The 288,358-nt window shown below is 45.5% G+C and overlaps 3 protein-coding genes across 7 annotated transcripts in view; 2 read left to right on the top strand and 1 right to left on the bottom strand.

Moving 5' to 3' along the window:
* The window catches only part of ASAP1 (ArfGAP with SH3 domain, ankyrin repeat and PH domain 1), a 349,290-nt gene extending 308,429 nt beyond the window's left edge, over window positions 1-40,861 (top strand). The window contains exons 19-31 of the mRNA XM_082858607.1: window positions 2,623-2,809; window positions 3,054-3,139; window positions 4,210-4,325; window positions 4,479-4,546; window positions 5,865-5,972; window positions 8,882-9,110; window positions 19,590-19,760; window positions 28,096-28,165; window positions 30,778-30,836; window positions 35,509-35,963; window positions 37,747-37,869; window positions 39,888-40,383; window positions 40,694-40,861. Of these exons, the coding sequence (XP_082714733.1) occupies window positions 2,623-2,809; window positions 3,054-3,139; window positions 4,210-4,325; window positions 4,479-4,546; window positions 5,865-5,972; window positions 8,882-9,110; window positions 19,590-19,760; window positions 28,096-28,165; window positions 30,778-30,836; window positions 35,509-35,963; window positions 37,747-37,869; window positions 39,888-39,962 (1,747 nt within the window). The 3' untranslated portion in view covers window positions 39,963-40,383; window positions 40,694-40,861. The remainder of the gene's footprint in view (window positions 1-2,622; window positions 2,810-3,053; window positions 3,140-4,209; window positions 4,326-4,478; window positions 4,547-5,864; window positions 5,973-8,881; window positions 9,111-19,589; window positions 19,761-28,095; window positions 28,166-30,777; window positions 30,837-35,508; window positions 35,964-37,746; window positions 37,870-39,887; window positions 40,384-40,693) is intronic.
* Window positions 40,862-65,096: 24,235 nt separating this feature from the next.
* Window positions 65,097-218,983, top strand: CYRIB (CYFIP related Rac1 interactor B). Of its 5 annotated transcripts, none has more exons than XM_082858609.1 (13): window positions 65,097-65,234; window positions 103,932-103,984; window positions 165,572-165,610; window positions 188,280-188,362; window positions 195,049-195,170; window positions 199,237-199,342; window positions 205,395-205,531; window positions 206,947-207,024; window positions 209,050-209,166; window positions 210,075-210,154; window positions 211,761-211,887; window positions 213,332-213,402; window positions 218,248-218,983. In XM_082858609.1, exons 4-13 carry the CDS (start codon window positions 188,290-188,292, stop codon window positions 218,309-218,311), a joined length of 975 nt encoding a protein of 324 aa, XP_082714735.1. In that variant the 5' UTR covers window positions 65,097-65,234; window positions 103,932-103,984; window positions 165,572-165,610; window positions 188,280-188,289; the 3' UTR covers window positions 218,312-218,983. The 5 variants fall into 5 exon arrangements, with proteins under 5 accessions (XP_082714735.1, XP_082714738.1, XP_082714736.1 ...); XM_082858612.1 differs by lacking the exon at window positions 188,280-188,362 and adding an exon at window positions 187,275-187,357; XM_082858610.1 differs by lacking the exons at window positions 65,097-65,234; window positions 103,932-103,984 and adding an exon at window positions 131,040-131,172.
* A 16,734-nt stretch (window positions 218,984-235,717) lies between these two features.
* Window positions 235,718-240,518, bottom strand: GSDMC (gasdermin C; the record flags this gene model as incomplete). The annotated part of the gene is given in 6 exon segments (XM_082858459.1): window positions 235,718-235,792; window positions 235,796-235,957; window positions 236,634-236,708; window positions 237,612-237,751; window positions 240,303-240,344; window positions 240,347-240,518. Coding segments are annotated over 6 exon segments (666 nt in total).
* Window positions 240,519-288,358: the final 47,840 nt, after the last annotated feature.

Here is a 288,358-nt window from a genome sequence, read left to right as displayed (position 1 = left end):
TGGATCCTTGTGGTTCAGTGATGCTCAACTGGGGCAGCTTTGCCCCCAGAGGACACTTGGCAGTGTGTGGACACATTACATCGTGACTTGGGCAGGTACTGCTGGCATCCAGAGGATAGAAGCCCGGGATGCTGCCGAACATCCTACAGAGCATGGGGTTGCCGTCCATAACAAAGGATTATCCAGGCAAAACGTCAGTAGGACAGAGGTTGAGAAACCCAGCTGTGGCTGATGAGTGAAGGACAGACTATAGGGGGTGGTGGGGACAGACTGAAGAGAAATTTATACCAGATCCACTGAGAAATAAAGATAAATTGGACTAAGGTGGTAGCGGCGGAGGTGGTGGAAAGTAGTTCAGTTCAGTTCTCAATGTATTTTGAAGGGAGAACCACCGGGATTTGCTCATCAGTTTAAATATGGGGTGTTTAAGGGAATTGTCCAGATGACGCCCACGGTTTTTGGCCTGAGCATCTAGGTGAATGGCCAGTACCGTTATCTGAGCCAGGGTAGGTAGGAAGGACCGGGTTTGGTGGGGGACAGAAGGAGAAAGTTGTCTTTCATCTAGAACTCTTATCCAGGCTTTCAGACAAGTCTGTTTCCCACCCTCCGTAGTGCCCATGCCAGAAAGCCTTCCATTGCCGGGGGACTAAATGTGACTAGATAGAGATAACTCTGAGTGCCCAGAAAGGGTTAAACACATCCTGCCGAGTGAGAGCTCAGACACTTGCTGTAGCCACAGAATTGCAGAGCCAGGGCTGGAGGTGGTCTTCTAGGTGACCTGGGGCCAATACCTCAGTGCCCTCTGCATCTTCTCTGCTGGATTATCAGGTAGCATCTGCGTGATGCTTCCAGCCACAAGAGCCCGCCTGCAGAGCTCGCTGCAGTTTAGGTCTCCCTCCCTGCCATGGATCCTAGCCCTACCCGCCTTGGATAAGAGTAGAAAAGAAGCTTAGAAGTGAACCCATAGCCGTGCATCATTCTTTGTTCCATACCTGGCAGGTAGTAAGTAAGGCAGGTATGATTGCTGATACTTCACAGGTGAGGAAACTGAGGCAGAGCGAGACCTTGATTTACCCAGGGTCACGGAGGTAGCAAGTGGTATCAGACTTGCATTAAGCCATCTAGTTCTTAAGTCTGGTGTTCCATCCACCACACAGTAGCTGCCTTTCAAACTTGATGTAAGTCACACACAGCAAGCCAGGCTTAGGCCGTCCTTTCAGGTATCTGGAAGTCTTCCAATTCATCAGGTTACGGCCATTCTAGGAGGACTCTGACCTAAGCATAAAGGACACTCTTGAGTGTACCATCTTGGTTCCCGGAGCAGAATCTGCAACCCACCAAAGGCTCTATGCCACCGTCAACCAGCCCAACTCTCTGCTGCCAACCCAGAATGAAAGAAAAAAGCATCAGCGCTATTTTAAACAGTGTTTCCAGGCTGTGGGATGTGGGAAACAGTAACAGCTACCACACATGGAGTGACTATTTCTGAGCAAGAAATTTTGTGTCCCATGAATTAGAGCCCTCCTGGAAAGAGGAAAGCGCCTATTAGCGGCTGTATGTTCTTTAATTCAAAATATACCAATGAGTTATGGTCCCCAATTTCAAATGAAAAACAAAAATACTGAAGGTCATAAAGATTAAGTAGTTTACCTAACGTTGCACAGCTGGTTTGCTGTAGGACTAGGATTTGAACCCAAAATCCATTCATTGTCTTTTTATTAATTGGCTCATGTAACTCGTGAGTTCAGGTACAGCTGGACCCAGGATGTCAGACAGTATCATCTGGACCTTAGCTCACTCTCCTGACTCTTGTCTCTCCTTTCCTCTGAGCCAGCGTCCATTTCAGCCTTTCCGCAAAGTTGACCATCAGGCCACTGAGGTCATAGGCTCACCCCTGCAGCTGGGAGGTGGGGTCAGAACCACTTGAACTGAAGTGGCGAGGGGGTAGGTCCTGAAGAGAAGGAGAAATGCACCAGGCCCACTTGGGCTTTGGGCATGTCATCCATGGCAGGAAAGACCACCGTCTGTGTCCTTCTGGAGCTTCAACGACAGCTGTGCTGAGCCTCAGTTTCCTGTCAGTGTCTTCATTCTGTCTTTGCTAGAATAAACTTGGTCTAAACCTGTTTGCTGGAACGTTGAAGGGAAGTGTATCTTAATTAAAATAACTCTTCTCAGGACTTCCCTGGTGGCGCAGTGGTTAATAATCTGCCTGCCAGTTCAGGGGACACGGGTTCGAGTCCTGGTCCGGGAAGATCCCACGTGCCGCGGAGCAACTTAAGCCCGTGCACCACAACTACTGAGCCTGTGCTCTAGCGCCCACAAGCCACAACTGCTGAGCCCGCGTGCCACAACTAGTGAAGCCCGCACGCCTAGAGCCCGTGCTCCGCAGCAAGAGAAGCCACTGCAATGAGAAGCCCGTGCACCGCAACGAAGAGTAGCCCCTGCTCGCCACAACTAGAGAAAGCCCGCACACAGCAACAAAGACCCAACGCAGCCAAAAATAAATAAATAAATAACATAAAATGACTCTTCTCAGAGAGAACTGTTTGTCAGAAAATGTAAATCTTTCTTAGCTCTTGGGAAATAAAAAGTCTTAGTTCATTTTGCTTTGCTCTATTTTAGGACTGTACGGAAGGAATATATCACTGCAAAGTATGTAGATCATAGATTTTCACGGAAGACCTGTTCATCTTCGTCAGCGAAACTGAACGAATTGCTTGAGGCCATCAAATCCAGGGATTTACTTGCACTAATTCAAGTCTATGCAGAGGGGGTAGAGCTAATGGAACCGCTGCTGGAACCCGGACAGGTACAGCTTCACTGAAATCAGGATGAAGAGGGACGCGGGAAATCGGTTTAAAAGATGACACGTTTTATTGTAACACCACAGAATGAGACTGTTATACATTAAGTGATCGTGTCTGAACCCAGACAATTTGAGAGTGAAAGGGGCTGCTATTAATAATTACTTTGGGGCAGCTGACTTAAATGAAGCCTGTCTAGGCAAACTAGGACCTCTGACCACCCTATTTATACTTCTCCTTTCCTTTCAGGAGCTCGGGGAGACAGCCCTTCATCTTGCAGTCCGAACTGCAGACCAGACATCTCTCCACTTGGTTGACTTCCTTGTACAAAACTGGTACGGTTTTTGTTTTCTCTGGATATGCCTTGTGAGTTAACGCGAACCAGCCCTATTGGCGGCCTACCTCAGGACTCAGCAAAGAGCCAGACCCTGTTGCAGGCTTTGCGGGCCATGAGGTGTCTGTCACAGCCATTCAGCATTGTCATCATAGTGTGAAAACTGCCACAATCAGTATGTAAACAAGTGAGCATGGCCATGTTCCAGTAAAGCTGTATTTACAGAAACAAGCAGGGGGCCAGATATGGCCTGTGGGCTGCGGTTTGCCAACCCTTGGCCTAGATAAATGTAAAATCCCATCTCTGGGTCCAAAACCTGCTGCACTAAGGGAGGTTGAGAGAGAGGACACTTAACAGCACAAGGTGACAGGTCTGTGAGTCTATAAGTTCATGGCAAGAGCTCAGTATGTGTGGCCGACCCAATTGCTAATTCAAGTTTAGGATATACTAATAGGAGAGTAATACTGAACACAGCAGGTTTAGACTTGCTGGATTCTTTGTTGGGTAGTTCTGTAAGCTACAGATTAGGAGGAGGAACTAGAGCTCATCCAAAGGAGAGCGATTAAAATAGTGAGGGGATTTGAACTCACATACGATACGGTGCCTGGACACAAGCCAGATTGTACAAACGCCCAGCCTCTTCCATAGAGGTGGTTCTGCGTAGCGGTTAAGACCATTGGCTCCAGAGACACACTGCCTGTGTTCAAATCCCTGCTCCATCATCTGTGTCTCGATAATCTCGCAAACAAGCACTTCATCCTCTCTGTTTTCATCTAAAAAATAAGGGTTATAGTATACCTACCCCATCAGGTGGTTGTGAAGACTAAATGAGCTAATACACGTAGGAGACGTGTGTCTGTCCCGTACACAGTAGGCACTCAATAAATGCTGGCTGTTATTGTCATTATGTTGCTTATAAATGGAAGTGTCATGTTAGAAACATCATCATCTTCCCTGCTTATAAGAAGTAGGTCGCAAATTTGACTCAGTTGTTAGCATGGGAAAAAGTGGTTCATCTGTAGTTTTAAGTTGTAGAGCAAGTCATTTTTTTCTGATACTTTCATTTTTCAGTGGGAACCTGGATAAGCAGACGGCCCTGGGGAACACGGCTCTGCACTACTGTAGCATGTATGGTAAACCTGAGTGTTTGAAGCTGCTTCTCAGGAGCAAGCCCACCGTGGATGTTGGTAAGTGTGGCCAAGCGTCTCTTAATAACTGCGGTGAGAGCGTTCAGTTGGCTGAAACCTAGACATGCCTGTTCCATTGTCATCTGAGTATTGTTCTTTGCCTTTTCAAGATGTATCTTAGATAATCATGCAACTGTATTCTACCTGTTTTAGCTAACCAGGCTGGAGAGACTGCCCTGGACATAGCAAAGAGACTGAAGGCCACCCAGTGTGAAGATCTGGTAAGCGGAGTGGGACAGGGGTGAGCCCAACTGCCCTGAAAGGGTGTTCTCTGAAACCACGACTGGAGTGAGAGAAGCAGATTCTTTCTCTCTCTCTTTTTTTTTTTTTTGAACATTGGCTAAAGAAATCTAGATAAGCACTCAGGCTACATTTGAAAAAATGGTAAAATGATAAATTTGTCATCCATGTGTTTTGAGTACAGTTCTGGTGTAGCAGCTAAAAGGCATTTGAGAGGTCTTATTACCAGACAAACCGCTTTTTTTTTTTTTTTTTTGGCCGTGCCACACGGCAGGCGGGGGCAGGATCTTACTTCCCTGACCAGGGATCGAACCTGAGCCCCCGGCACTGGAAGCACAGAGTCTTAGCCACTCGACCACCAGGGAAGTCCCAAGGTGCTGCTTTTTTTGTTTGCCGGACATTAGTCTTTCTCTGTAGCTTAACAGTAAAGAATTACTTGGGGAATTCTCTGGCGGTCCAGTGGGTAAAACTCTGCAGTTCCTGGGTTCAATCCCTGGAACTAAGGTCAGGGAACTAAGATCCTGCAAGCCGTGTGGTGCAGCCAAAAAACAAAAATAAGTTTTTTGGGGAAAGAATTACTTGGGAAGCCAGTTCCAAAAACTGGGCAAGCGAAGTTCAGAGTGTAATGGTTTTCAGAATGTCCAGTGCCCTCCCTCCCCTCCCCCGCATCCTGTGTACACACTCACCTCCAGTCCCACTAGTTCTTGCTTATACCTCTGGGCCTTTGCGTAGAGCATGATTCTCTTAACCACAGGGAAGGATAAGATAGAAAAGATAAGTTACATTCCCTTGAGTTCCTGCTAAGTGCCAAGTACCCACCCAGGCCCAGCAGTTGTACGTCTTTATTTTTACAAGAATGCTTTGGGGACGTTGGAGATACCCTTGCCCCATTTTATGATTAAGAAAGTGGGCCATGGGTGGGACCAGGACTGTCTGAGTTTAAAGGCCTACCAGCCTACCTGTCGCACCTCAGTGACTCTGATTTTGCCTTCCAGCGGGAATTTGCAGTTTTGAGGCTCATTTTAATAATATTGAGAAAGCTTTTAATTTTGGAGAGAAGTCACGTTACCAGAATTAAAAAGGCTCCACCCGTAATTCTTGCAAAGAATTGTAATTCTTTGCAATTCCTCTTCAGTCTGTCCTGTGGCAGTCCCGTTTGTATAATCAGAGTTTTGCCTGCAGTGCAGCTACTGGTGATGAATCCGAAACCAGGAATGAGGTGGGATTTGCTCAGTGTTTATATAATGTCCGGGTGCCTGGCAATGAAATTACAGCGGTTACACCTGCTGTTACTTTCAGCTTTCCCAGGCTAAATCTGGAAAGTTCAATCCACATGTCCACGTAGAATATGAGTGGAATCTTCGACAGGAGGAGATGGATGAAAGCGATGATGATCTGGATGACAAAGTGAGTGTACGTAGTGCCTCTGATTCCTTAGCCCTTCTCCCAGGTTTTCTCCACTATACAGATAAGACCCATTCTTTGTGAGATTGATTTTGGTCTTATGACCTGATTCACCAGGGCCATTTTCTTTGTTTAGTCTCTGATCCTTGTTGAGTGCCACTTAATAGCTGTATTGGTCAGGGTTCTCCAGAGAAACAACCAGTAGGGGTGGGTGGGTGGGTGGTGTGTGTGGGGTTGCGTGGGGTGTGTGTGTGGTGTAGAGATGGAGAGAAATTCATTTTAAGGAGTTGGCTCACATGCCTGGGGCGGGCCCGGCCAGAATCCCCAGGGCAGGCCAGTAGGCTGGGGACTCCACAGGAGCTGAGGGTGCAGTCCTGAGTTTTCAGACAGAAAGCCTTCTTCCTTCGGGGGTCCTTAGTCTTTCCTCTTAAGCCCTTTGACTGCCTGCATGAGGCCCACCCCTGTTACTCAAAATCTAACCTAAATGTGAACCACACATAAAAAATACCTTCACAGCAACATCTAGACTGGTGTTTGACCAGTCACCTGTGCACCATAGCCTTAGCCAAGTCAACACATAAAATTAGTCATCAAAACAGCTAATTAATAAATAACAAGTTGTCACTGATTGAGTGTTTAAATATGAACTAGGTGGCAGCGAGCACGTGTCACCTCAGGTCATCTCTATCAAAAGCCCATTGGGCTGTTGTCATTGTCCCACTTTACAGAGGAGAAGACTGACAGGGAGATCACGTGGTGTATCTAAAGTCTCACAGCGAGCAAAGACAGTCTCAGGGATTAAACCCAGTTCTGTGTGACTTTATCATAGATAGCTCTGAATTACCTCTGAAGGTTCATGTGTACCCTTTTTTTAGATTCCACATATAAGTGATATCATATGATATTTGTCTTTCTGTGTCTGACTCACTTAGTGTGATAATCTCTAGGTCCATCCATGTTGCTGCAAATGGCATTATTTTGTTCTTTTTTATGGCGGAGTAATATTCCATCGTATATATGTCCCACATCTTATTTATCCATTCCTCTGTCAGTGAACGTTTAGGTTGCTTCCATGACCTGGCTGTTGTAAATAGTGCTGCGGTAGACATTGAGGTGTGCATGTATCATTTTGAATTACGGTTTTCTCTGGGTATATGCCCGGTAATGGGATTGCTGGGTCATATGGTAGTTCTATTTTAAGTTTTCTAAGGAAACTCCGTACTGTTCTCCATAGTGGCCGTACCAATTTACATTAGTGTAAGAGGGTTCCCTTTTCTCCACACCCTCTCCAGCATTTAGTGTTTGTGGATTTTTTGATGATGGCCATTCTGACCGGTATGAGGTGATACCTCGTAGTTTTGATTTGCATTTCTCTAATGATTAGTGATGTTGAGCATCTTTTCATGTGTTTATTGGCAACCTGTATGTCTTCTTTAGAGAAATGTCTATTTAGATCTCCTGCCCATTTTTTAATTGGGTTGTTTCATTTTTTGATACTGAGCTGCCTGAGCGGTTTGTGTATTTTTGGAGATTAATCCCTTGTCGGTTGCTACCTCTGAAGGTTCCTGCGTGCATTTTTCATCAGCTGTGGATCCACTGGTTCCTCTTTCCCAGGCAGGATGTAAGGAGTAGTCAAAGGTGCTCCTACCGAGGGGTCCTAATGGCATTCACCATTTTAAGAGAAGCTCAATTACGACACAGTCAAGGTAACCATTATAGTAAGAGTTGGCGAAATTCCTTAGAAGTGTTCAGAGGACAGGGCGGCTGCCTCAGCCTTGGCGAGCAGTGAAGACCTTACCAAGGAAACACTGTGGGAGATGGGTTTCTAAGGGTGGTGAGGAGCTTGCCAGGCAGGGAAGTAGGAAGGAGTGCATCCTTCTGGGGAGGGAGAACAGCGTGTGCAGAGGCCGGGGGTCATCATGGGGCCTGAACATCAGAGGACCGGTTGGGATGAGGTGTGAGGTGCCTTCACATGCACTGGGTGGGGAGAGGCAAGAGGCTCCCCTGAAGTGTCAGGCAGCCCAGACCAGGAAGGGCGTGAAGGGGGTGGTAGGCCGAGTTCAGCCCTTTGGCTTTCATCTAAGTAGGCACAGGCCAGCAGAGCTTTGCTGTCAGAGAACAGGGTTTCCTACCAGCTCTGCCTGCAGCGTGGAGAATGGGCTGGAGCTGAAAGAAACTGAGGCAGGGGCTGTTCAGGGGACCAGTGGTCCAGGGGGTGCTGGTGAGTGTCTGCACGAGTTGTGGGTCCGAGCGGCACTTCTGAGCTCTCCGTGCAGGACTGGGTGGCTCTCGATGCCACTGAGGTTGGGAGACTTCCCACTTGGGAAGTTGCGTGGGTGCTGATGCTGTGAGCCGAGGGCAAATGCCAGCGATCCGTCATGGGTGGTTGAAAGTGTTTGGAACCCAAGGGGTTGAGGTTGGACGTACAGGCCCGAGTCATCAACATTAGGTGGCGGTCACGGCCCTGGGTGCAGATGAGGTTCCTTCCTAAGAGGGTGTAAAATGAGAGAGGTGAGTGTGGAGAGCCTTGACGTTAAAGGGCTGAGCAGGGACGGAAAAGTTAATGTAGTAGCTACTGTTCAGTTGTTGGTGAACGTGCCCTGCACAGGGGAGGTATTTGGGGATTAAGGGTTAAATCTGTGTGACCTTCTACTTCTGAATACAGTGCTCCCTAACCAGCACGTCCCTGGTGGGACCCTGGTAATGACAGGAGAGTGAGAAGTGTACTCTCTGGATGTTTCCCTTGTGCTGTGTCGTGGCTCCTAGGCTTTTGTGTGGCTGACCCCCCAGAAACGCAGAGAGCCACAGGAGCCCAGATCCCCCCCTGAGCCTGCCCTGCAGAGTCCTCCGGACACCTGAAGCGTCATCCTTGACTATCAGCTGACCCACCGCACTGTTATTTCATTTGCCAGCCGAGCCCCATCAAGAAAGAGCGCTCACCCAGACCTCAGAGCTTCTGCCACTCCTCCAGCATCTCCCCGCAGGACAAGCTGTCACTGCCGGGCTTCGGCACTCCGCGGGACAAACAACGGCTCTCCTACGGCGCCTTCACCAACCAGATCTTTGTCTCCACAAGCACAGACTCACCCACAGCGCCGACTGCGGAGGCACCCCCGCTGCCTCCTAGAAACGCCGGGAAAGGTACAGGCTGTGGGAAGGGCTTTGTGACTCCATCTTCAGAGCTGGGAGTTGACCCAGCTTTGACGTAAGAATTTCGAGGTGCCTTTGAGTGGCAGAGTGTGGGCTGTGATGTCAGGGCAGCTTGAAACAGGGACCTCACCATTTGCCACGTTACAGCCGAGAAGTAGCGTTACGGGCACTCCGCGTGCCTTGTCTTGTGTGAACCTTACAACCATCCTGTGAGGTGTGTGCTTTTGCGCCCATTGTACAGATGAGAAAATTGAGGTAGAATGACTTGCCCGAAGGTCATGCGGCCGGTAAGTGGTGGAGTTGAGGTTCCATCCAGGGTCCACATGGCCCCCAAACCAGCGTTCTTTCCTGTGTAATATGGGGTGGAATTTGAGTTCTTCTTTGAGAAGTTTCTTTCCTCTACGCTAAAATGTAGTAACAGTGATGGGCAGTAGTTACGAAGCCCTTTGCTTTACGAGAGGCCCTAAGCCCAGCACCTCTCTTTTCACGCTCACAGAACAAGGTAAGGTAGGACAGCTGCTGGCACCAGGCAGACAGGGTCCTGGTTCAGAGCTCTAGAGTAAGTGGCCTGGGGCTCTTGGGGGTTTGGGATCCTCACCCAGGTCCTGTGTGACCTGAACCCACACTCCTGTGCTCTCTGACGAGTGGTTTTCCACGAGATACCACCTGGGGCAGGATCTTACCAGAGGAGGGTCATTGTGCCGTGTGTTGTCACATGCCCCCATGGGGCTCATGCCAGGTGGTGACGGTCCACGAAGACTGCATCCTGTTCCCCGAATCCACCGAACGCCCTGCACAGAAAGACCATGTATTCCCACCTATATGGGGACGAGTCAAGACACAGAAGTGATAACATTGAGGGCTCACCCCTCCCGGGGTATTCGAGAGGTACCCGGAGCTGTAGCTTCCGGTCTGGTCTCAGCCATAAACCCAAGCGCAGGATCCTCCCCGTGTCCTCCGCTCGCTCGTGCTCACGCAGGTTTGAGGGCCCCGGTGCACAATGCCGTGCCTATTTGAATCACACTGGGGCTATTTTCTGGGGAATGTGAGCTTTATTCAAAGCAGTGTTTTTTCAGAGCTTATTCTCCATTGAAATAGTGTTATAAATGGGAGCAGTGTTCTTAGACCCCAATGGCCTCATAGATTATAAAATAGTGGAGAACGTTAAAATGAGGCTCGGGCGTAAACAGCACTCATCAGAGACAACCAGTGACCAGAAGAGCAACGGCGCACGTAACCCAAAGGCTTAACCTGCCGGTGGTGTCCTTACCGTTCCACACGTCATGCTGGAACGTGCCTTTTAAGTCACTAGCATAACAAGGTGCAGATGTGTGCCGCAAGAGGCCTGTGTTCCCTCTCACCGCGGGGCGACGATGCTCCCCAGCAGGGTGGCAGTCTGCTAAGAGCAGAGAGTCCCTTTCTGCGCCCTAAGAAAGACCGTGGAGAGTTAGTCTGCAAGAGTTCACATCCCCTGATCGTGGTTACCAAAAAAAGTGGTGATGACCTATCAGAGAGCCTCCCGGTCACTGAGAACCTTGGAAAAGGGCTACAGGAGAGAATCACACCAGAGTCCTAGGGGCCAGGAGGCACCCTCACCTCCCTCTACCCCTTTCCATAATTTTGTCTCAAGGGGACGCAGAAACCCATAAAGTATACTGACTCAGTGCCAAGTATATCTCTGCTGCCTTGAATAAATTCTGATTAGCTCTTTCCCAAAGACCCAAAGACAAAGACCAAATTTATTTAGTGATGCAGCTGCTGAAACGAGTGCCTAGAGACTTGGCCGTAGCAACCGTGGTCGGCTAAGGATAGACTGCTTACCGCCCCCCACCCCCAATCCCATAATTGAACATAGACATCCCTCTCCGCTACAGTCAGAGTGTTCTTCCAGGTTGCTCATAGCAGGACATCAGATTCGGAGATTTGGTCTGAGCTGGTGAGACAAGAAGCACAGAGCCTGCCCATGACTTTTATAAGGGGTTCGAAGCGGGAGACACTTCCTGCAGGCAGCTTGGCTCACGTGCCCACACATTTGGAAAAGTGATAATGTTTGAATGGAGTTCTCAGAAGACACAGTTGAAGACCAGCCGATGCTCTGCACAGAGATAACTCTCCTCTGTTTTCCTTATGTTTTCTTCATTTCATTCTGTTGAACTGACTGAACCGTTTGCATGGAACAAGGATGTCTTGTTGTTTGGGTTGCTAGTTTCCCGTGGAGGTAAAGCAGAGGTGTCTGCTTGCAGCAGAAGTCATTTCCACACTTCGGGGTCGTAAGGATGATGGTTTCCGGTGAGGCAGAAACAACTGATAAAGTTTCCACTAACGAGAGGAATACAGAGGACAAAAGTAGAAGGAATTATTCTGAATCCAGCTCAGGAGTATTTTCAAAAACTTGCAGCTGCCTCATGAAAATGTAAGGAGTTTGACCTAAGTTGCCATCGGGCAAAGCCCCCTGTGCTTGAGCAGAGCTCCAGTCAGAGCTGGACGACTCAGCAATTCAGAATCCCGAGCTCACCACTCTTAAGCTTTTGAAACATTTTGCTGCCTACGCCCTCTTCAGATGTGAAGTCCAGCGAGATTAAATCAAAGCCATAAAATTAAGTGTGCAGAAGTTTCCCCCTCGTGGTCAGCAGCTCCGCCCAGCCCCCCACTTCACTGTATCTTTATTAAGACTAGATATTCTTCGGGATCGCCAAGATGGGTTTGTTCTTCATCTTTAAGCAAAAATCATGTCACAGAACCTGGATTTTTTTTTTTTAGAGCTAGAGGGATGCTGAAAGATTGACGTGATTTGCCACCCTTTGTACAGCTAAGGAAACAGAGCCCTGAAAAGGCTGAGGAACTTCCACGTCACGCGGTGGCTGAAATAGGATAGAAAATTAAAGTGGGCCTTAGGACTTGGCAACCAGATCTTCTATGGTAGTTTCTTCTTTTCCATGTTGAGGAAGAGGGTCCACCTCTGTCTTGTCTTCTCGTGCATTTGTCATCAGAATCCAGTGAGAACATTTGGTAAAATGCAGAGCGCTGAACTACCGCGAGGGACTCCTATCAGGACTGTTCAGGCTCTGACTCCGCACACATCCCCAGAGTAGGGAAGAAGGTATGGGCACCATGGTACTGTGATGCCGCCCCCAGAACAGGCGCTTGACAACAGTGTAGCTTGCTTTTTAAGTCATTTTAAGCTACAGAGCTGCAGTTTGCTCCCATTGTAAAATTCCACACCTTTTACACAGCCGTGGCACAGACTGGACTTGACACGAGATTTTTGTGGAGGTTAGTGAGAGGGCCGGGAAGCTTCCAGCTCAGCACCTGGCACCTGGTCTGTGCCCCGGGGAGGATTCTGCTGCTGACATTTGAGAGCCACTGCGACCCCTCAGCTTTAAAGAAGCGTCCTTGGGGAATAGGAACCGGGGTGGAGCTGCCCGAGTCTGGTGAATAAGCAGGCACTCTGAATGGCGAAGCCTGGCATGGTGTGGGCACCTTTCACTCAAAGGATTTGTCAAGTAAATGAACGATGAGTCTGATCTCAAGAAGCTTATTTGACTTACTTAAATGAACTAAGTTTTCAAGCTTTTAGAAGCACGAAATGATATGCTGACTAACTTCAGTTCATTCCCATCTGTTGTGAGATCAGTCCCCTGGACTCGGGCGTCATGTAGCACCTCTGCATATCCTGTGAATACCTGTAGGAATCCTGCAGGCCACACACGTCTTCTCTAACATGGACTTCCTGTTTCACACGGGCTCCAGCCTTGGTCTGATAAACCAGTAGGTGATCTGCACAAGAGCGGCTCAGGGCCTGGCGCACCGAGGGCTCAGCGGGTGCTTGTCATGGAGAATGTTGAACCCGGTGCTGCCCTCGCCGTCCCTGTAGGCGAAGAGCTAAGCACCCACGTTAATCCAAGAGTATAGTTTGAGAGTAACACGCCCTCCAAGGCAGGTCCATCTGTCAACCACACCGTGCCTGCTGGGCAGCTGTGAGCCGCTGTGAATTCAGACCCCACTCTGTCCTCCTCTCTCCCTTGCCCCACCTAGGAGGCTGGGGTTCCTCCCCACCAAGTGCTAACCCTGTCCCTGTCCTGGTCTCCTTTTCACATTTAACTCATCTTGCTAAGTTTCAGGGCCTTCATCTGAAAAATAAGAATCAGGTGTCTGGCTGGCTGGGTCCCTGCTTAGAACATGAAGTAACGTATGTAAAGTGACTGGCACAGCGTGAGCACTCAGTACATAGGATGGGAGCCCATTGGGTCCTGCTGCATGTGTTCGGTTCTTCACGTGTCCTGGGCCCTGGCAAGGTAGCAGAGGGGGGAGCGGGGAGCTCCTGCTTGGAAGCTTGCGTTCCAGTGGGTGAGAAAGTGGTGAGCTGCGCCCTCATCAGGGGCGGCAGTCGGTGGCACTCCAGATTTGAAGAGAGGGTGAAGGGAGTCTTCCTTTCACTCCCCCCTCCCGCTGGAGGCAGAACTCCTCCACATGGAGGCTGGGAATGAGCTGTCCCTGCATCCCTGGCACAGAGGGGGCTCCATCAGTGCCTGCTGAGTGAACAAACAACTGCAGAATCAGTGAAAGCGTGTCCCAGACATGTGCGGCCAGAGCAAGGAGGGGACACTCATAAAACTAACCCAGATGTCCTGGGGCTGTGATAACTGACTTGCTGACGATCCTTCTGCACCATGTTTGTGCCCAAACTCAGTTGTGTAAGCATTTTGTACACCATTTCTCTGACTCATTTGAGGTCTGTAGCAACAGTTAGGGCAGAGAGGGGGTGGCCAGGGAGAAGACTGCCCCGGGGTCTGAAGGTAAGCAAGTGCCCTGCTCCAGGAGTTGGGCTTGCCTAGGAGATGTTTCCCTGTGAGTGGCTTTATTCTTATGCTGATGACTGTAGAGTTTCCTGGGATTTTTTTATCTCACAGGAAGGTAGCCATTTGAGTGGCTCGACTTTAAAGCTTCCCATGGACCACTGTCCTTCATTTGTGTTGAATTTTCTGGATTTTTCTGGGATTTTTTTTGTGTGTGAGTGGGTTTTTGTTTGCTTGTTTGTTCTGCCTATTTTTGTCCGTCTCTCTCAATCCTTTTTAAAGCACTGCACATGTGTATCGCCTTGCATTGGCCTCCTTGCTGGCCAAGAGCACATCTGTGACTCCTGCCCTCAGCAGTGCCGGGCTCGCCAGCCCAGTCGCCCGACCACCGGGGTGCGGAAAGGGAAGCAAAGGTCGCCCGACCGCCGGGGTGCGGAAAGGGGAGCAGAGGAAATGCTGTTGTGCGTCTTGCACGTAAGAACGTATGAGCAGGGCTTCCCTGGGGGCACAGTGGTTGGGAATCCGCCTGCCAGTGCAGGGGACACGGGGTCGAGCCCTGGTCCGGGAAGATCCCACATGCCGCGGAGCGACTGAGCCTGTGCGCCACAACTACTGAACCTGTGCTCTAGAGCCCGCGAGGCACAACTACTGAGCCCATGTGCCACAACTACTGAGCCTGTGCTCTAGAGCCCACGAGCCACAACTACTGAGCCCACGTGCCACAACTACTGAAGCCCGCGCGCCTAGAGCCTGTGCTCTGCAACAAGAGAAGCCACCGCAATGAGAAGCCCACTCACCGCAACTAGAGAAAGCCTGCATGCAGCAACGAAGACCCAACACAGCCAAAAATAATTTTTTTTTTTTTTTTTTTTTGCGGTACGCGGGCCTCTCACCGCTGTGGCCTCTCCCGTTGCGGAGCACAGGCTCCGGACGCGCAGGCTCAGCGGCCATGGCTCACGGGCCCAGCCGCTCCGCGGCACATGGGATCTTCCCAGACCGGGGCACGAACCCGTGTCCCCTGCATCGGCAGGCGGACTCTCGACCACTGCGCCACCAGGGAAGACCTAAATAAATTTTTAAAAGCAAAATAAATCCTTTTAAAAAGAAAAAAGAATATATGAGTGTTAAAGAACCAACCCTGAGCCTTGAGTTCGGCACTTTTCTCTTAATGATCAGTGTCTTGGAAGGAGACTGAAGGACACGTGAATGGCTCCTGCGTGTTCTGTGTGCAGCGCTGCGTCTGTCACAGTGTCACTGCCATGTTGGGATCCTGCCAGGCCTGCTGCCAACCTACCGTGCTTTCTCCACACGCCCCTCTCCTCTGCACCGTGCCTCTGTTTCCCCACCTGAGCATGGAGATGATGATAGCGCCTTCCTACTACACACAGTTCTTCTCTAAGTAAATATTCTTGCATCTTTATCTACATTTTTTTAATATATAAATTTATTTATTTTTATTTTTATTTTTTTATTTATTTTTGGCCATGTTGGGTCTTCGTTGCTGTGCGCAGGCTTTCTCTAGTTGTGGCGAGGGGGGCTACTTTTATTTGTGATGCACAGGCTTCTCCTTGCGGTGGCTTTTCTTGTTGCGGAGCATGGGCTCTAGGTGCACAGGCTCAGTAGTTGTGGCGCATGAGCTCAGTAGTTGTGGCACATGGGCTTAGTTGCTCCACGGCATGTGAAATCTTCCCGGACCAGGGCTCGGACCTCTGTCCCCTGAATTGGCAGGTGGATTTGTAACCACTGCACCACCAGGGAAGTCCCTATCTACTTTTTAAATGATAGAAACTTTCCATTCTTTTTAAGTTCTGTACTGTGAAAACCATTAGAAAATGGTAAGTTTGTCATTTGTATTGTCCAGAGTTGTCTATATAACTCTGTCATTAACTTCGAGGCTTCTGAGATGCACGGCAGCGTCACGCGTGTGGGCTTCCCGAGCTCTGGCCGCATGGTGGCCACACGTCTGAGCTGCAGGCCTCAGTGAGGGACCTCCCTGAGCCGGTGACGGTGAGGTGCTCGAGGCAGCACAGCTCACATGGGGCCACTAGCGTTGAAGCCCTGGCAGAACGTCTAACTGAGTGACCAAGAGGCTGCTGGAAATACAGGAGAACCCCAGGCACGTGAACCCCCAGTAAGAGCTGCGTTGGTACACCCTGCCTCCTTGTAGAAGACCTTCTAATAATTTAACCTGGGAGCTATATATGGCAGCTTCGGAAATCTAGACCATATTTTTAAGAAAAAGTGTTAGAGGATAATTTGACATAATAGCCAGTATTAGCGGCAAATGTGGCTTTGGGTGTTTTCTCCTTATTCCCACAGGCCCTGGCAGAGTGGAGGGAAGAAAACTGGCTGCCCGAGTCCCCTCCCCACCTGTTAATCTTGCCTCCCACCCCTTTTGAGTTTGTTTGATGCTGTGTTTACTATTTTTTAGTTAGTTTTGTTTTAGCTTTCTTTACGCCTCCAGAAGTGCTTCTTTCCTGACCAAGCCAGTGCTCAGGTTTAGTTTGCAGGAAACATCCTTTTAGTGCTTAAAGACCAGTTACTTATTTTGGAAGTCTTTTGAGCTCTTTACCGTAAAGTTATAAAATTTTGTCTGCTTTTCTGGGGTCTGATACAGTGTTTTTCACCCTTTTTTAACTCATGCCCTACCAGCCAAGAAGATTTCATGGCATCTTCCCTTCTGTAACTTCTGTTACAGAACAATAGGTGGGTCTGTGTGTTGTTTGCCATGAAAGTCCATTACAGTATTGAATATTTATTTTCGAACTTCACACTCTCTCTCCCCAGGTCCCCTCTCTCCCTGGTTTCTGATCTGTCGCCCTAAGTGAGACGTTCTGTCTTCCTTAAGGATCACTAGCCTTACAACAAGAGAAGTAGAAGTTTTTTCATCCATTAATTCGATACTGTATTTACTAAATGCAGCTTTCTCTACCCCAGGCCAGAGAACAGCCTGACCCTGGTAGAACCTGCAGCATGGTGGACAGAGAGGCCATGAACAAGTCAGCAAAGACAGATAATTAGAGACTGTAGTAGCTGATGTCTGAAAGTAGACAAGGCTGTGATGACGTCAGGAAGGGAACACTAACCCCTACATTTTTTAAATGATGATTCAGGAAGCTTGATTTTGCTTGGTTTGTGGTTACAGGACAACTCTGGTCTGATCACTCCTAAAACCACGTACACAGACAGCTTTGCCCAGAGATATAGCTCCATTGGCCATCTTGTTTCCAGGCGGGATTTGAAACGGATTGATTATGGCCTTCCAGATGCATTGCATCAGGAAGTCCCTAGATGGCGATACAGACGAAACTGCTGGGGAATCTCACCATTGTCTATTATGTATTCTCCATTTATTTCCAAGAGGAAAGTTCCACTTCCTAGTACCGAGCGTTGTTGTTGCCATTTTCCTCGTGTGGCGGGCCCAGAAAATGCTGGCCTGGCTTTCAGGACGGGGCGAGCCCTCGCCACCCCCAGAGACCTGCATCACGGTGCAGCTCCGCCCCTCGTGGCTCCAGCCCCGCTTTCCTAGCTGCCAAATGGGGCCAGTAATACCAGACCCACATGCCTCACAGGGTTGTTATGAAAATCAAGGCAAATAGCATGTACGAACACATTTTGAAAACTAGGAAGCACTGTACAAACACAAGGCTAAAATAACAATGCCTTTACTGTTACAAAAATGAAACAGTTTCTGAAACTTCAGTGACTGGTGCCGTAATTAGGCGTTGATTGGGGATATCGGTAAGGCTTCCATCACGTATCTCATCAGTAGGACTGAGAATAAATACTGCCGCTAGGGCCATTTAATTCTAAAGCACACGACCATTTTACTGAGATGAACAGTATTTACTTCCAAGACGAGACTGTCTTTGAGAAATGGGGGTTTAAATCTGTGTTTGTACTGAGCAGTAATTGATCACGGGAAATAGCAAAGCTTGTTTTCCCAAGGAAGGAGGCCAGCAGTAATTACGCTTCTCTTTTAATATGCAGAATGTAGAAAGCTCTTTTGGAGCCTTTCTGGATCACCAGGTACCTGCTATCCTGCGATAAACATTTGGTGTGGCAGTGTTCCTAGCTTTTTTTGTTTCTTTCCTTTTTTTCTCTTTTAATGTTTGTGGACACTGTTGTCCAGTTAAACCATAACCTGGTAATGATCATAAAGAGAGATTTGTCAAAGTGCCCAGCATATAGTGCTCGGCACACACCGGCCACTTCAGTGTCTCTTGGAATAAACAAAATTAACAGTATGTATACTACTCCCATAGCGCTCATTGAAAACAAACTCCTTTTTTTTCTTAAAGCGTTAGTTCAAAAAGTCAACTTTTGCAGTAGTGGTGTGTGTGTGTGTGTGATATTAATATCATTATTGCTATCCTATCATTACCTCTGGAGAAAGTAGAATCTTTTTAAAAACCTTTAGAAATCAGGGCTTCCCTGGTGGCGCAGTGGTTACAAATCTGCCTGCCAATGCAGGAGACACGGGTTTGAGCCCTGGTCCGGGAAGATCCCACATGCCGCAGAGCAACTAAGCCCGTGCGCCACAACTACTGAGCCTGCGCTCTAGAGCCCGCGAGCCACTACTACTGAGCCCGCGTGCCACAGCTACTGAAGCCCGCGCACCTAGAGCCCGTGCTCCGCAGCAAGAGAAGCCACTGCAGTGAGAAGCCCGCGCAGCGCAACGAAGAGTAGCCCCCGCTCACTGCAACTAGAGAAAGCCCCCGCGCAGCAACAAAGACCCAACACAGGCAAAAATTTAAAAAGAAAAAATTTTTTAAACCTATAGAAATCAGTGAAGCTTATGTAACTTGTTCAAGCTTCCAATATAATAGGTGGTTTATGATTTCTAGAACAGTTCAGAATTGGAGGAAAAAAGGGGTTTTGGATTTCCCTTCTTTCCAAGTAACCCTTTCCATTAGAACCTTCATTATTTATAAAAGTCATTTAAAAAAAAACTTCAGGCAACGTTTGCTGACTGAAAAAAAAATTGCAGTGGAGAGAGAAACCCTATTCTATGAATCCAGTGTTCATGTTTCCACGTGAGGCCCTTTGGAGGTTTAGTGGGTTTTGTTTTTTGGTTTTTTTTGCGGTACACGGGCCTCTCACTGTTGTGGCCTCTCCCGTTGCGGAGCACAGGCTCCGGACGCACAGGCTCAGCGGCCATGGCTCACGGGCCCAGCTGCTCCGCGGCATGTGGGATCTTCCCGGACCGGGGCACGAACCTGCGTCCCCTGCATCGGCAGGCAGACTCTCAACCACTGCGCCACCAGGGAAGCCCTTAGTCAGTATTTTGCTCTTTCTCCATTGACTTTGCTGGCAGTGCTGTGTGCCTTCTTCCTCTGTAGGTTTTGCCGTGGTTCCAGTGAGTTACTGGTTTAAAATGTGTGTGTTTTATTTCTCCCGTTGTACCCAAAGGATGATCTAAACCCAGTAGCGTTCCATGTTGGCTGACGTTTTGTTCCTTAAAAGCACACACTCTCCTTTTTAATTTTTTTTACCAGCAATTTTTAAAAGCCCTCTTTTGGGGATTACCGGGTCGATGGACTTGGCCGTCCCCAGCCTTGTGCTTCGGTCTCTGTGTGTCACACTCCATCTGATGCGTGGGAGTGACTGCACACAGGCTCTTCCCTCTGCGAGACCGGGATTAACCTTCCTGCACCATTCGATTCCTTTCCAGGTCCAACTGGCCCACCTTCAGCACTCCCTCTAAGCACCCAGACCTCTAGTGGCAGCTCCACTCTGTCCAAGAAGAGGCCTCCTCCCCCACCGCCCGGACACAAGAGAACCCTATCCGACCCTCCCAGCCCACTACCTCACGGGCCCCCAAACAAAGGCGCAGTTCCTTGGGGTAAGTTGTCCTCCAGTCAGGGCCCTCACTGCCTGAGCCAGGCAGAGCACGGGGCTCGGGGGGCAGTGGGCGCTCAGCACACCCAGCAGATGGACCAGACCACGCACCCACGCTGGGTGAGGGCCTGGATACATATGATTGCACAGCCTCTTATGGCCAAAGAAACATGGGGGAAAATACCACCACCACTTAAAAAGTGTGCTAGTGATAAGCTGCTGAGCACTTTTTGTGCACCAGACACCCACCAGGGCCCAGGTGGTCAGGCTGGTCCCTCCCAGCTCCTGTCCCCCGCTCAGCCTCGCCGGCCTGCTTTCACCTCTGGCTCCACCGGGCTCTTTCCTTCCTGGGGCCGCCCCCTCCCTGCAGCTCTGTCATGGGCTTGAAAGCCTCGCTCCCTCCCGTCCTCCTCCGCCTGCATGTCTGTCTCCTGGGCCGTCCTCTCTGAGGGAGCCCCCTCCCCAGTGTTTCCCTCAGGACCCCAGATCGCCGCTGACAGGTGTTTCATTTGTGTTCGGTTTTTCGGTCTCTGGAACCCAGCTCCGTGAGAGCAGGGCCCTTGTCTGTCTTGTTCCTTTCTGTGTTCACAGAGCCTAGGGTCGAGCCCAGGATGCAGTAGGTACCTCATAATCGATTGAGAATAAACAGACCTGCGCAGATCAGTTTACCATTTCAGTGACACTGGTGGCTGATAACAAATTTCTATCCACAAGGAACACGGTTTCCGTCTTTATCTCCCTTTGTAGCTCACCAGCCTGCCACCAGGTTCGCTCAAGAGCCCGGTGTCTCCCGGCGCCCACGGGGTCCTGGCCCTGCTGGTTTGCATGGCTCACCTCCCCTTGCCAGTGAATCGTGTCATGGCTGTTTTGTTTGTTTGTAACTGATAGGGAGCTCAGCTGAATGCTTTTAAAGGCCTCGTCAGAAAGCCCCTAATAGGTGTTCTGGATTTGGGGAGCTTCTGGGAAAAGCCATGCTGCCCATTTGCAGACGGGCACGCCTGTGTGTCATGTGACCCAGATGCCACAGTGCGTGTGGACTATCTGTGCTTAGCCGTTCACTCCACTGGCCTGGTGCCTGGGGTTTGGGCTTCTCCACCCTTGTGCTCGAGGAGCTCGTGGTCCAGGAGGGACACGAGTGCCGTGCGTTCTTCACCAAATACTGCGGAAATGCTGAAGCAGGGTGTCCAGCTGCGTCGGCAGGCTTCGCGGGGAGGGGACATTTGCAGCGGGTGTTGACAAATCTGTTCCCGGTGAGACCGGCTGCGGGGAGGGTGCGCCCAGGCGCACGTCAGCACCATGCAGGTCCCTGACACTGCCCGAGGCCCCACCCTAGGGCCTTCAGGAGTCCCCAGGATTCTTCCAAAAGGATTCTTCCAAGAGGAAGAATTATTTGCCCCAAATAACGCTCCACCGAAGGTCAGCAGTTTCCTGCAGGTGTTCATACCACAAATCACAGACTGACCTTTTCGAATTTCACTAGATTTTGATCCTGTTGTTTACTCGGGTTTTATTTCTGCGTAAAGTTCATTGTGCCTCACAGACTCCATCAGTCTGCAGTTAAATTTACTAAATTTCTGTTTCTCGCCTTAAGAATCATCCCTTTCTTAGACTAAGCAGCAGGACTAGAAAAAAAGCGGGTGTGCATTTGCTTTGGTTTGGCTTTGGGTGGGTTTCGTTGTGGACAAGGGGCATTTTTCACCAAGAAACAAGGTTACCCCTTGATGAGCGTGAGTTGGTGCCCCGGACGGTGAGCGGGAGCCTTCAAGCTTTGGAAGCTGTGGGCCCTGAGCAGTTGGCAGCCTCAAGGGACAAAAATCAAAATCTCTCCACGCAGAAGTGACCACTGTACACGTCACAGACAACCCCAGGTGGTAATTCTGTGGCCGTCAGGGCCGTTCTTTCTGAGTCGGTGTGTGAGCACATAGGGGAGATGTTCTTCAAGGCGTCTGCAGACGCGGGACGGTAACAAGCCTCTCACCAGGCAGGTTAAAGTGGCTCAGATCCGGGTCTTCATGCTTTGTGTTGTATGATCACCGCGGGTTTTATCCCTGCCTGTCTCCCACTGACGTTGTGATCCAGACGCCGAAGCAGGGGTCAGACTTAATTAATAAGGCACACGGGGTACCAGATTCCTAGGCCGCATTTATGTACCTGCGGCTTCCCTCTAGGCACCCATCATTCCAGTGCTCCCCTAAACCTGCCGTCTCCCCACAGCCCCTGAGGTGAGGGCCTTTGGGCTGTTTGAGATCTGGACCGGGGCATGGGGGGCAGACATGCGGAGGTGGAGTAGCACAGCCCTGAGCCCGCCCTGGCCTCACCTGCCCACCCCCTGCCCTAGGACGTGCCTGCCATGTTGAGCTGGTAGGCTCCCAACTCCATCCTGTCCCCTGAGAGCCGAGCCTTTGCTCATAGTGTGCCCTCAGCCTCGCGCAGTCTGTCCACTTGTGTTCACGCTTAGTCATCCTTCCAGATCTACTGTCCAGGGACCTGCTTCAGAGACCCTCCCTGGCCCGGCCAGCACCCCCATGCCCACTCTCTGCTCCTTCTGGCATAGGGATTATCACACAGTGGTTCTGGTTGCCTTTCTGTCTTTCCCAGTGCAGTATGAACTCCTTACAAGGGCACGAGCTGTCTCTGTCTCAGTGGAGCTCCGGTGTGGACCTGTGTCCTACTGCCTGGATTCTAATCCACCTCCACCACCTGGTAGCCCTGTGGCTTTCAGCAGTTACCTTTGAATCGTTCCATACCTCAGTTTCTCCGGCTGTAAACGGGGGCTAGTTAATAGCACTCATTGAATTCTTAAGGCCAGTTCCACAGAGTAGGAAATGCAAGGGGCTTGATTTTAAGGACACTGAGATTCACAAAAGGTTCAGTTCCATGCCCAAGTTCTCACAGCTGGTGAGTGGGGAGCCCGTGTGGCTGGGAGAGCCCATGGCCCTCGCGCTCTCCTTGCTCTGCTGAGCTCTGCACTGACGGCTCAGTGATCCCCTTGGCTGTTTCCCTGTCTCAGCAGTTGTTTCTTTGCCTGTGAATGGAGACGGGGGGGAAGGTAGCCCGGCAGGTGGGCACCCCCCACCTGGCTGTGCCACCTCGTCTCTGCAGCACGGAGCCCTGGTGTGTGGGGAGGCCACCCCGGGGCTTTCTCCCTGCCAGGACCACAGCATCCACGGTGCCCAGGATAGCCCAGGCATCACATACTGCAGCCCCGCTATGGTGATGGGTTCGGCCATCTGTCTAGGGAGACGGCAGAGGCAGGCTTTCGATCAGAAAACAACTAGGCCGGTGGCAGAAGCAGCTAGGTGCGGGGACTGTTGATTTTTGAATGGCATGTCGTTAAACCTCACCTTTGGAGATAAAATAAGTTGTTTATAACCTGCTTTCTAACAGACCAACACATTTTAACACAATTCAAATTAAATTAATAAGGAAATGAGGACAAAGGGAGAATAAAGGGAGCAAGGTAAGATGAAGTCCAGGGGTGTTATGTCGTCACAAAATGCATAACACAAGGTCACATACAGCAGCTGGAAATAGACCACGGGTTTGACACTGAGGTTCTTAGAGGTGAGAGCAAAGAAAACAATGCAGCCAGTTATCTAGTTCATGGTGGCCGTAAGATTAAGCCTTTCCTCACACTTGAGGTTCTTGTAATGACGACGTGAGATCAGCTTTCCCTGGGACCTCCGTCCTTTGTCAGGTATTCAGAGAAGTGTTTACAGGGCGCATCCTGGGAAACCATATAGTGCACCGAGCAAGCTTTCCAGAAGCCTGAGTTCTGATCCGTGTTCCACCGATACCTGGCTAAGAGACCTCTGAGAATCGCTAGCATTCCTTATCTTTGGCCACTGGGACTCAAGTTCTATACGCTTCTCTTTTTTTTAATGGAGAGTAGATGATGGGCGAAAAACTGTACCACAAGCTGATTCCCTTCTCATATTTCAAGGCCAGAACTTCCAGGTAAAATGGGTCAGTATTTGAAATGCCTGGCCCAAGGCCCCCACGTCTACTTATTAGAAGTAGTATTGGCTTGCAAAAGAGCCTTAGGGTGGGAACTTCCTGAGTCTTTCCTTTTCTTGGATTTCCCAATGTATTCTCAAGTCACCTCCCCCCACCACTCCGACCCCATTTTACGTGCAGCTCTAGAAGTGACAGTGGCCGCCACCACATATAGATGATTCACCGTGTGCCAGCTGCTGTGCACCTGCTCATACGTTGCCGTGTTAAGCCACCACAACTGTCCTGTGAGGTAGGGGCTGTCATGGTCCCTGGTTTACTGATGAGGAAATTGAATCACAGAGGTCAAGTGACTTGTCCGATAACTTCAAGGCCTGGATTTGAACCTATTTCTGACTCCGAGGTCCGTATAATTACCCACTCTTCCAGAAGACTCCTAGAGCCTGTGTGCCAGGCACTGCTGGGCAGTGCCCTCCTCTCGTTCCACACTCCTGGCCCACAGCTTCTGAACTACAGTAAGTGACCTGTAGTCTTGGCCACAGCTTTTTTTTTTTTTTTTTTTGCGGTACGCGGGCCTCTCACTGTTGTGGCCTCTCCCGCTGCGGAGCACAGGCTCCGGACGCGCAGGCTCAGCGGCCATGGCTCACGGGCCCAGCCGCTCCGCGGCATGTGGGATCCTCCCGGACCGGGGCACGAACCCACGTCCCCTGCATCGGCAGGCGGACTCTCAACCACTGCGCACCAGGGAAGCCCTTGGCCACAGCTTTTTTTTTTTTTTTTTTTGGCCACAGCTTTTTAAACTGTCTGCCCACCGTCCGTCTCCAGCCCTCTCCTCACACAGCTGTGTGTGTACCACAGTCATTTCCCAGGTTGCACGGAGAGAGGAAAAAAGGACTGAGCTCTTTCCATGCTTCTGCGCCTCCTTCTAGTGCTATCCTATTTTTGGAACTTTTTCAAAGCCACGCTTCTCTGCCCAGGCCCAGCAGGGTTCCTGTCCGCCAGACCACAGGTGCCTCCCCACCCAGGTGTGCAAGAAACCAGGCTGTGGGGGGAGGAGTGGAGGAGTCCGCTCTGTGGGCCTTGTCTTCATTCAGCAGCGCCCAGTGACTGCTCTGTGCGGACATTGGGCTCCAGTGGGGCTGCAGGGACGGACAAGGTAGAGCCCCTGTCTGTGAAATGCTCACTCGTTGAGGAAATAAATCACCTGCATTTTAGTTACATCTCATCAGAGAGCTCAGAACAGTGATCTCCGTCTGTGTCATGCCCTCTGTGGTCCAGCACCATGAACTACACTCCGTGGTTTCTCTCTCATGATGCTCGTGCCCATCTAGTGAAGCAGGTACTGTTATTCCTATTTTAAAGATGAGGGGGCTTCCCTGGTGGCACAGTGGTTGAGAGTCCGCCTGCCGATGCAGGGGACACGGGTTCGTGCCCCGGTCCGGGAAGATCGCACATGCCGTGGAGCGGCTGGGCCCGTGAGCCATGGCCGCTGGGCCTGCATGTCCGGAGCCTGTGCTCCACAATGGGAGAGGCCACAACAGTGAGAGGCCCGCGTACCACAAAAAAAAAAAAAAGAAGAAGAAGAGGGAACTGAGGCTCAGCAGAAAAAGCAGTGTCATCAGAACTCACACCCACTGGTCGGTGGTACAGCTGGAATTCAAAACCAGGCTTGTCTGGCTCCCAAATCTGTCCCTGATCATCGTCTGTGGTGAACGGTTGTAGGCTCACCGGGGGTGTGGAGAGACCGAGTCTGGCTTGGGAAGAACTCTCAGAAATTGACTTTGGAGAGACCCTTTGAAGGTTACAAAGGAATTTACCCCACGTGGGAGGGGATAGGTGTTGCAGGGAGAAGGAACAGAGGGGGCAACTTTACAGAGGCATAAAAACACACAGTGTCTTTGGAGCGTGGCCAGAGGGGAGGGTTAAGTGAGGACACTGGACACATGAGCTGTGGCTGTCGGACCACAGCCCCTGACGTGATGGCTTGTCTGTGTGGCAGAGTGGGCGGCCCCAGGCAGAGCCGGGGGCTCTTACAGCCTTTATGGTCTCATATTCAGTCTCACGCCTAATAGGGTGAAGAATCACTGGTTTGGGGTGTTTTCTACCTGGAACAGAAATTAGCAGGTGCAACGGCTTGTTCCCATACCATGCTGAAAAGAAATGCCTGCCTTAAAGGAAGTCCCAGCTCGAAGGATGTCATGAGAGGCTGCCAAAGAAGTCCTTCATTGTCAAGTTACAGACTCGTGGAAATATACGGATGGTTAGGAGGGGTGTCTTATTAAAACAAAACTGTATTTGAAAGTCTTTGGCCCTGGTAGCACCAGTTGAGCTTGTTTCTTCTTGTATGTACGTCCTGAAGTTGAAGTCCTGTCCGGGAGCGCCCACCTTAGCGCTCTGCCAGCTGCACCCTGTCCTGTAGGTTAGTGGGACTGGGATTGGAGGGGCGAGTGTGGTGGTTGAACGCAGGCCCTGGAGGGGCACTGCCTGGCTTTACGTCCCAGCCCTGGCCCTTACCAGCTGCTTGACCTTGACCTTTGCTTTACTTCTTTGTTTCTTCTTACACAATGTAAGTGCCTTCCATTTTATATCTCACAGATGTAACGGCTAGGGGGTACCTAGCAGAGTACCTCACTCAGAGTAAGTGCTCAATACACAGTAGTTGCTATTACCAATGTTGCTATTGGCGCGTCACGATGGGTAATGAGAAGCGCGTGCATCTGTGTACAGGACCACTAGGTACATCGTGCGACCATGTGACCTGTGGCCGTTGGGTCACTTAACCCTGTCTCCTCATCTTTAAAATGAGGATGGGGCCAGCTCCCCCTGCTGTGAGGGGGGAGAGTGTGGGCGCCTCTGCACAGCGAGCGCCAGTCCGGGTGCTTGCCCGGCCTGCCCCCTTCACCTCCCCCCTTCAGCCAGCCCGTCAGTGCCACCCGGGAGGCGTTGCGGGCGTCCAGGCAGGGGAGGGGGCTCTGCAGAAACAGGAGCACGTGGAGTGTCCAGAGCGGTCGCTGGAAGGGCGAGCAGGCGAGGAGAGGGGGCAGCACCCCAGAGATAGCCGAGCCCAGTGGGCTCCTGGGGTCCCTCCTGGGCGCCTGGCGCTTGGGCTCCCCCCAGCGCGGAACGGACCACAGAAGAGGCCACTTTGATTCTGGCCAGTCTCTCTGTCTCTCCTTGACAAGCCCATGGATTTGGTCTTGCTGCTCCCCTGTTGAAGGTGTTTCACTGTTCAGGGTCTGTGTCCCCCAGAGAGGACTTTCCCTGCCCCTCTGACCACTTCACTTTATTTATTTATTAAAATAAATTTATCTACTTTATTTATTTATTTTTGGCTGTGTTAGGTCTCTGTTGCTGTGCGCGGGCTTTCTCTAGCCGCGGCAAGCGGGGGCTACTCTTCCTTGCGGTGTGCGTGCTTCTCATTGCGGTGGCTTCTCTTGTAGCAGAGCACGGGCTCTAGGCGTGTGGGCTTCAGTAGTTGTGACACATGAGCTCAGTAGTTGTGGCACGCAAGCTCTAGAGTGCAGGCTCAGTAATTGTGGAGCCACGGGCTCTAGGTGCGCAGGCTCAGTAGCTGTGGCTCGCGGGCTCTAGAGCACAGGCTCAGTAGTTGTGGCGCATGGGCTTCGTTGCTCCGCGGCATGTGGGATCTTCCCGGACCTGGGCTCGAACCCGTGTCCCCCGCATTGGCAGGCGGTTTCTTAACCACTGCGCCACCAGGGAAGCCCATGACCAGTTCACTTTAGGTGCTATTTCCTTCTCCTTGTTTCACAGCACCCAACCCTGTCAGCATCGGTCGTGTCTGTGCCCCTCACAGGAGGGATGACATACTCTGGTGAGGTTTAACTTGCCTTGGTGCCTCCTGCTCCATGTTCATGCCTTGCACATAGTAGATGTTTAATAAACATTCTCATGTTTGAACGAATGATTGGTAAATAAGTGACTGAGGGCCTTGCCCAGCAGATGGCCAGTCACCACCACCCTGCTGAATAATGGTGTGTACACACACACACACACACACACACCAGTGGTCCCCAGTGGTGGTCCCCTGGTGTGGGAATCTGTGGTGAACTTGAAGCCTTACTCTGCTTCCCCTGCCACCAAGCTAAGGACAAGATCCTGAACCTACGGGACATCCCCCAGGTCCTGTGACCTTGGAGGCCTTGCCAGGGAGCAGATCACTCATCTTTTTAAAATATTTAATAGGAACAAAAACATTGTCAAGACCCAAACCGGTTCGTTGTAATGTCAGAAATGTGTACTGTTCTAGCTTGAGGCTTTTGACTTCCTTTCTGGACCCTGAGGGTGGCCTGCCTGCCTATTCCTGTGTCCCCACATTCCATTTCCTGTTGGAAAACGTGGCTTTTCACATTTGATCTTCCCCCTAGGTAACGACGTGGGTCCATCATCATCGAGTAAGACCGCTAACAAGTTCGAGGGCCTGTCCCAGCAGTCGAGGTGAGCCATCTGCGCACGTGCTCGCTTGGCAGGCTCACCGTCGCCGTGGGCAGAATTACAGAATTGGGTTTTAGGGGCCATCTGCTCAAGGTGTGGCCTGCCAGCTGGCGCTGATCATGCTAAGAACCTGAGTGCTTCCCCTCGGTTTGCAAAAGCCCCTTGGCAGACAGTTCTCGAGGCCGGGCAGGGTCTGCAGACCTTGTTTTAGGGAAGCAGTGCTCTCCACATCCAGGTTCCTGGCGTGAATGGACCCCACCTCCCCGAGGATCGCAGAGTCTGCCAGAATGAGTTCTTATTTTCAGTTTTTTAGTTTAGTCATTTTGTTTTGTTACCTTCCCTCTTGACTCCATTTTACAGACTTGGGAATAAAAAGATGAATCTCAGGGAAATCCAATAGCCTAGAGATTTTCAAACATAAAAATATGACTCTTTCCAGATTCCCTGTCCGTAAGCCTTTTTTTTTTTGCGGTACGCGGGCCTCTCACTGTTGTGGCCTCTCCCGTTGCGGAGCACAGGGCTCCGGACGCGCAGGCTCAGCGGCCATGGCTCACGGGCCCAGCCACTCCGCGGCATGTGCGATCTTCCCGGACCGGGGCACGAACCCATGTCCCCTGCATCGGCAGGCGGACTCTCAACCACTGTGCCACCAGGGAAGCCCTGTAAGACTTTTTTAAGCTAGGCTAAAAGGGGGGCGTGGTGTCCCTTTCTCCCCTCCTCCACTGAAATGAGATACTTTGGAAGGTGGGCAGCATCTACCCAGTCCCAGCGCAGAGGGTTTTCTCGAGAAGTGTGACCCAGATAGGGACACAAGGAGCCGCTTCCCAGAGCTTGTCAAAGCTAAAAAACGAAGTCCTCATTTCTTTTAATGCCACTATCTCGTTTAGTCTTTATAACCCTATGAGGCAGCCTGGTCACTGCTGCCCTCAGTATTATATGAGGACACGGACCCCAGGAGTTTAAGTGGTAGCAGATGCAGAGCTGGACTCACCCCGGGGGTTCTCAGGCGCCACGTTCCACAGCCTCCCCTTCCTCTCGCCGTGCCTGCCACTCCACTCAGCCCTTCCCCACCTTGCCCTGGGGGGCTCTAAACCGCAGGACAGGTGGTCTCCTTCCAGAGGAAGGAGAGTCTGATGCAGAGAAAGTGCCCACAAAGTGTTTTTTACACGGAATCAAGCCCCCCACGTGTACACGCACACATATACGTGTACGCGCACACATATACGTGTACACACATATACACATGTACACACACATGCACACGGCCCCACCAGCAGCAGAGGAAGACGCCTGCGTCCACGCACGTGCAGTGCTGACCCCAGGTTTCCCGTGTGAGGCATTTCCGAGCCTCTGGCTTGGCCTCAGCACGCTGGTCAGGAAACCATTGAACTTACGTCCATGACGGGTAGGTGTGCATCCCTGCGAAGATGCTGAGGCCGAAACACACACTCCAGCAATGTTCAGAGCACAGCCCTCGCGTGTTCACTCTTTCCGGTGTCGTTGCATCTCAACAGCCTGATCCTCCAGTAACCCAGAGACCTTAGGATTTCAGAGGAGCCGAGGGAAGAGCAGTTAAGATCAAGGGTGATTTGTCGGCCAGGATGGAAGATGCTTGCGTTGCATGTTTCTTATCGCACTTTTGTTTTCTTTTTGGTTGGTTTGCCTTTTCCTGTCCTTTTAAATGCAGTTAGGCTAGAAAGAAGGGGGGAAAGCCAGTTCTTAGGCCACCAGAGCACAGAAAAGGATAAACGAGGTAATAAAAGGGGATCTTGGCAGATACAAGTCCGGCACTTGGATGCTATTGCTGTTTGGGTCTGCAGTGCTCCCGGTGTCCTCTGGGAATAGATAGAGCCTCTTGTAAAAGGAACAGAGTGCGTTCCAACTGAGAGATGCCACCTGCAGCGCTGGCATTTCGATGGTGGCAGGGGTGTGAGGAGTCACATGATGTCAGACAACACAGGGCGGCTTCTGTGCCAGGGGCTGCTTCCCCGGGCTTTCTTCCTCTGCTCATTTACAAGTCGCCCAAAAGGAGGAAAAGCTCAGGAAGAGTCTGGAGGCCTGAGACCCAAGCTGTTTGCTCTGGTGCAGAGAGAGACAACATAAGGGCTCTGGAGTCAAACAGCTGGGTCTGCATATCCAGCTCCACCACTGACCGGCCTCGGGACCTTCTGCGGGTCACTGAAGCTGCACAGGCTCCGGTTTCCTCTTGTGAAAACGGAGGTGACAAGAGTTACGTTTTGGGGTCCCATGAGTTGAGTTACTTCTGTGCAGTGCACTGGGGGCGCGACCTGCAGTGTGCCAGGCGTTTTCATAAACGCTGTTACCTGGGGAAAGCTTTCGAAAAGAGGAGGAATTAGGCTCTGTCGTTCAGAGGTTAGCTGTTGCATGAATTTCCCTGTTGACTCCACTTTGCAGACTTGGGAATAAGAAGATAATCCTCAGGGAAATCCAGGCAAACTTTGAATTAGGGAAAGCAGACAATAATCTTTGGTTAGAGAAATTATGAAAGACTTTTTAGATAATTCTGTAAACTCCTATGACTTCCTTGAGTAATATATATTGCTGTTGATTTTATAGCACTTTGAGATCCTAACTGATTCTTATTTATTAATTAGCACCGGTTCTGCAAAGACTGCCCTTGGCCCAAGAGTTCTTCCTAAACTACCTCAGAAAGGTAAGATTTATCTTTTTCATATTTGCATGTAATTAGAGTGTCATTATACCCTCCAAGGGGACAGGGAGGTCTGTCTGTTTTGTTCCCTGCTCTATCTCAGATGCCTAGAGCAGTAGCTGGTATGTAGTAGATGTGTATTTAATATTTGTTTAATGAAGAAAAATACTTATAGGTCCAAATTTTGTGATTAGCAGAACACCAAACTCTTCCTTAAAAACATCATGCTTTTTCAGAAGACACATCATTAGTATCCCCAGGTGCCATTTCTTTTCTTGCAAACATGATCAGAGAGACCTAGGAACCAGTACTAGCTCTGCCACTTACTAGCTGTGTGGCCTGGGCAGGGGACTCCAAAGCTTCACTAAGCCTCAGATTCCTCACCTGTCAGTAGGGCCAGGACACCTGCTTCACCAGGTTTTGTAAGGACGAAATGAGATGATGCTTCAGAAAGGCTGGATTTTGCTGACCGGCATCCCCATGTGGTTACTTAACATGTTCCTCTGCATTTCCTAGCAACTGAAAGTTGGATCAAGAGACCCGATCAGATACAAGTTCAGGCTTTGCACAGCTCCTTCCTGGGTTGTGGTGCGTTCTTCAGTTGAGAGGGACGTGCCATCTGATCGTCTCTCTTTGAGTGAAGTTCCAGATGCTGATACTCAAAGCCAAGATCCATTCATGTATCCTCTGTTAAGACCACTCCACAAGGTTGTCGGCGGGTGGTCAAGCTCAGTCCACCTGCAGCCTTTGGCCCGGCTGGTTACTGTCTCTGCACTTGGCCTATGGACACCGTCCTGCTCTTAGGGCACTGACAGTCCCTGCTCCCCTCCTGTGCTGGGCCCTCCTCGTGTCCTCAGCCTCCAGAGGTTGGCTCAGCCATGGTCACTTCTCTTGTGAATGTGCCCTCATTCCCTGGGGAACCCACCCTGGCACCTCCACATGATCCCCCCAGCCCAAGAATCCCTCTATAATCTAAACTCACACACACCAGGCTCTGTAATATCTCTGCTCTATCACATGTCTAATAGGCTGCTCAGCTTAAGATTTTGAATATGCTTCTGACCCCACCCCCCTAGACTTGTTTTTCCCACAGTGTCCCTATCTGTTACAGGCGATATTGTCCAGGTCCAGGTGTTTGGGCCTTAAAACCTGAGAAGGAAGCTCAACTCCTTCCATCCTGCCACGCCCCACATCCAGTGTTTCCACACGTACTGCTGGTTCTCCCTTCGATGTGTCTTAACATCCAGGCACTCCTTCCCATGTCCCCCACTCTCACCGTGGTCCACGGGACCATCATCTCTCGTCTGGACTCTTGCAGCCTCCTACCTGGTCTATCGGCCTCTGCCCTGGCCCTGCAGTCTTTCCTCAACAGAAGAGCCAGGGTGATCCATGGTCACTCTGTCCCATCCATCCAGTGGTTCCCTCTCTCACCCCAAAAAAAGGTAGAGTCCCCGGATGTGTTTCTGAGCCTCCTGAGCTGGAGACAGAGGGCGTCTGTGGCGTCGGGAGGCGCGGGGCTGCAGCTCCTTCTACTGCCTGCCCCGCTCCCCCCAAGCACCTGCCACCAGCTGGCACTTTCGTATGGACCGTCCTGGCCACATCTCACTCTTTTTCCCTCCCAAGCATCACGCATTTTTAAACTCCTTCGGGCACCTTTTAAAAGGCTTAATTAAAGCCTTCTCAACTGGGGACAGACTGCTGCACAGAGCCATTTGTTTAAGGAGTTTTCAAAGGCAATAGTATAAGGGCTTCCCTGGTGGCGCAGTGGTTGAGAATCCGCCTGCTAATGCAGGGGACACGGGTTCGAGCCCTGGTCTGGGAAGATCCCACATGCCGCGGAGCAACCAGGCCTGTGAGCCACGACCACTGAGCCTGCGTGTCTGGAGCCTGTGCTCCGCAACAAGAGAGGCCGCGATAGTGAGAGGCCCGCGCACCGCGATGAAGAGTGGCCCCTGCTTGCCGCGACTAGAGAAAGCCCTCGCACAGAAACGAAGACCCAACACAGCCAAAAATAAATAAATTAAAAAAATTAAAAAAAAAAAAAAGGCAATAGTATAGAAACCTTAGGGGATCTTTCAACCTGAACAGCATCACCGTAGTTCTGCACTGTGATACAGCTACCTGGTCCCTTACATTCTTCCACAGTTGTCATCATAATGAAACTACAGTTTTGCATCCTGGGTTTTTCCACGTAGCATTTCGACGTACGTATTTTTTCAGGTGTCCGTGAGCTCTTCGTGAATGTCGTTAGGCTTGCGCTCTTCCACTGGGTGGGTGCTATCCTCTGCCCGGCACTCCCTCTGTTGGGAATGTGAGCTTGGGAGTGTGCGGGCTCTTTCCTCCGCCTCCTTCTCCTCCTCCTGTTACGTCCTTTGAGTCCGTTCTCAGGAACGAACCATATTTGCTTGTCTGTCCATCAGAGTTAAGAATGCAGTTCAGAAAGGACTTTTAATTAGAGAGGGGAAAACCCAACTCAGCTTGGAAATAAAATAGCCAGAGATTGGGCAGGCTTCCCTGGAGGAGAAACTGTCTCCTTCTTATTTATTTGCATTATAAAAGTAATATATATTCATCCTAGAAGATTTTAAAAATACAGATAAGCATAAAGAAGAAAATACAAACCACCTGAAGTCTCACCACCCAGGATAAACAATCTGGTCTATCCTTTCAGTCTTTTTCCTATGCTTTTTTTTTACGTCGCTATGTAAGCTGATTTTTGTCACATAATAAATCAAGAACCCTTTCCATGACATAAATTACACTCTTACTGGCTGCATAGTACTCTGTTGTCTGATACCAGGACATATTAAGCAGTCTGTCCTATTCCACATTCACCCTGTTCACAGTTTTTTCACTATAAACAGTGCTGTGCTGAACAACTCAACACAGGCATGTCAGTACCTGGCTTTGATCCCTTTTTAGGACAGATTTCTAGAATCAGAGTTGCATGTTCGGATGGCCCGGCACTTAACTCACAGTTTCTGTTTCCCCAGAAATGTGGCTCAGAGCTAGGCTTTCCAGCCCCACTGCCTCAGGGAATCTCCCAGCTTCTCCCCCATCAGTGCCTCAGACTTTTGTTTACCACAGTATCTGACTTCCAAGAGAGGAATCTGACGGACCTGCTGTCAGATTCTGAGCGGAGCCACATCGGCTGAATCTCTTGGGCCAGCCTGGGAGCAGGGTGTCCTTGAATTTGATTTCCTTAGGAAGGGACATGGCTGGGCAGGCTGCAGTACAGCTTGTGACAGTTTACAATACTGGGGTTTGTCTTTCTTTTTTAAAACATAAAATTTTGAGAATATCTTTCTGAATTTTGTATTTTTCTAGAATAAAGTTTGGCTAGTTTGACTCTCTCAGTGTGCCTTAGTCAGCTGTGTCCTCGTTGAGCACATACTATGTGCTCGGTGAATCCTGGCCTCAAGGAACCTTGTCTAGCAGTAATGATGATATTCTGATATACCTAGAACCTCCCAGGTGCTGTTGGCAAATTCTGTACGTATGTCAACTCATGATGAGGAAGGTGAGGCACAGAGAGGTCGTGTAATTTGCTCACGGTCACACAGCTCGTAAGTAAGTGGTGAAGCCTGATTTGAAGATGTGTCCTTAGTGTCCTAAGTTCCACTGGATAGAGCTGTGCAAAGGTTTCAACAGACGTCAGAATTTCCAAGCCATGGAGTACCGCGCAGCCATTAAATAGAAGAAAGAGGAACTGACTTAGAAGTTCTCCCAAACATATTAAATGGGAAAAAAACAAAGTTGCAAACAGTGTATGTATTGTAATGCCATTTATGGGTTTTAAAAGATAATTCATACACCCATGTATGTGCACCACTCAAATGAACAAAGGTTACCTCAGGGGGTGGGGCGTGTGGGCGTGGTGAGGGAGGAACCTTTTCTCTCTTACATAGTGCATGAATCATATAAAACGTGGGGAGTTAATAATATTGTACATTATGATACTGCTGTAGAACGGAATAGACTGCAACATTAAGAATGCTCACTGGACTTCCCTGGTGGTCCAGTGGATAAGACTCTGCACTTCCAGTGCAGGGGACCTGGGTTCCATCCCTGATCAGGGCACTAGATCCCACATGCCGCAACCAAGAGTCCACATGCCACGACTAAAGATCCCGCGTGCTGCAACTAAGAACCGGCGCAGCCAGATACATACATAAATATTTTAGCTATATATATGCTACTAATAAAGAATTTTTATTAACACAGAAAATGTTCTTGCTAAAACAGTATATAGTTAAAAGCAGATAAATGTTTTATCTATGAAGAACACATAGAAAAGTCCAGGAGGAAATTACATCAAAGTATTTTAAATGGCTACATTTAGGCAGGAGGCTTATGGAAAACTTTTCCTTTGGCTCTGTACTCCCAGTTTTCTGTAATCTGTATTATGTTTATAGTTGTGGGGTTTTTTTTAATTATTATTCTGGATTACTTTGGATGTCCTGTTCATAAACGAAAGCATAAAATCACGCATTGTAAGGTGGATGCCTCCCAGGCTTCCGACTTCCACCTTCTTCAAAGCAGGCCATCCGTGCCTCTGCATGCAGAGCAGTCCCTCGGGGTTGGTTCTCCTCCCTGTGACCGTGACAGAGGAGGGCAATGCTGATCCCCTCACGTTCCCGTCCAGTGACCCCCCTCTCTGTGTTGTTTCCCGCAGTGGCACTAAGGAAAACAGAGACCAGCCATCATCTCTCCCTCGACAAAGCCAACGTCCCGCCCGAACTCTTTCAGAAGTCATCACAGTTAGCAGAGTTACCGCAGAAGCCGCCACCCGGAGACCTGCCCCCGAAGCCCACGGAACTGGCTCCCAAACCCCCAATCGGAGACTTGCCACCTAAGCCGGGAGACCTGCCCCCCAAGCCGCAGCTCGCAGACTTGCCTCCCAAGCCGCAGGTGAAGGACCTGCCGCCCAAGCCGCAGCTGGGAGACTTGCTGGCAAAACCCCAGGCAGCAGACGCCTCTCCCAAGGCCCAGCCACCCCCAGAGCTCGCCCCCAAGTCACACCCGGCCGATCTCTCCCCGAATATCCCGAAGCAGGCGTCCGAGGACTCCAACGACCTCACGCCCACCCTGCCGGAGACGCCCGTGCCGCTGCCCAGGAAGATCAACACGGTGGGTGGGCACCCGGCCGACCCAGCTCGGGCATCGAGGGGGCGTGGAGCCTGGGGGTCGGGACCGGGCTGTGGACCCCGCAGACAGACCTCAGGACCTGCGTTCCCTGTGACCACGGGGGCTTGGCCACTTAATTACGTGCCCTGAGCCTAGGTTTCCTTAAATATGCATGATTAGAGCTAGGACAGTGCCTGAGCTCATGGGTGATGAAATGCAGTGACAGATGAGCAGTGCCCAGTAACACTCAGCAAGTGGTCGCTCTTGCCTCAGATCCTTGAGGAGGAGACCTTTCCTTTCCCAAGGTCACAGGAAAGCGGTCTCCCTCTCAGGGTTCTGAGTACCTCGCTCCTCTGCTTCTCACGGCGTCTTCCTGGAGGAATTGGGCGCAGAGCCCCAAAAGACTTGCACCAACACAGAATTTGGTTTGAAGTCTCCCATTCCACCATTGTCCTGAAATGCTTTCTACTCTGATATAGCCATTTTACTTTAATGTAAACATGCTTTTCACCCCCGCTGCCCGCCCCAAAATGTTTTTTTGGAAAAACAGAGCTCTGGGAAGATGCACGTGTGCTGTCTGTCCTGCCCATGGCCACACCCTCACAGGGTCACGAGCACCCCGGTTAAGGAGCACAGTTAGTGGGGGACTAAAAGCCTCTACTCACATCTTACTATAAAAAAACAACGTTGCAATAAAAGTGTGTCACTTCGGTACTAAAGGAAAAGTGAGACGAGTAAAATCCGTCCTCCCCTTGGTGGGAGACCATACACACGTTCAGCAGTGGGTGCTTGCTGTTCTCCAGGGAGGCTCCCGAGACGCCCGAGCACCACACATGGCCCTGACGTGCGCATGATTCCAGTTTGTGCTGCTGCACGCTTTACTGTTCATCTCATGTAACCCTCCCTGTCATGAGTGGCCACACACAGCTTGCTCACAGAGTCAGAGCTGAGAAGACTTAAGATCTCTACTGGCCACAGCTCCGCCGGCTTCTCAGACCCCACCAGCTCCAGCACAGCCCAGGGAGAGGGCTGCAGAAGCCAGCGGGTCGTCAGGGTGACTGACCGAGGGAGAAACCAGCAGACAGAGAGGAAAAGCACTTGACCCGAAACTTTTAGAGACACAGCTTGCTTTTTTTCTTCCTAATTGTTTAATAAGCTGGGCACCAGAAACATCCTCTAGAAGGTCATTTCCCTATTTCCATCTTCCTGTTTACAAAGAAGTAGAAATCCAACAAATAAAAGCCCAAGTCAAAATGGGTCAAAAGCTAAAACGTTTTGGGGAACTGCCTGGCGTCCTCCCCGCCCCAGGCTGCCCTGCCCTGTTTAACCAGCGTGTGCTGACTCAGTGCTTTGCACGAGGGGCTGAGAAATGTGTTTATGCCGCACGTTCCGTGTGCAGAAGCTGCACATCCTGCTTTGCAGCATGTTTCCCCAAACCATTTTTAGACTCTGTTGTCATCTCTGCAAGCCGCCGTGGGTTGGGGAAGGGGAGAGCGCTTTGCAGTTCTGGGTGAAGCTGGATTTTGGTCCCTGCCCGTGATGTTTGCCGTCCGATGGAAGTCATCGGGGCTGCCTGCTCGCTCACACCGGGCTCTGCCCTGCTGCTCGGGGCAGAGGGGCTGTCGTGTCTGGAGGTCACCCAAGGCTCGGGGCACCTGCCCACAAGCCTCCCCCCTTTCACCGAGGAGAAACTGAGGCTCAGGGAGGTTAACTCAATCGCCCAAGGTCAGTGTGTCTCTTTCCCTTCGGTCTGTCCTGTGAGCTAAAGCCCCGTTTCTTTTTGAAGGGGAAAAGTAAGGTGAGGCGAGTGAAGACCATCTATGACTGCCAGGCAGACAATGACGACGAGCTGACCTTCATGGAGGGCGAGGTGATCGTGGTCACCGGAGAGGAAGACCAGGAGTGGTGGGTATGTACCAGTCGTGAGGACCAGGGCGCCCCGGGCCTGCCAGCCCCGCCTCCTCACCAGCGGCCAGAGCTTTGAAGCCGGGTCGGGAGAATTCCCCTTCACACATGCTTTAGCCTTATCCCACCACAACCTGTAAGTTCTAGATATTCTCTGGTTTTCCAGCCAAGCTCTGCTCAGGCCCTGCCCTTCACCACCGTGCGTCCTTCTTCCCGAGTTCCATCCTTCATCCCGCCTGCAGTTCTCTTTCCGTCAAGTGGGGCATGATCCCTACTTCACGTGACTCTAGCAGATTGAATGAGAATATGTGAAACTCCTTTTACGTGAAAACCTGCTGCCCAGGTGTCAGGAAGGAAAGGCATCCCTGCCCTCCCGCCGTGGCGCTTGAAGATGCCCCGGTTCTCGGTGGCTGCAGGGGTGGCTGACATGTGCACAGCTGTCTAGGTTGCGGCCAGAGGGAGCCTCCCGTGGGCCCTACCAGGCAGAGGTGCAGCGGGCAGAAGCCTCCTGTGCTTTCCTAGTCGATCGTTTCCTGACCCCAGCGTGGGAATTCTTCCTTGGCAGCCTGAGCCCCTCCTGCCCAGAGGGGCCCGGCTCCGTCTGCCGAGAAAGGGACCTGTGGTTCACAGCTGAGCCAGCAGAGCCTGCTGATGCCCAGGAACGTGTGCACGTCCACACACACACATACACACGCACGCGTGCACACACGTGTACTTTTGGCTTCCCCTCCTTTGGCCCAGACAGTGACTTCAGATTCTTGGCCACAGCCGTGGGGAATTTGCTTGGACTGCAGCACTGGTTCAGCCAGGGGCAGTTTTGCCCTCCAGGCACATGTGACAACATCTGGAAACATTTTGATTATCAGGACCTGGACAGGGTGGGTTCTGCTAAGCATCCAGCAGTGTCTGGAACAGCTCGCACTCCGGAGAACCATGTGGCCCCAATGTCGGGAGTGCCGAGGTTGAGGAACCCTGGACTCTCTCCCTCTCTCTCTGACGTGGGAGTCTGGTAGCTTAGACTCTTGACAAGGAGCTGGACCCTAAAGGCCCAAGGTGACTCGCTCTGAGCCCTGGATAAAGCATGTCCTTTCAGTAAGCCTCAGTTTCCTCCTCTGAAAAGTGGGGCATGAGTCTAAGAACTCGCGTGCACGACACCAGTTAAGACCCCGTGAGGTGGGTCGGCCAGGCCTCACTCCACTCTCCAGAAGGGAAGCTGGTGGACAGTGGCCCGGGTGACCGCCCGAGGCCACAGTCCCGGTAAACGAAGGAAGCAGCCCTGGGCTGACGCGCAGCTCCTGCGCCAGCCACCGTCTGTGCGTCAGGTGCTTCACGCAGGGCAATGAAAGCGGGCCTGGATCTCTCTCCGTAACTGTCACGTGAAGCCAGCGTGCGTGTCGTTATTCTTTCTCCTCATAGGCTTCTCTTTAATGCAGTTAATGCTGGTGTAACTGAAGTTATTAGGAACTTCTGTCAGGTAACCACGGCTTACAGGTTTAGGCAGCAGACGACAAAACGGCCGTAAAACTTGCCCTCGTCCATCTCAAACTTTCACAATGTCCTTCCCCCGCACAGCAGCCAGAAAGCAGGTTCTTGGTACACAGAGGCCCTTCTATGTACATAATTGTTGGTGTAATCTCTCAACAAGCTGAGAAATAGGGGGTTTTTAGCCCCGCTTTACAGACAGGAGGCTTAGCACGGTTTGCCTGAGGTCGCCCAGCAGGAAAGGCGGCCAGACAGCCTGGTTGAGCGCATTGTTGAAGCTGCAGCCTGGGCGAGACCATGGCAGGTCAGCCCCCTCTCTGGGCCGCTGTCCCTTTGTGTATAAAGTGAGGGGTCACGGGACTGTACCTCCCGGGGCTGTCTGTGGGTGCAGCGATCCACGTGAACGTGGTCCCCCCGCACCGTGTGGTGCTTGCGTGTTGTGTCTCACCGGGGTCTGCGTCTCGCCCGGGTCAGGGCCAACTCCGGGGGCTCTGACCCACCGGCCGCCTCCAGCCTGACACCTCTCCTTTCTCCCTGCAGATCGGGCACATCGAAGGGCAGCCCGAGAGGAAGGGGGTCTTTCCGGTGTCCTTTGTCCACATCCTGTCTGACTAGCAAAAAGCAGAACCTTCAGACTGTCTGCACCTGTCATGCAAGACTGCTGCGTCCACGTGGCCCTGTGCTCACCGTGTATATAGCTGCTGTCACTGAACGGGAGGCTCCCGGAGGGGCCGCCGCGGGAGGGGAACGTAGCGTGTGTTGTAAATACCCTGTGGTCTCTGCCTTCGCCAGTATTAGGGTAGCCTTGGGACCCGGTGCGCCTTACTGGTTTGCCAAAGCCGTCCTTGACATCTAGCACTTAATCTCTCTCTATGCTGTTTTCCAAGCCAACAAACAAAAACAGGAATATAGGAACTGCTGGCTTTGCAAATAGAAGTGGTCTCCAGCAGCTGTTGAAGGGCATAGAGTTGCCTCTCTGTTCCTGACGATACAGTATTCTCCATTGTGTTACTGAAAATGCACCATTAGCAAAGAGGTGGGTTCTGTTTTCCAGGTGAAACTTTCGGCTCCATGACAGACCAGCCTGTAGTTATCTGTGTACACAGTTTACAGCTACAAAAACCGACCTTGGTATTTATTACAGAAAAGTGCTCAGTTAAATGTAAGTGTTATTCCTTGAGCAAAATATTCACTGACCCAAAACCTTGGGTGGCATTCTGCAGTGCCCACAGCCTCATGCAAGTTTAGACAAGTGGGTTTGCACTGTCTTCAGAGGATGAGTACCCGCCCCTGAGATATTACCTCATTATGCAAAAATAACATATCCTTCATGACTATTTTCACAGAAGTTTAAGACATCTGATGAAGTTCAACTTTCAGGAACCAAGGACTGCCAGAAAATATTAGCCTCTACATTATGCATGCATTTAGAAGCTTACCTGAAATCTGCCTTTTATAAAGGAATAGTATGGATAAGTTGAACTGTACATTTTTTAAACTTGATTGCCATTAAAGGAGAAATTATAAGGTTGCAACAATATTTGCTTCCAGTCAGTCATTTGGCTTTCTCGAGAGTATGCATCTATATATCACGTTACGAATTAGCATCTTTCAGACGTGCTAACGCCCCCAATGTGTCCATTTTAAAGTCTCTTCTGAGTTTTGTTCTTGATAAATTTAAACTTTCAAAAGATTATTCAGGAAGATGACGAATTCAAAAGTCAGTTCTGCACATCATTTATCCCCCCTGCAGAATCCAGGTGCTGAAACCATCCTTCTCTTTTTCCGTTTTCTTTACTAAGCCCCAGTCATAGATAAGTTTTCCAATCTCCAGCTCTGTTCAACAGACACGTTACCTTCAAGTCAATTCATAACCAAGTCTTTGAACGCTGCTATGAATTGCACTGTGAAACACGCTCTTCCTGCCGGGAGTCTCTGCCCCTCTCGGTTTCCTTCTCATCCCAGCTGTGTTCATCAGACCATTAAGAATATCGTGAGTTTTTCAGTCTTTTACGTCAGTCTGAATTTTGGGAAAGGATACAGTCATTTCGCTCCACAGTCAGTGGGGCTGCTCTCTGATTCTGAGGCTCGTGTGTCGTTCTGGCGTTAAGTTTGCTTAAACTGCTGTGTTGGCAACAGCACAGAAAACTAATATTTTTAAGCAGATAATCTTGGCGATGAGTAAGAAATGTTCATTTCACAGAAGCACAACTCCCAACCAAACCCTTAGGGGAAGCCTTCTTTAATAGAGTCTAGAGTCAGTGCTCAGTGAATATTAATTTAGTTCTGCTTAAGTGATTACTATGAAAACTTTGAATAGCCACCTAATCAATAAACCTTGCATGACAAACCTGCAACGTATCAGCTGTTATTGGAAAATGATTTTAAGCAATTGCTTCCTCAGCGTCATGGCACACGTGAACCCCACACAGAACAAGACACCGGGAGCCAGCCGACGTGCTGGTGTATGTGGCTGACAGCGTTCACAGCCTCAGTGTTTAAGCCACATGGGTGTCAGGCCAGGAAGTCACTGTCTGAAGTTATTTAGTGTCCCAGTTCATTCATCTATACTTCCTAAGTTGTATTGAAGCACCATTCATTTTTGTGGCCTACAGTATTTTCAACTGATCTCAAAATAAACTGGCTTTTTAAAAAAACACAAGAGGTAGACATCTAAAATTACATGGAGTCAACGTCTATTTTTTTCCCCTTTTGGAGTGACTTTTACACAAATGCCTTTTTTTTAAAAAAAAAAAAAAAACTTTGGGTTTTGTTTTCTTTCTTCTGGTTTTGTTTTTGTTTTCCATCAGGAATTTGAGTTCTCTCTAACCCAGCTTACTGTGGGACATAGGAAAACTAGGTATAAGTACCTTTGGCGACCTTGGTTGAGTTTGAATCTGGTATTGTTCTTAAACTCAGTGATCCACTATCTGCAATTTTGTACATGATATAGAGTATTTTGAAGGTATGGAACCTATGGAAAAAATAGCTAATTAGTTCTTTCTCCCCCCCCCGAGGGGAAAGCTATGTTCTGCAAATAGTGTGTGTCTTATTTTCCGGTTGAACAGCAATTGCTATTTATTTTTTTATTGCCTAGAACTTCCAACATGTTGTATAGGAATCCCATAGCGCCACGAGTTAAATTCCGAATTCCCACCTGGATGTTACGCTCAAACATCAGTACACTCATCATTTCACATGTATTTAATGTGACAGTTTTCAAGTACTGTATGTGTTCATTTCTACTTTTTTTAATATTTAAAATTGCTTTTAAATAAACATATTCTCAGTTGATCCCAAACATCTGACATCAGGCCGTTTTGTGAGTTGTCCACTACTCTTCTGATTGGAGGAAATCAAAACTTCACTTGGCTGTGCTTTTGGGGGGGTGTAGGTAACACAAGTCATTCAACTTCCACATTAACGCTCACTTTGGTTAAATAATGTGCTTCCCTGTCCTCGCCTTACGAACCACGGACCTCAATGTTTTGGTTTCCCCTCCCTCCCTCCCCCGCCCCGCCCAATTCCCACTCCCACCTCCAGGCACCCAGCCTGCAGTCATGAAGATTACATGTTGATGCATTAAAAGCTCTTGGACGGCACCCAGCACAGACCAAGCGCTGTGCGTGCACTTGTGTCATGTTGCTGTCACCACTGGTGCCACTGCACCGTGAGCAGACCCAGGTCCAGGCACTGGGCAGCGTTATCTCATCTCGCCCTCAGCAAGCCCTCCCGGCTTCACAGAGCTTGACAGGAGGCTTAGGAAGATCCGTTACCGCGCAGCAGCCATGGGGCTCCGGGTGAGTAGTTCTGGCTCCAAGGCCATCCTCAGAATTTCCACCACGTGGGAGGTGGTCAGCATCATGAAATTCTAGCCAGGGAAATACAGCCGTGGAAAGCTGACCAAGACCACGGCGTTGAAGATTCCGAAGTGTTGGTCTCAGCATTTCTTTTGTCTCCTTTCGTGAAACTGGGTAGATCTTGACGCCTGTTCACACACCTCGGCAAGATAAACCCTACAGACCAACCTGTGGGGAAAGTGGGGTTTGGCCCAGAAGCCTGTGACTTTCCATCGGGATGTATCTGGGAGAGGTGACCATAATTACCTGGGTGTTTCAAGCCGTAATTACCTGGATGGCAGCCAGCTTTCCATCTAATTACAGAATGCTTCAATGGTTGCATTGGTTATGTATTGTTTTAAACCTGGAGCAGCCTCTCTTTGAGGTCAACACACTGGCCCCCCATTGAAAGCAGCCCCTCCAGTATGCTGTGAGCCCCCCGTGGCCCGTCTCCCAGGGATGCTAGGCACAGGAGGGCACCCTGCTCTCTCTCCCTAGGGTCCTTCAAGCCCTGGACAGTAGATGGGCTGCTGTTCCCTGTACGTGGAGTCGGTCCTGTAGGAGGCAGAAATCCTCCTCCTTCGGCCCATCTTCAGATGAGGAGATGCACTCGTAGGGCTGAAGTGGCTTGCCCAAGGTCCCGGTGAGTCACGGCAGCAGGTGGGGGCCCAAGGTTTTGTGGCCTCGGCGCCAGCCTCCCCGACCTCTCCCTCCCCAGCCTCTCCCCTGACCCTGTGCCCCCCGCCGTATTTTTAAGTCTTGCTCCTCCCAGAATGTGGGTGTATGTGCGGCAGGGGTGGGGTAGGAGTGTTGACAATTATGGGGCAATTCAACCTACTCTACTTTGCCCCCCATGTGTTCTCATCCATCCCAAATGGAAATCTTTCATTTCCCGGAATCTGCAGTATGTGGGTAATTTGAAGCCGGTGGGCTTCCTGGAGGAAGGGGGTCTGTGCCCATCCTGGGGGCCTGCACGACCGAGCAGGTGAAGGCAGAGAGCTTGCGCAAAGGCCAGTGGGACAGTGTGTGACGTACCTGCAGCAGCCGGAGCAGGGACCAGTGGTGAAGGCACAGGCAGGAACCCCTCCCCAGCAGTCGTGCACTCCTTCTTCCCGGGGGCCTCTCCCGCACGGGAACTGCTAACCTGCATCGCGGCCATGACCCCGGGCCCAGTGCCATGTCAGCACGACCACGCTCGTCCCAGCCACACTGTGAAGCGGAATGATTATCTTAACCCGTTTTACAGTTTAGGAAACTGATGCTTAGGTGAAGATGTAACTTGCCAAAAGTCAAATCGATTGTGAGGGGCAGGGGCCGGACTCGAACCCAGAGGTCAGGGCCCGTGTAGCTCCCAACCATGACCTTGTGTTGCCTCTGCTGCTACTGACTGGGTCCAAGCCGGCCCACTCCAGCCTTGCAGGGCAGGTCAGCCCCAGGGAAGTGTAAACCAGGAAGTGCAACGAAGTTTGCAGTCCAGAGAAGTGATGGCCTTTGCAGAAGGGGCCCCGGGTGAGTAGTTCTTAGACAGCTGCTCTGCAGAGGTTGGGCTGGCATCCGGTGTCCCGGTACGTTCAGCCTGTGACTGAGAAGAAAGCGGTGGTTGAGTGAGTGTGTCTGTCCGTCAGCACCGCAGCCCTGTGTGCAGGCATTGAAACCCTTAAGCTCCTGAAAACAGGAATTAGAGCTCAGGTAAACACAGCTGTTTTGCAAAAATCTTACCACACAGCAAACCCTAGTCAGAGGCTCAGAAGGCCAAAACGTTGACCTTCTTCAAAACCACCAGGGGAGAAGACCTGTTCGGCCTCACACATCTTCGGACAGGATTTAAACTTTCACTTTATAGGTCCAAGCAGTTCTGAGGACGAGAGATGGCACACGTGTCACCTGCATGCTGGCCTGAGAATCCAGCAGGGCCAGGTTTTGAGATTTGGGCCAGCGTGACCTGGGGTCCTCGGCATTAAAATCAGATTCCTCGGCCCTGAACCTGGAGTCTCAGGAGGGGCCCAGGGATCTGCATTTTACCGGTATCCGCAGGTGGTCCCCAGGTACCGCCAGCGGGCACGGGTCCCTCTCAGTCTCCCAACAAGAACTGTAAACCTCACCTTCCCCAGATACCAGTGAGAAATCACACAGATCTCCTCAGTGCTTGACGTGCAGTTGGTGACCTCCAAGTATTCCTTGCGCGAGTGAGCACATGAAACCTCCTGGCAAAATAAGTAAAAGAACGCCCGCTGTTGAAAACGGGGGTCATGTTCGGTGGCGGGAACGTCCTCCCCAACCAAGGGTCAGAGGGAGCCTCTGGTCCAGGTTTGCTCTGCCCACTGCATACTGCTGACTCTCACCCAGTAAACAGGAGGCCTGACAATGGGCCTCTTTCTATGGTGCATTAAGCTGCAGAACAAAGACGCACAAGAATACGTTGTCTGAATGCGCAAGCTTAGTTCCTGCTCAGCTGGAACCACTTAGAAAACCCAGACACCAGGGCTCCCCTGGCCTGCTCCACCTCCGGAGAGCAGTCGACTGCTTCCCTATCTGGGTCCCCTTTTACGGCTCTGCCACCGTAAGAAAGCTCTAGAGCTGATGAGCCGCGAGTGCACCCAGGCTGTCCCGCTTTCCCTTCCAGACCAGTGCCAGTGGCCGGGGTCCGCTCTCCAGCCTAAAGCCGAAGCTGAGTCTGGTCTGTGCCCAAGTAGGGGGTGTGGGTGATGAGCAGCTCACACGGCGCGGGGAAGAGGAGGGAGTCTGGGTAGGCCGAGAATAGGAGCAGAGTCAGAGTGAAATCGGCTGAATGCCTACAACAGCTAGACATACGCACATGCCCCGTGACCCAAGGCTCCCGGGCAGAAATTGTGCATGTGCTGGGTATGCATATGCCCCGTGACCCAAGGCTCCCGGGCAGAAATCGTGCATGTGCTGAGCAAAAAAACATGCTAGAGTGTCCATAGCAGGACTGTTGATAACAGTAAAAACCTGTAAACTACCCAAATGTCCGTCCCAGTAGCATGGTTATATAAATAGGGGCATCTTCACACAATGTGTACAGCAATGAGAATGAACCAACCACACACAGTAGGGGTGAATGTCACAAATGATGTTGATTGAGGCAAGAAGCCGCACTCAGGAGAATTCACCTTTGATTCTACATAATGTACAAAAATAGGTCATATATGTGGTTACAAGTCACAATCACGGTTACCCGAAGGGGAACTTGGAAGGGAGGCTGGGGGAGGGACTTTGGGATACAGATGCTATTCTTTCTTCTTCTGGGTGCTAGTTACACAGGTTTGGTTCAGTTTGTGAAAATTCCTCGAGCTGTTTGCTTCTGATATGTGCACTTTTCTGTGTGTATGTTATCCTCAGTACAATGCTGATAAATGCGTAACCAGCTCTCAAAAAAAAAATATTTTTTTAAGGCCCTTATTTGTAGCATTTGCCAATTCCCATGGTGTAAATATTTCTACTGCGGCTGATTCCAAGCTACCAATATGATGTCGCTGAATGCCAAGTTGGGAAAAGAGGCATACGATCTGTTACAATCCGTTCTTGCAAGTGGGACTGAGCCAGCTCCAGCAGACCACTGGTTATACTTGAACAAAAGTGTTTTAAAAAGTAAAGTCTGCTAAAACGCAGAGGTGAAATTAGGGCTAATGAGGATAAGCCCCTTCTGACCTAGCTACCTGCTTGGCCCCATGTGAGCAACACCCATCACCTACCCCCCCACCTCCCTATACTCTTTTTAAAAGAATGTTATAACAGCCTTATTGCAATATAATGCATATACCATACAATTCACTCATCAAGTATACATTTCAGTGGTTTGTTTTTAGAATTGTACAACCGTCATCACAATTAATTTTAGAACATTTTCCTCACCCCCGAATGAAACCTTATACCCTTTAGCAATCACTCCCATTTTCCTCCAACCCCTGACAACCACTAATTTATTTCCTGTCTCTACAGAGATTTGTCTTTTTTGGAAATTTCATATAAATGGAATCCTAGATGGTGCTCTGTGACTGGCTTCTTCTACTCAGCATAACGTTTTCAAGGTTTATCCATGTTGCAGCATGTATCAGTATTTCTTTTTATTGCCAAGTAATGTTCCACCGTATGGATATCCTTCATTTTGTTTATCCACTGCTGAGCAGTTGGGTTGTTCCCACTATTTTGACTATTATGAATAATGCTGCTATGAACGTTCGTGTGTGAGTTTTTGCGGGGACGGGTGTTTTCGTTTCTCTTGTGCATATACCTGGAAGTTGAATTGCTGGGTCAGAGGGTAACTCTGTGTAACCGCCTGAGGAACTGCCAGACTATTTTCCAAAGTAGCCGGCACCATTTTGCATCCCCACCAGCAGTGTACGAGGGCTCCAATTGCTCCACATCCTTGACAACACTTGTTATGATCTTTTTTATTACGGCCAGCCAAGCGGGTGTGGAGTGGTATCTCACTGTGGTTTTGATTTGCATTTCCTTGATGACGTGATGTCGAGCATATTTTCATGTGCTGACTGGCCATGTGTACATCTTCTTTGGGGAAATGGCCATTTAGAACCTTTGCCTGTGTGTCTTTTTGTTATTGAGTTGTAGGAATTCTTGATATATTCTAGGTAAAGTCTCTTATCAGATGTGAGATTTGCAAACATTTTCTCTCATTCTGTGTGTTATCTTTCCCTTCTACCCTTTTGAACATGGATCTTGTCCTCAAGAAGATGGAACGTTCAGGAACTCCAAAGCCTTCAAAAACCAGGCAAATCACCTAAATATGTGAGATGAACTTGGGTTCTTCTCTAGTAATACCACTGTTCAGGCTAAATTAAGCGTCTCTGGGGCCTCTGCAAGCATAGATGTGGGCAGTGGATTCTCTGGCCCTGGGTTTGATGCTGCATGCCCCCCGCCCCATAGCTGAGTGAATGTGGGCAAGTTAGCTGGCCCCTCTGAACCCTAAATTTTCTTTTTTTAAAAAATAAAGTTATTTATTTTTGGCTGCGTTGGGTCTTCGTTGCTGCGTGCAGGCTTTGTCTAGCTGCGGTGAGCGGGGGCTACTCTTCCTGTGGTGCGCGGGCTTCTCTTGTTGCGAAGCAGGGCTCTAGGCGCGCGGGCTTCAGTAGTTGTGGCACGTGGGCTCAGTAGTTGTGGCTCGCAGGCTCTAGAGCGCAGGCTCAGTAGTTGTGGCGTACGGGCTTAGTTGCTCTGCGGCATGTGGGATCTTCCGGGACCAGGACTCGAACCCGTGTCCCCTGCATTGGCAGGCGGATTCTTAACCACTGTGCTGCCAGAAAAGTCCCCTAAATTTTCTTGTCCATGAAATGTGGGTACTACCGCTGCCCTCACAAATGGAGATGGACAGAGAACAACTTGGAACATTTTGGAGCAGGCCCTCCTGTATAATGGTTAACTCTGTGCACACTTTACTTTGATAAATTTTTTTACTATAATGTAAGACCTACATCTGGTCTGGCGTCTGTTAGGGCTCTGTCGGGGGTAATCCCCTCTCCCACCCTGCTGTTTATGCCAAGGAGCCCCGCCGGGCTGCCTCCACCCTCCATCCCCTGAGCCTTCCTGATGGCTGAAAGCTGCCTTTAGATGCCTGAACCTGCTACCTCTTAGTGCAGTGGGGAGGGCGAAAGGGCTAAATATTACTACTTTTGCTTTTATTATTATTAAATCGGAGACCAACAAATGTTTCTCAGCTTCTGGGGCCGGTAAGAACTTTACCAATAATTGAAACCAAAAGAAAGTGTGGTTTCGCTCTCCTTTCAACAGGAAGTAGCCTTTTGACCCCATCAGGGGTTTCTCAGTCTCCCCTGCGGTGGCCACCACCCCAGCCCCTGCAGCAGAGCCCAGCTGGGCATTTGTGCCCCTGGAGCCCAGGGCCTGGCTGCTCTGACGAAGCCCGCAGCCCGTGAGGTCGGCCTGCAGAGGGGCTGAGGGCAAGGGGCAGGGTCTCAGATCCCCGGGGGAGCAGATCTGGTGGTTCCAAAGCCAGACTTCCTTTAACAGACAGGTATACTCAGGGATCACAGACACACCACCCAAGGTCGAGCTGTGAGTTTCAAAACAGAAATGAAACTCTAGAAGTGCCTCATCTCTGCCCCTCTGGCTCGTAACAGTAAAGTCACTCCCTTCCATGAATCAGGCTGGGAAGTGCTGATTTCACGGTAACGCATCACCTCTGCTTAGAGAACCCTCCCTGCCAGGCAGGATTCTTGCGGCTCCGACACACCCAGCTGCCCGCGCCCTGCGCCCGGGGTGCCCGTGGGGTCGGGACGTCCTTGGGGAGCCAAGCCCAGAGCAGGAACCCGCTGCTCCCCTTCCTGAGGCAAACCCGCCCATTAAGCTCCATCTATCTCTGCGTCCGTCTGTCTTTATCTCTACTTAAGCCGTGGGTCTCAGACTTGAGTGTTAAAAATGCAAACCCCGCACCCTGACCTCCCTGATTCTGAGTCAGCGGGTCAGGCCGAGCAGGTGGGACCCGGGGTTTTGTGCGTGTAGCAGATATGCCTGGGCGCTCTGATGTGGGTCGTCACGGACTGTCCTTTGAAAAATAACATTCACATGGTTCAACTTTTTTTTTTTTTTAAACCAAAGCAACGTGTGGATCTTGAAGCCAAAAGAAGCGCTTTGTTGGGTGCTGGCCTGGCCCCTCCAGCTTCATCCTGTCTCACCGTCCTCAGCCCCTTCCAACCCTGGCCGGGGCCCTGCTCCATCACAAGCACCCGTGGTCTCCTCCAGCCTGTTCTAGGGCTCAGGCCACCGACCAGACATAAAGCTGCTAATAGGTACCATCTCTGCCTGCCTTTCAGCTCCCTGCAGCCAAGAGCCCATAGGGTTCCTCAAACAACAACTTTAAGTAAGGGGGCCACTAAAACCCCGACCCCAATCCACCAAAGTTATCCTGAGAGAAGAAAGACGTCAGAATTACAGGAAGTGGTGTCTTTCCTCTGGCCTGGTAGAGGGTTTTCAAACACAGCTCGTCTGTCTGCTGTCGAAATGGAGTCCAGTTGGACTATCACAAATAAAACCCTGCTTGTGGGGCTTCCCTGGTGGCACAGTGGTTGACAATCCGCCTGCCAATGCAGGAGACATGGGTTCGAGCCCTGGTCCGGGAAGATTCCACATGCCGGAGCAACTAAGCCCGTGCACCACAACTACTGAGCCTGCGCTCTAGAGCCCACGAGCCACAACTACTGAAGCCCACACACCTAGAGCCCGTGCTCCATAAGAGAAGCCACTGCAATGAGAAGCCCGCGCACCGCAAGGAAGAGGAGACCCCGCTCGCTGCAACTAGAGGAAGCCTGCGTGCAGCAACGAAGACCCAATGCAGCCAAAAACAACACCCTGCTTGTGCCTGCATCCAATTAGGAGGAGAGAAGGTGTGCAAAGGGGCAGCTCTGCAGGGCAGCAGGGGCAGGAGAAGAACTGGAACCCGCCCACTGGGGTCACCACCCCCAGGGCTGCTGAATTGAGGAGGGGGAGCCTGTCCTTGCCTGGCTCTAGCCAACAGAAAAAGCTCGGGCGAGCCTCTTCCCCTCTACGCTTTAGTTTCATCGCCCGGAAGATAGGGATTGCATAGGTTGGCCTATGGTCATGCCATCACATCTCCTTTTTCTGATTTTGACCGTCTCACCACCCTTTAGAATGAATTGTGATATCGGACCAGCTCAGACAGTCCAGGAGAGTCTCCCCATCTCAAAATCCTTAATCACACCCGCAAAGTCCCTTTTGCCGTGGAAGGTGATATATTCACAAGTCCCAGGGGTAAGGACATGGCCGGGGCAGCGGGGGCGGGCTGCTTTATTCTGTCTGTCACAAAGAGCTCAAACAAGTCTCCCAAAGTCACAGCGCTGGAGAGTAGAGAGTCTGGGTTAGGTGACACCAGGTGGCTTTTGCTTCCTTTAAACCTCTGTGACTCCATGCTGATGATCCGTGAGCTCCACCCTGTTCTCAACGGAGTGGCAGAAGCAGCAGCAGGGCCCATCTTCCTAGACTCACACTCCATCCTCCTCCGAGAGACCCCTGTCTTTCAGCAAGCATCTCCCGTGCACCTACTATGTGCCAGACCCCAGGGACACAGGATAATCAACACCACACGCGCCGGTGTGGACACTCAGAGTCAAGTCAGCAAAACATATGTCCTCGGTACTTCAATAAAGCAGCTTCCAAGATGGGGGCAGTCTAAACTATAGCAATCCTTTTGGCAATACATAAGAGGCCCCCCAAAATATTAATACACTGGCCAAAATTCCAACTCTTGAGAATTTTTCCTAAGAAAAATAAAAGATTTATACTATGCTGTTATTTAAAAAATTCACACGGCTGATTAATTATGGTACATCCGCCCAATAAAATAATATGTAGCCACAAAAAACATGCAAACATACTTAATATATGGTGTTTCAGGGTACAATCTAACAACCACCAACAGGGGACTGACTTACAAAGGTCAAGTGCTTCCTGACAGTGGAATGCTAATGGCTGTCAAAAAGAAGAAATTGGAAATTCTCCACATGTCAAAAGAGAAAGATCTCCATTACCTGCATTGTTTATATGTGGAAAAAGTCTGGAAGGATTTGAGTACCATAGTTCTGAGGTCAGAACTATACTTGGCACTTCCTTATATTGTGATATATATTTTTTAATCTATTATTATATATAGTAAGCTGCGGGTGACAAATTGTAGCATAACCTCTTTGGAAAGTGGGTAGTAATATTTAATAAATTCAAAGTTACACGTATCTACCTACTACTCAGCTACTCCACCCCGGGTACAAAGAGATTCTTTCCTACATGTGCACAAGGGGACATGGAAAAGAAGATCCGTGCAAAAGCACTGTTTAAAAGAGCAAAGTATTGGAATAATGCAGATGTCGTCCCCAGAAAAGTGAACAAAGCAACCGTGTTAAGTTTATCCAGCGGAATACTACCCGATGTTGATTAATTCTTGGAATGAATTAGCCAAATTTTTCAGGTATGTACCAGGTACAGTTCTTATACCTAAAAAATGATCCTGGCTCTCATGGGGCTCCCACTCAACTGGGGAGAGGTAGGGAAGAGAAAGTGGGAGAGACACAAAGACTCCACAGTTTTTCACGTGGTAGTAACGAGTGCTGTGAATCACGGAATGAGTAGACATGGGCTACATGTAGCAACATGAATAAACAGTGTGGAGTAGAAAAGAAAGTTGCCGGAAGTGTTCATACGAAATGAAACCATTTATATGAAGTTAAAAAAAAATCTACAAAATTCTACGTGTTGCTTATGGATATATGGAGATGATTAACCCCAAACTCAGGGTAGTGGTTGTCTCAGGGAGGGGGCAGCGGGGGAGCCACAGGCATGGATGCTGGCATAGGGCTTCCGCTCCCCCATCGCCCCCTCCCAAAGAACAGGAAAGAAACAAAGAAGGAAGGGGAAGATCTGATGCAAACATGGCAAAATGTCAAGACACGACCGAGTACGTGGAGAAGGTGGACCTGGAAGGAAGGTTGTGATGTTCACGGTTGGGACCTGGGGGCGAGGAAAGGGCTTTCCGGAGAGAAGAGCCTTGGGAACAGACAGGTGCTTTTTCTATCACGGAGCTGAAACTCTTTCATAACTTTAAAGAAATGAAAAACCAAGTTGCTTTTCTTTCCTGGGCCTGAGCTGTAGTCAGGATGGCATCCTCCCTGCCCTTGTCCACACGATGCTCAACCTCATCTTGGGTCTGTTTATTCATTTTTGCCTCTTGTGGTCCCTCCCGCTCTGGCCTTTTCAGCCAGCAGTTGGTGAGAAAGTACACAAGATTCTCCCATAAAGCACAGCTGTCCAAGCTCGCGTGCAAATGCCAGCAGCCCTGGGGCTGGGGAATGTCTTCTGTGTTCTTCCAGGAAATACTTACAGAGCACCCGCTGGGTGCTGGGCCCTGCTCTGTGCTCAGGATACCACAGGGAAAAGGATAGACAAGATTCCCATTTTCCTGAAGCTTCCATTCAGTGGGAGGAAGCAGAAAATAAATAAGTGGAATAACTAATACCTGATAATAAGTGTCCTGGAGAATATGAAACAAGATAATCTGATAGTGACGAGTGTCGCTTGGTAATCCCAGGGTAATTTAGAACCTTCTCTTTTTCCCACAACAAGGTTTAAAATGAACTTTTGTCAATCCAAAAAAAAAAAGGTTTTAGGTTTACAATTCTATTTCACTGAAAGAAGAGGGAATTCAGGTTAAAACAGTGTCATTTTCCCAACTGTTAATTTTGGAAAGAATCATTTTACTCTTTCTTGTCCTCCCGAAATATCTTACGTGTGCCAAGAATGTGACTTTTCGGAGCTGTATTTCTCTGATGATAATATCTGTTCTATCCCTGTTCTTGCCACAAACAGTTAGCAACAGCTATTGCAGGAAAAAAAAAAAACAGTTCCTCCTGGTACCCATCAGGTGGCGTACCCAAAGAGTCACTTTTTTAAACTGTAAAACAAAAATATCAAGGGAGACTGTGATGATTATATCTGTACTCTTTTATTTTTAATTAATTTTTTAAATTGACATATAGTTGATTTACAATGTTGTGCTAGTTTCAGTGTGCAGCAAAGTGGTTCAGTCAGTTACACACACACACACACACACACACACACACACACATATATGTTCTTTTCCAGGTTCTTTTCCATTATAGGTTATTACAAGATATTCAATATAATTCCCTGTGCTATATAGTAGGACCTTGTTGTTTATCTGTTTTATATATATTAGTGTATATCTGTTAATCCCAAACTCCTAATTTATCCCTCTCCCCTTTTTCCCCTTCAGTAGCCATAAGTTTGTTTTCTAAGTCTGTGAGACTCTTTCTGTTTTGTGAATAAGTTCATTTGTCCCATGTTTTAGATTCCACATATTCCACATATGATATCATATGGTATTTGTCTTTCTCTGTATGACTTCACTCAGTATGATAATCTCTAGATCCATCCATGTTGCTGCAAATGGCATTATTTCATTCTTTTTTTATGGCTGAGTAATATTCCATTGTATATACGTACCACATCTTTATCCATTCATCCGTTGATGGACATTTAGGTTGCTTCCATGTCTTGGCTATTATAAATTCACTCTTTTAAACGCCTTTTTATTTTCCTTTTAAGGATAAATGGCACAGGAAAAATCATTTGTTCTTCTTTCCAGAAAAGTTTCATGAACACCATCCTGTGAAGACCATTGTGTTTGGAGTTGGGGTGCAGATGATGGAAGGTCGGAGCCTCCTGACTATCAGGTCCTCAGGCAGCCCTAGCACGAGGCAGAAATGCATCGCCGTAGGATTTCAGGGCAGAACAGAGTATACTTCCAACGGGGACATTCAGGGCCTACTCGTGGAGCTGGTGACAGTGGGGCTGGGCTTTGAAGGATGAAAAGGATTCCCAAGTGAGGCACAGAGGCTGGAGGCACAACCCTCTTTATCTTTTCTCAGGAATCACTGTCCTTACTGCCTATTGTCCTGTGTCTGAAACAGTATTTTTTCCTTTTTTTTTCAGTTAAGGATGGAGAATAATTCCAGTCCTGTTACCCTACCTCAGCTAGTCCTCCCAACCCTTTTTTATGGGTAAAACCTCTTCCTATGGGTGCTCCCTACGATTCATATTAATGGGGTTACCCAGTGACTCGGTTCCTAGGTATCCAAGGGTTCATTTGGATTTTAGAGTGGGTTCTTGTAACGGAGCTGAGCACGGGCATGGGGTCCGGAGACCAGGTTCAGGTCCAGCGCCTGGTATAAATAGATGGTATTGGGCACATCACTTTGACTCTCAGGCTGCCGTTTCCTTTTCTGTCAGATGACAGTAGCAGTACCTGCTCACCTTGAGGGACAGGATTTGAGGGTTGAGAGAGTGGGTGTAAAATCCCTCTGTAAACTCAAAAGCCCCGTGTATTGCAAGGTCTGTTTATTAGCCAGTTTTGCAGCCACCCTTCTATCATCCAACAAAGCTGGTGCTCAAGGAACCGTTGGATGGTGGCTCAATCAACTTATAAATGGGCACGAAAAGCAATGACAATATGTTGAAAAGATGTGTGTCAATGACAAATGTAAATGGAACGAATGCGTGTGGCATTCACCTTTCGAGGATTATCTGTGCCATTTGCCACCTCCCCTTCTTCATTTGTATATGTCACCACAACTATTGCTACAGATCATCTTTCTTAGAACGCTTCAGGGGCTTTTCCTTTTCATGAATGTGATTTTTACCAGCACCCTTCTCCCTCCAAATAGCGATAATGAAAAAGCAACAACCACTAACATCCTCAGTCAGCTCCTCGTGTGCCCTGTGCAGCACTAAGCACCTCAGCTGTGTTAATCTCATTGAATCCTCACCGTGGCCCTGTGGGCTGGACCGTGATCATCCCCATTTTCCTGACGGGTAACCTGAGGCTTAGAGAATTTCAGGAGTGAGTGCCGGATCCTGTCTCTAACACCTTTCACTATTCAAGCAAATCAAGTCAGATTCTCAAAAGCCAGAATGCATCCAACTAGAACCCTCAGTTAACTGTGTGCGTGTGCACACGTGTGCATTCTTTCCAGCCCAGTCAACTTCAAGAAGAAAGAGAGAAATGACTATATAAGCTTATTTTGAGAATTCTTGCCTTTTTCTTTAAGGACAGCTTGAGGGGTTATGCCAGAGTCAGTTGACACCAGGGGACTGTAACATTCGTTTCATTCATTCATTCATTCATTCATTTTCTTTCATTCATTCATATTCGTTCATTCAGCTCACTTATTTAGCCCTGACAGTTCCAGGCACTCTGCCACGTACACAGAAACATAAAAAAGAATGACTTGAAGGCGTATTGAATTGTGGTGAAGAGAATGGATGCAGGCAGCCGTTTGCATACTGTGTGGCCTTGGGCCAGTCATTTAGATTCCTGGGCCTCAGATTCTTCATCTGAAAAATGGAGATGACAGCAGTGCCCACCGCTAAGTGAGATCACGTATGTCAAGCACTTAGCTGGGTGCATGGCATGTAGTAAACACTCTGTGAGTATTTCCTGTGGACACCCAGCCGAGGCACAGCCAATGGACTGGAGCCACTGGGCTCCCAGCAGCACACCGCTAACGATCGTGATGGGGGTTTCTGTCTGGAGCAGCTCCAGGTGCCCAGCTCTCCTGCCCCCAGGGCCTGTCTCTGTGGCCGGATCCGGGCTGGGTGCCCACGTCGGTAGGCGTGTTGCAGGCGCCCCCTCTGCCCCCACGCTGGGTCTGGGCATCTTGCTCAGCTTCCCCAGCCTTTGGCCTCCACTACTCTGGCCTTCACAGTTGATGTGCCCACTGCAGAGCTGGCAGCTGCCGGTGACCCTGCCCAGGTCCTCGGAAGCTGCCTGCCACAGTGAACGTTGGGTGAAAGAAAGGGCAAGGCTTATTCTAGACCCCCGTGTTCCTCAAACTTGAGTGTGCCTGAGAACCACTTGGCAATGGCCATGAAAATGCAGGTTCCTGGGCCCACCCAGACCTACTGAGCAAGACAATGTGGGAGGGGGCAAAGCCTGGGAATCTGTATTTTTAACAAGTACCCCCAAGGGATCCTGATGCAGGTGGCTCTGGGACCATGCTTTTGGAAAACTTAGTTTTCTCATCTGCAAAATGGGAACACTAATAAAACTCCAAACTACAAGCATAAAGTACAATTATTTTCATAACCAAAAATTGTTAAAGAACACGGGATTGGGAGTCTGGAGAGCTGGGCTGAGACCTAACTATGTCTCTAACTCGTTGTGTGACCTTCTGCAAGTCACTCAACTTTTCTGTGACTCAGTTTCCTTGTGCGCAAAGGGAAGGGAAGAGTACTGCCTTATCTTCATCACGGGGCTGTTAAGGGACATCCCAGGAGGCCATGGCTGTGGAGATTCTTTGAAATGTAAGAAGTGCTGAGCTTCTAAAACCCAGGCCCATGGAAAATGAAACCAGAGCAGGAAAGCATGAGGGCTGGCCCAGAGGCAGCCAGGGCCTCAGGGAGAGCTGAAGGGGGGACCCAGGGGACATCCCTGGGGAGGCGGGGAATGTCCTGTGCGTGGGTGAAAAGAGGCCAGCACGGGGGAGGCAGCTCTCCAGGTGAGGCAGTGAGAGTAGACAGACCAGTATAGACACACTGAGACTACAGCCCTTAATGGGATGAAAAGAGATCCTTTAATCCACATGGAGCCATTGCAGAAAGTGTCACTGGAACTCAGACAGAAAACCCAAGTTACAGAGGGATATGTACTAGGACACCTTTTATGTAAGTTTGAAAACGTGTAAACAATATGTCATGCATATTTTATAGGTGCATACCTATGTTTACGTAGTAAAAGTGTAAATATATTTAACAAGCATGTGTATGTCACTCTTAACGTACCAAACTCTATCCTAGGTGTTTTGTAAACAGTAGTTCATTTAACCCTCCAAACAACATGCAGAGGTGATACTATTCATATCTGCAGTTTGCAGACGAGGACCATTTGGCCCCAGAGAGGGTGATTACTGGGTCAAAGTCACACAGCTAGAAGGTGGCAGAACCAATATTCCCCACCCAGTTGTTCTGGCTCCAGAATCCTCATTCACAATATGGTTCTGGCTCCTGGTAAGAAAGGTAAAGACTAAAGTTAGGACATAAGTTACCCCTGGAGCAGGAAGGAGAGGAACAGGGGACGGAATAGAGGGAGCTCCAGTTCTATCTGTTATGTTTTTTGGGTTTTTTTTTTTAGAGAATCTGAGCAAATATGAATGTATTTGTTTCCCACGGCTGACATAACAAAGTACCATAGACTGGGTGGCTTAAACAACAGAAATTTATTTTCTCACAGTTCTAGAGGCTGGAAGTCCAAGGTCAGGGTGTTGGCAGGGTTGGTTCCGTCTGAGGTCTCGCTCCTTGGCTTGTAGATGGCTGCCTTCCCTCTGTACATGTCTATGCCCTAATCTTCACTTCTTATAAGGATGCCAGTCACTGTGGATTAGGGCCCACCCTAATGGCCTCATTTTAACTGTAGGACCTCTTTAAAGGCCCTATTGCCTCATACAGTCACATTCTGAGGTCCTGGGGGTTAGGACACAGGAATTTGGGGGGCGACACAGTCAGCCCATAACAATGGCCGGATGATAAGATATGACAGAGCTAATGGTGGGTACGTGGTTGTTTGTTATGTTAATCTCTACACCGCTTTGTATGCATGAAATATTTCTTAATAAAATAAAATCAGTGTGTTTGATAACAGTACCGTGTTCACAGTAATGATGAAAACACAGTGGCTGGGAAGGCACAGGAATCCAAGAGGAATAAAAGGGCCACCTGTAGCCTGTCTGCCTTCGGGATCAGGCTCCTCAGCCCTGGCTGCACATTAAAAGCACCTGAAGGGCTTCCCTGGTGGCCTGCGCGTCCGGAGCCTGTGTTCCGCCACAGCGATGAAAAAAAAAAATCACCTGAAGAGCTCTGAGAACATGCTGAAGTCTGAGCACACCCAAGATCAATTAAATTGGAATCTTGGGCTGGGCTCAGGTATTGGAGGGTAAACAGCTTCCCCAGGTGATTCTAATATGCCAGGGCCGAGATCCGTGGCTCTCAAATATGAGCGAATCTGGAATCGCCTGGAGGGCTTGTCAAACCCCAGGATGCTGGGCCCCACCCCCAGGTTTCTGAGGGGGTAGCTGGGATGGGGTGGAGACTCTTTTCCTTATCGGTTCCCAGGTGATGCTGGTACTATTCTCCAAGGACCCTGCTTTGCGAACACTGCTCTGAGAGGTTGCCCACTGCAAACAGATGCCTGGTTTTTGATGAGCACGAGGTGTTGTAAAGATTGGAACGTGAATGTCTAAGATGGAGGATGTGCTCCCCTTCACTACAGTCCCCACCATTCCCTGTTGCTCAGATGGGCAGGTGTCAGTGGCTGGACCTGTCAGGTAAGGTATCAGTATCTCTCCCCCATTCGCCCATCCATTCTTTATTCAGCGCACCTTTATTTAGCAGTCATAATGTTTCGGGTACCATTCTAAGGGCTGGGACCTCAGTGCTGAACAAGACATGGTGTCTGTCCTGGAGGAAATGGCACTGGAGGAGTGCTTTGCTCTCTCACACGCTCCTTCCCTTCTGTGTGGGTTTCAGGCCAGCAGTGGCTTCCCAGTTTATTGTTTAAACCTGTGTGGGATGAACTACCTCACGCAGAAGTGAATAAAGAAGTGAATTCAACATTGCGCATACAGTGTGATTGCAACTGTTTTAAAATGCATTTTAAAAAGACTGAGAGATAATACATCAAAATGTTAAGAAAGAATGGCTGACCCTGGACAGGACATTATGGATGAGTTTTGCTTGCTTTCTTATACTTTTCTCCATGGCTCACGGGCCCAGCTGCTCTGCGGCATGTGGGATCTTCGCGGACCGGGGCACGAACCCGCGTCCCCTGCATCGGCAGGTGGACTCTCAACCACTGCGCCACCAGGGAAGCCCTCTCTCGATTTTTCTATAGTGAACATGTATTACTTCTTTTTTTTAATTTTTAAATTTATTTTTGGCTGCATTGGGTCTTCGTTGCTGTGCACAGGCTTTCTCTAGTTGTGGTGAGCGGGGGCTACGCTTTGTTGTGGTGCACGGGCTTCTCATGGCGGTGGCTTCTCTTGTTGCGGAGCACGGGCTCTAGGTGCGCGGGCTTCAGTAGTTGTGGCTCGCGGGCTTAGTTGCTCTGCGGCATCTGGGATCTTCCAGGACGAGGGATCGAACCCGTGTCCCCTGCATTGGCAGGCGGATTCTTAACCACTGTGCCACCGGGGAAGTCCCATGTATTACTTTCATAATTAAAAAAATAACTCATATAAACACCCTCTTGCCTCGGGTGTGTATGCACGTGTGTGTGCACGCTCACACCTATACTTGTGGACCAGGGTAGAGAGACGTTTTATGCTCTGAGAAATGACTCATTTAGAAAGTGGTTTTATTTCAGTGTGATCGTAGGGGAGACATTTCTGTGCCTTCTCACGTAGGGCCATTTGATTTCCCATGGAACATGTCACTGATACAAGATCACACCTCCACGTAATTGAGTTTTTCTGCACAGTGAAAGTTGACCCATTTACACAGCAATTCCCCTGTAAGTAACTGTTTAACAGCACTGGCTCTAAAATCACTCCCAGCTTTTCTCCAGGATTTAGGCTCTTCGGAGAGTGTGAAGGGCTAGTTTCCCCTCCCACCACCATCACTACATGATCCCAGGGAGTTGGCAGTGTTTTCACTTTGCTCTCTTGCGTTTAGTGATGATTGTCACTTTGCAAGGGACCAGTGACAAGCCGTGCGTGTCCATCGATTCCCGGGAGGGGCGGAGAGCGAGCGGAGCCGGCTGCGCCTGCGTCAGTCACATCACCGCCACCTGCCACGTGCTGTGCTCGGGCACGTGTGAAATCCCTCTTGCAGGTGTGCTTTGGTTTGTGCAGTTCCAAGGCTCTAAAGTCTAGGCAGTGCTTTCTAAAGTTCCCCCAAGAACTCTGGTTCCTTTTCTCCGTGGCCCCGTGCTCCGGAAGACACTGTATATCATATAGTAAGAGCCACAGCAACGGCCATATACTAAGTATCTTCCAGGTGAAATTCTACCTGTGCTCCACACTCGGCCCCCGCAATGACCCCATGGCGTCGGTGTCATCGTCACCCCATTTTACATGACAGGGAAACACAAGAGGCTGAATACTTTCCCCAAGGTCCTGAGGCTGATGAGAACTAAAGTCAGGATTTGAATTCGGGTCTATCTTGACCCTGACTTTCCCACTATGCCACTCTCTTTTCTCAGAAGCACAAATTAAGGTACAATAATAATAAAAATATTAACACCCAAACTGCATTATTTCATGCTAATTGCTTTTACTTTCAGTTGTTAAAGGATCCCTTATATAAACTGGCTGCTTGCAAGGAGTTCCAGCGCCTGGTTGCCCAGATTCTGACATTTTGGTTCATTTGTGCAGCTCTACTGTGGCTATGTTGAAATACCAAAAATATACTAGAGGTCCTGCTCACTAGCTTCCCCCACCCCTGGCCAAATTTTCCTTCCATCCTTTTTTTTTTGTTTTTTTTTTTTTAAATCCAGGTAAAATTCTCATAACCTATAGTTAACTGTTTAAATTTTTATTTTATTTTTTAATTGAGATACAGTTGATGTATAATATATAGTTAACCATTTTAAAGTGAACAGTTCAGTAGTATTTAGTACATTCACTGTGTTGCACAACTACCACCTTGATTTAGTTTCAGAATATGTTCATCACCCTTAAAGGAAACCCCTAAGCAGTTACCCCCATTCTCTTCTCCTCCCGGCCCCTGGAAACCATCACTCACTAGCCCTGGTTCTGCATGGCAGGTTAGGATCCCTGTCCCAGCCTAAAGGCGAGCTCTCTCTCCACCTCTCTGAGCGGGATTCTGCAGCCGGAAGGGGCTGCCTGAGCCACCTGCAAGCCGCCTTCCAGGAAGGCAGCCCCTAGAGGGTTCAGGCTTTGTCTCCTCCCTTAAGTCTGTTGGTTCTGAATGGCTGGAGGTGAAGGGACCCAGGTGACCAGGTACGTAGAGCGTCACTGAGTTTGCTTTTACCCCAGTGGAAAATGGAATCTGCTTGATTGCAAAATACTAACCAGCAGGACAAAAACGGAGTCCCTGTGTCTGCTGACTTCTACCTTCTGTTACCGTGTACACGCAATAGCGTTCACTCTTGGGGAAAACGCAAATGCTCAGCAGGGAAACATAGTTTTGAGGGGCTTTTGCATATGTGTTGGAAAGAGCTAGCTACTTTGCTTGAAAGATGGGTGGACTGCTTGTGCCATGGGAGGACAGGATTCTAAGACTGAAACTGAAATGTGCATATGCTATGTTACAGTTTATAGAGCATTCAAAATTCATTACCTCGTGGTGCCTTCTCAACGACAGAATGAATGTTATTATTCCCATTTTACAGACAAGCAAATTAAAGGAGTCAGAAGTTAAATGTCATGCCCAGGTTGCACAACTGGAAATGGTAGGCCGGCCTTCCCGACTCCAAAATCAGCTCTGTTTTCAGCATGCTGGATGTTACGAACTGCATGTTTCTGTCCCGCCAAGATTCCTGTGTTGAAACCTAATCCCTCATGTGATGGTATTGGGAGGTGGGACCTTTGGGAAGTAATTAGGTCATGAGAGCAGAGCCTTCATAAATGGGATTAGTGTCCTTATAAAAGAGACCCCCAGAGAGCTCCTTCCCCTCTTCTGTCATGTGAGGACACAGTGACGAGGGCCGTCTATGAACCAGGAAGAAGGCCCTCGCTAGACGGCAAATCTGCTAGCGCCTTCATCTTGAACTTCCCAGCCTCTAAAACCATAAGAAGGAAACGTTTGTTGTTTAAGCCACCCAGTCTGTGATATTTGGTTACAAGAGCCCAAACAGGCTGAGACATAGATTTCTACCTACTGTTGTCAGGGCTGATACCCCAGGGAAACAGAGCAGGTCACTGCGGTGGTGAATTGCCGGAGCTTTTCCCAGGCATTATCCCCAGGTTTCCATTTGCTTGAGTCTGTCAGATCTATCAGGACCTGATTGAATGAGGCAAGGTCAAAGGCCAGAATCATCCCCTTAGCCTCCCTGTATCCAGTGAGCGGAGACACACGCATATGAGTTGGACCTCTCCTCTCCGGCATCTCTGAATTCAGCGGAGTGCAGGGGAAGTGTGATGCAGCCCCTGCCCATGCCCTCACCTACCCTTCCCTGCTTCCTGACTCCCCACATTTACACTCTAGGTTACAATCACGCCAAGCTGTTTGCAGTTCCCACGCGGGCCAGAAAGTTCCTGCCCCCGTGCCTTTAACAATTACTGTGACGATAACTACAATGGTGATAGCTCTCTCCTGGGTCCTGTTAATGTGCTAGGTTCTACACATGTGCTATTTCATTTAACTGCCCCCCCATACCACCACCTAATGAAGTAGTTATGATCAATCCCATTTCACAGATGAGCGAGCTGAGGCTCAGCGTGGCTAAGTGCCCGGCTTTGAGCCAGACAATCTGGGTGCACGCCCAGCTCCACCACTATCGAATTAGTCTGACCTTGCGCAAATTCCTCCGGACAGCTCCAGTATCTTGCAAAACACTGAGCCCGATGAACCTGCCCCCTGGGGCTGCTGTGAGAATTAAGTTAGATGGGGACAGCGTTTGGCACCTGGTGAGTATTTCTGAAATGTTCAGAATTTTTCATCCCACTGTGTAGGCGGCCAAGAAAGAAACTAAGCTCAGCTCAGCTGTGTCTGATTCCAAACCCTTTCTCTGCTTCTCGTCACATTCATAGTTCAAGACCCAGCTGTTCCACCGCTCCCCATGCCACCCTCCATCACTGCCAGGGAGGCAGGCATCTGTTCCCCTTTTGTAGGGGTGAGAGCGCCAGTGCTCAGGCAAGCTTCCAGGTGCTTCTAATGCCTCCCGGAACTTCTAGGAAGGGCTTTCTGATTTCCTCCTGTTGTTCTCTCTTTGGCTCCCTCCCTTCCAAGCTGGGTAAACACCCCTTCCCCCTGTCTCCTCTATACACTGTCATCTGTCCTACTTTCCTGCAGGTACGGATTCATGTGGGCCCCCATCTCCCTCCAGGGCTAGGAGCCTCTTGGAAGTCCTGTTGGAATCCTACCATCTCAGTGCCCCCAGCTCCTAGCACAGGGCTTTAGAAGGGACTCGCTAAAGAAACAAACAAGTCATAATCAGGTAAGTCAGCACTCAATATTATTTGGTGACTGGTCACCACATCCCCTTTCCCGGCAACACATCCAGGAGAGGTGGAGGGTGGAAAGACAGTGGAAGCTTCTGAGGTGATTCTTGATGTCCTGCTGGAGGTCAGAGGAAATACTTTAAAGAACATTGTCTATATTCCTAAGAAATTTGGCTGAATTTCAAGACAGTGCTGGATGGCTTTGAGGGCTGGGGGAGCAAGGCAGAGGGAGGAAAGAAGCATTTCAATTTCCTAGGCATGTCTTGCTACATGGAGAGAAATGCATTCTTTGCCATTACAGACGAGGGGAAAGATGAGGTCTCTTACAATACCGGAAACGAGAGTTCTACTGAGGGGCATTTTGTCTGGGAATTTCAGTGCTGGAAGTCCTTGGAGAGCCTCGTAGGGTAGCACAGATACTCCCAACCCCCCCTCCCCGCCCCCGCGGTATCTTTCCTTCTGTAGCATTAGCACCACCAGACACATCGGATGCTTGTTTATTGCCTGTCACCCCCGCTCCCCACCCCCGCCCCCCACACGCGGCAGGGATGTTGTTTGGATTCCCAGCTGCCTATCGGGGACCTAGGACGGCCCTGGCACTTGGTAGGCCCTCAGCGAAAATCTGTCGAGGGCCGAATGGATGTTTTGAACGCACAAGCTGTCCACGCCTCCCCCGCCAGGGGGGCGGGGCAGGGATCGGCATCCTTCCCCACGCACAGGTGAGGGGGAAGCGGACCCAGGGCCGGGAACCCGGCCGGCCTGAAGGTCGGGGGCGCTGAGGGCCCGACGGGCTGTGCCCTCGGGCCATCCCCGCGCCTCGCAGAGCTGGAGTTCCCTCGTCTACGCCACCGGGAGGGCGCCGAGCCCCCCAGCGCGCCCCCGGGCGGCCGCTCGCCCGCTTGCCGCGACTTGCCCAAGGTCACCCGCGCCCCGTACCCCGGGTTGTGGGGTGGGGGCCGGCGCGGGGCGGTCCCGGGGCGCCGCGCGCGCTGACGCCGGGCCCCGCGATGCGGCGGGGACTGGGCGCGGGGGGAGGCGGCTTCGGCGGGCGTCCTCCTTTTGTGAGAGCGCCGGCGGCGCGGCTTCTCGAAGGTAAACGGCGTTTCCTCTTCCTCCTCGATGCGTCTCTTCCTTTTATAGTTATTTCTCGCCTGGCAGTCGCCGGGGCTGCTGCTGCTGCTGCTGCTGGGCCGCCGCGGCGGGGGCCGCTCGCAAACCTGTGGCGGTGACGTGAGACCCGCCAACCCGGAAGCAGCGGCGGCGACGGCGGCGGCACCCGAGGCTCCGAGGCTCCGAGGCTCCTGCGCTCCAACGCCGGCGGCTGCGCTCCCCTCGCCGCTCGCCCGGGCCGCCAGGTACGTGCCCGGGGCTCCTCCGGCGCCGCCGCCCGGGCCGCCCGGCTCGCTTGCGCGCGCCCTGGGAGCAGATCTGCCACTGGGGAGGGCGTGGGGTGCGGGGCGCGCGCGCGCGCGATGGGTGCAGGGAGAGGTGGGAGTGCGATCCGGGCCGCGCCGGGCGCCCTGCGGTTGGAGAGGGGGCGCCGCAGCGGTGGGAGTCCCCGGCGCGTGGGGCGCCCCGAGGATGCGCCTCGGGGGGGAGGGAGCTGGAGGGCGCGAGGGGCGCACGCCGAGGGGCCGCCGCCCGGGTCCGCCCAGCTGTGGGGAGCGCGCGGCTGCGCCCGGAGGGAGGGGTGCCCGGCGTGGCCGCTCCCCCGCAGACCCCTCCTGCTAGCCAGGTGCGGGCGCAGGGTCTGACCCCGGGCGCCGTGCACCCCCCAACCCCCCAGCTAACTTCGACTGGGGGTTTGGAAGGCCAGTCTCTTAGAATTGAGGAACTGGAGGGGGTGAACAGAATCTCCCTTGGCTTCAAGACTTCCTCGTGGGGTAACCACCCGCCTCTGTTTAAAGAGCACTTCCTCTTTGCCCTTTATCTTTTCGTCGTATTTTTTTTCCATTTTTTTTAAAATGTAAGTTCAGTGTTAACGAGTGGATGCCCCTGCAGCCTGCACGGCTTCCCTGGGGTTGTGTACACACCCCGTGGGTATGGAACCTTGTGTGTCCTGTGTCGGGGGTGGAAGGAAAGAGGAACCGAGGACTTCCCTTACTGGAGCCCCCGGCGGCGGTCTTTGATCCTCCCCCTGCCGCAGAAATGGAGCCAGAGGGGGAGGGGTTGAGTGGGAAGGAGGCCCCGCCGGGGAGTGTCACGAGGACTTTGCACCTAGGTTTAATTCCTTGCTCTGCCACTTAATAGCTGTGTGACCTTGGGCAAATGGCTTGCCCTCTCTGAGTCTTAGGCGCCTGTCTCTAAAATGGGCTGCTTTGAGTTGGGCCTCGAGAAGAGGAGCGTGTATTTCCTGGCCTGGAGAGGGCGCAGTGATTGGACGTGTCATTGTCAGTCACCTTTAATTTCTGCATCCCCACCGCCTAGAAGCGGGGCCTGGGGCACATGGGAGGTGCTCCATAGATACCTGTGAAATGAATAGGTGGGTGGTGAATTTTCAGAAGTGAGTGGCTGGGTGTGGTCCCACATTTTGGCTTCCTTGCCCTGTAACATCCATTCCACGGTCCCCAGAGAGCCACATTTTGCCACCTGGGATATATGTAATCCACCCCCTTCCCAAGGAGGATTAGCTTGTGAAAATATTGACTTCTTATGAAAAGGAGCTTAAACTCTGACTTTGAGCCTCTCCTATTCTTGGAAGATTGCATTTAGTGGAAATGAAAAGGAAGCCTCATTTTGATTGCCACCGCCAGATGACTGGCCGCCGGGGCGGGCTGCCAGGGCTGACAGCTGGGCTGATTTCCCAGGCATTGGGGTTCCTGTAAACAGGAGGAAGCCAGGGAGAGGTGGGTTTTCTCCTAGGTGGGGCGTGCAGAAGTGGTCAGCTGGCTTGAGTTTTCTTCCTGGGGAGGCACGTTGTAATTTGCGTTATCTGGATCCTTGCTAAACTTTAGGCATGGGGAGGGGCAGAGCGTGTGTGCTGAAGGAGCCCAGGGTGGATTCACCCACAGGGGTACTTGGAAATGGCCTTCGTATAAAGGCTCACTATGCGTTTCTGCAGGTCACTTGGGGAGATTTTCAGGTAATTTTGCTTTCTCTGACAGCCATTCCTTTTCTCCTTTCTCAGCTTTCAAAGGCCTGTGTGCACTTCTCTGAGGATCCTTAGCTGTGCTTTTTTTTTGGTTTTTTTCTCTCACAGCTGGAGGGCAAGAGATGAGCCTGAGTGCTGCTATCATTTTAAGAGGCAGAAGCAGGCACCTCTGTGTGGCCGGCTGCGGTTTCAGCATATGCGCAGATTCATTTTTAAGGCATAGAGTGGCCATAGTTACCTATGAAGTAGAGATTTTATTCTCATCTTGCGACTTAGAGAAAGTGCAGGACTTGGCCCAAGACCCTCAGCCAATTAAGCAGCAGATTCAAGGTCCTTCCTCTAGACTTCCTACTGCAGAGCTCTCCCGCTTCCCGGTGCACTGTGCTCCCTTCTGAAGGGCCTTTGTGTTTCCCCTGGCACCTGGCAGGCTGTCTGGCATATGCTGGATACTCAGTACATGCTTTTTTTTTTTTGACAGAATGAACAAAAGAGGGATGGTTTGCTCTTTGTGGAGGTACAGTCTGTCTCTACCTCAAGGTCAGCGCACTGGCCTGTAGGTGACCTTTTGCACTTGTTCTCTGGCCATTCCTCCCAAGTGTGTCTTGGTTCCCCATTGTGGAATCCCAGTCTCTGTCAGTTCCTGCTTCAGCACCCAGAGCCCATGACGGGAGGGACTCCTGAGGGGCACCAGTGCCAGGAGGTTGTGGCCTTAGGCCCATCATCTCCCTGATGGAAGAGACCACTGTCCTGTGGCTTTGGAGGTCTGGGACTTGGCCACCAAAGCGGTTTCTCTCTCTCCAGAGAAACCATCTTCCAGCAAGCATTGTGGCCATAGTGTTGTGTCAGTGAAACATCAGATTTAAAATCAGTCCACTTTAGCTATGCCCTGGCCTGAAGCCTTAGAGAGGTCATGGCCTTCTTAGAACTTTCTTTTCCTCATGTATAAATGGGCAAAATCATCCCTGCCCCATTCCATCCAGTTCACAGGACTCCTGAACATGAGGGCAGGATCCACATTCACACCTCACTGCCCCTCTTACTGCCTGTGTGCATGTCACAAAGTTCCTTCACCTCTCAGAGCCTCAGTGTTCTCATCTGTAAAATGGGACGATCTGTCGGGGGGATGGTTTTGCTCATTGCGGTCATGTGAGTGATGCTCTCAGCACAGGCCCCCGTTAAATGGCCATAATCGTCAATGTTTATTATTATCAACAGCAGCAGCAGTAGTGATCCCTGTGTCCTCAACTAGAGAGAGCATAAGCGTCTCAAAGGCCAGAGCCATGTCCCATTTTTTTTTTTTTTTTTTGCGGTACGCGGGCCTCTCACCGTTGTGGCCTCTCCTGTTGCGGAGCACAGGCTCCGGACGCGCAGGCTCAGCAGCCATGGCGCATGGGCCCAGCCGCTCTGCGGCATGTGGGATCTTCCCGGACCGGGGCACGAACCCGTGTCCCCTGCATCGACAGGCGGACTCTCAACCACTGCGCCACCAGGGAAGCCCCATGTCCCTTTTTTAACTTGAATTGGAGCTTCTGGAGAGAAGTAAATTGAGGAAGGGTGGGGGGAAGGGTTGATTTTATTCTTTTTCTCCTTCCCTGTCTGGGACACTTGATAAAGGCCTGATGAAGAAAGAATCATGATGATCCTGTTTTTCATCCATCCCTGAGGGTAAAAGGTCTTTTTTCCTCTCTCTCATAAAGTGAGCTCTTTATGTGCCTGTGACACTCATTTCATATCTTCTCATAAACTTCGTATCCACTCCTTCCAGATATCACCCAAGACTTGATCCCCCCAGATTGTCAAATAGACAGAGTTCTGTTGCGTGGGTAGAACTTTGGGAGTTAAGCCTTTGATGGTCTTAAAAGGGGTGATTGGCCTCACCAGGTTGAAGGGAAGATAATAGCATTGTAGCCAAGGATGCATGAGGTTAACAGCATCTGTATTTTCCTCTCATCCTTTTTGGCTTCAGAGGCAGCATGGGTGTGGGTCTGGGGGCCAGACTGTCTGGGTTTCCATCCTGGTTGTGCTGCCTACGAGCTCCGTGGCTTCCTCTCTCTGGGCCTTCTTCATCTTTCAAATGAAGAATAATGTTTGCTGCCTGGAAAGGCTGTTGTGAAGGTCAACACAGAGGTGGTCTGGGTAGCCTCCCAGCACAGTGTATGGCACATAGACGGTGCCCAGCAAATGTCAGTTACTTTCCTGCCACCCCTGGGCTCTTTCTGTCCTGGCCCCAGTCCCATCGTCCTGTCCCTCCGTTAACGGGGCTCCAGTTCCCACTGCGGATCAAGCCCTTGGGTGACAGCTTCATCCTAGATTCAAGTTCAAGTCTCCATGCTTTTCCAAACCACTTGTTGACTGGCCGCAGTATGGTGCTTCCACTGTGAATGGAGAGATCCTTGTACCAGAGCTTGTCAAGGAGAGTAAACTGGGGAGTCACTGAGTTTACGTTTTGTCCCGTTGATTTTTTTCCCTCTCCTTTCCAGAGACTTACTAGCTGCCATCTGCTCTGAGGGAAGGAGACATCATGTTCATAAATACATAAATAATCGAAGTTGACGAGGAGATTTGTTTAAAGAAGTGATGCTGAGAATGATTTTTATAAATATTTAAGATAATCTGAAGCCATTAGAGGAATCGCAGGGTTTATTAAAAAAAAAAACTGAAAGCATGTTTTGGAAGGGTTCCTTTCCCTTCCAAGTTGAATAAACGTCAAGAGTAGTGGACGCAGGGCCCGCAAGGGGCAGGTGGCCTGCGGGTCTGTTTGTCTCTGCTGTTGGCTGTTGGCAGTCATCCATTTATGGGGGCTGATGGATGGGGAACACGAGGGTAGTCAGAGCCACAGGACTGAGGGGGAGAGCCCTGAACATTTTGAAGCTGCCTGGGCTTCCTTGAGACTCAGAGAGCCAGTGGGTCACACATGCCAGGAGTCCCCCTGGGGGGGCTGTACATTTCAGATGCTGCTTCTAGAATCTGAGAGTCAGTGGCAGGCTTCTAGAAGGTTCCTAAGGTGAATGTTTTTTGCTTAATGACAGGCTACATTTTAGTGAGCCCTACTGAGGCCCACAAGTCGAGAGGCAGCTGGGTGGTCAAATCGAGGGATGTGGGATAGGGCATGTCAGAACCAGGGGACACCTTGCAACACTTCCCAAACTGGCGTGTGCCCCCGGATCCCTTGGGGATTCCCTTGCAGATTCTGAGTCACAGGCTGGGGTGGGCGGAAGGCCTGCATTTCTAACACCTCCCCATGTGATGCTCTGGGTTGTGGACCACACTTTGAGTAGGGAGAGCTTGGAGGTCCCCACCTGCCTCATTCATTTGGGACCCCAGCTGGCACTGAGGATGTGGATCAGAATATAGTCCCGGAGGCTTCTGGGAGCCGATGGCTTAGTTAGCAGAGGAGACAGACATGCCCCAAATCACACGGTACGAAGATGGTGGGGACTGAAGGGAGAGTGGAGAAGAGCTCCCTGCACCCACCCAGAGGTGCTCCATAGCCCAGCAGGGCCCGGGTGCTCTGGGCAGTCCAGGTGGGGTGGGAGAGGGAGGGAAGGGAGGGAAGCAGGGGGAGTGTGCCAGGCCTTCACCGTGGTAAGGGCTGGAAGAACTGAACAGGAGCCTCTTGCTCAGAGTTTCAGGCTTCAGGCGTCCCGTACTCTTTTTTTTTTTTTTGTGGTACGCGGGCCTCTCACTGCTGTGGCCTCTCCCGTTGCGGAGCACAGGCTCCGGACGCGCAGGCTCAGCAGCCATGGCTCACGGGCCCAGCCACTCTGTGGCATGTGGGATCCTCCCGGACTGGGGCACGAACCCATGTCCCCTGCATCGGCAGGTGGACTCCCAACCACTGTGCCACCAGGGAAGCCCCGTCCCGTACTCTTAATTGAACAGATGAGGGAACTGGGATCCAGAGGGGGAAACATTTTGCCCAAGAGGCAAAGTCAGGACCGGAACCCAGGTCTTCTGGCTCCCAAACCGAGCTTATCACACGGCTCCAGAGTGTCTTTCTGCGAGCGCCTCGGGGCCGCCTTAGTGCAAGGCTCTGAGGCCAAGGAGATGCTGGGGGCTGGACGTCCCCAGCGCAGAAGGTACCTCTGCCCCTGACCTTCCTTTGGCAGGGGACCGAGCCCTTAAACCCACAGTGAACAAGAAGGCCTGACGTGGGACAAGTGATGGCTTTGAAGCCGTGCACCCCGCCAGGCTCCTGGCCTCCTCTCCCTTACCCCAGTCAGCACCCTCACGTGAGCGGGGGAGGGCAGCGGTGCAGCCGTGTGGAGGGGCTGAGGATGGGAAGAGGCCTGGGCAGCAGGAGGAAGAACAGCTCCATCCTTGACTCAGTCGCTTCGTGGAGTCTCCTGGGACCGGCTGTGTCCGGCGGCTGGGGGCTCTGTGGAGTGTTACCCCAGTGCCCACTCAGCAGACACTGTCAGACTGCGGAGCCGGAGGCGTCCTGGCGCTACCACTCAGTAGCTGTGTAACCTTGGGCGAATCGCAGGGCCTTGCTGAGCCAGAACCATCTCGGCCAGAGCTGGGCTAATAACACCTGCCTCTCTGGATTGCCTGGAGGACTGAATGAGGTAATGTGTGCTCTAGTTGCTAACCTAGCCCCTTTGTAGAAACACTCCAAAAAGACACCCCCCGGGCTTCCCTGGTGGCGCAGTGGTTGAGAGTCCGCCTGCCGATGCAGGGGACGCGGGTTTGTGCCCCGGTCCGGGAAGATCCCACATGCCGCGGAGCCGCTGGGCCCGTGAGACATGGCCGCCGAGCCTGCGCGTCCGGAGCCTGTGCTCCGCAACGGGAGAGGCCACAGCAGTGAGAGGCCCGCGTACCACAAAAAAAACAAAAACAAAAAGACACCCCCTCCCCACGAAGACATAGTCACTGCTGGGTGGGGACGGATTTGTCCAGTGCTGATTTCAGGCCAGGGCTGTATCCTTCTGGCAGTGACACGGGATATGGATTTGAAGGGAGGGTAGGTATGTCTGTAAGGTCATTGCAAATTGCTGCAGTGCTTTTATGCAAAACTGAACGCTGGGGTTGGCCCCCCTGGGGTTCTCCTTTGAAAGGGAGAAGAAGCGTGGAACTTAGGACCTGGGACCTCCTGGTTCACACATGACTCCCTAACTGGAGTCTTCTGCAGCTTGCCTAACCTCCCCCGGCATCCCAGTGCCTGTTTTGCAGCTCGTTGCGGCTCTGAAGTTGGAAACCGGTGCAGTCGGCCTGGCGTAGGGCCTGGCCTCTCACAGGTGCTCAGTACTTCGAGGCCCCTGTCTCCTCAGCCTCAGGGTCTGGGACTCTGGGAGGAGTCCCAGGGGAGGGGAGGCCTTTACTGCCAGTTTGTGTGCTGGCCTGGCCCCAGCTTTGCTCAAAACCAGAGGTGAAGTACAATACAGAAAGCAGCCAGGAAGTGAAACTCAGCCAGTGAAACCCTAAAATGTCTGCTCTGCTCCCCTGAGCTCTGGTTTTGTGTAGCGCCCCAAGCTCTGGAGGCATTGGAGGCCGGCCAGTGCGGGCGTTCAGATCCCGCAGGCTGCAGACGAAAGCTGAGGGGTATTTCACGGTCCTTTCCAAACACGCTTTCGTAGCCATCAAGTGTTCAGTGCATTGTGGAGAGAGCAGGTCCGTCCTGCTCTTCAGCCACAGACGCTGAGTGAGTACCTACTACGTGCTGGGCCCGCTGATGGGTCCTTGGGGGGAATAAATACTATGTGACCCCTGACACCCCACACAAGTCCCTAAGGGCCTGAGCAGCTTAAGAAGGAAGAATTTGGATTTGTTTCCTTGGGCTCACCCAAGCCCAGTCCCTCCAAGCCTATCCTGTCCCTCAGGAATTGGAAAAGTGCTCTAGCTAGGTTTGGAGATAGGGCAGTAGGGAGAGTCACCGGGCACCAGAGGACAGGGCGGCAGGGTGATGGAAGGGGATGGGGGCAGGGCAGCGGGAGTTGGGGAGCGAGACAGCGTATCTGACACTTTGTGTCGCATTTATGACCCAGCCAAAGGCCTCCCTAATAACAAGCCTCCTGTAAATGTCACATTGTGGGTTTTTGTGATTTTGGGTTTTTTGGGGTTCTTTCGTCTACCTTATTATAGTAATAACTTTCCCTTATCGGGCATGGACAATGTGTACTTTGCAGATGGTATTTCTTACCTCACAGTAACTCTGTGAGGCAAGTTATATTATCCCCACCTTACAGATGAGGAAACAGAGAACACTTAGAGGCTAATAAAAAGCAGAGCTGGAATGCAAAGTGCTACACCAGCTTCGACACCTACCTATTGTTTATACTACCTCTTCTGAGTGTACTTCACACATAACTCGAAAAATCTCTGAAGAGAGCTGTCTACCAAGGAGCAGACACGGCTGCTGCTGGACGATGCTAGATGTTGCTAGAAGACGGTGGTGGTTTTCTAAGTGGGCATCTCATTATGATAGGCGCCTTGGCAACCATCACTGCCGAGAGCCACCTACTGTGAACTTGTCAGCCCAGGAAGTTCCGAATTTATAAATGACTCTTGTAAGTAGATTACTTGGGCTAATTTGAGGGGTGAGGTTTTTGGTAAATTCCGTGTGAAACTGCTGCTATTAATACACCTCTTGATGTGTTTGGTGTTGGGACGTGTAGCACATGCATCGTCTGCATTACTCTGTCTGCATGCTCCCCCAAGAAGGCAAAGGTTTGGGGGGAGGAAGTGTGCTCTGGGTTCATGCTTTGGGGTGGATGGTTGAATTGGGCAGGAAAATCCCAGTGTTTGGGCATTGGTCACTGTAGACTTGAGAAAATAAGGTGGATACAGGATGAATCGCTGGGCTTGTAGTGTTTCCCCCATCCATTTTCAGTGTGTGAATTTACCAGAATATTCTAGGTGTGGGTTTCCTCTTGCCCAGTATTTCTTTTATCTGACCATAACTTGCGTATGTTTAAGCTTCCAGGGTGGGAGGGTCAAGAATCCACATTTTTAACAAGCACTCAAATGATTCTGACGCATTGGTCCCTGTCACCCAGTTAGAGGAGCCCCACGTAGCATAATCTTTTACCTGTGTACCACCTGCTTCTAACTGCTGAGGGTGGGGCAGTTGGTATAAGATGGAAAGGACATTGAAGATCACCTAGTCCCATCCTTCTCAGCCTTTTTCAGGCCACAGCCCACTCAGGAAACAGAATTTATAAGGTGTGGGTTGGGGAATGGGCAGTAAAAGAGGAAGCATCTCTCGGCTGGAGATGACTGACCCTGGGGCCACCCACCCAAAGTGCTGAGGAGGTCAGTATCTCAACACAGTGTAATCTCGTCTAGGAATCCCGCTTGGGAAGCTCTGATTCTCATCCAAGGTTGGAACCTGTTCACACAGCCCATGGAAGCCCAGAGAGGTGATGTGAGTTGCCCAGAGTCACGCAGGAACTTGAAAGTCATCTAGGTCATTCACTGAAAGAATGATCAGACCAAGGAGGTGAAAGCCCTACTAAGGACCACACGGCCAGCTCGTGGCCCAGCGAGGAGTTCTCGTGACCAGACAGCCTGTCCGTGGCAGGCGGGTTGCCGAGCCATGGTGGCCTCCCCAGCACTCACCAGCCTTGGAGGTCTGGTTTCCTGTTCTAATCCGAAACTGATTTTCTGCTAGTTCCTGACAGAGAGACACATCCCTCAAGACCTAAAAGCACCAAAGGAGAAGAAACCTTACACAGGGGACACATCTCAATCGTGAAGTCCGGAAGTCAGCTCAGCAGGCAGAACTGCATATGGTGAAAACGATTCAGACAGTCTCCTGATTTGCCCCTGAAGGATCGTTTGTGCACACGTGATTTTGTGTATGTGATGCTGTGCAGTAACACGTGTGCGTAAATGTATAGCACAAACAGTAGCGTACAGTATACGATAAAGGACAATGTACGATATCCAAAAAAGAAATTCAATTAAATACAAGAGACAAAGTACACTTTTATTATTTAAATTAAAAAAAAAAGCATTTGGCCCTTTGAGTATAGCTGAATACAGCTAAGTTAAATGAGCGTGAGATAGTTCCATTATATGTTGTGATACATTGAGGACATCTTGAGAACATGTAGTTGTCCTGACCTGGTGGCGTGCCATATATTACACGTGTATGTACAGTTATTTCAGGGGTCTCTTCTGCTTGAGTGTGATTAACTTTGGAGACTTTTGGAGGGTCCAGCTCCAGTGTGGGAGACCTAGTAGACTGGAAGGACACAGCCTCTCCTGGCCTAGTGAGGCCCGACTCCGTTTTTTGAATGAAAGCAGTCTCTGATCACAACCTCACGCCTGTGGTTGAATGCCCCATTCTGGAGTTGATCTGAAAGGGCCTCCTGGGCCCATGGGGGACTCCAGCCTTTAGAGAGGACCCCAGCTCCCTGAGGCCTTCCTCCCCCGACCCCAACACCCGCAGTGGAACTGTTTCCCCAAGCGGTGTTTCTCAAAGTTTCAGTGGTGAAATGCAGAGGAAGTGTAGAAAAACGAATTTGCATACTTCTGACTTCACCCTGGCCCTCTCCCTCTCGGCAGTAAATGAGGAATAGGTGAGCTGTGACCTTTTGAATGTCCCCCACCCATTCCCCCAGGGACCCCCTCCCCCATGATCATGGCTGAGAATGTGATTGGAAAATGCTTCTCTCCAGCTAACCCGATCTTTGTCTCAAGACCTTGGACATTTAAAACCCAAAGAAAAGGAACCTGATCTTTTGTTCCTGATCGTGTTAAGTGGGGCAGGAGGGAGTATTTGATTCCACCTTGGAGCTTATTCTCCTACGCATTATGGAGCTGCCACTCAACAGCAGGGATTGAAGAGCACCTGAGATGCACCTGCTGAAGTGCAGAGACTGGAATGTTCTCTAAGAGCTCACTCAAGAGAAAACCCATCCGGTGCCCCATCCTCCCCCCAGGATTGCTGTGAACCGTGTCATCCTCGGAAGGCACCTGTATCTTCTTGCTGGTGGCCAGCTGGGTCCTTGATCAACCCTTCTGGGCAATCATGGCAATTTATATCAAGAGCCATGAAGATCTTTGTAACCTTTGACCCAGTGACCCCACTTCTGGGAAGCTGTCATAAGGAAACAATAAAAAATCTAGACAAAATGTTGCACAGAGATCTTCAACTCAGCTTTTTTGACAATAACAAAATAAGTTGGAAATAACCTAAGCGTCTGACCGTAACCAAAGACCTGAATCAGTTCTGCTGTAGCCACTCAAGGTGAAGGCCCAGGGAGGCTGGGCGAAACTGAGCAAAGCAGTCATATATAGGAAAAAAGACTGGAAGGAAATACACTCCAAAATGGTGTCAGAGGTAGTGGAAGGCAGATAAGAATCTGGACGAATTTCTTTTCCTTTCTCTCTTTGACGCATTTTCTGTAATGTGGTGGCTATGTTACTTTTATGGGAAGAAAACCTCTTTTCTGTCTCTTCTTCTAAGAAACTGAGAACTCTGCTGTTTCCAGGGAAAGCAAGAAAACCAAAGTGGAGATCCCTTCCTACACGACGCATAACAAAACAGACCAACTCCTGAAGCTTAGTCCCGGGCATTCCTGAGGTTCCAGTGCTAACAGGCCTGTTAACAGGGATATAAGACAACTGGAAAAAGAACAGCTGGTAGTTCTTGAATATAACAGCCACCCTGGATCAGACACCCTAGACCCAGGCAGAAGATATTATTGTTGCCATTTAATAGTAGTAAAATAATCAGTGAGGTAACCCAGGGGTGGGGGTGGGGGTCAGAGGAGGTCATGGGACTTTTCTAGACTCACCGTGTCTAGAGACACCACAATCCCAGGAACTCTCCTCAGGTCACATGGAAATCATTTTCTGGGAAGGGTAAGGTGAGGGTCAACTACCAGTGAACAATAGCAAGGTTGTTTTCTGTTTGGGTGGCATTGTCTTTGTAAATGGCAAGCAGAGTGAACTCTGGTTCCGATGGAGGAGAAGCTGCCCTGGTGTGTTCTGAGTGGAAGAGATGTGACCTTATGTCCACAAGCAGGTGAAGGCACCGAGGTGAGCTACAGCCAGTTACGGGGATAGTGAATTTCCAGACAGTCTCTGTTGTGTGTAAAATGCCATTTTCTTTCAAGTTCTGTAGCTCACCTGTCATCTTTGCCTTCATTTTGGAGCAGTTCTGATTCAAATAACTCCTCAGCCATTTTTTTAAGGGAGGCACAGAAAAGGTACCTGGGAACTAGGTGCCAAAGGTGGGTTTGAGGAAGAAGCGTATGAATTAATTTTCTGCTTTGGGTGGAAAATTGAAATGGGAGTGTTTTAAAATGTTCACTTCAAGGACTTCCCCGGTGGCGCAGTGGTTAAGAATATGCCTGCCAGTGCAGGGGACACGGGTTTGAGCCCTGGTCCGGGAAGATCCCACATGCTGTGGAGCAACTAAGCCCATGCGCCACAACTACTGAGCCTGTGCTCTAGAGCCCGCGAGCCACAACTACTGAAGACTACGTGCCTAGAGCCCGCGCTCCGCAACAAGAGAAGCCACTGCAATGAGAAGCCCATGCACTGCAACAAAGAGTAGCCCCCGCTCTCTGCAACTAGAGAAAGCCCGTGTGTAGCAACGAAGACCCAATGCAGCCAAAAATAAATTTTAAAAAAGGTATAAAGAAATATTCACTTCAAACCCAAAGATTCATATTTTTTGTGTATGTGTTTCTGTGATCACATAGGAAACGGGGACACGTTTTAGCATCATTTCCAAAGAGCCATTTATTGAGTGTCCGACAAAGTCCTTGTTTTTTCCATTCTCTTCCTCCTCTGTTCTCTGTTGGGCCCGGCATCTGGGCCCTCTGCTCCCAAGCACCTTCCAGAGGAAGTGACAGGTAAATCAGGCAGTTGTGCTGCTCTGGCCGAATGACTGAAGCTACTTGCTGAGCTGAGCCCTGGGCCACAGAGCTGAGTCACTCCCCTCCCTCATCTTCGCAGTTTCCAGGGTCAGGACCAGAACACACGGTGGGCTAAGTTTCTGCCTGGGCCCATCATCTCATTTAATCCTCACCTGCACTCTGCCAGGAGATGCAGGTCAGCTCAGCAAGTCCTAGCGGGCAACCCATCAGGTGTTAGGCGGGTTTAGTAAAAGCTTTCATCCTTGGGCGAGGCTGAAGCCCCTGAAAACTCCAAGGTTTTTGTTACCTGAGGGTGTGGGTTTCATCTGCTCCCGAGAGGGCGGAGGCTCGGGAGAGCCGCTGCTGGACACAAGGCCTTGCCTCTGCCGTGGGTGCCCAGCCCTGCCAGTTGCTTCACGTCCCTTCGCTTCTCTGTGGAGGGGGCATCATGAAGCATCCTTACAGGAGGAGGAAGCTGGGTGTGTGATAGGCCTGTCACCTCCCTGCCTCCCTCTCCTAAGGACCATACTCTGAGGGCTCAGTCACCCGTGTCCTCCCAGAGGGGTGTAGCTGCTGTCTGGGCAGTGTGTGTGGGGGGGCGTCTGTTCTAGGTCTGCCCTGCTCTCCCCTCCCATCTTCCTTCCCTGTCTGTCCCCCTCGCCTCTGTCAGAGCCTGGGACAAGCGCTCTGTTGGAGAACCACTGAGAGCTAACTCGAGGAACAGTCCTCTGTGAATAGATGTGCCGGAAAAAAGCCTTTGGCCAAGCGTAAGCCCAGCTGAATATTGTTGGCGCTAAATTAAAGATGAGCCTCCTGGCTCTCTGGTCTACTTCGCGTTGACCACACACCACATCTTGACCCTTAAAAGAAGAAACAAGGAAGGAAGAGAAAAAAGCAAGGGGCTTCTGTGACAGAAAATAAAGTCTAATAACAGTACCTTATATCCGTAGCGTGCTTTGTGTTTATGCCGTGGCCTTCTTCCGCTAAGCATCGCCGAGCCCTGGGACTGGGCCTTTTACTCTTTGAGGTCCACAGGTCAGGCCTCGATCCAAGAGTGTTTGTAGAATGAGTGTGTAATTTTTTCAGAAAATTGAAGCCCAGAGAGGTTGAGTGATTTGCCTAAGGCTGCACAGCTGCTGAGGGCCAGAGTTGGGACTCAGTCTTAGTCCTGGCTCTTCTTCAGCTCTCCTTGATGGCCTCCTTACAGGTGCACTTCAGGCTGGCAGAGAATTCAGAAGTCAGGAGACACACCTAATGAATGAAAGGGGCATTTACTGAGGCCTCATCCCTCCTTTATTCTGAAGGCTGGTATTCCTTGTACTCTGGAAATCAGCCTGCTCTCTGGCCACCTGAACTGTCCTCCCATCTCTCCCGCCCTCGCACGTTTAAGCATTTTCTCATTTGTCTCCTCCAGAGCTCCTGGAAGCCCCCTGGGGCTGTGTTATTTAGTACCGTTGTTAAAAATCAGAATGCAACCCACGGCTTCGGCTGTGGGAGCTGGAGTTGAACGGAAGAGTACATTGGTCCTCAGTGAGAGAGGACCCTTGCTGTCCGTCAGAGGGTCCCCAGGTTGGGTCCTCTCTGGGCCATCACGCTTTCTGTTCCAGCCTCTCCATGTTCTTATCTGCAGAAATGATGGTTCGTTCACCAGGCAGGCCCAGAGCCCCTACTGTGTGCCAAGTACAGTACTGTGGGTTCTGTCCTCATATTAAATGCTGCTCTGCCCCTTCAGCCAGCTCTGGGCTGTCTTCCTTCGGTTCTGTACGCCTTCAGACTCCAGGGATTGGCAGGCAATCGGATGGCTCCTTCTGCATCCCTCCCCCCATTCCCTTTTTGGGTCCCGTGGGGAAAAACCCTGTCCTCAGTGTTTTCTTCTTCTCCTTTTCCTCCTCCCCCCTCTCTCCCCTCCTCCTCTTCCTTCCCCTCCCCCTCCTTTTACCATTTTCAACAAGCGAGCATTAAGCATGAGCTATGTGCCAGGGTTTGGGTTGGGTGCCCACATAGAGAGCTTAGCGGGAATCATTGCTCACAGAGGGTCCCGGACTGTGGGAGGAGATGGACATAAAAACAAGTCATTGTACTAATATGCAAAGTGTTACGGCTATGCGAAATTTAAAACTTGCCAAACAGTGATATACATTGTTTAAGGAGTACAGTCATATGTAGTAAAAGTGTAAAGAAATGCATGGCAGTAAGAATACCCCATTCAGGACAGTGCTTACCTCTGGGGAACTGGGGAGACAGTTTTGGGGAGGGGTACCCAGGGGACTTTGCTTGTATTCACTATATTTTGTTCCTTAAGCTTGGTGGTGGGCAGAAGAGGCGGTTTTATTATTCTTTATGTATTTTTTGTACATCTGAAATATTGCACAGTAAAATTTTTTTTAAGAAGTTGCAAGCAAGAAGTTATTTGGAGACACTAGCCTGGGAGGGTCAACAGCCAGATATGGGGAAGTTTCTCTTCTCTGTGCATCTAGCCAAGCACAGCCCAGGCTCACGCATTCAGGACATGTTGAACTGAACTTTGCCTGAAGGGGCTAGAGCAGGCTTTATAGATAAGGTGACAGTTTGAACTGAATCTTGAGGGCTAGCGCTGGGAACAGCATTTCAGACAAAAGGAAGAGCGTGTACAAAAGCTGGCAGGCAGGCCAGCGTTCAAGGAGCTACATGCAAATACTCTCAAGGAGCTACATGCATTTGCTCTCCCCAAGTCCCCCACCCGCCTGCCGCCTTTTTCTTTTGGGGATGCGCCGCAAGGAGGAAAGCAGACACTGGCCCTTCCGCCTCCCCCCGCTCTTTGGAGCACACAGCAGTTTCCCAGATGAGTCTTCAGTGTCAGACAACGGTAACCTCGGCCCTTTTTCTGTACAAGAAGAGCTTTCTCGCCAGTGTTTGCTCTCTGCTGGTCCAACGCCTTTATCAGAGTCCCGGTTTACCAACGGCTTCCTCCTGCCTGGGCTGAGGAAGAGGAGTTTGCGGGCAGCTGTCATTGGAAGGGACCTTAGCCAGTGTCTGGTGCAGTGACCAGATGAGGAGACCGAGTATCCTGATAACAGTGAATGTTCTGGAAGGTGGCGGCCTCAGCTTCTGAGCTTCACGTGGGATCTTAGTTCCCTGACCAGGAATCGAACCAGCGTCCCCTGCATTGGAAGCACAGAGTCTTAACCACTAGACCAGAAGGGCAGGAAGTCCCTGCTGTTGATCATTTATACTCAGAATGGCTCAGAATCCAGGGTGGTGTGGAGTTGAGTGGACTCGGGATGGGCTTCACTCTGGTATTAACACGAAGTCAGATTCCCAAGAGCACTGTGATGTTTATCGGGGCCTTGGCTTTGTGAGAGGTTGGTCCCAGCCCAAGGAGATGGGCTTTGGTTTCAAATGCAGAAAGCCGGGCTTCCGTGGTGGTGCAGTTGGGAGTCCGCCTGCCGATGCAGGGGACACGGGTTCGTGCCCTTGTCCGGGAGGATCCCACATGCCGCGGAGCGGCTGGGCCCGTGAGCCATGGCCGCTGAGCCTGCGCGTCCGGAGCCTGTGCCCCGCAACGGGAGAGGCCACAGCAGTGAGAGGCCCGCGTACCGCAAAAACAAAAACAAACAAAAACAAAAACAAATGCAGAAAGCCGTTGGTAAACCAGGACTCTGATAAAGGAGTTGGACCAACAGAGAGCAAACACTGGCGAGAAAGCTCTTCTTGTACAGAAAAAGGGCCGAGGTTACCGTTGTCTGACACTGAAGACTCATCTGGGAAACTGCTGTGTGCTCCGAAGCGGGGGGAGGCGGAAGGGCCAGTGTCTGTTTAGTGGCTTTTGGGGAATCATGTATCTTCAAGATCATTTTCTTTGAAAACATTGCAAAGCCAACAAAACTCCTGGGGGAGCCAGATCAAAGCAGTGACGGGGAATTTCATCAGCGCTTAATCAAAGACATCGACTGTTTTCTGAGCCTCACTGGTTCCTCTCCCACTGTTGACTTTAATTGTGGAAACTTGTTCATTAGGGTTTCGTTACAGCTGGCCCAGGGTGTCACCCCTCGTTTGCCCACTTTGATCTCTGGGAAGTCGTGGCTTTTTGGGAGATCCTTGGGCTCCTGGCCATCTCTGCCATTCCCATTCAAATTCAGGCCAGACCTGCACCCAGATTTCAGGAGAGAGGTCCTTTTCCACACCCCACGTTCCTGCCTGGCCTGAGGAAGAGCAGTTTGCGGGCAGCTGTCGTTGGAAGATACAAGGAGACTCCAATAAAGATGTTCAAATAAAAAAAATAAAAGATACAAGGAGATAGGAGCCTATCATTAAAACAAAGGAATGGATTCCTAATGATGGAAGGTCGAGTACTCATTTATTCATTAAACACATATTTACCAAACACCCACGGTATGCTCAATTTTAGGGGCAGAGATAACTCCTGATAACAGTGAATGTTCTGGAAGGGGGCGGCCTCAGCTTCTGAGCTTCATTAGGTGCCTCTTTTAATCTACCACAGGCTGTCCCCAACGAACCTGCAAGTCCACAGGCTTTTTAGATGCAGTCTTGACGAGCTGTGTGACAACCTAGTGGCAGCAGGGGGCAGGGAAAGGTGCAGGGTCCGGAGGAACTCAGCATGGGTCTCCCACCGGGGACCAATTAATTCCGCAGGAAGTTATGGTTTACATTTTGCCCTGGAAACTCAGGCCCTGCACACACTCATGCGCCTTGGCCCTCAGAGCATCCTCTCCGCGAGTTTTGTTTAATCACAGTCATAGTTGAAAACTCCCAGCGTTTTCCCCTGATTTTATTAGCTAGTCCTTACCCGCATTGCATCTGCCTTGTCTTAAACACTTTTTTTGGGTCTGTGTTTATAGACCCTAAGTAAACTTTAATTAGGAAGCCAGCAATGGCCAGAAAAGGTTCATTCTGTCTCTTTCGTACTGTAGCTGTTGAAAGTGCAAGTGAAGGCAGGGAGATCCCCAGTAGCTAGTAGAGTGACCTGGGGGTGAAGGATTGTGTGGTCTCACACCCCCCAACAGATCAGGTGCCCTGAGGCAGCTTCAGTTACATTACCTGCAAGAGATCACTTGATGTTACCTTTGATTGATTGATTGATTGATTCATTCATTCACCAAAGGGATACCGCCTTTTTGTAACACCATCTCGTGACCAGACCTTAGAGGGCAGTGATTTTTGCCTGTGTTCACTCCTGCTTCTCTGCCCCTAAAATTGAGCATACCGAGGGTGTTCGGGAAATAGTTGTTTAATGAATAAATGAGTACTCGACATTCCATCATTAGGAATTCATTTCTTTGTTTTAATGATAGGCTCCTATCTCCTTGTATCTTTTATTTTATTTTATTTTTTTTAACATCTTTATTGGAGTCTCCTTGTATCTTAAAACAATGCCCCAGGGGAGGGTAAAGAGTATATTCAGTGCCAACAATGAGCTGATCGCAGGAAAGCAGATGGAACTCTGTGGCCCCTGGCAAGAGGGTGAGCCAGAAGCTGGCTGGGATGTCGTGTTAGTATGGAAACTGGTGTGAAGAGAGGGGGATTAGAGGCTCAGCTAGTTGTATGAGCGAGAATCTCTTGGGCAGGTCACCCAAGCTCTCTGAGATAGACTTCCTGATCTAGAAACCGGGGGTGGAATGATAATGCCAGATTCTTACCTAAAGAGTCTTACTTGCCCTGTCCCCTGGATCTCGGTTTCCCTGAAGGCCGTTCTGTCCTCCCAGGTGTTCCCACTGGTGCTTCCTCAAGGCATTCATTCAGCTCCCACTGTGTCAGGCACCGTACTAGGCCTTGGGAGGACAGTGGTGTCAGAGGTAAATGAGTCCCTTTTTCATCTAAGCTGGGGAGTTTAGATGGAGAGACAGATAGCGATGATACAGGGAGCTGGGGTGAGAGACATGCTGGGATGGGGGACATGCAACCCAGCCTCAGAGATCAAGGAGGGCTTCCCAGAGGAAGTGACATCCCAAAGGGTAGGGGCTGGTTTTCTTACTCTTTAGATTCCTAGCTCTAAGCAGAGTGCCTCACATATAACAGGTATTTGGGGAATGAATGATGGATGAGCAGTTACATGTAACAGTGTTTTATAAACCAGAAAGTATAGAACCAGGGGCAGGTGTCGGTGTTATGATTTGTGGAGGGTAGAGCAGGGGCACCTAGGACAAACTTTATTTCCCGCCTTCGTGAGGACCAACTGTTGTCAAGACCTAGGGTCTCCCTTAGAGCACAGCCAGCTGGGTGATGCTGTCAGCCTCTGCCTTTTGTCCCCCCACTCAGGGAAGGAGACTGTCTGTGGCTGGACATTTGAAGACAACTCAGTAGCCAGCAGCCCTTCTTAATGGGATCCGGATTTGGACATACAGACCTTGTTCTCGGTACCGTGATGGCTGACTCAGGAGGTAGCTCACTGTGTGTGTGTGTGTGTGTGTGTGTGTGTGTGTGTGTGTGTGTGTGTGAATGGAGTCATGCCCAGCAATTGCTAAAAAAGGTCTGCAGCTCATATTCAAATCCCTAACTCTGCACTACAGTTGCCATCCCCAAAGCAGAGCGTGCTCTTTTTTTAATCCTCTCCTTCATCCAGCTGAACTTCTGGAAGCCAGGGATGGCAACTGATTCATCTTTGTAACCCTAGAACCCAGCAGGGAGCCTGGCACATCTGGATCTTGGAACAGTTTGCAGAGTGCATGAACAAACGAATGATAATGCCAATTAAGTTACCCAGAGTGTAGCTGATGCCTAACGTCTTCATGGGGTAGAGAGAGAGGATGTTTCTGGAAATGACCTTTCGCTACTACGTTAGGTGTTTCGCAATAGCAGATGCTTGAAATTCTGCTTGACGCTTTGCTCTCTGGGGTGAGAGATGAAGAAACACTTCCTTTGTTCACACTTGGCTCCGGGGCTGTGTAGACAGGCAGAGGCCTCTCACTTCTGCCGCCCTGGGAGCCCCTGGGTCCACCCTGTGGGCCAGTTATGGTGAGACAGGGCTTGTGGATCTGCAGTGACCTAATTGCACAGTTCAGTGAGTTGGTGTGTCTTGTGGGCATTTTCTATATTTTGGGGTGCTCAGCATCCTACCCACCTCCCTCTTTGGGGGATCTCCCAGGATGTAGGTCTTGGAGGGGAGCAGAGCTCTGCCCCCCGGTACGGGAGCTGAGGTGGACCAGACATGCTTTCTTCCCACGTCCAGCTGCTCAGGCCGTGGCGTGTGGCCTCCGCGTGGCCACGTGGCTTAGATTCCGGGTTGAGCGGAGCAGCAATGCAGGTGAGTTAGAGGTTCCTTGGAGTCAGGAGTATCCTAAGCAAAGGTCCTGTGGGCACAGCCTTGGCCACATTTCCCCTCTGCCCATCTCCCCTGGCCCTTTATCCCAGCCTGGTTCTCCAGCCTGCCTGGTGATTCTGGGAGCTTCCCCTTATTGTCTCATCAAATCCCGTTTTTCCTTTTCTGCTGTCTGTAATCAGTAACCCTGACTGACAGGTACCACTGAGGCCAGCGTGAGGCACCCCGTCCCCAGCAGGGACCTTGGGAACATGGTGAGACAGGTGAGCTTGCTCTGGATGCCTCCCTGTTTGTGCTCTAGACACCATCCAGCCTGATCCCATTCCTTGAAGACCCAGTGTGCTGCAGTTCAGCTCCGTAAACATCGGGCCACCTACTGTGTGTTAGGTTCGCACTCAAAGGCACAGGGATGCGGAGATCAAGAGTCCCTAATCCTGGCCGATCTGGGGCTTTCTGGCCGTTCATCCCTTCAACCAGTATTTATTGAGCACCTGCTAAGTGCCAGCAGGCACTGTGCTAGGGCTTAGGGATGCGGAACCAAAGAGACGGAATGTTTGCCGTCCTGGAGTTTGCATTTCAGCTCTTCAGCCTGTTCTTCCTTTAAACCATGTCTTATTCTTTGCCTGTTCCTTCCTTCATATATATGTGTGTGTATGTATACACACTTACACATATACACACACACACACATACGCATACACACATATACATACACATATATATCATTCACTGAATACCTATGTTCTCTGTATAAAAATACTTATATACGTATACTTGTTGCTGTATAAAACATGCATATATGTATGAAAACAAGCTTTCCTTGAATACCAACTGTATGCTACAGATAAAAACATGTTTATATATATATATATATATATAACATGCACATACACTGTATACATCTACATGTATCTACAAGTGTTTACTGAATACCTGCTTTGTGCCTACACTGTGCTAGGCATGTGGCAGAACATAGCCTAGCAGGAGAGACAGAAGAAAACGCTGTTTTCATACGCTGGGAAGGGCCATAACTTTGAAGGATTAGGCAGAGAGGTGAGCTTGGGAGGGTTACCATAAGGCGTGAAGGGAGAGCGGGCATCAGGCTGCCACGGAGCAGAGGCCGGTCCTGGTTGCTCTCCTCCATTAGCTTGACAAGGACGGTCTGGTCCAGGTATCTGCTGAGGTGGCAACGCTGAGTGGCTCCTTACGTATTGATTTAGGTGCTTGCCAAAATCAGAGGTCGTCTGGGGACTAACTTAATTTAGGTTCCTTTAAAATAAATGAGATGGAAATTTCAGAACACTAAGACGCTCAGATCTGTGCAGACATGAAAGTTCTCTTTTTCTTTAGAATTGACAGTGAGGGGAGGACCAGGGCAGGGGGTCAAGTCAGTGGAAACTAAAGGCATTTCTCCCACTCTCCTTTCATCCTCTCATTCATCTAGAACTTGACCAATTATCCGGGTCTTCTTCCCAGGATTTAATTGTTCTCTTGCCCCATTCCCTCCTAGGTTTTGAGGCCAAAATGAGGACCCTTTCAGTTCATTTACGCTGCACGTGCTGCCCTAGGACAGGGCTCCGGAGGGCTTCTTCAGTGGTGGGAGTTCTAGGCGGTCACCTGCATGGGTCTCACATGCTGGCCACATCCTGCACTGGCTAGTTTTTTGTTTTTGTGACAGCTCTAATTTTTTTTTAAATATTTATTTATTTATTTTGGTTGCGCTGGGTCTTAGTTGTGGCGTGCAGGATCTTTAGTTGTGGCATGTGGACTTCTTAGTTGCAGCATGCAGGATCTAGTTCCTTGACCAGGGATCAAACCCAGGCCCCCTGCATTGGGAGCATGGAGTCTTACCCGCTGGACCACCAGGGAAGTCCCATGACAGCTTTATTGAGGTGTATGTTAGACAGAATAATGTCCTTCCAAAGATGCCCAGGTCCTAATCTCCAGAACCTGTGAATACATTACCTTATGTGGCAAAAGGGACTTTACTGAGGTGCCTAAGGAATCTTGAGATGGGAAGATCATTCCGGATTATCCAGGTGGGCCTTAGAAGAGGGAGATGGGAGGGTCAGAGTCACAGAAGGAGGTGTGATGATGGAAACAGAGGGTCAGAATCAGAGATTTGAAACTGCTAACACTGCTTTCTTTGAAGCTGGAGGAGGGGGCCACAAACCAAGGAATGCTCACAGCCGCCAGGAATGGGAGAACAGGTTCTCCCCTAGTAGAAGCTCTGGAGGGAGCCTGACCTTGCTGACACCTTGACTTCAATCCAGTGAAGCCCATTCTGGATTTCTGATCTCCAGAATTACAAGACAATACATCTGTGTTATTTTAAGCCACTAAATTTGTGGTAATTTGTTACAGCAGCCCTAGGAAACCAATGCACGGTATATTTTATGTATCTAAAATCTACCCATTTCAAGTGTACAATTCAGTGATTTTTAGTCACTACCAAGTGGTGCAGCCATGGCCGTAATATAGTTTTTTGAATATTTTCATCACCCCGCTGAGATCCTTCATGTCCATTTACGGATAATCTCTGTCCTCAAGCCCCAGGTAACCACTGATCTACTTTTTGTCTCTATAAATTTGTATGTAAAATTGCCTTTGGGACATTTCGTATAAGTGGAATATGGGATCTGTGTCTGGCTTCTTTTACTGAGCGTAGCGTTACTGAGGTTCACCCATGTTGTCAGTACTTCGTCCTTTTTACTGTGGAAAAATATTCTGTCGTATGGGTACATCACGTCGTTTCTCCACTCACCAGTTGATGGACAGCTGTGTTGTTTCCAGTTTGGGGCTATTGGGACTAACGCTGCTATGAGCATTCGTGTACAAGCCTTTGTGTGAACGTGGGTTTTCATTTCTCCTGGGTAGGTGCCTAGGAGTGGAATTTCCTGGGTTGTGTGGATTTCTATATTTAACTTTTGAGAGGCTGCCAAACTGCTTTCCACAGTGGTTGCACTAGTTTTCATTCCCACCAGCAATTCACGAGGGCTCCCTCCACCCCCAGTGTAAACCCCACAACTCAAGGAATTATTATTAACAGTCTGTTGGGGTTCTAGATCTGTGACCCTTGATCCACCCTACATTCTCTTATCACCAGGTTTGTTTTGGGTGTTGTCAAAATTTGGGGTTTTGGCATTGGATGAGACCTGATGTTGGTACTTGTAATATAAATAATGAGGCAGAAAGTTCAGGTCGAGACATTGGGTGAATTGAAGGGTTAACTCACCATGCCTTTCTTCTTTTATTATTATTATTTTTTTAAATTGAAGTATAGTTGATTTACAATGCTGTGTTGGTTTCAGGTGTATAGCAAAGTGATTCAGTTATACATATACATACATTCTTTTTCAGATTCTTTCCCCTCATAGGTTATTACAAAATGCTGAGTATAGTTCTGTGCTCTACAGTAGGTCCTTGTTGGTTATCTATTTTATGTATAACAGTGTGTATCTGTTAATCCCAAACTCCTAATTTGTCCCTCCCCCCCTTTCTCCTTTGGTAACCATAAAAGTTTGTTTTCTGTGTCTGTGGGTCTATTTCTGTATCATTGCTTTTAGATTCCACACATAAGCAGCATCATAGGATACTTGTCTGTCTGGCTTACTTCACTTAGTAGGGTTATCGCTAGGTCCATCCATGCCGCTGCAAACACCATGCCTGCCTTTCTTACTCCAAGCAGGTCTGCCATACATTAGCATCCCCCCCGCCGCCCCGTTCCAGCTTCTGCTTATGAGTTCTGCTTCTCCCCCCTTGTCTGAGCCCATCTAGACTCCTCACTGGGTGGGGTTGGGGGCTGGCGAGCAGACATAGAGGGTTCAGTCTATAGACAGATGTCTACCCAGAAGGAGATGGGGGTGAGGGGCCCTGACCCTGCCGTAGCGGGGGTGGGATTGACAGAGATGAGATCCAGACAGAAAGCCTGATCGTTCAGTCTGAGCTTGGTGGGTAGGCAGGCCCCTCTCACTTCCTCAGTGACAGCAGTAAACAGAACACAAGCTTCATTCCGGACAGAGATGGGTAAAGGAATCTTGCAAGCATTGCATTTTCAATGTGGGAAAGTGTTGTATAGACTTCAGTGACTTACTTTAAATTTCCACGAGGGAAAAAGCGAGTAATTTTATGGTGACCGTTAGAAGTTTTTAGGCCTTTGAGGAGAAACTTGACCGTGGGGCTTCTTGGCCAGACCTGGATGACCAGGTGGTAGAGCTGGGCCCTGGAGCTGACAGGGCCTTGGGGGCACCTGACCAAGGGGTGGTTGGTCCCCAGGCAGGAAGGCGGCCGCCTAGGGCCTGACTCTGCATGAGAGGGAGGTGTGGATGGGATGACGTTGGCTGGCCTGGTCTGAGCGGGTCTCTGAGGATCGGTCTCTGAGGATTGTGGCCTGTAAGTTAAGTAGTTAATGGGAGGCGGAAAGACTTAGAGAATCCAAGGTGATGACCTAGGTCAGCAGAGGAGCCAAGCCCCCCCTTTTCTTTCTTTCTTTTTTTTTTTTCCTTTTGGCTGTGCTGCGTGGCTTGTGGGATTCTACTTCCTTGACCAGGGATTGAACCCGGGCCCTCAGCAGTGAGAGCACAGAGTGCTAACCATTGGACTGTCAGGAAATTCCTGCCAAGCCCTTAACTAGAGCCCGAGGGGCTCAAACTCTGTTCCGTGGATGGTGTTTCTGCCATTTTATGAAGATGTAGCAACTGAGCCTCAGAGAGGTTAAGTGACTTGTCTAAGGTCACACAGTGAGTGAAAGAAGCCGCCAGAAATTCAAACTCCAGGCTGTTTCTGAAATCACTGCCACTCCGCAAGATGCTTTTTCTTTAGAGATGAATGGGACATACACAGAACAAAACAACCCACACTGAGTAATGAATGAATGTCCTCATGACAAGTTGCTGGGTCCAGGGGTGGGTAGACATTTTTACAGAGTGCTGCCTCCACCGCCTAGGCCCACTTTAGGAAGTAGAGGCTGCCTCTCATTGCATAACCAGCAACTGTTATTGTCTGTGTTGGCCCTGTTGACGTTGTTTATGGGCAGCAGGGAGGGTGAGAAACCACACAAAGTCAAAGGCCTGGAGGGCTCCAGCGGCGCTGCCAGGAAACAGAGACCGCGTTTTTCAGACACCCAGTGAGATGTGCAAAGAGCAGAAAATACATACAGAACTTCTCTGTGGCTCACATTTTTAAGTGAGTGTGTATGAATTAGTGTTGTAATAAAATAAAGTAAATGAAAGTAAGGTTATTATTTATAAATTATTAGGGGGGCAAGAAGCAGAGAAACTGGTGTTTTGTCCTGGCTCCTCTGCCTCCTGACTGTGTGACCCTGAGGTATCATTTCACTTCTTGGAATCTCAGTTTCCACTTCTGTAAAATGGGAAGGTTGCACTGGGAGTTCTCTAAACTCTTTCTTTAAATGAACTCTCTGTAATTATAAATGCTGTCTGTTTATGTTCTGTGTCAAGAGAAGTTTTATCCATAGACTTTTTCCTATGGCTTTGAATGAAATTTACACAGCCAGGGCTTCCCTGGTGACGCAGTGGTTGAGGGTCCGCCTGCCGATGCAGGGGACGTGGGTTCATACCCTGGTCCGGGAAGATCCCACATGTCGCGGAGCGGCTGGGCCCGTGAGCCATGGCCGCTGGGCCTGCGCGTCCGGAGGCTGTGCTCCGCAACGGGAGAGGCCACAACAGTGAGAGGCCTGCGTACCGCAAAAAAAAAAAAAAAAAAGAAATTTACACAGCTGGCCGATTTTTCAGTGGAAACTTGGTAGGGGAGCTTTAATTTACATAACAAAGGCTTAACTCTGAGCCACTTTATGGCTTCCGTAGCAGTTAGAAAGCTTTTGGGAGGGCCTTGAAAGTCATCTGCGGCGGGCGGGGGGTGGATGGGTGCGGTGGGGGGGGGGGGGGCGCGGGAAGAGGCTGTGTTTATGCAGTTCTCTCAACACTGACTTAACTCCTGTGAAGAGTGGGGTCTTTGACCTCAGTGGACAGGATGTGGTTTACAGAACATGAGGTGCTCTGGAAGAGCTTATGTAGTCAGCTGGGATGGTTTGGAAACACTGTTCCTATCTGGTGGAGCCTGCAAGTGCCCGGACCTGGGAGGGATCCCGGAGTAGTTCCGCGTGGCTGGACTGGAGGGTTCTTGTGGAGAACACAGGTCATCGGGGCCTGTGATGGCAGCCTCGTGAGCTGTGTTCAAGGAGCTTGCATCATAATCCTCAGGCAGTATGGGGCCACTGCAGGATATGTGTATTACAAAAGGTAACTAGGGACGTCCCTGGCGGTCCAGTGGTTAAGACTCTGTGTTTCCACTGCAGAAGGCGCGGGTTCGACCCCTGGTCCGGGAACTAAGATCCCGCATGCCCCGCTGCGTGGCCAATAAATAAATAAATAAAACTAAAGAAAAAAAAAGAAGCCTTAAAATTTTTTTAAACAAAGAAAAAGAGAAAGAAAAGGTCACTAGTGGTAGCTTGGGAGATGGAGGGCAAGAGACCGGAGTCTAGGGGTCCAGTGAGACGGATGCTCTGTTTGCAGGGAGCGGAGGCTGTAGGGCCTGGAGCCAGCCTCCCAGATGCCACCAGCAAGCCACAAAGTCACAAGAATTGGCAGCCAGGGCAAGAAGCAGGGCTGGGTAGCAACGAGCATCTTCTCACGCACCCACTGAGGAACGTGTCAGTCAGTGCTCCGGGTTGCAAGTGACAGAAACCAAACTCAAGCTGGCCTAGGTTTGAAAAAGTTCATTTACTGTGTCAAGTCGCTAAATGGTCAGGGGTGGCTGAACCAGGGCCCAACCATACGCTGGCCGGGTTTTGTCTCCCACTGTCTCTTGGCCCTGCTTCCCTCCCTCCTTGTTTCTCAGGCAGTCTCTCCCTGTGAGATGGGTTCAGGCTTTCAGCCTTTCAGGTTAACGACCCTGTGTGTGGGCGAGGAGGGCACCCTTTCGTGGTGCCTTCAGCCAAAGTGCTAGAGTAGGTTCTTATTGGCCAGTTTGGGTCACATGACCATTCTTGACCCTCGAGAGGACTCTTTTATTTAGCTATTTATTTATTTATTTGGCCGCACCGGGTCTTAGTTGCGGCATGCGTGCGGGATCTAGTTCCCGGACCAGGGATCGAACCCGGGCCCCCTGCACTGAGCGCGTGGAGTCTTACCCACTGGACCGCCAGGGAAGTCCTGAGAGGGCTCTTACAGGCCAGTTTTGGTCACATGCTTGTTCTTGTAGCAGCCACTGATTCTGGAAGATTCTGTGCTTTGACAGCCCTCCCCTTGGTGATATGCTAGCCCCTGGAGCACATGGAGGGGAGGGTCAGGGGATGCCCCAGAGGACACTGGTACCATCCCAGAGGGGCTGGAGGCTGGGCAGGGCAGGAGCTCAGAAGCTTCCTTTTGCCTGGTTACGGTTAGGGTTAGGGTGAGAGGTCAGCACAGAGTTTCCTTTTGCCTGGCCAGGGAGGCTTCTGTGACAGTGGTGTCATGACCTTGGGTGGGGTGAGTGGCCCAGAGGGAGGGAGGCGCCGTGGATCCGTGGCCTGTCCTAGGTGCTACTGCCAGCAAACATTTATTGAGGGCCTTGTCCCTTTTCTGAATCCCTCAGAATGTTATTTGCCTTTTTCATGAGCCTTAACTGTGCCCAGGGGTGATGGTCAGAATGTTTAACATTGGGCACCCATCAGAGTCCTTTCTGGAAGCTTCCACAGTGCCGGATGTTCATCCTTCCCTTGCTGGGTGCCGGGGTAGGTCTGGGAGCTCTGGGGAAGGGCCGCCGGGGAGAGGGGCTCCGGACAGCAGCTCTTTCCCAAGCTGTGTGGAGTCCTTCGGTGTTTTAACGCCCGCTGAACGCCGCCGGCTAGTTTGGAAGCTCTTGGGGCGGGGCTGGAGGAACTCCTCCTGGCTCGCACCCCTCCCCCACTCCTCCTTACACTCACACCCTCGAGGATTCCCCCTGGGCCACGGGCAGAGCGAGTGTGCCACTGGATTTGTGGAGGCCGCTGGAGAGAGGCCGGGAGATTGCTCTGGAAGTGACAGCTTTCTGCTGCTCAGCTGGGCTGAGTGCTTCTTCAGATCGGCTGCCCTTTCCTCTGAGCTTCGATGAGGCCGCTGCTGCCCACACTTGCTCTCTTTGCACCCAAGTTTTTTTTTCTCTTTCCTGTGAGCAGTTCGGGTTTACAGGCCTTGGAGAGTGTGCAAATATTTGACTTCAATTAAGGAAGTCCCGAACGAGGAATAGAAAGAGTTACTTCTCGTTTATTATTTCTGGGGAACTCGGGGGTGAGGGTGGGCATGACCTCTGATGCCCCAGCCACCTGGTCCTCCAGGGCGGTGCAGGCACCCAAGAGGCCAGGCCAGGCACAGTGCGGCGGGCCAGCTGGCCCAGGGTGGCCTGTGGGAAGAGAAAGGCAAGAGGGTGCAGAGTTTAGGGACTTCCCTGGTGGCGCAGTGGTTGAGAATCCACCTGCCAACGCAGGGGACACGGGTTCAAGCCCTGATCCGGGAAGATCCCACGTGCCACGAAGCAGCTAAGCCCATGCGCCACAACTACTGAGCCTGCGCTCTAGGGCCCGCGAGCCACAACTACTGAGCCCGTGTGCCACAACTACTGAAGCCCGCGCGCCTAGAGCCCGTGCTCCGCAACAAGAGAAGCCACCGCAATGAGAAGCCCGCGCACTGCAAGGAAGAGTAGCACCCGCTCGCCGCAACTAGATAAAGCCTGCGCGCAGCAACAAAGACCCAACGCGGCCAAAAGTAAATAAATAAAGAGGGTGCGGAGTTTGGAGACTTCTACCATGGGCCTGAATCTGGAGCACGGAGCAGGTGATGAGAAGGGTGGTGCCTTGGGTGAGTCATACCGTCTCTAGGTTCTGGTTTCCTTTTCACTGAAATGAGAGTAACGACCACAATGACAGCTTTTACTGTGGGCTTCCTCAGTGCTGCGGCCAGCCCTGGGACCCCAGGACCGAGAGGTGTATGGATTAGGGCTTCTGCTCACGGGTGCTCAGGGGCTAGTGGGGAAGGAGGCCCCTCCCCACCGGTGCTGCACATGAGACATGGGACAGGTCAGCCCTGGTGAACCGGAAGGGTCTCTGCCAGTTGGGGCTGGAAGGAGGGGAGCAGCTCGTGGCCCAGCTCTGGTTGCGGGGTCCTGCTGCCATCTGACCGTTGTCCCTGCAGCCAGAGGGAGGGACCCGTTGACAAGGGACTTCTTTCCCCAGCCCTAGCGCTGCCCTAGACAGTCCTCAGCAGAACCACCTTCCCAAGCCCTCAGGTGAAAAATACCAAGTCCCAGCCATGCCGCATAGTCACCTGGGAGCTTTCTGCAAACACCGATTCCCAGTCTGGGGAACACTGTTTCTAAAAAGCTCCCCACGTGATTCTGACCGCAGCCTGCTTCTCGGGGGACCTGCTGCCCGTTCCTGCCGAGGGGATGGATTCATTAGGGCTGGGGAGAGGTTCCAGCAACCAGATGCCTCAGGGGCTTCGCAACTGCACCTGGTTCCCAGCTCATTACTGTGTCCTGACCCTTTCGAGAGGCAGGGGTGGCATTCTCCGTGGATGTGCAGGACGCGGGATGTCCCCAGTGTGCCCCAAACCCCTGGGCACCAGCGGCAGGCCTGGGGTGCACGTGAGCCCTCTGGGGCACCTGGGCTTCCTCTGGGCGCTGCTTCCTCCCTGCTCTGGGAAGAGCCTGGATCCCTACCCCTGGGACTGTGTAGGGCCACGCTCAGGTGACCTAGCACAGTATCTCCCCGTACCCAGTGCCTGCTGCCCCAGTGGGACTCAGTGACAGCCAGCCACAGGCCTGGAACAGAAATCAAGCAGGACGGCCATGGCAGTTTAGAATCCGAATTTGAACCTGACAGGGGTGTTGGAGATCTGGTCGATATGATGCTCTTGCACTCTTGGGTTCAGAATCAGATTTTTCTAGCATTTTTACATTGATTTGGTTTCTCTCCTTCTAGAGAAATTCTATTTCTTGAAGTTCTACTAGGGGCCAGCCACTTTCTGAACATTGTGTCGTAGTAAATTTGCAAGGATTACAGAGGGAGAAACAAGATTCCCCAAGGAGTTGTGACACGTTTGCAAATGACTGAGTCAGGTTTCGAACCAAGGTCGGTCTGACTTCAAAGCTCATTTCTGTGCACAGAGATGTACTGTAGTTCCAGTTATGTAAAATCAGAGCTGAGCTGTTCCGTACGGTGGCTGCTAGCCATATGGGGCTATTTAAATAGAAATTAATAAAAATTAAACATAATTAAAAACTCAGTTACAGTAGCCAGAGTTCAGCCGCTCTGTAGGCACATGGGTCTGGTGCTATGGTATTGGACAGTGTAGGTATAGAACATCTTCAGCACTGCAGAAAGTTCTATCAGATAGTGCTGAGCTAGAGTGACCGAATGGCACAGACAGGGCTCCGGGCCTGGCACGTATGGCCGCGGATGGTTAGAGGAGGGGACATGGTGAGCAGGCCGTCTCACCCTATTGGCATCCGCTATTAGCGTCACCAGCTGTCCTGGTTTGCCTGAGACTGAGGGGTTTCCTGAGACTTGGGACTTGCTTTGCTAAAGCCGGAAAATTCCCAGGCAACCTGAGACGAGTCAGTTACTCTGTTTGCTGCACAGTGTCCCTGTAGATGTCACGCCTGTCCTCAGGTCCAGGACACAGAGTTGAGCAAAAACTTGCTGCAAGTTCGGGGGGAAGCTAGCTGATGGAGTGGCGGCACCATTCAGGTAAAGTGGGAAGAGTGCTCTGAGAAAGGGGAGCACCAGGTACGGTGTACCCGGAAGCCTCTCTGAAGCGGGGTACACCCGAGCTGAGAGTGGACATCTGGGGTGCAGTTAACCAGGTGAAGGAGTTTGGAAGTGTGCGGAAACTCAGTGATCAGCCCTGGGTAGTTAGGAGTTGGGAATCTTGGGAGACGGTTCTGACTCTGCTGTGATCCTGCTGTCTTCACCACAGGCATGTTCCTTTCCTTCCATGCTTCAGATTCTCTCACCTGTAAAACCAGGCAGTTAGACCAGATACCTGCAGTAATATTCTCTAGCTCCACCAATGTCACTTTTTCAGGTAAATTGTGATATGTCTTTAAAGGTAACAGCCCTACACTGACAAAGTGTTTCAGAAACAACATCTTTACCTTGCTTCTCTGTTAATGAGCTTCTTTCCTTTTCTCCAGTTTGAAAAGGGTAGGGCTAGGGCTAGCCCACAGGATTGAGGTTTTCCTGAGAGGGTATTAAGTCTGGCTGTTCAATTCCCAAGAGGTCTTTTCCTTCCTTGTTCACCTTCTTTCTTTCTTTCTTTATTTTAATTGTTGAAGTACAGTTGGTTTACAATGTTGTGTTAATTTCTGCTGTACAGCAAAGTGACTCAGTTATACAAATATATATACATTCTTTTTCATATTCTTTTCCATTATGGTGTATCACAGGATATTGAATATAGTTCCCTGTGCTATACAGTAGGACCTTGTTTTTTATCCATTCTCTATATGAGTTTGCATCTGCTAACCCCAAACTCCCAATCCATCACTCCCTCCCTCCCTCCCTCCCTCCCTCCCTCCCTCCCTCTTGGCAACCACAAATCTGTTCTCTGTGTCTCCCTTCTTCACCTTCTTGTTAGATTTCTTAACTCAGTGGTGTGCTGAGCTGCAGCATAAAAAGAAAAAGAAAGACCATTTATTTTTAAAATATTTATTTATTTATTTCGTTGCACCGGGTCTTAGTTGCAGCAGGCGGGCTCCTTAGTGCGGCTCCAGGGCTCCTTAGTTGTGGAATGAGAACTCTCAGTTGCGGCATGCATGTGGGGATCTAGTTCCCTGACCAGGGATCGAACCCAGGCCCCCTGCATTGGGAGCATGGAGTCTTATCCATTGCGCCACCAGGGAAGTCCCCCAGGCCACTTATTAAAGTACACAGTAATAATTAATGTTATTAGTTTAAAGAAATGATTGGTTAAAGCTTTAAAATATTTTGAACATTTACCAACACGTAAGCACTCTACTATGTAGTGTCTCCACTCCCCCTAAATGAGGGATTTTTTTTTTTTTTAAGGTTAAAGGCAAATTTATTACCTGGACATAGAGTAGCAAGTACTACAGCTTCATTAAACATATTGTAAAATATATAAGCAGTAGATCATGATACTCTGGAAGAAAGTGTAAGATGTGTATACATCTTCAGCTGAAATCAGCCTGTGCAAGGAGAATGGTTAAGCAACATGTAGAAACTATGTTTTGGATTTTATCCTGCTTCAGAATTCGACCCTGAAAATGGTCCATCGTTCCAGGAGAGAAGGGATGTAGAGGAAAATGATAATAAACGTTATTGCTGAATATTATCTTTGAAAGAGAATAGCTCAGTACAATAGCAGTGTCTCCCCAAATCTCAGGCCCTGGATTTGGGAGAAAGGTGAGCTCCTGAGTCAGGTCAGAGTCCTTCCACTTAGAGGGTTGCCACCTCGGGGAAGAGAGTATGTGAATAAAAGAAGCTCGAGTACATGCATACCTTGTTTTATTGTGCTTTGAAGATATTGCATTTTTTACAAGTAAAGATTTGTGGCAACCCTGTGTTGTCAGATAATACAAAGTGGCATAGGATTTAGTGTGGCATAAGTTTGGTGATGGGCGTCGAGAGGGTGGTGTGATTGATGAAAGCTGCAGTAGTTATTTTAACAGTGTTATCAACAACCATTTATCTCCTATGTGCTTATTTATTTTTATTTCCTAATTTCTGTTTCTAAATATTTAGGGCTGCCCCTGTGACCCTATCCTTTGCGTTTCCTTGTCACCCTTGGGTCAGAGTCACACTGTGTCACAGTAGCCAATCCACACTCTCCTTGGAGCCTGAGATCCTTGAAGATGGGAACTCTGTCCTCATATCCATCTCTCTGACACCTTTGGAGCTGCCTGGCGTGTGGCAGTCAGTCATGACATTCTTATTGAGCAAACCAAGCTGTTACTAGCCAAAGGCCCATGTGTGGTCACTTTCGACTTTGTTGTTTTAGTTGTCAAGGCTGCTATAACAAAATGCCACAGACTGGGAGCTTATAAACAACAGACATTTATTTCTCACTGTTCTGGAGGCTGAAAGTCTGAGATCCGGGTGCCAGCATGGTCGGGTAAGGGCCCTCCACCCATGACAGAAGGAGTGAGGGAGCTGTCTGGTGTCACCTTTATAAGGGCACTAATCCCATTTGTGAGGGTTCCACCCCCATGACCTCCCAAAGGCCCCACCTCCTAATACCATCACATTGAGGGCTTAGGATTCCAACATTGGAATTTGGGGGGGGACATAAACATTCAGACCAATAGTGCTTGTTATTGACGTATAATATGCATATAAAGAAGGGCACGTCATGAGTATTTTTGCATGTGTGTTGATTTAAAACATGAAGTGGCAGATGTTTGGAGATAGAAGGCAAAGAGAAGCAAAGGGTAGCATGCTCAGGTGTGAGCTGTGGAAAGGTCTCCCGATAACAGTGTGAATCCTGAACCAAGCACAGCAGATCTTCCAGCCTAGCTGCTGAACGCCTCTTCTGCTTAGCGCAACCCGACACAGATGCGGACTGGCGTAATTCATCTGAGCAGGGCAGCAAGAGGTTTGGAAATGTTCTAAATAAGACCTCCTCATCCTGATTAAGAAATTATATTCTTGTTTTTAAAACAGATTTTTGGTTTCTTAGTTAGAACTGAGGGGTAATGTGAACATAGAAAAATCGCCTTCCTAATTCAGGGTCAGGGAGGCAGTGGTAGGGAAAAGTCGGATTAAGAGACCACTTTGAGCTAATTGCAGTGTTAGCATTTTCAAGTGGCTATGCAAACTGCTGAGTGTTCACAAGTTACTTTTGCAGGGCCCCCTTGAATGTGCAAGATAAGCTAGCTACCTGTGCAATGATCACATTTAATATTTTTTTCACAAATTTATAGAAAGAATTGATGTGCTTAAAAGTCTATTTTTATAAGTTTGTTAAAGATTGCCCGGGTAATTTTTTTACATTCTTGCTAAGTCCTCCAGATAGTATAAAATAAGTTTCAACTGAAGTTATAAGAATTATCATGAATTCTTATAAATAGCTAACATTTGTTGAGTATTTAGTATGTATTAGCCACTGTTCTGGGGGAAAGTTTTATTAAATAAGTGATTAAGAGTTGTTGGAAATACCACAGAGCTCCTGTAATTGAACAGGATTATGGGTATACGTTTCTAATTTTATTAACAAGGATAGATTCTAGCCAATCATGGCTAAGAAAAAACAGCGTGTGATAAACAAGCCAATAAAATTACAAGATGAATTTACTGAGGAGAAGGAGTAATTATTTGAATTATTATTTTTTTGTTTAATTAACATTTATTAAGTGCCTTCTGGGTAACAGGCCCTGTTAGGTACTTTTACATCTGCTGTTTTATTTAATTAGGATGCGTTTTTCACTTCCAGATAAGATTTCCCATGGGCTTCCTTTGTCTAATGAGTTATCCTAGGCCCGTGCTTCACTGTCCTGTTTGCACCGTACAATCACCTGGGGATCTTTGGAAAACTATAGTGCTGGAGTTTCATCCTTAGAGAGTCTGTTTAATTGTGCGGGCTTGGGATCCAGCGGCAGTATTTTTAAAGGTTTTCCTCCCTCCCCTGTGGGCTCTGGTTGAGCCGGGGTGAGAACCACTATGCTAGGCTGTTTGAGATGTTATTTCACTGGCAGAAAAATATTGCCTTAAACTCTTCAGCAATAAGCAACTATTGCAAACTTTGGGAGTTTGCTGTGCCAGGTGGATATAAGTAAAACACCTGCTTTGCTTTGTCTGTTTCCTATTAACTGGGATATGGGAAGTGTCAGAATAATAATTAAATGAAGCAGGCTAGAAAATGTCACCCTCAGTGTCTCAGACCCAGAATTTCCAGGTGCACTTAATTTGTCACCTGGGTTTTGCTCGGGGGTGGTTTCAGAAACATCATGCCAGTGACTTGAATGCTAAGTTTTTTTTTTTTTTTTTTTAAGAAAAAAGTACTCTAAGGAACTTCTACACTAAAGGTAATTCCTTTAAATGAAATACATGTGTATGTACACAGTATAGATTTGTGAATAAAAACTTTAGGAGGACACAGGAATTATGAGGAATTCTTTTGATGGAGGGGTTATATAGGTCGAAATGGCCTCCTTAAAAATCGTGTTTGCTGTCACAGTAAAGCTAATGTCAAAACATTAAAAAAACAAGAGGGAACTAAGTGGTTTGGGGAGCTCAACTTTTCTTTAAAAATTCTTATAGCCTGAGATCACATAATAGAGATTTAACCTAAAAAATGATCCGTAATCCAAGAACATATTCAATCCCTAAAAACTTTTTTAGTCACCTTCATAAAATAGATTTGTTTCAGTGGGAACTTTTAGTCCTGCCTAGAAAATCCCAGGAGTTGTGAAAGTGTGGTGTAATTGGCGGTCAGGTAAAGGAAAGATTCCGTTAGACCTGCCAACATTAAGCATTTTCCCCTAAAATAAGCAACGTTTCTGGTAGGTGTGACTAGATAGCCTTCCATTGAAGAAAGTTGTCCAAAAAAAAAAAAAAAAAACGAAAGAAAAAGAAAGAACGTTGTCCCCCTTTTAAAAACATTATATTGCATTTGCTAAGAGACCTTGGGCAAGTCATATCATTCTTTCGGACCTGAGGTTCTTCATTGGTAAGTAAGGGGGGCTGTTGGTTTTCCGATGGGGCTTTGCTGAGCACCTGGAGTGGCTTAGAGAGCCCTGGCAGAGGAGTTTTGAGCTGGTACCTCTCTGGGTCTCTGGGTTTCCCGCTCTGGCCTCAGACAGAGCTGCTGTCTGGGGCAGCTCTGGATGGGTGCTCATTTGCAGAGAGAGGAAATCCTTTCGTTCTGCATGTGTTTTTGATGACCTACTGTAAGTCAGGAATAATACCAGGTGCTGGGGACACCAGGATATGACCAAAACAGAGTGGGAGCCCCCAGGTAGCTTGAAGTGTCCTGGAGCAGACAGACAGGGACACAGATAATTCTAGTGTTTCTTCAGCTAGGTCAGGGGCTGGGTGGGAGAAGGTTGGTCAAATAACTGTGTATGTGAGCCTTGGGTGTAGTTTTTTAGAAACAAATGACAAGTAGAGGACAGTTCCCTCCTTGAGTCACTGCCTAGTCACTCTCAAAGGGAAAAGAAAGAGGAAGGAGGAGGGCCCACGTGGGATGCTTGGGACTTCCCTCGTGCCCTGGAGTGGACTCAGGGACTTGGCTGTGCTGGTGAAAGGGCTGTTGGGAAAAGAGGACGAACTGGGCTCTCAGAAGACCACAGAATTAGCCCTTAGGACTGGGATGGCCCCTGGGAGGTCATCTAGTCCAGGCAAGTTACTCTGGCAAGCCCACCTGCCTACATATCCAGGTCTACATATCCTATGTCTCTCTCCCTACCTCTTGTGCTTGACCTTGTGGACCAGCAATTTGGTCTGTGGGCCTTTGCAAGTGCTGCCAGTTCTAGTTGGATCCCCTCGGTTGGGCAAATTCGAACTTGTCTTTCAGTTCTCAGCTTAGATAACACCTCCTTGGGGAAGTCTTTCTTATAGCCATCACTTTCCATCCCCTGCTGAATTAATTAAATACCCTTTCCTGTGATTGCCCAGCACCTGTACTCACCCCTGTTGTAATACTTTTTGTTACTCCATTGTAATTGCATGTCAGCCTGTAATTGCCCCATTAATCGATGAGAGCCCTTTGTGGCTGGGATGGTTTAATTCCTGGAATTATTCCCATGGCCACATGCTTGGTACATCGTAGGTGCTCAGTAGATAGTTCCTGAATGAATGAGTGTCCTCACTTGACAGCAGCGGCTGCAGGAGCTCAGAGAGGTTCAGTGACTTGACCGAAGTCACACAGCTCTGGGAGACCGAGATGGGACTAGAGCCCATGCTATGAGTCTAAAAAGGAGACAAGATCAGATCCAGTTTCTGGAGTCATGGTCCTGGTTCTCTCTGCCCATATAGAGGAAGTGAAACAAAGTCACCCCTGTTTTGAGATGAACACTTTCCTTCTAGGGGAGACATACTCTATCTCCTGGGTTTGTCTCTAAGTGATGCAAAGACCAGCTTACTCTTCATGTTTAAAAGAACTCTTCATGTTCTTAAAATAAAACCAAACAAAGAGTTTTGGGGGCTTCCCTGGTGGCGCAGTGGTTAAGAATCCGCCTGCCAATGCAGGGGACACGGGTTCCAGCCCTGGTCCGAGAAGATCCCACATGCCGTGGAGCAACTAAGCCCGTGCGCCACAACTACTGAGCCTGTGCTCTAGAGCCCGTGAGCCACAAGTACTGAACCCACGTGCCACCCCCGCACATCTAGAGCCCGTGCTTCGCAACAAGAGAAGCCACTGCAATGAGAAGCCCGCGCACCGCAATGAAGAGTAGCCCCCACTCGCCGCAACCAGAGAAAAGACCGTGTGCAGCAACAAAGACCCAATGCAGCCATAAAAATAAAATGAAGTAAAAATAGTTCCTTAAAAAAAAAAAGTTTTGTGAGAGTGAGTTAGTATGCTTTTTTCCAATTTCTGGGACTTTCAGCCAGGACCCTAAAATTTTTCCCAAGTAAACAGCTTGTCCTGTTTTCTGTTTTGTAAATCTGGTCAAAGAATCAGAAAGAAAGAAAAAAAAGTCCTTTATGTAGCTGCAAGACATAGCGAGTGGAGTCAGAACTGTCATCATGTCTCTGGGCATCTGTGTGCGCGTGTGTGTCGTGTGGTACATGCACGCGCATACACGCAGAGTATGGAGGGTGTGCACACATCTGAGGTCTTAGCTTGTGAGTATGTTTAAATGGTTCCTAAATGAAATCCCCTTTTTCTTTGGCCACTGGGCAGTTTTGTGAGTTTTCTTTAAAAGAGAATTTTAAACCACACTCAGGCAACAACGGAAAGAAAACCTGTACTGGTGAACAAGAGGATTGCTGGCAAAGTAGCAGGAGTGGTTGACGTGATCGGCTGATAATGTTCTCCCACGACACTTAGGAAGGGCCCCCAAACCTTTTGTGAATAAAGTGAGGCTGGTTAAGTGGCTTCCGGTAGTCTCAGCCCCCGATGAAAAGCAAAGAGAAAACACCAAGGCAGCTGAAGATTTAATCAGAATTAAGGCCAGAAGAGGGCATTCTTCCAGGCAATAATAAGAGCGTCTAGACACTGCAGACCTTGCTCCTATCTTCACACTAAATGCTGGTGAATCGGTTCGAATGGGATATTGTTTAACTGTGGTTTTATGGAGACTCCCTTTGATTCATAAGTATTTGTCACTGTAAGAGATTTTGAGGGTGGCAAGGATGGTGTAATGTACATGTTTGTTTTCCTTTCTCTGCGGTGTAGAAATCTAAAGCAGGAAGTGATTCAGGGGTAGAATGACTAAGACCAGTTCAAACTCAAGTTGAGCTGAGTGTTTTGCTGAGACTAAGACTTGCTGAGGTACCCCAGAGTTCCAGCATCCTTTATCTTAGAATTCTGAGTCTGAAAGGACAGCCAGGCCCCACCTTCTATGTCCCTGGGACAATGCAGTCCAGCCAAACTGTGCCTTCGTCAGAGGAGTTTGATTTGGGTTTGCTCTTTACTTGCTGTGCAACCTTCAGCAAGTTACTTAACATCTCTGAATCTCCATTTCCTTTTTTTTTTTTTTTGAATCTTCATTTCTTTATTTGTAGTACACAAGACTATTTTGAACATTAAATGAGAAAAACGTTTGTGAAACATGCTCTGTAAACTATAATGGTCGGGAGAAATGTTATTTGGATTGAAATGCTATTGGATAGAAATGCTATACTGGGTTGTTATTCCTGGTACAGGAAAAAACAACAGTGGTTAGGATTTACTGGAGGCTTTTTTGTGTGCTGGAATCTTGTGACTTGCTTAATCCTTGCTATAACTCTGTTTTACAGGAGAAGAAACTGAGGCCTGGAGTTTGAGTAATTCGTTCAAGGTTACCAAGTTGGTAAGTAACAGAGCTGGATTTGACCACCCGGCTTCAGAACTAAGAGCTTCCTTTGAATTACCTTAAGCTTCGCAACAGCCCTAGAAAGTTGAGGTTCAAAGAAGAGAAGTAACCTTGCCAAAGTTTATTCCACTGGTAACGGGTCGTCTTAGTCCGTTCAAGCTGCTGTAACAGAGTACCATAGACTGGGTGGCATATATACAACAGAAATTTAATTCTCACAGTTCTGGAGGCTGGGAAATCCAAGATCAAGGTGCTGGCACATTCGGTGTCTGGTGAGGCCCACTTCCTGGTTCTTTGTGTTATAACTTCACATGGTGAAAGGGGCAAGAGAGCTTTCTGAGGTCTCTTTTATAAGGGTGCTAATCCCATCCATGAGGGCTGCATCCTCATGACCTAATTAATCACTTCCCAAAGGCCCCACCTCCAGATACCATCATATGGGGGGTTGGTTCCAACATATGAATATTGGCGGGGGGACACAGACACAAACAGTACACTGCAGGGGTCGATTCAGTATTCCCGTGCAGCAGTCTGGCTCGAGAATTACTGCTCTTAACCACTGTAAACTTGCTGCTCTTGTAAAGCCCCTCACGGAAAACCAGTTCTGTGAGCCTGGGTGCCCTCTACCCCCGAAAGGGCACGTCCCTTTTCTGCCCTTTCCCTACGCTTCCTGGTACCCTCACTCCCCTCCATTTGACTGTCCATCTCTGGAGAGGTTTAGCCATAGAACGAAGACAGAACTGGCAGAATGTTATCCAGCAGTCTCTCCTGCATGCCTTTAACTTTTATTTTAGTTGAGGTATGACTTACGGACTGCATAACGCACATCTTTTTTAAAAAATTTAATTTTATACTGGAGTATAGTTGATTAACAATGATGTGTTGGGAAGAGATATGGGAACATATGTATATGTATAACTGATTCACTTTGTTATAAAGCAGAAACTAACACACCATTGTAAAGCAATTATACCCCAATAAAGATGTTAAAAAAAAAAAAAGAAAAAGAACATTAAAACCTTCAAATGGAAAAAAAAAACAACAATGATGTGTTAGTTACAGGTGTACAGCAGAATGATTCAGTCATACCCATAGAATGCACACATCTTAATCATATATCTTGATGAATTTTTAACATGTTACACTCATCGAGCCGCCACTCAGATCAGGATACACGGTATTCCCGTCACATAAGTTCCCTCATGCCCCTTTGCTGTTAGTACTGCCCCTGGAGATAGCCACTATTCTGACTTATAGAAGTCAGATCATGTCTGTCATAGCATAGGTTCCTGCTTCTATCCTATCCAGATCCATATATACTTGCTCCACAGAAACAAAATAGAGGGCTTCCCTGGTGACGCAGTAGTTAAGAATCTGCCTGCCAATGCGGGGACACAGGTTCAAGCCCTGGTCCTGGAAGATCCCACATGCTGCGGAGCAACTAAGTCCTTGAGGCATAGCTACTGAGTTTGTGGTCTAGAGCCCGCGAGCCACAACTACTGAGCCCGCGCGCCTAGAGCCCATGCTCTGCAACAAGAGAAGCCCGCGCACTGCAACGAAGAGTAGCCCCCACTCGCCGCAACTAGAGAAAGCCTGCGCATAGCAATGAAGATCCAACACAGCCAAAAATAAAATAAATAAAACAAACAAACAAAAACAAAATAGAGGTAAAAATCACACTTTAAATAGCATGGGTGACCCTGTCTTTCCACCAAGCAGGCATGTCTCTTGGAGTGAGCTGAATGGGAGACACAGATCTGCTGTTCCTTCTGTTGGTCTTTGTTCCGATGGCTTTTTAGGGGGTGAGCATCTTGTGCTATCGGGTGTGTTTCTCATATTTATAGATTTTAATTATCATACAACGTGGCCCCCAAATCCAAGCCGGCTATTTCTTCTTGTGCTCAACCTAAGAAACGCAGTCCAGTGCTGAAGAAAAAACTGGCTGTGTTGCACTTAATGGGAGATGGTTTGTCCATCTCCGTGATGAGCCTTTATTATGGGATTATCAAGGGGAATTCTGATGCCCTTCCACTTTCATATTACAAGTAGACCTTAGAGGCTAACCCTTGAGTAAGAGGCAGTTGTAATGTGGACAGAACTCCAGCATGGGTAATTGGGTGTATTAGACTTGGTGACCTGGAACACTTCTGGCAACATGGTGGACTGACTTGTGTGACTCCTTCCTGATAGGAACACAGAGTTGACTGAAATACAACAACTATATCTAGGGGAGCTCATCAGAAAGGGAAGTCTACAAGTGTCAAAAATGAAGAGAGGAGTCTAAGCCAAATGGTTATGTGAGCTGAAAGCCTGACGGCTTATGGGGCTTCTGCACCCAGATGGAGGCTGTAGAGTCTGGGAGTTAAGCTTTTAAGACCACAGTGGGTCTAGAAATGAGACCTGGGTCCAAGGTGGGCTTGAGTGCCCAGGAGCGTTAAACATTACACGTCTTCATGAAAAGGGGCTAGAAAAACTCCACTGTCTGGAGAAACAGAGAGGAAGCTTGTTTTGAGTGGAAAAAAGTCACCAGCAAGAAATGAAAAACCTGGGTCTGTACCGTATGTAGTTGTGGAATCTATATTGTTATTGTCATGAGATATGAGAACTCCTCAAGCTGAGAAATTAACATAAAAACTGGCTGCCTACTGTGGGAATCCCTAACACAAACACACAATCACTCCACGAGGATACTTCAACAACCCAGACCTAACAGGACTCCTACAGAAAGAACCCTAGGATGAGTTCACAATTAAGTCATATGGACTACTCAGGAAATGAATGACTTTGAGTTGAAAGCAATAGAACCATCTAAAAGAGACTATAAGATAGTGTATATATATATATATATATATATATATATATATATATTTTTTTTTTAAAGTATCATGTTTTCATTTTAACTATTATTTTTTAAAATTTATTTATTTTTGGCTATGTTCGGTCTTCGTTGCTGAGCGCAGCCTTTCTCTAGTTGTGGCGATGAGACGCTACTCTTCGTTGTGGTGCACGGGCTTCTCATTTTGGTGGCTTCTCGTTGCAGAGCATGGGCTCTAGGTGCACGGGCTTCAGGAGTTGTGGCATGCAGGCTCAGTAGTTGTGGCACACGGGCTTAGTTGCTCTGTGGCATGTGGGATCTTCCCAGACCAGGGATCAAACCTGTGTCCCCTGCATTGGCAGGCAGATTCTTAACCACTGTGCCACCAGGGAAGTCCCAAGCCAGTATATTTTCAAATGATTAAAGACTAAAGGTGATTCAAAAATGTAATGAAAGACAGAAAAATAATAGGTTGATTTGAAAAGCTGCCACATGGAAATGAAAAGTAGTCATTGAAATTAAAATCTAACAAAAGGGTTAGCTGACAGACTAGACATAGTGAAAGAGATAATTAGTGAACTGGAAGACAATAATAAAGTTTACGTTTGTTAAGTCCTTAATATGTGCCAGACACTGTTCTGTGTCCTTGCATTAACTCATTTAATCTTCAGAACAAAATTATAAGGAAGGCGTTATCATTATCATCTGTATTTTATAGATGAAGAAACTAAAGTGTAGTAGTTCAAGCCACTTGCCCAAAGTCACAGAGCTGGTAATGATGGAGCTGGGATTTGACCCCCGGTTGCCTAGTGTAGCCTAGAGTCTGTGTTTGCAATTACTACACTGTAGAAAATCATCAAGAATAAGCACTAAGTGATAAAGAGATGGGAATATGATAGAGGGGCATGGAGGAGAGAAGGAGAGGGTACTACTTAGGTCTCAGCACAGGGACTAGGGGAGAGGCATCATTAGAAGACAGAAAAATTAGCTGTCCCTTCACATCTCCTCCAGTCCTTAGGTTCCAAGAACTTGTGCCCCTATTGAGGGCAGAAATATTCAAAGAAGGGTAGCAGAGCCTCAGTTTCCACTATAGTATGAATTGATGGGCTGATGTTTGACAAAGGTCTCTCTGGGGGAAAGAAAAGAAGCCCTGACTGTAGCATTTACCAATGTCTATGGTATAAATACTTCCACCACAACCAAGTTCAAGCTACCGACATAATGTCAGTGAACATGGCCTTGGGAAGAGATGTGCGTAGTTGGCTCTTTTGAGCCAGTCTGAGCCAGCTCAGCAAACCAGGGGGTCTGACGTTCATTCTCTTTTAAGCTCTGATCTCTGGGTTGTGCATCCAAGGGGCAGAATTTTCAGGAAGTAGTAGTATCATGTGTAATATCACAGGGGCAGGAAGAGACAGTGGGACAAGAGTGGAGCTCTGCCCCCACTTTCTTCCCTTGAATTTAAGAAACAAGAAAACATTTTGTGAATGTGTGTGGAGAGACTGGCATCCTTATGACACTGTTGGTGAGAATGAAAGTGAGTCCAAGCTCTTTGAAGGCCATTCAGCACCATCTGCCAACATTTTAAGTGCAAGTACTCTTTGACCCCGCAATTCCACTTCAAGGGTTTTATCTTATAAATCTCATCTTTCCTGCAGTTACACATACGTGTGAAGATGTGTGTAATGTATGTTCATTGCAGCATTGTTTGAAATAGCAAGACCCTGGAAGCAACTGAAATAAATGTATGTCAGGAGAGGATTGATTGAAGGGATTATGGTATATCCTTACAGGAGAATACTGGGCCACTGTTTAAAATAGGTCGTATATACCAAGAAGGAATCATCTCCAGGATGCATTCTTTTTTTTAATATATGTAAATTTATTTATTTTAATTTTGGCTGCGTTAGGTCTTCGTTGCTGTGCGTGGGCTTTCTCTAGTTGTAGCGAGCAGGGGCTACTCTTCCTTGTGGTGCGTGGGCTTCTCATTGTGGTGGCTTCTCTTGTTGCGGAGCATAGCTCGAGGTGCTCAGGCTCAGTAGTTGTGGCATACGGGCTTAGTTGCTCCGCGGCATGTGGGATCTTCCCGGACCAGGGATTGAACCCGTGTCCCCTGCACTGGCAGACAGATTCTTAGCCACAGCACCACCAGGGAAGTCCCCATTCTTTTTTTTTTTAATTGAGATGTTCTTTATAGTTGACATATAACACTATATTAGCTTCAGGTGTACAACATAATGATTCCCTATTTGGATATAATGTGAAATGATCACCACAGTAAGTCTAGTTAATATGCATCACCATATATAGTTACAACGTTTTTTATTCTTGTGCTGAGGACTTTGCAGATCTACTCTCTTAGCAACTTTCAAATATGGACTGTAGTATTATTAACTATAGTCACCACACTGTACTTACATCCCCATGATTTATGTACTTTAGAACTGGAAATTTGTACATTTGACCCCCTTTACCCATTTTTCCAACTCCCCAACCCCCAATTCTGGCAACCAGCAATCTGTTCTCTGCATCTATGATTAGGGATTTTTTTGTTTGTTTGTTTTTTAGAGTCCACATGTAAGTGAGATAATACGGTATTTGTCTCTCTCTGACTTATGTCACTTAGCGTAATGCCTTCAGGGTCCATCCATGTTGTGGCAAATGGCAAGATTTCCTTCTTTTTTATTGCTGAGTAATAGTTCGTTATATACATATATACAATAGATCACATTTTCTTTATCCATTTAGTCCAGCATGCATTCTTTTTTATTATTAATTTATTTATTTTTGGCTGTGTTGGGTCTTTGTTGCGGTGTGAAGACTTCTCATTGTCGTGGCTTCCCTTGTGGCAGAGCACGCACGGGCTCTAGGTACACGGGCTTTAGTAGTTGTGGCACATGGCTTCAGTAGTTGTGGCTCGCGGGCTCTAGAGCACAGCCTCAGTAGTTGTGGCGTGTGGGCTTTGTTGCTCCGTGGCATGTGGGGTCTTCCTGGTCCAGGGCTCAAACCCACGTCCCCTGCACTGGCAGGCGGATTCTTAACCACTGTGCCACCAGGGAAGCCCCCCTGTTTAACTTTTGAGGAAAAGTTGAGGCAATGGTGGGTCTCGGGTGGATGGAGGATATCTTACTGTATATCCTTTTTTTTTTTTTTTTTCGGTTCGCGGGCCTCTCACTGTTGTGGCCTCTCCCATTGCAGAGCACAGGCTCTGGACGCGCAGGCTCAGCGGCCATGGCTCACGGGCCCAGCCGCTCTGCGGCATGTGGGATCTTCCCAGACCAGGGCACGTACCCGTGTCCCCTGCATCGGCAGGCGGACTCTCAACCACTGCGCCACCAGGGAAGCCCTGTATATCCTTTTTTTAAAAAAAATTTTTACAGAATTCCCTGGCGGTCCAGTGGTTAGGACTCTGCACTTTCACCACCAAGGGCACAGGTTTGATCCCTGGTCAGGGAACTAAGATCCCACACGCCGCACAGAGCAACAACAACAACAAAAATTGTTTGTGTTTTTTTTTTTTTAGGCATAAGCATATGATATTTTTATTGTTAAAAACAAACTAATTAACAAAAACTTCACTTTGGGAGCTTTCAATCCAAACCCCTCTTATTTTTAGGGGAGATTGGCAGGTCTCCATGGGGTTGCTGATCCCCAGCATTTATTGAGCACATGCCAAGTACCAGGCACTTGCCCATGTTGTCATACGCTGTGGGTCTCTCCATTGTCTGACTCTTCCTGGACTCTAGTAGTGGCCTGGTCAGTGTGTGATAAACAATAATCCCATTTTCAGGAAGAGGGGAGGTAAAGTCTTTGTGGGAAGTCATGTGGCACGCAAGGAGAAGAAGTGGAATTCAACAGCAATCTTAAAAGTGCTTTGTGAACAGAGGGAACCAAGCCGCTTCTTAGCAATCCCAGTTATCTGCAAGGCATCTCAAGCCTCTCTCCCTCCTGCCATTAATCCCCGGAATCTCTCTTGAGACCACATGAAAGTGTTCTATCAGTGTTAATTTTTCCAGCTCTAAGATTCTTTGCTCTGGAAAGTTGGAGCTGTGTTTCTGGACCAAATGAATCGCGGATGTGTTTAGAAACCACAAAGGCAAGGAGAATTTGTCCTGTGCTGTCCTCCTTTTCTGACTTATTTTATCTTCACAACTCTCCTGTTGAGTTCACATCATCAAAGATCTAAGAGACACTGGCTCTGTTCACTTAAAAAGAGCGACCTTCAGGGCCTTTCTTAGCAAAATAGATGTTCTCAGAGGTGCTTTCATTGTTGCCCTTGTTGTTTTCAGCAATCCAGCCACATTTCTAGCCCATCATGATATGTTTTATGGAACCAGAGGCTTGCTTTCTCTCTCTCTCTCTCTCTCTCTCATCATTTGGTAATAAATTCAGTAAATAGGTTATACGTCTTGAGAGGGCTGTTGTGATGTTTTTGTTTTAATTTATTTATTTAATTTACTTATTTTTGGCTGCACTGAGTCTTTGCTGCTGAGCATGGGTTTTTGTCTAGTTGTGGCGAGCGGGGGCTACTCTTCGTTGTGGAGCACGGGCTCTAGAGCGCAGCCTCAGTAGTTGTGGTGCACGGGACTAGTTGCTCCGCGGCATGTGGGATCCTCCCAGACCAGGGCTCGAACCCATGTCCCCTGCATTGGCAGGCAGGTCCTCAACCACTGCGCCACCAGGGAAGCCCCTGTTGTGATGTTTTTGTGATTTGATCAACAGTAATCCAAACGGGCAGAAAAACTGGAGTGAAAACTTAAGTTCATGGAATCAAAATCACAAAACCTGACCTGAATATTATTTAAGAGTGTAACATCATCTGTAACACTGGGATGAAATTCTTGCAAGGGAGGGCTGTTTGACCCTGCTCTCGACTGTTGCTGTTTTGTGGGCTCATCCAGAGAGCCCCCTTTAGTGCTTTAAGTGCACCCATCCTGCAGTGTGGGATGTCATGGTTTTGGTTTTGGTTTACTGTGAGATGACTGTGTATCAACAGTGTTGACTTCCCCTAACAGTAATGCTATCGTCACTGCCTGAATGAAGATACAGAGGACGTTGAAGTGATATTTCTTGCATGAGGCCTGCCCTGACTCCTCCCTGTGTTCCCACTGCGCTGAGCATTGCTTTCTGTAGTATTTAGTTCAAGCAGTTATCTTATTGGCTTTATTTTTTTAATGCCCTTTTGTTGTTATTACTATTTACTTATTTATGTATTGGCCGCACCGCGCAGCATACAGAACTTCCCCGACCAGGGATTGAACCCATGGCGCTTGCAGTGGAAGCGCGGAGTCTTAACCACTGGACCGCCAGGGAAGCTCTGTTGGCTTTAAATAATTGTAGTTGTTTGTAGCTGTCTCCACCTCAGACCAGGTGCCAGGAAAGATGGCCTGGATCCTCTCGCTTCATCTGCTTATAACCAGCATGCAGCTTATGTCGCGGCACTCCACATTTCATGAGTTAGGATTCTTTTGACCTTGTAACAGAACCCCACCTTGAACTGGCTTCCACAGAAAGGGGTTTTGCTGGTTTATGTAGCTGCAAAGTCCAGGGATGGAACTGAAGGTATGGAGGCTTAGACAGTGTTGCTGAGGCTTACACAGGTTTTCTGCATCTCTCAGTGCTGCCTACTATTTCTTTTTGGATTGTGGCGGCAAGATATCTGTCAGCAGTTCTAGCAGCAGGGAAGAAAAGGCCACTTACCCAACAGTTCAACAAAAGTCTTAATATCTCTGATTGGTCTTCCCTGATTGGTGCCCGTTCCTAACCAATCCCTGTGGCCAGGTGAATGAGATGCTCTGACTGGCCGCCTTGGATTAAATGTCCGCCCCTTGAAGAAGCTGGGGTCGGGTCTGCACCTCCCAGAGCCCAAGAACCGAGAATGAGGGAAGGCAGATGTTCCCTGAGAAAATCTGGGAACCATTTGTGAACGGGGGTTAGGCAAAAGCAAGGATGTCCAATATAGTAGGTTTTTAATCAGTGTTTACCCAGTGAATGAATTAACAGATGAATGAGCAAACAAGAGCTGCTGCTGATTCTGTGAGCTGTTTATACGATACCCGGAGTGGGGTTTTAACAGATGGAGCCTTTGCAGAGAGGAGGATAAAAGAGAGCCTTGAGACCAAGTCATGTAAGGATGACATTAAAGTAGCTGAGATACTTAACAAGAAATAGGAGACATATGATGGCTGTTTCCGAATGTCTGAAGGGTGTTCATGGGGACGAAACATTTGCTGGGTTCCTACTTTGTGTCATAGGTTCTAGGCTAGATGCTTTAATCGCCATCACCTTACTTTTATTTTCATTTTATTTTTACTAGACCACCCATTTATGTTCCTTATAGAAAATCCAAATGCACAAAAAAAGAGAAAAATAAAAGTCCTTCTATGATCTAACTACTTAGGGCTAATTGCTATTAATATTTTGGTGTATATTCTCTCAGTCTTTTCTCCCTGTTTTACAGATGCATTTAAAAATTCTTATCTTATCTTGGTAGTTGTGTTTGTCGGAGAGAAACTGGCTTAGAGAGTTTAGGAACTTGCCTGAGGCCCCAGGAGTAGGCACTAGAATTCTAGGACCAGAAGTTGGTCCACACCTGTCAGCCCCAGAAGCCCTCTCTCATTCCCTGGTCCTTGATATACCTGTTGCATAACCAGCAGTCTGTGTACTAACTAACAGGGTTTTACTACAGTTCTATTCAAAAATCTTGATTTCATCGCTCTTTGCTTATCCACACATTCATCTTTATTCAGGTACTCAGGAAATATTTCATTGGGTGTTTTGTGGGTGCTGGGGGTAGCCCAGTGAATGAAGCAAGGCTGCTGCCCCTCTTGGAGCTGACAGTTGAGCCGAGTTCTGCATCACTGTAAATGGTTGAATCAACAGCCTCTAGGGATGTGCAGATCTGGGGTACTGCCAATTGCACAAGTCTCACACCTCTTTGAGGAAGCAGCCAGCAAGGCCAAAAGGAGGCACCATAGCCAGAAAGCTGGACAACCTAGTTTTATATGTGCCTTCTGCCCAAGACCCCTCTCCTAAAGGGAGTGGGTTTGTGTCGAAGGATGGGAGGCTCCGGGTGTGCGTTACCAGTCCCAAGGCTGGCTCTGCTGAGTGATCTGGGCTGTGGCCCACCATCATGTACATATGATGACTCTACCTTCTGAACTCTGGATCAGAACCCATGGTATGAAGCAGGGTTAGCTGAATGGAAGGAGGGAAATACACATTTCCTGAATATGGCCTCTACCCTGAGTGCTTTCACGTGGCCCTTCTTGCGCAGGAAGATGCGTCTTATTATTCTCATTTTACAGGGGAGGAAGCTGAAGTTCATTTGCAGTTTTGACTTGAGCTCAGGCCTGTCTGATGGCTCCAAATGCTACGAGCTTCCTCTTCAGGCTCTTCTGATAGAGGCACATCTGGGGAGTGGGGCTCTGGAAAGTTCTGAAGCCCCAGGTGCTTTGGTTTCATTCCATTCACTTATTTTAAAAAGTATTTATTGGGCTTCCCTGGTGGCGCAGTGGTTGAGAATCTGCCTGCCAATGCAGGGGACACGGGTTCGAGCCCTGGTCTGGGAGGATTCCACGTGCCGTGGAACAACTAGGCCCGTGAGCCACAACTACTGAGCCTGTGCGTCTGGAGCTTGTGCTCCGCAACAAGAGAGGCCGCGATACTGAGAGGTCCGCGCACCGCGATGAAGAGTGGCCCCCGCTCCGCTGCAACTGGAGAAAGCCCTCGCACAGAAACGAAGACCCAACACAGCAAAAATAAATAAATTAATTAGTAAACTCCTACCCCCAACATCTTAAAAAAAAAGAAGTATTTATTGAGGACCAGGGTCCAGGAACTCTGTCAGGCGCTGGGATGTGGGATGACCAAGACCAGTGAGGGCTCGTGCTCCTAGGGAATTTGAAGTCTGAGTTAAGTCACTGGCACAGCGATGATGCTTCTGCACAATTCTTTGTTCAGTGATTCATTCAGCCTTGCAAGAGGGTGTATTAGGCTGCTTTGAGTTGCAAGGGACAGAAAACCCAGTTCAAATTGGACAATTGATAGAAGCAGTTGAATGGTTCACATAACCAAGAAATGGAGAGGTAATGTAGGTTTCAGGCACACTTTGGTCAGGGCTCCAGCTTCCTCTTTTTGTGATTCTCTTGGCTCTGAACTTCTGTCTGTTGGCTCTGTTCTCTGGTGACTCCCTTCATAACAGTGAGAGGGCTGCCAGCAGGGCTTCTGTATTGCTCGGCACCAGGAGACACCACGTAGAATACACGTGCTCGGAGAAGTACAGGGGAGAGCTCTCCATTGTGGTGGCCGGGCTGCTGGTACCTCTCAGAACGCAAGCTTGCTTGTTTATATCCAGGGAAGAAAGAGCTACCATCTCTCCCCAGAGCCATTGAACAAAATTTCTGAGCTTCCCTCGGATTGGATCGTCTCAGGATGCGCTCTATCTCTCAACCAATCACGGTGGCAGAGGAAATGGGATAACACTGATTGGCTTAGACCATTCCGGACCCACCCCTGGAATTGGAGATGAGGTCTGAATGAATGAGGGGGTGCTGCTTGGTGGGAGAGGAATGGAACAGATGTTAAAGAAGCAATTGCTCTCTCTAAGGGGCAGCGTTTAGGATCTGGGTATCGAAAGATGAGTAAGGCATTGTCCCTTCTCTTGAAAAGCTCCCATTCTAGTGAGCTTCCTGAGAGTTTGGCAGTGATCAGGGGAAAGAGTGTTTACATTGTTGAAGGCTTGGCACATTACATGTTTTCTCAGTTCTTATAATGTTCTTGTCAGGCAGGTATTTCCATTTTACAGGTGAACAAACAAGTTCAGAGAGGTTAAGTGGCTTGCTGGTAATTGCACACCTAGGAGAGGAAAGCAAGCTGTTTTGAGCCTATGGATTCCACATTTCTTCCTCTCCTTTTTGTGATGTAGTAAAAATAGATTAACAAAGACCCTGCAAAGCTTCGTCCAGTGACTCCTTCACAATAAGCAGGGCCTTGGGAGTAGGCATTGCTTTTCATTTCAGGCTTTTATTAGAGGGATCCTGCCTGCTTTTTTTCTTTAACTAGGTCTAAATGGGAGGAAAACCCCTCTCCCCGGTCCAGATAAGCAACAGATAATTGAATGAGCTTCTGAGGAAAGCAGAACCATTGTTAGCTCACAGTGCATCAGGAGAGATGGTTGCATTCAGATAATTTTACAAAAATGATTTCTCTCTCCTTTTGACTTTGCTGCCTGAGGCTTCCATTTGGTATAAAAATAATAGAGTAACTATTATGTAATCGTATACAATGCCTCCTCCCCCTGGGCCCCAAGTTAACGCGAGTGTTCACAGCACAGAATACATTTTTTGGTAAAGAGTTTATATAAAGCCAGAGTGATTCCTAAATTAAACGGCCCAAACAAGGGCAAACGAGTTGGATTTTTAGTTTTCTCCAGACTCTGCAGAGCCTTAGCATCCAGCAGAGCAGGAGATGATTTTGCTCATGTGCTGGTGGCAAAATGTCCGTGTTCATACTGTTGCCTGCACCCAGCGTGCGTATCTTGTGCTTTGCTGCCAGGTGAAAGGCCCTTGTTTTGTTCATAGATCTCCTGATCTCACTTCCACCCCAGCAGATGTAATTTCATCCTGAGAGAAAGGAACCAAAAGAGGGAAATCAAAATGATGGTTGGTAAACACTTGACCCATAAGGTTTTCAACTTAGATGCTGTACTTTTTGAGTTTCTGCATCTGCTTTTCACTTCTTTTTACGTAATCAGTGATGATAATGAATTTACCTATTTATCCACATTTCTCTTCAGTTGGCTACTATGTTTTGGGTCTTGGGGATCGAGAATTAACAAACTCATAGTCTCAGTTACTGATAGTTTTGGTGGCTCTCCTTTGACCAGATGTCCTCCCAATCTGTCTCCACTAGTATAATTTTTTGGCTCTGATTTACTATGGGCCTGGCAAACTTGTGAAAGTAAAGAGGAAACAAGGTCTGGGGGTAAACTCCATAGGCCTCAGTGTCAGGTAAAGACCAGAAAAACATGGTTGCTGGGCTCATCTAGTTGACCCTGGACGGTGCCCACCGTAGTTGTCGTTAGGGTTAATATTTAGGGGCTATTTGTTGCCACTCATAACCTCACTGACCCAAATGATAAGAACACCACTGTTATAAAGGTGGCTGGATTTATGGAACCTGGGAGCAGACCAGCTGGTGTGTGTACACAGGGACATATGTGTCTGTATAGATGTGAAACTTGCTGCCTCTATGATGGTGGTTCTCGAACTTGTCTGCACATTAGAATCACCTGGGGAGCTTTCAAAATTCCAAAGCCAGGGCAACAGCCTAGATGCATTAATTCACTGACTCTGGGGCTGGGACACAAGCACTGGTAGTGTCTAAGCTCTCCAGGTGATTCCAATGTGCCGAGGAGTAAAGGAACCACTGGTGTATGAGAATTATAATAATAACATCATTATCATCATTTGAAGATGAGTAGGGATAATGGTTATGACAGGGGTACTAGCCACCATTATCATTTACCAACTGCTGCCTATAAGCTAGGCAGTGTCCTGGGTGTCTAACAAACAGGATCACATCCAGTCCATACGGCAGCCCTGCAAGACAGCATCATAGGTGGTTGGATAAAGAAAGCAGGGGGTCATGTCTTTGAAACTGTTGTCAGCTACAGAGTTGCTTAATCCAGAGTGTCAGGTAAAGTCTACAAAGATGGAGTTGTTGGGTTCCTTGTGTTGATCCTAGAGTGACCAGTGTGGTCATCATTGGGGTTGAGATTTAGGGCTTGTTTGTTACCACAGAGTAACCTGGACCATCCTGACAGATGCAGCCATCCTTTTAATAACCACAGTGGACTCAGGAGTCGATATGCAAAAGCATATTTTGCAAAATTATAAATTGAGGGGGAGTTTATTTTGGCTTGTGGCTTGGAAAGAGAAATGAGTGTAGTAAACCAGGCTATTAATCTTGGGTTGGTTGATTCGTCCATCAAAATCAATTCAAGGAATCAGGTGAAATAAATTAATAAAACATTACCTTGTATTTCTGTAGCTCTTTTCTCAATGGAGGACATGGTGCTATGCAAACCTCATATCATTGCTAGTCTTTTTGAAACATCCTAGGAGGACCGTCAGGTTAAGTAGGGCTGTGTGTTACTGAAAAAGGTAAAAACAGGAAGTAATTCACGTTGAAATCCTTATCCAATGTCCATAGAGATGCCTGACCGGAGTCTTGGTGGGTAGTTTGGATGGGAAGTATGGGAGTGGTGGGAAGGGTGTTTGTAATAGAGGGAACAGCATGGGCAAAGACACAACAGCAGGAATAGTATTTATAGGAACTCTGTGAATAGTTCAGTATTACCACCAAGAACGATACCATTCCTCACTTAAAGGTGATTAGGAAGTCCCATGAAATCTGCATTTCCACTTGTTTCTTTTTTTTTTTTAATCTTTATTTTATTTTTGGCTGTGTTGGGTCTTTGTTGCTGCACGTGGGCTTTCCTCTGGTTGCGGCAAGTGGGGGCTACTCTTCATAGCGGTGCGCAGGCTTCTCATGCGGTGGCTTCTCTTGTTGCGGAGCACGGGCTCTAGGTGCGCGGGCCTCTGTAGTTGTGGCATGTGGGCTCAGTAGTCGTGGCTTGCGGGCTCTAGAGCGCAGGCTCAGTAGTTGTGGTGCACGGGCTTTGTTGCTCCGCGGCATGTGGGATCTTCCTGGCCCAGGGCTCGAACCCGTGTCCCCTGCCTTGGCAGGCGGATTCTTAACCACTGCACCACCTGGGAAGCCCCACTTGTTTCTTTATCCGTCCGTACATGTCTCCTAACTTTTTTTTTCCTACCTTGGAAGAGATTTGTGAGTAATGAAGGGCCAAATAAGGGTAATGTTTTAATTGACCTTGTTTACCCTGGAAGATCACACCAGATACCACACTGAATGTTACACACTGCTTATTAGTAGAGATTTTTTTGCAGGGCTCTGTTGACGCCTCAGTGATCCAAACTAACCTTTGGAAACGAACTCAGCAGTTCTCTGACAGTGTAGATGGGAACCCATGTGATCCTCACTCTGGGCCCAGAGTCCAGGCCTGGGGGGCTTTGCTCCTGTGGGTCCCCTCTGGACCTGTCTTGGGCCCCTCCACTTTCTAAAGAGCAAAGTGTTAGATAAAGGTCAATTCCAAGGTTCTTTCCATGTCTAAAATTAGGCGATTCATTCAAAAACTCTGATGCAGGCACTCATTAATACAAGTGACCTATTAAATAAAAATGTTAAATAAAATGCTGAAATGGATACCACGGACATTTCTCCAAGTCTGTGGGTTCAGACAAGACCAGAGCTGGGGCATGGCAGCATTCCGCTCTCTTCTTCTGTGCATTGAAACTGAGGAGGGATGCTCTCTCTTTAAACCTGTCTTCTAACATGAAATCAGCACCAGGATTTTAGAGAGGAAGCTAGCTAAACCGGTTAAGCTTCTTCTTAACTTGGGCCATATTGGTTCTCTCTTGGAAAGGTTTCCTCTTTTCTTTTTCTTTTCTTTTCTTTTTAACCTTATGCAATATCTTTTCTTCTGTAGCCCCCAAATTCGAAACTGTGAGAATCTAAACTCTTTCCGGGCTCTTAGCTCCTGTTTGACTTATCCCCATTGTACTGTCTAAAGCTCTGTATTTCAACTCTTGGGTCACACAGCTAATGACCTTATCATTTTGGCTACTTTGGGGAGGGCTTAAATCTCACCTTCTTAAGCTGCTTATCCAATTCCCCGGTTCCAGGGCTGTGGCCATATTAGGGCTTCAGAGTAGGGTAAAGGCCCTAGGCCTGGGTTAACTCAGCCTGGACGCATGCCATCTCTTTGACAAGCTGCAGCGGTTTGAGTGCGTGCCTTGTACCAGGCATGGTGCCCGGCTCTGTGCTAGCACTGGGATACAGCGATGACAAAACAGGATGGCTTCTGCCCTGCTGGAGCTCACAGTGTTCAGGGAAGTACACAAATCACCATACAATTACAATTATGTTATGTGCTGGAAACAAGAAACACGGGTCGGTCCCAAGAACTCGCCCAGCTGGGGATCTGACCTGCTTCGCTCGAAGTTCAAAGGCATGGCCGTGATGAACAGCTCAAGCGAGCAGTTGGAGGCTGGAGGCATTCAGAGTAGCATGTGATCTCAAAGGCAAGACAGGACCAGGTGAAGGGTTCAAGATTAAGTCCACAAACAGCACTAGGGGCCCAGTGATTTGATAAAGTTCAGGACAAGGCTGGACATCTCCTCCCTGCCCCCTCCCCTTGGACTCCCCCAAACCAAAAGGAATGATTCTTTCCCTTTAATTTTCCAGGCCATTTGTCTGTATCAATTTCTTTGGCAGTTGTGTGTTGCTTTGTATTGTAATAAGGTAGTGTGTCTTTCGTCCCCTGGAAGGGAAGGCTGTTTCCTGTACTCTGTGTGTTCCCCCCAGTGTGTGACCCTGGATGGAATTTTCAGTCAGTTGGTTCATGAAAGACCTATGGTTTACCAGTTAACTGTAGTATGTGGGCCTCATTCTTCTTGCATCCACAACAGCAGCTCAAGAGAAGGCTCAGGACTGATGGGAACAGTAACAGGTAACACCCCAAGGGCCCCTTAGTGCTCAAATTCACCAAAGCTTCCGTTGATTGAGGCAGTTAATGGGGAACTTCTATCAACCTGGGAATAGTTTAATAGATATTCGCTTGTAATTAAAAGTTCAAAATAAATTGGCTTTTCTTTTCTGCATCAGATTACCTACTTTTCCTTCTGCCCCTGTGATTCTGTTTCCATTCACAGAGTAACTAACCGCCCAGAGCCTTCTAGCCCCTATGGCCCCGGCCCTTCCTCATGCCCTCCTTCAGGTCCACTCCCATTTCCCATGGCTACTTCCATTTCTCTTTCACTTTTCTCCTCTCTACATGCTTCTCTGTTCGAATGCTATCTTTTTGAACAAATAAAATTGTTCAGAACATTGAAGGAAAGTAAAATTCTTTCATCCCTGCTCTCATTGTGTTGTCAATTGAGTTTTAACTTCTCTGATCCCATTTGCCATTTCCCCATAAGGGTAGATATTTTTTTTTTTTTTTTTTTTTTTTTTGCGGTACGCGGGCCTCTCACTGTCGCGGCCTCTCCCGCTGCGGAGCACAGGCTCCAGACGCGCAGGCTCAGCGGCCATGGCTCACGGGCCCAGCCGCTCCGCGGCACGCGGGATCCTCCCGGACCGGGGCACGAACCCGCGTCCCCCGCATCGGCAGGCGGACTCCCAACCACTGTGCCACCACGGAAGCCCAGGGTAGATATTTTATATGAATGACATTCTGTTTTATGTATATAATTTTGTACTTTGCTCTTTTAACTTAATATTCACAAATTTTCAATCAGCAAATGTTAATTGAGCTCCTACTATGTGCCAGGCATCACTCTAGTGGCTGGGGATAGACAGATTGGTGAACCAACCAGACCTACATCCCTGTTCTCCTGGTGCTTCTGCTTATTTCATATTCACAATAAACATAATAGAAATTCTGTTAGGAGGTGATCACTGTTACAGAAAAAAAAAAAACACAGGGTTAAAGGAGGTTGGAATTATTAATTCATAAAATATTTTATCATGTTGCTGTCATCTTTCTATGTACCTAGGGGTTGCTTATTATCCTTGATGTTGATGGATTATAATTTATTTAGAACCTTAGGAATATAAACTTTAAATCTGGAGAGGGCTTATGAGTCATTGAGAGCAGACCCTTCATTTTCGAAGTGAGGAAACAGATCCAGAGAAAAGAAATGATTTGCTCAAAATTATATGGCCCCTAAGTGGCAAAGCAGGAGCTTTTAAATTTTAATTAAATTGGTTTTCATTAATTCTAAAGACAGTTCTTTCAAACCCAACTGTGCTGTTTCCCTATCGTGGGAAATTTCATTTGTTTCTGGTTTTTATTATACGTAACGCTAATATGGGCGGCTTTATGCAAATACTGTCTTGATGAAAGTAGCAAGTTAATTAATAATAACAATAATAACAAATAATAGAAGAGACTGCTATTTATTGAGCACTTACCTTTGCCAGGCAGTGCGCTAAGTGCTTTACATGAAATAACTTAATTCTGAAAGTGAATACCATTACCTTCCTATTTTAAAAAAATAATTTATTTATTTTTGGCTGCGTTGGGTCTTCGTTTCTGCGCGCGGGCTTTCTCTAGTGGCGAGCTGTGGCTACTCTTCGTTGCAGTGCGTGGGCTTCTCATTGCAGTGGCTTCTCTTGTTGCGGAGCACGGGGCTCTAGGCGCGTGGGCTTCAGTAGTTGTGGCACGTGGGCTCAATAGTTGTGGCTCGTGGGCTCTAGAGCGCAGCCTCAGTAGTTGTGGAGCACGGGCTTAGCTGTTCCGCGGCATGTGGGATCTTCCCCGGTCAGGGATGGAACCCGTGTCCCCTGCATTGGCAGGAGGATTCTTAAACACTGCGCCACCAGGGAAGTCCCTACTTTCCTATTTTTTTTTTACAGATGAGAGAATTAAGGGATTCAGACTCTGAGTCCAGGGTCTGAGCTCTCAGCCACAGTGATATACAGCCTTCCGAGTCTGAATACTAAAACCGCAAATTTCAAAACCCAAGATAGTCTGTAATGTACATTTTTTAAAACCATTTAAGAGTTTACCAAGACCGCGGACCTATTAGATTTAGCTGTATGTAGTTGCTGTTTTTAGAGTAAAAAGTGGTTGAATATTAGCGATTTCATGTTCCATCTATTATTTTAGTTTTACCCTGACAATAGCAGTGTGTTAGGTGGTTATTGCGCCTATTTTATTTTATTTTTTATTTTTATTTATTTATTTATTTTTGGCTGCGTTGGGTCTTCGTTGCTGCGCGCGGGCTTCCTCTAGTTGTGCCGAGCTGTGGCTACTCTTCGTTGCAGTGCGTGGGCTTCTCACTGCAGTGGCTTCTCTTGTTGCGGAGCACGGGGCTCTAGGCGCGCGGGCTTCAGTAGTTGTGGCGCACGGGCTTATTTGCTCCGCGTGTGCCTATTTTATAGATGACTAGTCTAGTGTTTTAGAAGGAGCTTTGACATTAAGTGGTTTAATTAATGTTTGTAGAAAGAAAGGAGGGGTGGGAAGCAAGGAAGTTTGAGTGACTCATGAATATAAACGGCTCTAGGACCTGGGGTCTAATCCTGGCTCCATCTCTTAGTAGCTATGTGACCTCTAGCAAAATACTTAAAAACTTTTTGTACCTTACCTGAATTTTGTTACCTGGAAATTGGGAGCGATAAAATCTTTCTCATGATGTCATTATAAGGACTGAATTATAAAATGAGTGGAAATCATTTTGTTCCAAACCAGCCAAAATGAAACCATTGATCAGAGGTGTTGGCGGTAATAGTTCGTTCTGTCATCATTACATTTCAAACCAAATTCCCTTCTCTTTTCTCTAACCATGATATTTCTGGAAAACACACACAAAATCTTTTTTTTTTTAATTGAAGTATAGTTGATTTACAATGTTGTGTTAGTTTCAGGTGTACAGCACAGTGATTCAGTTATATGTGTGTATTGTTTTTTAGATTCTTTTCCATTGTAGGTTATTACAAGATAGTGAATATACTTCCTTGTGCTATAAGTATGTCCTTGTTGTTTATACATTTTATCTATAGTAGTGTTTATCTGTTAATCCCAAGCTCCTAATTTATCCCCCTACACCCCCTTCCCTTTTTGTAACTGTAAGTTCAGACAAAATCTTTGTTATTTTTATTTATTTACTTTTTTAAGATTTATTTTTATTTATTTAGTTTGGCTGCCCTGGTCTTAATTGCGGCACACAGGATCTTCGTTGCGACATGCAGGATCTTTTTTTTTTTTTTTAGTTGCGGCATGCGGAGTCTTAGTTGTGTCATGCGGACTCTTAGTTGAGGCATGCATGCGGGATCTAGTTCCCCGACCAGGGATCGAACCTGGGCCCCCTGCATTGGGAGTGTGGAGTCTTACCCACTGGACCACCAGGGAAGTCCCACAAAATCTTTTTTAAATGGCATCGATAAATTAGTGACCGATGACACAATTAGGGATTCTGTTTCTTTACAGATAGTTTCCCTCTGCCTCCGATGGGGTACCATATAAGGTGGTGGAATAGCAGATTAACCTCTATTTGGGTTTCTGGGTCGCAGGGTGGTGAGGCCCAGGAATGGAAAGGCCCACCCAGCCCTTCCTCTCCCTTCCCTCCCTCCGGCACCATCTCTGATTTTATAGCATCTCAGCCCCACCTTCAGTGACCCCCTCCTGTGCCTGTGCATCTTGACAAGGTGGCCCACCTGCAGTGGGGGTGGGCAGGTGGTCCAGGCAGCGGGCGCCCTGGCACACTGACGGGTCCTGCTGGAGTGGGGTCTGCTGTGCCAGGTGGGCAGAGGGAGGCCTTTTCTCGTGGAGGGTGTGACTGTCAGAGCTGAAAATGCCAAGTGGCTCCCGACCCACACAAGGGGCTGAGAGAGCTGTTTGTGGAAAAGGGCAGCACATCCTTGCGTGCCCTCTTAGACTTTTCTGCAGCCACCTCTGCTTTGAACGGGGCAGTGGGCTTTGGCCTGTGGACTGCTTACAACAGCAGTAAACTCCGTGGACTAGCCCATCCCTCTTGGGAAAAACTTGGCCTCTAAACAGGGCTTGGGAAGGAGAAGTGAAGACGTACAGAAAGTCTTTCTTTTCCTCTTTTTACGTTAAAGTCTTGGCAGGAAAACATGTTCTTTATTTCTGTCGCCTGTATCAGCAGCAGATTCCTGAATTGAACTCCTAGGCATCATCCTGGCTTTGTCATACTTCAGCGTTTCCGGCTGCAGACAATTTTGCTTCTCTAGTTGACGGGGACTCTAATAACTCCAGGTGGTGAATGGGCGGCGGGGCGTACAGTTCTGTAGAAATACAGCTCTAAAGCAATACAAACACAGAGGGAAAAAATGGGAAGCTTGTCAAGAAGGAAGTGCTGTATTACAACATGTTACCTTTATTGACATTGAAGAAACCTCCCCTTTAGCTTAACACTAGGAGACTTGTTAAATACTTTGTGGTGTGGCTACATGGTCCAGTGCATACGTATTATAGAGCCTTTAACAACAAGGTGCTGAAGTACCTTTGTTAGGGAAAGGTGACTAAGATAAATCTTGACATGAACACAGCAGATGATAATTCAGAATATGAACCATTTTTATAAAAATATATGCATTATCTTTATATGGGTATAGACACAGAAAAAAACATTTGGAAGTGTATCCACATGGTATGGGAGGTTGGATCATGGGTGTTTATATTTTCTTCCTTTTGCTCATCTGTATTTTCCAATTTTTTTCTGCAATCAACATGTATTATTCATATAATCAGAGTGACAGAAAGGTAGAGGGGGCCAGGAACCTCTCTTTTTACCTTAACTTTTACCCAAAAAAATCATTCCATGTATTTATTGAGGGTCTCTTAGGAGCTGGGTGGGCACAGTGACAGGGGTCGGAGTGGGCAGGGTAGCCCTGGCCTCTGTCTTCACTGAGGCGACATTGTGTTGAGAGTCTTTTCTTACTTAAAGTGTTTTTTTTTTTTTTTTTTGCGGTACGCGGGCCTCTCACTGTTGTGGCCTCTCCTGTTGCGGAGCACAGGCTCCGGACGCGCAGGCTCAGCGGCCATGGCTCACGGGCCCAGCCGCTCCGTGGCATGTGGGATCCTCCCGGACCGGGGCACGAACCCGTGTCCCCCGCATCGGCAGGCGGACTCTCAACCACTGCGCCACCAGGGAAGTCCACTTAAAATGTTTTTTAAGCTCAAAAATAAAAACAATAATTACAGGTTGTGATAAGTGCTACCAAGGAAGAAGAAGCCAGTGACGTATGAGGGGATGATGGAAGGGAAGACTTTATGATGGATGATGGATGGTGGACTTTAGGAAAGATGATGGGACCACTTTGAGGAAGCGACCCTTGAACCTGGAGGCTGAGAGATAGCCATGTGAAGATGCTGGAAAGCGTATTGGAGGCGCAGGCAAGGACCAGCAGATGCAAGGCAGTGAGGGTCTGCTGCTTTCCTGCAGGTCACTCAGAGGGCTGGTGAAACTTGAACTGGAGCTGCCCACTTGTGAGAAATGTGTTACACTTGGAAATGTGAGGAGCCTCACAGATACACCCTGTAACTGGGGGAGTCCGGTCATGTGGACAACTTTATGGCCCCGGAGAGACTGGTGACTGCTTTGCTAAATAACCGGAACGTATTGGGTTTGAGCTGTTGGCTTTGTTCTTCGGTTCTTTTCGAAGGGCAGCTCTGATGCCATCTCTCATGCTGAACAGCCTTCGACTGCTGCTCAGGGATTCGCAGGCCTCCTTCCTCGTGCTCTTCTGCGTTCGTTAAATGCACCCACTGTGTGGATGCGCATCTGTAAGGCCTGACCCTGGAGTCTTAGTTCTCAGCCTGGGCTGTGTTGGAAGTATTTGGGAAGGCACCTCTTTGTGCAGGGATTCAGTATTCATTCACTCCTTGAAGAGGAGGAGACAAGCAGTTGAGAGAAGTTCCTGAATGTTAGATTGAGGACAAAGACTGGACACAGAGGCAGCAGAAGCTATAATCTAGGCGCTTAAACATACTGAATGGTGTATGTGAGTTAACGATGACAGCAGCTGTTCACAGGGTCCTAAGAGCAATTGGGCCGTGCCAATCAGGAACCATAACGATGTTCAGATCCTTCGACCCAGTGATTACAATCCACGGAACTTATGCTGAAGTCATCATTTTTTTAAATGGGGAGAAACCAAGAAAACAGTGAGGTCTATAATAGCAGTCATAGTCAGTAATGACATAGTGCTTTGGGGTTTTGAACATATTTTCCTATAGAGTATTTATGAGAGCATCACAACATTCCTGTGGATAGGTTTTTATTCCCATTTCACAGATGGGAGATGGAAGGTTAGAGAGATGAAGTGAGTGCCCTGCTTCACTCTGGCAGATTCAGGCTCTGAACTCCAGCATGTGCACTGTCACCTGGTGGGTGTGCTCAGAAACTAAGGAAAATGTTGGAGTCAGGGAGGCATAGGGAAGGATCCAAGACCGAAAATAATCACTGAACTTAATGTATGCTTCGTTCTGTCCCAAATACTGTACAAATTTTACCTAAACTAATCCTTACAACAAACTTGTGGGGAAACTGGGGCTCTGAGAGGTTCACTTGTGAAGGGTTTTGAATAGACTTCAAAACTCTGGCGGGGCTAAATCCACAGCTAAATAAAGCTGCCTTCAGCTCTGCTTCACAAGAATGCATTGCTCCAAGAGGGAATAAATGAATGAAGGAATGAATGGATTAGGTGGGTTAGGACTTGAGAACCAGCTTCCATAGGGAAGTAGACATCAGGATTCCCACGGTTGATAGGTTCTTTTCAACAGCTTCGCAATTTCTGCTTGCAGTACAGTTGCCCAGCCTCTCCCACGAGAGTTGCAGCTTTGCTGGCCCTTGAGGCTATGCTTCTCCAATACCCTTCACCTAAAGGCTCTCTTTCTACGCTCAACTCATCCTTTGCAAAATGCCTGGAGCCAAATGAGTCTAGGGTGAACCAGGCATGCAGGGTGTGGACCTTTAGCAAGTGAAGGAAACAGAGCTATTTCAACATGATGAAATATTCTGCAGCCATTAAAATGATAAATGTGACTGGAGAAATAGGAAAAAGTATTTGGGAAATAGTTGCAGACATCTGAAGATACCAACTGAAGCAATGTGCGTTTACAGGGATAAAGGTTGAGAGAGAACAGGAATGAAAGCTGTGTAAAGGTTTTGGGATTGGATGGTGTCACCATTCAATTAGTCTACTAAGCTAGGAACCTCAGGGTCATGCTCCACAGCCCCTGCTTTTTTCCCCCTAGATTCAGCTAGTCACAAACTCTCGTAGATTCTACATCCGTAAATATCTTAATTCTGGTGCCCATTCTTCCTCTCCATTGCTAGTTTCCTAGAACGAGCTCTTATTATCTCTCGCCAGCACTTCACAACAGCTTCAGTGGTCTTCTGGTCTCCATTCTCTCTCCCACTGTAGTCCATATTGGACACTGTGGTCAGAGTGATCTTGATATAAAACACATGTGATTATGTCTCTCTTTTGCTTAGAATCTTCTGTTTACCAGTGGTTGCCTTCAGGAGGTAAGTTCATACTCCTTAGCTTGGCGTATGAGGAGGTCCTTTACAGTCTTACCACCCCAGCATGTGTGAACTCCCCTTCCTCTGCCTCTGTGCCCATGTGCCTTTGCCTTTTCTTCGTGGCCTTTGCCTCATCTCTTCAAGACCAAGCTCATCTTTTTTTTTTTTTTTCGGTACGCGGGCCTCTCACTGCTGTGGCCTCTCCCGTTGCGGAGCACAGGCTTCGGACGCGCAGGCTCAGTGGCCATGGCTCACAGGCCCAGCCGCTCCACGGCATGTGGGATCTTCCTGGGCCAGGGCACGAACCCGTGTCCCCTGCATTGGCAGGCGGAGTCTCAAACACTGCACCACCAGGGAAGCCCCAGGCTCATCTTCTCTGAAGCCTTCACAGCCATGCCAGGGAGGGTTAGTTCCTCCACCCTCCTAAATTACAACGAATCATGCCATGTCGTAATTGTGAGTTTATAGCCCTTCCTTTTACGAAAGTTTGAGCCCCTCCAGGGCAGGGACCACATGGCTTACTGTCCTCCACCCTAAACTCTCAGCATGGTGCCTGGGACATAGTAGAAGGGCAAAAACATGTGTTGACTGAATGACTCAATGACTGATTTTGTAAAGTAAAAGAGGAAATGCGAGTCGAGGGCTGATAGCATAGTGCTTGACACATACTAAGGACTCAAAAAAATGCTAGCAAGCCACCATGATTAAATTATCATTGGAGCTTAGTGCTTTTATGTAAACATCTTTTTTTTGCATCCTTCCGCTTGTTTTTTCAACCTAAAACTTTGACCTCAGCTGAAATGTGATTCCATTCATGCAGAATGATGAGGAGAGGATCGTGGAAGAATAAATTCAGCACTTAGGGTCTTGTTTTCTGTTCCTTCTTTCAGGACATCCCCCATGGGGTAGTGCTAGAGCTTCCTCATGAGTTCTTACACAGATCAGGAACAGGTCTAAGGCTGATAAGGACAAAGGTGCCTCTGAAAGGGGCACTGCATCTTCCTCATGGGACTCATTCTATTTTATGGTTATCACTCATCAAATGGACTCTTTTCTTTGCTGGACGGTAAGCTCCCCCAGGCCAGCATCATGTCTATGTTGCTTTCCAGAAATAAAATTAGAACCAATGGATGACAGTTGTTGGGCATCAGATTTCTGATCAGTGTAAAAGAAGAGGCTCCTCACAATTAGAGGAGGCTGACCATTGAGATAATGAGCTCCCCATAAATGGAGATACCCCCCCAAAATGGAGATACCCGAGCTAAACTGGATGTTCAGGTGTTGAGGATATTACAGAAGAGATTTCTTCTCTCAGTGGGAGATTGGGTTACAGGTGTGTGATTACTCAGAGCTCATATCTAAGGGACTGAGCAGGTGTAAGAACTAGATAGAGTTCAAATAGAGGCTGGTGGGTTGATATGGACCAGGGTTATTTAAGAGTGGGTGTTGGTGTGTCAAACAAATGGACCAGAGTTCTTGGATTGTGAAGACTGTTCTCTCAGCATTAGTGTTTGCAAAACCTCAGCTCCCTGTGTTTAATTGAAATTGATGAAGATTATAATGGATACAGTGTAGGACCCCTAAATCATCCATAAGTATGATAATTAGGGTAAAAGTATGAGGCCTTGGACTCTTGCCCTTAGAGTGTGCCTTGAAAAAGTCACCTACTCTCTCCATGACTCTCTTAACACATTTCTTTGTAATATGGCCAATATCACTTGGTCTCCGTGTAACTCAAGAGGAAGAGGAAGACAGAAGGCTAAATAAGGTTAAGGGCTGCCCTTCTATACTTGGGGCAAGGAGTGATTTCTTGGCTACACGTGCTGAGGCCCAGATAGTTACTGGGATCTTACCCATTTGACTAGAACAAGGGTTCATAATCAGGGTTTCACAGATAGGCTTCCTGGATCCAAAAATCTCCTGAAATTGTGTGCAAATTTGTGTGCACATATGCATTTTCCAGGAGAGAAAAGTGCATACTTTTATGGGGTTTTCAGTAGGGCTCTTGACCCCAAAATGTTTAGAACCATTTACCTCCATAGTAACGACCTGCTCCGCAGTCACATTGAAAATATCCCTGGGAGAGGTAACGTTGTGATCGTTTACACGTTAGTGTTAATGAAAAAATCTGAGAGTTTCATAACAGTATTAGGATGAGCTAGCTAGATGGAATGTTCTGGTTTTGTAGGTAAAGAGGGAGCATTTATGCTCAGAGTGAAAAGGGAATTAGGGAAAAATGAAGAAGCTGCGCCCTCTGTCACATTCAACTTCTCTGTCCATCAGATATCTTTGCCCAGAGCAGACCCCAGAACAAAGTCTCGTTTGTCTGAAAGTGCTATGAGTAGCACCGTGCAAGTCTCACGTGGCGCCTGATTTCTGTTCTCAGACTGATTACTTAACACCTCCCAAGGGCGTCTCCAGGATACCTTCGCAGGCGATACCTTCGCACTCCCAGTACCTCTCGGCTCTGGGGAGCCTGCCAAGCGCATCTGCCTTGTCTGGGAGTGTGAGGCTCAGTACCTGGCAGAGAGGGAAAGGCGTGCCCACCAGCCCAGCCATTCCACGCATGGGGGGGTGATGGTATGTGACGACTTTGATGGGTTCAGCACAGAGCCCCGACCCGCGAGTCTCGAGTTCCAGTTTCTGCCATTTCTGAGTAGGTCAGACCTGAGGTAGGTCGCCGTCACCTCTGAACCTCAGTTTTCCATCTGTAAAACGAGACGTCTGCAAAACCCCGACCCACCCAGATGCCATCTCCGCGCGAAAGTGCTGCCCCTTTAAGGAGGGCGGGGGGGAGCGGAGAAGGTGGCCGCGCCCCCTTCGTCTCCTAGCTGAGCCCTCCAGACCACCTGTCTTCGGCCTCGCCCCGCCCCCTTGGGGAGGGGCGGGGAAGGAAGGCTGAGGATTTACCTTACGGGGCGGGCGCGCGGCGCATGCGCACGGCCGGACAGGTCCGCGGCGCACTCACTTCCTGGCATTCCCCCCTCCCCCTCCTCGCCGTTACCCTGTACATCCGGGTCACTTGCCCTCCCAGCTCCGAACCGCCGCTGCCGCTGCCGCCGCCGCCTGGCTCGTCGCGGCTCCGCCACAGGGGCAGGTGCGGAGGGGCTCCCGGTCCGGCTGCCGCCGCTGCCCCGCTCCGGGCCCGGGGCTCCCCCTAGCGCCGCTGAGGAGCCGCCGTCGGGGCTCGAGGAGGGCGGAGGAGCGGGGCTGAGAGAGCCTGGAGGTTCGCGCGTAGGGTGAGTGATTTATTTTTACCATTTCCCCCTCTTCCCTCACAGTTCTCTCTTTCCTACTCCGCGCGCGACCCCATTTTGGCGGAGAGGCGGGTGCGGTGGGACCGGCGCCGGTGCGGGGCTTTCTCATCCCCTGGCGCGGGGGCCCGCCCCGGCGCTGCGGCTGCTATCTCCGCGGGTGCCCCCGGCCCCTTCCTCCGCGACCCGGGCCCCCGCGGCACTCATTCATTCGGATCTGCCTTTCTTCCGCCGCTTCCTTCCACTCGCACCTCCGCGCGCGTGCTCGCCGCCTCCTCCCGCCCCCGAACCCTGCCGCCGCCCGTGACCTTTGGCTCCCCGGGTTCTTCTCACCACCCACCCCCCCCGCCCCGCGTCGAGTTCGCCCCCTACCCGCAGCTCCCACCGCCCTTTACTCCTAGCGGCCGCCTTCTCTCCTTCCCTCTCTCCCGGTGCTGGTCCCTAGTCCACACCCCCTTGTCCCTCGGACTCCGCCATGCCTCGCCCGGACACCCGGCCCTCCCGGTCACCCGCCTGGAAGTTGGTGCCCCCATCCCTTCCACCTGTGCGGCCAGACCGTCCACCTTAGGTGCTGCGTTGACCTCTCACTTCGCAGCATTTAAAGTCCAGATTCTCAGTCCTAGGGTGTGGTCTTAGTGTGTTTCCAGAACACACATTTCTACTCTAATTACCCAAATCCATGACTGTCAAACTGTAGTGGAAGTGGCAGTTGGTGTGTGTGTGTGTGTGTGTGTGTGTGTTCCGCATGGCTATTCTGCGTCGTACCAAATATCTCCTTTCGCTCTCCCCCCCACCCCCCACCCCCGGAGGACTATGTATCTATGATGGATTAATTTGCTCTGAATGTAAAATTTGGCGGAAGATTGTTACTTTTTCGATTCCTCCACGTTCCTTCCCGCGCAGTCCCGTGACTGATTTGCAACATTACCTGTTAATACTGTTTGTTGGTGAGACTTTTTCTCGGCTCATCTGTCAACATTAGTTACTGAGTGGCTCCCGGTGTGCCGAATGCTGATGAAATGCCTGAATTCGTGCAGTACCACGAAACGCCATTCTGGATAAGACAGATTTGGGGCATTTGTTTACACTTTTCCCCCCCTCCTGTGAATTTATTGAGCTTGCCATTTTTTTACTCTTTAATGTAGAGAATGAATATCCATTTATCAATTGTGTGTTCTTACAGTCTTGCCATTTGGAAGACTGGCATTCCAGAGGAGTGTTTTGTATAGCTGAAGGAATTTCCGTCACTTGGGTGTTCAGGGACTTATTGCAAATCATTTTAGACTAATATATCTCAAGAAAAATACACTGATCCTTTTAATTCTTTAATTATACTTAATAGAAACAGAAGCTTTGTGTCTGAAACAGCTTGATAATTGGGGCTTATTTGATAGCCTGCTTGTAAAGTGTTGCAGTTAACTAAAACTGCCTGATCCAGCATTCACAAAATGAAATGACAGCACTTTTTTTTTTATGTGACATTCATAGTCCATAATAATGAACTCCAAGGAAGGTACTTAGTCCTGAAGTACACTTACCTGCGTATCAGTGTGATACAATTGCTATCAATATTAATAGCTTTTCCTAACAGCCCTTTCTTCTGGGGAGCTAGGTACTAAAATGGTGGTTGGTTGGTTGTCCCCTTTTAGGTTTTGGATGACCGCTTTAAGCACTAAGATTACTTAATTCAGAGTCAAGATTGCATTTTTTTGGCAGAGCAATATTGCTAGATAATATATTTTTAAAATTCCTTAAAACTTTAACAGTTATGTAGCTTCTTGAGAGGAAACTCTTGTTTTGTAAAATGTAGGATATATAGTATGAACTCTAGATTATTTGATAGTTGCATCGAGGCTAGATTTTTCTCTCCTAAGAAAATGGTTCAGCAGAGGGAGGCATGATTAGTAAATTGGTCCTAGTCGCCTCAGCAAAAATGCAATTTCAGATGCTGAGTAAAACTAAGTGAATGTAGCTTATTTCTGATAGGTTACAGGTGACATTTAACATCAAATTTAAGATTTATTTCTCTGAACTTTCCCCCCAAAATGGGTAAAAAATTATGTTAGTTAGAGGTCACTCTTGAGATTACTTGACTCATTTGAAGTGGCCATTTACCTTTACTTAGTAATTGATTGAGCAGTAGAGAGGGATGCTTATTTCATTTAATCCTAGTCTCCATGGGGAAAATATTGTACTGTCACTTATATGAGGTTACTTAACTCATTAAGTATTGATGCACTCAACCGTTAGAGCCTACAGTTTGCTCTTTCACTGTTCAAGGAAAAGAAAATTATAAAATTTTAAAATATTTAATAATATTGTTAGTGGCTTGCCCACTCTTACTTTTGGTCTCTCCTTTTCTGTTACTACACCAGAGTTTAGCACAATGCCTGCCTAGTGCACAGTGGATATGCAATAAATGTTTTGACTAATTGAATGAATGGCAGGATTGCAAAGAGTTTGACTCTTAACATTGTTTTGTAATTATGTGGCAGAAGTTCTGGAGAAAGATGTTGATTCCTCTCAGCTGCAGTTTTCTCAAGTAACTTGTACATTTTGAGAATTGTTATATTTGAGTATTATTATAATTATCTATTTATTTTTTTGCGGTACGGGGGCCTCTCACTGCTGTGGCCTCTCCCGTTGCGGAGCACAGGCTCTGGACGCGCAGGCTCAGCGGCCATGGCTCACGGGCCCAGCCGCTCCGCGGCACGTGGGGTCTTCCCGGACCGGGGCACGAACCCGTGTCCCCTGCAATGGCAGGCAGACTCTCAACCACTGCGCCACCAGGGAAGCCCTATTTGATTATTTTAAACTGCTTTGAAATCTTTGGGGAGAAAGTAAAGTAGACATTGGTTTGTGTTATGCTTTAGTTCACTGAATAGATTTGTTCACTTAGAATGGGTATTTGATATGTGTATCTTGTCAGCATTCATGAGCAGTGGTCAATTCAGATAATTTCTGTGCATTTAAAGTTTCTAAAAGTCAGCATAAAAATTCTTGAATGTGTGAGCTCATGTTATATTATGATCAGTTCACTAAATTAGGTTAATTTTTCAAGGAGCATTTTTTCATATAGTAGAAATGTAAGGAATAATCCAACGTGGCAATGGTTACTTAACATTTCAGTGGTGATGATGATAATGACATTATTAGTAACTAACACTTACCTAGTGTGTGCTACTTGCCAGGCAGTGTTGTAAGACATTTAATCTTTACAACACCCTAATGCTAATAGGTGTTAGTATTTCCATTTTACAGACTAGGAAACTAAGGTTAAGTAACAAAAGTGACGCAACTACTAAGTGGTAGATCTGGGTCTTGGCTCTTAATTGTTACGCTGTAATAGTGAACACCTCTGTGCCAAGTTCACTGTACACATTAAGTTAGTTTTATGACAGCTGTGCAAGGTGTAGGTTAATTCCTAGTTAATTGTTAATTAACATTAGGAAAGTAAGGCGCAAACTGCTTAGGTAACTTGTCCAAGCACACGCCCAAGTAGGATGAGGAAGCCTGGCATTTAAACCCAGGCCTCTGTGACTTGTAGTCTTCCCTAAAATTCTGTTTCAAAGTATTAATTTGAGGTCCTGTATTTTATGTTATATATTTAGAAGGCATACTTAAAACAGCAAATCTCCAGACTTTTTCACCTGCCACACAGGATGGATAGTGTTCACTGTTCTTTACTCTGAGCATATACAGGATTATAATTTCCTACTCACTGGCTGTAGCTTCACCCCTTTCACACTCATGCAAGTATATTGGAATGCAAATGAGTGACATTTGTAAAACTATTTAAACAAGGAAATCATTCTAAGAATTTTGATTCTTTAACTGTACGCATTTCTTGTGACATGTGCCACTTCCTGATTGTGGTACCATGGGTGAAAATAGCTGTTTACAAAGACATTGGGTGATTTTGTTTAAAAAGAAGACCTAATGCAAAGATGTATTTTTGTAGCTATTTAATTTGAAAAGATGATGTTCTGTGGTACTATTCTGTGCAGCATTGTGAAGCTTTCAGTCCTGTACAGTTATTTTCTGCCATGCAAGTAATCTCTGCTTGATGTAGTCTAGTTGGTGCATTATGTCTGGTCTATATTAAATTTAAACTGATACACTTTTCACTGTGTCTACATATACTGTGCCTAAAATCCTCCTCCCAGTCATAAATTGGCGTGTTCTCAGATAATCCAAATTACACTGACTACTAAGGTCACACAATTTGAGAAAACGCTGTGAAAAAAAATTATGACGGCTTCCCTGGTGTTGCAGTGGTTGGGAGTCCGCCTGCCGATGCAGGGGACACGGGTTCGTGCCCCGGTCCGGTCCGGGAAGATCCCACGTGCCGCGGAGCGGCTGGGCCCGTGAGCCATGGCCGCTGAGCCTGCGCGTCCGGAGCCTGTGCTCCGCAACGGGAGAGGCCGCAACGGTGAGAGGCCCGCGTACCGCAAAAAAAAAAAAAAAAGACATATTCCCAGATATTATTATTTGGGGGATTATTTATGCCATTTCTCTGTTCTAAGTGAGGGTAGTGGAGAATTGAAGGCAGTAATTTAAATGAAAACGGAGATTGACTAATTATTGAAGTGGACTTTTGTAGTTTGTTGACTTGTGCTCTTTTCGGTTTTTTCTGGCCTTGCCGCATGGCTTGCGGGATCTGAGTTGCCAACCCAGGATCGAATCTGGGCCCTTGGCAGTGAAAGCGCGGAGTCCTAACCACTGGACCACCTGGAAATTCTCAACTTGTCTTATTGATAGATTCTACTTGTAAAATTTTAGTATGTATGGACAAAAACATTGCATTTAAGCCCTGATTTGCTCTTGTCTGATAGTATTGTCAGATCTATAAGATAGGAATAATACTGTCTCTGCTACGTGCCTCATAACACTCTTGTGAAATTTTTGTATTAATTTCAGTGCAACATAATAGGGAAGGATGTGATGCATTTCTAAGTCGAATGATCATTAAAATTCTTCTTTGGTTTTGATCGTTTGTTTTCTTTGACACCTGGCACAATACCTGGTGTATGATTGCCATTAATTACGCAAATAGTTATTGAGCACATAAGCAGGGTTATATAACGGTGAATAAAATGTTAGTGGTTCCTTTTTTTTCAGCAGAAGAAAAGATAGAGAAAAATAGACAGTATGAATTTCGCAGGTACCTAATCTTATTTTATGAGTCAGGATAAATGCCCATGTTGTAATGCCATCTAAATTAAGATCTGAAGAGTGGACCATTAGTCAGTTGGGCAGAAGGGAGAATGCATGCGCATTGGAAGAGGGAGAGGCCAGAACCTGGAGATAAGAGAAGTCCTGTACGTCTTTGAGACGGTTATTGGTTCTGTATGGCAGTAATACAGGTTATAAAAGAGGTGTGGGAAAGAGGTAGACAGTAAGTAAGCTGTAAGACTGGCTGTCTGAGTCATGTTAACAAGTTCAAGTCAGTTTGGACTGAAGGCCAGGGGAAACCATCATAGGACTTTAAAAGGGATGAGAGTGAAATACTCGTTCGTCCTTTCAGAAGATTGTTCTGACAGCTGTTAAAGAATGGATTGAAGGTAAACTAAGATTGAATACAGGCGAGCAAGTTAAAAGGCTGTTGCTAAAGTCCAGGAAATAATTGATAGTGATCAGTACTCCTATTGACAATGGAGGGATGATGTTAAGTCTACAAGATGTGATGATTTACTGGATGTGGGCTCCATTGAACCCATAACTTTGTGTCCAGTGGTAGAAAAGAGGATGAATTTCCCCCAGAGGGCTCACTATCACTTTTCATATAAAGTTGAGATGTGGGGCTAAGGCAGTCCAGCTATGTTTGCAAATATGCATTTTCAGTTGACTCTCCATATTGTTAGTCATTGAGTATGAGTTGATTCACCCCAAAGTAGGAATATCAGACTGGAACTTATGAGGCCTCCATGAGTTAGGCATTCAGTTTCCACGAGAGCCCAGTAGCAAGCTAATAGCTGCTTAACAAAAGGAGCGTGCCTGATAGCTGTGTCAGGGAGGCAAAAGAGTCCAAACCCCAGGGGCACCTACAGGTGGCACCTTTGTCAGAGGCTCCAATCAGTAAAATCGTGAGTCACAGAGACTTGTGACTAAAAATGGTTATGAGGGTTGTGGAGCCCCAGAGGTACTAGCATACTAGCACTTTTCTACATGCAGCCCTTCCTGATCGGGAGAATCCCCTCTGGGACATACAGGAAGGGGAAGTACAACCGTATACCACATAAGTTCCTACTATACATGAGGATGGATGTAGAAGCAACAACAAGAGGACATTGAATTGGCCCAAAGAGCCCCAGCAATAAGTCACTTCATTTCCCTTCCCTACTGTAAATCCTGCCCAAACCGTATTAGCTGAATCTGATGTCCCTTCCTCTGTGGGACCAGATAGGAGGGTGTCTGTATCCAGGAGAGCCATAAAACTTTGAGTCTCTCTCTAAAGTTTTCTGGACAGCTTCTCAGGGGTATGTATGCCCTTCAGTCCTTCTTGGGGGTCAGGGAGACCTCAGCCCTATCCCTTATTATTTTTCTCTGTAAAGCAGAAGAGTTTGGGGATAGTAGTAGAGAGGGATAGAGAAGAGGGCACCAGGGAGAGAGCAACTCTGTACCAGGAATCAAGGCTTTGTATTCACTTTTGGTCATTCCGTTGTAATTCAGCCAAAAGAACTTCTAATACTTTTGGACCATCTAAAGCTCTATATTACCAGCAAGGTCTTCATTACTTACATAATCTATTTTAGCTCTAGGGACTCTTTGGCTCAGCAGTCACAGCCTTTCGCCTGGAGACACAATGCATGTTGCCCATCATCATGACACATCCCTTCCTTTGCCAGCCCAGGGGAGAATGAGTAACAGCCAAGTCACCATTTCAATGCCTGATTTTGATCCCACTTCTCACTGCTCAGTTTCCAAACATGAATTCAACTCCTTTCATTAACCGGACAGTGGGGATCCTTATTCCCACCTTCTGTCCACCCACCACCAGGATCACTCTGATTCCAGTGCGTCTTCTCATTTCTCAGAACTCTGACCTCAGGGGGCCTTTATTCTCTTTCTCCTAGGAAGTCATGGCTATGTCAGTATCCCATTCTTGTTGCCAAAACTGTCCAGAATCATGACGATCTGAGATCTTATCCTACTTTGAAGTGAATAAGTTTCCCTGCCACGTTTTCATGGATGCTGGTAGAAGACATGAGACTCCTGTGTAAGAGATGAAGGACAGTTTATTCCTCTCAGTAATAACAGTAGCGAGAGTATCAATCAGCATTTGTAATGGTTTCCTGATCCTCAGGCACCCATAGTGGGTCCATGTTAGTGAAGAGAAGCCCTGTGTTTAGGGAACCCACATCTTTTGTAATGAGCAGTAAGCAAGTCTGTCCTTTGCTCTAGAGGGATACATTATACTGGACAGTAAGCATGCACATCCTTTGCTCTAGAGGGAGCCACTGCCTTTATCTTTCAAGGCTGTTTGCTGCACGGATGTCCTTGAAAATATAGTTCGAAGGAAAAGGCAGTTGGTACGTCTGCTTGCAACATATTAAAAAGACAGACCTATAGAGAATTGTTTCCCAACATACGTAAATTATACTTCAATAAATCTGACTTTAAAAAGAAGCTGGCATGTAATAAGAACACAATACGTATTATTATTGGTGTTCATGTCCTTGATTTGTTTTTGAGGGCAAACCTCTATGCAATGACTTTCGTGGAATTTTGGGGTTAATTTTCTCCAAGGTAAGTTGCTAACTAATAACATTTACTCAAAAAGTAATGTCTAACATGTTCAGATGCCTTTTGATTTTAAAAAAAGAAATCATATGTGGAATTTCAGGAACATTAAAGTGAAATATAAGAAAACCACCTTGGGTTGCAAGGAATGGGACTACTTTGCTTTTCTTTATATCAAACTACATTGCTCTACTTAAAATTCTGGCAAATTTTAAGAAACAAAACAATGGTAATTAAGTACAGTGTTTTTTTAAGTGAGGCTTCTTTTTCTCTAGATCTTGAGGCAGTATAGATTTAGGGGAGAGGCTAGCATAGTTAGTTGGAGGGAGGTTTAAACTTGCAGTTTTTCATGTTTGTTTTGTTTTTAAGGGGGTAGGGCTCCATTTTATCAACTTGCATTTTCTAAATCCTTTCCAGTTATTTTCTGTAAACAAGCATTATAGAAGTATTATTTTGAAAGTGACTTTACTTGCTGAAGATTATGTTTGAACTTCTTTTGACTTAAACATTTAATGTGTTCTGATATTAAGTAAATATATTTATCCAAGTTGTTTTTAAAGGTACAGAGAAGTCAGCTTCATTTATTCCATTCATTTGGCTTAAAGTGTACATGAATTTAGCCTTGGAAATGTAAAATAATCTTCTGGTTATGGTGGCACTAGTGCTAAGTTGCTAGTGGGTAAAAGTAGGTTGATGCCTAAAAATGAAAGGCTGAAGCATTTTGGAAATAGTCTTTGATAAGTGGGACTTCCTATATTAAAATGTGAATATAATTAAACTAAAGCTTTTCTTTTTATTTATAGAACAGTATGTTGAAGCAATAGTCAAAATATGCAGCCTGGAGTTGGCAACCCTCTGAAATGGGTGTGCCTAAGTTCCATTATAGTATGTGTCATGGTGACAACTGGCCAGTGTTCTGTCTTTGGTATGTGTCACTGACCCCTTTTTAGTACTCTATTAGCATATTTAATGTGTGCCTTTTAAGAACTTCATTTTAGTTGATTTTCAATGTTTTCTTTATAAGCAACTTAAAAATGGTGTTATCTTGTTTTATTAAAATCAAATTTAACTTTTTAAACCATTCTCAATTTGTCTAGTTTGGATAGGTAGATAGCTTATGCATTTAACTAATTTTTAAAAATGTTTAAGCACTTTGAAATTCCTAGTTGAGGTATACAAGCAGAAATTTTTGTGGAGTCCTTTTACTGCCTCTGGTCTCTCAGACCCCTTCTAGGATTTTATTTGGGCCTCACAAGTGAAAGATGAAAGAACAGTTTTTTAAGAAGTATAACTAGTTTATGGTGTTACAGGAAACTGCCCTCAAGTCATAAAGTAGGGTTAAACAGGCGCTCTAAGACAGTTTATCCCAGGCACGTCTTGCCCCTTGTAGCAAGGTCACATTGCACACCAGGGCTTCTCAACTAATTCATTGTGCCTAAAATCTTTATGTACACTCTCTTCCATCGTCTTCTGTAAAATGGGAACTGTAAGTTACCTTTTCATGAGTTAGTTGAGGTTTCTGGAAAAGACTGCTAGGAACTATTCATTACTTGAATAGTAGTGAATAGATTTAAATATTTAATATGTTCTGGTATTTCATAAATATATTTACCAAGTTATTTTCCAAAGTACCGAGCAGTCAGCTTCATTCATTACATTCATTTGGGTTAAAGCATACGTTGAATTTACCTTCAATCCCCTTCTCTTCAGGTATAACCTTGCTGGATTCCTATCCAGAGAGTTCTGGAGCAGACTTTGGATAATTCTGCTTTCTTTTTTAGTCTCTGGTGTAGGAATATACAAATATGTAATATCCGTGTGTGTGTGTTTGTCTTTATATAGCTTTATTCCTGTTATGATCCTGTATAGCCAGATTATATAATTAATATGGAAGAAGCAGGTGACTTCTTTTTTTAATCTTAGTAAAGATGCGGGGCTGTTAGCTAATTTGGTCAAACAGATGTACTCCCATGACTCTGAAGTACTGTACAAAAAAGTAGAAAGTAAAAATCACCTATAGTCCTGATAATGGAGATAAGTGTTACATGTGCTATTATGATATGCTATTTTAATGTATATTTTCTTTTAACACAGTTTTGTTGTATCACTGGTTTTTAACTTTGGCATCTAGAAGAAACCAATAATTCTTTCAATAAACATAACCATGTGTTAACTATTTTCCTGCTATTGTTTAAAAATTTTTTTACTGAAGTATACCTATCATAAAATTCACCCATTTTGTACAATTCCATGATTCTTAGGAAATTTACTGAATTTGAAAATTTACTGAATTTACTGAATCATAATCCAGTTTTGAAACATTACTATCAACCCGATAAGTTCCCTGTTCCCTATTATACTTCATTTTCATCCCTACCCCCAGCCCCAGGTAACCGCTTACAGTAGTTCCCCCTTATCTGTGGTTTCAGCCTGGTCAACCTGGGTCTGAAAATATTCTATCAAAAATTCCAGAAATAAACAATTCATAAGTTTTAAATTGTGTGCTGTTCTGAGTAGCATGATCAAATCTTGTGCCTGTTCCATTCCATCCTGCCTAGGATGTCAGTCATCCCTTTGTCCAGTATATCCTGCTCCTTAGTCACTGAGTAGCCATCTGGGTAATCAGATCGACTGTCATGGTGTCGCAGTGCTTCTGTTCAAGTAACCCTTCTTTAACTTAATAATGGCCCCAACTGCAAGAGTGGTGATGCTAGCAATTTGGATATGCCAAAGGGAAGCTGTTAAGTGCTTCCTTTAAGTGAAAAGGTGAAAGTTCTTGACTTAATAAGGAAAGAAAAAAAGTCTTATTCTGAGGTTGCTAAGATCTAAGGTAAGAGCAAATCTGTTTGTGAAATTGTGAAGAAGCAAAAATAAACTTGTGCTTGTTTTGCTGTCGCACCTCCAACTGCAGAAGTTATGGCCACAGTGTATAAGTGCTTAGTTAAGATGGAAAAAGTGTTAAATTTGTACAGTGAGATATTGTGAGACCACATTCACGTAACTTTTAAGTATGTTGTTATGATTGTTTTATTTTATTATTAATTGTTGTTAATCTCTTACTGTGCCTAACTTATAAATTAAACTTTATCATAAGTATGTATGTTTAGAGAAAAACATATTATATATAGACAATTGAAAATCTGTGTATAACTTTACAGTCTGCCCTCTGTATCTGCAGTTCTGCATTCTCAGGTTCAGCCAGCCTCATCATGTAGTACTTACTCTATTGCATATTTATTGAAAAACAGTCCACGTGTAAGTGGACCTGTGCAGTTCAAACCCATGTTATTCAAGGGTCAAGTGTATACCAATAATTCGTTCCTTTTTATTGCTGAGTAGTATTCCATTATATGGATATACTACATTTTGTTTATCCATTTACCAGTTGATGGACATTTGGATTGTCTCTTTTTTAAAAAATATTTATTTATTTATTTGGCTGTGTCGGGTCTTAGTTGCGGTGTGCGGGCTGTTCGTTGTGCTGCGCGGGCTTCCTTCTAGTTGTGGCGCTCAGGCTTAGTAGTTGCAGCGTGCAGGCTTAGTTGCTGCGTTGCATATGGGATCTTAGTTCCCTGACTAGGGATCAGACCCGTGTCCCCTGAATTGGAAGGCGGATTCTTAACCACTGGACCACCAGGAAGGTCCTTGTTTCTACTTTTTGGCTATTGAGAATTATGCTGCTTTGAACATTTGTGCAGCCATATGTTTTCATGTCTTTTGGGTAGATGCCTAGGAATGGAATTGCTGGGTCATGGTAAATTTATGTTTAATTTTTTAAAAACCTGCTGTTGTCCAGACTACCATATGAGGATTTCAGTTTCTCCAAATCCTCCCAACACTTGTCATTGTCTTTTTGGATTATAACAATTTTATTTATTTAGTTAGTTATTTTTATAAATTTATTTATTTTATCTTTGGCTGCGTTGGGTCTTCATTCCTGTGCGTGGGCTTTCTCTAGTTGCGGTGAGCGGGGGCTACTCTTCGTTGCGGTGAGCGGGCTTCTCATTGCGGTGGCTTCTCTTGTTGTGGAGCATGGGCTCTAGGCGCGTAGTCTTCAGTAGTTGTGGCACACAGGCTCAGTAGTTGTGGCTCGCGGGCTCTAGAGTGCAGGCTCAGTAGTTGTGGCAAATGGGCTTAGTTGATCCACAGCATGTGGGATCTTCCCGGACCAGGGCTTGAACCTGTGTCCCCTGCATTGGCAGGCAGGTTCTTAACCATCGCGCCACCAGGGAAGTCCCTGGATTATAACGATTTCAGTTGGTGTGAAGTGATATATTACTGTGGTTTGAATTTATATTTCCTTAATGACTGATGACTAATGATGCTGAATATCTTTTAAAGCCATTTTTATATCTTTTTCGGTGAGATGTTTTTCAAATCTTTTGCCCATTTTTTATTGGGTTGTCTATTTCTGAGTCATGAGAGTTCTTTTATATAGTCTGGATCCAAGTTCCTTATTAGATACATGATTTGCAAATATTTTCCCCCAGTCAATGGCTTGTCTTTTTATTTTCTTAATGGTCTCTTTTGAGTTGCAAGGTTTTTGAATTCTGATGGAGTCCAGTTTATCTTTTTTTCTTTTGTGTTTAGGATCGTGTTTTTGGTGCTGTGTCCAAGAAATCTTTGCCCAACTCAGGGTCCTGAGATTTACTCCTATGTTTCCTTCTAAAAGATTTACAGTTTTAGCTCTTACGTTTAGGTCTTTGATCCATTTTTAATTAACTTTTGTATATAGTGTGAAGTAAAATCTAAGTTCATCTTTTTGTATATCAATATCCAGGTGTCTCAGCACCATTTGTTGAAAGAGACTGTCCTTTCCCCTATTGAATTGCCTTGGTTTTTTTTTTTTTTTGCGGTACGCGGGCCTCTCACTGTTGTGGCCTCTCCCGTTGCGGAGCACAGGCTCCGGACGCGCAGGCTCAGCAGCCATGGCTCACGGGCCCAGCCGCTCCGCGGCATGTGGGATCTCCCCAGACCGGGGTGCCAACCCGTGTCTCCTGCGTCGGCAGACGGACTCTCGACCAGTGCGCCACCAGGGAAGCCCGCCTTGGTATTTTTGATTGATACTGATTGTTGATAATCAGTTGACCATAGATATATGGGTTTATTTCTGTACTCTCATTTCTGTTTCATTGGTCTACATGTCTGTCGTTCTGCCAGTACCAAGTACTTTGATTACTGTTGCTTTTCATACCATATTGTAATAAAGCAAATAGCATTCTTCTTTTCTTGTAAAAATATGTACTCATATTCATAAAAATTGAAACAATATAGAAAAGTAAAAGAAGCAAAAATCACCATCTAAGTAGTCACTGTTTTGGTGAACATGTTTCCAGACGTCTCTGCACATATATGCGTGTTGTATGAGAGCACACACACCCTCCACAGTTATACATAAAGACACGTCAGTATTTGCCCACGCTCCTTGTTCTTGTGTACTTTTTGAGTGAATGCATCTGTTGTCAGCTTTGAGAGAACTGATTGTTTTTCTTTCTTCGGGCGCTTTGGTAATTCTGTGAGTTTTTACTGACACAAACTTGTGAGAAGAGTGAAGATTCTTCGGACTGAGAACTATGAGTGCTGTTTTCTTGGTAGCATGTTAAATGGAATTTATTTCTCACTTCATCTGCTGAAACATGGCTTTAAAACAAAATTTTAAATGTGTGCTCCGTGAATGGGTGGCAAATTATATGTGAAACTTTAACAAAATTAATCCCCAAATCCAGTTTTAAACATTTGAAGTTTTGGGACTTCCTTGGTAGTGCAGTGGTTAAGAATCCGCCTGCCAGTGCAGGGGACACGGGTTTGAGCCCTGGTCCGGGAAGATCCCACATGCCACAGAGCAACTAAGCCCGTGCGCCACAGCTACTGAGCCTGTGCTCTAGAGCCCGAGAGCCACAACTACTGAGCCCGCGTGCCACAACTAATGAAGCCCGCGCGCCTAGAGCCTGTGCTCCGCAACAAGAGAAGCCACTGCAATGAGAAGGCCGAGCACCGCAACGAAGAGTAGCCCCCGCTCGCCGCAACTAGAGAAAGCCCGCACACAGCAACAAAGGCCCAATGTAGCCAAAAATAAATGAAATTTTATGAATAATTAAATGAATAATTCATCCATTTAATTATTATTCATAATTATTATAAATGAATAATTTTTTAAAACCCAAACGTTTAAAGTTCCCATAAATCTCCTCTTGAGTATTAGATAAACTTTTTGGCAGCTGTGACAATGAGTGTGGAGCCAATAAATATATATGTATGGGTAGTAATAGTTTTATTTGCAGTCAGATGGGGACTGATCCCTGCTGCAAGCTTGGTTTTTACCATGTTATGAAGGAATAGCGTATTTGCTCTTTTGTACTTTGTGAATTCAACCTCCTCGCCTTGGTGAAGCTGGATCCTGAGATACTTTGAGTAGCCATTGTGGAGCTGTGACCAGACTCTTGTGAGTGTAGGTCAAATTACATGATCAGAAACTTCTCTGACATTCACATTTTTCTTGCAGTATGATTTTATATGATGAATACATGGTTTAAAACCACATTTAGAGGTGTAGCAGATATAGGAGACCATACAGATTATGCTTAATTTAAAAAGATTGAAGTTTAATTTCTGGCAGTGGGGATTTTGACTTTGGGGAGTGACAGAGAGAGACAAGTTTCAGAAAGCCACCTGCACGTTGGTTCAGTGGAAATTTGGTGTTTGAAAATGGCATGCTTAGGTGTGGAAAAATGGATTGCTCAATGAAATTATATAAATGAGGTGTTTTTGTTCACGATTTTAAAAAGTTAAAACTTGAAATAGGAAATTTTCAGATGACAAATGGACTCTACAGAATGGAAAGCAGTTAGCAGTGGCTAACTCTGGTGGGATTATGGATTTTTCTTCCCACTTTTGGTGGAAGTTTTAGAAAAAGTGTTAAGTATATTATGTAATAAGATGTTAAAATGGAACTCTTATTCTGAGTTTAGCCCTCAGTCAGTAGATGCACAATTCTGAGATGAGTTGTAAGAACGCCATTCAGGTCTTGTAAAAGAAAGAGCCAGAAAATGGATCTTGTGACTTCTAACACCTACCCCATCTGTTGGTATAAAAAGATTCAGGAAGTTGGAAATTAGAAGAGTTTTTGAACTGAGTTGTTGGTATGCTAGGAGTTTCTTCTAATATCCCTCCCAGTCTGGTGCCCCGCCCCCAAGTACAGGCAGTGACTTGGACAGCTTACTCTGCGATTGGTTCAGTTTTGGGGGACACAGTGGGTTGATGTCTGTCTCACCCATGCCTGGGCGAAGGAGACGTTGTCTGCTCTGGCAGCTCAGGAAAACGAAGACCCTTTGTGGGTTAGTGTTCTTTGGGGCAAGGGGTACGTGTTTCCTGTGGACCTTATGAGGGCCGCTAGTGAGAGGAAGCCCATAGGAGCAGGGTGGTGTGGGGCGGAGTGGGGAGGAATAAACAGCTGGATTCCCAGAGGAGATGCATTGTTCTCCATCAAGGGAATTTCAATGAGAGATCTCAAAGGGCTGGGGTGGGTGAGAGCTTCCCAGGACCCTGAAAGCAGTTCCTGACAGATCGGCTTTATGCGTTTTTGAGCTAAGAGGGTGCCCATGTCCTGCAGAGACGCTTAGTTGCCCACCCTGGGTTACTGAGGTGGAACGGAGAGGGGTAAAGCACAGTCCTCTAATACTGCCTAAGCTGCTAGCCTGCCTTAGGCAGAGCTGGCATAGGGGAGAAGCTGTAACCTTGAATGAAAAATTTTGACAGTTGTACTAAACTGGATCTATCAATTTGTAAACTCAGATAGTTTTTATAATTTGAAAATGACCAGAGTCGTAGGCTTGCCGAAATAGAAGTTCAGGGACATTAACTGGCACCAAAGAATAACTTTAAAGGACAGCAGTGAACAAAAAGTTGCTTTATGGTTACATCCCACAGGTTCTGCTTGTTCAGGGTAATGGTTACTACTGTTTTTCTAATAAGAAAAATATCAATGAAAACAAATTTTTACGAGAAGAATGTGCCCATTGAGGCATTTTGTTGTGGATAAAATGACATCAGCTTTGGGACCAGGCAGATCTGTGCTTGAGTCACCCCTTGTTAGCACTGACATGAGGTAAGTAAACCAATTTTTGAGGTTAATTTTCCTCATTACTTTTTATAAAAAGGGTAACATCACCTGCTTTCTAGTGTTTTACAGAGAGGTTATGGTCTACAGCAAAATGTGTGGCACACAGTAGGTATTCACCAGTACCAATAGCCCTCTTTCCTCATTGAAGCAGATGTTTCCTATAGTTCTAAAGGTTCTTACTCCCCTTAACATGTGTTTTACTTCCTCTAAATGTATTTCTTTAAAATACAAAACGGATTAGGGGATTTATAGGACTACAGGATACTACTATCAAGGATGTAAGACGTGTTAGCTTTTAGTATAGCTAAAAATTCACTTTTGACTTGAATTGTGAAAGGTTTTCAGAAACAATGAAAAGTAGTTTTACTTATGTGTTGGTTTTTAGTGAGGAAGCATGTGAAGTAGGGGTCTAAAGAAAAGGTAGACCCAGGTGGAGAATCTTTTCATTACTGTTCTTGGAGCAATTTATAAAGAAAAAAGAAGGCATCCTACCCCAGAGAGAACACTTTGTAAAAACCGGTATCATTCTAGTGTTATTTTCTCAAAACATGCTTCAGTGTTTAATTTTTCTGGAAAGCTTTTTTAGTTTTTTATTTGATTGATACAGTTTAAAATGATCTTGGTATTTTGTCATCGCTTCTGGGTGTTCTCTTATACTTTTTTTAATGTTCAAATTTTATACTTTGGAACTTCCAGTGTTAGTTTTAGTGATACAGTCACCTCTTAAATGTCTCAAAAAGCTGATTTATGTCATCTTTAATTTCATAGTATTTTCATACTCTGCACCTGAGTTACATTTGTAACATAGTTAAGTTTTGCTTATTTGTAGGAATGGCTTTAAATCAGGAAGGAAATTATAATTAGCTTTGTATTTGAGCCCAGAATATTCTTTATAATTAATTCAAACATCTTTGGTTGCAACTTGCAGAAATTGACAGGGTAATTTGGATAGAAAAGGAATTTATTGGGAGGCTGGCAAGTAAGCTCACAAAATTGGTGCAGAGACTAGGAATTCAGGCTCCAGAAACTGAGCAGTAACCAAAGGGGAGGGCAAGCATCAGGAAAACACAGTCCAGGTTATATATAGTCTGGTTAGGACACTGGCACTGGTCTTTTGTTGCTGCCACTGTGAATGATTTCTCAAGAATCCCTGGTCTTTGGATCATTTTCTCAAAATAAGAAGTCGTAGGGGTGGAGGTGCAGTATTTGTGGGCTGACCTTCCATGACCTCTACTCTTGTACTCCATCCACCCTCCGTGTATGTTTCATTTGGAGGCCCTTGACCTGGTGCATTTAACATGGCCGAAATGGAACGCCTGCTTTTTTTTTGGTAACCTCATACCTGCTCCTTCCAATCCAGGCAGGTTGTCTTAGAAGTTGTTCCATAATTTGGATTTGTCTGTTTTATGTCTCCTTGTAAATAGATTAAGGCTAAACATATTTGACAGGTATTTTACATAGGATATTATTGAGGATGTCCCATTGTATCACATCAGGAGGCATGCAATGTCTGTCACGTTTCTTGATGATACTAAGTTTGATCCCTCATTTGAGGCGGTGCCTGCCAGATCTTTCCCTTGTAAAGGCACATTTAAAATTTTAGATTTATTTTTAAATTACGTGATTTATTTTAAAATCATATCTTGTTCATTTTTTTATATAGGTAAAAATTACTGATGATATGAAGGTATTCATAACAGCAGTTGAAGTATTGCAGTGATACATTCCTTTGGTTTGTGGATGTTCATCTGTTAAATCATGTAAACTAAGTCTGTAAAATAAAGATAGCACAATATTAGTTTTTTCTCTACATAGGTTGGAGAAGTTTTAATTTATTGATTTGCCTTATATTCTTGTGTTTATACTAATGTTTAAGAATAACACTCATACACTATTTTGAGCATGTAGCACAAAATGGTATGTGTACATGTTGACAGTAATTTCAGGAAATGACAGTCCCTTCTTAGTACATAAGAGGCAGCGTTAGGTAATATACATATGTATGCCAAAAATCTGGAAATACTGATTATTTTCCACTTGTATATCTCTGTAAAACCTCTTAAAGTTAGGAAAAGCAAAGTTCCATTAAAGAATTACCAGCTCTTTTGAGAAATTAAATTAACCTATATGATGTGATGTTTTTGTAGTTGTTTTTGTTGATGTTTTGTATCTGTTGAACCCATTAGATACCATGTGGCTACTTTCATTCTTAAGAAAAAAGCCTGTAGGATATGTAAGTTTGTTTTTAAAGAGGAGAAGATAGACACAGAAAAAATCGATTTTATCCCAGGATGTGTAGCTTTTTTGGACAGTGTTTTAAAGATAAAGCTTTAACACATACACGTGCGCACACACACACAACACACACACACACACACACACTCTTTGGTCATTAAAGAATAATTTTTAGAATAAGAATAATTTTTCCTATCTGTTTATTCCAGTTTTATTGAGGAGTGATTGACATACATCACCGCATAAGTTTAAGGCACACAGCATGATGGTTTGATTTCCATATATTGTGAAATGATTACCACGATGAGTACATGTCCTCTCTTGAACGTGTTTCCCCCTTAGTTGGTATATAAGTTCAGGCTTGAGTAGTCAATATCTAGAATTATCTAAACTCTCCAATAAGTAGAAATAAAAAAAAGACAAACATTAAGATTTAAACATGCATAGCAAATGGACTAGTAATTGTTGAAAAAATTGGCGTGGTTTTTGTTGTTTAGTGGGACTGAAAAATCTTACCTGTTGTTCTGTGGAATTCTTTCTTTTTTTTTTTAAGATTTTTTTTGATGTGGATCATTTTTAAAGTCTCTGTTGAATTTGTTACAATAATGCTTCTGTTTTATGTTTTGATTTTTTTGGCCCCGAGGCATGTGGGGTCTCGGCTTCCCTATCGAACCCACACCCCCTGCACTGGCAGGTGAAGTCTTAACCACTGGACTGCCAGGGAAGTTCTATGTTCTCTGGAATTCTAGATGTTGCCTCAGTCTCAGTTTAACAAAGCTTTTTCTTAAGGACTTTAGCGTTAACCTATTATGTGCCCCTTGTTAGCAACCAGATGGATAGCATTTAAAATGCCCCTTTTAGGAGGAGAGAATATCCTTTTTTCCCCGGTTAATGGATATGCTCATATAAATACTTAAAAAAATGTTTTACTTAATTTAAAGCATATGAAAAATGTTTTTGGAAGTTGTTAGTGGTGGTGGTGTTTTTAAACATACAAGGCAAATTCAAGGGCCATCACTTCTCTAGCTTTCTCTGACACTGTCCTCTAGGCAGAATTCAATTACTCCTTCATTTGTTTTCCCAAAGCATTTTATCCACAGAACTCTGGTATAGCATTGTATTACACTGTATTGCAATAATTTATGTGTCTTCTCATAGACTGTGAGCTTCTGGCGGGCAGGTCTTATATTATTACTCAGCATTTTATACTCTGCCTTGCATGTGACATCTGGTGTTGGAAGTCCTCTACTAATCTTTGTTGAATTGCCATTAGGAAACAGTTTAGCACATTTTTTAAAAAAAATTATGTGACAAGGCATTTTTTAATAGTTTTGAAAAATCTATTTGATGACTACTCAGATAATTGTGCAGTAATACTACAAATCAGACATACAGTATCTCTTCAAAGTGGTTATCTATGCTTGTTGCAATTGAATTATTTTGTTAGCCTGGAAAAACCATTATCTATAAAACCATGGTGCACACCTTAGAGTAATTTATTTAAAGTCTGTTTATTAATTTAAATTTAAATAGGGGAAATAACACATTTTTCTAAATTTTATCAGTTAACCCATTACTTTTTTTTTTTTTTTGCGGTATGCAGGCCTCTCACCGCTGTGGCCTCTCCCGCTGTGGAGCACAGGCTCCAGACGCGCAGGCTTAGTGGCCATGGCTCACGGGCCCAGCCGCTCCGCGGCATGTGGGATCCTCCCGGACCGGGGCACGAACCCGTGTCCCCTGCATCAGCAGGCGGACTGTCAACCACTGCGCCACCAGGGAAGCCCCAGTTAACCCATAACTTTAAAAAAATATTTATTTATTTGGCTGCATAGGGTCTTAGTTGTGGCACTCGGGGTCTTCGTTGTGGTGTGCAGGCTCTAGAGGGCACGGGCTTAGTTGCCCCGCGGCATTGGGATCTTAGTTCACTGACCAGGGATCAAACTCGAGTCCCCTGCTTTGGAAGGCGGATTCTTAACCACTGGACCACCAGGGAAGTCCCCTAATCCATTACTTTTTTACTGATCTCTCCTTATCTCTCATTTTCCCAAACAAATCCTTTTAGCAGAATGGCCAGTCTTATGGGGCCATAACTCTAAACAAGTCACATTTATTCTGGTATCCTTAAATCATTTTTCGTATTGTTTGCTTAACTCACTCATCCGCTCATCCAGGATACACACATTGGAGACTACAACGTGTCAGGCATTGTGCTTAGTGCAGGGGATACAATGACAATGAACAGGGTTTCAGTCCTGGGAAAGAGCCAAACATTTTGTTGAATGAACTGATGTGTTGTGGGGTCCATGAAAAGATTCTTTAAAAAAAAAAAATTATTTATGTATTTATTTTTGGCTGCATTGGGTCTTTGTTGCTACATGTGGGCTTTCCTTAGTTGTGGCAAGTGGGGGCTACTCTGTATTGCGGTGCACGGGCTTCTCATTGCAGTGGCTTCTCTTGTCGTGGAGCACGTGCTCTAGGTGCGCGGCCTTCAGTAGTTGTGGCTTGCAGGCTCTAGAGCACAGGCTCAGTAGTTGTGGCGCACGGGCTTAGTTGTTCTGCGGCATGTGGGATCTTCCACACCAAGGCTCGAACTTGTGTCCCCTGCATTGGCAGGCGGATTCTTAACCACTGTGCCACCAGGGAAGCCCCATGAAAAGATTCTTAATTATCTTGGAATGTACCTTCTCACACTAAATTTTATCTAAATTTCTATTATAATTGTAGTCTGTAACAGTGATCTAGTATGGACAGAATTGTTAAGGACTTGTTACTTTTTACATATGCAAGTATCATTTCCACAGGAAGTCATAAACCTCTTTCAGGATAAAGATTGGCTTATTTCTTTGTATCTCAAGCACAGCTGGAGATAAGATAAAGATTTTAGTACTGCTTGTTGAATCAACAAAAAGAAAACTCTGTCACCCTCTGGTGCTGCTTAAACTCTTTGGGCCTTGAAAACTGCAAGAATGGTAGTAACGGCACCTATGCAGAGGGAATGCTGTTGGCCTAATGTGACAAGTTAAGACCTGGAAAAAGAGCCAGACAGTGGAATAAGTGCCCCTCGTACATTATTTCTGAGTCTCTCAATCTTATGAATAGGTATTATCTTCCTTTCTACAGATGAAGAAATTGAAGCTTTGGGAGACTTAAGATTCTTGCTTAAAGTTTAAAAGCTAATGCTTTCTTTCTGTCAAATTGTATTACATATGGATCCATATTTTTGTCAGGAAGATGATTAAATATTTGTTTGGGTCATAGAACTCTCTGGAATTAGGAGAGCAGTGTGTGACAACCCAGGCACAGAGCTTCTCTCTGAAGCTCACAGGCCCAGTATGGATCAGGTCTGTAATGCTGGCTTGGTTGGTGTCATTCTGCAGTAGCTCAGACTAAATGGTGCAGTGGTTTATGTTATTTGTAAGCAACAAAAATTACCTTTCAATACAACCAGATTTTGCAAGTTACTTCCCTTAATTTTTAATGTTATATTAAGGATTAAGAAACTTTAAGAGTGGCATGCGTACATTTGATTTTATCAGTGGTTCCTAGTTTTATTTTGCATAGATTGGTTTTTTTCATTCTAGTGTATGGAATAAGGTTTTTTTAAAAAGACTGCATAGATGACTCAAAATATAACCATCTGTATTTTGAAATTTGTGATACTGCAATTCAGACCCAGAAGTTTGAGAACATGTTGCACTTAAATATATACTTTTGTAGAGCATTATCTCAATATTTGGCACTTTTGGTATATTGCTGCCAAACACTTAGGTTGTGTATTTCCAGCAGTAGGAAAAATGGCTAGAGCAAATTAAGAAGTGGACTTAGCCTTGGGACTTTGGATTTTCCAACCACGGACTTGTCTGTTTCTGTTACTGTGAAGTGTAATTTTCAGAGGTACTCTGTGGACTGCCACAGTTGTAGAAAGGGACACGAATGGATGGACTTTGTATTCTTTGCTTCCAAAAGAGACCATTTTCCTTTTGTTAATGTAGGTTAGACCTATTAATATTTATGTATTTTTACATAGGTTAGATCTATAATATTTACTGAGAAATCACATGCTTCCCTCCCCCCGCCCCCCGCCCCGTTGTATAGCTTACAATATGGAGTATCATTTTTATGGCTTGGCCAAATTGTCATACTTTTTTCTAAGTCTGGATCGGCTTCCAACATCCATTGCCTTCTCAATGTCATGAAACATATCTGTGAGTTTCTTTAGTAAGAATTTTTTTGTCGGTGTCACTTCCTCTGAGACATCTTCATCCTTTTCATCATACCCACTTTTCTCACTTACATTGATAAGTTTGCCTCCACGAAGTTCTTCCTCCGACTGCGTATTGGTCTCCCTAATGGCAGCAGTGTCAACGTTCTTCGCAGTCAGCTGTTTCTTCTATAGCTCCACTTATGTTCCATTAGAATTTGACTTCCAGTGTTAGCACCTTTGTTCCTTTACTGTAGCTTTATCTTTGTTGGCAAGTTCTCTTGTTTGGTTATCCTTTTTTGTAAAATGTCACATGGGTTTGTCACTGGGAGACAAGGAGGAAACACAACCATATGCTTTGCAGTCTGTGTATGACCTGGATAGCAGATGTTCAGTGACCAATCATTGACTGGCTTTGAGAGAAGTGTTGTGATTGGTCACTAATAATGATGTAAAAGATTGGAGAAAATTATAAAACTAGAAATATAAAGCATTCTGTATTTTCAGTATTTTCATTTCTCATTACATTTTAAAAAGACAGCCTGATGTTTTAGAAAAAATATATTTATGGGTATCATTTATACAATAAACCATATTTTAAAGTGCTAAGCATATATTCATTTATTCCTCACAATAATCCAGTGAAGTAGGTATTACTGTTTGTTATCCCTTCTACAGACGAACAGAGAGAGAGTAATTTGTCTGGAGCTTATCCTGACAGTCTGGCTCCAGAGTTCATGCTTTATGTTACATTTTGTAAACCAGCACTAGTTCATAAACTGTTGCCAGTCTGCAAAGAATTGGGATTTGAATTTTGCAAGTCTTTTAAAAACTCCTTTTTTTTTTTTTTTTTTTAGTATTCTAGGGTTTTTTCCCTAGTATATTAGTATTCTGGGTTTTTTCTCTTTGGACCATGATGGATGGAAAACTTAAAAACAAAACAGCTGTCCTTCACCACAGAGAACTTGAAAAATCTCAGTAGGCAATGCAGGAAATCCCATTCAGTACTCTAGAAGTGATCCGTATTCAAAGAATGTGTCTTGGTCTTCATAAAAGGGTTAGCTAATGAATATGCCATATGTATTACATCTATCTGTCTATCTCAATCAAGAATTTTGCTGAATTGAACAACTTCTGATTCTGATTATCCTGATGGAGAAAAGAGGGCTTTTACTGTAAACACCTTAGAAAGAGGCAAGGCTTCTCTTAAAAACTTCTGCTATTTTGAAACTGGAGCAGATTCCTGAAAGTCAAGGTACTAAATTGTACCATTCACCTTTGTGCTTTGTGTGTAGATTTATCAGTTTCTTTAACAGTGATAGGAGAAAACATGCTTGTTTGCTGTCACCATAAGCATGACATGCAGATTAAGAATTCACTGACTCATTTTACCGAACCGTTCTGTAATGTGCTTCAGCACTTCATATATGAAAGCTATGTAAGTTATAAATCATTAATAAGCATAAAGTGAAAGTCCATGAACCTCACCACTAATTAAGATCTAGGAACCAACTTTGTTGCTTCCCTATACAATTTCCCTGCCTCCCCCAGAGGAAAATACTCTCTTGAATTTTGAGAGTATTTAAAAGTATTTTGAGAGTATTTAAAATTTTGAGAGTATTTAAAAGTTTATCACTTTTATAGATTAAAAAAACCCATAAATGTCTGCATCTCTAAATAATATGTATTTTAGTTTTGCTGTTTCTTGAGCTGTGTAAAAATTGTTATGTAGTCTTCTTGAGACTTTTAATGAATTCATCATTGTTTCTGAAATCATCCTTATCTTTCTAGGTGGCTGTAGCTCCTTTGGGCTGCTCTATACATTTTCATTGTGTGAAAAAGCTACAATTTATTTATTCTCCTATCAATGACAGTTTAGATTGTTTCCAGTGTTTTGTTATTTTTTTTTCCCTCTGTAACAGTGAATGCTGCTTTGAGCATACTTGTACATTTCTCCTGGCATCTATATGCCCGAGTTTCTCTAGGTATATACCTGAGAGTAGAGCTGTTAGATTGTAGGGTATGTGGTGTTCACTTTAACAAGATAATGCCAAATGTTTCCTAAAGTGATTGTAGCAATTTATAATCCCACATACTGGGTGTCTAAGAGTACCTATTGATACCCATTTCTGCCAGCACTTAATATTGTTAGAGTTCTTAATTTTTACTAATCTAATGGGTGTAAAATGGTATTTCATATTGTTTTATCTGATAAATGTCAAGGCTGAGGATTTGCCTTTTGTGCTTCTTTTTATCGAAATGCATCTTCATGACTGTGGGCCTTTTTTCCATTGATTTCTTTGTCTTGTTATGAGTTTAGCAGTTCTTTGTACATTAGATACTAATCCTTTTTCTGTTACATACATTGTCAGTATCTTTCTGTGGTTTAGTGGTTTATATATTCAGTTTCTTTAAAGTGTCTTGATAAACAGGTTTTTGATACTAATATAATCAATTTTATCAGTCTTTTCATTTATGGTTAATGCTTTTTATATTTCATTTAAATTAAACACCCCTTCCCTACCTTGGGATTGTAAAGAACCGTTCCTGTATTTTCTTGTAAAAGTTTGAGTTTTGCCTTTCAAGTTAAAGTCTTTAATCCCGTGGGAATTGGTTTATGTATGGTATAGGATAGGGATTTTATTTTATTTTTTATGTGAATAATCAATTACCCCAGCTCCATTTATGCAACAGTCTCTTTTCCCCAGTGATCTGCAGTGCAGCCCCTTAACATTTACTTTCTCTTCATAAAAGTCTGTATTTGTTCCTGTACTATGCATTCTGCTTTTGGACTGTGTGCTGTCTTTCATTTGCCAGTTTGTGTTTATGTTAATACCATTCTGTCTTAATTACTATTGTTGTATTTTATTTTACTTATTTATTTTTAATTATTTTTTGGCTGTGTTGGGTCTTCGTTGATGCACGCAGGCTTCCTCTAGTTGCGGCGAGCGGGAGCTACTTTTCATTGTGGTGCGCGGACTTCTCATTGCAGTGGCTTCTCTTGTTGCGGAGCATGGGCTCTAGGCGCGCGGGCTTCAGTAGTTGTGGCACACGGGCTTAGTTGCTCCGAGACATGTGGGATCTTCCCGGACCAGGGCTCAAACCTGTGTCCCCTGCATTGGCAGGCGGATTCTTAACCACTGCGCCACCAGGGCAGCCCCTGTTTTATTTTACATGTTGATATCTGATTGGGCAAGTTGTCTTGTTTGATTCCTTGAGCGTTTTGACTGTTCTTTGGGTTTTTGCTTTTTCACGTAAAGTTTAGAATCAGCTTATAAAATTTTATAAAAGAATACTTTGGGGATTTTGGTTGGAAATGCATTTAATATTTACATGAATTTTAGAGAGAATTGACATTTCTTACAGTATTGAGTCTTCTTACGAACATGATGTCTTTACATTTATTTATGGCTTTTTATAAAGTTTTATGATTTTTTTCCATGCATATATTGCAGAACTTTTGTTAGATTTATTCCTAGTTACTGTATTTCTTTTTGCTATTGTAAATTGTGTCTGTGGGGAAAATTCTCTTTTGAGCTTTTTACTGGAAAATAGAAATGCAATTGAGATTTTCATATTGATAATAATATTCAGTTACCTTGCCAAACTCAATCAATGAATTGATTTTTCCTTAAATTTTTTTGGACCCTTAATCTCTTTCTCTTGACTTTTAAAGTTGGCTTGAACCTGCAGTATGGTGTTGAATAGAAGTAGTAATAGCAGACATGTTTGTCTCACTTCGATTTTAAAGGGAACGTTTCTAACAGTTCTTCATTAAGAATGATGTAATTTGTTATAGGCTTTTGGTAGAGGTAGATACCTTTTATCCTTTCTATTCTTATTTTGCTAAGTTTTTTTTTTAATTACAAGTAAGTATAGCTCTCATCAAAAGCTCTTTCTGCATCTTTACCTGTTCATATGTGAGTATTTTTCCTTTAATCTGTTAATGTGGTAAAAATCAATTCTAGGTTTTCTGACCCGACTTTGCATTTCTGAGATGAACCAAATTTAGTCATAGTTTGTTTTTTTAAACTTTTTAATTCAGAGTAGGACTAGGAGTGGAGAGAGTGGCAGTGATGGGAGGGGTAGAGGTGATGAAACAGGGCAAGAAGCTGGAAAAGATGGTCATTTCAGTGCTAATACTGTGACTTAGGATGCTTTTGGGGCATTATGTTCTTAGGAGGAAGTATAATTAAACAAGTAGGTATTTATTTGATCTTTTCTAAAATTGACCCTAGGGAAAATGATATTTTCCTTACATATAGAATTGTAAATTTTTCCTGTTATTACCTCTCTTCTTATTTACCATTCCTTTAAAATTAAATCCTATGTGTAAATTTTATAAGGGATTTTGAATATATGGAGTAGATTACATGAACAACACTGAAAACTATTTTCTTTGAAACAAGCATTTGTTTTACAGAATTTGAGTTTATGGGACTGCAAAATAGGGTATGTATTTGTTTTACAGAATATATCTTAAGCCTGTGGAATCTTTAGGTTGGGATGGTTGCAGCACCTGTTGTCCACAAATGCATCTTACAGTATGTTTGTTGCCGTATGTTCCAAAACATACCTGAATTTAGGTATTAGAGAAATCCCATTGTAGAAAGTCCAGTAATCAGGGCAAGGCGATGACGGTAGCCAGGAGATCCAGAAGTAAGAAGGTTCTGCATAATGTTCCCAAAGCCTGGTGATCATTTTTATGAAGCCCCTGCCTCAGGGTTTCCAGTTATGCTGCTGTGGGTTGTTTTTTAAGGAATCATTGTAATTTTACAGAGGAAGTTAGTAGGGAAGTAGTATTTATTTTACAGAAAGTCACATTTACAGAAAGGAATACTGTAACTGTTACTGCTTTAACATTTTCCTGAAAAATAGTTCTCTCACCTATTCCCTGCCTTCCTCCCCCTCTTTCCCTTTCCTTCTTCTCTACCTTCACCCCTCCCTCTCTCGTGACTCTGGGTAAGCTACTTCACCCTTTAAAGCCTCATCAAGGAAAAGAGGGTAATAATTTTAATCTCATTAGATTGTTAGCCTTCAATGAAATAAATCATGCCAAGTGCTTAGCATAGTGTCTCAAACACCATAAGTACGTATGAAATGGCAGCCTAGTAGACAGAAAGATAATATTTAAAGACCATATCTAACTTTATCATATACATTTATATTGAGTGTCTGATCTAGGAAGTTCAAACTTGACAGTGATCCTCTTAAAAATAAGTAAGGCCTTGATAGAAAAATGAGAAAGGGTTAGTTTTACAAATGCGGAGGAAAAACTACTATATTAGTAGTTCAACAAAAGCAGTGTGGAAGAAGGCACCATATTGTATGTGTATGTGTACAAGCACACATACAGGCACACTTTTTTTTTTTTTTTTGCGGTACGCGGGCCTCTCACTGTTGTGGCCTCTCCCATTGCGGAGCACAGGCTCCGGATGCACAGGCTCAGCGGCCATGGCTCACCGGCCATGGCTCACGGGCCCAGCCGCTCCGCGGCATGTGGGATCTTCCCAGACCGGGGCACGAACCCGTGTCCCCTGCATCGGCAGGCGGACTCTCAACCACTGCGCCACCAGGGAAGCCCCACAGGCACACTTTTTAAACAAGGAAGCTCCTGTCCAGGATGCATGGTTCTGATGATAGTATAGATTGGAACACACCTTTGTAAAGCAATTTGGCATTAGGTATCAAGACCTCTACGTATCTTAGTTTAAACTTATTTCTACAAAGATTTGTGTTGGTCATAGCCAGGATAATTATTCACATTGTTCTCTGCACAAAGGGGCCACATCTGTATATCAGGCACAACACAGAAATGTCACTTCTGAGGTCATGGGTGGGTTTAGGGATCAAGGCCTTCTGGCCACACTTTGGAGCAGCAGTTGCCTGGTATGTAGATGCACAGCAGCATCTGTGGCGTGTCTGGACTCAGGAGTGCTCATACTCACGGCCACACTGGTGTGTACAACAGTGTCTTGTCTGGATTCAGTTCCAGGCATCCCCTGAGATTATTTTTTCACTTACCTGCCCTTTTAGGGGATGATTCTCAAACTCCCACCTCCCTACCCCTACCACCCCCTCTGACAGGAACTAATGTCGTAGTCTCTTCTGAGAAATCTGGGGCAGGCGTGTCTGGCACTGGCTTAGGCATATTTGTGCCTTGATGTCCAGGGGTTATTTTTGTGAGTACGCAAGAGCATGCCTCACGGGCAGGGATACATGTATGCACAGCCAGATCTGTTGCTTGCTGGGGTTCTTGAACCCCAACCCTGGCACAGCTACCTTGTGTAGTTGTTCAAGTTGTACAATAAAATACCAGTTCATAATTTGAGAATGGGATAACTTTTGCTAATCTGCACAAAGTCTTTATGTGCTTTTGGGGGCCCTGGATATAGCATGTACAGTAGTAGGAAAGTTTGAAAAAAATGTGATATACCCATATGATAGGATGGGATGTAATGATTTGGGAAGAATTTTTAATGATGTGAAAACAGTGCTTATGATATGAATGATAAAAAACAGGATGCATACAAAGAAAATGGTGTTCACTTGTGTACAGATATGCATAGAAGAAGCATTAGAAGGGAATGAAATAAATTGTTGCAAGTAGTTAGCTTTGGTTGTGGGATTACAGGTAGTGATATTTTTTCTTTCTATTTTCCCTCTGTATTTTGTTTAGTGAGCATGTGTTGCTCTTATAGTAAAAGGGAAAATGAAAATTATAAGAAATTTTTAGAACCTACAAAAATAAAGTCATGTTCTGAAGACCTGCAGCTGTCTATTCAACTGTTACTTGTAAATTTACTTCTTCCTGGAGATGATACACCTTCTTTAGACTCATGAGAAATGTCTATAATTTATACCTTTGGGAGCATGAGTTTACAATAGAGTTTACGCATTTACTGATAGTGCCAATTTAAGATGTATTTAAGTTATGTAGTATCAAAGGATTATATAGTTAAATAAGGTATTAATTATTACATAATATCAAGGTTGATTGTATATATTATATATACCTTGATAATTTATCAATATAGAAAATGTAGTTCTTGGTATAGCACGGAGTGGGGCCCTTAATGTAACCTTCACACTTTCTTCTAATGAAACCAGCTTTGTGGTAGTAATTATGGTGTAGGATGACATAGAAGCCTGAGATTTGTATTCATGTATTTTTCTGCAGTGTCTTACACTTGGATACTTTTAAGTATAGTGTACTCGAGATAGAATATCAAAATAGATATGTATATATTGTTGTAATTTTAATATTAAATGAGAAAAATAGTGATTATGTTCAACAAAACTGTCATTTCCATTAATCTTCATACAATCTTTAAGATTATTTTTGCTATTTTACAGATAAATGAAACTGATGCTCAGATAACATTTTACAGATAACCTAATAATTTAAATAAGTGGAAACTCAGCCCAGGTTTATCTCATTCCAGAATCAGTGTTATAAATCACTTTGCTTATATTTCCTTTTTATTATTAGGGAATATACATTTTTTCATATATGTGTTTACTGTTTTGCTTTCTCATACAAATTACCATGATAATCTTTTCCTCTCTTGATGTGATTTTGTGTATATTTACATGAACTATTAAAACATTTTAGATTTCCTTTATGTTAAATTTTTATATGGTTGATTCTCTCCATTTTAAATTTCTTATAGTGCTTCAAGTTATTCGTCTAAAGATAAGTAAGGTATTATTTTCTATTTTTTGAGATTTAGCTTTAAGAAATTAAACTCTTCTCTATCTAGAATATGTAGGCTGAGAAGGTTGTATCTTAGTTTTTCATGGAATTATTTCAGCACCATTTATTAAATAAAGTTTTCTTTCTTCATTGCCCTGTGATGACTACTTTATACATTCCTCACATGGAATGTTCTCTTTGTACTTTTTACCTTCTTGTCCAGATGCTATTCATTCTTCGGAATCTACTTTAGCTACCAGAGCTCCATAGCTTCATAAAATCTTTTCTAATACCTGATTTCCTAGCTGGAATTTTGTAATTGCCACGGCACTGTATGTAGCTGTTACTCATGCTACTCATTTTTACCTTGAACATTTAAATTGCTGTAGTAAGACTAGACATTTTTAGAGAGCACAGTCTTTTTCATCATAGTATCTTGTAGGTATCTATTTTGGTGCTGTATACATAAATAGACTTTCTGATAAATATTTGGTGTTGTTTTTTTGTTTTACATTTATATACAGTTGGGCCTATTCTGATGTCTGTTCTCTTCCCCTCACTATATATCTACACCAGTTCCACAATGTTTTAGTTATTAATGAGTAGGATGAGTCCATCTCACCTGTTCTTCTGTCTTTCAAAAAAATTTTGTAGATTTGCATGTTTCTTTTTTCTCAAATAGATATAGAATAACCTTTTCAGGTTCTCAAATTTAAAACTTAAATCAGATATTTGTTGGAATTATGTAATAATGCACTTTTGTAGTATTGTCTGATCTGCAAACATGGTCAATAGGCCCTTTATTTCAAGTGCTCTTTTCTGTTTCTAAGATGGCTTTTTAAATTGCTTTGTGTATGTTGAGGTGAGCTTAAACAAATTGAATTCAATTAGATTTTATCATGTACCCAAGTGAAGGAGGAATGCAATCTAGGTTGGGAAGGTTGTATCTCATTTTTTCATGGGATTATTTCAACACCATTTATTTAATGCAGTTAGATTTATTTACCATCATTCAAAATATTGGAAAGCTGTAAATGTGGCTGACAGTGCTCTGAAGTCATAACTCTTATGTTTTGCTGGAGGCAGAGAAATTTTAACACTTGAGGAACCTCTAGGTTTAAAGATTTTAGATGCTTGGATTATCTAATTTACATATTATCTAATATTCATTACTTAGGACCTGACATTTGATTTCTAAGGGTGAAAACAGTTACAAGTGTTTTATTATTTCTTGATTTATTAAAAATTAGAATCAATGGAACTTTTTCCCTGTGGTTTTATGTAAGTGGCACTGGTTTTTCTCCTGTGGTTTATGCAAGTGGCCAGCCAAGCCACTTGTTTTATTTCTGGGTGGCTGCATTGGGTCTTAGGGAGGGAAGTTTTCCTTTGGCAGAAAAAGCAAAAATGTGTTTATTCATTCCATTTGTAGTAGCATTGATCCAAGAGGAGCTTTTGAGGAAAACCAGAGCGGTTAGGCTTTGAATATAAATAACTTCCATTCATCTCCTAACTGATGGAGGAAAGTAAAAGATTAAGGATTAATACTATATCAATTATAGACAATACAGAGTTCTAGAGCAGAAGTTGTAAACTGATGGTTCATCAACCAAATATAGCCCTCAGACTGTTTCTTTTGCCTACTGAGTGTTTCCAAAACTTATTTAATTACTTTATAACATCTAAAAATTGTTTTATATGAGTACTTTGCCTTGGATCGATCACCTGTATTTTCAATCTGGCATGTTAATAGCTGTGGCACTCTGTAGATATTAAGCCCCACTTAGCACTTCTAACATGGTCTCAGCATCTAACTTTGCAACGCCTGTTCTAGAGGCGCTTGAATACAGAAGTAATAGTAGATCTAATACTGCTAATGCCGCTGAACCTTCAACATTGAGTAAACAGGAGATAGAATAGTAGCCATGAAGATTTTAGGTAGGGAGAGTTTGAGTTGAATATGGGATGTATGAGAAAGAGTAGCTGCAGAGGAATCCAAAGTTTTTACCTGAGCAGCTGTACGGACAGAAGTGCCATCAACTGAGAGGAGGGAGACTGCAGGCAGGTCAGGTTTGGGGAGTGAGATGGAGTTCAGTTTTGAACATGTTAAGTTTGAGGTCTCTGTTAAAACATCCTAGTGGAAATATTGAGTAGGCAGTGCTATGAGAGTGCGGAGGTGGAGAGAAATGTCTGGATTGGATCAATAAATTTGAGCTATATAGATGATCCAGAAAGTCTGAGATGGGATGAAGTCACAAAGAGAGTGGAGAACCTGGGACTGAGCCCTGGGACGTGTCAGCATTCAGGGATTTTAGAGAAGAGGAGTTCAGCAAAGGAGATGAAGGAGCATCTAGTGAGGTGGGACAGAAAGGAAGGAGGTGTGGTATCCTGAAGGACAAGTGTCTAGACCTGGCTTCACCCCCAAAGCAGAGCCTGAGACAGGGACTTTTTAGGCAGGTGATTTATTTGGGGAAATATTAACAAGAAACAGAAGTTGGAGAACTAGGGCACGTGATACAGAGAAGGAAAGTCAGTCTAAGGGTGTATTATTGACCTGGTCAGTTCTGTGAGCAGCTGGGGCTTGATCCTTAGGAAGCCCTCAGAAGACATGAAGAATATGCCTTTTGGTGGGAAGAAGAAGGTATTTATCTACCAGACCTCATCCCCCCATCGGTTAGGGGTTGCCCAGCGTGTTGGTATTAACACCTTCATGCTTCCAGGTTCATTATGACTCAGGATGGCTGAAGAGTTCCATTAGGTATCTCTTATTGCAAAGCCTTTGAGCGAGAAGTGAGCCCTAGCAGTGCAGCAAGCAGCTAAGGGGAGGTGCCTCAGCTGGAGTGCAGATGTGAGGCAGAGCTTGAGAGGTGTCCCATACAGCCCACCCTCTTGTACCCTCCATTGAATGCTTGCCCTTTACTGCGAAGCTTTCAAGGTGGTGGCTGGCCACAGTCTCTACATCAGACTTATAGCAGGAGGGTTAGTGGAATAACGTTCATTATTTCAGTCCACTGCTTATTCTAGATTTTCCTCACCTTCAGCCAGCAGTTCAACAGGCTGATCCATTCTCCTGGTAGAGTGACCCAGATTTTCTTCCCCAGGGGATCAGTGCCTGTAGTGACTTTATCCTTGTCGGGCCATAGTTGCTGCAGCTGCCCATTTCCAGTTACCCCTGGGCACGGCAGCCTCAGTCGAATCCCCTAGGTTCGCGATACCCTCTCTCCTGTGCCTGTTGTGTAGCAGCAGCCATAAGTCCTCGTGGTTGTTAGGGTCAGTCTACAGGACCCCCACCCCCCGCCGCCCTGCGCTGCCTCTCCCGTTTGATTATTGCTTTGGAATTCTTCCTGTAGCTCCTTACTGAAGCGCCTCCCCTTCTCCTGCAGAATCAGAATTTTTAACCCAGTGGAGCCTAAGGTTGCCAGTCTACTTTTCATCTTTTGGTTCCTGGACTCTTGTTTTTGTTTTTTTTAATCTGTCAGAGACACAGTGCCACATTTTGGCCTTGGGAAGACTGTGTCAGATCACTTACCCGCTTGGATGACAGTGCCCAGTTCCCTCAAGATGTTACCAGTCTTTTATACATAGAAATTTTTGTTATATTTGTTAATCTGGGACTCTTGGGTTATATAAGATAAATAATTAGGGAAGAAAATTTCACATAAAGGTGATTAGTTACATTAGTCAAATGTATCTCCTCACTCTGTGAATTAAGCTAGTTTGTTATCTGGCTTTGTTCTTAGTTGCAAAGTTAGAGTAAACTCATTCTTAAAATTTCATTTCACCTAAAATTGTTTAATAAGGCTTTGAAAAAGTAAAACCAGTCCTAGAGAGGACTTTGTGGTTCGGTGAGTTTTGCCAATGTACCTCTGGCTTATAATAGGTTATTGTCATGGAATATAAGGATCTTAGTGCCTGTAATAAAACTGATTTTTTAATACATTGAAACAACTTAAACTGTGATAAGAATATAGAAATATGCCTCTTTTGATAATTTTACAAGAATAAAGATGAATTACTAATTTTTTCTCTTGGTATGTGAATAAAGAAGAATTACTAATTTTTTTTCCCTTGTTATCTCCTGCTTCATAAGCTATGATGAGAACTGTGTACTTTTCTTGGTACACCTGCTTGTCTTTTAATATCTTGAGGGTGACAACTAGGGTGTTGTATCGCCTATTGGTATTTCTCAGGGCTTAAGATCATGCGTTACTCTTAGTAAGTCCTCCATAAATAGTTGTTGAGTTAATCCAAGGGGAGAAATGTATGGCTCATGCATGTGGTATGGGATAGCATTGATGAACTTTGTTGTTAAAGTTAGTTTTCATAAAATTAAAACTTGTTTTAAATTAAAATAATGTTTTAGACTTTCTTCCTTTTTTCTTTCTTTAAACAGATAGAGGGACAAGAACAGAATCACCAGCACTGGCTGAAGGTAAATATGTCTTTCGGGGAAATGATTATTCAAATACAAATGAAAAGTTATGATTTAAATAAAAAACTATATTGACTAAATATAATTTAAGGAAAATGTTCTGTATATAATACTGAACTGCTAAAAATGTCTGTAGGAAATACCCTATATTGTTTAGTTTCTGGCTTAGAATGGGAAGCAATATAGATTAATTAGAAGTTTTTTTTGCAGCTTCCTTTCAATAGGAGAGGTATGTGTTTTTCTTTGAATTCCTTTTTAAGTCATTTTAGCTGTCACCAGTATAATTGATCAAAAAATGTCTAAGCCATAATTGTAGTAGTTAAAAATAAAATGTATATATATATTTGAAAGCTAGCTAGAAGGAAAGACACTTCTACCTATAATGACTTTTGGTCCTTTTATAAAGTCTTGAAAGTAAAGAACACAACCACAACAAAAAAATAATTACCGTTAAAGGGTCCTGAGTACCTAACCATTTATAATCCTATAATTGTTTTAATTATAACAAGTTAATAGATATATGAAAATGTAATTTTTCTATAGACATACTTTGTGTTCTTCAAGTGAAAATGATCAGCTTAAAGTCTCTGTGTTCTTTCTAAGTATAAACAGATATTTATATTTCAAAACTTGCCTGTCATTTTATTAGAACTGATATGACAGTTATCATAGTAGTCCTTTGGAATTGTAATCATCTCACCTACTCTCTGTGTTACAGTGCAGGAGTTCTCAACCATTTTTTTGTTCCATGAATTCTAATAATAATCCATGATTTTATGAAGTAAAATGCATAGATTTAAAAAGGAAACCAGTTAGTATTGAAATGTAGTTAACAAATATTAAAAATGCAAATTTTTGTTAGAGTATTATATATGCTTCTCACATTAGAGAATAAGCTTTAGTGACAATTCTGCTAAGTACTGCAATTTTGAATAATGATGAGTTTGCAGTAATTGTAATGTAATGTGAAAATACCTGTGATGTTTATTAATGACAAATTCATAGATATTTCTAATCCTACTGTGGTTTTTTACCTATAATCTTAATTGAAGGAATTGCTAAATCTCACATAGAGGTTAGTAAGAAGTTTCCCATCCAGATTCAGCAGATCACTGAATTCTCTCTCTGAACCTCAGATTAAGAACTCCTATTAGTGAAAAGTCAGCTAGACCTTTCTTTCTCCATCATATTTGAGTAAGTGTAGTTTTTTATGTTCTGTATAACTAATCTTATAGAAGTAGAGTTATACATCCATTCCTTAAGAAATACTCTAACCGAAATAGCTTTGAAGAAACTTCTGTTTGCTGATCAATAATCAGAGAAACAACAGCATATTCTATAGAAAAGGGAACATAAGATAAGTGTGAAGCCCTGGAGAGTGCTTGCCTTCAAAGACCTCACATTCTTGCAGGGAACATGAAATAAACATGTAGAAAGTAACATATCAGTTTGAGATGCTAAAAGTTTAACAAGAGAAATGTCATAATTGTCATAGGAAGGATGCAAATAGTAAGTGCTCTGATGCTTGTGTTATGGAAGCACAAAAAAAGGTCAAGACTTGTAAGAAGTCACCAAGTGTCTTCCATTTACTTCAGGAGTATGAACTATACATGAGAACATGCCAGCCTAAGCCAGGAAGAGCCTGGAATGGTGTCACTAAATTTGAATGTCCAGGACCTTGTAGCTGACTACTAATAAAGGGAATGGCAGGTGTATTGAAGTTTGGTTGACGACAAAAATAGCCCTAATATTTGTTTTGAAGAGGACATGGAAGGGGTGTCTGACTTTCATGGTGTTTGTTTGGGTTTTTTGGTTTTGTTTTGTTTTTTTTTTTCCTTTTTTTTTGGTTGTGGTCCTTGATTCTTTCTATCAGTGTGATCTGACTCTGATGTCATATTCTAAAGATGTTCTTAAAAGCTGCACTGTCAGCGTCATTGGAATAAGCCCCACTTTTAAAAAACTAATTTGCTGCTTTTGCCCAAGTCACCAAGTTTCTTTAGTCCTCAGTTCCCTTCTTTTATGAATTTAGAGAATTGAGCTACATGATTTCAAGTCATTTCATGAACCTTATATTCTGGCCTCAGATTTTCTATCCCTTGTCATTCCCTTCATTTCCTTCCTTTCTCTTCTCCTTTCTCCCTCCCAGCAACTTTAGACATATGGTAAAAATATTCAAAGTAGTTAAGTGATTTGACCTTGGATTTATATAAGTGTTGTCCTTGTATATGCTATGAGAAACTTTAAAAGCTATAATTATTGGATAGCATACTTAATTCAAAAAAGTTTATATGATATACACATACTGCATTTTGGTCTTACTTAATGGTTTCAAAAATTCATTTAAAAGTAATATGCTCCACTATACTGAGAAACAGTAGATTACCTCCAATTTTTTGTAAATCAGTTTTTTTTTGTTTGTTTTTGGGTAAATCAGCTTTTATAACATTAGTTAGTGAAAGGTATCAGACCATGGTATTTGAAAATAATTATAGAGTATGTTTGTTAAATTTACTGAGGGAATCTGTCTACTCTCTAACTGAAGTAAAGTACTATTTTTAAAAATGATATAAATAAAGCATATATAAGTGGTTTTAATTACCACCTCCTCTGAAAGATCAAAGTGTAATGAATGACCCCTGTTGGAGTCTTTTTAGCATTATCTCTTAAGAGAGATATCATATTATCTTTTAAGATACTGATTTAAAGATGTACAAAATGTAGAAAAATTATTGAAGTATGTATCTTAAAACTTATATGATTATAAAGAAGAGGAAATTTATATTTTGTTTTTGTATTCTGTTTGATTATGATGAGCCTGGAGAAGTTATGTGTAAGAGATTTTAATTTAAGTTCAAGAACAAGGAAAACGTTTAAATTCCTTTTATTTTTAATTTTTTTATAAATTTATTTATTTTTGGTTGCTTTGGGTCTTCGTTGCTGCACGTGGGCTTTCTTTAGTTGCGGCGAGCAGGGGCTACTCTTCGTCGCGGTGCGCAGGCATCTCACTGCAGTGGCTTCTCTTATTGTGGAGCACGGGCTCCAGGTGCGCGGGCTTCAGTAGTTGTGGCTCGCGGGCTCTAGAGCGCAGGCTCAGTAGTTGTGGCCCATGGGCTTAGTTGCTCTGTGGCATGTGAGATCCTCCTGGACCAGGGCTTGAACCCGTGTCCCCTGCATTGGCAGGCGGACCCTTAACCTCTGCGCCACCAGGGAAGTCCCTAATTCCTTTTAAATTCCTTTAGCGTGCCAGGCTCAAACAGAACAATCTGACAAGGTAGAGAAATATTTAAGGACATTTCTTAGTTAGCATCTGTTGTCTTTTTCTAGTCATCGTATTTTTTTTTTCTTGAAATTTTTTTTCTGTGAGAGTTTTATTCCTAATTTAGAAATTTTAATGCTGGTACTGAATTAATTTCTTTTAGGAATAATTGAAAAATTTCTTAACTCCTTTCGGATAAATTATGTGTACTTTTATTTATGACCAAGAAGCAGTATGGCCATATGGTTAAGAGAAATGTTGGGAGCCAAATTTCCTCAGTGAGAATTCCACCTTCATTGTTTACTAATTGTTGACCTTGAGCAAGTTACTTAATCTTTCTGACCTCAGGTTGCTCAGAGGTAAAATAAGGATTATGGTGCTAACTAACCACATAAAATAGTTGAGGATTTTATGAGATAATACTGTATCTGTAATACTTTAGCATATTATGTGATACACAGTAAGATCTCATTCATTGACTTTTACTTTTCATTTAGTAATTACTTTCAATTAGCACCTCTGCGAGGTGCTTTGGATATAAAAGTTAGGTTATAGTTGCTCAGGGAAAAATGAATTCTGTTGCCCTTAGTTCCTTCAGTCTGTAGTGTTTAAGAAGGTCCTTAATTTCCTAAATAAACCCTTCTAAATAAAGTTCTTTCAGAAGCTAAATCCTCGTAATTACGAGACAGGAGATTATCTTGTAATTTTTTGCATACGTGAGCGTGTGTGTGTGTGTGTGTGTATAGTCTGATGCATAACTTTCTTTTACCTCAGTTTAATATATTTTAAGCTACTTCAAATGTTTGATGAGTTGTCAAGCAACACAGGGATTGTTTGGTTAGTTTGGTTCCAAGAGGCCAGTGGAAACTGCGACCAATGAGGAGAAATTAACAAGTGGGTGAGTTTCAGCTTAATACAAGTTTTGTGTGATTCTTGAGGGTTGAATTCATGTCAGATTAAGTGTGTATCATTTGATTATTGGCTGAAGTTTCTTAAAAAGTTTTTAAAAATTGACTTGAGTCTAAAAATTTGTCATTTGAAAACAATGACTTACTCTTTGGATGTAGTCGTGCGGAGTAAAGTATTTAAGTAGAGGCTAAATGACTACTTGGCATAGATCGATGTTGTAGAATAAGTTCTTACTAAGGTGAGAGGGTCAAGCTTGAGTCTTCCATTTTAGTGCATGTCTTAGTTTGGGCTTCTTTAACAAAGTGTCCTAAACTAGGTGGCTTATAAACAACAGAAGTTTATTTCTCACTGTTCTGGAAGCTCAAAGTCCAAGGCCAGCGTAGATGGTCCCTTCCTGGTCTAAGATTCACTTACTCATTGATGATTGGATATTAAGCCATCCTGCCTGATAGCTTGCACTCCTCATGGCGACTATTAATGTTAAGAAGAAACCTCAGTCCACCAAAAAAAAAAAAAAAAAAAAAGGGAATTCTCACTTCAGAGAATACTTTATCTTTTTAGTTCAAATTATGAGGGAAAGTAGAAGGACAGTTTTTTTTTTTTCATTTTTTTGTCAGTGCTGTGCGGCATGTGGGATCTTAGCTCCCCAACCGGGGATCGAACCCATGCCCCCTGCAGTGGAAGCACAGAGTCTTTTTTTTGTTTGTTTGGCTGAGTGGGGTCTTTGTTGCTGCGTGTGGGCTTTTTCTAGTTGAGGCGAGCGGGGCTACTCTTTGTTGTGGTACGTGAACTTCCCATTACAGTGGCTTCTCTTGTTGCGGAGCACGGGCTCTAGGCGCGTGGGCTTCAGTAGTTGTGGTACACGGGCTCAGTAGTTGTGGCTCGTGGGCTTATTTGCTCCTCGGCATGTGGGATCTTCCTGGACCAGGGCTCTAACCCGTGTTCCCTGCATTGGCAGGCGGATTCTTAACCACTGCGCCACCAGGGAAGCCTGAAGCCCAGAGTCTTAACCACTGGACTGCCAGGAAAGTCCCGGAAGGTCAATTTTTAAGAGCCTCTTGACCATTTCAATCATAAAAAGATAACTAGAAATGCTTATTCCTATATATCAAATCCTGGAAGATTTCCTTGAGATTGGAAGTCTCCTGCTTTCCCCCCTCTTTCTCCTCCTCTGAAATCTCTGAGGGGAAAAGAATGATGACAGGTTCATATTTTATCCTTTCACTACCTTGAGACCTCCTAACCTGGCATTGAGGCCCAAGTTCCTTGCCGTTTTTGCTGTAGTTTGGTGGCTGGGAGAGGAATCAGAGGCACTCTGATTCCTGGAGGGTGAGGCAGAATGTTTATATGTAGTGGATGAGAACCTCTGTAGCCCTTAACCTCCGTGCCAAAATATATTAAAAAGGGATTTTTCTGAGGATGACTGTTGTGTTGTAGGATCAAGATTTTAAGAATTTGGGTTCTCGTTGCTGTAATGCATAGGAACATGAGAAATACCGATGACAATTAGTTCAGTGGTGATAAAGAGTGTTGTGGGAAGGTATCAGTGCTGTCTAGACCAGCTTTGATGTGTTAGCAGTAAACCTTTGCCTGCTAACCTTGCCCTTGATTGGGTTTCTCAACTTTGTGGAGCTTATATTTGCATTACCCCTTTGTAGGCAACACATTCCATAAACTTACTCCCTACTTTGTGTGTTTTTTGTTTGGTTTTTTTTGTTTTTTGGCCACACCACATGGCATGTGGGAATCTTAGCTCCTCCACCAGGGATCGAACCCGCGCCCCCTGCAGTAGAAGCGCAGAGTCTTAACCACTGGAACTTCAGGGAAGTCCCACTCCCTACTTTGTAAAGTTGCAGTTTGTTTCATTTGACCTAAAGCTACACCTTTTACAGGATGCCCTTCGTTTAGATATGCTCTTCTTTGATGAACAAGCTTTTTTTACTTGAATTTTAATTCATTCATTAATTCAACTAATGTTTATTGAGTAGTGACTGTATAATAGAATGTCTGCCAGAGGCTAGAGGTTCAAAGATGAAAAAGATGTTTGGAAGAACTTTCCCATAAAACTCATCAATGAACTGATGTGCTCTATCTTCTGTAAACTGTTCTATAGAAAAGAAAGAGCCAATATATAAAATATCAAAACCAGATAAGAACAGAGAGAAAAATTACTGGTTGGTCTTACATGATAATCCAAAGTAAAATATTAGTAAATCAAATCTAGGAATATGTATTTCTTTAACTGACCAAATAGAGTTGATCCCAGGAATGCATGGATGGTTTAGAAGTAGAAAATATATTCATATAATCTACCATATTCATAGATTAAATGAAAAAATTGTTGATATTTTATAAAAAATGGCAATTTTGCCTCAGAATAATATATATATATATGTATATTTAATGGAAAATCAAATCAAAGTCCCATCGAGATTTTTTTTTTGTAGAACCTGACAATCACATGAGTGAATAAAAGACCAGGAATTGCTAAGGTAGTTTTGAGGATGAAGCATTACTTAAACAATAAGCACAGACCACAAAAAAATGATGAAAAATTGGATTGCATGGAACAAAGGGCACCATAAACAAAGTTAAGACATATTACGGACTAGGAGAAAGTATTTACCATGTATATAAGCATCAAAAGATTGGTATTTAGAATTCCTAAAGCCCAGTTGGGGGAAAAAATGGGTGGTGTATCAGTTGGAGTCAAGTTAGGAAAACATACTACTCAGTATTTCAAATAGAGGGAATGTAACGTAGAGGATTGGTTATTAAAGGTATTAGAGAGACTGGAAGAGCAAAAGGGAGAAGGGGAGGAATAGAGTGACAAAAAAGGTGGGGTGTTGCCTGCTGCCACCAGAGATAAGCTGCTACCTCTGCTAGACTTCTGTCTCTAACTGGGGCATTGGATACTGGAATCACCCCAACCAAACTTCTCCTACAGCAACTGCTAGTCTGTCTTGGCTAGAAACAGGAAGCTTCTCTCTTTCTTCAGCCTTCTCCTCGCCCTCTAGTGCCGCTTATCGAAATAACCTAACAGGAACCCAGCTGGCAGGGCAGGATGTCTAGGGGATGTCGTTTACAGATCCGAAGCCCCAGCCGTATGGAGTAGAGTAGTGTATGCAAAGGTAGGTGTGGGGCTGAGAGACAGTGGAAAAAATAAATGGCACAGGTGGCAAAGGATATGAACATACATTTTACAAATGGCCTATAAACACACAAAGAAATACACATTTATTACTGGTAATCAAGAAAATGCAAATTAAAACATCAGATATTTCACAATCTAAAAATTAAAGCTTGAGGTTTTGGAGGCTAAGAGAGAGGAAGTCTTTTGCTAGTGGAACAGTGCATTGATAGAAGTACTTTGGAGAGCAATTTGGTACAGTTTAGTAAAGTTAAAGCTGCCTTTTGATTTCTAAATAGCTGTTCTGTGGAAACTCTTCTACATGGGCACAAAGTATGGGTACTGTGTGTAAAGTAGAACTCGTTAATAGAGAAATTGAACATCCATTGTCCCTCAGTAGGGGAATGAATAAACAAACTGGTTTCTTTGAACAGTGGCGTAGCATGTAACATCTAAAATGACTGAACGCGGATAATTCTCAAAACACCATTGAGTGGGAAAAGTGAGTTTTAAAGGAATATGGACAGTGTATCATGTATGCAGATTGAAAAGCAGAACAATACTATGTTGTTTATGAATACGTACCTTCGCAGTAAAATTTTTAAAATATGTTTGGCAAGGAAGCATATTTTGAAGATGCTGATTAACCTTAGGAGATGTGAGAAGGGGAAGAGAGGAAAGTTGGTTGGGAGAGGTTGGGAGATTAACTACACAAAAAAAGTAGGCCAGAGTCTGAAGCAACTATGGCACAAAGTTATTGCTGGGTGGTAGAGTATGTGAATATGATATTTTTAATGTTTGAATTATTTACTAATTTAAAGAGAGAGAAAATAAGAAAATTAAGAATCAGCTCCTCTGGGAAGCCTTTGGTTAGGTGTTCCTTTTTCTGTATGTTCATAGAGGTGTTGGCATGCTTATGTATGGGAGCATGCCACATTATCTGTCTGGTCTCTTCCAGTTGTCTGAGAATTTTTCAATGCCAGCTATTCAGTCTTTGTCACAGTGATTGGCAGATAGGAGCCAGGGAAAGATTGTTTGATTTAAAACAGCAATAGCAACAACCAGGCGCTGTAAACAGCTAGATATAACAGGGTTTTATAATGGTGAGATTTTCATTTAATAGACCATCCATGCATTGCTGCATGTGTTTTGGGAGAGTTCAGGCACCTGAATTCCACTCTGGTCATTTTTGTTGGGCATCTTTGAATGAGCCACATGTCTTCTCTGAGCATCAGTGGCTTTAGTTTTAAAATTTTTAGAATTATTGATACAGACAAAAGAATGTATACCTTTGTGAATTTAAAAGCCTAAAAATAAAAGATTTCCATGAATCCACCAGTAATTGAGGGACTAGAGTATTTCCTAAACCTTTGAAGTTTCCCAGTCCTATGGCCCTGTCCCTTGCCAGAGACAAGCAGTATCTTAAATTTTGTGTTTATCATTCCCTTGCATTTTAACATGTATATTTTTACCACCTATAGGTATATATAATTTTTTCCTGGATTTGAAAATAGTGGTAAATTTTAAGAAAGTGAATTCAGTTCAGTGATCATATTTTTTTAAAGAGAAACTTTCATAATAAATCCTTATAAAATAGGTAATTCTGAGTTTCAGTTTTGTTTTGTTTTGCTTTAATATTTCCATCACACACCATCCTGTATACTCCTAAATTATTTACTTCAGAACTTTGTACTGTTCCTTCTCATAACCTTTGTCTGTCCCTGAATACAGGACATTAGAGCAGGAAGCATTTCTTTCCTCTAAATTTGCAACTCAGGCAGCTAATTTGCATTGGTGGTTTAATTTTTAATGGCTGGGTACATAGAAGAGTACTAGTACTAGTAATCTTTGAATCAAACTCCAAGATGCCATGACAATATGATGTAATACTCTTTTATTATGGCTCACTTCCATTTAAGGAGCAACATTGGTCTCCTAATTTATTGTACTTACTGCACATAGCCAGGCATCCTAGTGAGTGTTTTATTTAAAATGGCTTAACTGGGAATTCCCTGGTGGCACAGTGGTTAGGAATCCACCTGCCAATGCAGGGGACACGAGTTCGAGCCCTGGTCCGGGAAGATCCCACATGCCACGGAGCAACTAAGCCCGTGCGCCACAACTACTGAGCCTGCATTCTAGGGCCTGCGAACCACAACTACTGAGCCCACACGCTGCAACTACTGAAGCCCGCGCGCCTATAGCCCGTGCTGTGCAACAAGAAAAGCCACCGCAGTGAGAAGCCCGTGCACTGCAACGAAGAATAGCCCTGCTCGCCACAACTGGAGAAAGCCCACGCGCAGCAACAAAGACCCAACATGACCAAAAATAAATAAATTGAAAAAAAAATTTTTAAATAAAATAGCTTAACTAAAATTTTTCTTTTTAAAATACTAAATTTAAGTGTATCCACTAGATGTCAGCATATCGTACCATATGTAGAATCAGCGCCAGAACAAATGTGAGACATTCAGTCTACCAAGTGAACTGACCTGTGTAAAGTCACATATTTTGTGATAGAGTCAAAACTAGAAATCAAGTCTCCCAATTTTCATTCCATTCTTTGTTTACGTCATATTTCTTTAAGGCAAGTAGCTTAACTCCATGTTAATCACTAGACTAATAAAATACATTGTGCTAGGGATTGGTGGTGAGATTTTAGTACTAGTATGATGGTATTGTAGCTGGATCATGCTTCTCTTCCTTTATATTGCAGAGTAAAGAGAATCAAAGAGTCACTTTATTAAGAGGTACACTGATACCTGGTGATGATAGATTAGGTAGTGGTGGTAAGGTTAAGAATTAAGCTACTCTCTGTGAGTTCCTCTGTATAAGTCAGATTTCAACTAGGAAAGCAGAAACCTTGCTAGGTATTTTAAAACAGGAAATTTAATATATGTATTTATTTACGCAAGTGTTGGAAGCCTGAGCAAAAAGAGGATGCTGGGGTCTGTGTTTTTACTTAAAACAACTTCTGTCACCAATTCTGGACTGTTTTCCGGCACCGCCTCTGACACCAAATGTGTGGGCTTTTTTCCCCACACCAGCCAGTTCTTCAGCTCTCCAGACACTGTCTAGGTGTCCTATAATTCATTTAATTGTAACACTATGTGGAGTGAGTGTAGACCCCACAGGTTAAGGGCTGCATCCCGTAAGACTGCCCTCCACTCCAGACGCCTGTCTCAAATCCTAGGCCTCCTCTACTTCTGACCAACCAGCTACATATTGGGGCTTCCCACGACCCCCTTCTCAGGTTCAACAAACTGCTTTAATGACTCACAGAACTCAGGAAAACACTTTACTTACTCGTTCCAGTTTATTATAAAGGATTTTATAAAGGGTACACATGAACAGCCAGATAAAGAGGTACATAGGGTGAGGTCTGGAAGTATACTGAGCATAGGAGCTCTGTCCCCGTAGAGTTGGGCTGTGCCACCCTCCCAGCATGTAGGTGCATTTACCAACCGGGAGGCTCCATTATGTAGGCATGACTGATGGTAAATCATTGGCTATTGATGGTCAAACTCAGTTCTTTTTTTACAATTAAAAAATGTTTAATGCCACCCATGACCCTTCGATTACAGAGTATATTCATTGGAGAGAATAAAATTCCTTAACCTGACGTCTAAGGCTCTCTCTCACTTGACGTCAAGCCATATTTCAGTAGAGCAGAGTGGCTAAGGGCACATGGAGACAGGCCGCCCCAGCCTGAATCCCAGCTCTGTGGGAATCTCCAGTCCTTCTCCCCTCCCCAGAGGTCAGGAAATGGGGCTGAAAGTTCCAACTCTCTAGTCACGCCTTGGTCTTTGTGGCAACCAGTCCCCATCTTGAAGCTAACTAGGGGCTTGCCAAGTATCATCTAAAAAACAAAAGAGGCTCCTGCCACCCAGGAAATTCCAGGGATTTAGGAGCTCTGTGTTAGGAACTGGTGATAAAGGCCAAATATATATTTCTTATTATATCACAAGAGGTAACTGAGATATTTTGAAATTAAAAAAAATGATTTATTATTTTTGGCCGCATTGGGTCTTCGTTGCTGCACACCGGCTTTCTCTAGTTGTGGCGAGCGAGGCCTACTCTTCATTGCGGTGCACGGGCTTCTCATTGTGGTGGCTTCTCTTGTTGCGGAGCACGGGCTCTAGGCACACAGGCTTCAGTAGTTGTGGCGCACGGGCTCAGTGGTTGTGGCTCGCGGGCTCTAGAGCGCAGGCTCAGTATTTGTGGCGCATGGGCTTAGTTGATACTCAGCGTGTGGGATCTTCCCGGACCAGGGCTCGAACCCATGTCCCCTGCATTGGCAGGTGGATTCTTAACCACTGCACTACCAGGGAAGTCCAGTAACTGAGATGTTAACGGTAACCACAGGAAGTAACCATCACTCCTAAAGCTGGGGGAGAAAAGGCAAGAGGTGGATTAGGCAGAATTTAAGTGTGTGAAGGAGGAAGGCTGGAAGCTTAGACCTCTGAAGGGGGCCAGGCATTTTGCTGCTGCCAGGAGTTCCACAAGAAGCTAGAGCTTGAAACCATAGCTGTCTTTTGCTCACAGGAAATGCTGACAGGACTTGAAAAACAGAAAGAGAGACCTTCTTTCTTCCCACCTTCTAGTTTTCTTTTAGTGGATCTCACTGATGGAATATACTGAGAAGTCAGCTGACAAAGTAGTCTAGGACGTACACTTCACAGCTTCCTTTCCCCAACATCACAGAGCAGATTATAGAAGGATAAGCTTGGGGGTGTGAGAAATAGGTAACAAACCGTCACTGTCCACCTCTTTGACTCCACGGCATTCGTTTAGCCATGTTGATTTAAGGATGACAATAACAGCATTTTCATGCTTCCTCTCAGAATTTTTGTTCTTGGATCCCTCATGCTCTAGGGGTACAGGTGGAACGGAAAAAACACTGTATGAATCCAGAGTCCCAGAGAGGACGCTGAGTCTACTTATTTTGCAAGTTCAGTGGAACCAGATGTGGGGAGAGAGTTGCAGTCCTGGGAGCTCAGGTTCTGCTTAAGCGTGTTTACCACAAAAATATCAGAAAACAGCAAGGGCAAGAGCAAAAGGGAAATCTCGGTTGTGCTATTTAATGAACAGATATTTGTTGCCAGTCACTGTCATTGTGTTAGAACAAAAGATTCTGTTTAGCAGCTTCTCTTGTTGGGAAGAAAGGGGGAAAGGAAAGTGGAGAAGTAGGTGTGAGAAGGTTAGGGTGTGATGTGCATTTGCAGTGCCATCAGGAAAGCAAATGGCTTAACGTCATGATGATTATTACACACACTTTTTGATAGACTTGCTTGAGTTGGTTGTTTCTCTCCGTTATCCTGGCACTCAACTATTTCAGCTTCTTACGTAAAATTATCATGTTTAATACCATTAACTGCTATGTTCCTAATGTGAGTTGCAGCATTATCAGAAGCTAAGAAGGAATTATGATTTTACTTCTCCTTTAAATTATTGGGTACCTAACTGATCCTTTACATGAAAGAAATACCATCGGATCCACCTATTTACAGTCATTAAATTACTTCATTAGATACTTATTGAATATTAACTCTGCCCTATGTTGAATATTTCCTTTGTGTACTTGTATCAGGTACATCAAATACACATTTGGCCAATAATCAATATTCAGCCAAGGCCAAAGCTGAAAATCATCACAGAATGAACTTCTGAGATGCATGAATAAATCTGAAATTTTATCAGAATTTAATTATTATAATGTTATTAATTGTAGTAGTCAGATTTTAAAAGTTTGATATATTGAAATTTTTATTCTTGCCCTGTTGTCAGCTGCTGGATCACTCCTGGAGTCACTTCTGCTGTTCATTATTAAATCGACACTTGCTTTCAAATCATGTGGTGATGCAGTTTAGGAGCAGTTCTGCAAACAAGACTTTGTGCACTGTTTGAAAAAGATGGTGCCTGGATTTCAGAGGCAGACGTGCTAAGTGAGATTGTTGATATCATTTGAATCATTTTGAAGTTTCTACTATTTTAGCCTGTACTTTCTGCTTTATGTAATCATTTGAGAAATGTTTATCCTTAAACCTTAGACCTAGAAATGTGGCACTGGAGTTACATAACTGGTTTTCAGGATAGTTTCTTCTTGCCTTTCACTTTTTTATTCACCAAATTGCAACATTTTCTGTGTAATAGATTGATTAGAAGGCTTTTTTCAGCATGTGTCGTATCATATTTCTGTAATTGCTCTCTTCCAGCACATCAATTTTGTTATTTCTTCAACAGGCTCCAGCAGGTGGAAGTTATTCGTGATTTTTTTTTTGCTGTTGGCATTAGTTATCTTAGTGCAATATTGTTGCTTTTTACGTTAAAGCAGATTTTTAAACATGTAATAACTACTTGGTTGAATATATGAATGGCAAAGCGATTCCAGACTCCTTTGTATCTCTGGTAGTTTGTCTTTGGAAGGACAATTATTAAAGCGATTCTTTATTTTTTGCTTGTGCAAAATACTACATTTTGTGATGTTACATTGTGTTATAGTTTTTGAATACACAACCGAAGAGTGTGAACTTGTGATTCCTGGCCTTCATCATGTGTGTACCATTGTCAGTGAACATTGTATCATATTTTTCATTACTGATTTTCCATTCTGTTAATATTGCTTCAGAGTCACGGTACATGTTACATGAGAACCAGAAATTTCTTGGTTGACAAGTAAAGCAGAAGCATAGTTGCATTCCAGAGTAACTCACCATCTTGTCAATTTTAAAGATTTTCAGTTGCTTCTACAGGTCTGAATATCTGTAAGATTGAGAAATAGCATATTTAATATTAAGTAATATTTTATATACGACAGCATATAGTTAAGGAACATTATCTGGTAGTATGTTTTCTAGAAGACCTTTTTGCCTAGGATTCAGAGCTTGGGTAAATATAAGAAATTATTTGTTTTAAACATAAAAATGGTAGTTTCTAGTGATCATTTTGACAAATTTTTTCACATTCACACTTTTTTTTTTTTTTTTTTTTTGCGGTAAGCGGGCCTCTCACTGCTGTGGCCTCTCCCGTTGCGGAGCACAGGCTCCAGACGCGCAGGCTCAGCGGCCATGGCTCACGGGCCCAGCTGCTCCGCGGCATGTGGGATCTTCCTGGACCGGGGCACGAACCCGTGTCCCCTGCATCGGCAGGTGGACTCTCAACCACTGCGCCACCAGGGAAGCCCACATTCACACATTTTTAGTCCCCGTAAATTGGAAGAAATGGGACTGTATTAAGGCATTCTTATGAAATCTATTGTTTGGTGGTTTTATTAGGACAAAGTATGTTTTCAGTATCTCCTTATTTTCTTAACACCACATTTCTCTGCATTCTTTATGCATTTATCTGAGTTGAAGATGGTAATGGATATTGGCTTGATTTTGGAGTTTGTCCTCCTTGTAAAATTTTGAGGGGACAGAATTGACACTCTGCTTTTAATTTTTTATCAGAAGATGTGAAGAATTCCCAAATAGGACTTTTTTGGAGGATGTATGGTCTAAAGGAGATTAAATAGAATAAGCTCTAAAATGTGGGTTTAAAGTTTAATGTTATGAGTGCTGTTCGGTTTTACAAAGGTCAGAATTCTGATACAGGCTCGTCTCGATTCTTATTTGTATTTTGGAGCCATATTTATGGCTGTGGGAGGGTACTGTGTTCTTCCTAAGTTATCTTGGCAAACTGTAATTTTCTTGATATTCATAGTGTCTGTCAGTTTATTTCCCTAATATTTAACATTTCAAAAATTTTAAATTTTTGTACATAAAATTAATGGTTTTTATGGGAGGATGGGGGGAGGGAAGGACTGTCTTCATTTATTTGACTGAGAAGGCAGTGAGCTCTTCCTAAATTCTCAGACCATTTTTTTTCTTTTTTCAACTGATAGTTTTCAGTTGTCAGTATTTTGGTCTTTCGTCTCTCCTTGAAATACTCCTGTAATTTTACAGACAAGTTTTTGTTTTCTATGTGTATTTTTGATCATGGAATTATTCAACACATATTTGTTATTACCTACAACATTGTAGGCGTTACTCTGGGTGCTGGGGATAGAGTAGCGTACAAAACAAAGCTCCTGTCTCCTTAAAAGTTCACCTTGCAGTAGAAGACGGACTAAACAGATAATCAGAGGAATGAATGTGTGTTAGATGGTGCTAACCATCAATTTGGGAAGGGGATAGAGAGGAGAGAGAGGAAGAGGTATTATGGATGGATTGGTGAAGGAGGTGCTCTCTGAGGTGGTCTAATTAAAGCAACGACCACATGAAGTGCAGTAGCTTGTCATTTAAAGGTCTGTGGACAAAGCATCCCAGGCCAGGGAAAGGCAGGTACAGAGGCTCCAAGGAGAGAGAAATCTTGCTGTTAGAGAAACTGCAACAGGCTGTTGTGGAGAGTGATGGGAGATGAGGCCAGAGTGAGTTGGGGACAGATCATGTAGGGTTTTGTACGACCTGGTGAGGAGTTTGGATTTTATTCTGAATGTAGGAGTAAGCCATTGCATGTTTTTGAGCACAGAAAGGATGTGGTCCATTTGTATTTTTAAAAGATTGCTTTGCCTCTTATAATAGGAGATTGTAGTAGGAGGCAAAGGTAGAAGCAGTTAGGAGGCTTTGGAAGTAATCTGAGCAAGAGGTAATGGTGGTACAAACCGGACTGGTATAGCAGTGAAGGAAGTGAGGGAGGGCATCCTTTAAGCTAATGATAAAAGTATATTGAGGAGAGAGTGTCATATGCTCCTGACAGGTGAAATAAGGTATGGACTTGAGAATTGACCATGGGAATTAGCAATGGATGTTATTTGATGACCTTGCCAGACCAATTTTGGTGGTATAGGATTGGGCAAAAAGCCAGGTTGGAGTGGGCTTAACAGAGGGTAGAAGGAGAGAAATAAAAGGCAATGAGTGTAGGCAACTCTTCTTAAGGAATTTGCTGCACAGAGAAGCAGGGAATAGGGTGGGAGCTGGGGAGGGAAATAGAATGAAGATAGGTTTTTGTTTTGCATTAAGGTGGGAGAAATAACTGCATGTATGCCAAAGGAAAGGATCCAGAAAAAGAATAGCCATAAAGCAGGAAGGAAGCTCAGGAGAATGTGGTGTCCTAAATGTCAAATGAAGAAAGTGTGTCGGGAAGGAGCAAATGATAAATTGGGTCAAAGGCTATTAAGAGGTCCAGTGAGTTGAGGTGTGAGAATTGCCCTTTGGATTTCGCCAGATGAAGGTTTCCGTGAGCTTGACAGGGACCAGCTTCATCGTAGTGGTGGGTGTAAAAGCCAGATTGGAATAAGTTGAGACAATGAGAAGAGGAAAAGTAGGAAGACATAACTACAGACAGCTCATTTGACAGGTTGCTATAAAGAGGACGGGCAGGACGATGTGGTCGGAGAAGGGACGTGAAGCTTTGCTTTTCATATAGAGAATAGGAGAACGGGTGCCCTGAGGAAAGGTTGTCTATCAGGAACAGGTGCAGAGGTAAAGTGAGTGGTTACTGATGAAGAAAGGGGGGTAGAAAGGATAGTAGGTGTTTCCTTTTCTTGGTTTTTGCGGGTAAAAGATGTAGGGAGGTCATTTCTTCATGTGAGGATGGAAGATAGATTGAGGTTTGAGGAGATTTTTTTAAAAAGCCTTGGGGAATGGTCAGCTGGTGGAAGGGGAAGAAGAGTGACTGCAGGTAGGAGTAGGGTTGCTAGGCTAACCTGAGAGTGCGCTTCATGTCTGTGGTCACACGTTGAAAGCAGTGGTTCTTAACTGGGGGCAGTTTTGGCCCCTAGGGAGTATCTGGCGATATCTCGAGACGTTGGTGGTCACAGCCGGGTGTGGGGTGATACCAGGTGTCTAAGGGGTAGCGGCCTGGGATGCTGCGAAGCATCCCACAATGTACGGGACAGCCCCGCGACAAGGAATTATGGTTCGCATGTTAATAGTGCCGAGTTTAAGAAACCGTGGTTTATAGTGAATCTTGTCAGTATGTTTATGAGGTTTTCTTCCTTCTTCCCCCACCAAGAAGTATTTATTAAATTTATAAATAGGCTGTGAAGAAAACTGACACTAAACAAACATAGTCACTTAGATTGCGTTAGGCGCAACTACTGTTGGTGAGGTTGGCAGACAAAACCTCTTTGAAGAGGGGCATTTGAGGTGAGGCCTGAAGGGTGAACAGAAGCCAGCCGTGGGAGAGCCCTTGGAAGTGGCATTCCAGGCATAGGAGACAGTATTATAAAACCCCCCTGAGCCCAAAAGAGTAGATGAAGTAACAGCATCTCTTAGGAATTTTCTAGAAAGAGAGATGAAGTAACATATTAATGGTACCATGTAGTTGTGTTTCTAGTGGCTTCTATTATTCTAGTTAAGGAAACTTCTTTTCAAATGTTTTATGGGAAAATGGTCTAATGTATTTATTAAATGCTTTTCGTGAGCTCAGAAATACATTCCACAGACTACCGGCCAGGAAGAGCATGTTCCTTTCCAGATAAGCCTCCAACTTCGAAACAAACACATAACATGAGAGCTCGTAGTCACAGAAATACGTGGAAAATATTGCAAACACTCGAAGTACACTATATCTGACTTCTGTGTATCAAATTTCTTCTTAGCTTGTTTAGTAAATATTTATAATATTTAGTTTAAATCCAAGGATTACAATAAAAAGTACATCGAAAGAAAATTCTTTAGTTTTTCCCTCCTAAATTCAGATTGGATGACAGTTTATTATCCTAAGTTGTAATTTTTATTATTTACCTTGAAATAGTGCCTCTAAAGTATATCAGTATTTTGGACCAAGTTTTATATACTCTGAAAAATCTTTTATATCCTTTGGATCAGATTTATTTATTCATCTGAAATTTAGAAATCATATTAGTCAGAACTCTTTTAGATGCAAATGACAGAAGCCCAACTCAACTAAAAAGGTAAAAGGGAAATTGAAAGAAACCAGGATATGTTAAAACCAGAGGAAAATCTAAACTCAGCTGAGGTAAATGGCAGCTGAAACTTGGGAACAAATAGAATCAGAAATTAAGGACTTGTGAACGCTTTCTGTGGCTCTCCACTGCGTGTTGGCTTCATTCTTTTGTGACAGACTGGCTTCCTCTAGGGCAGGAAATACAGCTGCCACACGCTCCAAAGCCGCACATCCACAGGTTCTGCCACCGGGGACAGATCCTGTGGGTCAGTCAGGTCACTCTAAAAACAGCCAGAGCGAGAGCAGCAAACACTTTGCCAGGCATGATGCTAAATGTTTTGCTTGTATTAACCCGTTTAATGATTTTATGAACCCTCTGCAGTGGATATTATTATTATACACATTTTGTAGATGAGAAAACTGAGGAATGGAGAAGTTAGGACACTTGACTAAAGTCCCAGAGCTTGAAAGTGGCACAGCTGGGGGGTTTGAACCCAGGCAGTCTGGTACCGTGCAGAACTGCCAAGTAGCCATTATGTCATATTCATTGAAATCAGTCACACTGAGGGGATGGAGAGGTTTTTTGGTTTGGTTTGGTTTTTGACTGAAGAGTTAAAATATGCAAGACAGCAGGGATATGGTTTTAATTTTTTGTTTTTTCCTATAAAAAGATATGACAACTGATAATATTATAATGAACTGTTTTCAGACCTTCGAAAAATTCCATGAGTTTTTGTTCGGAGACACACATGATGTGGGTTGCCTGCACAGCATCTTTCCTGTGTGCTGTAGGGTTTGCCCCCTAGGAGACATTTGCCACCATCCAGAATCATTTCTGGTTGTCACAACTTGTGTGGTGGGTTACTACGGCATCTAGTGTGTAGAGGCCCAGGATGCTGCTGAAGACCTTAACAGTGTGAGACAGACCCCTCTCAACAAAAGAATTACCCAGCCCCAAATGTTAATAGAGCTGAGGTTGAGAAACCTGTACTAGATAAACTGGGCCATTTTCTAGCTAAGAGTCACTGTTTGGGATGAAGAGATTAAAAAATTCCGAATCTTTGAGTACTTGTGAAGAGTGAATGTGTCAGGACCAAGTATGATGCAGAGTGAGGGGTGTTAGGGTCACACTAGGCCGGGGTGCCTCGAAAGAAGGACTAAATAATGGAAGGAATTTGCAGAAGTAGATGTAGAAAAACGGAGCAGACAAAGTTCGATAGTTTCAGTATTTTCCCCGAGGATCAACTGTGTGCGTACAAGTACAAAGGTAAGGAAACTTAAATCTGTCCCTTCTCCCTCTCTCCTGTACCTGATGAAGGTCTCATAGGACTAATTTTAGGACAGCATTTTAGCAATATTCTTGACAAAAGTGAGCTAAAAGTAGGTTTTGTGATTTACTCTGATTTATAACATTGAAATTCATTGACAGATTGAAGACTGTGGTTTGTGTTAAAAGAAGTAGAGCCATTATTATTTTTTTAAAGTCATTTTGTGATTTTGGGGTTATAACAACAGGCAGCATTTTTATTGAATGCTTTCTGTGTGCCATACACTGTGCTAATAATAAGTCAGTGTTTAATCTCATTGAACTCTCATAATAACCCTTTATTTAAGATGGTTACAATGAAATGTGTGTTTTACTGAGGAAGAAAATGAGTCCCAGAGAGGTTGACTACCATCCTCAAGGACAAACAGCTATTTAGCTAGAGTTGGAATTTTGGTTTGATTCCATAGTCTAAACACTTTTAACACCAAATGGTATGCTGCCTTTTCCTCTTAAAGACAATTACAGTCCTCTCTCATACTGATTTTCCATCTGTGGTTGAAGTTTTGATGCCACTAGGTAATTCTTTGTATATTGCTCTTGGTTCTTGTTAGTGAGAGAATTTATGTATGTTTGGAAACAGATACTCCGTATATATTTGAAAGCTTTTGAAAATTGAAGCTGTGAAATATTTTTTTCCAAATGTTCCTAAAATAATTTATTGAATAGATTTAGTAACAATTTAAGGTAATTATTTGGATGTGATGATTTTGGAAAAATGGTTATATTTTCCTTATATATAAAAGTTTGGTATTATTAAACTTTACAGTGTAAAAGATAATTAAGATAAAATATTTCCCTTTTAGTTTTAATCTCACGTAGTCCATCTGTGTCATACATTGGACAGAATCTTTCCTGTGAATTCTGTGTGATAGGGATTTTAATATCAAAAATAACATAGATCCCTACCTCTCCCATAAGGGGCATCATTTTAAAAGAGGGGATCCTTCGTATTAACCATATTTGTGAATAAATTAGATTGCTTTTAACATTTCTAAGAAGTATGTGTCAGTCCATCAGATTTTGATCTCTAAAGCAAATAACTGTTATACATATACTGTTATTTCCTCTTTGCGAAGCTTAAAGTGAGGAACATATGCCATTGTCCAGAGAGTAGGTGGAGGAAGGGGGCACAGCACAGCTGGCCAGAGTGCTCTTTTCAGATTTCTTGTAATAGGGGTGAGCAATAAGGTGTTCTTTTTCATTGATAAAAATATTGTTACTTTTGTGTTTTGTTTCATTTACATTTACCAGTAGTTCCATATTTGGAGAAAAAGTATGGAGATTGGGGGAGGGGAGGGTATGGGATGCCTGTGACACCATAGTCTGCCTTTCCTATAGTTACTGCAACTACAAGGTTTGAATCTGGTTTCCTGGACGTTCCTGACCCCCTCCTTCCACCTTCATCCTCACTGAGTCATGGCAAATTCTTGGGCAAGATTTATACCATCGCATTATTTTTCCTCTGCAAATTTATGAAGTTGTAATAATTGCTGGCTCCCTTTGTGTTTGTTTGCTGTGTTAACTTCTAAGTTACATACTTTGTATATAGTTGATATTGTTGAATAATCAATCTGTGGGTTAAATAACAAAAAGTTTGATTATTCTTAGGAGTATAGAAAATGTAAGAAATACTGGTTTATGTGTGGTAAAATTTTAAAAATGGGTCATTAATTGATATCTCCCTTCAGTCTTTAAGTGTGGTTTGAGTACTGTTTTCCATGTATTCCCAATAGGATTTGATTCTGCAAGAAGGACAATATCCCTATTATTTAAGAATAATGGTCTCAATATTTACTTAGTTGAGAAATCTATTTTTGATGTTAATTTCAGTTGAGAATATATGCCTCAAACATTTTAAAGGAGTAACACTAGCATAGATATTAATCAAATGTAAATATTGCAAGTTATATGTAAAAATCTAATCTTTTTGCTAGTTTTGCCTTATGTAACTTTTTTGATATGTGGAAAAGAGGGACAAGAGCTATAAACTCAGAGCCAAATGTGCTTTTGTTGTTCCAAATTTTCAACGCCAGAAGCATATAAAACCTGCACCTGTTGGTAATTATGAGCAAGCCAGCCTTTGCCGAATCCCAGGCCTCTGCTTAAAAACTTTTTTACTGGAACTAAATGATGTTGCCATTTTTATTTTTAGGTTTGCTGGCATGGGTAATCTCATTAAGGTGCTAACCAGGGACATAGACCACAATGCAGCACATTTTTTCTTGGACTTTGAAAGTAAGTCTCTTAGCCCTTCACGGCTGGTGCATAATGGTAAAGGTGAAAGATTAATTATACTCACACCACAGTGAAGGCCAGCCAGACTATCTGTTAATAAAGTATGGGGATCAAACAAAGTTTGCATGACTTTTTTCTTAATCGTAGGCAAGCATCACCATCATATGTATAATTTAGTTTTTCATTTGCTGAAATCATGTTGAGTCTGTAGCCAGTGCTGTCCTTTCATTAGTCCATGAAGCAAGTAGCCTTATGATGAACATTCTAATAGTATGCCTTAGTGACTATGCCCAACAATCTGTTTGCTTATAATCTTATGATAATTTTTATGACAAATCAGAGTTGTGCTGCATATCCAGAATCAGTACTTTAAGTAACCTCCACAAATTATTGAGAATCCAAATTTGCTTAGAAATACATGCTTTATTTAACGGCATACAGGAAGTAGTTTAATATTCTGCTATTTTAAGGTGAAATGCAAAGGTGAGCTGTGGCCAAAACTCTTAATATTTGGCTTTGAAATAAATTGTTGTTTCAGTGCAATATTAAACAAGATTACATGTGAATAATTCTTGATCAGAAATTTCTTTTTCAGAATACTAGCACTATTGGAATACTTAAAGAATTTTTCATTATAAGGCCATTAATGAAACTTGGGAGAATTTTAAGAAGAATTAGAGCAACAGTTGTGCCATTGTGTACAGGAAAACTACATTTCACCTCTAGGTCCTACATATCAGCACCTTGAGAACCCGGTTTGCTGTCTGCCAGAGCAGAGTCTGGGTAACCTGAAGGACGAATTCATGGCCTAATGAACATTTTCCCTGTTACTGTTTTTTGTTTTTTTTGGTTTTTTAAGTAAATTTCAGATGTTCTTTTTTATAAAGGGATATTTTCTCTTTTCTCATTCTTGTCTTGACAGGTACCTTAACATGGGGAATCTTCTTAAAGTTTTGACATGCACAGACCTTGAGCAGGGGCCAAATTTTTTCCTTGATTTTGAAAGTGAGAAGATGATTTTATATCTATTTTTCTTTGCCTGCAGTAGACTGCGTTTGTCTTGCACTAAATGAATGTTTCCACTTTGCCATCTTTTTAACTTTTGCTTTGCATGACTGAGCTATGAATTGTTTGAGTAAAATTTCTGGTGCCTTCTAGAACTGGAAGTCATATTTTATAGATTAAATTGTGATAAAATGTTTTTGAACTTTTGTAAGAGACTGATATCTCTTAGTTGGACATTATTTTATAATTTGAGATCTCTAATGAAAATATTTGAGATTCTCTGAAAACATTTTTATGAAAAATTTTGGTGGAAAGGACAAATGCTACTTCAAGCTTTGTTAACTAGAAGCAATATTTGGGGAAAATTTTATTGCAGTTGAGAAAAATTGACTTGGTTTCAGTTACTCTGTGTACCTATTGAAATACTTTGAATACAAAATCTGTTCATGAAGGCCATTCAGAGCTCAGTAATTTGGGCATAATATTAAAAGGTAAGTGTGAACCTTAATTATTTAATCTTTGCAGATAATTAATTTGAAAAGTTAAATTCATTATATGTATTTATTTCAGGAATTCATTTTTTTTCTATCTCTAAAAAGAAAAATAATGGGTTCACAGACCTTTAAGTAATTTGCCTTCTGTTTGTTTTATGTTGCATGACCTATTATAATATGGTCTAAGAGTGGCAGGTAAGTGTCATTGACCCCTGTGCATGTTGAAAAGCTTTTGCTTTTTTGGCTGTCAGTGTTGCTTTAGCTTGTCTGGTTGTCACATTGGGAACAATGATATTAAATTGGTGTTTTAGTGTGAATCTTGCTATTTTAACTCATCATTAGAAAATTGTTAGGAAAGGGTGAAGAGAGAGCTTTTAGGTTATAAATCATGTGACCCGCTCCCCCCCCCCAGCATTTTCATCTGAGATTAAAACATTTGAACAGATTTTTAAATACTTAAAATTTAAGACCTTTTCTGATTTTTAAAACAAATAAATCTCTTAAAATAAATCCACAGAGAGACATTACATTTTTCCATCAACTTCAGTTTAGTTTATGTGATATTATACAATTCATTCTATTATGAATAATTTATATATTTTTTCTTTAAACCAGGACAGTTCATATGAGCACATTAATTTATAGCTTATCTCCATTTGATGGGATAATTTTTGGTCTCTGATATTTTTCTACTTTTATTACATTCCTATTAATGTTCCGTTACAGTTTGGGTACTGTGTGCAGGCCAGCAAAGAGTAGTAATGTCAATATCAGGACCATATTGTTTGGTTTTTAGGGGACAATGTTACCAAATAGTAGTTTTCTTGACCCTTCTCAACAATTTAACAGTGCTGTTTTAAATGCATGTTTAGCATGAATTTTAATCAGCTTGGGGATGTTGAGCAGATTGCTGACTTGAAGATTATTCTTTCAGATGAGGCAACTTACATTAGAGCTGTATTTTAGTTTATTTGCATCTGTTTCAAACTTGCTGTTGTATATTTTCCTGCTTTTCTGTCTCCTTTTTACTCTCTGTCTCAAGTTCCTTACGTTTGCAGAATCTTGGCTTTGATATAGTCAAGATCTTGTTCAAGACTTGGCACTTGATCTTTTTATAAACCTAGCATTATGTTGTGGTCAAGTGAAAAGCATGAATTTACTGTAGTTTAAAAAATATTATTGGGTCTTGGTTTTCTAATCTTTGGGAGTTTAGATCATTATCCTTAAAATTTAAATAGCTAATTTAGTAGCAGGAAAAGGTAAAAATTGCTAACAAGAACAATAATAACCAACAATGAAGAACTATATATAAAGTGTTAACGTCTTAAAGGCAGATGTAAATTAAATATTTGTTGCTTATATCAGCCAATGTAGAACTTTTGGTTTGACACTTACTGGTATACTGTAAATGAAATTTAGTGAAAACAAACTGCAGACTAGGCCAGAGTTTGTCCCTTGTTAATTCTTAGTTACATTTTTAAATGTTTTCTTTTGAATCTAACATCAGAGTTCTCTTAATCAATTTTATCTGTCATCCATTTGAATATTTGTCATCTTTTTGGAAATATGCACTTGTAAAAGTGTATTTTATCATTAGGCTACTATAGTGACCCCTTGAAACTTCCTTTCTTTAACCTGTTTTATACCAGATTCAAAATTGCCAACACAGTTGATTTGCCAGTTCATTATGATTACTAAGGATAAAGTCATATTCTTTTATTAAATAGAGTATTAGTACTACATTATTTCTAGATGAACAGTAATATTTAGGTTACCAGAATAATTTAGCTTTACTATTTCCATCATTCTGATTGGTTAAATCTAGCTCAGTGCATGTCCATGGTTCCATACAGACAGATGTACTGGCGTTTTGCATCAAGCTGTATAAAAATTAACTATTCTGGTAATTTTAAAGTATGATTTAATGGAATGCTGTAGTTTCCAAATGAAGACGGTCTTTAATCATTATCCCTTAATTTACGTGCTTGCACACACACATACTGTTTTTCACTTCAGTTCAGCCTGCCTCCTGTATGCCAGCCAGTAGGTACTGGGGATGCAAAGATAACTAAAATACAACCCTTGCCTTTGGAGAGTTCTCAATTCAGTAGAATAGAGAGAAATACAAATCATTAGAATAGACAGAAATGCAAACTAATTATTTACATAATTTACATCATTCAAGGTGTAGTTCAGGAAGGGGATTAACTTTACCTAGCTGTGAGTAGATTGGGCATGGAAGACTTTCTGATGGTGATATTTGAGTTGGGTTGTGAAGGGTGAATTAGAATGTTTCAGGCTGATTTAGTGCAGTACATTGTAGAAAGAAGGAACAACATGTAAAAAAGCCTTAAGGCGTGAAATGACATTCTGTGTTCAGTGAAACATATCATTATCTACTCGATGTACTAGAAAGAGGGTCTTTTTCTGAAAGCAGATTGTACCTATATGATTTTAAGAATAGTGGTTTAATTAATATTCATATGTAAGTCCAGAATTGCCCCATACAGTTCGGCAGCAGTTATGCTAATGACAGCATATTAAAAGCACTGAATTGGGGCCTGTACAACCTCTTCTAGTTCTTGAGATTTCTTACTTTATAATGACATTGTTAATTTATAGGTCATTCTAATGACAGATCTTTAGCCTGAGTAACTACTATATCTATTAGTTCACTAGATTGTTTCTTGGGAGAAGAGGGACTTTTATATTTATGTCCCCTCCCAACCTTAGCATAGTCCTCTGTAATCATAGAAGTTCAGTATTCATTAGTTAACCTTGATTTAGTTATCTCCAGGTAGGCCAAAATAGGAGAGTAAATATAGGTGGTCATTTGTAAGTGAGAAATGAATCTTACTTCCTTTGATTCTTTGTTATAGTGCCTTTCCACTTAGTCATACATTTCTTCTAATTCTTGTGTCTTTTGTGTTGCCTGTTCCCCTTACCCCCTATTTACAAAAAAATATTGATAATACCCACCCTTTTAGTCTAACTTTGTTTTTCCATTTTATTTTTGTATATTTTCAATTGCTTTTTCCCCATACTTGGAAATTTCTGGTGGCATTTTCTTATATTTATTTTTCTAAAATGATGTAGGATTATATTTATTTAGAGTTAAAAATGCATAATAGCCTTCTTTAACACATGCTGGAGGTATATTTATATCTCTGTACCTTCTCATTCATTCAATAAATATTTATTATGGAAAATCTACTAGGTACCGAGTTTATATACTGTACAGTGGTATGTACTCTACATTGAGGTCCCTGCCTCGATGAGACTTGTGGTGATTGATATACTGTAAATATTTAATGAATGAATGCAAGATTAAAGCAGACAGACCCCTTATTACAATTTCTACGTGTCTTTTAATTTTTTTCCTTTCATAGCTGATCCTTTGCCTCCTTTTGTATCATAACAGCTTCAATTTTAGCAATTATTTTCAGTGACTCCTCTGTAGGAAACTGGTGTGAATTTATTAAAAAAATTAATTTTACCTTCAAATAGTATGAGCAACTGAAATATGCTGTAATTTCCCTTGAACAGCTTTTAAAACTAAGCTTGATGAGTAATCACTGAGGTTACTCTCAGTAGTATAGTAGATACATTTTGCAATCAATTGAATGGCCGTCTGTTAGCTGGCTAAGTGATGTGTTTTTCCTCAAGTAATAAAAGTTTTCATTTTTTGCTATGAAAAATCAAAGTGACAAGTCTTGGTTGTATTATATGATACCATTTTTGGAATAAAGTGTTTTATTTTATGGAGTCCTTTCCCCTCCCTAGTATTTCACCCTTTTGCATGACTTGCTATCAGTAAAGTAGTGCTTTACCTGTCTGCTATTTTCTGTTTGTCTTCATCTCTACAGCAGTCTTCAGCAGCTTTCAAAATTATAAATGTGACTTTCCTGTGACAGTCTAAAAAATGTTTAATCAGTGTGGTGCTGGGTACTTTTTCCACCCTTAGGGGAAACTGGAATCTTCTCCTTTATTTTTAAATTTCTTGGTATTTATTAAATCTTTAATAATTATTAACCACTTCCAAGGTCTATTTAAATCTATCTGATAATGTTTCTTTTGTATGTAATTCTCAGTGTCATTTCTGTTAACAGCTAGTCACCACATCCAAAATACATAGTTTAGTATTTTCAAACTTCACAAATATCTTTTACTATATAATAGTCAAAATATTGTCCTTTGTCATGAATTCCCACTTCATGAATTCAAACTATGATATGTGTCTACTATTGATGTTATGTCCGTAGTTTCACAATTCCATATGAAAAGTATAAAACTGCTGTTTTTGCATGTGAAACTATTTTTCTCTACTGCATCTGGTGTAAGTATAAAAGTTATGAGGTGTACCTTTTTTTTTTTTAGTGTGTGTCTAACTGTGACTTTGGAGAACATGGTCTGGCTAAATGTGAAAAAATACTATTGCCAAATGACAAACTCTGATTTTTAAAAAATCATTTAGCTATAATAGCAGTATTTGCTCCTAGTAATACCTTTATAGCTTTGGACACAGACAGGGTCTTTTTAATTTTTCAGTTGACTCCTTGTGTAATTATTTTGTCATAACATTTTCATTAAAAAAAATACATGATTTCTGAAAGTAAATTTGAAAAATAAGGGAACAGATATGAAAACACAAATTCTTGAGTTGGCTTTGCATGTGAATGTTACTTATTGTTGCTGTAGTAATGTCTTAAGTATGTTGAAATTGATACTGTACTTGTTGATTTAAAAAATATAAATGGTATATTTTTGACTAGTTGGCAGGTTTAATAAATGGAATTGAATTATGACTTGCCCCAAGCGCAAAATAAAGTTACAGGTTTTAGGCATCTGGACTCCTAGTTTCACGTGTGAACTAAGTTTGTAAAATTTTTCTAAGGAAAGGAATAAATAGATCGTTGTGTACTTATGGGGAGGTGGAATATGTGCAGAAAATTCTAGGTACTAGTTTTATATGATTGGTGAACAAGAGATTTATCAGAAATGATCTTAATTCATGTTATAAATTTGATCGGCCTCCCCTACCTCCAGAGTAAGAGAAAATTTTAGCATGGAGGAATTCTGACATCAAAGTTGCTCTCTAAAACATTATGGTAATCATAATGTTTATTATTTTAAGTGCTTTATGCCTTATCTGCAGTGTTGGATATAGTCTAGTTGGAAAGATTTATGAAAAACTCATTTTCGTCACAAAGCGGCCAATTCTCCCCTCCCCACCCAAAAAAAGAATCAAATGTATTGGATAAAAAAGATTTATCCTTAGAGAAACAAGTGACCAAGGTATTGAAAATGGGATTTTTGTCACCTCGAGTCTAACAGAAATCCAGAATTATTCATCTATTAACCTAAGTTTTGTGGCTAACACCACAGGTAGTAGAAATGCCCATATGTTTGTGTTCCTGATTATGTTTTTTATAAGTATAATTCTCTATTTTTCCTCTCAGTCCCAAGTGTATAGGAACTCTGTTTTTGCTTTAGTATTTCAAAATTTCAGTGATACTATTGTATCTTAAAGTATCTAGTTTTTAGTAGCCTAGTGATTCTGGAGCAGTTTCATAGTTCGAACTCCTCTGCACAGGAATCTGGACCTTTTGTTCATCAGCAGAGAAGTTCATTGGTACCGAATATAATGGTCTTTAGAAAAAGGGAGCATCTAAAACTTTTTTTTTTTAGTTTCTAATTTTTTTATATCAAAACTCAGTCATTAAAATGAACTTTATAGGAAAATAGTTTATGTCTTAAACCGTAGATGAGCAAGATGTATTAATAGGCCTTTCATTTCTGTTGCATTAAAATAGATCATTACTCATACATTTACAGTCATTACTGTTAGTGATGCATACAGTAGAAACAGTGATTATTAACACTCACAATTAAAATTTTTGAATTATAATCCTTGTTTGTTTAATATACCACGTCATGATTTGTAACTTAAAATAAATAGTAATGTTTCGTGTTCCCTTGCTTCTTTGTGATATTTACAAACTTGAGGATAGTTATTCAAATGTAGAACTATGGAAAAATTGTCAGTCTTTTCTAAGAAGTGAAAAGTTAGCACTGGACAAAATGTTAGTCATCTTTAGAAAATCAGATTAATCAGTGCTTAGAGTTATTATACATGTACTAAAAAAAAAAATCATGTGACTCTAAATTTTCTTGTGCTTTCCTGCTATTTAGATGCCCAGCCTACAGAGTCTGAGAAGGAAATTTATAATCAGGTGAATGTAGTACTAAAAGATGCAGAAGGCATCTTGGAGGACTTGCAGTCATATAGAGGAGCTGGCCATGAAATACGAGAGGTAAAGCATGTTTATACATTTTCCAGTAAACTAAAAATTACTGTGTCCCTCTTTTTAATCTCTGTTATATTCTATACTTTATTGTCTGTTTGCATATTAAATATTCTGTTTAAAGGAAGATCACTTGCATTATTTCAAAAGTGGTTGCAGTGATACAGGGTAAAAGGAAAACAAGGTTCTATAAATATGTAATTTATATATATTAAAGAAAAGTTGATTTTTTTGGTTTATTCTCACAGCTGAAATTTACAGTATCCATGGTGGCTATTTCTATTGTTTTTGGAGGGGAGAACATGAGGCTTTCTGTGGCTTCTTTTTGTCCTGCCAGTCTGTTTTCCTGCTCCTCCTAAGCTTCCTAGGAGAAAGCTGAAACCATCCTTGTGATCTGGACCCCCTCAACTCTGTCTGATGACTTGATACCACAGAGCAAATGTTTGGTGTGGTCTCCCTCAGCTTTCTTCTCCCAAACCTCTGAGCTTATCCAGGTTTCCATCCATCTTTTTTTCTATTTCTTCTGTTTTTTTCGTTTTTGTTTTTTGTTTTTTTCAGAAGAAGCTGTCCCTACTTCTTACCAAGACTAACTTCTCTACCTTTGTTCTCCACCCTCCTCTGGAACTTTACTCTTTTAATTTCCTTCTCTTAATTACATTTTCTTTCTTTTTTCTTTTATTGACTCCTTCCCGGCGCATGTACACATATACGCAAGTGTCCTATACTACCCAAAGAAACTCCCTGGCCTCTGGACCTTATCTCTCTTTTTCTCATTACATTTCTTGAAGGCACAGCTCACACTTTGTTGCTTCATTTTTTCCTGCCCTTCTGTTTCTGTTATTCTTCTCTGTAACTAATAGTGCAGAGGTTTTCAAGGATTGATCTCTTGGGTTTACAGACCATATCGAACCTGATTCCTCTAATGACATTTGGAGTACTAGTAAAGGAAGAAATAAGTGCACACACCTGAAGACACTGAGTCACTAAGTGTTTTGGACTGAGGGGCCACAGGTTTGGGTGATTGACTGGATGTTTAATGTAAAGGAGAAGGAGGAGTTAAATGGTTCCATGGAGTCTAGTTTAGATTAGCAGTTGGTCGTATCATTAGCAGGGAAGTTACAGATAATGTGAATTCCATGTTTTACCTCTCCTGCACTGGACTGCTTGCCTGAATGTCTTACGTAGGTGCAGTTACTTGCCTTTGTTTTTGTCTGGAATATGCCCTTCTTTTTTTCTTTTCCTTCCTTCAAGTCCCAATAACCTTCTACTTCCCTGTACTCTTTTGCCACAGCACCTTGCACATGTGTTTTTTATGGTAGCCATCACTTTTTTTTAAACCATTGATATATGATGTCTGTATCTCCACTGCTGTACTGCTAGCTTGAGGAGGGTAAACTTGGTTTCTTACTTATTTTTGTGTTATCAGCACCTAGTATAGTGCTTAGTAAGCAGTTAGTAACTGTTGAAGAAATAAATGCAAGAGCTTTAGATTAATCTTGCCAATATTATTAGCTTGAGTAAAACCTTAATATTTCAGTAAATGAAGGCATGTAACCATTTCTGTGAATTTCAAGTTCCCTAAACATATAAAAGCTGAGTATATACCAAATACATAAAGAACAGATATAACTACCAAAACTGCCATAGGTCAATGTGAAGACTTAATTGACTTAGTAAAACAACCATTCTACCTATGAGAAAACACACAACAGAAAAATGTTCAGGTTTACAATAAATGCCCATCACTGTCAAGAAGTTTTACTGCATACAGTAATAAAGTATTAAAAGTTTAATATTGGTTGGTTTATGAAGAAACAGGTAGTCTTAATGCAAGTGGTATTGTAGAATGGTATCTTTTTGGAGGTCAGTTTGGCAAGGTATAAAATTAGATCTGTAAAATTATTTATACTGTTCTATCAGATACTTAATTTTAGAAAATATTCTCCAAAAGGCTATCATTCAAGAGGGAGGGAAATGTAAAAACCTTTATGGCCACCTTATTCATCGTAGAAAAAATGTAGAAGCAATTCATAGAGTCGTTTTGAGGATAAAGTTAGATAATCCATCAGCAAAGACGCATAGAAGCTGACACATAGAACATAGACTGAGAGTTTACTGTTATTACTGTGCTAATGATGTGGATTATATATGTATTTGTTTAAATCGTACTTTATTAAACATGACTCTAAAATTGAATAAAATGTGATTTAAGATATAATCTATTAAATAAACAAAGCTTACTCTCTAGAATAAACTACTAGAGAGGGAAATAAGAACTTTCCCTAATGTTTTGATGTATCCATAACAGTTTTAACATTTTTGAAAATGAAAGTTGTAATATTTGCTCCATGACAACCTCACCATTGACATTTTACTTAAGTGCTCTTTTTCATGTTGGGCTATGATGGGTGCTGTACCAGGAATGTTATCTAACATTAGTAAAACTGATCTGAGAGGAGAAAGAATCAGAATTATAAGGAGAACCATAAAATGTTGTCATAAAAGAGCAGACAGTGTCTTCAGTTCTAAATCCAGGCAAGGCAGGGCCAAGGAAATAGTTAACTCTATTCAGTTATGAAAATGGGTGACACTTGCTGGAGCACTTTAATATTATGAGAATGAGCCGATATTTAGAAAATCATTTTTAGATCCTTGCAAGAAAGGTTGGATAGACTTCTGAGGAGAAGAAAATAAATTTTAAAATTCTATCTATTTGCTTATTTCCCAAGTAATAAACAAATTTTTACTACTTGATATGAAACCATTGAGACTGGACTTGAGGCTAAAAGGATTTTTTCATATACATCAAGATAATATCACAGTCCCTTTGAAATAGTCACATTAATACAGTGTGAAATAAGGATTGTTACATGTTGTAATGTCTGGTTTTCTTTAACATTACAATATTTCTAGATAGTCATATAAGTGGGATTCATTTCAGACTCCTATTTGTTTATATAAAAAAACCAAGAAAATTTGAATACAATGGCAAGCTTATAAAGCAAATTGCTTAAACAATGTATAGCCCATTTATTTAGTTTGTAGCTAATTTATTTGAAGCATCTTCTAAATCTGTCTGGCTTCTGTTTTATTTTGCTGTCTTATTTTTTGGTTTTGTATGGATGGAGTCAGAGTACTAGTGTCTTGGGAGAATCTAAGTGTGCCATTTAGATTGCTGATATGTTACAAACAGGCGTTGGTTATGCGTTTCACCTTTCAGATGGCGTGTTTAGCTCATTTGAAGATGTTAGAGAAAGCAAACCAAGGTGTGGAAAAACGGTGAAGAAAGGCATCTGTAAGCAAAAGCAAGATGAAAGCAAGAAAATATATTTCTTTGGGAATAACCCTCTATATTTACAAATGATTGCCTGATGGCTTGGAAGACTGGGCAGAGAAAGAGCATATTCATGTTTATTTTAGAGTCTCTAGATTATGTTTTATTTTCTCCCCTTTCACATTTGAAACTAGTTTTTCACCTCACTCAGGAAAACCTAAAAAATCTTAGATTCCAGAATAGAGTTTTAGTTACAGGGAGGGGATAAGTGACAATTTCTGAATCACATTTTTCAGGCTGATTTAGGTTTTCAAGTGTTTGGTAACTTTTTAAAAACTAGTTTGGACCCTGGAATTTGAATTATTGAAAGTTCATTAGCCTTTTCCCAGATTGGGTCTTATTTCATTATTGCCTGCCTTTTTTGGTTTCCTTTTATTCTACGAAAATAATCCTTAAAACAGAATTTCTAAGAAAGCTTGTCTGTGATATTGGAAACATTTTGGTTTCTTTTTGTGGCTCTAAAAAGTATCAAGGCGTAATATACCTAACAAACATACATTGTGTCATTTTTTATTCCATCTCTCCATATCCATTGCAAGAATAACGAAGAATGTATTATAATAGGTTTAAAGTATCCATGGAGTTGAGAAGGCCACTCTCAGCATTTCTGGGTCCATTATTCTGAATTTCATGGACTATACCAGGGTTTCCTGTGTTTGCCAAAACCTATATTTTAATGTAAAAATAATACTGTTGTGATTTTTAAAAAATCTAACTATTTTTATTCTTTGGATTTTGAAGGCCATCCAGCATCCAGCAGATGAGAAGTTGCAAGAGAAGGCATGGGGTGCAGTTGTTCCACTAGTAGGCAAATTAAAGAAATTTTATGAGTTTTCTCAGAGGTTAGGTAAGTTGAAAGTTTTGTCATTATGACTTGCCTAGTGAGAAAGACAGTTACTGATACTGGAAGTTATTTACAGTATTTTATGTTCATACTGCTAAATTTATATGTTTCATAAGTAAAGCAGCTTGGTAGACTATGAGATTATAGCATAATCTTCCTATCATCCTGTTCAACCAGGTGTTCAATTTATTTAGACCATTTTCCTCAACAAATTTTAACTTCCATAAGGAAATTTCTGATTTTTTGCAGCTTAAAGGATCCTACTATGGGAAACAGCTTGGTAGAATTTCTCTCCAGCTCCATAGCACATCCTTTCCCATATGTGGGAACTAATTCAAGGTCTCCTGGGTTATTTAGATTTTTGTGTTCTTAAGATCATGGCTGATTATGATCGGTTCATGTACCTAAAGCTGTACGAGATGAGAAATAGGAAGCTAATGTTATATGCGAAGTTATCGAGGGAGTCATTAAGTAACAAGAATTCATGATCATCTGCTTCTGCCCTCACATGGGAACAATTATTCAGAGATCAGAATTGTGCCTTTAATACAGTGAATAAGCAAAATTGGAGTTCTTTTTCTTGGAGAAGGAGGAGGTAGAACAGGTAAGATTTAGCTCTCTAGCTGCTTGTGTAATTTGAAAGATGTAAACTTTGTGAAGTTGGGAGCATAGGGGAGGAGTGGTATAGATGTGTCAGAAATTTGAAACATTTCAGTTTAAGTTTTTGATACGTGTTTTTATATAGTTTTGCTTTTTGAATCATAAAAATGTGTTATATATTCTAAATGAGTACATACAATTTGATAAGGAAACCAGTACTGTAAGATAGAAGTCAACTGGCGGCTCATAAGCTAAATTTAGACCTGAAATACGGTTTGTTTGGCCCACATGGTTTTTAAAAATTCCTGATTAATTGCCAGGTTTTAAAATTGGTAATTATATGTGTTGTGTGTGTTTTAAGTCCGGTTGCTTTGGAAAAATCAATAGCTTAGCCAGCAGTTGAGCAATGGATCTGCCTCTCAATTGGCGAAGCTAAGTGGCAAACTGACTCTGTGTCCAGTAGTTAGGGCGTGTACTTTCTAGTTTGCAGTGGGTCTCTACTGCGTCCTGGTTTTTTATATCTTGCTCTCTTTATATTAGCTACTTGGCCATTTGTGTTTACAACCTCTGCTTCAAAGTTGAAGTTCTATTATTATTTTTTTTAATTTGAGCTTTTTATTTTTTAAATATTTATTTATTTATTTTTGGCTGCGTTGGGTTTTCGTTGCTGTGCAGGCTTTCTCTAGTTGTGGTGAGCCACAGCTACTCTTCATTTCGGTACGCGGGCTTCTCATTGCGGTGGTTTCTCTTGTTGCGGAGCACGAGATCTAGGCATGCGGGCTTCAGTAGTTGCCGCGTGCAGGCTCGGTAGTTGTGGCTCATGGGCTCTAGAGCGAGGGCTCAGTAGTTGTGGCACACGGGCTTAATTGCTCTGTGGCATATGGGATCTTCCCGGACCAGGGCTCGAACCCGTGTCCCCTGCATTGGCAGGCAGATTCTTAACCACTGTGCCAGCAGGGAAGTCCTGTGAAGTTCTGTTTTTTTTTTTAAAAAGCGCATATTTTTTAAAAAGTAAGAGAATTGCTGATTTTCCTTAGATGCAGTATACACTGTTAAATGCAAAGACAAATAATAGTTGAGATAGAAGTGTTTGTGTAAATTGTCCTTTTTTTTTGCGGGCCTCTCACTGTTGTGGCCTCTCCCGTTGCGGAGCACAGGCTCCGGACGCGCAGGCTCAGCGGCCATGGCTCACGGGCCCAGCCGCTCCGCGGCATGTGGGATCCTCCCGGACAGGGGCACGAACCCGTGTCCCCTGCATCGGCAGGCGGACTCTCAACCACTGCGCCACCAGCGAAGCCCTAAATTGTCCTTTTCTTACTAGAAATAAGAATTATAAATTATTTTCCTCGAGCATGACAGTCAGTTCTTTCAGTCAAGTATCTACGTAGTCTGTAGCTTTGTAACCTCAGAGAGCCTAGGTCTTTCCATTTTAGTTATCTTCACGACTTATTTAGGGTTTTGCTGTGCTGCTCGTTCCTAGACGCTTTCGAAGTTAAATGGCTTTAGATGCTGCTCAGGTCCTACTCAAGTTCATCTTGGTTTCTTAGCATTTGCCAGTAAAAAAAAAAAGAATAATTATAAAATAGACCAAACCCATCAGGCTTACGTATTTTCTCATATTTTAACTACTGGAATTACATCAGGTTAGTGTTGTGTGTTTCGGCACAGGTGCTGGGTTCCGTTTCAGCAGAGGATATAGTAACACAGGTAATAGCAGAAAGCTATCAGTTTTTTATTCTGTCATGTGGGAGCCTTGAACCTTCATTGTGTAGTCTAGGGCTTCTGTAAAGGTATGAACAAAGTACAAATTTAAGATCTGGTGGTTTACTCCTCATCTCTCGGCCAATAACCTGGTTTATAATGTTTCCAGTTTCCTTGCTGACAGGGTACATGTCTTTGCTTGCATGTGATAGGAACTCAATGTTGAATGAGTGAGCAAGTGATAGATAAATGAGTACGTACATCTGATATATCAAATATGTGTCGGATATTCAGGAGAAGCAATAATAATGGATTTTAGGCTTTCAAGGCATAATGGCCTGTGTTTGAATTCCTCTGTTTGCAGTTATTAGCTGTGTGGCCTTGGCTACATCATTTAAATTCTCTGAGCTTCAGTATCCTATCTGGACCTCCAGTCAGTTGAACCCTCTGCTTTAAGTCCACTTAACCTCTGTTGTCTCTTTTCTTCCTACCTCACTGTTGAGCCAGAGATGAGGATGAACACCACAAACAGCACACAGAATACCGCACAACTGTGAAGATGCTCATGGTCCTTCAGAATTCCAAGAAGGTTGCTTGGTTCAAGCACTACAGATAAACCATGGGGTGTACTCCAGAAGAGGGACCCTGATCCCTTGCTGGCTTGCATATTTATAGAGGGACAGGGAAGGGACCACTTGACTAATTTGGAAGGCACTGAGCTTTGCCAACATGGTTTAGCCTTGCTGGCACGGGAAACATCCTGTACTTGCTTGTTTCAATCTGAGGCCTTCCCAGTTGAGGCAGCTATCTGAGCGAAGGTTTTGTGGCCAGACAGTACATAAACTGCTTTGTGTCTCCTCAGTCTTCCTGTTCCAGGGGCTTATTGGGGCCACCTCCAGGGGTCATAGTGAGTGAGTCTGTCCAACGTGTTGACTCCTTTTCACTGGGCTAAATTTATCAAAATTTGTTCAAAAGGTTCTGAAGTGCCCACAATGGTGGTATTACCTCTTGGCTGTTTCAGATCCCCCGCACTCCACATCCTTTGGGTTCTCTTCTGGGGATTCAAAGACTGCTCTTTGATAGTGGATGGTTGGCAGTAGGTGTGAATATATGGCTCTTGTCTGTAAAGGAGCCTTCTCTTCCTAGTCATCCGTTGTTTCCCCTTCTGGATCTACTTTGTGGACTGATCTGTCATTATTTCTCCATTCAGTCTCTTCCTTGCAGCCTTCTTACATAGCTTTGGCTTCTGCACTGGTTTACCAGCTAATACTTTCCAGAATTTAGGGCTTAAGTAGTCCACTAATTTCCTCCTTGCCGTCTACCTTTTGTAAGAGTCATTAGCACATCATTTTGTTTCAGGAGCTTCATCAGAGAGACCAATCCCTACATCATCTGTTCTTTGACCTCCCTTTCTTTCTAACTCAGCCAGAGACCGGAGCCACCTTCTGAGATCCTCTGTCTCTGATTCCCCTCTTGTCGCAGGCACTGTAGTCTAGTAGGACTGTCTTGTATCAGCAGAGGGCCCCGGGCTGATCTAGCTGCTTCAAAGACAAGTAAGCAGCCTTATCATTTTGAGTTTCTCTTTCATGGCAGATGTGCCATTGAGGACTTAGCCGTTCACGGACAGAAGTTCTCCCCGGTCATTGGCCATCTCAGGTCAGCCATGACCTGACTCACCCCTCAGTGTGGGGCTGAGGAGTGTCTCCCATTCCCCAGAGCGGTGAGCACTGTAGATGCTGGACTTCGCCCTGAGGCTGGATCAAATCCAGGAAATGAGAATTTCTTTTTTCTTTAACAGCTTGTAACAGTATTGGTGTTTTTTGTTTTTGTTTTTAAAATGGTTTTTCCTGTTCTCACATCTCTCAAACTTTGTTTTCCACTTATATTAATGCTGACACATGAGATGAGTAGTGGGAGAAGTAAGCCATTTTTCAAAAGAGCCAAAAGTTTTTTCCTTTTAATTGATCCTCACATCCACTCTTGCACCTCTAGAAGCCATCCATACTCCCACAGTGTGTTCTCCACACTGCAGATGAAGTGGAGTTATTAAATGCTAATCTGATGATGTCACTACCCTGCTTAAATAGTTTCTCCAGGGACATTATGATGACATGGCCAGGGTGCTTATTAATATGGTCCTCGTGTTGTTTTAGTCTTAGGTTCCTCTCCTTCTTGCCTCTCCCTTCCCCTGTACTGGTTGTTGTAGGTTTCTCTACTGTGTCACGCTCTTCTCAGTTCAGGATCTGGCTCCCTGCCCTGTTGGCAAACCCCTGCTCATTCTTAGTGCACAGTCCAGTCTCAGCCCAGATGTCATGTATTCAGGGAGGTCTTTTCCTGAGTCTTGAACTAGGTAAGGTCCCGTTTTTATACCTTTCCACAGTGCCGTGCCCTTCTCCTTCCTAACACACATCCCAGCTCTAGTAAGTTTTCTCTCTTCTCTGTATAATTAGGCGCTGTGTGGGCCTAGGGCGTGTCCATCTTCATCTTTCCCCAGTGCCTGGCACATGTTAGACCATCAATACATTTTCTGACTTACATAAAGAGAAGGATAGTAGCTGACATTTGGAGTTACTGTGTGGATTACAAATAGTGTCTAGCTCAGTACCTGCCATATAATAGACATGTAAGGAGTACTTACTGTTGGTACTGATCAGTAAATTAATCTTTTATAAGGTTGCAGAAGGCTAGTTAGAATGTCGCTTTTTGTGAGAAACAGTTTATTATGGTGGAAAAAATAGGGCTGTGAAATCAGAAACACCTGGCATTTATGAGCTATATCCTTGGGGGTCTAACCTCTGAAACTCAGTATATCTATCTGTAATGCCGATGTCACAGTTGATGGTGAAAGTTAAATGACAGACTAGGTTAAATGCATAAGTATGAATGTTGGTTCATAATTGGGTCTTCATAAACGGTAGAGTTGGTATTTTTTAAGTGAAAGGTTGATGATCTGACATAAACTTGTTATCACTAATAAATATTTATTAATCTAACATTTATTCATAAACATCAGATGACCATCTAACTCTGTAAGCTCTTGTTTTCTCTGAATAGGATCTACCATTGTTTTCTGATTCTGTAATCTGTAACTGAAATAGTTTGATTTCTGTGATTTTTTTTGAAGTGCAAGCAGTATTTCCATTTTTAAATGGAATATAAAATAAACTGCTACGTCTGGCATTCCAAAAGTAGCAGTTGTTTCAAAGGAACGGTTTTATTTATATAATAAATTAGAATATTTATATTATGGTCCTGAGATACCAAGTTCTAAAACACTCAGAGAGCTAATTATTAAACCAAATATTTGGTTTCCTTTAGTAACTGAAAGAAAACAGTTTGTGTTTATAAATAAACAGTATATTCAAAGTATGTGAAGTTGGTAATTCATTCACACCCATGTACCGATTTGTCTCTGTGGCCACAGTCCCCTGAAGAAGTTACTGAGCTGTAGTAACAGTTACCATTTCATAAAAATCAACACAGTAGAATGTGAAAATAATATAAAATTTGTCCTTTGATCCTGGTATCTCATTCACATTCCACATGATTTTGAATTTGTGTTTACAGAAATTGAGTTAGTCACTTCAGGGTTTCTATTCTAGTAAACAGTATTCAGTTTGAGTGTTACGTTTAGAATCTGGCTTTTAAAGAGATCTTACTTTTATGGGAATTGAAGTCAAAACATTTAAAAATCGCTCACGTTTTAATAAACAAATATCAGGTACAAACAACATTTTAATCTTTTTTTCTTTAGAAGCAGCATTAAGAGGTCTTCTGGGAGCCTTGACAAGTACCCCGTATTCTCCTACCCAGCATCTAGAGCGAGAGCAGGCTCTTGCTAAACAGTTTGCAGAAATTCTTCATTTTACACTCCGGTTTGATGAACTCAAGGTAGGATTGTTCTGCTGGTCCTCATTGTTATGGAAATCAGGAGTCTTTCAAAGAGCACTAGGAGGAGATGCCTGGAGACCTTTTCAAAATGTGTTTAAATGCCTGCTGGTCCTTAGCAAAAATGCTGGATTTAACACTTACGCAGGCCTTTTGGTATATACATTGCAAACAGCAAATTACCCAATATTCAGTTTTCATTTTTTAATTTATTTTACTTACTTATTTTTTGGCTGCACTGTGTCTTCATAGCTGCGCACAGGCTTTCTCTAGTTGCGGCGAGCAGGGGCTATTCATTGTGATGCGCGGGCTTCTCATTGCGGTGGCTTCTCTTGTTGTGGAGCACAGGCTCTAGGCACGTGGGCTTCATTAGTTGTGGCTCGCGGGCTCACTAGTTACGGCTCACAGGCTCTAGAACACAGGCTCAGTAGTTGTGGCACACGGGCTTAGTTGCTCCGCAGCATGTGGGATCTTCCTGGACCAGGGATTGAACCCGTGTCCCCTGCATTGGCAGGCGGATTCTTAACCACTGGACCACCAGGGAAGTCCATCAGTTTTCATTTAATTTCATTTTAAAAATCATCTCTGAAACAACAATATTGGCTTTTTCTAATATATTTTTTCTGCTCATCCCCACTTTTTTCAACATTCTTCTATATAAAAATGTTAAGATACTTTCTCTTTCTCTCACCCATCTCCCTCCCTCTCTCTTTCTCACCACCCTCCTTCCATCTACCTACCTACCTACCTACCTATAAATGTCCTTTATGCTGGAAAGAGTGAGAGTGTAAAGAAAGAAGCACTAAATTCCGTATCAGGAGACCTTAGTTCCACTTTAGGCTCTGGCACAGTAACCAATTAGGAAGCAGGTCCTTTGACTTTTCAGCGCCTCAGGTATCTTGTCTAGAAAGTGGAAGAGCTGGATTCCTAACTGCAGCTTTTTATCAACAGTGTATCATAGACAATTATTCTCTTTTATTAATACTTTGAGCACAAATGATTTGTATATTAAGTTTTAGTCTGTTTGAAGATTGCCCTGTTGACCATATATATAGTTTATTGTAATAACCCAAAATAAGTGCCTACACATTCCATTTTGTTTTTGTTTATTTGGTAATATCATTTTTGGTAAACAGACTTTTAGTATATTACCTGAAATTAATGAAAAGAAAGAAAGAAAGTATACTGACTGACTGAAAAACAGTGTGCATGGTCTTCTATGTTCAGTAGTGACTGAATACGGTGTTATGTAACTTAAGTGCAGATAGTCATATTGGATGATAATGGTTTTAGTTCTTAAGATGATATTACAAATTAGGGAATGTTACTTAACTAATTATAACTAGTAGATCTTTCGCTTAATTTGTGTACTATATTTAGTAAATAATACCTTTTTCTTTCATAAATATCTTCTTTAGATGACAAATCCTGCCATACAGAATGATTTCAGCTATTATAGAAGAACATTGAGTCGTATGAGGATTAATAATGTTCCAGTAAGTTAATGCTTTGAATTACAGGGTGGTAATAATAATTCAGCTCTCAATTTGTTCAGTTTAATCTTTTGCTCATGCATTCATTCATTCAGGTAAAGCTAAAGCTAGTAGTAAAGTTAGTAATTATGGGCATCCACAGCTGTGGGAAGAAAGAGCAAAATGTAGCAAACCATATTGTTTTTACCTATTTTTCCACCCAGGCCCTGATTCCATAACTAATCCAGTAAAATTGCTTTTTGCCTATATAACGTTGATACTTAAAAATTTCTCTTTGTATTCTCATTTTAACTGCACAAAAATTGTGTGATTTAGTGGTTATGAATTATTTGTCCCCATATTCTTAGAATGGAAGAGTCCTGGGGAGAAATTGACCAGGGACAGAGAAATACTAACACTGGCAGGACGGGAAAGTGAGGTCCTGGACGTCGAGCATGTCCGTGTCTGACATGGCTGTGTGAGAAATGGCTTCTGTGCCTGTTGCTTGGCTAGCATAGCATCTCTTCTGGTTTGTTAGCATCTTGACTTCTCCTCATTTTAAGCTGTTTAGTACCCTTTTCTCCAGGATGTCAAATGCCATAAGTAAAACCTTAAATATGAAGAAAATACTATCTTTTTCTCTAGATATTTTGAGGACCTATCAATATATTGTGCTAATTGGTATGAAAAATAGAAAATTCCTAGGGTCAGGCCTGGCCTCAAGTAGATAGTTTAATAAAGAAATACTATATAAGATTGTAAGGAGTGATAAGTGGCATAAGAGGTTAAAGGAAAAAACAACCAAAGGAGACCATTGAATAAATATTTTATGAAGTAGTTGCTCTAAGACAGGCCTGGATTGGAAGAAAGATTTCTTTTCCATGAAGCCTCTGGTATATGCATTAGTTTAGTTTTGCATAGCCTGGTTTCTTCTGTGAGGCTGACCTTATCATCTGTCTTTTTCATACTCACCATGTAAAATAAAATAAAATAAAATCACCCAATCCTCTATTATAGCCATCCTGCCATGTATCAAGGGCAAAGGCATTGAAATCATCTTTGTACTGTCTTTTGCTCTCAATAATTATAGGTAAATCCAGTCGTTGTCAAGTGACATCTCTCTCACATCTCTTCACTGCCCCCCTTTCCATCTCTTTGTACTTCTATCCCAGTTGAGAGCCTAATACCCACTTTCTTTTTGGCAACCATTCTATAATAGCTGTAGAACGTATTTTCTGACATACAGTCTCTTTTTGGTACAATCTGCCCACTATCATTAGTTAAATTTATTTAGAAGATTGACTGAATTGTTATTCCTTTCTTTTGACACTGTAAGTGGCTCCCCATTACATATAGAAGAAAAATATGACCTTAAGCTAGGATTTCACTTAAGCTAGGATTTAGTCCTACCCCAGCTTTGCTTTCCAGCCCTTCTTTCAGTAGTTGCTGTCCCTTATTACACTGACTACATTGACTTACACTCTACCAAGCATTTGAAAGCATGCTCTTCCGCCTGACTGGTTGGAATACCTTGTGTGCCTGCCCATCATCACCTACAAAAAAACTCTTCCATGAGTCCAGTTTAGTTTCTTCCACTCTAACTTAGTCTTCCCCTCCCCGCCTCTTTCATCCCTTGTCTCTTAGCATGTTATTGTGGCTGCTGTGTGGGTACTTATGTGCTCCTAATAGAGGCAGGTACGATGTCCTAGGCATCGTTCCATCCTCCATAGCATTTAGGATGATCCCTTGTATACAGTAGGCAGCCCATCAATTCAGAAATTCAGCCCATTAATTCAGAAAGAATTAATTGCTTAATATCATTTAAAATATTTTTTTTAAAGTTAATCTTTTTTAAAATGGCTTAATATTATTTTTAATCTTTTTATTTTTAAAGAGTATTTAAGTATTGTGTGCATTTGAGGGTCTAAAATATAAGAGTATTTATTAGATTAATTTAACAAGCATTAGATGGGCACCCTGCCTAGGCTCTTTTATAATATTATTTAATAACTTATGAACTGATATCAAGTGTCTTTATTTTCCACACAGGCAGAAGGAGAAAATGAAGTAAATAATGAATTGGCAAATCGAATGTCTTTGTTTTATGCTGAGGCAACCCCAATGCTGAAAACCTTAAGTGATGCCACAACAAAATTTGTATCAGAGGTAAGCATTGTTACTCTTCTGCCTGTCTGAAGATAGGATGATCTGAGCGAGATCATGACTTTAAAGACCATCTAAGCTGATAGACTGAGATGCAGTTTGTGCATGGGGTCTGGTCCTCTTCCCTGAGGCCCATGTGTGCACATCTACCGCCTGTTTGCAGTCGCCCTTTGGATGTATAAGCCACACCTCAGTAGTACCATGACCAAACCGAAGTCTTGATTGTTTTTCCCAATCCCGCCTTTTCTCCAGTTTTCCCTATCTCAACTAACAGTAACACTGTGCAAGCAGATAACTTAAGGATTATCATCCTGAATTGCTTCCTTTATCTCACCCCCTACATCCACTCCATCAGGCAAGGCAGTCTTATTGGCTCTTCTTACAAGATATACCCTGAATCTGAAAATTTAACCCTTTGCTACCTCTAGCTCCCTCTCCAGATCAGCGCACCACTTTTCACTTGCGTTTCTGCATTCCTGCTCTGACTGTTCTTACTTCTTCCGCTCTTGACCCACTGCAGTCCTTTCTCCAAAGAGCAGCCAAGTAATCTTCTTAAGACGTAAACCACATTCCCTTCCTCTGCTTAAAATGTTTCCAGTGACTTCCCAGTACTTGTAGCATCAGATCCAAGTACCTTGTGGCTATGAGGCCTTGTCTGCGTATTGTGGTTGTTTGCACTCAGCTCTAGAATGTAAGGGCTTCTTGGGAGAAAGGAGGCTTTTAGCTGTTTTGCTCATAGCTGTATCCTCAGAGCTTAGAACAGTACCTAGAATCTAGTGCATTTTTTAACAAAATTAAGAGTAGGGACCAAATTTTAAAGTTGCTAATTTTTCATGTTTTGCTAGATTTTAAATTTTTCTTGAGTAATAACTGTCACTCTTACTTTTTTTGTTCTCCATACACTTTTACAGAATAAAAATTTACCAATAGAAAATACCACAGATTGTCTAAGCACCATGGCTAGTGTGTGCAGAGTCATGCTTGAAACACCGTGAGTATTCACTGATCTTTTTCACTTGAACAGTCCTGTTGAAATGATTGTCCAGATGTGAATAAGTTGTATTTGGAAGGTGGAAATTAAGTATATCCCAAGTATGTAATGCTAACATATGAACAAAACTAAAATAATTTGACAGCTTAATGTAAGTTCTAGTTAAACATATAAAGTACATTTGATTTTCAGGTGTGTCAGACCAGTCAGACTCTTCAGAATAGGGATTTTTTGGTGCTTTTTTGGGAGTAGGGGAAGAGCTTAAAAGCGCGTCTGGTTATGCCTCTCATAAACATTATCGTTCCCTTTTTTCCTAGAGGGCTAGAGTTGTTCTACTTATCCCTTTCTCCCAATATTAGGTCTCAGTCTTCTTTTTTTTTTTAAACCCAACACTCACCTAAATTCTCTTCTGGGTTTCTCCTCTCTCTCAAGCCATTTGTAACATGTACCACAGTGTTTTCTGTCTGGATTTTCCTGTCAGCAGGCAGAAAGAATTCCTCCTGTGTTCCTGAATAATACATGGTTTTACGAGATAACTTTAGTTTTTGTGGAGCTTTTTATTTTCCAAAGCACTATTATATACTCATCTTATTGGAAAACTTTATGAAGTAAGAGGGCAGCTGCTAATCATCATATTATCATCACTCTCATTTAGGGGAGTAAGGTCCTGGGAAATGAAGGGACGGATGCACAGGAGCTGACCTCACGCATGTGCTTGGATGTCTCCATTCTGCTTCTGGACTCTTTCTGCTATGCCATGCTGCCTTTTATGTAGACAAAAGTGCTATTTCCTTTTTCCCATTTGAGAGAAGAATATAATTGAATCTTAGGAAATTAAAATCCAGTAAACACAATAATGTGTTTATATCAGCTTAGCCCCTAAATAGCAAATGTACTTTCTCTGTTAAGCTAGTGGCTTTTTCATCATATTGCTGGTGACAGCCTTTCAGAGCACCCATCCCCGAACTTTTACTTAGGGCCACTTTTTTAAAAAAAATAAATTATTTAAATTTTTATTTGTTTTTGGCTGCGTTGGGTCTTCATTACTGTGCACGGGCTTTTCTCTAGTTATGGCGAGCGGGGGCTACTCTTCGTCACAATGCGCGGGCTTCTCATTGCAGTGGCTTCACTTGTTGCAGAACACTGGCTCAAGGCGTGCAGGCTTCAGTAGTTGCAGCACGTGGGCTCAGTAGTTGTGGCTCGAGGGCTCTAGAGCGCAAGCTCAGTAGTTGTAGCACATGGGCTTAGTTGCTCCACGGCATGTGGGATCTTCCCGGACCAGGGATCAAACCCGTGTCCCCTGCATTGGCAGGCGGATTCTCAACCACTATGCCACCAGGGAAGTCCCTGGGCCACTTTTGATTTCTCTAAAATTGTCTCATCTCTGCTAAGCAGAAGGGGTAATATACCAACGTGCATATAGAGACCAGAATATGTAAGTGATAACTGCTCCACCCCCATCATTTCTCTGGGAATCTCATTGCAGAGAAGGTGGGGCTATAAGCTTAGCGTCCCTTTTAGATATCAATAGAATACAACTTTGAGCATCAGTCAGCTCATGAGTTTGTGATGTGCCTCATCCATCCATATCTTTTCTATCCTCCAGGGAATACAGAAGCAGATTTACAAATGAAGAAACAGTGTCATTCTGCTTGAGGGTAATGGTAGGCGTCATAATACTCTATGACCACGTACATCCAGTGGGAGCATTTGCCAAAACTTCAAAAATTGATGTAAGTTATATTTCTTTTATATAATAACCAATAATTTCCGTAAGTGGAAACCATAGGTTTTTATTTAAAGAGCTGGCAAGCTGCACTCTGTCACAGAATTTATTTTTATAGTTTGTGATAATAGTGGATTTTGGTTTCCTCTCTCTTGCGGTATTTCTTATAGCCTATATAGAGATGGAATAGAATGAATGAAGGATAACTGTACTGTCTTTTAAAGTATCTCCTCAGTACTGATAAGTGATACTTCTGCATATTTGGCAATATATGTAAATAAATAATCAGACAATTTTTTTTTAATTGTATCCTTTCATTCCTTTGGCCAAAGCCCATTTTAAATGATTTACTTACAAATGTATATTAAAAGCCAGTCGAGGTGCCTCAGTGCAAAAAGTTGAGGACTGCATCTTTCCCTCCTCCTCCCAGTCATAGCGCTTTGTGGCTGTAGCCTGGGCTTCTCTGCTTCGTAAGTTCTCTCCTCGCTCTCACACCTGGTTCATAAAAGTTATAGCCTGTAGTTTACTGAGAGTTGTCTTCCAGTTACCCTTTGACAGCTGGCTTCAGGCTCTTTGCATTTCACGTGTAGACTACTGATGACTAGGCAGTCTTCTTGCCTTCGCTCATATCTATTCTATGTCAAGAGAACTAAGTCAACATTTATTGAGTGATTACTGTGTCCCAGGAATTTTAACATTTGTTCTCTCATTTAACTCTGAAAATACTCTTAGGATATAGGTGCTATTTTCCCTGTACTAGCAGAGAAGTAAAGTTTAGAGAGGTTTGTAATATAATTGCTAGTGAATGGTACATGGATTCCAAACCCACATCTCCATGGCTTCCAAAGCCTGTGGTATTTCTGCTGTGTTATGCTTTTTCACGAAAATCAGGCTCATCTTCCTTACAGGTCATTTTCATTGAGTTGTTCCCTTTCAAAACAGCCTGTAATGAGTCCCTGCCATCCCTGTCAGTTCCAAATGAGTCCTTCTGCCTTTCGAGGCCCTCTGTAAACTCCCCTGTGTGAGTCATCTCGGCCCTGCAAAATATTGTCCTCTGCATGTGATGAACTTTATTACTTTTGTCATGGGGTTCGTCTACCTGGAAGGTGTCTTTTTTCCTTACAAGTGTGTCCATTCTGTCCTTTAAAAGGCTACTCAACGCCTTTTCCAGGAAGTCCTCCCTTTAGTAAACCCTTAGTTTTCCCATCAGTGTGGGTGGTGTTTCAGTTTGTCTGATTTGATTCCCAAAAAGTTTTGTTTGATTGACAAACTGAAAATAACACTTAGGTAGATTTTTTCCCCCTATTCTAAGAATAATTATTTTGACATTTCTAGTGTGTACTTTCTCATGAGTGCATAGTTATGGAGCTGGTTTAAGTATTAACTATTTTGAGAATGAATGTTAGATGAAAAATCGATGTTTTACCTTTTCCGTTTCCTTTTCTACTTAGATGAAAGGTTGTATCAAAGTTCTTAAGGACCAGCCTCCTAATAGTGTAGAAGGTCTTCTCAATGCTCTCAGGTGTGTATACATGTAAAGGTATATATGTATAGAACAAATGTATTAAGAAAATGCTTCAAAATATGAATAACACATGAATATAAATGTTAGAAATGTGAAGATCTCATTTTGCTTATTGGTAATCTTACTTTCAGATATTGGTAACAATATTTTTATAATAAGTGTGTGTGTGTGTGTGTGTGTGTGTGTGTGTGTGTAAATGAAAATAGCAGCTTCATTTCTTTGCTAAAGAGTTTGGCTTTCACTTTTTGCCCCCCTTGAAGCGAGGATTGCATATTTTTTGTTTTTTAATGAAAATAATTGTAAATAAAATTCAGAAAACAGGAAAATTTAAAGAAAAAGAAGGAAATAATGAAACCTCACTATTTTGAAATAAACCACTATTAACATTTTGGTATATATCCTTCCAGAGTTTTTCTTTTTTAAGCACTTGTATATAGTCATAGCTTTATATAATAGTTATCTTTTTACAAAATAATACCATACAATCTGTTTAATAACTGACTCTTTTCCCTTAATATAGTATAATTACATTGCTATGTTCATAATACAGATCTCTATTATTTTTGTGCATTTCTTATAATATGTCTTACAATGAAAATAAAGTAGTCATTATTTGATGTCTTCTCAGCTTAGACTTACTTGATTTAGTTACTGAAGCTCCTAAGAGTCCTGTAATATTTTTAAATGAAAATGTCAGCACATTATAATATCTTGACTACAGATATTTAATTGGTAGTATAACTTCCTTAACATAAAAAGATGATTTGCTTGTTATTTGATTAGTTTGTGTTTGAACACAAAAATTATACGAATGCAGAAATATTCATTTAGTGACTTTTTGAGGTCATAGGCCATCTTTGCTTTTCACTGCAGTGCATTGTAGTTCACATAATAGAATAAAATGATTTCCAACTTAGTATTATATTCCCCACATATTTTGTGAGGAAAACAGATTGTTATTCCTTTTGGATACTTCGTCACCTGGTAAGTCATAAAGCAAAATCTAGGATGTGTATTTCAGCTGAGTGGAACCATGAAATTATTTTATTAAGATGATGATGAGTATTCTACAAGCAGTGACTGCTGAATAAAGGAGATGTATTCTAAGTGAACACCAAACGCTTAAGGAACGAATATAACAACAACAACAAAATTCTTATAATGTCAAATTATTTCAACCGTAAGCCTATCAAAAACCTTAAGTTTTTACTCTGGAGATTTCTCATTGGTTTTACCAATATTTATGGTTGTGTGAATCTTTCCTGCTGGGTCCCTTTCTGAGGACTCCCTGTGTCCCAGTCAGCCTGATTTTTCTCCCAGGTTTCTGATTGGTTAGACTCTTCCAAAGCCAGCAAGTGACAGGACATTTTTTAAAAGTAAGAGGTAATAGAGGTCTAAGAGGTTTTAGTGTTACATATTTCTTTACCCTGAAGGGACTGTGCTTCAAACATTAATTTAAAAACTCAGAGTTTACTTTTATTTTTCAAAGTGTAAAAGTACTTTGGTGTAAGGCAAAGGAGGGCAGTGGCGGTGAGTGAAAGGGTGCTGAAGTCTGCCACACAGCGATCTGTGTCTGAGGGAAAGAGGAGGAGAAGCACCACTGAGGCGAGAGCCACCTGTCAGTTTTCAGTTTTCTTTCCAAACGTATAATGGAAATCAGAAAAGAAAAGGTTGTTGCAGAGAGAACTCTTGAACTGTTTTTATTCATAGTGAAACACATATTCTGTGTCTGGTTCTTAATTTTCACCTGGGAGGTTTTGTAAAGTTTATCAGTATACTTGTTGCTATGTAGTAGTGGTTATAATTAGTATCATTTTTATGTCACTGTACATTTACAATGCAATTTCATGTCTGTGGCTTTATTGAATCTTTACCACAGCTTAGTGAGGTAGGTGGTGGGCATGGGGTGTTGGGGGTATCTGCATCATGCAGTAGTTACCTTAAGCTCTTGAGAGGCTTAAAGATTATATAGCTAATAATAAGCATTGGAATCTATTTTCAAATTCAGGATTTTATTCTTGAAATCCCATATATTTGATGCTACATCATTGAGCCTTAGGTGTACCATGAGACTGAACTTCAGTGTACTTTGGAATTATCTGGATGGAAAGGGACATGCAGATTCCCAGGTTACCACCTCCATAAAGTCCCTTCATTACGTCTGGGGTGGGGCTGAGGCACCTCATTTGATAAACACCCTGTCTGTTGTAGATAATGCTGAAACTTTGAGAAACACTGCTCAGACTAAACCAACCTAACGCTTAATATGCTTCACTCAGAGCAAAGAAGATACTGTTAAGAAAGCATTTTGGAATTCCCAAAGTGCTGTGCAAGTGCTGTTAGTTCTGCCTCTACAAAATGGAACACTTTTTTGCTGCATTATTTTCTTTTAGTGAAGAGCTTATTTATTAGAGATGCTCACTCCATCATTTTCCTCAGAGCCAAGTTTCAAATAGGAGTGTAGTTGCATATATATACACGTTGCCTATTTTGGGTGCTTTTCTGTGGTAATGATACAGTTCCCACCAGCTTATACTATGTGCTTAAGAGAAAGCAATGAGCCATGTCTGCATTTTACAGGTGGGGAAATGGAACCAAGTGCCTTTGATTAAAAAAGAGACAGAAAATGAAAGCTAGAGCTGGGAGTTAGGTTCAGTGCTAGATAATTGCCTTCTTCATTAAGTTTAAAAAGAAAGGTAAATAATAGTTGCTTTTCTTCAGTAGAAAAGTCATATGCACTTGGAAAAGGACTTCGTGTTTATGCATAAAGTAAAATAATACCATACGTGTTCATACATTATTTTCATTTATGTTAGATGCCATTGGCCTTTTCTTGATAGGAGTGTGATGATGATGCGACATGCCTCTGGGTTGGCTCTGTCCAGGAGGCTCTGAGAACTGCTGAAGCTTGTGATCACATCCCTCGGGGGGAGCGAGAGCTCATATCTGGGTAGAGAGGAAGGCGCTCAGCACTCCTGCACGGGCACAGTCCACTGCTGAGTAGTCATGCTTTACTCTGCGCTTGACATTTTGTCGTGCCTGTTACTTGGCTCTTTCCACTGTGCAGCTGTGTAAAGGAGATGGAAACAACAGAAATGAAGGAATGGATGTTGAAAATTCTTATTTCCTGACATCAGTAGGATGATGTATAGCGATATATATGTTATCTGCACTTGGGAAATAAAACAGAAAGGTTAAGTCTTTGCTACATCACCTGCCACTTAGTGTAAAAATTCTCCCTTATGGAGTTTTATTTCAGGCTGGCTGCTTAGCTTCTTGTCCTCCTTCCACAGATATTAATTGAGTACCTGTTATGTGCCAGGCTGGTGTCTTGTTCTGTAATACGAGAACAGTATGGAGGTGACCTGTGAGTAAAATTGTAGAGTATATCACAGACTTACTGAAGCACATATTTGTCTCTTTACCTCTCTAAGGATTTACTTGAGTTGAGGTACTTTCTTCAGTTTTTAAATTGATTTGAAATGAACCTGATGAGAATTGAGTTTAAATTTCTTTAACACAGAGAGACCATCCATGTGTATCTCCTTAAAGAGATACATTTCTTAAAGATATGTGAAATGCTTGTGAACCAGGTTGACTGATCCAGCATTAATGTTCTGTGTGAATTATGTCCAAAATGTGCCCCCCGTTCAGGCATCGCTCCTAATGCGGTGCAAGCCTGAGTCACTAGGCCTTCCCAGCCCCCGGCTGGTCCCCTGCTGTTCCTTCTCCCTGCGCTTCTCCCTCAGCAACCGGACAAGAACCGCACATCACCCCCTTGCTCAGCATTCTCCGCTGGCTTTCATTAACCTCAGAATAATCTCGAAACTCTTCACTATGGCCTGTAGTGTCTGCGTGACCTGGTCTTTCTTTGTCTCTAAGGCCCCACCAGTACTTTCCTCCTTTGCTCCTAATACCCCTTCTGTAGGGGTAGTGTATTATCATCTTTCTCCCTCTGCTAGGTGGTAAGCTCCTGGAACAGTGCCTGACACACAGCAGGCCTGCTTATTGAATTTCTGCCATTAAAAAGAATCCTATGGTGAATCTTCTCGTAAAATAATAATCACTCCTAGTGATTCTTTTTTAGGTTCTTAATTTGCATTTACATATTTAAAACAAAGCACATCTGCCTGGAAATAAGGCACTTAGAGAATTGAAACATTTTGGGATATGACAGAACTGAAATAGTTGAACTGTCTTAAATACAGAATAGAACAGGGGTTGGCAAACTTTTTTTTGTAAAGGACCAAAGAATAAGCAAGTATTTTAGGCTTTTTAGACCATGTGTTGTCTGTCAGAGCTATTCAGCTCTGCCGTTGTAGCAAGAAGGTAACCATAGACAGTACTTAAGTGAATCAGCATGGCTCTGTTAGAGTAAAATGTTATAAACACTGAAATTTGAAATTCATGTAATTTCTACGTTAACATGAAATACTATTTTTTGACTTTTTCTCCCAACCATTTAAAAATGTAAAAATATGCTTAGCTCACAGGCCCTACAAAAATAGGTGGTGGGTTGGATCTGATCCACGGGCTCTAATTTGCCAACCCCTGATATAGGACAGCAATTATTTTCCTCTGAGTGAGAAGTTACTTTAGAATTTAACCAGGTAGTGTCAACAAGGTAGTTCTAAATAAGTTAAACAGCCATTGGATATTCTGTTTAAAAGGTGAGAGGAGCATAAGCTAGCAGGACCTGAATAGGGTTAAAGCTGGAATGAAAAGGCATAATTTTGTGAGAGAAGATTGCCTGGCCAGTTGCCTCTCTTACCATAATTATAGAACCTGATGCAGGTTATGTTTGTTTTCTCACTCCCTGAAATTGATGTTTTTCCCTTTTAGGTACACAACAAAACATTTGAATGATGAGACTACCTCCAAGCAGATTAAATCCATGCTGCAATAACAGCTCTGGAATAAGCACCTGCTGTAGACAGAAGACAGTATTCTGCAGTGACTGAGAATGCACAGTTTTTAGTGATTGCAATTACTATCTCATTTACTCTTGCTTTTTATTTCTTTCCTCTGTTCCTCTCCCTCTTTTTTAATCATATTCTTGTTCTTAAGACTTCTTTTCTGTGCCAAAATCAGTAAAGTTATACTCTGAAGGGATGTTGTCCCTTCAAACAGGCCATCTAAGGCAGCTAATTATGCATTGCATTGGGGTCTCTACTGAGAAAAATTCTGTGACTTGAACTAAATATTTTTAAATGTGGATTTTTTTTGAAAACTAATATTTAATATTGCTTCTCCTGCATGGCAAAACTGCCTATTCTGCTATTTAAAAACCCTCAATGACTTTATTTTCTACTGCCGCTTTTTTCATGTGCAGCCAAAATGAAAATGTTTAAATTAACTGTGTTGTACAAATGGTACCCAACACAAACTTTTTTTAAATTAGTAAGACTTTTGTTTAAAGTTTTAAGTTTGCATTTTGACTTTTTTTGTAAGGATGTATGTTGTGTGTTTAACCTTTATTAACTAATGTTAAAAACTGTGATGTGTGCGTAGAATATTACGTATGCATGTTCATGTTTAAAGAATGGCTGTTGATAAAATAAAAATCAGCTTTCATTTTTCTAAGTGTGGCTTGGTTTACTGGTGTTTTGTTTTTAGGCTTCTAGAGATTTCCCCATGTATATTTTAATGGAATGTATATACACATTACATATTTTTTCCTTCTTTTAGGGCAGGGCTGGGTGTTTTTCTTTTTTATCATTTTAATTGCTTTTAAAATCTTGCTAAGTGCAGTAAGACTAGTGATCTTGCCATACTTGACTTTTCTCCTTGACTTACTCTTGTATGGACGTAGTAACAAGGAAGTAAGACTAGTGATCTTGCCATACTTGACTTTTCTCCTTGACTTACTACTCTTGTATGGACGTAGTAACAAGGAAAACTACACTCCTGCTTGATAGGCATTTTCCAGCAGCGAGAAGGTAGCAACTGGAAACAGAGTGTGGAGGAAGAACAGTCCTTATTACTGGGAGGAGAGTGAGTATACGAGGGACTTCCTAGGAGAAACTGAAGGCCGCAGTATCACTAGTGGTAGGAAACTCGCATGCTTATTACTTTAAGATCATAAAACCGTAATCATGAAGTCTAAGTGTCCTGATTGGGAGAAGCTGCTTAAAGGTTGTCTAGTCTACCCATGCTAGTTTAACAGTTAACTAAACCAGAGGATTCCCTCAAAACCTGGCTTAGTAGCGTCAGGTCACCATGGCCACAGCCCTTCGTGATGGAATCCCTGTTGACCTCTCTGTGGTCTCACTCTCTCGCACCCACACCGTGCTCCCAGCCAGGCTCAACTGTGTGCTGCTCAGATTGTTCCACGCAGTGTCACACCTCCGTAACTCGGGTCCACCTGGTCCCTGAGCCTGTCATTCACTTCCTCCCCTGTGTCCGTCTGATGAAGAGCAGCTCTCATTTTTCAAGGACCAGCTTGTGTCACTTTGACGAAGCCTTTGGGATATACATGAGCCACCTCCTTCTAGGCACCTTCTAATAAGAGGGTTGTAATGGGTTAAATAGTGCCCTGTCTCCCGAAGATATGTGCACCTGGAACCTAGAGATGTCACCTCATTGGGAAAAGGGTATTTGCAGCTGAAATTAAGTCAAGGATCTGGAGATAAGGCCGTCCTGGATTACATGGGGCCCTAAACTCAATATAAGAGAAAAGAAGAGGAAACGGACGCAGAGCAGAAGGCCGTGTGAAGATGGAGGTGGGATTGGAGCAGTGTGTCTGCTAGCTGAGGCACCCAGAGTCGCCGGCAGCACCAGAAGCTGGAGGAGAGGCCTGGACCGTTCTCCGAGAGCCTCCGGAGGGAACCAACCCTGCTCACACCCTGGTTTCAGACTTAATGGCTTCCGGGACTCAGGATAAGCTTGTTTTATGCCACCCAGTTGGGGGTAACTTGTTACGGCAGCCCTAAGACTCTAATACAAACTATCTCATCCAACACTGCTGATACTTCACTGGACCTCTTTCCTGATACTGTGAGAACTTGAGAAAAGAGCCATGTCTGAGGTCCCTTCAGTGTCGCAAGGATCTTGCCCTCTGCCCGAATCTAAGTAGGTGCCAAGTGTGCGTGCTTGAACGGAGTGAATGAATGTAAATTAAACATAAGGTTGCAGCTGAAATAGATAAAGTAATACAGCTGCGGCCTTCGCAGTTAACATAGTTTGAGACCTGCCCGTTGGAGAGTAAGTGGAAAGATCTCTCAACCTCTGACCAGGGCTCAGCAAACTCGTCTGTGAGCCAATCCTCCCGCCACCTGTTTCTTTACAGCCTATGAAATAAGAATAGTTTTTACATTTTTAAAAGGTTGGCAAAAGTCAACATAATATTTTGTGGCATGTGTAAAATATATGAAATTGAGATTCGATTGCCCGTAAATAAAATTTTATCGGAACACAGCCTCACTCATTTGTTTACATGTTATTTTTGGCTCCTTATGCACTACAACAGCAGAATGGAATTCTTGTGACAGAGGCCATATGGCCCTCAGAGGCTGAAATATTTGCTGTCTGGCCCTTTACAGAAAGTTTACCGATCTCTCATCTAGTTACAAGAGCAGGTTTCTTTGAGAACCTAGTGTGTCGGAAGCACCGTGCTGCAGAGTGATACAAGGAGCCATCTCTGCTGCCAGGAAGTGGTGGGTTTGATTTGTCTAATATTTGCCGTTCAGATAGCCAGAGAGAACAAAAAGGCATCTTCTCACCTGCCGAGTCTGATCCCTGTTCGTGTCTATCCTCAGAATGAAGGATTATGGGGCCGGCCATGGGCTCATCAGGAAAGAGGACCAGGATTAATTAGCAGGATCTGCCCTGTGTACTGGAGGGAGGTGTGACTCCGTTCTGTGCAGGTAAATTTTCTGTCACCCTAAGGCAGCCTCCTTTTACCCCCTCTTACCTCTACAACAGCCCGGTCGGCATCTCTCTACTCACCCTGGGCCCCAGTCCCCGTGTCTCTTCCTTCACAGTGTAAAGCATCCGTTGCATCATGTCTTCCACCAGCGATACCCATGATGGTCTGTTATCTGCCCTGTTTCTGCAGCCCTCCAGCCAGACGAGTAGAGCTCTTCAGTTGGCTGTTTTCTCACTTTAGAGATTTGGATTAAGAAGCCCTCTGGACTATTTTAAGACTGCTCCACGTATTTTAGACTTGTCATAAGGATAATTAACATTTGTGCTCAAACCCAGCTCTTTTGAGTTGAAATGCCATACTGGTTCCATTTGAGATTGCAGGAACTGCCAGTTCATAAATTCTTACAGTCCCTCACAGAGCATATTTCACAATCTTTACGTGGTGCAATTTGTTCCATATACTGTTCCGTACTTTGCTTTATTCACTTAATGAGGATCGTAGATTGTCCCATGTGTTTACCTAGACAGCATCCTCATCCTCTGTGAAGGCTGTGTGGTATTCCATCATATGCCTGTACCGTAATTCGCAAAACCAGTCCCTATCTGAGGGACTCAGTTTATTTCCAAACTACTGTCACTGTAAACAGTGATGTGAGGACAGACCTTGTACATACATCGTGCATGTACACAAATATCACGTCTCCTTCACTCCGCATCAGGTCACCCCGGCCACGCTGATCTTGCTGTTCCTCAGATGCAGTGAGGGCGCTGCACTGTCGAGGCCCTTGGCAGTGGCCGGTCCCCCTGTGGGGTGGCAGATGGGCCATACCCTGCGTCTCTGATCAGGTGTCATCCTCCCAGCGAGGCCTGCCTTCCCCACCTCCTGCTTATAACGGCATCTGTTGGTCTGGTGGGGGAGTGGTCCTCCAGGGAGCATTCGGCAGCGGGAGGCTGGGAGGAGGGGCAGGGGCATGGAGGGTGGACCGCAGGACAGTCTCTGTAGAGGACAGTCTCCCCTGTATGGGTTCTACTCCCTTTCTGCCCCTCACTCACTGGCTTTACGACTTCCATGGGCCCCATTCTCCCCATCTGTAAAAGTCAGTCTCCGTGGTCCCACCTCTGACCTGGAATAGCTGCTAAGACAACAGTGGCTTCTAGGCTGTGCCCCAGGTGCTTGGGGGAGGTCCTGAGAAGGGAGAGCTGCTCCGGGCGGTCAGAGGCAGAGGAGGCGCCTGTGCACAGAGAGGAGGCTTCCTCAGACGCCCACAGCCGCAGGGCAGCTCACCTATCCCAGCTCTGCTGCTGGCCCCAAGCTAACAGCTCCTGGAGCCCCTGACTTAGCTGCTGAGGCATTTCAGACAAGGATCATCCTGTGAGCGCCAATGAGTGCGCTCTCTAGGGGTCCTATAAAGGGAGGAAACCACTGTACGTAAGCATGCTATTGAAGGGGCACAAACATAGGGAGACACTGTTACCCCCGTTTTATAGATGAGGAAACATTCAGAGAGGTTAAGAAACTTGCCTAAGGTCACACAGCTACCGCTAGACCACTGCTCAGTCTAAATCTTCTAGTTTCAGGGCCCTTGCTCTATGTTACGTTCTTTTTCTCCATCTTTGATGCTGCTGCTGCTGCTAGAACTCTCACTTTCTAGAACTAGTTTGATTTAATTAGATTGTTGGTTCAAATTGTGACTACCTCTAATTTCAGGCAGAAGCTAGTTTTCAAGAAAGTTGAACTTAAACATGTATGTGTTATGGAACAACATTTATTATTATGTTCACCAGACCACAAGAGAGAAGCCTTTCACTTCCACTGGATGTCCATTCCCACCCCTACAAAAGGAGAGATTCTTGCTGGGAGAGAAGATGGGCCAGTTTGTGTAATGAAGTTCAGAGAGGGGAGGGTGTGTGAGGAGCAAGAGGGGGATGGGAGGGGTTGAGGAGAAGTTGGCAGGTGGAGGGCCGGTCAGAGGGGCTGGGGCAGCACAGGAGGTGAGGGGCTGTGAAGGGAGAGGGGATTTTCATGCAGACCATGTATATGGACTCATTTAATGCCCTTTAAGACATGTGAGTTGAACATTAATCCCTTTTAAATTACTTGTGGCTCATTAACTTATTAAAACATGGGCCTCTCTGAGCCCGTAAGAGCAACATGCAGAAAGAAAGACGATTAATGTGACGGGCTGGACAACTGGCAGTGAAGAGTGGAAAGCATCTATGTTCTTTCTCTCCCCACAAGGAGGAGCCCGTGTCCACACTCTCCAGACGGAGCTGAAGATGCTTGAATTTGGTGAAAGTGTGACGTTGGTGCATTATTTCCAGAATAGAGCTTTCCAGGGGTTGGTGTAAGGTCTGCAAAGATTCCCTTGCCCAAAACCTCACTTCTCATGCTACAGAGAATGTTTGATGGCATACACACAATATATTACATTTTTAAAAAGCAAGTTTATGACATCATACATACGTTACCAGATTTTTCTGCAAGATAATTTATATGACCGCATGGAAAAAAATACTGAAAGGATAAACACCAGGATGTCAATACTGGTTATTTCCGGAGAATGGGATTAAGGAAATTAAAATGTTTTTCACACCTTTCTGAAACTTTATTATTTCTTTTACAGTGACCGTTGTTTTGATTGTTAGACAAGTTTTATCAGGAGAAGAGAACATATAAAGTGACCCTGCTGAGAGTGGGCAAAACCACGTGATGTGTCTGCCTCTGAGCGCTGTCCTGAGGTCTGTTCCTGTCGGGTGTGCTCTGCTAGGAAGAGCACGGAGCTGAGAGTCGCGAGAGCTGCTTCTGGCCTGTGGTGTGTGCTCAGGCTCTTCCCCTGCTCCCTGTGCACGCCCTTACACACGCGTGTGCGTGCCCATACCCCCCACTGCTCACACAAAGATGCACAGCCCTTGGCCTGCACCCCAGTCTGTAGTGGAATCCCTGAACGGTGCAGCCGGGTGACAACTGTGCAGTTTGATCCGTCACTCTCATTTTACAAATGGGAAAACTGAGGCTGAAGGAGAGCTGCAGGGAGCTGAAATTAAGGGGAGATTGTCCAGGTCCTTTGTTAACCTGGAGAAAGGTCTGGCAGCTTCGTCCAGAACAGTGATACGATTCTTAATAATAACAACATCGCGCAATAACAGCTGACAGCCAGGCACTGTTCTGAGCACTTTGTGTACAACTTTTAAAATCTTCGCTACAATCCCGTGAGCTAGGAATTCTTATCACCCCACTTTACGGGGGTAATTTTACAGGAGGAGGAAGCACAGAGAAGGCCGGACGCGCCCAGAGCTACGCAGCTGTCGGTGGTGGAGCCGTGAATGGAGGCCAGGCTGTTCTGGAACCAGCCTCTGCTGACTCCCCAGGAAGAATCCTGCTCCAGGGTAGGACCCTAGCCTAACTGGTGCCCCCCGCCCCAGATATGGACAGGCAACTAAAGTCTGGGGGCCATCCTGTGAAGGGGAGAAGAGGGTGTGTGAGCCAGTCCCGGGGAGCCCCACAGTCACCTGTGGCTGCCGGAGGGGCAGCTGCATCCCGGCCCCACGCAGAGGCTCCTGGCCAACAGCTTCCTGGAGGCAGGGTGTCTGGAACCCTGGGGGAGGATGTGGCACACTTCTCAGGCATCAGCCTGGAGGGCTGCAGGGCCGGGGGTGGCCAGCAGCTGCAGCCCTGCGAGGGACACGTAGAGTGCGGACAGCTGTGGCACCATGCCAGGGTCCCAGGTGAGTTGGCGGCCGGGGCCCTGCGGCTCCAGCTCACAGCCCTCCACCAGGCTCCGGGTGAGGGCCACATCCTCACTCTGCAGGGACGAGAGCACTTCCGGTGGGAGGGAGAAGGTTGTTTCCTCCAGCTGGTTGAAGTTTGGCTCTAAGATGCTCGCCACCTGCAAGGAATCACCCAGAGTGAACAGATAGGTCTCCCAGGGCCGGGAGCAGTGGAACACCCCCTCCGCTGAGGGTGGGAGCCTGGGGCCTCTGTTCCCCTGCCCTCCCAACAACGAAGCCTCGGCCCTGGGGCCTTGCTCCCAGCAGAACTGTGGTTCTAAGTAATGCGCCCCCCAAATGCTCTTCCCTGCGCTGGCTGCAGTCAGTGGTTTCCAACACTCCCAGTGCCTCCCAGCCTTTGCATACGCTGTTCTGCCTGGACGGCCACCCCCCATCCTTCATCTGTTAATCCACGAACTGCATGGAGGGGCCCCCGCTCTGGGAAACACCCCTGAGCTCCCACCGCCACCTACACAAGCTAAATCAGGCTCTGTCTGTAATCACCTGTTGGAGGATCCCCTTGAGCAGCCTGTGAGGGACAGGGCTGCCTCTTCCACCCGTGTTCTCAGGCCCTAGCAGAGGGCCGGGCACAAGGGAGGAGCCCAACGTCATCCGTGAATAAACCCGCGTATTTCATTATTGCGAATAAACCTGGGTGTAGCCCGCCCAGCAGAGGCTGCTCAGGTCTGGGTACACAGAGGTCAGAGCCCAGCGCATGCTCTACAGGTCTGTTTCCCCAGATGTCCTCCCCACATCCCCTCCCCAGGTTCTCACCAGCTCCAACCGCTGAGGCAGGACCCCTCTCTCCAAGCACTGGGCCAGCAGGCAGTGTTGGGTGTCACTCAGCACTGTGGAGAGACGGGGTGGGGGGTTGGGGGCCACCAAGGGTCTGTGGCTCTCACCTGTGACTCTCTTCGTGGGCCTGGCAGCCCCAGCAGGAAGGGCTGGGATACAGGAGCCCTGCGCTGGGGAGAAGCCCCACCAGGTATCTCTGGGGCTATCTTTCCCCAGAAGATTCCAGAAGGTGGGAACTGTGCCGGCCTTGGAAGTGCTGCGTGGTCTTCAGTAAGACTACTCCCATCCCCCTCAGTCTTCCTAAAACACAATCCATTAAGGGTGGGTGGTGGGCTTCACTTACTAAAGGTGTTCGTGTGTATCAGCTCGTCTTCTGGCCCGGTGGCTTTGCAAGGTGGTTATTAAGCAGGACACGGTGCGGCCTGCCCAGGGCTGCCCATGGCTGAACCAGGACGAGGACCCGGCCAGCCTGATCCCCAGCGTGAGGCTCCAGCCACGAGCAGCATCCTTCTCCAGGCTCTCTCTCCTTCCCGACCCCAGCCCACGGGAGTCCTCTTACCTACTAGTGCTCCAAGATGCAGAGGACGGCCCTGCCTTTCCAGGGTGACAGGCTGCCTGAGGGGTCCTGGAGGATGCTAGGATGAGGCCCGCAGGGCCACCCAGCTGTCCCAGCGCCCCAGTGTCCAGGGCCTGTTCCAGCTGCAGGAGAGCGGCGAGGAAGAGCAGGGAGAGGCAGCTGTGGGTCCCCTCTGTCCACGTACTCTACCACCCAAGCTCCCGTTCCCATGCTCTGGGTCCCCAGCCTTCGTGATGCCGGTGAAGCTGGGACGAGCCTGGGTTCATTGCCAACAATGCGGAACCAAGGTCCCTCCTTGGGCTTCAGGGAACAAACGATCAGGGAGATTCTGATACGACAGCTGGTACGGGGCAGCACCCAGTCACCCCAGGGCCTTCTGAGGTTGTGTGCTACCAAGACCCATAGCATGTCCTGTTCCTGCCTCTCATCCCCCTAGCCCACCCCTCTCTGTCCTAGATGCCAGCCCCCAGCCCGGGTCTGGCCGTTGAGCCCCTTACTGTGTCCTCGAGCTCCTGCGGTGCCCAAGGGTCCTGGAGCAGCTATTGGAGGGCGCCCAGCAGTGGGTCCCGCAGCTCTGGGGGCAGCGTGGCCAGGTTCTGCAACTGGGCCCTAGCCTGCCTCTGCAGGCCCCGGAAGTCAGGCTCCGCACCTGGGGCCCGGCCAGAGGCCGTGCCTGTGGGGAGAGGCATCGGCACCTGCTGGAGCCTTTCCCCGGGCTCCCTGCCCTGCGCCAGCCAGGCCCTGGTGTCCTGAACCTGACCAGGAGGTCCTGGGATCACAGACCTGGCCCGGGGAAGCTCGTGTGTCAGGCACATCTTTATGGGCTCACCTCTCCCTTCCTCCCTCCTTCCCTCCCCTCCCCCCTTCCTTCCGAGCATTTTCTGAGCACCTACTACGTAGTAGGTGCCACCCACAGGGCTTGTCCTCGCCTCCCCACTTCTCACCCACCCCGCCCAGGGCTGACGCTTCAGCTCCAAGAAAGGCCACTTCTCTGCCCAAGGGCCTGCTGTGTGTCTGCTCCTGAGAGCCCCCAGGCTGAGCCCCACCTCCGGCCAGCTGCCCCACTGGGATGGCTAAGACAGGGCTTCTCGGGCTCTAAGCACCACGGCACAGGTGGGTGGGCCTGGCAGGGTGGTCAGGCGCCCCTGCCTTCCCACTCCTGTCTTGTTAACCGTACAAACTGCCTCTTGAGAGCCAACCTTCCAGGTACCGAACGCTGTCCAGACACCATCACTGATCCCCCCACCTGGTAAGAAAAGTCCCAGCCTCCCCGCTGTGCGGGTGTGGAGACCAAGACTGGAGCTGGAGCCTGGAGCTAGCCTGCGCCTCCTACACTCAGCATCCTTCCCCCCACAGCCTGGTCCTGGTCTTTCCAGCTCATCTCCTTCCCACGGGGGAGAGAGCACATGGCCCTCCCTGCCCGAGTGACACGGGGTGACCGCATGCGGAGGGAAGGGACCCCAGCGATGGGGTCAGGGCATTCTTCGGGGAAGGAGTGATTTCTGGCTGGGTTCTCGGGCTCTGGCAGGGGTCACTCACCTCCTCTCTGTCTCTCCAGAGCTTTCCTTCAGGCAGGTCGAGCACAGCTGCGTGGGAGCACGAGGCAGGGAGAAGAGAAGAGTCCCCGGGCCACGGATGAGCAGGACCAAGCCTGGTCCCCGTGATTCTCTGCTAATTAGATAACACGCCCCTCCTCCAGTCACATCCCCCCCATCCCCGGCCCCCCCGGGACAAGCAGGGCACAGGCTGGGTTGTCAGCCCTCCCTGAGAGCTGTCTCGGCAGCCCCTGTGAAAGGCACATCCTTTCAGCATCTGCCTGGCTGGCTGCTTGCTCAGGCCAACGGGGAAACGGCCTCCCTCCCCCTCTTCGCGCCCCGCACTTGGGCGCAGCCCCTGCCCCCCTCCCAGCCCTCCCAGAGGGAGAGTCGCGTGCAGCTGTTTCTGCTGCTCCAGGCTCCACGTACCCCAGCGATCGTCCTCCATCACCAGCTGCAGCGCCAAGTAGGCCAAGACTGTGCTCCGTGGGATGGCCACCGTCTTCTCTTTGGCCATGGCGCTCTGACCCTGGAGCTGGGAGAGAGGCAGGGAGAACAGGACGTCTTGTCCACACAGGATGCTAGGGCCTGCAGGAAGGGGTCTCGGGGGCAGACAGGAGCAGGGGATGGGGTGACACGGGGGGAGGGACTGCGAGGGTCCCTCTTGGTGACCAGGGCCTTCTGAGGTTGGCGGGGAGAGGGAGATGCAAAGGCAGGGGACACTCAGGCACAGCACAAACAGCATTCTGCCAAAGACGTTGCACATGAGGTATTTCCAGAAAACCCAAGGCACTCTGGGGTCAAAGCAGTGCACGCTGGCACGGTGGAAGCTCTACACGGTCCCACCATAAGGAAGGGAGTTTTATTTTGCCTCAATAGACATTGTCCAGAGTTTGGAGTGTTCGCTTTGGGAAAGGCTGAGCTGGAATCCTGGGGCCCTGCAGCTGGACAGCCGCCAAGCGATCTCGAAGTCGTCCTCCCTCGTTGGGCAGGTGGAAACCGAGGCACAGAGGGGCGGCTGTTGGGGGGTGCTGGGAAGCCGGGGCTCCTGACGTGGGCCAGTGGTGGCCCTGTTATCGCCCTGTTCCCACAGGAAAAGGGCCGTCGACTGGCACTCACCTGCACGCCCGGGGATGGCGAGAGCTGGGGCCCAGAGCTGATGCTGAGAGAGCAACTCGATGTGTGGAGACGAGAGCCCCGGAGCCCTAGCGTGCTGGCATGGGGCCCAGCTTCCCCCCGTCCCAGTGGGGACTGGCAGTCCATGGACGCTGAATGACCAAGGAACAGAGCCGCCGAGGAGCAGGCCCTGAAGACAGGTGGAAGGAACACTGACTGTCCTTGCCCTCAGCACGTCCGGCACTTTTCTCACATCGCTGCTTGATCCTCACCCCGATTCTGCAGCCCAGCTTCATGGACCAGAGAAGTCAAACTCAGAGGGTCAAGTGACTTGTCCAAGGCCACCCAGCCAGCCAGGGGTGGAGCTGGGATTCGCAGCCAGACATGCCCAGTTCCAAAGCGGATGCAAACCCCCCTGCACTGTGATACTACTCCCCGGCAGCAGGTAAGACTCACCTGGGAGAGTTAAAAGAAGACCAGCAACTGGGTCCTAGTCCGGACCAGTTAAAACAGATTGCGTGTGCATGTGCGTGTGCGTGTGTGTGTCTGGGTGCTGGTATTTAAAAAATAATAGTCAAAAAACAACACGACGCCTCTCCAGGGGATTCTAAAATGCAGCGTTGAGAACCACGACTCAAGTGTCCGGGAACTCCACTCCTGGTTTAGATGGGGCGACCTCCAGGGTGCAGCTCTTTGGCAGGAGTCAGGGTGGAGGGGTGGGCCCCTTGCTGGCTTTCAGCACCCCCGGGACACCCCCTGCACCTGGAAAGGGCTGGGCCGGAGGAGTGACAGCTGCCCCACTCCGTCTCCTCGGCCGAGGCTCTGAAGCGTGGCGTCCTGCGCAGCCTCCATGGCCTTGTCACCACATACGGGCTCTCCCTCTCCTTCTGGCTCTGCAGCTCCCTGAGGAACGAGGGCCTCGGAGTCCTCAGTTTCCTGCCAGGGGTGTGGGGTGTGGGCAGGAGAAGAGGCAGAGCTGGTGGGGCTGCTCTCCAGGGCTCCCCTGCTCAGGGGCCTTTCGAAGTGGGCAGCCTGGACTCTGTGCTGCTGCAGGCAGCGGAAGGGTACAGTGGGCAGCTGGCCTGTCTTCCGGCCTAGAGTTCAGGGTCAGGTAGGTGGGCGTGGTCGCAAAGGGGAGAAACTGAACTCTGAGACATCTGTCTTCTACAGGGTTTAAGATGTCCAGAGGCTACCACCGGGCTTTCTGCCTGCTCAGTCGGGCAAAAGGCATACGTTACTTGGCTCACGTGGCATTTAGAAATTTTGAGATAAAATGGCACTGCACACCAGTGCGTGTGTTTTAGGACGAGAGCTTGGGCAGCCGAGAGCACAGCCGAGTGGAAAGGGAAGACTTGAAGAGCTTATATCCAGAGGGTGTGACCATGGGCTCCAGCCCGAGGGGACAGACTTTTCCCCTGCCGGGGGGAAGTTGGGTGGAGGGAAGTGAGGGGCTGACTTCTCCATTAGGCATGGTGCCCAAGGCCCACAAAAATGTTTTAATTTATTTAAAATCAGAAGAAAGAAAAACTTTTAGCTCTAAGAGAATGTCATAATACTTAATATTAGAATAGTCATCTGTATACCAATACACTTAAGGCCAAAGAGAAATTTAACGTATGGTTGGGAGTGGGCCAGTACAGTCTTAAATGGTAATTTTAATGTTTTTACGGAGGAAGGTGCCCACGTGGCCGGGGTGCAGGAAGCAGCAGGAGGCAAAGGAGCGGCCCGCAGACGTTCCTGCATCGGGCCTGCAGGGGGCGCCGGAGGCACGTCGCACGAGCGCGGGGAGGAGTCGCCGTCGGGCCCTCCAGGAGACGGTGAGGAATTCAGGGTGGGGCCGTGGAGAGGACCCTGGGGGGACAGCCTGGGGCACGCCTCAAGGAGAGACAGAGAGACGCTCTCCAAAGGAGAGGGGTCCCGAGAAGGGAGGGAAGCTCGGGGAAACGGCGGGGCGGGGGGGCCGGGGCTGACCTCCCCCGCGGGGCCGCTGTGGGGCGCCCTCGCGCTGAACCCCGCCGCGCCCCCAGGACCCGGGTGCGGCCTCCCACCCGCCGCCCCACCCAGTCCCTACCTGAGGCTCCGGGCCGGCTGTCCCTGCGAGCCGTGGCGTGGCGGCCGTGCCAGTCTTGGACCGCAGGCTGCGCCCCACGCAGGAACTCTCTAGGACCCCTGCCCAGGCCACGGGGTTTCCAGCCCCGCCCCCGCCCGCGGTCGTGGCCCCTGGGGAGCGGGGTCTCCCACGCCTCCCTCTGACCCTGACCCTGACCTTGACCCTGACCCATGGAGGTGATTCTCCAGCTTTCAACAAGGGCGTTTAGACGTACGCTAATATTTATGCTCTGTTTTTCTTTCTTTAATCAAAGTTATACATTCACGTGGTTTAAAGAATCAAATTGTGCCCAAGTTCTTTCTTTTAAACCTCAGACTCTCCCGTTCCCCGTCAGCCCCATCTCCTCCTGGCTTCTCGCCAGAGGCATCGCTTTGAAGTCTTTTTGCTGCTTGTCTTGGTAGCTGCCTCTGTTCTCTCTCTTAAAGGACCGTGTTGACACCGCAATCCACACAGTGGAAATGTACACTTCCGTGGCTTTTTAGTGTATTCACAGCATTGTGGAACCTCCACTGCAGTCAATCCCAGAACATTTTTATCACCCCAACCACTGATGGACTTTACGGATTTGCCTATTCTAGGTAGTTCAGATAAATGAATACAAGGGGGCAGGGGGGGAGGGAAGTGAGGGGCTGACTCCTCCATTAGGGCACGGTGTCCAGGGCCCACAGAATGTATTATGATAATACAAGATGTGGCCTTTTGTATCTGTCATCAATTAAATAAGAAGCTTGCTGAGTTGTAGGCATTATCCATGGGCTTACACCAGGGAAGATGAGGATTTAGGGCCCCCTCTTCCTCTACACCACACACAAGCCGCATCCCTCATCCTCTCAGTAGAGTTATAATTCTCTTTGTTCTTTAATACTATTGTGACTCTGTAAACTCTACTCAGCTATTCGTAAACTTTTTCCTTTCCTGTAGAACTTTGATAGTTTCTCATCGTCGTTTTTTTCTTTACTTTTTTTTCTATTTTCTGTGAATTTATATCTAATTAAATCCAAACTCTGCCAGATGATTACATCTCTTCTTATTATGTTCAGATTCAAGGTATTTTTTTTTTTAATCAATTTCATCTTCCTGGAGAAATCTCTCCAGGAGCCTTCCTATCTGTTCAGGTCAGGGCTTTTTGTCCTCTGGCCTGGCCCTGCGTGTCATCCTGGGAATCCCCCCGTCTCTCTTCCACACTAAATCTTCTTTCTCAGTAGCCAGCATCTTTCTCATGTTTCTCTTCACTTTGGTGTATCACATCCTCTGACATCTTTCTGGAAGAGGGAACATGGGCAGTCATTGTTTTAAAAAACTTTGTTTGAAAATGCCCTTATTCTACCTTCAAACATGATATAGACTTTGAGACTGGAAATCATTTTCCATCAAAATTTAGGAAGACATTGCTCCGTTGCCTCTAGTTTGCTGTGTGGTTGTATTTTAAAGTCATTCTCATATAAGATCTTTTGTAAATAACCTGTTTATCCCCCTGGATTTTCACTTCGTCCCACATGTTCTGAAATGTCCTCAAAATATTTTGGTATGGGCTCATTTTCATGTATTTGTGTTAGGCACAAATATCAGTAGGTCTTTTTTTTTCATATTTATTTATTTATTCGGCTGCACTGGGCCTTAGTTGCGGCACGTGGGATCTTCGTTGCCACGTGTAGGATCTTTGTTGCAGCATCTTTAGTTGCGGCACGCGGGATCTCGTTCCCTGACCGGGGATCCAACCGGGGTCCCCTGCGTTGGGAGCGTGGAGTCTTAACCACCGGACCACCAGGGAAGTCCCAGTAGGTTTTTCTCTTGTGCCCCCAGGAAGAATCTTCTAGTCCCCTGCCTGCTACAGAAGCGCTGGGAGAAGGGAGTCAATTGGGAAAGACCACGCTCACAGCTCACAGCTCGGAGAGGAGGTGAGGAGAGCGGTGCAGGCTGTCTGGGGGGTGAACTGGAACTTTCTGTGAACAAAAGGGCTCTCTGGCCACTTCTGTGCCCCACTAGTGACAGGAGAGACTTCTGGAATGTATCCTTTTGTTGTCTTTTTGCTGGATGGAAAGAGAAAAGAGGAAATGTTAAGCACCCAGAGTTAATTATCACGATCGTTAACAAACAAACAAAAAACTCCAAGGACATTTCAACACAGGAGAGAACAGAAAACGTGAGTCACACAAGATCTTCTGGGGGAACAGGAGGAGGCTGGAGTGCCATGCACCACTTTACAGGCTCTTAACGTAAGGCCAGAGTTTTGTTTTGTTTTTAATATTCATTTATTTTTGGCTGCGTCCGGTCTTATGCGGCACACAGGATCTTCGTTGAGGCATGCAGGATCTTTCGTTGCGGCACATGGGATTCTCTCTAGTTGTGGTGTGCGGGCTCCAGAGCGCATGGGCCCTGTAGTTGAGGCGTGCGGGCTCTCTAGTTGTGGCGCACAGGCTTAGTTGCTTCGCAGCATGTGGGACCTTAGTTCCCCGACCAGGGATCGAACCCGCGTCCCCTGCTTTGGAAGGCGGATTCTTAACCAGTGGACCACCAGGGAAGTCCCGAGAGTTTTTAAAAATAAATATTTTCCCCCTCGTCTGCTTGGCTGAGCCGTTGTGGGGAGGGGAGAAAATGGATTGGAGGAGGGCAAGTCTGGGCGTGGCTTCTGGGAAGAGGGGCGACACTGACCACAAGCACGTGTTTGGGGGAAGCAGAACTGTATTAATGAAAAGTGATAGCCACGCCTGTAGCCGGGTCTCGGCGACGGAGTGTCTCGCCCAGGTGCTGACTCACCTCTTCTCCCCCAGGGAAGCCGGGTGAACTCTGTCAAGGAAGCTAAGACCCCTGAGCCCCTCCCCACACACATACTGACCTCTCTGAAGACGCAGAGGTGTTCTGTGCGGAGAGAGAGGCAAATGCCTCTGCTGAGGTGAGGGAACCCAAGCCCGGGGTGTTTAGCCAATCCATACGCGACAGGACAGAGCCCAGGCCAGCCATCCAGGACTCCTCAGAGCCCAGGGGAATCCCTCCTTTTTCATGCCATGACCGTAGCCAGTAGGAACATGCTCCAAACAATAATTTGCAGCAGCAGAGAAACAGGTCTCAGTTCTGGTGGTGGGGAAGAAAGAAACGCTTACTACCCTGCCGTCTTTGTGCAGATAGAGGGTTTGGACAGAGCCACTTAGGCTGGGAACGAGCAAGATGAATAAAAAAGGGTGACACAGCATCTGTGCAAACACTATATGGAAAGAAGACAGTGAAAGAATCCATTCAGGTAGAAAAGTTAGGTTAATGAAAAGCACACCAGGACTTCCCTGGTGGCGCAGTGGTTAGGGATCCCCCTGCCAATGCAGGGGATACGGGTTCGAGCCCTGGTCTGGGAAGATCCCGCATGCCATGGAGCAACTAAATCCGTGTGCCATAACTACCGAGCCTGAGCTCTAGAGCCCGCGAGCAACAACTACTGAAGCTCGCACACCTAGAGCCCCTGTTCCACAACAAGAGAAGCCACGGCAGTGAGAGGCCTGTGCACCCCAACGAAGAGTAACCCCCCTCGCTGCACAGCAGTGAAGACCCAATGCAGCCAAAAATTAAAAAAAAATTAAAAAAAAGAAAAGCACACAGTATCTTAATTATTTTGTATCAAAGCAAAATCATCTCAATAAAGCAAGACCTCAAAGATGAGAGGATGAAACAACAGAATTAAGTGAAAAGGGAGATTGCAAAGCTGAGGAAACAAATTGAATATCAGAATGACAATTTCTGAACTAATAAATTAGAAAAGCAATAGAACGATAATTGAAGTTGAGGGTTGAAATCACAGACATCAAGGAAAGACATGCTCTGATCTCAGAGAATGCAAAGGGATAAAGGAGAGATTAGAGCAATTAGACAAGATACAATGTATTTAGAGGACCCAAAGGACATTTGGTGACTGAAACAGAGAATTCAACAAACAGAATGTATAACGTGTTTAATGATATTGAGTGAATCTTCCTTAAATGACGAAGAACCTAACCCACAGCTCAGAAGGCACAGTCAGGAACACTCACAGGATGACTGATGGACACACAGATATAATTGTGTGTGTGTGGGGGTAAGTTTTATTTTGAAACAATTCCAGACATACAAAAACATTTCAAGAATAAAAAAGAACTCCTGTTTTAAATATTTCACCACATTTCCTTGATCACATATTTATCCATCCATCAGTTCACCTTATTTTCTGATACATTTCAAAGTAAGTTACAGACATCAGTACACTTTACCCAATACAATTCAGAGTGCATATTAACGGGAGTTCAATATTTGTGTACATTGCTTTGAAGTAAAATTAACACGCAGTAAAGTGCTCACATCTTTAGATGCTATCTGTTGAGTTTTGACAAATGCATAAACCTTTTATAAGATACAGAGTATCTCTGTCACCCCAGAATGTTCCCTCGAGTCTTTGTTGGTCCCTGTGCACCCAAACTGGAGAGGCAGAGAAGCATGGCCCCAGGCTCCCTGAGCACCAACGATGCTCACAGCACAGACGGGGGTGTGGCCAGGCCTCTCTGGACTGAGCGCCCCGGGGAGGGCTCAGGCCTTGGCCAGCTGCTGCGGCACTGAGAGGGACCCGTACAGGGTGAACAAGGGCTTCTTGGCCTCCAGGTCTCAGGTCCCCTTGGGGCTGTCGGGAGCCACCCTCAGGCTGCACTCCTCCAGCAGGCTGAAGGTGACGGCCAACCCCTCTGCCTGCAGCGGGGTGAGGAGCTTGGGGTCCAGGGTGAAGGGGATGTTCCAAGGGTACTTGAAGTTGGGCTCCAGGATGCTCTTCACCTGGAAGAAATGAGGTCAGGTGTTGCAGGTCAGCCTTTGAGATCAGGAGACAAAACCTTCTGTCCCGAGAGCCAGGGGCCTCACCGGGTCATGGAAGAGGCAAAGTCATGGAGTCAAGGGGACCAGGAGTCTCGTCCTGTCCTGTCCTTTGATCGGTGTGATCTTGGATATGTCATTGGAAATTGTTGCGCTTTGGTTCTTCAGCTGCTAAATGGTGATACTAACATTGACCTTGCAGAATAGTGGTATCTGGAATTACATGTGTATGTGTACGTGTGTGCAATGTGTGTGTGTGTGTGCATACGTCTGTGCACACATATGTACTTATGTATACATGTATGTGGAGAGAGAAAGAGCAATTTGCAAATGGTAACTGTGTGAGAAAAGCAGAGGTTTCAGATCCCCTGAGCCCCCCAAACTTGTATTCCTCTTTTAGAACTGTGGGCACCCTCTGCTGGGCTTGCCATGGAGACAGAGACCCCCATGAGGTAGACTCACACCCACCGGGCTTGCTCCCCAGAGGGAGAGGCAGCCAGAGAATTCCCGGTGGCCACACGGGATCCTTTCTCCCCTCTCAGCAGAATCTTACGTCGCCCTTCTTTCCTCAGGATCATTCTTATCCCTGGCTCCCTCACCCCCATCCCTGGAGGCTGGCCCCTGGGGATTGATTTCTTCCCAGCGCCCGCTGCTGGAGCAGGATCCTCTTCTCCATGGACCAGGCCAGTAGCTCGTGTCGGGTGTCACTCAGCCCCTGGAACGAGGGGACATTTGGGGAGAGAGAGTGATGAGTAGTCAGATTCTTCTTCCCTACTGTGAACTAGGAGACCCCATGAGGGGGGGACCCGAAGGCAGAGGAAGAAAACCCGCTCGACTTGAAAGGCGAGTTCCCTCCTTCTGCTCTTGGGGTGGTCTCCAGGATGCTACATAACATGGTCCAGCGGGTGGGGTTCTAGGCTGGAGTCTGGAATCATCCACACCCAATGATAGGTTGGGTGAACTTGGACTGGTCTTTCTAGATCCCGGGCTGGTTCTGTATCATATGGTGAATTTATCTCACTGACCCCTCCTGACCTTGGAGAGGGGCGTGATGTGAGATGAAGACCATGGTATTAGACGGGTTTTAGAGAGGTGGGTGGCCTCTAACCCCGTCCTTTTTGGGTCTAGAGGCCAAATTTGTGACGTTCCCATATTTCCCTCAAATCACTCTTACCCAATATGACTTTAAGGAGGGAAACGATGTGCAGTCTTAACTTGAGCCATAGATTTCTTGAGTCCTCTTGCATCTCACTTAGGAAGCTGTCCCGATGATCCGAGGGGCTCCGATCCAACTACAGGAAACCGGTATTATTAGTAATACAACAACAACGATAATAGTAATAGCAATAATGATGTTGTTTTGCAGTTTTGCCAGTATCTTTTGAGTCTACAAGTGATTAACCAAGGTGGGAGGGGGCGGGATCTTCACCTCCCCCCAGATTCCAAGCAGCTTCAGCATGTGGGCTGCATGCCCTGGACCTGGTCATTGTGCCTGGACCAGCGTTTGGGACCCCCTTCAGCAGCCCTCCTTCCCCATGTATCTTGGCAGTCTATCTCCTAAACCTGCCCCTTCACAACTTTGATCAGCCTTAGGTAGAGTGCCCCCCCCCCCCCCCGCCAAGTCCATGAGGTCCTGCAGAGCCTCTCGGTCTTTGAGCCTGGCCAGGATATTGTGGAGAATAGCATCCTGAGTGTCCTTTGGGAGCTGGGCCATTGCCTCCATTTCCCTGCAAACCTCCTTTTGTAGGTGCTTGAAATCTGTCCTCAGGCATCAACATCAACCAGAAAGCGGGGACAGTTCTCTGATTAGAACATCCGTGGTGTGATAAGCCAGGCACCTCCATGTCGTTTATCTACCAACCAAAAGCATCTCTGCAGACGGCATGTTTGAGCTCTGGGGCCGGAGCTATCATAACAGGCTAAAAAGATGGGCAATCCTCGTGCTGTGAAGGGACCCGGCGTGGGGTAGAAGGCAGGGAGGAGAGAAGGAGATTCTGGAAAGAGGTCGTGGGAAGTGGAAGAAAATGACCAAGTGCTCTTTTCTGGGACACGTCTAGAATAACGTGGATTCTAGCGTTGGGCTCTAGAGATGAGAATCTTAGGTGCTCTGGGCTCAGTTTCCACATCTGTTTAGTGGGAAGGTTATGAGGATTAAATGAGTTCATGTATGTAAAATGCTTGGGGGAGTACCTGGCACACATGAACTACCCTCCTTATCATGTAATTCTGCCTGTATCGTCTATGGCCACACAAAATTAAGCAAGGAATGGAGTTGGGGGTGCTCTGCTTCTCCTAGGAGACTTCAGGTGGCCTCCAGCTGGTCTGCTGAGAGGGAGAGGTCCAGGGAGGCAGACATTTCTGTTTGGTCCACGGCCGTATCCCCACTGCTCAGAATAATGCCTGTTGCCCAATAAGTCCTCAATAAGTGTTTGTTGCGTGCATGCACGAATGAATGAATGAACGAATGGGGCCGAACAAAGCGTCGATTTGGAAGGAGAGCTCAGTTTTGTAAGTTGCATGCAAGCCACCTTTTGGGTAGTTGGCTTTGCAGTTTCCCACCCAGGAAGTCCCAGCTTCCCTCTTAAGAAACACTGACCTTGGCCAGTGGGTTCCCGTATTCTTCCTGGAAAGAGAGTCACAAGTGATCATCTCCCTTTCTCATCCCCCAACTTTACTTTTGAGACATTTTGGAGAGTCCTGCCCTCTTAACGCCTTCTCCCTTTTGCTTAACCTCTTCCTGCCCCCATCCCCGTCTGTCCCTCCCCCTCCCTGGCCGTGTGGAACCCCTCCCATTCCACAGAAACTAGGGCCAGGCCCCGGGGCAGCGGTGGCAAAGGCAGGGGCCATCTGCCCTGCTCTCCAGACGTATGTGTGCCATTAGGACCCATCCCCCATCCCAGGAAACACACACTCACCAATTGGGAGGATGGGACCTCTCATGGTGACTAGAAGAGAAATTAAATCCTTACCCAAGAGTTAGTCTCTGAAGGCACTCGGTTTCTCTGACCCTCGGCCCCCTACTTCCCTGACCCCCGTCCCCTTTCTATCTACCCCTTCCCTCCCAGGGGGCCAGACCCAGCGACTTGGGTAAGGACAGCAGAGGCAATCACGTGGCATTCTGGTTGTGACAGGAGGCCTCAGGGAGGGATCAGGTCCCACTTTCCTGGCTGTAAAATCACCCACTCGCCCATCGCCGATTGCAGCTGACGCTCTTCTGGAAAGATAGACAGAAGGACTCACTCACCAAGAGTTATTTAACCTCCGCTCCCCCCAGACACACACACGTGCACACATGCACGCACACCCCGGTATTCAAAGGAGAAAGGTGCCTTCCTCTGTGGCCCCAAGAGTCTATGGCTTGTAAAAGACAGAAGCAATTGGCGGGCTGTGGAGGAGGTTAGCTTCCCTCTGGGTCTGCTGGCTGAGCCCCTTGCATGGCTCTTATTAGCATCCAGAGGGGTCAGAGTTCAGGGGGGCCCGAGGTGTAGGCAGAGAACCTGCCCAGCTCAGGAACTCACCTCTGGAAAGGTTTTCCACTTATCATCATCTGAGATGAAAAGAATGTCTGGATGGGGAAGAAGCCAGGTCAGGAGAGCCCAGGTTATTCCTGCTGGATCCTTTCACATCCCTGCACCTGTAGTCCCCCCCGCCCCCCCGAGCCCATCCCCAGCTTCTTCCTCCGGATCAGGTGGGGCAGCTTTCCTCAGTGTGGCCTGGGGACCCCTTGCATCAGAATCACCTGGGATGATTGTTAAAAACTCAGAATCCCTGACCTCACTCTGTTTCTTCTGAATCAGATTCTCTAAAGAGAAACCTGGAAGCTACATGTTAAATAAGCACCTCATCAAGGGATAACGTCCTGAAATGATGGCATCACTTGAACAGTGGTCCAGGAGAGACACAGCAGCATCTTTCCAGGCACAGCGTCAGCCCCAGGATGCAGCTCACTGAGCAGAAAATGTTTGGGATTTGGAGCCAGACAGACCTGATTTGGATTCCAGTTCTACCAGTTCCCAGGTGTGTTAACTGTGAACAAATTATTTTGTAAGTTTCAATTAATTCTTATGCAAATGGAGATATTATTCCTAACTTCAGAGGCTGCTGTAAGTATTCAATATGCTAAAAAAGTGCCTGGGTCCAGATAGTAGATTCTCAAATAATCGTAGCTCCTTGCCCTGTGCCTTTAGGCAAGGCTGGTTTGATATCTACCTGTGCGGGTGTCTTAGGGATTCTTGGGTGTCGCACCAAGAATCTATCTGAGCACCCTTGTTGTTCACTCCTTGCCTCCTTCGTCCCTGGTTGACACTACCTGGGACTGAAGAACTTGGCTCCAGGATATCCACGAGGTGTATTCTACTGGAACAGCAGGCTGTCCCCAGAACTGTGCATGCGTCCCCTTCTTCTTCCATAATAGCGCCAGCTGACGGAATTTGCTGGTGCTCAACAGGTATTTGACAGGCCTCAGGTCTTTGTCTCCAAGCTCTTTGACCAAATTCTTGCTAATAGGCTCAAACAGGGAGGGCATGTTGCTAGGAGAGGATGGAAGGGGAGTGCAAAGTTCCGTTGGGTGGCGGGGAAGAGAGTGGGCAACCTCGTACAGATCCTTGATATTCTTCCCGAAGGGACGCACATTATAGGAGGTGAATTTAGGTTGTTAAGTCAGACACAGAAAGACAAATACTGCAAGATCTTATTTTTTTTTAATTTTTTGCGGTACGCGGGCCTCTCACTGTTGTGGCCTCCCCCGTTGCGGAGCACAGGCTCCGGACTCGCAGGCCCAGCGGCCATGGCTCATGGGCCCAGCCACTCCGCAGCATGTGGGATCTTCCCGGACCGGGGCACAAACCCATGTCCCCTGCATCAGCAGGCGGACTCTCAACCACTGCGCCACCAGGGAAGCCCTGCAAGATCTTATATGTATGTGAATCTCAAATAGCTAAACTCATAGAAGAAGCAGAGAGTATGATGGTGTCCAGGGCCTGGGGGGAAATGGAGTGACATTGGTCAAAGGGTTCAAAGTTTCAGTTGTACTAGATGAAAAAATCCTGGAGATCTAATGTACAGAATAGTGACTATAGTTAACAATATTGTATCGTATACTTGAAATATGCTGAGGACGTATCTTAAGTGTTCTGACCACACACACACAAAAGGTAGTGTGTGAGGTGATGGATATGTTTATTAGCTGGATTACGGTGATCATTTCACAATGTATATACGTATATCAAAATGTCAAGTTGAAAACCTTAAATATATACAATTTTTATTTGTCATTTATATCTCAATAAATCTGAAAAAAATTAAAAAGATTTATAAAAAACACAAAAAAGAAATGAACCCCAGGCAGTCGTATAGATTGGAGCTCAGAGCTAAGAAATGCCCTGGAGATCCAAGTGTTTGAGTTATCTGTGTGGAGGTAGTAATCGAAACCAGCGTAGTAAGGATGCAGACATGAATAAATAGTGAATAGCTGGGTAGACAAAAATGTGAAGTGCATTTTACAGACCACATTGAATGAGAGTAATTCATTGGAATTGCTCTCTTCTGGGCAAAGAGGAATTAGATTTCCCAGTTATACAGAATTCAGTTTTCGAACATTCACTGTGTTGAATAAAGACAGAATTTTCAACAGATCAAGTAAAATCCCTGATGTGACTTTCAATTCTGTCTCGTGTGGGCCCTGCAAGGGATCAATGGACAACAGAGAGTAACAAGAACAAAAAAAGATTCTCTAAGCCTGGACCTGGATAAAGATGTATGAAAGATACATCCCTGAGGCTTACTTGCTTGCATGTTGTTTTCAGGAATTCTCCTTTATTAATGAGAACTTTAGGAAGAAGTAGTACTTTCTTTGGGGGTCAGATTAGGACAAAAAAGCCACCTCAAACAAAAACACTTCTATTCATTTGACAAATCTATCCTGAACATTTCTGTCTCTGGCAATAGTATCCTCTCTTCTTATTCATCCCCTGATTCCCCAGTTAGAACTTACCAGACTGTGTATTGTTTTGTCTTGTAGAGAAAAGATTCCAATTGAGTAGGATCCCTTTCAATCTTCAGACGTCCTGATGTCAAGCAGAGTTTGTCACACGAACTCCAGAGAGCAGATCGACGTGACTCTGCTCACTGTGTTTTCTTTCCACCAGTAGGTCCCTGACTCAAATTCCAACGCAAAATCCTAGAAAAGCAAGCATATGACAGGCCCTCTTCTCTTCCAGGAGACTGGGCCTGGGGCTGAGCGCTGGACCATGGAATCTTAGCCTCCTAAGTCTTCCTATTGCCCTTTGTCTTACTCTCCTCGAAACTCCTCCCTCACCTGTCTTCTCCCAATCCCGCCCTCACCCAGGGTGATTTCCAGTTTCATATGAGAAATGTTCAGAGCCCTGAGTCTTGCCTAACACCAAAGATTAAGTGTCTGTCAGGGGACAAGAGCCCATGAAGGAGGCAGAATGGAAACGGTCCCGTAAATGGAGACCCCATAGATCATGGTGTCGTCCTACCGGGGACAAGAGAGCTCCAAGGAGAGAATAATCAAGTGTGTGTTCCTTGGTAATGTACGTGGGGTAAATTCGCCGGAGGACAGACTCCAGTGGGTGCCAGGGAGGGGGTGAGGACACAGGGTGTAGGAGATTCTTAATGAAGTTTCTATGAGGGGCAAGCGGGTGGGAGAAGGCGATCACTGGAGGAGGAGGACATTTGGGGGAGGGGTTGACAAGCTGCCAGAGACCCGATCGTGTCGTCAGGTCATGGGGAAGCATCCAGGTGACCTGGAGAGGATGAGGATAAGCTTGTGTCCATCACGTTGTCAGACATTTTTCTCTAATCTTCACATCAACTCTGGAGAGATGGTCTCATTTCCGGTATACAGATGGGAAGGCTGTGTAAGAACAAATAGAAATTAAAAATATGAGGCTTAGGGCTTCCCTGGTGGCGCAGTGGTTGGGAGTCCGCCTGCCGATGCGGGGGACGCGGGTTCGTGCCCCGGTCCAGGAAGATCCCACATGCCACGGAGCGGCTGGGCCCGTGAGCCATGGCCGCTGAGCCTGCGCATCCGGAGCCTGTGCTCCACAATGGGAGAGGCCACAACAGTGAGAGGCCCGCGTACCGCAAAAAAACCCAAAACAAACAAAACAAAAAAAATTAGGCTTATTTCTCCCAGTTGAAAATCAGGGAAGAGATTTCCTTCCCCTCCTTTTCCTTAGAACCTTTATTTTAGAAAACTTGGGTAAAAGTGTAAGCACTTTCTCCTCTCTTGGAAATGTATATAAATCCTTTTGAAAACTCAACTTTAGGACCCAGGAAAGTCTTTCTCCAGGACCTGAGACCTATTCTTTGCAATGTAAGCACTAGTATCACCCCTCCCGGTTTCTGCGGAGGGGCAGAACCTAAATTCAGCGGGCACGTGCCCCAGGGTACAAATCGACTTCCTCTTGTGAAAGTTAAAAGTTTGTTTTTCTTCTGGATAAAACCAATTAGCTAACAGGTGGTCGCTTCGATTACCAGGTAAAGTCAGGATAAACTACATGTGATAGGCGGTTCTGTCAAGGCTTCTTACCGGAGGACTAGTTATTATTTATCTTGAAAATAAGTCTATGTAATTGGTTGTATCTGCGGGGCTCTATATGAAAGGGTGAGATTTCTTTCTGTTTTTGCAATCTTTTAGTGGATGACATGCACCACATTCTGTTTTAATGCTTATTCAATGATAACATTGGTTTCTTTCTCTATTCCCTTCGTGGACAGATTTTCTGGATTGGGAGATTCTAACTATATTTCCCCAAGAGCTGAAACCCAGTGAGGGATTCACATTTCTACCAGTTACACAGCAAGTGCTCTGGCAAATGACTGATCTGTTAGGCACATTATTTCCCTTTTTGGTTTGTTATGAGGATTAGATTAGTTCATGTAGGTCCAATGTTTACTGCCCTGGACAGCATAGTAATGTTCCGTCTCTTCACCCTTAGGCCTAAATTTTGTTAATATCAAGCAAGCCACGCTCGTCCCCTAGTGGTCAACACGCGACTTGCAGGCACTTCTGTGAAGTTAACCTTTCATCTAAGTTCCTTGTGTTCATACTTTCCAACACTGGCAAAAACACGCTATTGTTGAAAATGAGGATCCGTTTTTCTCCTCCCTTAATTGAAAGCACTTCATCGTCCCTCATGACCTTTAATAATACTACCTTCTCTTGGTGCCCTCAGCACAGCCTCTGACCTCTGACTAACTCTTGGGTGGGGAATTGAATTTTGCTTCTAGGCACCATGAGAGGTCCCATCCTCCGAAGAGGTGTGTGTTTGCTGGGATGAGGGATGGGGTCCTAATGGCTCACGTACGTCTGGAGAGCAGGGCAGATGGCCCCTGCCTTTGCCACCGCTGCCCCGGGGCCTGGCCCTAGTTTCTGTGGAATGGGAGGGGTCCTAGGAGGTGGAGGGATGGACCAGGATGGGGGCAGGAAGAGGTTAAATGAGAGGGAGGTGGTGGTAGGATGGCAGGACCCTCCAACTATCTCAAAAGTAAACTGAGGATGAGGAAAGAGATGATGACTCGTATTACTTGTGACTCTCTGTCCAAGAAGAATATAGGAACCCCTTTGGCAAGGTGAGTGTTTATGAAGAGCGAACCTGGGGTTTCCTGGGTGGAAAACCGTAAGACTGATTTCCCAACTTGGAGATGACCATGAAAACTGAGATGACTCAGAAAACTGAGTCCTACTTCCATGAAACAAACATTTGTTGAGGACTTGTTGTAGCTGTTTTGTTGTTTTTGAGTCTAGCCGTCCTGGTGGGTATGAACTGGTATTTCATTGTCATTTTGATTTGCATTTTGCTGATGGCTTATGACGTGAAGCATCTTTTCAAATTCTTATTTGTCGTTCATATTATATCCTTTGGATAAATATCTAATCAAATCTTTAACATTTTGATGATGGGATGAATATTTAGAGTGATGTAGAACAAGACTGGGTAAGGGGTCTGACCCAGCTGGGTTTAAGTTTCTGGCTCATGCTCCTGGGTTCTGGTAGTGCTATGCTTTGAGAAGCAGTGGCTGACAGTCAGGCTTGGGAGAGGAGGATCTTTTATTAGTTTTGGGGCATATTGAATTGGAAAAGGCTGTGAGATCTCCCAGTGAAAGTGTCAAATAGGTAGCTTGAAGTAATGGCCTTGGAGTTGAGAAGTTGGGTTGATGATGTGCATTTGGGAGAGATTGCTCTATAAATGGTAACTGAAGGCATGAGGATAGATGAGGTTGATCTAGATCTAGAGGCAGTATATGGAAGAAGTGTACCTGAGACCATTTCTGAGGTTCCCCAACATTTAAGGGTGGTTGGAGAAGGTTGAACCAGGAAAGGAAACTAAAAATGAGGTGGTATGGTGGGCAGCACTTTTCGCAGCGGTCCCCGAGATTCCACGCCTTGGTCCCCAGATCCTGTGACTGTGACTTCACTCATGGGATTATGTTATGTTATATGGCACGGCTGGTCTTAAAGCACAATGCTATCCTGACGGGTCTAACCTAATCAAATACATCCTTAAAAGCGGAGAATTTCCTTCAGCTGGTGGCAGAACAATTCAAAGGAATTCGAAGCATGAGATGCATTCCACAAGCTGTTGCTAATCTTGAAGATGGAGGGGCCACATGAGAAGGAATATGGGCAACCATAAGGAGTGGAGAATGAGGCCCCAGCAGACAGTCGGCAAGGAAATGGGGACCTCAGTCCTACAGCCTCAAGGAACTGGATTCTGCCTGAATGAGCTTGGAAGCAAATTCTTCCCAGAGCCTCCAGGACCTTGACATTGACCTTGTGAGACCCTCAGCAAAGAGCCCAGGCAAGCTTGTCTGGAATCCTGATCTAAGGACTGTGAGGTAATAAATAAATGTTGCTAACAAATTGTTAACAAATTACCACCAGCTGCTAAACTGGTGGTAATTTGTTAAACAACAACAGAGAACGAATGCAGATGGCTAAAGCTAGGAGGAAACACCAGGGAGGAATTACCCATGTTGCGGAAGGAGTGTTTTTCAAGAAGGAGAAAGTGGCCGAAAGATTTGAATGCTGCTGAGAAATGTAAAAAAGTGAATTAAACATACACATCAGATTTAGCTACATGGATGTCGTTTGGGGAGGTTAGCAAGATCTGTTTGTGTGGAGTGATGGCCCTGAAATCTCGTCGCCATGGACTGAGAAATAGTGGCAGGTGTAGATGTTTCTAAAGTTCCCTTCCTGTTGGTGGAGAAAAGATCATTATAAGACAGTAAGTAACTCGAGGGGGTTGAAGCGTTGGGTGGGAACTTTTTCTTCATTTGAGCGAGATTAAACACTGATGGGAACTATCAGTGAAGAGGGAGAGGTTGAAAATACAGGAGAGATGAGGGGTACAGGTGAGTTATTTTGTGATTTTTCCTTCCTTTTTGTGAAATGAGTTTTTTTCAACTAGATGATTTCTAGTTATTTCTAAGGTGCTCCTGTTCTGTGATTATCATCTTCACTTTTAGCTAAACTCTCATTCTTGCTTCAGCTCTTACAAATCTTTGGGAACTTCCTTCTGTTAAAGTCAAACTTTTTATATTCTGTTGACCATCTCTCTTGCTCCCCAGATACATTCCAAGGAGTCCGTAGGGATGTGTTCCCTCCGAATGCTGTAGAGGAGAATCCTTCCTCACCTCTTCTAGCTTCCGGTGGTCACTGACAACCTTTGAAATTCCTCAGCTTGTGGCCGCATCACGCTGGTCTCTGACTCCATCTTCACACAGCCTTCTTCCTTGTGTGTCTTTGTGTCTCTTCTTATAAGGATACCAGTCATATTGGGTTTAGGGTCTACTCTTATCCAGGATGACCTCTTCTTAGCTTAACTCCTTACATCCGCAATGATTCTGTTTCCCAAATAAGGTCACATTTTGGGGGTCCAGGTGGACGTGAATTTCCTGTCTTCAGGGAAGTGAGCTTTCCTGACTTCAGGGGCCACGTGGGTAAATAAACCCGTGAAAGGATGTGCATGTCTGTACCGGGCATGTGGGAGAGGTTGGCAGGGGACTGAGGAGATAGGGGGTGCCCCCGATAAAGCCGTTTCAAACACTGCTCTGGACACGCACACACACAGTCTGAGCTGCTGAACCTAGGCTTGCAGGCTGCCAGTTGCGGATCCCTCATGCGCCAGAGGAACAAATTTGTCCCAAGCACAATTTGTCTCCCAGTTTAAAGTCAGTGGAGACTGGCCGCTGGTGGGGGAATGGGTCGGAAGGGTAGGGAGAACACTGAAGAAGTTTCTCTAATTGTCCAGGCACTAGATGGTAGGAGCTTAAAAAGGGAATATACCGAATTATAGTTTAAATAGATCCCAGGAAGACCTTGGAGCGTAATTTTGTTTTTTGAAACTTTATTGGTATATAAGATGACATCTTTGTGGTTCATCTAATCAAAGACGGTGACTGACAATATTATCTCACGCATTCCCAATTTACGCCAGAGGGTGGCAGCATTGTCAAACAGCTGGAAGCTTGCCGGGGATGCCAGCCTTCCCTTCCTTTATTTGCTTTGGGACCTACTGAAATAAAGACATCTCCTCAATCCCATCTCTGCTGTCCTGCCTGCCCTCCCCCACGTCTCCCTTCCTCCCTGCTGGGTTTACAGGGAATGAGCTGGGAGAAATGGGACAATGGCAGAGGGCGTTAACACTGGTTTCTTTTTATATCCTCAGAATAGAATCTCCCTCTTAAACATGACGTTGATTGTATTAAGTGTCTTCCTTAAAAAATCTCTAGGAGGGGGCTTCCCTGGTGGCGCAGTGGTTGAGAGTCCGCCTGCCGATGCAGGGGACACGGGTTCGTGCCCCGGTCCGGGAGGATCCCACATGCCGCGGAGCAGCTGGGCCCCTGAGCCATGGCCGCTGAGCCTGCGCGTCTGGAGCCTGTGCTCCACAACGGGAGAGGCCACAACAGTGAGAGGCCCGCGTACCGCAAAAAAAAAAAAAAAAAAAAAAAATCTCTAGGAGGTGAGACCTGAATTATGGGGGAGCTTAGAGCTATTTTCAGTGTTTCAGAGACGCTGTGACTTGGTAAAATGTCAACTGCTTACGCCGGGATTACTGTGGATTCTGTGATAAATCTGATTATTTCATGCTGAGCAAAAGCCCGGGTTGACAGCTCTAAATGTCTTTCAAGAAGCAGGGAAATATTATTTCTAGATAAATTCAGCCAGGCAATTAAACTCTTTCAAAATCTTGGAACCTTGATCAACACATAGGAAAGCAGGGGTGGTGAAAAATCTTGGGATTCACTGTCTTGGTAGAAACAAAGATTGTCTTCAAATACTTAGAGGACTGTTGTGACTGGTCGGTGGGGACACATGTAAGAATCTGGGTTTGGAGTTGAACGCATCACCTGCTTTGTGACCTCTGGTAGATAATTCAGATTCTTTAAGCTTCATTTTTCTCATCTTACTGAATTGCTGTTGGATCAAATTAAATAAGGTATATAGGATCCTACCATGGCATCTAGCACATAGCTGATACTCAATAAGATTTCCTTGAATGAATGAAATAATGGCAATAGTTACCTGGAGTTTTAGAGGCTGTATCCTTGGTATCATGGCCTTACGGAGACTCAAAAGCAGTGGGTGGGAAGAAGAGAAAAATGTGATTCTCTCTTTTGGGACGTTTAAGTTGCTATTTAAAAATTTTAGTTATTCTTGGATAATTGAGCATATTTTAAAATGTCCCCTCCCTCTGGAGTGGGACCTGAGTAACTGGGAATCAGAGGCTAGATAGTACTGTTCTTTCATGTTTCACACAAGTAGTAGAGTACATATCAGTTGTTGAAAAGAAAAGCCAGCATCGGGGAGTCTTTGCATTTGAGTACAGTTAGCCCGCAATGATCTGAGATGGCTTGGAGGGCAAGTCTAGCTTTTAATCTGCATCGTCCTCATTGTCACCGAGGAAGCAACACAGTGATTTGCTGCCATTATTCACCCTCTCTTATCTCTACGGAGGTGTGTAGCCGGTCCTCAAACTGAGAGTCTCATCCCAATGATGGTGATGGGAAGCGTGTGGACCTGAATGTGGGAAATGCTGGTGTCCCGTCCTCCTCTTCGGTTTTGTTCCCGCCAGCAGAGGGCAGCAGAGTGTGCGCCCCACCTGCCTCCCAGGTGTGCAGGGAGCAGAGGCAGGAGTTGGTCTTCCAATCATGGCAGCTCAAGTCAGCAAGGTACTGAAGGGTTACCTCCTCCAGCTGGATTTTTTTTTTCCCCCAAGAAGCAAATTCTGGCGTTTATTTTAGGTTACAGGAACAGTTTATTCCCATTCACTTTCAACAATCTTTAAGAGCCATCCAGCTGGCCTTTGTAAGCTTGAATGCCTGTGATGACTTTGCTTCAGGAGAACTTCAAGAAAACCCCCAAGTGGGATCTGAGACCTCAGTCCCTCTATTCCCTTTCCTTCTCGTGAGAAGAATGGACTTCTCAGGCTGTGCCCTTTGTTCATTGTTCTTACCTTGGATACATCAACGCCTTATATTCCTTCTACATGTAGCTCCCTCTCACTCCAAGTAGGGGGGAGGATTGTACAAATTCTAACTACCTTTTCAATAATTTCTAGTAGTTCCTTTTTTGATAATTATGCTAATGGTTCTTTGTTTAAAGTCCCCCTTTTTTTAAATTGGTGAATTATGGTCTTTTTTTGTGTGTGAACCTGTATGTATAGGTTTTCATAAAAGATTAGGGACAAGGTTGTCAATAAATGAGCTGTTACCTATGGTTTACTGAGTGCACACAAGATGCTAGGTGTTGAGGACACAGAGTGAAGAAGACACCTTCAGGGAATCTATATTTTATAAGCTGTCATCTCAGAAAAGAGGAAAGATTATATTATCTATTGCTGTGTAACAAATCACTCCAAAACATAGTGGCTTAAAATAGCAAACATTTAATATATGTTCCCCTGTTCCCATGGGTCAGGAATTTGAGAGCGGCCTTAGCTGGATGGTTCGGGCTTGGGGTCTTCCGTGTGATTGGAGTTGACGTTGGCTGAGGCCATGCTCATCAGAAGGCTTACCTGAGGCTGGAGAATCTGTTTTGAAGATGGTTCTCTCTCTCCTGTTGGCAGGAGGCTCGGTTCCTTACCATGTGGGCCAATCCACGGATGGCTTGAGTGTCCTCACAATATTGCAGGTAGCTTCCCCCAGAGTGAATGATGAGAGAGAGAAAGACAGAGAGACAGAGAGAGAGGGAGAGAGAGAGAGAGAAGGGAGAAAGTTTCGATGCCTTATACGATCTACTCACACACTGCGAATTCCGCCATATTGTATTTGTTAGAAGTTAGTCCCTACGCCCACCTCTCCTCACACTCCATCTCTTGAAGGGAGAGGTACCAAAGAATTTGTGGACCTATTTTAAAACTGTCACACAGATGTTTAACTGTGTTTGTATCCATCTACCAATGTCACGATTCCCTCAAGATGCAGAAGGAGGCCCTGTGCTCACATATTCTTTCATTCATTCGTTCATTCATTCATTCAACAAGTATTCATTGAGCACCCACTACTTGCTGGCCATCCCAGCATAGAAACATAACTCTTTGTTTCGTCACTGGGACTCTGGAAAGAATAAAAAATACTCTGAGCTTAGTTAAAAATTTGAAGAGCTATCATATAGAGTAACCGAGAAGTAGACCATCTCACCAAGGTAAGGGTGCACTCCAACCAGTTGCAAATTAAGAGTGCAAGTGCACTCACATCAAGTGTATGCTGGGTGGCTTTTTATTTTGGAAATCCTTCTGCTTTTGTAACGGTTGCCTAGCAACCAGAGCTTTGTTCTCAGTTCACACCAGGAGTGCTGGAACCGAGTTGCTCAATGGCATTAAAATTCACTGGGTTTCCCAAGCAGCCGAGAAAGTCTGGATGCTGAGCCCTGTTGGTCACCTGGCCGTGCACAGGGTGGACATCGACGTGGGGAGACCCTGGAGGGAGTGGAGTTTGCCTAGGGTCGGGGGAGGGGTGTGCGTACAAGGCCGGTATTTCTCCTTACGGATGGCTAAGAATGACATGATTCATGTCTAAGAAAGGATAACACTTGTTTTCGAATGTCCTTGACACTTGCTTCTGCAGCACTTGTATTGAAATGGGAATGACACAGGAAATACAGCACGGGCTGTTTGTGAGTGAAACATTCTGCAGTTTCATGATTAACAGCTATCCGTTTTGGAGATGCTGGCGTATAGATAATGCAAATCCAGCTACTTCCCCAAATTTGCCCTAGCCCCAAACAAGAAAATCTTATTTTCCTTTTTTAATATGTTTTGAAATAAATGAAATCCAGTAAACAGCTATCGAGCACGTGCTACATGCAAGGCTCTGGATTAAATGCTGTGCAAAAAATAATAATGTTTGATCCCTCTCATTCATTTGTTCAGTCAATGAAAATTTATTAAGGGTACAATTTGCCAGGTACTCTGCTCGGCGCTGGGAATATAGACATAAATAAAATTGATACATTTCCTGTCCTCATAGTAAGGCATTCTAGTGGGGCTCATGACATGATGGGAAAGAGAAAACCTCGTAGCCCTCCTGGGGAAGCAGAAGGCAGAAGGACTCCAATGGGTGGATGAGAATTGTGACAGCTACGCAGGAAACCCAGAGCTGCCCAAATCTGCATTTCTGGAGGCTTTGCTGTGAACCCCATCCTCGAGTGTGGATTTTATTTTTAAATTGAAATAGAGTTGATTTACAATGCAGTGCCGACCTCCGCTGTACGGCAGAGTGACTCAGTTGTACATGTATATGCATTCTTTTTAAAATATTCTTTTATGGTTTATCCCAGGAGATTTGATAGTTCCCTGTGCTCTAGAGTAGGACCTTGTTATTTATCCACTCTAAATGTAATAGTTTGCATCTACCAACCAAAATTTCAGTCCATCCCTCTCCCTTCCCCCTCCCCCTTGGCAACCACAAGTCTGTTCTCTATGTTTGTGGGTCTGTTTCTGTTTTGTAGATAGGTTCATTTGTGTCATATTTTAGATTCCACATATAAGTGATATCATGTGGTATTTGTCTTTCTCTTTCTGACTGAACTTCACTTAGTATCATAATCTCTAGTTGCATCCATGTTGCTGCCAATGGCATTATTTCGTTCTTTTGTATGGCTGAGTAGTATTCCATTGTGCCTATGTACCACATCTTCCTTATCCATTCATCTGTCAATGGACATTTATGTTGCTTCCATGTCTTGGCTATTGTGAATAATGCTGCTATGAACATAGGGGTGCATGTATCTTTTTGAATTATGGTTTTATCTGGATATATGCCTAGGAGTGGGATTGCTGGATCATGTGGTAACTCTATTTTTAGTTTTCTGAGGAACCTCCGTACTGTTCTCCGTAGTGGCTGCACCAGCTTACATTCCCACTCACAGTGTAAGAGGGCTCCCTTTGCTGAGGGTGGATTCTTATGTAAAAGACTAGTTTACAAGCCACGCCAGCCCGAGGCGCCCAGTTGGGCTACAGGAAACAAAACGAAACTCTAACTCTCTCCCTCCCAGTGATTATGACATTACAGCTTCACCTCTTTTTTTTTTTTTTTTTTTTAAGTCCCTCTCTCTCATTCAAGGAGGGCTCTGAAATTTCTCACCGAGCTTTCAAATTGCCATTGCCTGAACACCACAGGCCTCCAGTGGGGAGGCAATGAAGGCTTGTGAACAAGGGAGAGAAATGATCAGCGGTGTCTTTAAGATGAGTTCACTGACAGGGAATAGAGTTAATCGAAGTGGAGTGAAATTGGAATTGAATACAATTAAGAGGCGCATTGGACAGCTTTTTTTTTTTTTTATCTGTCTCTCTATCATCCATCTTTCTTTCTATCCTCTGTCTCTCTTGCTGATTAGCAGTCTTTCCCTATTTTGGGCAAAAGCTCCTCATTTTTGCTTTGGGGGAACCATCCTTCCTACTGAAAGTCCTTAGGATTCGGGTGGGGCTGATCTGGAGCTGGGGTTAGTGGATTAGATCTGACTAATGAGAGCACACACATCAGATTATTCTCAAACCACAATAGTCATGTATAGAATGGTTGCTGGGACCCTGGGTGAGACACCTTCTTACGAATGCAGTGGCCAATTGGTAGGATGTGAGCCCAAAGCCGTGTTTGCCATTGTGTGGGGAAAGCATGGCTGAGAGTGAAGTCAACTCAAAGAATTAGATCAGGGGTAGAGAGAGGGAACATCTGGTAACGACGAGGCCTTAGATGCAGCCTTGCCTGAAGCCTATGTTCAGTTACACTAGTCAACAAATCACCTTCTTTATTAAATCGGTTTCACTCGGGATTTCTGATGTTGTCACAGAAAGAATCCCGGCTGACGTGGCAGAATACGTAACACAGGCGAGCGGTAGCAAGGCTTTAACAGAGTAAAGTAGCTGAAATTAGGGCAAGTTTTGAGAAGAACTGCAAAAGAATACGGCAGATGAAGGAGAGAGGAGGAGGCCAAAGAGCTTTGGCGTCTTGAGCCTGACGATTCGGATGGTGGCGTCCTTAACTGAAGCAACGGAGTCAGGAAAAAGATCTGGAGTGAGGCCGAAGCGTGAGGCCCGTTGTGGCTGTGCTGCGTTGCCAGGGCTGGCTGGGCATCCAACCTGGTAGCTGGAAATTTGGGACTGCAGCTAAGGAGAGAGACTACTTTTAAAGTGGGAGAAAATAGTTAAAAACAAAAACTTAATGAGTGAAATCACCAAAGGAGGGCACGGGGGTGGGTGTATTAGTCTGCTTGGGCTGCCATAACAGAACACCAGAGACTGAGTGACTTAACAACAGAAATTTATTTCTCATGGTTCTGTCTGAAGGCTGGAAGTCCGAGTTCAGGATGCCAGCGTGGTCAGGCCTCTGGTTTGTAGACAGCACCTCCTTGCTTTCCCTAGGTACATGAACGTGGAGGGGGAGGGGGGAGGGGGAGGGGAGGGGGAGGGGGAGGGGGAGGGGAGGGGGAGGGGGAGGGGGAGGGGAGGGGGAAGGGATCTCCCTCTTATAAGGACACCAGTGTTATCAGAGTAGGACTCCACCCTTATGACCTCATTTAATCTTAATTACCTCCTAAAAGTCCTGTCTCCAAATATAGTCACAATGGGTGTTGGGGCTTCAACATATGAATTTTAGGGGGACACAGTTCAGTCCCTAGCATGTGTATAAGATGGGCCATGGATAGACCCAAGGAGAGGACCCAGGTTTAGGACTTGAGAGGAAGAAGAGGAACCAGTGAAGGTGATTTCTTGTCCTGGTGTGTGTGTGTGTGTGTGTGTGTGTATGTGTAGTGTGTGTGTGTGTGTGTGTGTGTGTGTGTGTGTGTGTTTGTGTGTTCCAGATCCCCTGGGATCCACTGCTCTGTGTCAGTCATTCTTTGAAGACAGTTCAGATGGCACCTCTTCCAGGCAGTCTGCCTTGCCTGTCACTCACATGCACATGAGGTTGGGCTTCCTAATACCTATTTCAGTTTCCCACTGTACTTACCACGTTTTATTATCATTATCCCTATGAGTTTGCTTCTGTAACAGACTTAGCTAGGATTCGAAACTAGGATTTGAAACCAAATCGTAGAACCCATGCTTCTCCCATTATGCTTTGCTGGGATGATATCTAGCCTGACTCCAGTGCAAGACAATTGAGACCCTAAAATGAAGCGATGAATATGAAATTGCTTTGTAAATAGTAAGTTAATATATGATTATAAGCTGACATTCCTATTATAAGCCTTTATAATTTATGTTTGTGTATGTTTAAGGTGACGTTATTGCAAATGGCCATAACGTTTGTGCATATGTTCATTAATATGTAATAAATCATGTGTTTATGAATACAGAATAGCATTCATATTTTATGTGTTTGGAATTATTCTTTTTTTAAAATTCATTAATTAATTTTATTTTTGGCTGCACGCAGGCTTTCTCTACTTGCGCCGAGCGGGGGCTACTCTTCGTTGCAGTGAACGGACTTCTCATTGCGGTGGCTTCTGTTGTTGTGGAGCATGGGCTCTAGGTGTGCGGGCTTCAGTAGTTGTGGTGCGTGGGCTCAGTAGTTGTGGCGCATGAGCTTAGTTGCTCTGCGGTATGTGGGATCCTCCCGGACCAGGGATTGAACCCGTGTCCCCTGCATTAGCAGGCAGATTCTTAACCACTGCGCCACCAGGGAAGTCCCTGCAGTTATTCTTATAAGTGTATTTATACATGATATATGTGTGATATGTGTGATGTATGTGTACGGGGGTGAATGTGTGTGTTTTTATCTCAGTACTCTGAAAACAACCATCATATTACTGGCTTTTAAAATGTACGCTGTTAAAGAGGAATTTAGGCAAAGAAAGAAATGTGGCATGTCCTGGTATCAGAACATAAATACATTTGTAATCCTGGATGTTAATAATAATAGTTGTTAAACTTTACTCTTAGTAAATGTGTGGTTTTTAGCCTATAAAGCACGGTCACGAGCATCCTCCTGTTTGTTCTCAGCACATCCCATGAAGGCACTTGATTTGTATGTTGGGAGAAGCACATATTTTGACTGGGGAACTCACTGGGGCTTCTATGCTGGCTGCGGCCAATTTACCAGATTGGCTATTTTTATAATAGTTACATTTTATTCTAATAGTTACATTGTTGAATACCTTTTATGTTGAAGTTCTTTTACCTATTAATGTGTCTGAAGTTCCTATGAACTCTCTAAAGGGTAGAGATTGTTATTCCCATTTACAGATGAGAACACTGCCTCTCAGAGAAGTTATATGATCCACGTGGTCAGGGAACACACTTTGTGTGGCTTGAATCCTTTTAAATGTATTAAGATCTTTTATGGCCCAGAATACAATCTATCTTGGTACGTGTTTCATGTACCTTTGGGAAGAATGTGTATTATGCTGGTATCGAGTGGTGTTCTATAAATGTCAATTGGGTCTTGATGGTTGAGTGTGTTGTTCACATCTTCTATATCCTTACTGTTCTAGCAACTCTTGAGAGACAGGTATTGAAATCTCAGTGTGGAATTGCCAGCTGGCTCAAGAAGGTTTTACTTGGCAGAGTTTCTAGCTGCGATTGGTGGAGGAGTAGGCTGTGCTCAATAAGGTTTTACTGGGCAGAGTTTCTAGCTGCGATTGGCGGAGGAGGTAGGCTGTGCTCAATAAGGTTTTACTGGGCAGAGTTTCTAGCTGCGATTGGTGGAGGAGGTAGGCTGTGCTCAATAAGGTTTTACTGGGCAGAGCTTCTAGCTGCGATTGGTGGAGGAGGTAGGCTGTGCTCAATAAGGTTTTACTGGGCAGAGCTTCTAGCTGCGATTGGTGGAGGAGGTAGGCTGTGCTCGGCTTACTCCTGATGTTTTTGCTTGTCTTTTTCTTCTGCTTGATGAGAAGCTCCATGAGTCAGGGTCTGTTTGTTATTCATCAGCGTCATTTTCATAAGGCGAACGACGCCACTGTTTAAGGATGTGGGTAAGGACCTTAACCTGCTATGATGAGCTCATTTTCATTTTTAATTGCAGTATAGTTGATTTACAATGTTGTGTGAATATCTGCTGTACAGCAAAGTGACTCAGTTATACATATATATATATATATATATATACACACACACACACAGTATTTTTTCATATTCTGATATGGTGTATCACAGGATATTGAATATAGTTCCCTGTGCTATACAGTAGGACCTTGTTGTTTATCCATTCTATATATAATAGTTTGCATCTGCTACCCCCAAACTCCCAGTCCATCCCTCCCCCACCCCACTCCCTCTTGGCAACCACAAGTCTGTTCTCTATGTCTGTGGGTCTGTTTTGCAGATAAGTTTATTTGTGTCGTATTTTAGATTCCACATATAAGTGATATCATATGGTATTTGTCTTTCTCTGTCTGACTTACTGCGCTTAGTATGATAATCTCTAGGTCCGTCATGTTGCTGCAAATGGCCTTATTTCGTGATGAACTCATTTTCTAACCGGAGGATACAGAACACTTGACGCCATGTGTGAACGCAAGTGTAGTTTGGGTGGATGATACAACACAAAATGCATGAATTTTCAGCCAATGTAGAGAGAAAATTTGAGGTTTCATTCACACAACCCATTGAAACAGAATGGTTAGACATTTTACGTAGGACTAGCAAATAATTTGGCACTATATAAATTATGAAATAAAATAATATAACTTATAGGAAGATGTGTGTTTTCAAAACCTCTTCTCGTGCGAAGGTGCCTCAGGAGTGGCTTTCAGAGCAGCTTACTCACGGGTGGTGTTAACCAGTGAGAACTCAGCTTCTCCAGCTCCATGCTGGTCCCACGTGCACAGTCACAGGTTTCCACCAGCTCTCTGCACTCAACATCCAGACCTGTTTATGTGGCACGTCCTGAGCAACGTAATAAAATGCAAAGCGTAGTGACTGTATTTGTTTGCCAGGGCTGCCATAACAAAGCACCAGAGACTGGGGGCGTGCTCAAACATTTGATAGACATTTATACCTTCACAGTTCTGGAGGCTGGAAGTCCACTATCAAAGTGTTGGCAGGTTTGGTTTCTCCTGAGGCCTCTGTCCTTGGCTTGCAGATGGCCATCTTCTTGCTGTGTCCTCACATGATCTTTCCCTCTGTGCACGCACATTCCTGGGGTCTCTCTGTGTGTCCAGATCTCCTCGTCTTATAAAGACACTAGTCTGATTGGATTAGGGCTCACCCAACAGACTCATTTTAATTTCTCTAACAGCCCTGTCTCTAAATAAGTTATTTACGGAGGGTCTGGGGGTTAAAGTTTCAACATACAAATCGTGGGGGGTGCAATTCAGTCCATAGCAGTGACTGGTTTTATTTTATTTTATTATTATTATGTTTTGGCTGTGCCACGTGGCTTGCTGGATCTCACTTCCCTTACCAGGGATCTAACCTGGGTCATGGCAGTGAAAGCCCGAATCCTAACCACTAGGCCACCAGGGAACTCCCAACGGTGACTGATTTAAAAAAAAAAATCAGAAAAGGATAGGATTATACCAATGACAAACAACAGGAGTGAAAAAGACAGACAATGTCGATGAGCATACAAAGAATCATTTTGGAAAAACGTAACTTACCTTCTGATGCCTTTTGCCTTGGACTTTACTCCCTCTACAGCTGTCTCTAATCAATAAGTGTTTGTCGTCTGTGGCATTGGCCAATGTTTAGCCATTCCTGAAATACCTTTAAGGTTTTCGCCGTATTCTTGGAACACACGGGCTCTTCTTTAATTATTTTAATTTATAGTGACACCCTTGGTTTACATGAAGAAATCTGACAAAAAATTTTTTTATAGCATACCATAAATGAAAAATCAGTATCACTTGCTATGTATAGATGACAACAGTGAAATATAGGTACAGTGAAAATGAAACACTATTAAATTCTCTCTTGCTGGCCTGGCACTGAGCATGAAATATGTTCTGTCTTTGTAACAATCATGCCCTTTGGGAAATACTGATTGGATGGATAGATGGTTAGAGAGCTGGATGGATGGATAAATGAATGAATGGAAACAGACTTTCTGTCTATTCATGAAATAAAGATTTAGCGAGCCTCTCTTCTATGACGGTGCTGAATTGTCTCTGGTCTCACAGTGATCACGCAACAGATGAGGTTTAGGACCTCAAGGCATTTTGGTCCGGCAGCTCTCGTGAAGGAGCGGAACCAGCCTTTACCTGAGAGCAGGTTTTGATGGGGCCAGACCTGGGGTAAGTGGCCAACTTGAAAAGATGTGCGGTGGAAAGGTCGTCAGGGGTCAAGGCTTGCTGCCAGCTGCTGCAGACTCTCCCTTCCTCCCTGGGATCCGACCTCCCAGATTTTCCTCCCCTCCAGCTCGACCTCAGCGGGGATGGTAGTGTGAGCTGCTTCCTGTGATGTATTTGGAAACCATCTCTCAGTAATATAACTGTCTGTTCCAAACATCTTTACTTAGCATTTAGCGAGAGCCCGACCTTTTTCCACCCAAGGCCATTACTTCTATCAGTGGCTCTGTGTGTGCTCTTAGCCAGAGTAAATCCCCCCGAGTCAGGGGCAATAGATCATGAGCTCCACCATTTACGGCCTGTAAATTAAAGGGCGGCTGGCTTCTGAGCCTGGCTGCCTGCTCCTTCGATACACAGTGTCACTTTTTTTTATCAGGGGATCGCGGGGGCAGGCTGTCTGGTCCCCTTCTGAACCCCCTGAAAGACAGTATTTACCGGCTGTGGAAATACCTTCACCACATGTTTATTTCTTTGAGACGCTCTGCCCCAAACTCATGGGCTGCTTGTTCTTGCCTCTGTCCCGAGCTGTCTGGGCATTTAATGGCTTGGGTGGTGTGCTGTCCACATTTCCAAGGCTCCTCAGTGGCAGCAGAATATGCTTTTAAAAAACCCACCACACCCAGAGTGTTTGGGGTTTCATAATGGCAAAGCGTGGCTGTCTTCAGCGCTCTGGAGGTTGCATTCCTCAGACAGGGTGTTCCTCTCTTTGCACGGAGGCCACAGAGCTCCACTGACGGCCGGAACCGTCCCATCCCTGCTCCTCGAGGGACCTGGCGCCACTCTAGGGGCTCCGGCCTCCCCATGGCTGTCACGTCCCCTTGGAGAACAGACGCACGACTGTGGAATCACAGATCTCAGGATGACCTTGACTTTGTAGGGAGATGGTTCTCAGAGACATCTCGGCCAGGTTCAGATTTCAAAGAATTGTGCTGTCTCTGTATTTGGAACGAAAGCGTTATCATGTAAGCAGTTCTAAGATGCCTCGGTTGAGCCCAAAGATAACGCGCGGTGATCCAGGAGGAGGTGGGGTGAGCACAGGGGGATGAGCCTGTTGCCATCAGGGGACTGCAGACTTGGAGGGTGTGTTAGAGGTCGTCTGGTCCAACACTCTACCGAATGAAAGAATCCCCACCCTGACCTTTGGGACAAATGCTCATCCAGCTGCAGGCTGAAAGGTCGGGCCCTGCCTGGATCGCAGCCTTGGGACGCATCTTTCGCTGTCAGCTGGAGCTCTCAGGACCCCTGCTGTCCCAAGGCTGGAGAGCTTCTAGAAACCCTTGGTGGGTTGAATGAAACTAAAGTTCAGGTTCCCCTTGGGCTGCTCCTCTATGCCCCATCTTTGCCCGGTTATCTGGTAACTGGGATGAAGCCATCCTGATACCAGCTACCCATCCCTCCTCATTCTCTGTGTCAAAGTCCCCACTTTCATAGTGTAGATACTTCCTAGCCCTGCCTCGCCCTAGGAAGATCGTCTTCCCGGGGCTTGTAGCCTTGTCCCTGAGCCCACGCCTATGACTCAGGTCCTGCTGCCTGAAGACAGACCTCCTCGATGTAGACTTGTACTTTGAGCGTAAATTGCTCCCGATTTCTTGTTGCTGTGCTCTGTCTTCTGTGGCCAGTAGAAACCCTGAGCTAGCCCCCATCACCAGTGAACCTGCTCTGCGCCGGAGTCAGGCTGCTGGGCTAGATGTTTTTCTAGGACTTGTAGCTCAGCCCGTGCACAAAATGTTTAATTTCAAATCCTGGGTTGTCCGGGACCATCTGTCTGTATCATCCAGCTGTAGCCACTCAGGAGATTCCTAAGCACCTACTGAAAAAGGAGAATGAATCTGTGGAGGTGGGAAATTTATTTAAGGATAAAACGTGTCCTGTATTGAATACGTACTACAGGCCAGACACTTTGCTTGTAATGCTTTACGTGCATCAGATCCCCAAAGCCTATGAGATGGGTGGTATTATTATTCTTCCAATTATTATATTATTCCTGTGTTCAGAGCACAGGCGCTCTAGCTGGAGCACCCGGACTGAAGTTCCAACTCTGCCGCTTTCTAATTGGGTACCTTGAAGAAGATGCTTAGCCTCCTTTTGGCTCAGTTTTCTCACCCACAGAATAAGACCATTAATGCCCACTTCCAAGGGTTGTGATGCATTTAAAGCATTTAGAACAGTGCCTACCTGGCCTAGAGACGTTGAGTCACGTGCCTGGCAACACACAGTGAATGGATGGTAAAGTTGGGACTTGCCAAAAGGCCCTCTGGCTTGAAGGCTGTCTCTTCCTCTGCATCTCACTGCCCCCTTTCTCAGCCTTGGAACTGGGAGATTAGCCCAGGTGATGCCTTAGCTGGTAGTTCTTTGCAACCAAGGCCTTGCTTTCATTGATTTTGAACTAGTCCCTTTGCATCGGTAAATACCATGTTATTAATCTGCTTGTCAAGAAAAAACGGCGCCTCTTGGTCTCGTGGTTCAGAGAACAGAGTTGGTTTTGGGAACATTTGCGTCTGGGATCAGCCTCTGCCACATCCCAACTGGGTGATCTTGGGCAGGTCAGCTGATCTCTTCCTCCTGTTGTTTTCTCATCTGTAAAAGAAGGAGAAGGAAATTTCCCTCGCAGGGCTGCGTCGGATTCAATTAGATGGCGTGAATAAGAGTGGGTGTGAAAGCATCTTGTTAACCCCTTCAGTTTTCTCCTTTGGAAAGTGGGACGATTAATACCTGCTCGTAAGGACTAATTGAGGAAATCCACTCACGCTACCTGGCACAGAGCAACTTCTCGATTGATACTAGCATTGTCATCATTCTCATCCTTAACACGTCCTGTGCAGATGCAAGCAAGAATTCACCTGTTTTCCTCTGATGGAGGTTTTCAGCTAAGCCATCCGTGCGATGCCCTCCCCTCTCAGACAAATGCATGAATTTGCAAGATGGTCGCCCAGAGTGAGCCCAGAGTGTGGCTGCGAAGCAGATTTTCCCTCTGCCTGCCAATAGCTAGTCTCTAGGGGGCCTCAAACCTGTGACCTTGCCTTCATTAGCCATGTGAACTGGCTGGCCCGGTCTGCCCTTGGTAATAATTCCTGCCAGGTCACAAAGAATATCTGACCCCATGAGCCTTGGCTTACTACCAACCTTTGACCCTATTCACTTAAAAGGTAATAAGCAACAGAGGCTTCCATTCATTTATCCAGAAAACATTTATCAAGGGACATTCTTGAGTTTCTCAGTCCATCATGACTCAGTGTGCCGGCTGCTGACTCTTTCAGGCTGCCAGCATTCTTCCCGAGATAAGAACAAAGTCAGGTATCTGAGTTTCCCCGTATTGGGGCCATTCATCACCTTTTCTCTTCTTTCCACACCCAATCGAGTCAGGAACTCGCATTAAAAGGGCTTTGAGCGGAGGACTCTGAGAAGGCCCAGGACCCTGGATCCCTTTCCTTTACGATCCCATTAGCGAGCTGATGGGTGACAAGCTGCCCTGACAAACGCAGAGCACATGTTGGCTGTCGCAGGGATGCGGCACTTCCTTTACACACACAGGTCCGCCTAATTCAGTTCAGTCCAGCAAGTTTTGGGCAAATGCCCAATTGCTCCTTCATTCAATGATTCGTTCATTCATTCATCAAACATTTTTTGAGTGTTGTATACAAGCGCTGTACTGTACTGCATACAAACGAAATCTATAACACTTACCCTGCCTGCATCCTAATGAGAGATACGATTTGCATTTGCAAAACACCCAGAAAAGAATTACATGCATAGGGGAGAAGAAAAAAAATACGACTTCCCTTAGCATTCATCCATTCATTCATTTAACAAATACTTATCAATGACCAACTGTGTGTCATGCGCTATGTTAGATGCTGGTACCCGGAGATGAGCAAGTGCATTGTTTCTACCATCGCGGAGCCTTGGGAGACCTCCTTAGACGAGGTGATCAAAGAACACCACAGTTATCCTGAGATCTCAGTTAAGAGAAAGAGATGGTTATGCCAGACGTGGGGAAAGGGCACTCCAGAGGGGACGGCGTAAGAAACGGTTCTTCAGTTCTCTTGCTTTGTGATCGAAGAGGACTTTCAGCCGTTTTGTCTGCCGTAGGTGAAGGGTGGTGGCCCAGAATTCCATCTGGCCGTGCTTGAGTCAGGGCCACGTGTGGGCCATGTCCTAATAGGAAACCCACCTGGCTGCTCTGCCGGTGACCAATGGCTGGTCCCATGTAATTTCAGTGCCCTCCCATTTCTGATCTGGTGGCGTCTCTCATCAGCACGTATGCAAGACACCCTTCTTTGGCTAGGACTGGAATTGCCGGGGAATCTGAGTCCTGGTGAGCCTGGAAACGTTGTCTTGCCCCTTTCCCCCTTTCTGGGCTCAGAGAGGTTCCTCTGAGGCTGGCCTTAGGAAGCTTGCATCTGCTTTCTCTTGCTTCTCACCCCACATTTTCATCCATAATTCCCAGGGGGAGACAGAGCCTTGCTTGCTGTTCTCTTGGCAGGACCTGGAGTGCTTTTCTCCTGGCTAAGGAGACTCCCCGAAGTAACCAGTGCTCCCTGTTTACCCAGGTCTAACTGGCTAAACATGTCTGTGGGCCTCTGGGCTCTGCAGGAGCTGATGATGCTCCAGCCAGGACCTCATCAGGGCCATTCCCTTGGCTGCGAGCCCTTGGTCCCATCTAGGCATCATGGGCATGTGACGCGTGTAGCCGCATAGGGTTCCATGCTTAGAAAGGCCCCAGCTTGGTTTCATGCTCGGCTGCCACAGTCTTGAAATCCTTAATTTTATCCTGGACCTTGCATTTTGTCAGTGGATCTAATGGTACAATGAAGCGTGCACAGCATGTGTGCCCACAGTGCCTTAGCTCTCCACTCTCACAGGTAGTGGGTGTGATGTGTCGTGAGCACCGGATTCTGATACGTGGGCAAATGAGTACAAGGTAGGCGTGTTATGTCCCCACCAAAGTAAATGGAGGTGCTGACAGCCCCGAGAAGCGTGCTTTCCATTTGAGCTAGAACTTGGTTTGAATGCAGAAAGAAGGCAGTGGCGTTCTAAGAAGCAAGAACTACCGAGGAATCTTATCCTATCCTATCTGTTCTTACATATGTTGCTTCCTGGTATGAGTCCTCACTGATGCTGGGGATGATGGCATAGAGCAAAAGGCAAAGATAGAGCAACCCAGAGTTCCCTTTCCTGAAGACAGAGGATGGGTAGAATGTGTGTGCATCCAGAAATGAAATGACAGTTGACTCAGTTTCTGCTGTTTCCACTTTTCTGGTAAGAATGAGGTACAAACTACCAAATTCAAATTGTGTGATGTCGGTGACTCTTCATGAGTTAAATGTGTTCACACTTGCGTTTAAAAGCATCGCACAATATAAAGATGAACAGTAAAATTCATGCTAATAATTTAAAATGCCCAAATTCATCCCTTAGAATAATGTTAAAAGCACATAAAAACACACTCTGACTAGTTGAAAGAGAGGCCACGAAAGAGAGGAAGAACCTTTGTATTTCAGTTCCTCTAAGGGCACTTTCGTCCTCCCTCTTGAACAAGGGGTCCTGTGTTTCTATTTTGCACTGGGCTTCGCAAACTATGTAGCTCTCCCTGCATTCAGGGCTTATCCCATCAAATATTTTTGAGATGCCTAACCTGGACAGCTACACTACTTATCTGAGCTGAGAGACAGCAGAGCTGTCTTTCCATTCTCTGATCATGTCACCCTTCCAGAGGCTGGGCATCCAGAGATAAAAGGATGCAACTCCTGCTCTGTAAGGAGTTTACAGTCTAGGGAGGGGAGCACAGAGCAGGGGCACGCTGGTGTCTGGGGAGGTAGGGAAGGCCATGTCTGGGTGAGGTGCACCTATCCCAGGCACAGCGCCTAGTACAGGGTGTACTAAATATTTATGTATCCAGAAATATTTGATGAATGAGCAAGCGGCGTAATGGACATGAAAGCTCCGTGTGAACTGCCGCACACTGTAGAAATAAGAGGGTTATCGCTAATGGTGGGGGAAATATAGGTGCTAAGAGAATACAGCTTTCCAAAGGTCAGCCAGAGCAGAGCAAGGTACATGTTCCTCTGTCTTCGTAAGTTTTGATTGATTTTTTTCCTCCATGTACTTTTTGGGGGTGTTGGACAGATGTTCTGCCTCTGTGTCTATCCAGATGAGGTTTCTATCTTGGGGTGAGTGGTGCTTCCTGATATCAAATGACTGCACACAATTCAGACTTTCCTTCCACAAATATATGATGAACATCTACTAAGGACCTGGCTCCATTTATGGGCCGGGAACCATCAGCACCCAGACAAAGACAGGACCTGGAAGCCATTCATTGCGTGCACTCATTCCCAGACATGGACTCGCAAACTGGTACTGCTGAGGGATGCTTTCACGGGGTCACAGAAGAATGGTGAGACTAGCCTGAGGTTTCAGAGAGCTGAAATTGTGAATTTAAAGGATTTCCTTTATTCTGAGATCATATTCTTCCTTCTTGTTAAAATGTGAATGTGCCCTTTTATTTATTTTTTAATAGAATGGCTACAATAGCAGATGATAATTGAATTTGTTTTCATATCCACTGTTGGCCAAAAGTTGGCAACCCTCTGTCAGTCCTCTGGTGTTTTGGTGGGGAAAACTTTTATTGTCCGTGAAATCCAAAATCTGGGGAATTCCCTGGCAGACCAGTGGTTAGGACTCCAAGTTTTCACTGCTTTCACTGCTGAGGGCACAGGTTCAATCCCTGGTGGGGGAACTAAGATCCCGCGTATGAAACCTGGAAAGTGCTCGTGTCCAAGTAGCAGTTCTGAGCCCCTCTTCCAGCAGAATCACCATCCTGCACGTCATCCTGAACAGAACACTAGCAGAGAGGCCTCCAAGGGCAAAGAAGCTCCCTGACTCTCTGTAAAAATGATTCTTAAAATGTCTTTATATTAATTACTATTTTATTCCCCAGTAATTTCTTGTATCAGGTCTCTGCCTGTGAGGGCCATTCAGATGTTACCCATATGAGTGTTCATGGGTTGGTGGATTGCCTGATTGCCTTCTCAATCATTAGCTAACACTGATTAAGCGTGACTGAAATGCCACGCGTCCTACCAGGAGCTGGGGACACAAAGATGAAGATGACAAAATTGCCCTTTCATATATTTGAGGATGACTTCTATGCCCCCATTCATTCCTCCAAGTTTCTCTGCTTACGATTAACCATCTCTAGTTTTCAGGCCCTTTTCATACGAGAAGGTCTTAAGTTTCTACACCATTTGGATTCATCTCCTTTGCATGTCCTTCAGTTTATCTAAATTTCTCTGAAAATATTCCCCCCTGAAACTGACATACATACACAATGTGGGGTCTGATCATTGGAAATTACATAAGTGTTATCACCTCCACCAATCTACAGGTTATATCCTCATTAATGCAGCCTGAGGGGTCTTTGGGTTTTTTTGAGGGAGGCACAGCTGTTGCACACCATGAATGACAATAGTACTTGCTTATAGGATATGTACTGTATGGCAGCCGACGTTCTAAATGTATTACATATACCAACTCGTATAATCTCTCGATAATCCTTTGAGTATTTTATAGAAGAAGAAACTGAGGCACCAAGTGTAAACGACTTAGGCCTGTGCCCTTAGGAGAAGGAGCAGCAAGGCAAGTCCCTGGCTGAGCTCCCGGGACCCGGATGAGATTCTCCCAGGTTGGGGGAATGGAGAGGGGTCTGCAGGCTTCAGAGCAGTGGTGACCCGTGCAGCACACCAGGGAGGCCGTGAGATCCGCACGAGGGAGAGCTGGCCGGTTGTCACGGGAGCTGTCACCCGAGGCAGCTGGTAAGGGACTCCGGAGGCTGGAGCTTGGCCCGGAAGCAGTAGAGAGCTGTCCCACCTGGAACACCTGGGGACAGGGATACAAGCATCTTTGCAGCCTCCTGTGTGGACGGGTGGTCGTCACCAAAGCTGCCCTTCATGTGCTTTTTCGCACTGAGTAAGACCCTCAGAACCTTAAAGTGACCCTATTGTGTTAGGGGGATGTTCCCAATGACCGAGGTGGTGGAATCACAGTTTGACAAAGAAATTGTTTGTTTATAGTGTCCTATGTGTATGACGCCAGAAGGAAGGAGGAAAGAGGGAGGGAGGGAAGGAGGAAGGACGGAGGCAAGGAGGCAAGGGGGAGGGGAAAGGCTCTCTCCTGTGTCCTGGTTCCCACACTTCCCTCAAGGCGAGCTGTGGCCTCAGCTGTCCGGTTGCATGAGTGAGTGAGAGCAGGGCTGTCTGCACTTGGTCGTGGGGAGCAAGGAGCCCATTAGCCGCAGTGATTTACTGCAGGTCAGAGCGCTGCACGTTGGTGCCTATCACAGAAGCTCTGGAAGCTTTGTGATGAATGAGAAGCCAGGTACCGGAAGGGGAGATGCTTGGGCTGGAAGCAGTATGGCTCCGGGGACAGGGCCCAGGCTGGGACAATAGTGCGAGGCCCAGCACAGCCAGGCTCTAGACTCATGGCCGATGTCCTTGGGCAGGTTGCTTCTCTCTGGGCTTCGGTTTCCTATCTGTAAAAGGAGGGGGCTGAGCAAGATGCTTTCCTTCGGGTTTGGGGGGAGGTCAGTTTTTTCCTGTGCTTCCCATATTCTGTGCTCATCGCCAGCAACAATACCCTCATATTCTTCTCATCTGTGTCTCTTAGCGGGACCGGTGATGGCAGGTCACGTTGTCTACACCGTCTTCCTTGCTTCCTTTAACTTCCCTCCCCTTTACATCCCAAGTCTGTCATGGAGCCTTGAGGCCCTGGCTCATTTCACGCTCCAGACCCTCGCCGCTTTCCTCCCTGCCACCACGTGCATCTCGCTGCACCCTTTCTGGGCATCTCTGAGAAATGAATCAGAGAATCTTTCTACGTCTTGGAGTGTTGAAACCTAACTTCTAAAATCATGGGGACTTCCGTGGTTGTCCAGTGGTTGAGACGCTGTGCTTCCACTGCAGGGGGTGTGGGTTTGATCCCTGGTCGGGGAACTGAGATCCCTCATGCCTTGGGGTGCAGGCAAGAAATAGGAAAAAAAAAAAAGTAGTATTGCAAAGAAATAAAAGCTGTAAAGAAAAAAAACGAAATTAAAAAAAATGTTATACAGCAGACAGAGACCTAGATTTATCATGAGAGGGATTTCTTCATATTCCCCCCCTTACTGACAACTGATTTCAAACATTAATTGTATGTTCAGACCAACACACTGCTCTATGGTGGGGTACAATGCACAATACCTTTAAACTTTAAGCGGAGACCAGAAACTTCAAAGAAACGTCCTCCTCCCAGGGGGCTAATTTGGGCCCCCGTGTCTGACTTCTGCGATTACCTATTCATCCTCTCCTGCCGTTTGGCCTACATCCTTTGCAAACTCTGAAAAGCACTTCTTCGCTCTATTTCTCCTTCCCGCCGCACCGCATATTTTTGTGACGCCCAAGAATTCTGGAAGCCTCAGGACTCTCTCCCCTGCCGTGGCGCCTTGGTGGGCAAAGAGCAATCTCAGGTGGGTGAAGATTTCGGGGCCCAGGCTGGACCGGGAGAGGCCGGGGTGGGGTTGGAAAGAGTCCCTGAGCCTGGAGAAGAGATTCTTGAGTCAAGGGAGGGAGGGAGGGAGGGACGCCGGGGTCCAACAAACCAAAGAGAGGAACCCACCAGGCAAGACACATTTCAAAGCAGGGCCCGCCTGCAAGCAGACCTCCTGTGGGCACAGCTCTGCTAGTGCGACACAAGGAAGATTTTCTCAGTCAGGTGCCTGATGAGGTTCAAAACTCAATCCAGTACATGCTGGCGGTGCCGCTGAGGTGCTGAAATGAAGATGCAAGAAGCTGGCCTGGTTGTCCGGGCAGAAGCCAGGAGCTCTGAGAGCAAGGGTGCTGGTACCACATGCTAGTGTGAGGTCTGAAAAAGGAGGGCTTTGAGGCCGTGGTCTAGAAAAACAGCAGCGTCTTCCAAGTGTGGTCTGGGGCCAATCTGCCTAAAAAAGCCACCTGTAGGGGAGCTCCCCGGTGGCCTAGTGGTTAGGATTCCGGGCTTTCACTGTCGCGGCCCGGGTTCCATCCCTGATTGGGGAACTGAGATCCCACAGGCTGCGTGGCATGGCCAGGGTGGGGTGGTGACGTCACCTGGAGATGCTTGTTCAACACGCAACTTCCCAGCCTCCTAACTGGACCTACAAAATCGGTGATCCTTACGTACACTGACGACTTAGAACCAGAGGTGAACCCAGGAAGAGCAGGGCCATATGGTCTAGCTCAGTTTAAAGAAAAAGGCCCAGGATAGGGTTGAACTTGAACTCAAGCAGAGCCCTCAGTGGAGGAGGTTTCAGGCTCACTGCAGGCTGGGAATGGAGGGCTTTTGACCCTGAAATGTCCTCTGACTGTCCTGGTAGCATCTCTGAAGCATGCAGCGCACTGCCTGCCACACACGGTAGGTGCTCTGGGAAAGTGTGATTCTCTGTGAGGACCAAGAAGACCCTGGAAGTTCGGCCTGAGTCCCCGCTGTGCTCAGAGCTGCAGGGGCGTTTCTGCAGCCCTCCGGGCTCGGGGCCGCCCCTTCCCAGCAGCTGGCCCGCGTCCTTTGCCACCCCTTCTCCACACTGTGTGGCCCGGCAGTGCCCGCTCTCTGCAGAAGTCCCTGGCCTCCCTCCAAGACCCTGTGGTAGACAGGCCTCCTCCTGAAGGATGGAGCTGGGCCGAGAGGTGATTTCATCCTGTTCTTCAGCTGGGCCCAGCTGTTTCCAGCTTGGGAAGGACCCTTCCCTTCCCGTTTCTCATTTGTTCTGGGATAAAGCTCGGAGCTTGCTTCAAGGTTTCTAGACCACCCAGGACTCCGGGCCTTGCTGGAGGAGGTGTTAGAAACGTTCTTGGCTCTGGGGACCGTCTTGGGGAGGGGATGTGAAGGCCAGCAGTGGTGGCAGGGCGGGGCAGGCCAGGCCTGGGGACGGTGTGGGCCCTGGGTGACTGGGGTTTGGATCCTGGCTCTGACAGGTGGTTCCCTTGGACACGTTGATTCTTGGGCGTCAGCCCTTCGTCTACATTATGGGAACGCTATCACCATCTAACAGGTTCTCATGAGGAGTCAGTGAAATAAGGTGTATGCAGGCAGTATCTTAGCTCTGTCTGCAACCCTGGGAAAGATGGAAAGGTGCAGTTCATGACCAGGATGAAAACCACACACTTAGATGACCCTGCCCGGAGAGAGTCCAGGGGGAAGGCAAGAGAGAGCTTTCCTCTTCAATCGGATGTGGACATCCGTGAGTCCCTCCTCCCTGACAATCCCTCCTTCACCCTGCCCCCAGGGTGCCCACGGGGCAGCGCTCCACCTTTTTTTTTTTTAATTTTCATTGCAGTATAGTTGATTTACAATGTTGTGTTAGCCTCAGGTGTACAGCAAGTGAATCAGTTATACATATACATATATCCACTCTTTTTTAGGTTCTTTTCCCATACAGGCCATTACAGAGTATTGAGTAGAGTTCCCTGTGCTATACAGTAGGTCCTTATTAGTTATCTATTTTATATATAGTAGCGTGTATGTGTCGATCCCAATCTCCCAGTTTATCCCTCCCCTGCCCTTACCCCCTGGTAACCATAAGTTTGTTTTCTACATCTGTGACTCTATTTCTGTTTTGTAGATAAGTTCATTTGCACCCTTTTTTTTCCCCCAGGTTGCACTTTTAAGCGATATCATGCGATATTTGTCTCTCTGTGTCTGACTTACTTCACTCGGTGTGACAGTCTCTAGGTCCATCCATGTTGCTGCAGATGGCATTATTTCATCTTTTCTTATGTGCAGCCCTCCATCTCCACCTCACTCCCCATCGAGTTCACGTTCTGGTTCCACGAGTACTATCTTGTTATTCTTTGACAGTGGTTTAGGGTGGAATGAACGCCTTGGCTCCTTTTGAAGCTGGAGGTGGGAGCAGAGATGGGGTTGGGGGAGGGGGAAGTGGGGCGGAGACGTTCATCTGTGAGCGGGACATCTACGAGACGAACACTTTTGTTTGCTAATATGGACCACCGTTATTGCATACTTGCAGCATGCTATTCTATTAACAGAGGCTACGTTTTTCTTCTTACCAAAACACCCTCCCAGGAAAAAAATTGGGAGGGATGAACGGCACCCCGCACCCCCTGCCGCCCTGGGGTCTAATACGAAGTCTCCAGTGCAGCGGCAGTAACAGGTGTTGGCCATCGTTATTGTTGGTAGCAGCGGTATTTCCAATGGGCATGTGAAGGTTCTGATCTTATTTCTCTAGGACTCCAAAATAGGGTGGTGAATGGGTGTGCTGATGACAAGGTGCCCCAGAGCAGAGGACAGACTCTCAGCCAGGGGGTCTCTGACTCTCACCAGTAGGGGTGGGGAGCACGGCTGGGTGGAGCTCAGGTTATCAGCAGGGCAGGGTAACAGAAACCAAAATACTATCTCTGGCAAACATATGGTATCTAGGTTGTCAGTCTCAACTTCTAACAACCTTCTAATGAGAAGCTGAGTACTCAGAATTGGACAGTGGCCTGTGTTCAAGTGAATACTTTTAATTAAAGTGCAGAAAAGCTGGAGCTTTTAAATTACCAGCTTCTTGGGGGAGGGGAGAGGGCTCTGTATTTTTAATGGAAAGAGCGAAGCAACCGTTGGGTGCCTCCTGTGTACATTTGCAACCAACACTTGAACTAATCATGTTTATTTTAGTGATGGAACAGTGAGGCTCAGAGAGGTTAAGAAACTTATCCAAAGTCACACAGTAATGTATAGAGGCAGGGTTCAAACCCCAAGCCCAGTGATTTGTCTGCTCTGTGATGCTGTGTTTCAAAAGGTACACATTAGGGACGTCCCTGGTGGTCCAGTGGTTAAAACTGCACTTCCACTGCCGGGGGTATGGGTTCGATCCCCGGTCAGGGAACTAAGAACCCACATGCCGCGTGGTGGGATTAAAAAAAAAAAAGGTACACATTGTAAGCAAATAAGCTTATGGTCTTATTCAAATCTGTATTAGTTTTCTATTGTTGCTGTGAAAAATCGACATAAACTTAGTGGCGAATAAGACCATAAATTTCTCTTATAGATCTGGAGGCAAGAAGTCTGAAATGAATCTTAAGTGGCTAAAATCAAGGTGTCAGCAGGCTTCTCTTCCTTCTGGAGGCTTCCTTGCATTTTCCAGCTTCTAGAGGCTTCCCACATTCCTTGACTGATGGCCAAGGAATCTCATTCCATCCCCTTTTCTCCCTCAGCTCCAATCATCACATCACCTTCTTCTATTTCTGATTCTGACTACTCGCCTGCCTCTCTTTTATAAGGACCCCTGTGATTACATTGGACCCACCTGGATAATCTAAGATAACCTCCTCACTTCAAGATCCTTAACTTAGTCACATCTTCAAAGTCTCTTTTGCCATATAAAGTTACAGGATCCAGGGTTGAGGTCATGGACATCTTTGGGACCGTCATTCTGCCTACCGCAATATTGGAGTAAGGTTTTAAGTCAGTGCAATATCAGGGTAATCTCCTCCCCTTTCAAACCCTGTAATCAGCACTGTTCAATACAGTTATTATGCTCGAATGAAGACCCTTAGCACATGAAAAGATGCTCAACATTGCTAATTATTAGAGAAATGCAGATCAAAACTACAATGAGATATCACCTCACACCAGTCAGAATGGCCATCATCAAAAAATCTACAAACAACAAATGCTGGAGAGGGTTTGGAGGAAAGGGAACCCTCTTGCACTATTGGTGGGAATGTAAATTGATACAGCCACTGTGGAGAACAGTATGGAAGTTCCTTAAAAAACTAAAAATAGAACTACCATATGACCCAGCAATCCCACTACTGGGCATATATCTGGAGAAAAACATGGTTCGAAAGGATACATGCACCCCAATGTTCATTGCAATTCTGTTTACACTAGCCAAGACATGGAAGCAGCTTAAATGTCCATCAACAGAGGAATGGATAAAGAAGATGTGGTGTATATATATATGCAATGGAATATTACTCAGCCATTAAAAAGAATGAAATAATGCCACTTGCAGCAACATGGACGGACCTAAAGGTTGTCATACTGAGTGAAGTAAAAGCGTCAAAGACAAATATCATATGATATTGCTTATAGGTGGAATGTAAACAAGAATGATATAAATGAACTTATTTGCAAAACAGAAACAGACTCACAGACTTAGAGAATGAATTTACGGTTTCCAAAGGGGAAGGGTGGAGGGGGAGGGATAGATTGGGAGTTTGGGATTGACATGTACACACTGCTATATTTAAAACAGATAACCAACAAGGACCCACTGTAAAAAAAAAAAAAAAAGAATGAAGACCCTTAGGACTTGTCATATGATAATAACTGCCTACATTTATTAGATGCTTACCATGTCTCTGGCACAACTTTAAGCACTTAATTGCAACCTCACTTAATACTCACCAGCCTTATGCAGTCAGTACTGTTATGATCTGCATTTCCAGGTGAGGACAATTACGGCACAGAGAGGTTTAGCAACCCATCCCAGATCACACAGGTAGGAAGTGGCGGGCTGGAGCCCTACAGTCTGGTCCCAGAGCCTCCCATGGCTGTGAGCTCCGGGACGACAGAGCCTGAGTCTGTTTTACTGACTGTTGTATCCCCCGCGTGTGTCTGTATGGTGCCTGACTACAGTAGGCACTAAATAAACATGCTCTGTGTACGAAAGCATAACACACCCGAAACCCAACGACTTGTTTCTCTGCATGGAGTCATTGAGCGAGAGAAGAGGAATCAGGCATGGTAGAGAGACAGAGTATCCTTCCCAAGAATTAAATTAACTGTGTTTTTGCTTACCTCACCAGTAAGCAGGAAATGAAACCTTTTCTCTTTTACCAGGAGTTTCTATCATCTAAGCACTGTAATTAACGGAGTGTCCAGGGCTTTCAGCGGCTCCTCTACGTGAAGAGGGAGACTAAGACACATCCATCTCTGAGTTACAACCAAAGGCTCAAATGTGGTGACAGTACAGGGCTTGATCTTGTGTAAGCAGATGGGTGGTCTCGTGTCGGGTCACAGAAGTGGGTAGGAAAAATCCCTCTCTTCAAATCACTTCTCCCGGTGGGGTCTTGAGGATTTCTTGCCTTCCATGACAGGGTTTGCCTGGCCAAGCTTCCTTTATTGTGCAGATACTCTCCGCGAACGTACAGCATTTGAGGACGCTAATTAATCATACTCCTTTTATTACTCAGAGTCTAGAACTTACTAAGAAATTGAGAGAGGAAACTGGCAATTGGAAGCATAACAGTTAACTTAATTACTGCTAAGAACATCGCTGTGATGTGAGCCCAAGTGCTTCTCTGTTAGTGGCAAAGCCATGGTCTTGTTTGGAGGATCTGAGTCTCAGCACACCAGCAGCATGCCAGGCTTGGGACTGGGGGCTTCCGATTTCCATACCAACCTATCAACTTGCCTTTTTGCCATAAGATGGCTTAAGTCACATCCAGCGCCCCTCCCATTCAATGCGGTCAGACCCCTATATTCCCTGGTAATATATATATATATATATATTTTTCGCGGTACGCGGGCCTCTCGCTGTTGTGGCCTCTCCCGTTGCGGAGCACAGGCTCCGGACGCGCAGGCTCAGCGGCCATGGCTCACGGGCCCAGCCGCTCCGCGGCATGTGGGATCTTCCCGGACCCCGGACCGGGGCATGAACCCGCGTACCCTGCATCGGCAGGCGGACTCTCAACCACTGAGCCACCAGGGAAGCCCCCCTGGTAATGTTTGATGCTTAATTCTTTGTGGCCATGGGGGTGGTAGGGTATTTAATGGGGGAGGAGGCGGGATGAAGGCGCTCCTGGGTTAGGCTGGTGGGAGGGTCTGGACCCTGAGCTTATGCTGTGTGGTGATGTCATCCACGTCCAGCAGATGGCGATGTTGCTACATGCACGAGAAGTTGTGGACAGTAGCTCGAAACCTCCACCTTCCTTTCCAGAAAAAAATAAGCAGGCAGGTTTTGTTTTATTTGTTTGTTTTTCCTTCTTTGAAAACTGGGGAGAGAGCATTCTAAAAGGATGTATACTTCTAAGCTTTAGGTAGGATTTAAAATGAATTTGAAAGAAATTATATCCTCTTCTCAGGCTTATTCTGTCTTTCCCCTCTGCTGGATTCAACAATGTCAATGGCCCCTCCCTGCTTCCTCCCTCCCCCCCCTTCTTCCTTCCTTCCTTCCTTCCTTCCTTCCTTCCTTCCCTGTGTTGGCAACGCTTTATTTAACACATGGAATTTTAAAACAATGTAACATAAACTAGGAAAGATTACATTTGTACTTGTTAATTGCACAAACAATTCCGTGTCAAAAAATGCAGAAGAAAAAAAAAAAAGACTAGAAGGAAATATGCCAAAATGTTAAGAGGGGTTTCCTCTGTGGCTAGGAGACATTTTTGTATTTTTTTGATTTTTATTGATTTCATTTTTTTCGGTATTTGTATTGTATTGATTTTAATTTTTAAATCATCCTAGAGCAAAATTGTCACATGTTGGTGTACACTTCTGTGAACTGTAGCATATGTGTGGATTTGTGTAACTACGTATGGCTGCTTTCTCTCCTCCTTTCACCCTCACCAGCCCCTCTCAGCCTTTCCTCATCCTCCTACCTTTCTGCCCATTCTTTCCTGCTCTTCTCACCTGTCTTCTTCTCTAAACGCCTCTGAAATGCTGGTGTTTCCGCATTTTTTTTAAAAAACAGGGACTCTATCCCATGGTGACCTCATCTACTCCCCTAAATGCTATCAATCACCTTCATGACAAGTGGCCTCTGGACTGTAATCCACTCCAGATCCACTTGCTTGCATACCTTTTGGACTCACCGGGGCGTCCCATACGTAGCTCCAACACTGCGTATCGCAAACTAAACTCATTTCTCTTCCTGTTTTGGGTGTGCCTCTCTTGCTCTCACATCGCTGTTAATGGTGACCCTGGAAACCTGGCTCCCAAGCCAGAACCTCAGAAGCATGTTTATACTGTCTTTCCATTGCCTTCCGTGTCAGTCTATGACCCAACCCCGTGTGTTGGGTTTTGGGCATGTCCCTTGCTCCATTCCCTTGTCTCCATCTTTGTTCTTTTTTGCTCTAATCAGGGCCCTTATCGTATCTCGCCTGGGTTCCCCTTGAAAACCTCCTAACTAGTCTCTTACTCCCCAGTTTCTCTTCTCTCCTGTCCATTCTTCCCATTGCCAGCATGGGCTGGAGCTAAAAGCAGATGTGATCATCTCTCTCCCATGCTTAAAACCCTCCCAGAACCACAGCATGGCGTTCAAAGGTTTAGGGTGACATCCAGAGCTTTCACGATGGCCCCAGGAAACCTGGTCAGTCTCATCTTCCTCTGCTGTCATGGCCCAGCTCCGTGACAGTGACTGGGGTGCTCCAGCCACTCCAGGGTCTTAGGGGCCTTGCACATTCCTCCACCTGGTAACCTTCTACACTCAATAATTAGGTCAAAATCACCTCCTCTATGCTACTGTTCTTGACTCTCTTAGGAAAATTGAATTGCTCCTTCTTTTGGGATCTTCCACATGCTGACCATTGGGCAATGGGAGTTGCTCCCTAGAAGGGATGGTCAGAATCTAAAGGACCTTGCTCGTATGAGGAACAGTCAGAAAATAACAGAATGAGATAAAGACCAAAAGAGACATGGAATAGGAAGTAGAAGGAAAACAAAGGTTTAAAAACCAGGACGGATGGAGACTTCCCTGGTGGTCCAGTGGTTAAGACTTCACCTTCCAATGGAGGGGGTGTGGGTTTGATCCCTGGTTAGGGAGCTAAGGTCCCACATGCCTTACAGCCAGAAAAAGCCCCAGAAACAGAACACAGGCAGTGTTGTAACAAATTCAATGAAGATTTTAAAAAAGTGGCCCATCAAAAAAATTTTTAAACAAGGCAAAATAAAAACCAGGGGGGATGCTAGTGAGTATTATCATAGAACGAACGCTTCTTAAGTGCCCCCGAAGCTGTATGGCATTTCTTACATAGTCTTCACAATAAGCACAAGAATCTATTTTTCAGATTAGAAAGGTGAAGTTCAAAGAATTGGGGTAACCTGCCCCAAGTGACACAGTTTGGTGTCAGAGCCACTTTTTTTTTTTTTTTTTTGCAGTACGTGGGCCTCTCATTGCTGTGGCCTCTCCCGTTGCAGAGCACAGGCTCCGGACGCGCAGGCCCAGCGGCCATGGCTCACGGGCCCAGCCGCTCCGCGGCATGTGGGATCCTCCCGGACCGGCGCACGAACCCGCGTCCCCTGCATCGGCAGGCGGACTCTCAACCACTGCGCCACCAGGGAAGCCCCAGAGCCACTTTTGTGTGAGTCTGAAACCTCATGCTTCCCAGTGGAGGTACTTTGATCCCTGACTCAGCTCTGGAGGGAGCGCATTCTAAGTCAGAACGTGTCTTTCCTTCTGGGTGTCCACAGAACCAAGCAGAGCAGACCGAACAGTCCTTTGCTAACGGTTCGCATCCTGCGTGATCGCTGGCATCCAAAGGAAGCCTCCTCAGCACAAACCCGATAAAACACCTAGAGCCAGGAGAGCTGTGAAGCCAGCTCGGCGGACGCCAGTGGTCGTCCAAGCTTCCTGCCCAAACGGATCCCATTCCCACCGTGGAAGAGAGAACAGAGTAGTAACAGGGTCCAGAGCAAGGCCACCTCCTGGTCTTATCAGAGTCACTCCTGGCAAATGATGTGGGTTCCCAGAACCCTGGACCCATCTGTTCTCAAGTGCAATGATTAATAAACCAATCCAAGTGAAGAAGGGCGAGAGGACAGGAAGTAGAAAACCTTCTGTGCCGAGATTTAGGAGATCTGGGTCTAGCTCTGACGCTCACGAACTCTGTGGTTCGAGCCAAGAACTTAATGTCTCTGAGCCTCAGAGCCCCTCTGGTCACATGTGGGTCATAATGCTTATCCCATGCGTGAGGACTTGGTGAGATTTTTGCGCTATTCGTAATCTACAAATCATGTCTGGTTCCCCAGTTGCTTGTGAACTCCTCGAAGACGTGTGGAGACGCTTCCTTCGTCTCCATAATCCTTTTACATAAAAATAAACAGTTAAGGGCTTCCCTGGTGGCGCAGTGGTTGAGAGTCCGCCTGCCGATGCAGGGGACACGGGTTCGTGCCCCAGTCTGGGAAGATCCCACATGCCGCGGAGCGGCTGGGCCCGTGAGCCATGGCCGCTGAACATGCGCGTCCGGGAGAGGCCGCAACAGTGAGAGGCCTGCGTACCGCAAAAATAAATAAATAAATAAATAAGTAAATAAATAAACAGTTAAGATATATATCAATGCCTTTATAGCTCTTATAAAATTTTCTTTTAGGATTTTGATCATAATACTCTTCTATGTTAATTAATTCACGATTCTATTCATTTGGTCAGCGATTTATTGATCACTTACTGTGTACCAGGCAATGCGTAGGTTTTTGGCAGATGAAGATGAAAAAGCCAACACATCCTTCACTATCCTGAGATTAAAGTATTAGTGGGATATAATCATTACACACACACACACGCACAAGTACAAATTGAGTTCCAAGAAGGAACAAAAAACACAGCAGGAAAAATGGATGAATGTGTTGGGAGGAGGGGCGTGAGTGGTTTGTGGAGAGTGGGCCAGGCGGGCATCTCTGAGGTGGGGGGCATCGTAGGGGAGACCCGAAGGCTGACTAGGAGCCGGCCAAAGAGCAAGGATGGGGCCAGCTGCTGGGAGGTCCCAAGCAAAATTCATTCTAGGGTACGTGTTGGTTTGATTCCACTTGAGGGAGATCAGTTCAGGAACTATCTTTCTTGCTGGCCGTGCAGCACAGCATGCGAGATCTTAGTTCCCCAACCCGGGGTCAAACACGTGCCCCCTGCAGTGGAATTGCGGAGTCTTCACCACTGGACCACCAGGCAAGTCCCTGGAACTATGTTTCAAGAGAGTTTCGAAGCATGGGCTCCAAAAGCAATTGTAGAGTCAGGCTCCTGGCCACAGGCGAGCTGGAAGCGGAGGTTTTCGAGTCACTGCACAAGGGCAGTGCATCAATACAACTGATGTCAAGGTCCCCCAGGGGTCCAGGGAGAGGGTCTTGGGGCATGTGCAGGAGCTGCCAGTCACAAAGAGATGCCTGTTCTTGTCCATCCCATCCCCACCTCCACCCTGGCCCAGGGGCACAGCCTCTCCTTTGACCCTTCCTTCTGCCGCGTCTGTGTGAAGACTTCCCACTCCAAACTACTTCAATGGCAGGAGGTGGCTGGGAACAGCTGGGAACTGTTGTTAGCTTCTGGCAACATCCTGGAATGTCTTCCTTGTGGATCCTGTGCCCCTGAGCTGCTGGGGCCCCCTGACTTGACCTGAAGTTGAACTTAGCTGAAGGGTCCAGGGCTAGGGCTGCCTCTGTGTCAGCCCTGATAGTAGCATGAAATTGCACAATCTTTCTGAGAAAGCCAAGGCTGCCTTTCTCGCCATTCCTGGGATGGGAAGACTATCAGAGGCCACGGAGTCTGCAAATCCATTCACGTTTTCCAGGGGCAGGATGATGCATGAGAGAGTGACCAGATAAGACCCTGGCTTTCGTTCACAGACACCCGGAGGAGGTCCCATGTGAGATAGCAACGCTCCTGGTGGGGATGAGGCAGAGAAGGGTGGCTTCAGATAAGATGCTGTTTGAGGAGAATGGCTGTTTTCGAGGGTGGAGGTGCAAAGCATCCGTTAATGAGTTTGTCCAAGGGTGAACTTTTCATTCACAGAACCGGAGAATGCGGGAGTTGCAGCAATTCTAGTCTTTTGAAACCTTTTTTGAAGCGTTTTTTTTTTTAAGCACAAGGAAAAAGAGTCCAAGAGGGGGGTAGCGACTTTTCCTAGACCACGCAGCAAGTCAGAGGTAAAGCTCTTTGTGGAATTTGGAACCTCTGACATGGAATCCACTGCTTTTCCCACTCTGTACAGTGTACCACTTAACCTCTGCATCCCAATACATCCCTCCTGTCATCTCTGTGCACATTTATTTATTCACTGACTAACCCATCCGTTGGTTCATGCATTCCTTTATGTGTTCACACATCAACATTTATTAAGAATACAAAGATGGACATGACAGCTCTTCGAAGAGTAGTCAGCGTGTTGGAGTGGACACCCACGAGTGCAGGGCAGTGGTACCAGCCAAGTGGCATGGAAGAGGCAGAGGGGGGGATTGTCATGGTAAGAATGCAGAAGGTTCCATGGGCAAGATGGCTTTTGAGCTGTGCCTTAAAGGAGGAAAAGGATTGCATTTGTTGAAGGAAACAGATGCTTTAGCTCTGTACCTCTAGAGGCAGCATGAAGGATGGGTTGAAGAAGTGAAATGTTGGCCCCCAAAAGATGAGTTATAGCAGTGAGTTCATCCAACAAGCCAGCAATGCACCCTTCTTGTCTTCAGGGGCCGTCCTTGGTGCTGGGCAGTGCGGGAGCCTCAAGATGAAATGATCCACCCTTTTCCTTGAGCAACATGCCAGCTAGTGAGGGAAAAACCAAGTGTGGGCAAATAAAACGATAAAAGGCAAAACTAACCGTGACCTAGAACTTGTGAGCCCGGGGGTTAGCCGTGCTCTGCCTTTTACCTGTATGGCGTTTCAGCACCTTGTTTTCTCACCTCCCCAAAACTGAAACTGGACCTGCCTTCCTATCCCAGTGGAAAGGAGAGGGCAGTGTCCAGTTGTGAGCCTGTTTCTTATTAGTTGTGTAACTGTGAGAAGTTATTTAATCACACTGGAGCTCAGTTCCTTACTGACAACAGAAAGAGTCGATTCACACATATTTTATATTCGTGTGTATCTACGTATATTTCATGCATTCACGACATACATAACTTTTTCTTAATGTTTTTCGATATTTGTAGCCTATGCTGCTCATCTGAGAGTTTTTTCAAATTGTTGCAAATCTCCAAAAAAATGTTTCCAGTATAATCATTGAAAGAAATCCTTGCAGAAGTGGACCTGCACAGTTCAAACCCATGATGTCCAAGGGTCTGCTGTCTATGAAATTTCCTTATGATAGGAAATGCCCCCATGGGTTTCTTACGTGGGGAGTCCGGAGGCTCTTGAGGTTGGGCCCTGCGGCCTCTCCCCCGGTCCTTTCTCCTCGTAGTGGGTCACTGGACAGGCCTTCCTCTGGACCCACGCATCCTTTCCCAGAGGCACACAGAAGGCAACAGGTGTGAACACGGTGACAGACTGTCCTTGACTTTCTGGCCCAGAGACAGCTTCAGACATCCTGCCTCATTCCTCTTGGGAGGACCTGTTAGCCTGTGTTGTGGGTCAGAAAATGGGTCCAGTGTGGGTTCAACTCAGCCACCAGCAGCAACGACTGCCGTCCTCAAATTGTTCAACAAATCCCTTTTGTGCTTTCTTCTCCACCATCCCCACGCCTACTGCTACTTTTCCAGGCTCCTGCAACCTCCCACTTACTTCATGCCTTTGTCACTCTGTGCTTTGCTTCTGCCTCTAGCATCTGATTGACCCTCCTTCCCTCCTTCTGGTCCTCGCCACAGTGAAGGGATCCTTTCTGCTTTGATCTCAGGGTTGCTATGGAAGCGGAAGATGCGGAGGACTAGAAGAAGCAAGGAGGGTGCTGCCCCTTTCCTGTCTGCACTTTGTTCTTGTGGGGGTCTTCTCTGCTCTCACATTGTTTTGTTTTTAGAAGGACAATTATTTCATTATAATTTCATTTTTGTTTTCTGCAGAAGGATCAAGTGCAAACACTTGCCATTCAAGGCAACGCCCACACTGAATCCAGCCTTTTTCAGCTTGTTCACAACAAACTCCTTCAAGTATAACATGGTAATTAAGAGTGTGGACTTTTCAAGCCAGATGGTGTTCAAATCCTACCTCTGCCACTTACAAGCTGTGTGATCTTGGGCAAGTTATTTAACCTCTCTGGGCCTCTGTAGTCTCATTCATACATTGGGAATGATTATACTTCACACCTCATAGGGTTATTGTGAGGGTTAAATGAGATGATACATGTAAAGCTCTTAGAACTTCACCTAGCATAGTGAGTACTCAATCAATATTACCCATCCCAGAAATCTCCATCCTAACTAAATCCATCTCTGTTAATGGCCTCGAGTGTGCTTTTGACTTTCCTACCTCTGATTTCAGATGTTCTTTTCACCTGCTTGGAATGACCTCTCCTTCCTTTTGCTTGTATACAAATCCTCCTTGTTGTTCAAAGCTGAGGAAACTTAGGAAAAGGCCTGGACCTAGACGGACCCTCCCTTGCACTCTGGTTTCACAGCTGAGTTACTGCAGGAGATAATTTGGCCTCTGGGTTTAAGCTCCCCACTCTGTGAAGTGGAAATATATATATATATTTATTGAAGTGTAGTTGATTTACAATATTGTGTTAGTTTCAAGTGTACAGCAAAGTGATTCAGTTATATATATATATATTTTTCAGATTATTCTCCATTATAGGTTATTACAAGCTATTGAATATAGTTCCCTGTGTTATACAGTAAATCCTTGTTGCTTATCTATTCTGTGTATAGTAGTGTGTGTCTATTAATCCCATACTCCTAATTTATCACTCCCCCTTCTCCCTTTGGTAACCATAAATTTGTTTTCTGTGTCTGTGAGTCTGTTCTGTTTTGTATATAGATTCATTTGTATTAGTTTTTAGATTCCACATATAAGTGTTATAATATTTGTCCTTCTCTGTCTGACTTACTTCACTTAGTATGATATTCTCTAGGTCCATCCATGTTGCTGCAAATGGCAATATTTCATTCTTGTTTAAGGCTGAGTAATACTCCATTGTACACATGTACCACATCTTCTTAAACCAATCGTCTGTTGATGGGCACCCCAATGTTCATAGCAGTACTATTTACAGTAGCCAAGATGTGGAAGTGGAGATAATTATACAGACCTGGTGGAGTTGTTGAAAGTACAGTCCTCAAACCCTGGCAGGTATTTGGTGCTTAGTAAATGATAGATCTTATGAAGCCAAGTCTTGCCAGTCCTTCCTGTCTGAACGTCCCCTCTGAACTCTTCTAGTAATTAACGATTCTAATATTTATCTGGTTAGTCATTGACCATGTAGACCGTGTAGTACTTTGTGTTACCTTTTTTTTTTTTCCCTGCTTGGAACTACTATTGGAATCTTATGACTGTTTAGCTTTCCAGACACACATAGTATCCTCCTCACTGCCATGGGGGTCCTTGAGGGAAGACCCTGCACAGGCATTCCTAACTTGACCGTAGCTTATTGAGCAAATTGCTGTTCCAGGAGCCTCATGTGGGGCTTGAATTTTCCAACACCTCATTGACTTTCCACGGTGGTACCTCGGCCTGGTGCAGCTATGGCTTCAAGGTCCCAGCTCTCTCATGAGTTTTGGGGTGTTTTTGCATCTTTACCTTTGCATGGGACACTCTTCCTCCCTGGCTTTGGACCTTCCCAGCTGCCCCATTGACCAGCTGTGAGGCTGAGGCCAGCCCCTGAGTCCAGAGCTGGGACAGAGCAGATAAGGGCTCATTCTCAGAACCAGCTTGGTGATCGTTGGGTGCCTTCCTCTCCTCTCTTTCTTCTCTGTGAAAACATGAGCTTTGCAATTGTGTTCCAAGAAACATGTCAACGGTCCTGTGCCCTGAACGTGGCCTCACCTGAGATAAGGCCTGGCTGTGGGCTCTAGGGAAGGAAAAGGTACAGCAGAGAGGACGATCTGATCAGTGAGGATTCTTCAGGCAGGGGCACCACCTCTGACAGCAACGGCCCGGAGCCTGGGCTGCCTGGGTGCACGTGAAGACCAGGCCCGCCCCCAGAGGAGGGACTGTTGGCACTGCCTGGGCATCCTCTCCTGTCCCAGGCAGGTGCCTCCTGAGAGGTGTGGGGGCTTGCACCTGCAGGAAGCACTGGGTCCCATGATGGCAGCTGTCCAAGGCCTCAGCTGAGGCCTACAGCTGAGGCTATAGCTCCTGGAGCAGATGGGCCCTGGGTAAAGCCTGGTCCAGGTCGTGTCACTCAAGCTCTTTGGACCTCAGTTTCCTGCCTAGAGAAGAAACGTGTCATATCAGTGGTTTAGACATTTTATCAAAAAAAAATCAGAATGCTTTTAAGTTTTTTCCAAAAGGGAATCGTGTGCATATTCCAAGTTTATAAAACAGATAAAAGGAGCAGCTCTTTCCTGCCATTCGCTGCTACCACATGGCATGTACCCAAGGCACATTTGTGTAAAACTGGCTTCCCCAGACATGATTGAAACCCCGTGGGCTACTTACTCTCAGCTGTCTGTTCGAGGTCTCCCAGGCTGCTTCAGTGATTCTCTCTGTCAACAGAGATGACAGAGCAGTGCTTGTGTACAGGGACAGGGGTCAGAATATTTACCCATTATGACCCAGTCACAAACTGATCAGAAAGGATGCTGGTTAGTGAACTGGTTGGATGTCAGTCATGCTTTTGTGTTAGAATCATATGGGAAGTGCTTTCAAAATACATTCTTTGGGGCTTCCCTGGTGGCGCAGTGGTTGAGAGTCCGCCTGCCGATGCAGGGGACACGGGTTCGTGCCCTGATCCGGGAGGATCCCACATGCCGCGGAGCGGCTGGGCCCGTGAGCCATGGCCGCTGAGCCTGCGCGTCCGGAGCCTGTGCTCCGCAGCGGGAGAGGCCACAACAGTGAGAGGCCCACGTACCGCAAAAAAAAAAAAAAAACACCCCAAAAAACCAAACAAAAAAACCAAAAAACAAACAAACAAAATACATTCTTTGGGTCCCATTCAGATTCATTTGAAAAAAATTGGGGGGCTATTATTTTCATTTTTTTTTTTTTACTTAAAATTTTTTTATTGAAGTATAGTTGATTTACAATGTTGTGTTAATTTCTGCTGTACAGCAAAATGATTCAGTTTTACATGTATATTCTTTTTCATCTTCTTTTTCATTATGGTTTATCATAGGATATTGAATATAATTTCCTGTGCTCTACAGTAGGGTCTTGTAGTTTATCCATTCTATATATAATATTTTGCATCTGCTAATCCCAAACTCCCAACCCATCCCTTCTTCAGCCCCCAACGCCTTGGCAACCACAAGTCTGTTCTCTATATCTGTGAGTCTGTTTCTGTTTCTTGGATAAGTTCATTTGTGTCATATTTTAGATTCCACATGTAAGTGATATCATATGGTATTTGTCTTTCTCTTTCTGACTTACTTAGTATGAGAATCTCTAGGTCCATCCGTATTGCTGCAAATGGCATAATTTCATTCTTTTTTATGGCTGAGTAATATTCCACTGTATATATGTGCCACATCTTTTTTATCCATTCACCTATCGATGGACATTTAGGTTGCTTCCATGTCTTGGCTATTGTAAACAGTGTTGCAATAAACATTGTGGTGCATGTATCTTTTCGAATTATAGTTTGGTCTGGATATACATGAGGGCTATTATTTTGAACAATGTCCATAGGAAATAGGTAAATGCACTCCCTCCAACAACTCTAAATCAAAACACTAAAACCTTGATTCTGTCTCTTTGGTCGGGTGAGTGATGTCCAGGTGGGATGGCTAAAATGAAAAGGGACTTAAGTTAACCCTGAACACAGTCAGGGCAAGAATCCCACCAATGATACCATGAAGCACTTACTCTGGGATGGGTATCATGCTGAACAGTCCATGAAATGGGATTATATTGGTTTCCTAGGGCTGCTTTAACGAATTACCACAAATTTAGTGGCTTGAGAGAAACACTAGAAATGATTTCTCTCACAGGTCTGGAGGCCAGAATGCGAAATCAAGGCGTTCGCAGGGCTGTGCTCTCTCCGAAGGCTCTGGGGGAGAACCTTCACATCTTTTAGTTTATGAAGACTCCAGGCATTCCTTGGCTGTTGGCTGGATAACTGCATTCTCTACCTTTGTCTTTTCTTTTTTAAAGAAGATGTTGAGGGTAGGAGTTTAGTAATTTATTGATTTATTTTTGGCTGTGTTGGGTCTTCGTTTCTGTGTGAGGGCTTTCTCTAGTTGTGGCAAGCGGGGGCCACTCTTCAGCGCGGTGCACGGGCCTCTCACTATCGCGGCCTCTCTTTTTGCGGAGCACAGGCTCCAGACGCGCAGGCTCAGTAGTTGTGGCTCACGGGCCTAGTTGCTCCGCGGCATGTGGGATCCTCCCAGACGGGGGCTCGAACTCGTGTCCCCTGCATTAGCAGGCAGACTCTCAACCACTGCGCCACCAGGGAAGCCCCTCTACCTTTGTCCTTGTACAGACATCTCTTCTCCTGTATCTTCCCGGTGTCTCTTACAAAGACACTTATCAGTGGATAATCCAGGGGGATCTCATGATCCTCAATTACCTCTGCAAAGACTTCTTTTTCAATTAGGATCACAGTGATAAGTGTTGGAAGTGAGGATGTGGACATATCTTTTGAGGGGGAGCCATTATTCAACCCACTAAAAGGTATTATTAACACCGTTGTAGAGATGAGGAAACCTGGGCTCAATGCATGGAGGTGATTTGCCCATGGTCGCTCAGCTGGTGGGCGGCAGAGCTGGGCTGGGACTCACCCTCGGGCTTGCTTTGTACACCGTCTACTAAAGAGCATTATGGAACCTCAGAGAATGTAGGACAGTCCTTAGCAATCCGGCTTCCAAGGCTCTGCCTTGCCCACAGAGGGCGCTCAATGTAAGTCTGTTATGGAGGTAGTTATTGATTCTGAGGCCTTGACCTGAGCTGCTGGGTGATGGGGAAGTGATCTATCTGCCTCTGTATCCCTAACACAGTGCAGAAAATGTCAGACAAATGAAATTTAATGCCCATGAGAAGACACAGCGCTCATATGTCCACGTGTCTACAGCTTAGTGAGCGGTAGTGCACAGATGCCATGGAAAAAGGCAGTTTGGGAAGGCATAGCTTCCTGAGATCTGTTCCTTGTCCACAATCTACTTAAGGGACTTCAGATCAGTCACTCTGCCTTGCTTTCCAAGGATGTAAGGTGGGGTGAGTTAGTAATGCTCACTCTTCCCACAGATTTCATAGGGTGTTTCTATGTTTTGTTGATTTGGGGGGGGGGTCCTGTATGAAGGCAGGAGGAAGTAAAAGATAAAATCTCCAAGCCCTTTCAAGCACTAATGTTTTAGGAAAAAATTTAATTATGTTGTGCGCCACCAGATGCAAGCACATATTGTAACTGTGAGGGCAACATGAAATAGGGGACAGTCATGCTTTTTTGCTTAGATTAGAGCAAGGAACCCTGCTTACCCTTCGATCGGAAGGATGGAAGTTCGACAGCAATCCCTTTGTGATGTTGGGGGATGTATTTCGTGGGAAAAGGTCCTGACACTGACTTCTCAGAGGAGAGTTTGGGAACCAGGAGGACGGTGGGGTGTAGAAGGCAGGAGTTAAGGGTGATGACATATTGACTTAAGGAAGCCTTTCCAGAAGTTACGGCTGTAAAACCTTGCAGTGGTTGACTTGGGAACGTGAGACGGCCTCGGAATCAACAAAACGGGGGCAGATCCTTAACTCTCATCTGTGGGTTTGGAGGGCTTCCTGCCTGTTAGAGGGATGAGAAGTCTCTGTCTATCCAACTTGTCTAGAGCTTGTGCTTTGGAGTCAGACAGACCCGGGTAAAGTTCCTCCATTATCATTTACCAATTATTGACTTTGTACAAGTTACTTAACCATCTCAGGTTCCTTGGCTGTAATAGCGATACTAATATCCACTCCTTGAGGTTGAGTGTGAGATCAGATGCATCAAGGCAGGAAAAACACTTAGAACAGTGCTTGGCACCCAGTAAGCATTTAGAGGTTCTGACGCGTATATGGGAAACCCTGTCATCCTCGTTTATGCGGTGAGGACAGTTTGGAAAAGCTCCAGGTTGGGTCAGGAGAGTCCTTGTGTGGTTAACGGACGAATGCTTTGGGACTCCCCTGGTGGCACAGTGGTTAAGAATCCGCCTGCTAATGCAGGGGACACGGGTTCGAGCCCTGGTCCGGGAGGATCCCACATGCCGTGGAGCAACTAAGCCCGTGCGCCGTAACTAGTGAGCCCGCGCAGCACAACTACTGAAGCCTGCGTGCCTAGAGCCCGTGCTCCACAACAAGAGAAGCCACCGCAATGAGAAGCCCACGCACCGCAATGAAGAGTAGCCCCCGCTCGCCGCAACTGGAGAAAGCCCGTGCGCAGCAACGAAGACCTAACGCAGCCCAAAATAAATAAAATTAAATCTTAAAAAAAAAGAACAAATGCTTTCTGTGTTTCAAGGTGAAGGCACATTGAAGCGTGGTATTTTTGTTTATTAAACGCTGTAAGTCAAGGCAAGGCTTGGTGGAACACCAGGAGGTCGTCGTTTTCTGTGATTGTGGCTCTCGGGCAGGGTGTTGGAATGCCCCTGCTCCCCGGGACTCCCTTCTGCTGCTTTGGTGACTGCCCACAGACAGGCCAGCTCCCAGGCATCCGAAACACCACTGGGAAGGCAGGAATTTGCAATCCGTTCCAAGCTGGAAGCGACTTTCATGTGATGGGGCCACCCTGCTCTGTGACTCTGTAACGAATTCTCCCAGTTCTGGCAATTTTCCAAATTCCTGGGACATGATCAAGTGACCAAACGACTTCAGGTCAGAATCAGGAGAAGTCTGGATCTGGAATCTC

Source organism: Leucopleurus acutus, assembly GCF_964270905.1.
Source record: "Leucopleurus acutus genome assembly, chromosome: 17".
Taxonomy (NCBI): domain Eukaryota; kingdom Metazoa; phylum Chordata; class Mammalia; order Artiodactyla; family Delphinidae; genus Leucopleurus; species Leucopleurus acutus.
The sequence above is the reverse complement of the archived record's forward strand: the minus strand, read 5'-3'. Positions and strand labels throughout refer to the sequence as shown.

Excerpts from the sequence above, each read along its gene's own strand:
- CYRIB (XM_082858608.1), top strand. The coding sequence starts at position 188,227 with ATGTTCTTTTTTATAAAGGGATATTTTCTCTTTTCTCATTCTTGTCTT. Across the intron at positions 199,343-205,394 it reads TGAGTTTTCTCAGAGGTTAG|AAGCAGCATTAAGAGGTCTT; the intron begins GTAAGTTGAAAG and ends TTTTTTCTTTAG. Across the intron at positions 213,403-218,247 it reads GGTCTTCTCAATGCTCTCAG|GTACACAACAAAACATTTGA; the intron begins GTGTGTATACAT and ends TTTCCCTTTTAG.